At 39.7% G+C, this 238,299-nt stretch overlaps 5 protein-coding genes and 1 pseudogene across 11 annotated transcripts in view; 2 read left to right on the top strand and 4 right to left on the bottom strand.

The window, feature by feature from the left end:
- Positions 1-8,956: 8,956 nt before the first annotated feature.
- On the bottom strand, positions 8,957-149,068 carry LOC127661950 (centrosomal protein of 89 kDa-like). 6 transcript variants are annotated; one of them, XM_052153305.1, is made up of 20 exons: positions 148,825-149,068; positions 148,469-148,575; positions 137,796-137,951; positions 137,333-137,522; positions 136,986-137,061; positions 136,746-136,780; positions 135,978-136,032; positions 133,575-133,694; positions 132,570-132,827; positions 127,834-127,976; positions 115,788-115,838; positions 115,395-115,478; positions 107,971-108,074; positions 105,824-105,939; positions 100,564-100,744; positions 97,451-97,618; positions 96,094-96,235; positions 95,437-95,526; positions 51,935-52,104; positions 8,957-9,858 (listed from the first exon to the last, which is right to left on the bottom strand). In XM_052153305.1, exons 1-20 carry the CDS (start codon positions 148,873-148,875, stop codon positions 9,549-9,551), a joined length of 2,607 nt encoding a protein of 868 aa, XP_052009265.1. In that variant the 5' UTR covers positions 148,876-149,068; the 3' UTR covers positions 8,957-9,548. The 6 variants fall into 6 exon arrangements, with proteins under 6 accessions (XP_052009265.1, XP_052010741.1, XP_052010003.1 ...); XM_052154781.1 differs by having other exon boundaries at positions 132,570-132,758; XM_052154043.1 differs by having other exon boundaries at positions 133,575-133,691.
- Positions 52,112-80,818, top strand: LOC127621776 (E3 ubiquitin-protein ligase RNF182-like). The gene is made up of 2 exons (XM_052095892.1): positions 52,112-52,249; positions 80,031-80,818. Exon 2 carries the CDS (start codon positions 80,045-80,047, stop codon positions 80,816-80,818), a length of 774 nt encoding a protein of 257 aa, XP_051951852.1. The 5' UTR covers positions 52,112-52,249; positions 80,031-80,044.
- On the bottom strand, positions 109,826-110,871 carry LOC127617298 (microtubule-associated protein RP/EB family member 1-like; annotated as a pseudogene).
- A 1,544-nt stretch (positions 149,069-150,612) lies between the features above and the next one.
- Positions 150,613-190,234, bottom strand: LOC127618845 (rhophilin-2-like). Of its 2 annotated transcripts, none has more exons than XM_052091869.1 (15): positions 190,032-190,234; positions 183,103-183,218; positions 175,619-175,747; positions 167,136-167,211; positions 166,600-166,677; positions 165,382-165,506; positions 164,335-164,501; positions 162,950-163,137; positions 162,224-162,380; positions 161,219-161,338; positions 160,866-161,060; positions 159,621-159,697; positions 157,054-157,200; positions 155,667-155,825; positions 150,613-152,473 (listed from the first exon to the last, which is right to left on the bottom strand). In XM_052091869.1, the coding sequence occupies exons 1-15, from the start codon at positions 190,098-190,100 to the stop codon at positions 152,216-152,218; spliced, it is 2,061 nt and encodes a 686-aa protein (XP_051947829.1). In that variant the 5' UTR covers positions 190,101-190,234; the 3' UTR covers positions 150,613-152,215. The 2 variants fall into 2 exon arrangements, with proteins under 2 accessions (XP_051947829.1, XP_051948546.1); XM_052092586.1 differs by having other exon boundaries at positions 159,651-159,697.
- A 10,068-nt stretch (positions 190,235-200,302) lies between these two features.
- Positions 200,303-222,558, top strand: LOC127620184 (asc-type amino acid transporter 1-like). Its single transcript, XM_052093640.1, has 11 exons — positions 200,303-200,479; positions 205,352-205,556; positions 205,839-205,990; positions 214,167-214,292; positions 217,326-217,479; positions 217,723-217,846; positions 218,078-218,181; positions 218,280-218,376; positions 218,482-218,631; positions 219,407-219,584; positions 220,081-222,558. Exons 1-11 carry the CDS (start codon positions 200,332-200,334, stop codon positions 220,185-220,187), a joined length of 1,545 nt encoding a protein of 514 aa, XP_051949600.1. The 5' UTR covers positions 200,303-200,331; the 3' UTR covers positions 220,188-222,558.
- Positions 222,559-222,682: 124 nt separating this feature from the next.
- LOC127645340 (low-density lipoprotein receptor-related protein 3-like) overlaps positions 222,683-238,299 on the bottom strand; it is a 16,944-nt gene continuing 1,327 nt past the window's right edge. Inside the window, exons 2-6 of the mRNA XM_052128927.1 lie at positions 237,871-238,265; positions 236,022-236,243; positions 229,314-229,786; positions 227,240-227,372; positions 222,683-225,786 (exon numbers count right to left, since the gene is read on the bottom strand). Coding sequence (XP_051984887.1) covers positions 224,905-225,786; positions 227,240-227,372; positions 229,314-229,786; positions 236,022-236,243; positions 237,871-238,265 — 2,105 coding nt within the window. The 3' untranslated portion in view covers positions 222,683-224,904. The remainder of the gene's footprint in view (positions 225,787-227,239; positions 227,373-229,313; positions 229,787-236,021; positions 236,244-237,870; positions 238,266-238,299) is intronic.

Raw genomic sequence — 238,299 nt, 5'->3', positions numbered from 1 at the left:
TCCTCCGGGCGGACGAAGCTGGCAGCACTGGCTCCTTGACCAAGGCAGGCGTGAAGGGACGAATCATGGGCGAATGGAGAGTTACCACTGTGGGAGGAGCTACGGGGTCCTCCTCGACGACGCCCACAGTGAACGACGAATCGCAGGCCAGCAGAGTCTCCTCCACGGAGCGTCCAGCCGCGCGTTGCCGGTGGCAACCGCTCCTTGAGCGCACTGTTCAGGTTCGCCCGGAAGAACACCACCAGGGAGTAGTCAGGGAAGTCGGAGGCACTCGCAATCGCGAGAAAATCACGGATGTGCTCTTCAACCGGACGGTCTCCCTGCATCAGGCTGAGCAGCTGACAGTTGGCTCGTAGAACCGCTAGATCCATGGTGGGTCGTTCGTTCTGTTATGAACGTAGAGAAGAAGGCAGAGGCAGACGAGGGTTTTGGATCTACGTGCGGTTTTATTTAATAAGAATGAAAATAAACAGACAGGAACAAATAAGACAACCACGATGGGCAAACTGAAACTAAAACATGGAGACAACAAAGGAACACGGACTGGATGAACACGAGAAACATCGAGACAGACCGAACATGGGCAAAACGTCAGCACAGTGGGAACATGAACATTCAACAACATTCAGTGAACGACAAGGAGTGGAAAGCAAACAGGGTTTATACAGGTGAAACTCGAAAAATTAGAATATCGTGCAAAAGTTGATTAATTTCAGTAATTCAACTTAAAAGGTGAAACTAATATATTATATAGACTCATTACAAGCAAAGTAAGATATTTCAAGCCTTTATTTGATATAATTTTTATGATTATGGCTTACAGCTTATGAAAACCCCAAATTCAGAATCTCAGAAAATTAGAATATTACATGAAATCAATAAAAAAAAGGATTTTAAATACAGAAATGTCGGCCCTCTGAAAAGTATAATCATGCATATGTACTCAGTACTTGGTTTGGGCCCCTTTTGCATTAATTACTGCCTCAATGCGGCCTGTGGCACTGCTGAGGTGTTATGGAAGACCAAGATGCTTCAATAGCGGCCTTCAGCTCTTCTGCATTGTTTGGTCTCATGTCTCTCATCTTTCTCTTGGCAATGCCCCATAGATTCTCTATGGGGTTCAGGTCAGGCGAGTTTGCTGGCCAATCAAGCACAGTAATACCATGGTCATTGAACCAGGTTTTGGTACTTTTGGCAGTGTGGGCAGGTGCCAAGTCCTGCTGGAAAATGAAGTCAGCATCTCCATAAAGCTTGTCTGCTGAAGGAAGCATGAAGTGCTCTAAAATGTCCCGTAGACGGCTGCGTTGACTCTGGACTTAATAAAGCACAGTGGACCAACACCAGCCGATGACATGGCTCCCCAAACCAACACAGACTGTGGAAACTTCACACTGGACTTCAAGCATCTTGGATTGTGTGCCTCTCCATTCTTCCTCCAGACTCTGGGACCTTGGTTTCCAAATGAGATGCAAAATTTGCTCTCATCAGAAAAGAGGACTTTGGACCACTGAGCAACAGACCAGTTCTTTTTTTCTTTAGCCCAGGTAAGACGCTTCTGACGTTGTTTGTTGTTCAGGAGCGGCTTGCAAGAGGAATACCACATTTGAAGCCCATGTCCAGGACCCGTCTGTGTGTGGTGGCTCTTGATGCAGTAACGCCAGCCTCAGTCCACTCCTTGTGAAGCTCCCCCACACATTTGAATGGCCCTTTCCTGACAATCCTCTCCAGGCTACGGTCATCCCTGCTGCTTGTGCACCTTTTTCTTCCACACTTTTCCCTTCCACTTAACTTTCTATTAATGTGCTTTGATACAGCACTTTGAGAACATCCAACTTCTTTTGCAATTACCTTTTGAGGCTTTCCCTCCTTGTGGAGGGTGTCAATGATGGTTTTCTGCACAACTGTCAGGTCAGCAGTCTTCCCCATGATTGTGAATTCAACTGAACCAGACTGAGAGACCATTTAAAGGCTCAGGAACCCTTTGCAGGTGTTTTGGATTAATTAGCTGATTAGAGTGTGACACTTTGAGCCTACAATACTGAACCTTTTCACAATATTCTAATTTTCTGAGATTCTGAATTTGGGGTTTTCATAAGCTGTAAGCCATAATCATAAAAATTATATCAAATAAAGGCTTGAAATATCTTACTTTGCTTGTAATGAGTCTATATAATATAATAGTTTCACCTTTTAAGTTGAATTACTGAAATTAATGAACTTTTGCACAATATTCTAATTTTTCGAGTTTCACCTGTATACACAAGGACAGGATGATTGCAAACGATAAACAGGTGCGAACAATGACAGTGACATGTGAAACGCGGGGCAGCCAACAGGGAATCGTAACAGGTACTAAAGTTCAACAAAGCTCCTCTATCATGGGCTTTTTAGCAGGAGTGTTTGGGTATATCACCCACTGTGCTGTTTATGCCACAATGTGTGATTTCTGCTAGTTCTATGATATATTCATGAATAGATTTGGAACAGCTTTTATTTCACTTCGCAGATTCACCAGGTCTGCATTTTTCCAAAACTGATTATTTTTTTTCTCTGTAAATTTAGATGGCAATTCTATGTTTTTCTAAAGGTATTTTCGTTAACAAATGAGATCATTTGACATTTGTTTACTTATGGGTAAAACCATTGTTAATGTATGTAAAAAAATGCAGATGGCAGCATTATTTTTCTTCCATTAGCTCCACTGAGGAAACAGGTGTGCCAATATTAGGCTCGTTCGAGAGGAGCAAGTTCTGTGCAGAACCGATCACCGACAGGTGCGACCAATTTTAACAGCACACCTGTTTTTCGAATATATTGATTTAATCAGATCATATATTTTGCCACCTATACCACAATGCAGAAGTCTACAATATAGCCCTTCAGGCCAATCGAAAGCTTTCTTGAAATCAATAAAACAAGCAAATATTTAACAATTTTTTGTTTGGTGTACATGTTTGTTAATTAAAGTGTGTAGGGTATTTACATTTATGCATTTGGCAGACGCTTTTATCCAAAGCGACTTACAGTGCACTTATTACAGGGACAATCCTTCCGGAGCAACCTGATAAGTGCCTTGCTCAAGGACACAATGGTGGTTTTATATATATATATATATATATATATATATTGGGGGTAACCCCCCAATAATCAGAACAACATGTAAATGCTTCATGCTACTGCATAACTCTGCAGGTGCTACTGCATAACTCTGCTGTTGTGGGTGAAGAGGAGTGCAAGGGGCAGGTGCTGCTGCATATCTCTGCTGCTGATGCTGTGAGGGGGGCTGGTGGGTAGGGGGTGAGGTGGGGAAGGTTGCCTCCTCTGAGTGCAACCTGATCCTGGGCCAGTGATATGGAGGAGGAGGAGGTCTGGGATGGCCTCTAAGGCTCTTAGTTAAGGAGGGTGTGGAAGGACTGCGTCCCAGGGCCATATCTTTGAGGGTTTTTGCAAATGTTTTTACATCATAAAAGGTCCCAGGTGCCAATGGTTGGGTGGAAAGCCAGGTGGACATTTGGTAGGGTGGCACATCCTCTTCTGATCTCCATATTAATGTCATAGATGACATGGTGAGGGGTGTCTGTCCTAGGCAGCAGGGTGGAGACCACAATGCGCGTGTCAGGGAACTCCCTACTGGCATGCTCCACCATCTTTTTCTCCACTTCTGCAGTGTCCTTACGGAACCTGTGCAGGTAATTAGTTCCTGTGTGAATCACCAGGCATTCAGGATTCTTGCGTCTCCTTTTTCAGTAGCCAGGAATTTCCCATTTGTGTCAGCCAGCAGGACCACTTGTGGGTCTTGTTCTTCAGGCTGGGTGGAGGGAAGCTGTGATGGGCAGAGCTGACTGTTGGCAGCTGGCTGTGTGAATATATCAGGAGGTGCCAGGGTGTTGTTTGGCTGGGTGCAGAGCAGAGAGGTGTTGGACTTGCCTGGTGATGCTCCTTTCTCTATTTTTAGCATCCTCCTTCACTTTGGCTAACTGAGCTTGGAGCACACTGTTCTCCTGTTTGAGTGCCTCTAGGCTACCTCTGAGGTCAGATGCCAAAGCCTGGTTTTCTCTCTTGAACTGCTTTAGCTCCTCTTTCAGCTGCTGGACAGTACTCATGGGGGAGTCAGACATCCTGGCCTGGGTCTGCTCTTTGAATTCAGAAAAGTCCATCTCTAGGAGGGCCATACTCTCCTTTAGCTGGTTGTAAGGCTGGCAGGTGTGGGAGGGGCAGAGATAGACAAGGTATTGGGGTTCTCTGCTGGACTCTCCTCATCTTCACTGTCAAAGGGGACATTTACCATCTTGGTGTTCACTTTAGCTTTCAACAGGGAGACTATCTCCTCAAAAGACTCCAGGTTTGCTTCACTCCCTGGACCATGACTTTTCCTTTGGTGTAGTATGTAGTTATCTTTTCCACGTGGAATGAGAATGGTTGGGGCCCCCCATAAAAAGAAGGAAGGTTATTTATTTTCTTGAGCATAAGAAATGTGATAGTGTTTCTTCAAGAAACATCTCTTTCCCCGCAGGAAGCTGAAAAATTGACATTTTTTCTTTAGTGCTGGCTCAAGTAAGAACAGGGGTGTCATAACACTGATAAGAAAACATCCACAATTCAAATGTCTCAAACAGATTAAAGATAAATTAGAGAGAACCATTATTGTTTTAGCAGAAATTCAGGGGCAAAGGTTGGTTTTGGCTAATATTTACATGCCTAACATTGATGAGGGCTTTTTTTATTGATCTTTAAAGGATGTTACAAGCCGCTGGCACCCCTTATGATATAATATTGGGAGGAGACTTTAATCTTTTGATGGATTCAGTCCATGATCATAGTGAAGCCAAAGTGTGTAAGTCCCCAAGAGCAACATTGACGCTTCACAGAATGTGTAAAAAGCTTGGTCTTACAGAAATTTGGTGACTTTTGAACCCATCTGGTAGGGACTATCCATTCTTTTCATGAGTCCATAAGATTTATTCTAGAATAATTTTTCTTTTATATCCAAGTCCCTCATTTCATCTGTAGTGGATTGCTCAATTGGAAACATCTTAGTCTCAGATCATGCCCTGGTGAGATTAGAATTGTTGCCACATATGGAGAAAAATAAATCATATAGTTGGCGCTTTAATGTATCCCTTTTGCAAAATCCTGATTTCCAACAAATGTTAAAGACTGAAATCAATGTTTATATGGAGACCAAATGGTCTTCAGTATCGGCAGTCACTTATTTCCAGGGGTTTCAGTGCAGCGTAAAAATGTGACGTGGTAGTGTAGGCGTTCTCCTAATTCAAAATTTGCATAGTTCATATGCACTTATATTGCAAACGGTAACAAAAATTATTTATCGTTACTCGTTCTTTACATTAAAATGCTACCGCATCTTTTACAAAATCATCTGCCTCTGTATCATAGTAAAACAACAAAAACATTTACCGATTTCCCTATTTTGTCTTAGATTCTCCATGGCTGTTCCATCAGTTTGCTGTCGCTGTTATGAAAAGCCCGCGATGAAAATATGAAAAGCCCGCGGAAAGAAGGCACTATAATGCGCATGTACGCTGACCTGAAATTTGTTTTATGTCATGGCCACGCCCCTTGTGCGTCGCTGTACTGAAACCCCTGTACTTTAGTGAATGCCCTTCAGTATCTTCTGTGGGCGTGACTTGGGAGGCAGTTAAAGGGTAACTAAACACCTGCTCAGAGTCTGACTCCACCCACCAGAAATATTTGAAAATGCAGGAAAAGTGGGCAGACCCCGGCGGGGATAGAGGGAACGAACCGAGTGCGGGGCTGAGCGGGGGGCACTTGAGACTCGTAGTGACGGATTAATTGACAGCTGCTGTCAGACTCTATGTTATTATTATTCCTCACACGGTCGCAAGACGACATGTACATGAATCTGGCGTGGTGAGCTGGAACCTGCTTACGTCAGCTGTCACCGCTTAAGTCACGAAGTCCCGCAACAGCCAATAGGAAAATTCAACTGCAGTAGCCACCGTTCAACCTGAAGAGGGCAGCACTCAGACGTTTTTACACCATATATTGTAGAATTAAAACACTTTATACACAAATGTCAAAAAAATTACTTGAATCAATGACCAGTAAGTACTAATAAAGCCCCATGCTTACAGATCATTAACTAAAAAAAGTTGGTTTAGGGTTTAGTTACCCTTTAAGGTGGTTCTTAGGGGTTGGATCATACAATATGCCTCATTCATCAAAAAATCCAAAGCACGAGAACTTATGGAGTTGGATGGGAATATTAAAGGTGCAGAGGCAAAGCTAAAGCGCCGAAAACTGTCCAATGGCCTCAGAGAATTGACCCAATTGAAATACAGATATAATACTATTATCTTTTTAAGATTTTGGAAATGTATGGGTTCGGGAGTACATTTATTGGTTGGATTAAGTTGTGGAAAGACAGTCATATTTTGAGTGGGGGGACAAAGCAGGAATGCTTTTGGCTAGATATATAAAGCAGAGAGTCTTTTTCTACCATTCCCTCAGTGAAATCTGCTGGTGGGGAAATTTTTACCTCAGCCATTGGCATTAATAATGCCTTTAAAGAATTATATCTTGATCTTTATAGTTACACGTCTTCATCTACTGATGAAGATATTCGAAATTTTGTGGAACCATTAGAACTCCCTAAATTGACAACTGAGCATAAAAATTATCTTGATTCTGCGTTAACCTTGGAGGAGATTAAAGAGGCAATTAAGTCCTTACCTACAGGCGAGGCTCAGGGCCAGATGGTTTTGCAGCTGATTTGAGATCTTATGCTACAACATTGGCTCCACTTTTGTTAGAATTTTATATGGAATCATTAAAGAATGGAAAGCTTCCATCAACCATGACATGTCTGATTCTTAAAAAGGACAAAGATCCAAGCAAGTGTAAAAGTTACTGCCCAATTTCCCTGATCCAGCTAGATGTAAAAATTTTGACCAACCGATTAAGTTATGACATCTCAAATTTTGCCCAACCGATTAAGTTATGACATCTCTTATACATAAAGTTCAGGTGGAGTTTATTCAGAGCCACAGCTCTTCTGATAACATCAGGCGTCTCATCAATATTATGTGTTCAGTGGCAGATGATCAGTCTCCGGTCGCTGCCATCTCATTTGATGCCGAAAAGGCATTTGATATGGTAGAATGGGATTATCTTTTTAAGATTTTGGAAATGTATGGGTTCGGGAGTACATTTATTGTTTGGATTAAGTTACTTTATTGACACCTGTAGCAGCGGTACAAACAAATTGATTAATTTCAGATTATTTTACTTTGGATAGGGACACTTAGCCAGGTTCCCCTCTTTCCCCATTATTGTTCTGTCTTGCCCTGGAACCATTAGCAACCGTGATAAGAAAGGAGGAGGAGTTTCCAGGGGTGATGGCAGGTGGCATGGCACATAAGCTTCTGCTTTTCACAGATTATATTTTATTATTTGTCTCTGACCCTACTAGACCTATGCCTTGCCTCCACAGAATTACTAATTCCTTTTCCAAGTTCTCAGGAGCACAGTCAGTCGGTCTAAATCCGAAGCTTTGTCTCTGATAGAATACTGTCCAGTAATGGCTTTCCAGCCAGACGCCTTCCAGTGGCCCAACAGAGCATTAAGTATTTGGGGATTTTATTCCCAGAAAATTTGTCTGAATTAGTTAGTTAATTTTGACCCTTTAATAAAAAGGTTTTCGAGCGTTGTGGGCAGGTGGGCTTCATAACATTTATCTACGGGAAAGTTAATGTTATTAAAATTAACTGTATTCCAAAATGTAACTACCTGCTACAATCTCTCCCTGTAGATGTCCCCCTCTCTTATTTCAAGAAATTGGAAGTCCTTCATTTGGAATGTTAAGCTTCCCAGATTGTATTTCATTAAGTTACATAGGCCGATTGACAAAGGTGGGCTAGGCCTACCCAAGATTTTGTTTTATTACTATGCATTCAGTCTCAGACATTTGGCTCATTGGTCACTTCCACCTGAGAGAGCCCCTCATTTCACCCCGTTATTTCACATTTACACTTGGTATGGATAAAAATGTCCAGAATGTTTAAATCGGACATTTATTTAAATGTTGCCTTGGGCATATGACAGAACGCAAGATAGAGTATTGGTAAGTCCCCTTTCTGCTGGCCAGAGTGGATTGTGAGGGGGGTTACTACACTCGGTGACCTATATGAGAGTGGAGTGTTAAGATCGTTTGAAAATTTGGTTCAACATTTTGGGATCCCCAGATCTCAGTTTCATAGGTATTTAGAACTGTGCCACCTGTTTGTACTGTTTTTTTTTGTACAAAAAAATACCCCAAAGCGGCAGATACTCTGGGAGAGGTGATTACTGCTTTTGGAAAGGTCATGAGGCATCAGTAGTCATCAAAACTATGGAATAACATAAATATGTTATATTTTAGCATCTTCAAAGTAGTCATCATTTGCCTAGAATTTGCAGACATGTAGTCTTGACATTTTCTTAACCAACTTCTTGAGGTATCACCTATCACATGCTTTTTATTGAAGGTGTTCCCATCTTCAATAGTTCCCAGTTTTTCTTTATTATTTGGTCCAAGTCATCAATTTAAAAAATGTATTTTTAATAAAATATTTCTTTTATGATTAAATTAATATTGTGGCACAATTATATTTTTGTCTACAAAACTAATTTCAAACATTTAAGCATACGCCTTCAGATCAAAAGATTTTTAAGATCACAAGAAACATTTCAGTCAAGTTTTTCAAAACTTTTGACTGGTAGTGTATATATGTTTTTCTTTTCTTTATTATTGTAAGATTTAATAAAAAAATTATTACAAAAACAAAAATATATAATGCAATATCTAGGGAAAATAAATGCAATATGTGAGATTTATTAACAATCTTTGTGGGCCGATCATTTTTGACCAGGAAGACAAAAGGTGAACACAAATGATCACAGCACAAGGGTTAAAAGATTAATTTTAATAGCATCACAAAATATGTATCACTGATCAGACTAAAATCAATAAATCATTCTATACAATTCTTTTTTTAGTTTTGTAATTTGGAAACAATTCTTATCACTCCTAAATTCAGTTGTTTATTTCGACATATTTAATACCAGAATTTGTATAATTCTGCAATGACACTGTGGCACCTACTATCTCCTTATTAAAGAACAGTACATTGTGAGGGAGAATCTCAATACAGAGTGCATTTTTTGTGCTCGATCGATCTTCATCCCAGAGAGCGAAAGAGATTGATAATCTATCATTCATCATGTGGCTTGTGCAATAGAATTTCCTGTGCTGTTGTGTGCATCCACTGTGCTGTCACACCCTTTCTGAAATAAGAAGTTTAGCAATTGAAAACAAAAGTTGTACCATTCTCCTCTTCAACAGAATAATAATTATTAGTAACCTCTAATTTAGACTGAGAAGACTGTTGGACTGTGGGAAATAAAAGGATAAAAGCACATTTGTCATAGTTAAGAGAAAATATGGCTATGTATATTTATAGCATTCAGGTTAATTATGAAAATCAATTCATGGCCATTACACACTTATTAAGGGGGATATGGAAACATTAGGATAATAAGTCCCAACCACTTTTTTCACTCTCATCAGATGAAGGATTTTGGTGCTGGTCAGAGTCAGACTCAAACATGGGACTGTGGATTAAAGGATGGCTTTGCCTAGATGTGAAGGGAGGAGGCATCACACTGGACAAGTGATCCTCAACACAGATCCTGGCAGAAGAATGGCCAGAAGTGCTGCGTAGGACTGGAGCCATGGTGGCTGGATTCAACGAGCTGTTCCCCAACCCCACCTCTCTCAACCGCTGACTCTCCTTAGTAGCAGCCTCCCAAACCACCTCCAATTCACCTTCCACCTCTCTGAGAAAGACAAAGAGAGGGAGAGAGAAAGAGAAAGGCTTGTTCCAGTGCAGTAAAGTCAGGCTTTACTAACAAATTTGAGTTCTTTAAAAGGATGAAACACACTCTACACAAGTATATGAGCACAATACTTGTAAGCACGTGCTTGTACACATGTATTTGCATGAATTATGGGTGTTTCTCAATGCTAATAATGCAGAGATAGGACTTGCGTACTAACAAAGGCCAGTCTTGCCAAGTAACCTTGTAAGAACGAACTTAAAAGGACAAGATAATGTAAAACGCATCTATTGCAAGCTTTGAGATTTGTTGCGCAATAGACCTTATTCAGAGTTGCAATATCTTTGATTTCTAGTATGAATAAAAACAAGACTGTGAGGGACAGGCTTACCATCTCTTCAATGGCATGCACAGTACAAAGCTGTATAAAGCTCCTAGATCTCATCAGATTTTACACAACTCTTGTTGTCTGGAGTTTTTTGTCTGAATGTTCTTAGAATTTTTTTTCACGTCTAAGCCTACCTTAACCCTCAAAGCCTTGTTGTCATTCCCGTCAAAAATCAAAGATGGTGCTTTTGTGAATAAGATCTACTGACAATCAAAGCACATTTGTAGATAGTGAGAGAACTACTGGCATTATCACACACCAATGACAGCATTATTATCATCACACCAGTGTCATTTTGCAGGACTGGTCAAACATTGAAAGAATAATGTCTGTTAACACTCGTTTTCTCCATGTGTTTAGTACTTTATAAAATGATGGCCAACAAAACAACAAATGTTGTCGGAGTATAATTACTAAAGAGCCACCAGACTTTCGCAACTTACAGTGGTAAACACTTGAGGAAAAACACAACAATTGTATGACAAATGTATGACTTCTGGGACTTCAAATGGGTTCTTTCCAACAAGTCACCATCCGATGCATCATCGAAATTTGGCCTGATCAAGAACACATCCGGTTAAGTTTATGCATTTTCTGTACTTGCATTCTTGAGTATTGGAACTGAACTTCAGCAGTAGATGATGATTTCCACAAGAATGTAAGAGTACAAAAGAATGTACATTGAGATACAACCAATGCTTCTGGTGTTGGAGCAGAGTGATGTTTCTATCTTAATCCAGAAAAAGACACAGGAGACAGAGGATGAAAGACTCCAAAGAGTAACTTTTATTAAAATAGTATCAGCACTCGAGCATGCATATACAAAGAAGATCTGCAAAACAACAGCTGTATTTTATACCCTCTAAACAACCTCACTTATCTCAGGCAAACACACACAGAGAATGTCATAATAAGGTCAACACATGTAATGACAGCGAAGTAAAAAGAAAACATTTCTCAATATATTGATTATAGATCCTACATTTCCCCCCTAAGATACCCACATCCCTGGAGTATCTACAAATATGCTTCTGTGTCGAAGCATGGCCGGACAGTTACGTCAAAACAGCATAAATCTATTTTAGTATAATAAAATTAATTTGGGCCAATATGAAACATAACAGGTCTAATAACCCCTGCAGCAACAATCACGTGGTCCTCTGGTAAATTTCGCAATTCTAGTCTATATCGTCAAGGCTCACTCAAAGACCATGGGTGAAAAAATACAAGAGCTCTATCTAACTCGTGTTTCCCCTCAGCTTTGTGTAATCTTTCTTTAAGGAACTGTTGCGAGTTGATTCTGAGTGGTCAGCCAAGAGATCCAGTCTTTGCTCATTTGGCACCAGCGGACAGGTCACCCCTCCTGGGTCTGGCAGTCAGGCCTGTGTCCAAACAGCCTGCACATCCAATTCTGGAGCTTGTGTTGAGTCGTCCTTTCCCTTGGTGGACTCACCGTAACTACTTTTGACATTTTACCTGTGAACATAAGCACAAAAACACTGTGCTTATTTTTGTTAGCACCATCTGTGATCGGTAGAGCAATCTAACCATGCACAGTGGCCCCTCACCCTCTAAATAGGTGAGTTCTTGCTGACAGCTCTCTCATGCCTCTAGTCTCCATCCACACCTTGGGCTGGCTGGTAATGAGAGCCATGTACCCAGTGTCTAATTCCCTGAACCTTTACCACAGTATAAGTGATTAGCAGAACAGTATATGGTCCTTCCCACTTTAGCCCCATCACATCTATTTTAAGTATTTTCTTTCTCCCATTTTTTCTCCAATTAGGAATGATCAATTCCCAATGTGCTCCTAGTCCTCATGGTGGCGGAGGACAAATCTCAGTTGCCTCCGCATCTGGGACCATCAATACGTGCATCTTATCACGTGGCTTGTTGAACGAGTTACTGTGGAGACATAGCACGTGACGAGGCTTCACGCTGTTCCCCGCGGCATCCACACGCAACTCACCACGCGCCCCACTGAAAGTGAGAACCACATTATAGCAACCACATGGAGGTTACCCCATGTGACTCTACCCTCCCTAGCAATCGGGCCATTTAGGTTGCTTAGGAGAACAAGCTGGAGTCACTCAGCCCACCCTGCATTCAAACTCATGACTCCAGGGGTGGTAGTCAGCATCTTCACTCACTGAGCTTCCCATTTACTCTCTCTACCATACTACTCGACTGAGGGTAACAGGGCAATGAAAATCCCAGTCAAACTTTAGCATTCAAGCTACTTCTTAACACACCGTTCCTGTAAAATGCGTACCCTGGTCTGAGTCATTTTCTTTCAGTAAACCCCATCATGGTATGTAGTCTTTTACCAATATTTTTGCAGTCTGAGTGGCAGTATTTCTATTTACTGGAAAGGCCACAACCCACCGAAAGAATGTGTCTACAATCACTAACACTTCTCGCATACCCTGGCATGGTGGCAAACAGATGTAGTCTACTTGTAGGCGTTTAAAAAAGGCCTGGTGGTCTGGGTAGACTTTTCATGGTCACAGGTGTCGTGGCATCAGAGTGTTTTTGACAAATCATACATCTATTACAAATATCTTTTGCCTTAGCTTTTCCACCAGGCGCCGACCAGGTTTGCCTGAATTTATGTATCATCTGATCCGCCCACTGTGACCTAAATTGTGCAAAAATATAGTACTGGGATCAGGGACTTATCAACACATTTATTTAGCTCCCGGTATTCCACTGTGAAGCGCCTGGAACCATCCAGGTTTCAGACTGGCCAGATAGGGGAATTACAGGGAGAGGTGGTTTCTTTTAGATGATATTGTTTAGTAAGGTCCACCTGGATAATCTGATCTTCTGCCTGTTTGCCAATTGGATATTGCAGCGTGTGGGGCTGCTGTGCGCCTGTGAATGTAACAGGTGGCATGTTCAGGTGACCACAGTAATTGTTTGATTTTGCCCAAATAGGGTGATCTTTCACCCTGGTCAATTACTCGCCAGGACTACCTGTCAAGCACAGCCTCAATGGCCGTTGCCACCACATACGATCACGTGCCAGCACTAGTTTTCCCTGCAACTCACAAAACACATCTATACCCAGCAGCGGTTGTAATACATCCCCTACCCACACATCGTATGTATGGTCTCCGTACTACTAGGCGGGTCTCCTAGAGACAGTTTAAGTTGTATTAGAGCGACATTTACGGTGGGGAGCTGGCCTAATATGGGCCAGCATTTTCTGCTCTTCTACAAGCAGTTTAGGCTTCCTCAAATGCTCTTCACTGATGAGTCGTGGTTTTGTCTCACCAGAGGTGATGGATGGACTCGCGTTTACCGTCGAAAGAATGAGCATTACACTGAGGCCTGTATTCTGGAGCAGGATTGATTTGGAGGCGGAGGGTCTGACATGGTCTGGGGTGGTGTGTCACAGCATCATCGGACTGAGCTTGTTGTCATTGCAGGCAATCTAAATGCTGTGCATTACAGGGAAGACATCCTCCTCCCTCATATGGTACCCTTCCTGCAGACTCATCCTGAGATGACACTCGAGCATGACAATGCCACCAGCCATACTGCTCGTTCTGTGCATGATTTCCTGCAAGACAGGAATGTCAGTGTTCTGCCATGGCCAGCAAAGGGTCCAGAACATAGTACCATTGAGCATGTCTGGGACCTGTTTTATTGGAGGGTGAGGGCTAGAGCCATTCTCTCCAGAAATGCACGTGCCTTGGTGGAAGAGTGGGGTAACATCTCACTGCAAGAACTGGCAAATCTGGAGCAGTCCATGAGGAGGAGATGCACTGTAGTACATAATACAGCTGGTGGCCATATCAGTTCTCTCGAGTCCTGAATATGCCTCTGATCTATGAAAAATGGCCAATGGGAATTAGGCAGACAGTATTTGCATACCCCGCCCCGGACATACGGGTATAAAAGTGGGCAAATACGTCAAGTTAATTCAGAAATCTTCTTCGGAGCCGATGGTCGTGTTGCAGTCAGCTGCGAGTTACACACCTGTTCCTGTTTCTCTCTGATGCTTGCCTGTTGGATTCGACGCCGCATTACAGTGGCCTTCTCCTTCTCTGCACGGCAGTGCAGTTTGCCCCTGGGCGCTTCAACAGCGCAAAAACTAAAAAGAGTTATAAAAGAGTGATTTTCTCTAAAAGAGTTATTTCCTCTAAAAGAGCAAATACGCAGCTGGCATTGAACGTCCTTTTCAAGACGCATCTTTATAAAGATTCCCTTCCGCCCCTGCGTAGTTCCTGGATGCGGTAGAGTGCACTCCACTTCAGACGGCCACAGGTGTTGTCTCGTGTGTCTGGGTTGCGATCACACCGAGGCAGCGTTTGTGGATGGTTCATGTTCTCACTGCGAGAGCATGACCATGGAAACATTGCGGTCGTGGCTTGCTTCCAACCGAAAGCACGCCACTCCAGCTGCCCCACGCATTGCTACTTCTTCCCACGGGATTGAGGACAGTGCGGCGGGCGATGGAGGGATGGCAGCGGGTGCAGCTTCGCCGGGTATGCCCCCTCGGACCACCCGCCCCCCAGCAAGCTCTTTAACTCCCGTCCGTGCTCGAGGCAACAGCGGCTCGCCTTACGGCCAGTCTGCCTATCCTCTAGAGCTTGAGGCGGATGAGCTCGCCGCTGCATCAGAGAGCGTGGCATGCCCAGGCTGAGGCCGATGCGCAGATGTCCGATATGCTTGCCCCGGCCACCGCCAGCCTGGGGCTGGGATGGAACCCTCCGTCCTCCCCACAGCCATCGCGGTTGGATGACTGGTTTCTGGGGGCACTCGTGGGCACTGGCCAGGAGTACCTCCCTGGCAGACATATGTAGAGCAGCGGGTTGGGCAACATCTAATACCTTTGCGAGATTTTACAATCTCAGGGTTGAGTCAGTATCGTCCCGTGTCTTCTCAGGTCCGAGTCGGTAGAACTCGGTAACACGCTGACGAACTGACAGGGTGGATCGCTTGCACCTAGTGCCCTTTCCCTCGGTCGAGGTAAAATTGTGCGCTTTCTCTCTCAGGAGATTCCATATATTCGGATACTTGGACGATTCCTCCCAAACCTATGGGTCCGCAATTCAGCGGAGGAATGCGCTGACCCAATCCACTACGGGTAGTTAATCTACCCGTATTGGTATAGGTGCTCCACAGGTCCGGACTCCTGCATGGACTCCTCCTGCGTTTATTTTCCGTGGTACGGTCCCCTTGCGAGTGGACCCGCGTCTCCCTTAGGCAGTGCCAGCTGCCATCCGTTCGCTGTGCTGTAGTAACTCCCCCCTCCTTGAGGCTGGATCTACCACCATGTCATTTTTTCCACATGCGACCTGAAGGGCCCATGTGATGCATCTCGCCACTTACCTCCCCGTTGCTGGGCAGGTGTGGTCTCCGCAAGGTCTTTTCCCCCTGAAAGAATAGGAAACTGGGTAAGACCCCCTTCCTACGATGCGTGTAAGGGCCCCAGCATTTTGCTCTATGCGAGAAACATAGAAAGAAAAGAGGCCCGGCTAGGCTCGGCCCATTCCCAGATGGGCAAGCGTCGCCTTGTTCCCCGGCTTAGGGTAACCAAAAGGGTGACGTCTTTTATGGGGCATTGGGGAAGGGTATGTGCAGCCTGACACAACTGGTCGCCTTTGCACGGAAATATACCTGCCCGCTCGTGTCAGCAGTACACGTACACGGCTCAGCGCATGGCATGATTTGAATTGGACCCTTAGTATCGCTTCTTCGACACAACGTCAAAGTGAGCGACAGACGGGGAATGTCTAGGTTACAGATGTAACCTCCGTTCCCTGATGGAGGGAACGAGACGTTGTGTCCTCCCGGCCACGTCGCCGAGTCACCATTCTGGCTCCTCAGAAAATTCCTGAATGAACTCGAAATATTTGCCCGCTTTTATACCCATATGTCCGGGCGGGGTATGAAAATACTGTCTGCCTAATTCCCATTGGCCTTTTTTCATAGATCAGAGGCATATTCGGCACTCAAGAGAGACCCCTAGTGTCAAAGAAGCGACACAACGTCTTGTTCCCTCCATCAGGAAACGGAGGTTACATCGGTAACCTAGACGATACTGACTGTTACTTTTGACCCTCACCCCCTCTTTTGTTCAGGGACACATTATTCCATTTCTGTTAGTCAAATGTCTGTGAAACTTGGTCAGTGTTACATCCCTACCCGTCTACCATTGGGAGGGGGTAAAAATGAGAATGGAAAAATGTATTTAAAAAAAACTAACAGGCAGCTAAAGAGTGTCCTCTCCTGTCCCAGCTCTGTACCAAAGATCACTACAATCTTAAATCAATCAAAGAATCATATTTAGTACTTTCTAACCTTTACAAATTAAATTTAAATCAACAACAAAACTCTTCCCTTACTTCCTCTCTAAACTAAAAACAGGAGAAAACATGATCAATAACAAAAATGGCATCCTCCTCCCTACGGCTTCCAAAACCAAAAATAAACAATGAACTTAGGATTCTCTAGGAGTATCAATATCTTAAAATATGAAACAAAGACCACCAACGTTACTTCAATAAGCAACAGGTTGTACAATAACAAATGGTTACAACTACAACAAGTTGAGGAAACACTTAGCATGACACAACAACAACAACAACAACAACAACAACAACAATTGTTAATTGTCTGGGGCAGGAGAAAACCGTCTCAGCAGCCTAGACACAAAAGGCCTCCTTCAAGCGAGTTCACTCTCCAGCTTTATCTTCAAGCTCTCCATCCAGCAACCAATCAGAACCAGGCAGCAATCAAAAGGTAACCATTGTTGGCTGGTGTCCATTAACCTTTGCAATGAGGAGAGATTGAGAAGCAAAGAGAAAGAGAGAGCAAAACACCACAAAACACTGCCACAATACAGAAAACACCTACACAGGAAGCAATACAATCATCACTGCCCATGTATCACATAAATAATTACACCTGGGACATAACAGTCAGTTTATGTCTTAGTTGTTTATTCTTTTTATGTTCATACAAATATTTACATTTTAAGTTTGCTGAAAATAAAAGCAGTTGAAAGTGAGAGGATGTTTCTTTTTTGCGGAGTTTATCTTGTTGTTGTCAGCTTTTTAGTTTTAGCTATTGAACAACTACAGATTGTTCAAACCCATCAAGTCCACTTCAGCAGTCTGAGAGTTCAACACTCAGCATGTATCAAAACGCATACACAAGCATTCAAAATAGACATTGAAACTTCAAGCTCATACACGAATTTCTAATCATCAACCTTTCAGTCATTTGTACCCTGCAGTCAATGGCCATGTATTTGTACAAATGGCTTTTGAGGGCTCAGCTATGCAATAATAACAACAGGTATAAACTGCAAATGTGCTGAGGCACAAACATGAAGACAAAAAGACAGAAAAAGGTGGATGACGGAGTGCCTTGATGTTCTATCTGGAGGTATAGAAGCTGTTGTAATGATAGATCAATTAGATGGACCATCTGTTGACGCACAGCCCCGCCTCCACACACACACAGTTTGTGACTAGCTTTATATTTATTTTTCTCTAGTCATCTTGGTAAGTGCCCTTTTGTTTGTGGAATGCTGGTCTGTGTTATTATCATGGATTACCATAAGCTCCCATCTTATCCAATGTCTGACTGCATCAATACATTGCAAACGCATCTCTGACCGACTCATGCAGTGTCAAACCAACTAACTCAAGCTCATCTCGTCTTCCACAACCTCAGACACCACTTACCTCAGAAACACAGAACGAAAAATTATGTTTATGTGTGTAATTAAATTTAAACCAAATACAAGGCTCAGGCTTCACCCAAAAATCCCTTGCAATTTTCAAAAAACCGTAGACACAATTCTGAGAACACTTAACTCTTGTCTTATTATAATTAAAAGTAACACTTTACAATAAGGTTCCATTTGTTAAAGTTAAGTACTGAAACTACACTGTTAACGTGAATAACAATGAACAATACTTTTAAGGCATGTTGGTTGATGTTAATTTAAACATTTACTAATCCATTTTTTAAAAAGTTGAAAATGTTAACATTAGTTAATGCAATATGAACCAACTCGAACTAAGAATGATCAATTGTGTTTTAATCAATTGACATTAACAAAGATTAATAAATGTTGTCAGTTCATGCATTACTTGATAGTAAAAAAATGGAACCTTATTGTTAAGTGTTACCTGCTATAATCCATCTATAATGTTCTGCATTTACACATACATACTCACTGAAATTTGTATGGTAGCTCTACAGTGCTTGTATTGCTTTCTCCCTTGGATTCATTGGGTGTGTCTCAATCAGCCCCCTAGTCCAGTAGACAGGGAACTGATCAGGAAGTCGCCATTTTTCCAACTGAAAAATCTGTCAAGTGCACTGAAAATGGCCAGAATGCACCGTAAAAAAACAGGGAGAATAGTTGCTCACTGTGATTCCTTACCGGAAATGCCGCCAGGTCTTCTTAAGTCTCTCAAGTCGATAGAGGATGAGCAAAAGTGTAAATTTTCTCTTTAAAATCATTATTTCATAATGCTCATTGTAGTGGTAAAAACAAGTTTCCTATTTTTAATCCTTGTTTCTTGTCCACTGTGGGAGATGCTGATGCTATGATTCTGACACGTGCAAATTACCATAAATAGACCCAGAGAGGCGTGTTGATGATCCAACAAATAACAGAAGTTTATTAAATCAAAAATAAAGATGCATTGTAACATAAAACAAAACAAACAACTTTTAGACCGCTTGCAGGTTTGTTGCACCATGCCACCCTAGCTCCATGTGCAAGGTCAAAAGACTGTGTGCTCTTGCAACAGTGCCCCCTTCCTGTCAGGGGTGGCCTATCCTTTATACAACTTTTCCCCTCTCACCTATAGAGGGCACACACTCAGATAAATAAACACAATTAACAATACCCAACAAACTGATATTTAATTAACAAATTTATAAAAATTATATAAGGTGGTAAGTTTGGCTCCTACACTCATAAAAGGGAAACAATCTTTTAAACATTAGAGTCCTTACAAAAAGATAAAAAATACATTCCTTTGAATATTACATCTTCATTTATTTATGTTTTAATATCTACCACGAAAATGCACGATCAGTGCAGCAATGTTACTGATTAGTACCAGCTGCCTTTAAATTACCTATCGGTCTTGAATTTCAAAGATGCAGTAAGTAATCCAAGTGTAATCCAAAAGTACTCAGATTACCTTGCCTAAACGTGTATTCTAACAGATTACACGATTGATAATAATTTATGTTATGTAACTGTAATCAATACCAGATTACATTTCAGATGTAATCTATCCATCACTGTCTGCTAGTTAAAAGTGTCTGCTAAATGAATAAAAGTAAACTTTTATTAAAAGTTAAGAAAAAAATTAAGAGTTATATAAACATCTGATCTTTCTCTACCCTGACTGACTGCGAGATTGACTGTGGTCATGAAGCTGTTGTACAGTAAGTATCTGTGTCAGTAACACACTATGTTGTCATGACCCATCCCTGGGGCTGCTCTTTTCAAAATATGTCCTGACAGGAAGTCGTGAAATTATGCTTCTGTATATTTTTCATCTCAGTTGGAATTTGCTTTCAGGCATTCTTACATTTACATTTATGCATTTGGCAGACGCTTTTATCCAAAGCGACTTACAGTGCAGTTATTACAGGGACAATCCCCCTGGAGCAAACTGGAGTTAAGTGCCTTGCTCAAGGGCCCAACAGTGGCATCTTGGTGGTGCTGGGGCTTGAACCCCCGACCTTCTGGTCAGTAACCCTGAGCCTCAACCACTGAGCCACCACTGCCCCACCACTGGCATTCTTGAATGTCTAATGAGATTCTCACCTTATGACTTTTTTTCCTCCCTTGTAGAGGTCCTTTCCCTCTCTCTCTCTTTCTCTCTATACATCACATTTTGTGCAGTCTCAGCAAAAGCCAATCAAGGCCTTATCAATGCACACTGATACCCTGCCCTGTCACCTTAGAGATTTATAACAGAGAGAGAGAGAGAGAGAGAGAGAGAGACAGAGAGAGAGAGAGAGAGAGAGAGAGAGAGAGAGAGAGAGAGAGAGAGAGAGAGAGAGAGAGAGATCGCTGTCAGTGAGTGGGCCAGCTGATCAATAGTGATGCTGAGAGCAGAAGGAGAGAGGATTGGAACGAGGGACAGACAGAAATAAACCCACAAACTGACAGATGAGTAGAAGAGACATGCCTGAAGGAGAAACATCAGATCTCAATGTGTCATGTTATGTGTGAATAGGTGGGTAATGCAAAAGTTACAGTTGATTTTTGTTTGACTAAAACAATAATTTGTCTTTTTAAATTGTCAGTACCAACTCCCCTCACTCAAAAATGGTGGCCAGAGTATCGTTGCACTCAAACAGTATTAGCATGTGCACTAAACATTCGTTGTCCATCTTCTTTCCCACCTAGTGGTGGCTGGCTTAAATACAAAATTGTTCCACCTTTGCCAAATATTATTATTAAACATTCCATTATTTTAACGAAAAATTAACCTCCCCATTCTTAAATACAATATCTTTGAATAAATACATTAGAACAAGAGATAAATGAGAGTTAAAACAATATATACAATAAATAAGATGGATAAAAACATTTGCACAATGAAACCCCAATAAATATTGAAAAATGGTGTGTAAAATAATAAATGTCCTTTGAACACACTGACTCAAAGGCTCTCCATCACAGTAATGTATACTTTGACAGAGAGATGAAGGCTGTAGCTCATTTATAACTGCACATTCAAACGTACTGACTGTTTAGTTTTTTCTGCTATAATACCATCCTTCTTGATCACATGAACACGGAAATAAGCAATCTTTCACATGACACTTCCTACAGGCCCTTCTCTTACACTAATGAATTGGTAGTGTTTGCTTTGCTCTCATTCACATGACCCAGTTGCAAAAAGAGAAAGGAAAATGGAGAGGAGATGTGGGAAAGAAGTGACATGTCTGAGTGGTGCACGTCAAAACATGAAAGAGAGACGAATATTGACCGGGCTGGTTTTAGCATCAAAGTCTCCAAAAAGAGATTTAAAACAGAATGAGAAAGAGTGCTGTGAAAGTACTTTGAGAACACTAACTGGGAGTTTGGTTACATGGGAGCAATAGTAATTTGGCTAATGAGCTTGTGGTACATTCTGCTGTGTCACTGTAGGCAACAGCCACATTGAATGACATCACATTGTCATCTCTGTAATGTCAGTATGATCACCTTGCAGGTCAACCAAGCTGTGATGAAGCTTTACTGATGAATGTCTGTGTTTAAACATGTTGGCCTCAAAGTTTCTTTTGGTGGTATCTTAAGGTTTTGTAGCCTAGTGGTTAAAGATTGTAGGATTAAACCCTGTAAGGGTTCATGAATTATCATTGTGCTCTTGAGAAAGGCACTTAAGCCCAGGTTGCCCCTTTAATAAATGCACTGAAAGTCACTTTGGATAAAAGCATCTGCTAAATGACTGATTAGTATTAATAATTATTTTGAGTATCTGGAACATCACTGCAACTGAATCACAGAACACTGAGCTTATGTTGTTTGTTTCAGACACAAAGTAAATATTTGTGAAATACTACAGTACAACATTGGTCCATTAAAATCACATGGCTATGTTAGAGGAATATTCTCGGTCCAGTACAAGTTATGCTCAATCAGCAGAATTTTGTTTTGTTTTTAATACAAAAAGTAAAAATCATGGTTGCAATAAATCACAATGAAAGTCAATAAATGCTAAATTACACACTGTTTAAAAAATATAGCCACGAGACGTGAACATTATACGTTAACATGTTTTTAGTGTGATAAAATCACTTACTATCCTTATCTGTGTTAAATATATATAAAATTACAACTTCATTTTCATGATGACGTAATGTCAGAAAACAGTTATCCTGGTATTGGCTATAATGTTACACATATAATAAGGTTAGTAAGCTTACTTTTTTTTCTCTCACAATAAAATCATGCTAACATGTATAATGCTTATGTCTTATAGTTATACTTTTAAAACCGTGTGAAGTTTAGCGTATATGAATTGGTCCCATTTACTTCCAGTTTAAGTGCACATTAAAATCCCCACACACATGTTCTTGTTTCTCCAATTACTTGTAAGAAACGTTCATCGTTACAAGTTTTTAAATGGCATTTTTGTAATTAGTAACAGAGGCTTGGGCACGTCTTTTGAACTAGCAACGACAGATCCTTTTGATTGTACTGAAAACTTTATCATTGTACTGCTCAGCAAACACTGAAATTATGTTGGTATCCCCTGGGTTCTTCAGACAACAATATAAAGAAGACAACAGAACAAACTATAAAACAATAAAACGTCTCGGCTTACACATGTTCGATGAATGTGTGTGGAGAGGACCAGCCTGCCGCATCACAAACTTGTTAAGGCATGAGCCTGCCATAAAAACTGATGAATGTGCGTGGAGAGGACCAGCCTGCCACGTCACAAACTTGTTCAGGCATGAGCTTGAGATGTCGACTCAAGGACTTAAGAGCCCGGAGTAGCATGAACATCCAAACTATAAAATCTGATGAATGTGTGCAGAGAGGACCAGCCTGCCACATCACAAACCTGCTGCAGAAGGACCCCTCTAGCCAAGGCTTTAGAGGAGGTGACCCCTCTGGTGGAGTGAGCCCTGACACCTACTGGCGAAGCTTGACCGTGCGCCTCATAGACCTGGGCAATAGCATCCCTCACCCAATGTGACATGGTCTGCCTGTTGCTGCCCCCCCCCCGTTGCAGCCCCCATAGCAGACAAATAATTGCCCTGACTTACGCCACTGGCTAGTGCGGTGGACATAAGTCTGAAGGGCACGGACTGGGCAGAGTCCGTGAAGTCTTTCCTGCTCCGGCGTTAAAAACGGCGGGGAGCAGAAGGCTTCCAGAGTGACAGGATGTATTGTCGAAAAAGTCACCTTAGGAAGGTAGTCAGGATGAGGATGCAGAAAAGCTTTGGCCATACCTGGGGCAAATTCTAAACAGGCCGGCAAAACAGACAGAGCCTGTAGATCCCCAATCCTCTTAAGAGAGGTAATCGCCATAAGAAAGACCATCTTGAGAGTCAGAAGTCCATCTAGAGGTTCAAAGGGGGTCTCAACCAGACCCTCCAGGACTATTGCTAAATCCCATGAAGGAGTTCTGGTCCTAACAGGAGGCCTCAGTCGGATGGCTCCACGAATGAAGCGAGCGAGTAGACGATGCCTCCCCAAAGGCACCCCGTCCATCAAGGCGTGGCGAGCCGAAATGGCGGCCACATAAACCCTGAGAGTAGCGGGGCATATGCCTGCTGACAGTTTTTCCTGCAGAAATTCCAGAACTGAAACAATTTGGCAGTTAACTGGATCTGCACCATGTGAACTGCACCACTTTTCGAAGACACCCCATTTATTGGTGTAGATTCTTCTCGTACAGGGAGCCCTAGCACTAAGAATGGCCTCGATAACCTCAGGTGACAGCCCTGTGTCCCTCAGTTGGTACCCTTCAGGGGCCAAACATGAAGTTTCCACAATTCGGGCCGGGGATGAAATATCGTCCCCTGCGCCTGAGACAGAAGGTCCCTCCTGTCCGGAATCGCCCAAGGCGAGCCGTCGAGGAGAGATATTAGCTCAGAGAACCATACCCTGTTCGGCCAGCGCAGCGTAAGTAAGAGGCAAGACCCTTGCTGGCGAACTCTGGCCAAGACTCCCGGGAGCAGAGAACCCGGGGAAAAACGCATACAGACGCATTCAGGGCCATGTATGCGCCATCATGTCCAGACCCAGGGGGGGGCTGGGTGACTCAGGGAGAAGTAGAGGAGACACTGCGCTGTTCATAGAGGCGAAGAGGTCCTCTTCTACCCTGTAAAATCTCACCCAGATTTGTTCCACTACCTAGGGGTGGAGTTTCCACTCACCCGTTGGTATTTTCTGTCTGGACAGTAAATCTGCTCCCACATACGAACATCCAGGGATATAAACTGCCCTGAGTGGCAGGGGCTTGCCCTGGGCCCCAAGGAGAATCCGACGTGCCAGAAATTTAGGTGAAGTGAACGTGGACCTCCTTGATGGTTTATGTAAGAGACTACCGCTGTATTGCCCACCCACACTAAGACATGGTAGCCTCTGGAGGAAGTATTTCAGGGCCAGAATTACCGCTGTAAACTCGAGACAGTTACTGTGACAACCGAGCTGACAACCCTCCCATCCCCTTGAGCTGGACGACCACTTAAGACCGCTACCCAGCCCGTCAGGGAGGCGTCTGTTGTTAGCAGCCTGCGACGACGAGACGCACCTAGAGTGGGACTCAAGGTAAGAAACCAGGGTCTGAACCACATAGCAAGGGAATGAAGCATGTGGCGTGGAACCCTTATTAGCCCTAGGGGACTGGCCTTTGGATGAAATCCCCTGGCTTCTAGCCACAGCTGAAACGGTCTCATATGGAGCAGGCCCAAAGGGATCACCATGGACGCAGACGCAATGAGACCTAGTATTTGTTGATACTGGTGAACAGTGCAACCTGATAAACCAGTGCAAATGTAATTCAGAATGCAGATGCCCTGGAGTCGCGAAGGAGCCAGTGCTGCATCCATGCATTTCGTGAATGTGCAGGGTGATAGGGCTAGGCCGAATGGAAGAACCCGATACTGGAAGGCTTCGTCCCCGAAAGCGAACCTCAGGAACTTCCTGTGTTGTGGCAGAATTCCAATATGGAAATATGCGTCCATGAGATCGATCGTGATGTTGGATCTGAGACACGACCGTCTTGAGTGTTAGCATTTTGAACTTGAACACCCTAACCGAGTGGTTCAAGCCTCAAAGATCTAAAATCGGACGCAACCCCCCATTGGGGACCAGGAAGTATCTGCTGTAATAGCCTAACTCTTTCTCTGGAAGGGGAACACGTTCATGGCCCCTTTGATCAAGAGATTTTGCAGCTCTTTCCACAGTAGACATGTCTGCTCCGGTTTCACGGTAGTGGGAACCACGCCGTTGAAATGCGGAGGGCGGCGAGCGAATTGAATTCTGTAGCCTCTTTCTACTGTGTTCAGAACCCACATAGAAATACCAGGCAGAAGTTTCCAGGTTCTCTGCGATGGGTATCAATTTCAACACTTCCCGTTGAGGGGATTTCGAGTGTTCCGCGTCCTGGATAAAGGCAGGAAGCAACGGTACACCCAAGTCTTTGTTGGAAGCCTCTGTCACCCCGAAACACCAAAGGCGGCGGGAGTGAAGAGGTTTCGTGAGGGTATCGGGAGGGCCCAAGTGGATGGTGCACGTGCCCTGTCCCGAGAGGAACCACCCCCACAAGGCTGGGTACAAGACCGTCAGGGTTTCTGCCTAGCAGAGTCGGGGCAGGACTGGGTGGCCGACGGCCCCGGCTTTTCGCCTCCTGGAATCTGGAGATAACCGTATTCATGGCGTCTCCGAAGAGACTGGAAGGCGAAACCGGGGCATCAAGTGGGAAAACTATGTCCTTATCCTTGATGCCCAAAAGGTTAAGCCATAAATGCCTCTCCATGCTGACTAAAGTGGACATAGACCGACCAATGGCACGGGCTGTCTGCTTGGTCGCACGGAGAGATAAATCTGTGGCCCGACGAAGTTCAGAAAAGGCTTCTTCGTCGAGCATTGCACCCGCACTCAGGTCTTTCAGTAGGTCAGCCTGGTACTCCTGTAACACGGCCAGGCTGGTGCTTTCTTTCGCAGCACCAGCCTGACCTGCCGCTTGATAAGCCCTCCCCACTAGCATGGAGGTAGTCCTGCATGGCTTAGTGGGGAGAGTGGGTTTCTTGAGTGATGATGCCGAACCTGGTGAGAGATAGCCCGCAAGCGTTTCTTTAACCGGCGGCATCACTGAATACCCCTGTGTCTAAGCACCCAGGATAGTCGAGTCTAAAGACGTCGAGGGTACGTGAACACGGAAGAACACGTTCCTCCATGAGTGAGAAAGCTTGTCATGGAGGTCATCAAAGAAAGGAAGGGACTAATATAGCGTTCCCTTTTTTTTATTATTATAATTTTTTTGGCCACCAGACAGAAATCTGTCTTGTAGTTTGGAGCGTTGGGAGGGGGGTCTCTTGTTCGCGTGGCCAGTCTAGCGGCTGTCTAGCCACAGCCCGAGTAACCACCTAGAGTAATTTCTCAGCCACTTTATTATTTTGCGTGAAATGTACAGAGGTTCAGCGCACCCCCCTCGTGAAACGAAGAGGCGCGATTCAGCTTACGAGAAGGATCAGCTGGATCTGGGGAGAGAGCGAACGATAGGGACGGACCCGTTTCTCGCTCCTCAGCCATATATATGCGAGAGCCACACGATGAAAGAGTGGGAGCTGACTCCCGGAAGTAAGCGAGGCGAGCGCGAAGCATTTCGGCCGAAAGTAGGTCAAAATGCGCGCACTTGCCATGCCCCAACGCGAGAGCAGCATGCTCTTCCCCCAAACAAACAAAACAAAATTAATGCGTGTCCATGACAGTCATAGAACGTTGACAGGGAAACACGCACCGTTTGCTTTGCTTCTCCGACATTTTTTCACCTTTTTCTTTTCTATTTCATATATATATATATATATATATATATATATATATATATATATATATATATATAGAAAGAGGGAAAGGAGAAAAGGTTCACTGCGCACTGCCTAACAAATTCTAAATCCTAGCAGAGGAATGAACGTTTCTGACAGGCTTGTGAGACACACAGCACAGTTTGCTCTGAAGAAAACGGATCTGACGACACGCTGGTGACACGTCTATTTATAGCCTGGCCACAGGTGCATCTAATGATCTCACCAGCCGAGGCTATAAATTCCGGTCAATGTTCATTGACGTTCATTGACACACACATTCACAGCTGGTCACAATGCAGGATTGTTCCCAAAAGGGCTTAGCAAAGCGCAGCATCATAGTGAAGCTTTTTGTAAAGGGAACAGACAATTAAAATGCATAATACAATTGCATGTATGTATGTGTGTGTTTGAGGGGGATTAAGCAGTGTTCAACTGTTCAGCTCTGAGAAATAAGCGGTTTTTCATCCTTGTGGCTTGTGAGTGAATTATCCTGTAATGCCTGCCAGAGGGAAGCAGTTTAAAGAGGTGGCGTGCTGTGTGGGTGGGGTCACTGATGATTTTTAAGGCTCTGCTCCGACTACTATCTGGACAGATAAATGTCCTTGACTGCCGGCAGCTGTTTGCCAATGATATTTTGAGCCATCCTGATACTCTGGTCTTCTCTTGTGCTGCTGGCATACCATGCAGTACATCAGTACACTCTCCACAGTACATCGATAGAATTTCACGAGAAGGTCTTGGGGCAGTCTCGCTCTCCTCATTCTTCTCAAGTAGTCGAGGTGTTGTTGTGCTTTTTCAATAACAGTGGAGGTGGTTTTTGTGGAGGTGGTTGTTGCATGGGCAGTTAGACAATCATGGGTGAAGCGTGCATACAGCAGAGGGCACAACACAAACTCCTGTGGAACACCAGTATTCAGAACGATAGGGGAGGATGTGTGCTTTCCTAACCTGACATTCTGGGGGCGGTTGGTTAGGAAGTCCAACGTCCAGCTACATACAGCTGTGCTTAGGCCTAGGCTGTGAAGTTTAGACACCAGTGCATTGGGGTGACCGTGTTGAAGGCCGAACTGAAGTCAACGAAGAGCATTCTGACATACGTGTTCGGCCCATTCAGGTGCTCCAAGGCATTATGGAGAGCGAGGTTGATTGCATCCCGAGTCAGCTTCTCGAAGCACTTGGAGATCAGAAGTGTGAGTACAATCGGACGGTAGTCAATCAGACAATTCACATTTTGCTTATTAAGGATAAGCACTATAGGCATTGGTCAAAGAGAGGTTGAAATCATGGTGAAGACTCCGTCAGCTGGTCGGCACATGCACGAAATATGTGCCCCGGAACACCATCAGGACCAGTCGCTTTGTTCACATTTACACTGCGTAGAACCCTTCTGACCTCATTAGTGTCCAGTGTTGGCGGTTGATGTTAGCTAGGTGGCAGTGTAGGCCTAATTGCTTCCCTACTATTGTTCTATCAAAGCAGGCAAATAAAATATTTAATTTCTCTGCCATGGAGTGACTGCTGTTTATAGGCAGGTTATCATTCCTTTTGTAATCTGTGACAGCTTTTATGCCTTGACACATATGTCGGAGGTTGCTGTTATTAAAGCTGTCCTCAATCCCGAGTTTGTGTTTGAGATCAGTTCCACACTCACAAGAGCTTTTTTTTGTAACAGTCCCTTTTATCCTACTTATTTTTTCACTTGTTTGTTAAACTGTTGTTTAAAAGCAATATCACACTCACAATTGTGCTGTATGGTCCATTTATCAGCACGGCTGTGATAGATGCTGAAAGCCATGCTGATAGATGGACCATACAACACTCTTGATTTTTTGAATAGAAAGGAACATACAACACTCTTGATTGCTTCAATAAATCTGTTAGAATACATTTGCTTGTCCCCATTAAAGGTTATACAGCTCTCTACAATCTGTGTCTACAGTCATGAATAGACGCTGAAATAACTGCCATTTAAAGATTTGGTGTGATAAAATTCAGTGTTCAAAGAAAAGTGTTTTCCACTAGTAAATATTCTAGGGCTGTAAATCTTTTTTTTTTTTTTGTTACTAATTAATCAAAATGTTTCTGTGATTAATCACTATTGCAACAAACATTAAAACAAATCTAAATATATATTTACTTTATACTTTGTATAAAAGAACTTGCAAGAAATTGGTTAGTCATAATTTATTTAAATATGTACATGTTAAAATTTTTATTAAATTTTTTGCAGATAGAGTTGATGCGACACATTTTTACAGGTATTAATCTTTGATGCAATCAAATGTTTACATGCCATAAAAGCAGTGGACATGTTGTTATTACAATTTGGGCAAAATCTTCTGGCATTTCCCAGTGGACTATTTTTTAATTGGAAAGAGAAACTTAAGTGTACATTGCCAATTCATTACTAAACACTAAACATGCAGATATAAAACATATTGAAAGCTGAAGAAACAACTCGGGTGTACGTACTCTTTTCTATCACATGAAGTTTCAGGATGTAAAAAATTAATTTAGCTAATAGTTTTTTTTACCTCATAAAAAAAAAATACTAAAGGCAAAATTAATGCATTACATTTCCCAGCCCATAAAATATTCAGATTTTACTCACCAGAGTAAAATCGGACTGAGATATGTAGTAGTGAAGAACAATTTAATCACCGCAAACCTTTAGATGTATAAGATGCTGCCGATTAAGAAGCTGGATTCAGCGTCATCTTTTACTGCGTGTTGTGTCTCATGATTGCGTACTCTTAAGGAAATTTACCTTATTTGGCTGCAGTGGGTCCTGAGGTGTTGTGATCGCACTGTCACCTTCGCTTTAGTTCAGCCATGAAATGTCACTGACATTGTATTTAACAATGTCAACTCTGACTTTGATTGACAACTTTCTCTGTTTTAAAGCATGGCTTCAGACCAGTAATTGGCCTGTTGGACATCTGTTACAAGGTAAAATTGTTGCAAAACTCGAGAGCTTGTAGATTTGAATTAGAACATTTGTACAATAAATATTTGTACACATAAACCAATACACAATATGCAAGTACAAGTTTCCTTTTGCTTCATTCCGTGTATTTTGTATCCAAAGATGAGAACCACACACACTTTAATTACATGTCTCTTTTAATATCCTTTCTATTATTTACAGTCTTTTGGTGATAAAAAAAAAGTAAGAAAATAAATTAAAAAAAAAGCGTTTATTCTTATCATACATTCCATGGATGAAGGAAATACCACCTTGCAACTTCTCTCTCGTTAATCCTTCTCTCTCGTTAATGTGCGCTGTACTCATTCAACTGTGAACATTTGCTCAGGGAGCTGCCATTCTCTTAAAGGGTTATGTTACCTAAAAATGAAAATTTTAAAACCTTTTTAAATCATCCCAGATATGAATGATTTTTCTTCTTCAGCAGAACCGAAGTGAAGATTTTTATAAGCAGATTTCAGCTCAGTTTGTCCAAACAATGCATGTCAATGGGTACCATCAGGCTTTTGGCTGTTTGATGGTCCAAAAGTCATATTTTGGCAGGATAATTTTATCCAAAAGACTCCAGTCGATCAATTAATGTCTTCTGAAGCAAATCAATAGATTTGTGTAAAAATAAATCAATAATTAAAAGTGCATGTCTTAAGCGCAATGGTGCATTTTATGCTGTAAATAGCCAGCAGCCTGATGGCATCCTGCAGTTAAAGCGGAAATGTTATTATTACCAAAACTACAGTGACCGCAATGGGGTAATTAGCAGTCATAGTCGAAATACTGGAAGGAAGCGGAGATTGCGAGAGGATTGCGAGGGGATCTCAAGATGGCGCCGAGTATGGCTGCTGCGTTGCGAGCTCCGATACAACACTGCGGTTTATTGTTTGTTTTGTTTACAGTTCTTTGTTTTTTTGTCTTGGATGTTGTCTGCCTTATTGTTTACGACAGACAAACGACATTGGTTCTACAATTACACATCGAAAACCGGACTTCAAATTCCTAAATGCCGACCCACTGTTTACAAACACGCCGGCGGAGCCCTTTGTCTGGGCTGCTCGGCCGCGGAAACACAGAAGGAAAAGAGGAAAACGAGCCGGCGTTCTCATCAGAGTAAGACGTCGTGCAAATCGACCCCCGCTACCCAGTATACTACTGGCAAATGTTCAGTCTCTGGACAACAAGCTCTGCGAGCTGAGAGCGCAGATCTCTTTCCAACGAGAGACGAGAGATTGCTGTGTTATCTGCCTTACAGAAACCTGGCTGGCTGCGGAGATTCCAGACTCGGCCATCGAAATCACTGGCTTTTCCATGCACCGAGCGGACAGAGCGAAAGACCTCTCAGGTAAAAGCAGAGGTGGTGGTGTATGTTTTATGATCAACAAATCATGGTGTGATCAGAGGAATACACATTTCATAAAGTCTTTCTGCTCTCCTGATCTGGAATATCTCATGCTTATGTGTCGACCATTCTGGCTACGGAATTCACAGCGGTCATCATCACAGCTGCGTACATCCCCCCACAAGCCGACACAGACCGGGCACTCAGGGAACTGTATGGGAGTATAAGTGAGCAGGAAACCGCGCACCCTGAGGCTGCCTTCATTGTTACCGGGGACTTTAACAAAGCCAACTTCAAAACAATCGCTCCAAAATACCACCAACACATAAAGTTCAACACGCGAGGTGACCGGGTTTTAGACCATTGTTACTCTCCATTCCGGGATGGCTACAAATCCCTCCCCCGCCCCCCATTTGGCAAATCGGACCACAATTCCGTTCTGCTTCTGCCCGCGTACAGGCAGAAACTGAAACGGGATGCACCCACCCTCAGAACGATCCAGTGCTGGTCGGACCAATCAGACTCTGCGCTACAAGACTGTTTTGATCACGCGGACTGGGAGATGTTCCGGTCCGCCCTGAAGACGACATCGATGTTTACGCTGACAGCGTAACGTGTTTCATCAGGAAGTGCGTAGAGGATGTTGTTCCGACCAAAACAATACAGATATACCCCAACCAGAAACCATGGGTTAACGGCGATGTTCGTACGGCACTCAATGCGTGGACCTCCGCTTTTAATTCTCCTAACAGGGAGGAGCATAAACAAGCCAGTTATGCCCTCCGTAACACCATCAGTGCAGCCAAACGCCAGTACAGGCACAAGCTTGAAGGTCAGTTCAACACCACTGACTCTAGAAGTATGTGGCAGGGAATTAACACCATCACGGTGTTATGAACGAGCAGCGAAGGCAGACGAGGAGATGCGGATCCAGTTGCAGTTCAACTTTATTTCATAAACAAACAGGTAAAACACAAAGGAAAACCCTCAATGGGGAAAAAAAAACATAAAACTAGAAAACACGGGCAGGGAACACACACCAGGCTAACAACATTCAACAAACGACAAGGAGTGAACAAAAAGCAGGGCTTAAATACACAGGGAGTGATAATACAAATGATAAACATGTGTGAACAATGACACAAAATGGCAGTGAAGATGGCAGGAGGATTCTGGGAAGTGTAGTTCTTAAACAAAGACAAGTGAACACGAAGGCTAACACAGAGACTAAGGAGCTACACAAGGGACAAAAGTGAAAACTAAGGAAAGCAAAGGTGACAAAAATGGCAGACAAAGGGCAACAGTGAAACAAGACAAGGAATTCCTAACATAGCCCCCCCCTCAGGGATCGGATTCCAGACAATCACAGTGACATAAAACAAAACAAAAAATGTCCATGACTGGGGGGGAGCTTGAGGTGGGCAGACAGACCAAGGGGGCAACAACGGGCAGACAGGCAGTCCAGGGGGCAACGAAGGGTAGACAGGAAGTCCAAGGGGGCACAAAGGGCAGGCAGGAAGTCCAAGGGGGCAAAAAGGGCAGGCAGGAAGTCCAAGGGGGCACAAAGGGCAGGCAGGAAGTCCAAGGGGGCACAGATGGCAGGCAGGAAGTTCAAGGGGGCACAAAGGGCAAGGACAGGTTCAGGTGGTCTGGGAGCTGGCCACCGGGCAAGGACAGGTTTGGGGAACCTGGGAGGAGGCCACTGGACAGGGACTGGGTCAGGAGGCCTGGGAGGAGGCCACAGGACAGGGACTGGGTCAGGGGGCCTGGGAAGAGGCCACAGGACGGGAACAGGGTCAGGAGGCCTGGGAGGAGGCCACAGGACAGGGACTGGGTCAGGAGGCCTGGGAGGAGGCCACAGGACAGGGACTGGGTCAGGAGGCCTGGGAGGAGGCCACAGGACAGGGACTGGGTCAGGAGGTCTGGGAGGAGGCCACAGGACAGGGACTGGGTCAGGGGGCCTTGGAAGAGGCCACAGGACGGGAACAGGGTCAGGAGGCCTGGGAGGAGGCCACAGGACAGGCACTGGGTCAGGAGGCCTGGCAGGAGGCCACAGGATAGGGACCGGGACAGGAGGCCTGGGGGAAGGCCACAGGACGGGAACAGGGTCAGGAGGCCTGGGAGGAGGCCACAAAGGCGGTGACCTGGAAGGCTCTGGCGGCGGAGCCGTAGAAGGCTCTGGAGGTGAAGCCGTAGGAGGCTCGGGAGGCGGAGCCGCAGGAGGCTCGGGAGGCAGAGCCGTAGGAGGCTCGGGAGGCGGAGCCGTAGGAGGCTCGGGAGGCTCTGAGGGCGGAGCCGTAGGAGGCTCAGGAGGCGGAGCCGAGGGAGGCTCAGCTGAGGGAGGCTCTGGAGGCGGAGCTGAGGGAGGCTCTGGAGGCTCAGAGGCCTCAGGGGGCGGAGCCGTGGGAGGCTCAGGAGGCAGAGCCGAGGGAGGAGGAACCATGGAAAGCTTGGGAGGCTCAGGGGGCAGAGCCGCAGGAGGCTCGGGAGGCGGAGCCGTAGGAGGCTCGGGAGGCTCAGCTGAGGGAGGCTCTGGAGGCGGAGCTGAGGGAGGCTCTGGAGGCGGAGCTGAGGGAGGCTCTGGAGGCTCAGAGGCCTCAGGGAGCGGAGCCGTGGGAGGCTCAGGAGGCAGAGCCGAGGGAGGAGGAACCATGGAAAGCTCGGGAGGCTCAGGGGGCAGAGCCGTGGGAGGCACAGGAGGCAGAGCAGAGGGAGGCTCGAGAGGCAGAGCCCTAGGAATCTCGGGAGGAGGAGCCCTGGCAGACTCGAGAGACTTGAGAGATGGAGCCCTGGGAGGAGGAGCCATGGGTGGCTCGGGAGACTTGAGAGGCGGAGCCCTGGAAGGCTCGAGAGGCTTGAGAGGCGGAGCCCTGGGAGGCTCAAGAGACTTGAGGGGTGGAGCCCTGGGAGGCTCAAGAGACTTGAGGGTTGGAGCCCTGGGAGGCTCGAGAGGCTTGAGAGGCGGAGCACTGGGAGGTTCGAGAGGAGCCCTGGGAGGCTCGGGAGACTTGAGAGGCGGAGCCCTGGAAGGCTCAAGAGGAGCCCTGGAAGACTCGAGAGGCGGAGCCCTGGGAGGCTCGAGAGGCTTGAGAGGTGGAGCCCTGGGAGGCTCGAGAGGCGGAGCTCTGGAAAGCTCGGGAGGCGGAGCTCTGGAAAGCTCGGGAGGCGGAGCTCTGGAAAGCTCGGGAGGCTCGGAAGGCGGAGCTCTGGAAAGCTCGGGAGGCGGAGCTCTGGAAATCTCGGGAGGCGGAGCTCTGGAAAGCTCGGAAGGCGGAGCTCTGGAAAGCTCGGGAGGCGGAGCTCTGGAAAGCTCAGGAAGCTCAGAAGGCGGAGCTCTGGAAAGTTCAGGAAGCTCGGAAGGCGGAGCTCTGGAAAGCTCGGGAGGCGGAGCTCTGGAAAGCTCGGGAGGCGGAGCTCTGGAAAGCTTGGGATGCGGAGCTCTGGAAAGCTCGGGAGGCTCGGAAGGCAGAGCTCTGGAAAGCTCGGGAGGCTCGGAAGGCGGAGCTCTGGAAAGCTCGGGAGCCGGCGCTCTGGAAAGCTCGGGAGGCGGAGCTCTGGAAAGCTCGAGAGGCGGAGCTCTGGAAAGCTCGGGAAGCTCGGAAGGCGGAGCTCTGGGAAGCTCGGAAGGCGGAGCTCTGGGAAGCTCGGGAGGCTCGAGGGGCGCAGGCTCTAGGACGGGCATGACCATTGGCGCTGGCTTTTGGTCAGTCCTGGCTATTGGCATTGACCCGGGAACGGTCGAGGCTACAGGCGCTGGCTCAGGGACGGTCGAGGCGACAGGCGCTGGCTCACTGACCTCTGAGGCGACAGGCACTGGCTCACTGACCTCTGAGGCGACAGGCACTGGCTCGCTGACTGTGGTATGCGCTGGCTTGGGTTCGCTGACCGTGGCTGGCGAAGGCTCTGGCTCGCAGACCGGGGCAAGCGAGGGCTCTGGCTCGCAGACCGGGGTAAGCGAGGGCTCTGGCTCGCTGACCGTAGCTGACGAGGGCTCTGGCTCGCTGACCGTAGCTGACGAGGGCTCTGGCTCGCTGACCGTAGCTGATGAGGGCTCTGGCTCGCAGACCGGAGCGAGCGAGGGCTCTGGCTCGCTGACCGTAGCTGACGAGGGCTCTGGCTCGCAGACCGGGGCAGGCGAGGGCTCTGGCTCGCTGACCGTAGCTGACGAGGGCTCTGGCTCGCAGACCGGGGCAGGCGAGGGCTCTGGCTCGCTGGCCGTGGCAGGCGTGGGCTCTGGCTCGCTGGCCGTGGCAGGCGTGGGCTCTGGCTCGCCGGCCGTGGCAGGCGTGGGCTCTGGCTCGCTGGCCGTGGCAAGCGGAGACTGGGGAGCAGAAGCCTTTCCTCTTCTCCTCCTCCGCCGGGCAGACGAAGTGGACCGTGCAGGCTCACTGACCAAGGCAGGCGTGAAGGTACGAACCACGGGCGAGTGGAGGGTTATTACTGTGGGAGGAGTAGCAGAGTTCTCCTCGATGGCGCCCACAGTTAACGGCGAACCGCAAGCCAGCAGAGTCTCCTCCACGAACGCGTGGAGCGTCCAGCCGCGCGTTGCCTGTGGCAACCGCTCCTTAAGTGCGGGGTGCAGATTGCGCCTGAAGAAGACCACCAGAGAGGAGTCCGGGAAATCCGAGATACCCGCCAGCTTAAGGAAGTCGCGGATGTGGTCCTCTATAGGGCGGTCCACTTTCTTCAAGCAGAGCAGGTGGAAGTTTGCTCATTGAACCGCTGGATCCATAGTGTGGTCGTTCGTTCTGTTATGAACGAGCAGCGAAGGCAGACGAGGAGATGCGAATCCAGTTGCAGTTCAACTTTATTTCATAAACAAACAGGCAAAACACAAAGGAAAACCCTCAATGGGGAAATAAACATAAAACTAGAAAACACGGGCAGGGAACACACACCAGGCTAACAACATTCAACGAACGACAAGGAGTGAACAAAAAGCAGGGCTTAAATACACAGGGAGTGATAATACAAATGATAAACAGGTGTGAACAATGACACAAAATGGCAGTGAAGATGGCAGGAGGATTCTGGGAAGTGTAGTTCTTAAAGACAAGTGAACACGAAGGCTAACACAGAGACTAAGGAGCTACACAAGGGACAAAAGTGAAAACTAAGGAAAGCAAAGGTGACAAAAATGGCAGACAAAGGGCAACAGTGAAACAAGACAAGGAATTCCTAACACACGGACTACAAACGGAATAAAGACTCCGCCATGAACATCGCTGCATCTCTCCCGGACGAACTTAATACATTTTATGCTCGTTTTGAGGACAATAACACCGCCCTCGTGGAGAGATTATTTGTGGCTGACGCTACAGAGGTTGGTTCACTCTCCGTCTCTGTTGTGGATGTAACCCGATCCTTCCGACGGGTGAACATCCATAAAGCCGCGGGTCCAGACGGCATTCGGGCCGTGTCATCAGAGCATGCGCAAATCAACTGGCTGGTATTTTTACGGACATTTTCAATCTGTCCCTCTCCCTGTCTGTAGTCCCCACATGCTTCAAAATAGCAACCATTGTGCCTGTACCGAAGCAAGCCACAATCACTTGCTTAAATGACAGGTGCCCTGTTGCTCTGACCCCCATCATCAGCAAATGCTTTGAGAGGTTAATCAGAGATTACATCTGCTCTGTTCTGCCCACCTCTTTGGACCCATTGCAGTTTGCCTACCGCAACAACCGCTCCACTGATGATGCCATTGCATCTACACTACACACTGCTCTCTCCCATCTGGAAAAAAGGAACACATATGTGAGCATGCTGTTTGTAGACTACAGCTCAGCATTTAACACCATAGTGCCCTCCAAGCATGATGAGAAACTCCGGGCTCTGGGCTTAAACAGCTCGCTGTGCAGCTGGATCCTGGATTTCCTGTCAGGCAGACGTCAGGTGGTTAGAATGGGCAGCAACACCTCCTCATCACTGACCCTCAACACTGGAGCCCCGCAGGGCTGTGTTCTTAGCCCTCTCCTGTATTCCCTATACACGCATGACTGTGTGGCAACACATAGCTCCAATACCATCATTAAGTTTGCTGACGATACGTCGGTGGTAGGTCTGATCACTGACAATGATGAAAGAGCCTACAGAGAGGAGGTGCACACTCTGACACGCTGGTGTCAGGAGCACAACCTCTCCCTCAACGTCAGTAAAACCAAGGAGCTAGTAGTGGACTTCAGGAGGAAAGACAGAGTACACAGCCCCATCACCTTTAATTGAGCACCGGTAGAGAGAGTCAGCAGTTTCAAGTTCCTCGGTGTCCACATTACTGAGGAACTCAGTGGTCCATCCACACTGAGGCCGTTGTGAAGAAGGTTCACCAGCGCCTCTTCTTCCTGAGACGGCATTACAGCTTTAGCATGGTGTGGTATAACACCCACATTGACAAATAGCAGAAACAAACATTAAAGCCAGTAAAAGATATTGTTTAAAGATAATGTGCTGTTTACGTGAATTATTGTGGTTATTTTTATTTTTTTGGACAATTCATTTACTGGGACTGAGAAGGGCTGTGGCACAGGCCAACAATCTTGTTGGGTAACCTCTCTAAAAGAGAAGGACTTGCATTACTTTGTTTCCCTGCTGGATTTATTGAGGGCAGGAGATACTTTGGTAATATTTTTGTGTTTGATTTGTGTGACATACATGTTTTTGGACTTCCTTTGTTTTTTCCTCGAATTAATGCAAACCTGTATCTAAAGTGAATTCTTTTTCAACACAGTGTGTGTAAATTGTTTATGCCCCAATTTTCTTAAATTATTTGTGACTGCGGTGAGCGTATCTGGGTAAACTTGGTGTTCTACATACATAAATATCGGATTAAATTGTAGATTAATTAATTAGTCTACTCAATGACAAATTTTTAATCCGCCACAGTTACAACCCCTTTATATGCATTGTATGGACAAACTGAGCTAAAATCTGCTTTTAAACATTTTATCTTTGGTTTTGCTGAGGTATGAAAGTCATACACATCTGGGATGGATTAAAGGTAAGTCAATCGTGAGATAATTTTCATTTTTGGTTGAACTAACCCTTTAAAGAGACAGTACCAATTTAGCGCTTGTTATACATATCAATGTAAACTAAATGTAAAGCGCATATAGTGCATACATTATTTTAACTTCAGAACTTCACTATAAATATTAAAGCATTAAATAAAATTGTCTCTTGCATCTATGCAAGTGTTTGGTAATTTATTTTTATTTTTAATAGTTTTGATATAGTAGCACTTAAATTATTATTTTAATAATATAATCATTAAATAATTGTTATATGATTAATTCTATTTTTATTATTAGGTAAAAACTTGTAAATATTTTGTTAAACATTTTATTGAAACTTCAAACAGTGACAACAGCTTTTATCATTATTAAAAATGCAATTTCATGGCATCATATAAATTGACAGAATGTGAAATACAAAAATGAAAATAAAATGTACAATCTCATGTACTATATTGTGTGAAGTCATATATTTGAATACTACTGTATATACAGTATATGTGAAGATCTTTCTTAGAATGCAAAAAAAATAAATAATTTACTAGCCACTGGCGATTCTTTCTGTAACCGGTTTGTAGAGGGTTGTTTTATAGCCTCATCTGTTCACTTTGCTTCTGTACATTACAAAGCTTGCATTAAATCAGGCGGCAAGTCCTCATGGACTTGAACCAGATTTGCCAGTTCTTTCTGTTAGATGTTACCCCACTCTTCCACCAAGGCACTAGCCCTCACCCTCCGATCCAACAGGTCCCAGACGTGCTCAATGGTATTGAGATCCGGGCTCTTTGCTGGCCATGACAGAACACTGACATTCCTGTCTTGCAGGAAATCATGCACAGAATGAGCAGTATGGCTGATGGCATTGTCATGCTGGAGGGTCATGTCAGGATGAGCCTGCAGGAAGAGTACCATATGAGGGAGGAGGATGTCTTCCCTGTAACGCACAGCTTTAAGATTGACAGCAATGACAACAAACTCAGTCCGATGATGCTGTGCCACACCGCCCCAGACCATGACGGACAATCCGAATCGATCCCGCTTCAGAGTACAGGCCTTGGTGTAATGCTTATTCATTTGTCCAAGGAGTCCAACCATCACCCCTGGTGAGACAAAACCGTGACTCGTCAGTGAAAAGCACTTTTTGCCAGTCCTGTCTGGTTCAGCGAAGGTGGGTTTGTGCCCATAGGCGATGTTTTTGCCGGTGATGTCTGGTAAGGACCTACCTTACGACAAGCCTACAAGCCCTCTGTCCAGCCTCTCTTAGCCTATTTAGGACAGTCTGAGTACTGCTGGAGGGAATGTGCATTCCTGGTGTAACTCGGGCAGTTGTTGTTGCCTTCCTGTACCTGTCCCGCAGGAGTGATATTCGGATGTACCGATCCTGTGCAGGTGTTGTTACACGTGGTCTACCACTGCGAGGACGATCAACTGTCCTTCCTGTCTCCCTGTAGCGCTGTCTTGGGCGTCTCACAGTATGGACAATTTATTGCCCTGGCCACATCTGCAGTCCTCATGCCTCCATACAGCATGCCTAAGATATGTTCACACAGATGATCAGGGACTCTGGGCATCTTTCTTTTGATGTTTTTCAGAGTCAGCAGAAAGGTCTCTTTAGTGTCCAAGGTTTTTATAACTGTGGCCATAATTGCCTACAGTCTGTAAGCTGTTAGAATCTTAACGACTGCTCCACGGGTGCATGTTCAGTAATTGTTTAAGGTTCATTAAACAAGTATGGAAAACATTGTTTAACCCCTTTACAATAAAGATCTGTAAAGATATTTGGATTTTTAAAAAGAATCTTTAAAATACAGTGTTCTGAAAAAGGGACATTTATTTTTTTGCTGAGTTTAGTTACAATTACATACATTGTGATCTTCTTTTCACTTTTCACATAACAATTTTTTCCCCGCCGTCCAGTTCCTTGCACCATCATGGGCACAGACATGCTGTCTGCTTCTATCAATCAGCATCAGTTCGGTATTGTACTCCCGCATTAAATTCCATAACCGTTCGTCCCTCTTGTTCAAAATAAACTGTCCTAGCAGGTAACACTCTCACTCACGGTGCTGTATTGTACTTCCCTGCCTTGTGCTGCTGTTTATCTGTTTGAAAAGACTCACTCACTAGAGGCCAAAAGTGCACAAGGGATGCATATTATATAAAGTTATAAGAAATCACAAAACATAATCTAACCAAATGCTACAATTTACTTAATATAATACCTCAATATGTTAAACAACCATAATGTTAATTGAGATTTTATTATTTTAGCTGTAATAAAATAATACATATACTGTACAGATCAACCTCTTTTAGTGTTTGAATCAATCATATCTCTCACTAAACAGGGTTGCCTTCTTTTATTCAGTTGGCATGTAGGAGTTGATAACAGTTTGCTTAATCTCATTCCATATCTGGATAATTGCTGCAATATCATTTAGGATAAATGTCCTCCTCTATGATATTGCATTTTATTAGTTTTGTACTGTATGTTAATGTAATAGTCCACATTTTTGGACATACGTGAATGAACTGAAATAGTAATGTGTTTCAGTCACAATGAACATTATGTAGTTTAGAAACGATTTAGAGACATTTAGAATGTTACAAATGGCTATTTCTATTTAAAAATGTTGTATTCTTAAAATTTTCTGTTTGACCAAGAATCTTCTTGCAGCAATGCAGGTCTTTGGCATTTAGAAGCTGCTAGTTTAGGACCTGTGAGGAGTATGTTTCTCAAACTAGAGACTGTGATTCACTTGTCTTTTTGTTGTGCGTCTGGCCATCCAATTCCCTCTCTATCCTGGTTACAGATTTTTTTTTTTTTTAAACAGTAATGCATGGAACAGCATTCATCTCTCTAAAACAATAGACTTTAGGAGAAAATAGAATTTTAGAAGAAATATGTTTCTTTTTGCCTATTTTTAAAAAAAAAAAAAAATATTAACCAAAATTTGAATTGCAATTGTAAAGCAACTTGTAAAAACTCAATACCTCAGCAAATGGGGGGAAACCCACTGTACTGTGGCAACCATTTTCAATTGTTCTAAAAAAAAAAAAAAAAAAAAAAGAAAACTTTCTTGAGTTCCAAATAGGCACTTTAGAATGCTTTAGTAAGAAATAAGTGACACAGTATATGTTTGCCTCATGGGAATTTGTTTTAATAAATACGACATAAAACAATTATATCGACCCATAATATTATTTGCAATTGATGACTTTTGTATTTTTTTATCAATTTAATGCATCCTTGGTGAAAGGAAGCATCAGTTTCTCTCAAGAACTAAAATTTCTTTGTGTTCTAAAATGGAAGCGTATATTCAGTTGAAGTCAGAAGTTTACACACACCTTTAGCCAAATACATTTAAACTCACTTTTTCACAATTCCTGACATTTACAATTCCCTGTCTTAGATTATTTAGGATCACTATTTTAAGAATGTGAAATGTCAGAATAATAGTAGAGAGAATTATTTATTTCAGCTTTTATTTCTTTCATAACATTCCCAGTGGGTTAGAAGTTTACATACTCTTCTTTAGTATATAGTATAGTAGCATTGCCTTTAAATTGTTTGTACTTGGGTCAAAACATTTTGGCTAGCCTTCCACAAGCTTCTCACAATAAGTTGCTGGAATTTTGGCCCATTCCTCCAGACAGAACTGGTGTAACGGAGTCAGGTTTGTAGGCCTTCTTACTTGCACATGCTTTTTCAGTTCTGCTCACAAATTTTCATATTTAGATTGAGGTCAGGTCTTTGTGATGGCCACTCAAATACCTTGACTTTGTTGTCCTTAAGCCATTTTGCCTCAACTTTGTAGGTATGCTTGGGGTCACTGTACATTTGGAAAACCCATTTGCGATCGAGCTTTAACTTCCTGGCTGATATCTTGAGATGTTGCTTCAATGTATCCACACCATTTTCCTTCCTCATGATGCCATCCATTTTGTGAATTGAATCCTGCAGCAAAGCACCCCCACAACATGATGAGGTCACCTCCATGCTTCACGGTTGGGATGGTGTTTTTCGGCTTGCAAGACTTACCATTTTTCTCCAAACATAATGATGGTCATTATGGCCAAACAGTTTAATTTGTGTTTAATCAGACCAGAGGACATTTCTTTGGTTTTTTTGGTTTTGGAGCAGTGGCTTCTTCCTTGCTGAGCAGCCTTTCAGGTTATGTCGCTATAGGACCCATTTTACTGTTGATATAGATATTTGTCTACCTGTTTCCTCCAGCATCTTCACAAGGCCTTTTGTTGTTGTTGTTCTGGGATTGATTTGCACTTTTCGCTCCAAACTACAATCATCTCTAGGTGACAGAATGCGTCTCCTTCCTGAGCGGTATAATAGCTGCATGGTCCCATGGTGTTTATACATACTATTGTTTGTACAGATGAACGTGGTACCTTCAGGTGTTTGGAAATTGCACCCAAGGATGAACCAAACTAGAGGTCCAAAACTTTTTTGGCTGATTTCTTTTGATTTTCCATGATGTCAAGCAAAGCAGCACTGAATCTGAACGTAGGCCTTAAAATACATCCACAGGTGCACCTCCAATTCAGTAGACCTCCTATCAGAAGCTAATTGGCTAAATGTCTAAAGGCTTGACAACATTTTCTGGAATTTTCCAAGCTGCTTAAAGGCACTGTTAACTTAGTGTAGGTAAACTTTTGACCCACTGGAGTTGTGATATAGCCAATTAAAAGTGGAACAATCTGTCTGTAAACAACTGTTGGACAAATTACTAAATTATGTTCTAATCGACCCTAATCTAACTATAGTTTGCTAATATTAAATCTGTGGCACTTTAATGACTTTTAAAAGTGTATATAAACTTCTGACTTCAACTGTACTATATAATATAATTTTCATAATGTAACTTGTGACATAATTAGTTTTTCAGCAAACTACTTATTTACTCTTTCTTGAGTCATAATATTTCTCAGTACTTCTACTTGTACTTAAGCAAAATATTTCTTAAGTAGCAGTACTTTTACATAAGTAAAAAATACCTCATCATCAAATTGTCATCATACCATTTAAGTAAATTATCTTCTCCTACAGGTGCATGAAAAATAAATCAGCACCTTTTCTAACCTGAGGCAATGCAGTGCAACACATAGCATGTAATGAAACTGGGACACATTTCTCAGCACAGAATGGCTTGTAAATTAATGTTTCAACATGTCATGGCCCATCTGTACCCAGAGAAACCGGAGTGTCATTAAACATGTTACGGTGAGATTATGAGGGTTACAGGTCCTTAATTCAACAAATGGGTTCTTTATGGTTGCTAGTCATTAAAGTACATATGTGTGTGTTAGAGTTTCTTTAAAAAAGAAAAATACACAGATGCAATTACGCTTGGCAAATAATTCCAAGAAGAGAGATCAATGTGTGTGTGTGTGTGTACATTTATGCATTTAACAAACATATCAAAATACTGCTAAAAGATATTCGATAAGGTATATGTATTCTTTCTTTCTGTTCTTTCAGATCCACACAAATGTATCCTCTTTTATCCAATGTAAGTCAAAGTGTCCTCTCCTGCAAAAGCGTCTGCACAATGGAAGAATGACAAGCCTCTTTTTGCAGGCAGTAATTTGTAAATCTGACATTTTTTCCATTGTTACCAATTCAGTCTTGTCAGTAGACTCGACAGAGAGATACAAAACAGAACAAAGTACAGTACAGTTGAGAGCTTTAGTCATGTGAGAGTCTGTCCCCTAGGCTTGTTAATTGCAAAACAAGTGTGACAGATGTTCAGAAAGAGAAAAGGGACAGGTTTAGGAAGAAAGACAGACATAATATTCACTGTAGGAAGAAGTATAGACTTTAACAATGAGAGGGAACAAAACATTAAAAAAAGGACAGCAAAAGAAACATGTTTGAAAAATTAGAGGGGGTGACTACACACTGTGTCCAATACCTGGATTCAGTTTACCACTATACACCTGACCTGCAGCACAGCACTGCTGCCACACAGAGCTACTATTCAACACCGCTGGGATGGCTAGGACTCAGCAAATTAATTATACAATAAATGACACAGATGATATATCATGTGCCCATAATTATACAAGGCAGAAGGCTATTTAATTTGACAAAGCACACATGTATAATTTACAAATGTTCATTCATCTCCTTTATTTTTCTCTTCTTTTGTCTTCTCTTTCATCTTTCTCTCTCATTCTAACTCACACAGCCACGTGACATTTGAGAATATAACCAGGCTTTTTATCTCTCTTTCTCACAATCAAAACTCAGAGCACACAAACTAACGCTCTTCGGATCTCAAGTCAAGTCAAGTCAAGTGGTTTTTATAGTACAAACACAGGACCACATGAGACTACACAACTAAATAAAATACCTATACCTGTATATACCTATATAAAGTGCACGTGCAAACATGTGCAAAAAGTACGGGACAGTACAAGAAATTTCTAACAATGAACAGGACAATAGGCACAGTGAGAGACAGTGCAGCGCCGACCAGTACACAGTAGTGAAAAAGATGACAGTTTCTAAAAACATAAACATAACATACTATGAGATAGTGCTCTATGCACATAGCAGTTATTGAGGTAGCAGACAGTTATAAAGTGACAGTAATTAAAGTGCAACTAAGGACACGTACGTACGTGTGTGTGTGTGTGTGTGTGTGTGTGTGTGTGTGTGTGTGTGTGTCAAACCAGTCTCTGAGTATTGAGGAGTCTGATGGCTTGGGGGAAGAAGCTGTTACAGTCTGGCTGTGAGGGCACGAATGCTTCGGTACCTCTTGCCAGACGGCAGGAGGGTAAAGAGTTTGTGTGAGGGATGTGTGGGGTCGTCCACAATGCTGGTTGCTTTGTGGATACAGTGTTTTTTGTAAATGTCTTTGATGGAGGGAAGAGAGACACCGATGATCTTCTCAGCTGTTCTCACTATCCTCTGCAGGGCTTTGCGGTCCGAGACGGTGCAGGTCCCAAACCAGGCAGTGATGCAGCTGCTCAGGATGCTCTCAATAGTCCCTCTATAGAATATAGTGAGGATGGGGGGTGGGAGATGTGCTTTCCTCAGCCTTCAAAGAAAGTAGAGACGCTGCTGGGCTTTCTTGGTGATAGAGCTGGTGTTGAGGGACCAGGTGAGGTTCTCCGCCAGGTGAACACCAAAGAAATTGGTGCTCTTGACGATCTCCACAGAAGACCGGCGATGTTCAGTGGAGAGTGTTCACCATGTGCTCTCCAAAATTCAACAACCTTCTCTTTTGTTTTGTCCACATTCAGGGACAGGTTGTTGGCTCTACACCAGTCCGTTAGCCGCTGCACCTCCTCTCTGTATGATGACTCGTCATTCTTGCTGATGAGACCCACCACGGTCGTGTCATCTGCGAACTTGACGATGTGGTTCAAGCTGTGCATTGCTGCGATACGCAAATGAACGACGTTGGAACGACGGAGCTGCTCAGAGAGATGTCGAAGATGTCGGTAAGAACATCTGCTAGCTGGTCTGCACATCCTCTGAGCACTCTGCCAGGAATGTTGTCTGGTCCAGCAGCCTTCCGTGGGTTGACTCTACGTAGAGTTTTCCTCACATCCGCCGTGGTAAGACAGAGCACCTGGAGGAGGGGTGGTCTTCCTCGCCACCACGTCTTTCTGCACTTCAAACAGAGCGTGGGAGGCATCTTTGTCATAGGCAACTGATGTTGTCCTGTAGTTGGTGATGGCCTGAATGCCCTGCCACATGCGCCGCGTGTCACCGCTGACCTGGAAGTGACTGTGGATTCTCCGGGTGTGTGCACGCTTTGCCTCTCTGATTGCCCGGGATAGTTTGGCCCTAGCTGTTCTTAGGGCTGCCTTATTGCCTGCTCTGAAGGCAGAGTTCCTCATCAGAGTGCGCACCTCCGAAGTCATCCACGGCTTCTGGTTGGAGCGTGTGGTGATGGTCTTGGAGAAAGTGACATCATCAATGCACTTGCTGATGTAGCTGGTCACTGATGCTGTGTATTCCTCCAAGTTGGTAGAATCGCCATATGTTGCAGCCTCCCTGAACATGTGCCAGTCATATGGGCTGAAATATGTGCCACCAGAAACTGAATTTGAACCATTATGTTTGAATTTGAATGGCTAAACTTGAATAATTGCATTGAAAAACTGAATTTGAATCACATAATTTGAAATTGTATTGTTTAATTAAAATTGAATTTATTCAAAAACTGAATCTGAATTGTATCATCTGAAATTGAATTTATTCGTTTGGAACTGAAGTCCAATAAAATTTGATCCTCACTGAAAATTAAACTCTCTATATATCTTCACATTCACTTCTCACAATTCAGATTCAGTTCTCAAATTCAGTTTCAAGTTACTGAGACAGACATCCGGGTAGTTGGAGGATGAAGGAAGAGCAATCGAGCGCAGATCGATAGATAGCGTTCATTATCGCACAGGACTCCTCTTGGGCCAATCAGCACCAATGTTTTGGAGCACAGTACGTTACCCGCCATGAAACTATGGAATTACGATTGTGTCAATAATAATGAATGTAACTTTATAAAACTGAACGTAACTTTTTCAGAAACTATCAAAAATATTCCATTACAAAAGAAGAAAAACACAATTAAAATGAAAAAAAATGAACTCAGTCGCATCGAATTTAACAGGCTCTTCAAATATGCTTCATTTTTTGTTAATGTTTTTCAAAGATTCGTTTTCGCAAATCGTGGATTCTGAATACATTGCCACCGATTTCGCTTACGCTTCGCAGTTTTTCGTTTGCTGTTTTGAGACAAACCTCTCGTGGGGGTGGGCTTAACAGTGATCTACTCTGATTGGATAGTGAGCTTTTGATGGACAGGTGCTCTCTGACCCGGATGTACAGACGTCACACAGTGGCGCGCATATTGGAAAGCTCTCGTGGTGATTTGTAGTTATGCAATACGTCGTGCTTTGTTGTATTACTTACTAACAATATGTAAATAATATTTGACCTATAATTATATAATTTAATATTATATGAGACCTTCGATCGTCTAATAATCGTCTTCGATCAGTCTGTAAAGATGAGCTCACAGGAGAGACACGGAGCGGCATCATCTTCCTCCTCCTCTTGTCCTTCAAGGCAGCTTGAAGTAAGTTCGTGTTACTGAAGTAACCAATAACATCGATAAAAGTTTTATTCATGTAACGTTACAGTGTGCAACAGTTCTGGCTTTATTTTGCAAATTTATTGTTGTATTGTAAATGCATGCTAAATAAAATGTTGCTGTTTTGTCATTGTCATGACTGCAAAACTGAAACCTGGCCATATCTTGGTCCACTGTTTGACTCTGCCCCGACTGCTGAACGGACTGGTGCTGACCCTGCCTTGTGCTGGTATTCCCGAGCGACTGGTTAAGAATTTCAAGGTTGTTATGTACAGCTGCAGATGCAGCATCTGCACCAAGATTTCTGCCTTGCTGTAGAATAAAGACCAGTTTGATATCTGCACTGTCTACATTGACACGTCCTTGAATATAATAACTGTGCAAAAGAGCAAACAATCAAACTACATAACATCATGACATGACATCAGTGCATTGCAAACTTGTGAATGACAATAAAAAAATTATTAAAAAATATATAAAAATATGATATTTTATGTGTTTATCAAACATTGTGAATAAATATAATAAAATATATGCAATATTCCACCACTGTGTTGAAATTTAGAGTGTTTTCTGTAAAATTAGACAATTTCTATCCATTTACTCCAATGTATGTGGGCAGGACGCTCTTTTAAATTCAGATATGCCTAATTCTCTAAAAAATTCAAAATATCCTGCAGAGCTGAAGTGGTTAAACAATAAATTTGCAAAATAAAGCCAGAACTGTTGCACACTGAATAAAACTTTTATCGATGTTATTGGTTACTTCAGTAACACAAACTTACTTCAAGCTGCCTTGAAGGACAAGAGTAGGAGGAGTGGAGCATTTGTTTAATAAGCAAGGTCTTTTATTCAGATATTCAGAATTTCTTTCTGAATACCAAATACCAGTAACCCCAAAAGAATTTGCTACAGTAATGGGTGCTATTCCCTCTGGTTTATGTATGCTTTTTAAAAACCGTAATTACTTCACCCCAGTATCCACTGCATCCTTTCCTAAACCTTGTGATACTTCTGTTGGTCAAATCTGTTTTTCAGAGTCGAAAGCTAAAAACTATAAGATCTTTATTTCTTAAGGATTTGATTTCTGTTCCACCTGTTATTTCCTTTTGGAATAATTTGTTTGGAAAAACATCTGGTCTTTACAGCAGAAATTCATTCTCACAAATAAAGTGAAAGAAACTTCCTTTAAGTTGATACACAGGTTCTATCCCGTTAAGAATTTTATACAAAGATTTAAATCTGACATTGAGCTAACATGCTCTTTTTGTGTGAATTCTGATGAAACAGTGGTTCATTTATTTTGGTCTTGTCATTACACTCAGAAGCTCTGGAATGATATTGATGTTTTTATCAAGTGTAAGATTTCGCCAGGCTTCTCAATACATATGAGAAACATTATATTTGGGTATTTTGATTCAGACCCCACAAACGAAAATGTCTGTTTTGTTATTAATTTAATTATTTTCCTAAGCAAATTCTATATTCACAAATGCAAATTTTTAAACTGTAAACCTATCTTCTCTGTGTTCTTAAAAGAAATAGAAAACTATCTAAATTTGATTTCAGTATCTACTAATAAGAAAGCCATAAGGACTGTTAGAATCATTTCGAATCATTAGAATTCATGTGAACATTTTTGTGTGATGTAATGGCCCTACCTCTTCTTTTATTGTTATATACATTATTATTATTATTCTCTTTTTTTTTTTTTTTATTATTATTTTTATCTTCTTTATTGTTTTGGTTGATATTATGTGATGTACGTATGCTTTCTCTTTTGTATGTTCCTGTTCTTTGCATTAAAAAAAAATAAAAAATATATATTTTTTTTAAATAAATAAAAAACAAGAGGAGGAGGAAGATGATGCCGCTCCGTGTCTCTCCTGAGAGCTCATCTTTACAGACTGATCGAAGACGATTTTTAGACGATCGAAGGTCTCATATAATATTAAATTATATAATTATAGGTCAAATATTATTTACATATTGTTAGTAAGTAATACAACAAAGCACGACTACAAATCACCGCGAGAGCTTTCCAATATGCGCGCCACTGAGTGACGTCTGTACATCCGGGTCAGAGAGCACCTATCCATCAAAAGCTCACTATCCAATCAGAGTAGATCACTGTTAAGCCCACCCCCACGAGAGGTTTGTCTCAAAACAGCAAACGAAAAACTGCAAAGCGTAAGCGAAATCGGTGGCAATGTATTCAGAATCCACGATTTGCGAAAACGAATCTTTGAAAAACATTAACAAAAAATGAAGCATATTTGAAGAGCCTGTTAAATTCGTGCGACTGAGTTCATTTTTTTCATTTTAATTGTGTTTTTCTTCTTTTGTAATGGAATATTTTTGATAGTTTCTGAAAAAGTTACGTTCAGTTTTATAAAGTTACATTCATTATTATTGACACAATCGTAATTCCATAGTTTCATGGCGGGTAACGTACTGTGCTCCAAAACATTGGTGCTGATTGGCCCAAGAGGAGTCCTGTGCGCCAATGAACGCTATCTATCGATCTGCGCTCGATTGCTCTTCCTTCATCCTCCAACTACCCGGATGTCTGTCTCAGTAACTTGAAATTGAATTTGAGAACTGAATCTGAATTGTGAGAAGTGAATGTGAAGATATATAGAGAGTTTAATTTTCAGTGAGGATCAAATTTTATTGGACTTCAGTTCCAAACGAATAAATTCAATTTCAAATGACACAATTCAGATTCAGTTTTTGAATAAATTCAATTTTAATTAAACAATACAATTTCAAATTATGTGATTCAAATTCAGTTTTTCAATGCAATTATTCAAGTTTAGCCATTCAAATTCAAATATAAATGGTTCAAATTCAGTTTCTGGTGGCACATATTTCAGCCCATATAGGCATAGCAAAATTATTACAACTTTGAGAGTACTGCATTTTGAGTTGCAAGAAAAGCCATAGTGACATTTTTAGATGAAATAATTTGGTAAATCACAAGTAAGTTTTAAGGCCAAAGAATACAACATCTGTTCCTGAACAACAATCCCTCCATTCATTGAGTTTGGGGTCAAAGATGATATTTCAGAGACATTCAAAAAAACAGAAGATGGGTGAACAGCTGCATAATATAAACGTAAATAATGAAAATCAATGAAGGAACTGTTATTTCCCTTTACAATTCTTCACAAACAATCTCACAAACTGACATTTATAAACACACAAACATCCCTTCTGAAGGAGAAGAATTTTAGTGATGTATCAAAGCTGGCATTTTAAAACCTCACTTATATACTCAGGCTTGGAAAGGGAACTTTAAAATTAGGTTTGATGTGGCATTGTGAGAGAGAGTGCTATGAGAATTAGAGCAGAGTTGAGTTGGACATGGCTCAAATTCTAAACAAGATTAGTGTGTGTCAAAGTTTGTGAGGATGAAGTGAGCAGTCCAGAGAGCAGAGCAGATCTGAGCTTTAGAGTGTGTGCGAGTTTGTGTGTGACTGTGTGTTTCTTTCTGTCCTCATCTCGCCAAATTATCCTGACTTGACTGTCTTAAATGTCTCTGTCCAGTCTGTTACAGCCTGGAACATATTGAGATGTGTGAGCGCTTATTAGTTGCGCATATGTATTTACAGCACCAGTCAAAAGTTTAGACACAATATACTTACTCATTTGAGCATTTAAGCATAAGCCTTTAGATCTAAAGGTATTTAAATGTATGTCAGAATCAGCCATGTAACAACACTGGGAAGCTGCTTTGTCATTTGTAACACAAGATCGATTTGCTGTCGTCTGCCTTGTAGAAATGCTAACATTTTACAATAAAAAAGTGAGAATGAAATGTTTTTTAAAGACATGGGACAAAAACGTGAAACACATCTTTCAGAGCCATTCATAGAGAAGCAGAGGAATAAAAGAACCTGCTCTCAATTAATTTGAATGACTAATATGTGTTGTTTGGAAGTTCTGTATGTGCTTTTCAGAAGGCAGCAGAAGAAATATCTGCTTAAACAGGTTTAATTAAAACAATTATCTAAAAATAGATCTTAAAAACCAATGTAATTTAATGGGGCATTTAGACTGAATACATTCTTGCACTAAATAAACCTAGATGCAGCACAACGAATGGAACATAACACAGGTGCCTCGAGTTCCTTTAAGGGAAATGTGGAGCATTTGTCAATGTCACCTGTATAGCACATATTTACAAACAAAAACTACAAAACAGTACAGGTGTATGCAAAAATGCATTCAATCTGAACTGCACACAAGATGTCACTTTCGGGGTAATTTAGTTCAAATTCAAATGGCTGGGCACAAATTAATTTCCAACCAATTCCAAGCAGAACATTTGTTTTAGAAATCCAATACCAAGTATATACAGTACACTGGGACCAAAAGAGAAAGACACAAATGTGAGAAAAGTGAACATAATTATGAAAGCGCACCAATAGGAGTGTACATGGAACATTAAGACAGATGAGCCTACAGCTGTGCCAGCTTTTCAAGCCCCTCCTCTCACCCTGTCTGTTATTGGTCTGTGCTTCTGTGACAGCTGCTTCACTACTGCTGTCACCTCTTCTGCTGCATCCCTCTATTCACAGAGAGAGCGAGAGAAAAGAGCATCTGTGTGTGTGAAAGAGAGAGAGAGAGAGAGAGAGAGAGAGAGAGAGAGAGAGAGAGAGAGAGAGAGGAGAGAATCACCTCTTCTGCTGCAGAGCTCCGTGCAGTTGCTCCTGTCTGTCTTTGAGTTGGCTCTGCAGGTGCCGGATCTCTCGCTGATAACTCGCTGCTTTCCCCGAAAAGTCCTCCTCCTGCTCCCGCAGGCGCAGACCCAGCGCATACACACTTGCTGATGCCTGCTGCTTGTACACCTGGAGCAAGGGTGAGAGAGATATGAAAACAGTTGCACCAGAGAGCACTGTGGAACAGTGGAGTATCACTTAAACAAACAATCAAAGGACAACTAAATAACTTAAACAACCCTGGAGGAGCCAGAGCCAGAGACTGCACAGCACGGTAAGGACTAGAATAAGAGCTAATGAGTAACAAGAAGATACAAAATGTATGTTAATGTGATCTGTCTGGGTTAGATAAAACCTTGAAAATGCATGAAAAGTGTTCTTCAGTCTGCTCTACCAGCAATCATACAGGTAATGAGAAATCATGAGAGATTGCCTTGTAGTACAAAAATAGCACACATACACCCTATCAAGAAACCAACAGGTAAGAGAAAAATACTGCTGAAATACACAAAGTGAAGCAGAGATCTGAATATACCCTTCAGTGTGTGATTTGTCGTGTTGTTATATTGCAGTGATATGCAGACACAGGGCAGATGCATTAGGGAGAGGAGCAGATGTTGGGCTGTCTGCTGCTCAAGAGATGTGACAGCTATTTGGATAAACAAACACGCACACATTTGTGCAGCCCCTGTAGTTTCCATGCAGGCAGAGGCAGCCTGTTGATGTAACTCATCTTGGTATAGCAGAGGGCAATGAGACAATTGCAGTTGCATGAGTAATAGGGGTGGGAATCACAAGGTAGCTGGTGATATAATCTTGATATTATTGTGATTCTTTATTTTTGGGGTATTGCAATTCAAAACTACAATATATTGCAATATTGCAATGTTCATCATTCATCTTCAATGGACTCCAAATCACCAAATGTATTGTTAAATTAATATACATTCCAATGTACAAAACAAGGCCAAGTACAAAAAGTTTATTTCCTAATATCTATGTACAATGCAAAGCCATAAGCATATAAGACCATAATGGCTCCCTATTTCTGTGGTTTCTAAAAATAAATGATAGTATTTATGAACTCAATAGTAGCCTAAATACTTTAAAAACATTAGTTATTACAACACAGTTTCAATACACAAAAATATAAATATATAAATTAGCCTAATTTATATGATACTAACATTAAATGTTTGTCAAAATATCTCAGTTAATGTTGCTACAGTAAAATTTTAATAAATCTTAGTAAGGACAGGTGATACTGTGTAAAGTGTTGAATTTTTCTAAATTCTAGAATTTATTTTTCCCCCCGACACCACAATATTAATGTGGAGAAATGTAAATAATAATATTGATATTTGACATGCTGATATTGATACAATATCACAAGGAAAAATATCATGATACTTTAACATATCAATATTTTTTCCCACCTCTAATGAGTAAACGTGAGTAGTCAGATATGCTCAGTCCATAAACTTAAATACAAGGAGGATATTGCACTCTGAGACATGAGAAAAGAAGGAGAAAAGAAATGTAAAGCAAAGCAAAGCAGATGTAAAAAGAAAAATGCATTTAAAAAGCAGGACATACTGTATGCAAAAATGTAAAGAAAGAAAGCATAAGAATAGAGGGAGTTGTTTTCCTTGGTAAATGATGTTAGGAACAAATGTAATTTCTTTCTGAGATCAAAACCCACGGGGAGTAATGCATGAATGAACATCTAACAATAACCGTGAAGAAAATTTCTATGTGCACGTAAACACATACCTCTGCATTTAAAGTGTTAATTAGCAAGGATCATTTCTCAAACAGATCAATATTTTAATATACATTTTTAGAAGAGAGAATGAGCATGCACAGAAAGAGAGAGGGATGTGTGTGGGGTAGAAAGTGAGTGGTTTGACTGTACTCTGTGGGGTTTTAGAGAACATAGGTACAACCTTTCCCTCACACATCCATCAATAACAGCCCTCACAAATAAGTCTCAGTCAACAGCACTTTCCGTGCATGTGTGTGTGTATGAGCATTCAATTACTGCAATAATGTCTCTCTCCGGATCTCTCACCCTCTCTCTTTTTCTCTTATTGCAAAACCACAATGAGATGTCAGACTGATCTCACAGTGAAATCAGAAACAGTAGGTTGACTTTTCTTTAGCAAAAATTGGTCTGTGCGTACTGAAATGTGAAACACTGCCCCCAGTGGCCAAAACAGAAAGTGTTGTTGGGCGTGTGGGCATGTGTGAGCTTTATTTTCCAGGTGAAATGTCCATGGAGGGCACCAAAAGCGAGTCTTGAAGCAAATTATTTTCAGCTGTACTGGCAGTGAAGAGGAATGCATATGCTATTTTATAAACAGCACCCCCAACCCATCCCCTAAACCTAACCATCAGTGGAATACAAATGTTGTGTTAGTGGGAAAAATGCAACCTCCAAATTGTGCTCATCTGTGATTATGCGAATGCGATAACTTCCTTGTTTCAATGCAGGATCCAAACCCGGGTCCTCCCACTCACTGATGTGACGCTTCTGGTCGCACAACAGGGGAGGGTTAACACGCAGGAGCTGATGCAAAAATGTCTGATAGGAGATTCTGTTTGTTGACTTCCTATTTGATCATGCTAGAGATGTGTAAGTGAAGTATTATTGATGTCTTAATCATGTCAAAGAACATCTAAGTGGCCACCAAACGGACCACAAAACTAATTTTAGGAGATCCAGGACTTTGTAAACATGCTAGTTTGCTTACTGCCAATAATGCCAGTCGATCGGTGACCTTTGCTCTGTAAAATAAATAAATCAACTTACCTAAAAAATTTGCTTTAAGTTTTTATCAAGTCGAACTTGTTATTTAATCTGAATAAATCAACCTGGCAATGTAGGTAACACCAACAAAAGCTATTTTTATGGGTTAGATAAAGCAGAAAAAGATCCTTTGAGATAACAATTGCATGTTACAAATTTTTTTTGTGTGTGGTGGATGTGACAGGAGGGCAGGGCCGGGTTGTGATTATACACACCCGGTCCCTTATAAGGCTAATTAAGCCTCCCCTTGTCCCCTCCCTCATCCAGGTAGACGGGGATGACCTGCCGGCAGACGGGGCTTAGGGCACGCCCTCCCCCTGGGAAAGAGTGCGGGGTTGTACGTCATGCTCCCCTGCCTGAGAGAACGAGGGAGGAATGTGACAGGTCGGAGGGCCGGGTTGTGATTATACACACCCGGTCCCTTATCAGGCTAATTAAGCCTCAGAGAGGGATAAAGGCCGATTGCGGACGGTGTTGCGGGAGAGAGAGATTTTTTATGGACATGTCCGTCATGTGTGTGCGTTTGTCTTTTAAGTTTATCATTAAAATATTGTTTATATCGCCAGGCCGGTTCTCGCCTCCTCCTTTCCATTGAACTGCTTTACAGTGGACAGCATTGTATTTTGAGCTTGTGATAGCACTTGTGGCTATATTGCTCTTGAGCCATGCCAAAGTCTGCTGTCCATGTTGGAGCTGTTCTATACAAAACTTTTCCTTCCAAGTGTTCCAGAGGCATCCTAATGATGTGTCAAAGCTAGTGTTGGTAAAAATGAATCCTTGTTGCCTTATTCTTGCAGACAGTGGTTAGAGAGAGGCAGCAGGTAAATCCAGCAATGCACTTTAAAGGGATTGTTCACCCAAAAATAAAAATGTTCTCATGATTTACTCATCTTCATGCCATCCCAGATGTGTATGACTCTTTCTTCTGCAGAACACAAATTAAGATTTTTATAATAATATCTCAGCTCCGTAGGTCCATACAATGTAAGTAAATTGTGGCCAGAACTCTGAAGGTCCAAATATTACATAAAGGAATCTAAAAGAAATCCATATGACTCCAGTGGTAAAATCTATATCTCCTGATGTGATCCAGTTGGTTTTGGGTGAGAACAGTCCAAAATATAACTCCATTTTCATTGTACATCTTGATCAATGACGATCATGATTTCAAACTCGATTACACTTCATAGTGCATTACGCATACGCATAGCGCTAAATGCCGCTATGGAAAGTGTAATCAAGCTTGAAATCACGATCCCCAAGGAGATTGCAGTCAAGATTTATCTTTATTTACATTCATCTGGGATGGCATGATGGTGAGTAAATGATAAGATCATTTTCATTTTTGGGTGAAATTACCCTTTAAGGAACCTATACAGAAAACCTTGGGAAGCTTGACAATAATAAAAAAAAATTTGTCATTAGGAGTACTTTCTTTTTGGATGTCCAAGCATTTGGGCTTGCCAACTGCACCTGGAGCTTGATTGATTTGGTTTTGGATTTCTATATATATTGTTCCTTAAAGGGTAATTTCTCCCAAAAATTAAAATGATCTTACCATATCACCCGGTCCCGTATTAGGCTAATTAAGCCTCTGTGAGGGATAAAGGTTGACTGCAGAGGATCGTGCGGGAGAGAGAGATCGTTTACGGACATGTCGTCATGTGTGTGTGTTTGTTTAAGTTTTATATTAAAAATATTATTTGCCACAGTTGGCTAGGCCTACCCAAGATTTTATTTTATTATTATTATGCATTCGGTCAGACATTTGGCTCATTGGTCACTTCCACCTGAAAGAGCCCCTCCCTGGTTTCATATTGAACAGGATGTACTTGCCCCTATTTTTCCATTGCAAAGCCTTTCTATCAAACTAACCGGAGAAGTTAAGCCAACCTGTTATTTCGCATTAGCATGTGGTTTGGACAAAAGTGTCTGGAGTGTTTAATTCAGATATTTATTTAAAATGTTGCCTAGAGCATATGGCTGAACCCTAAATTACATATTAATAAGTCCCCTTTCTGTTGCTCAGAGTGGATCGGGAGGGGGGTTCCCACACTCGGTGACCTGTATGAGAGTGGAGTGCTAAGAACTTTAGAAAATTTGGTTCAACATTTTAAGATTCCTAGATCCCAGTTCTTTAAGTATTTACAGCTGCACCACCTGTTCTGTACTAATTTTGGGAATAGTATACACCCCACTAAAGCAGCAGCTACTCTGGAAGTGGTGATTACTGCTTTTGGAAAAGGTCATGAGGCATCAGTGTATTACTCCCTGTTAATTCAGAGTCTGGGGGATGGAGCTTCTTCTTCTCTCAAGAGAATATGGGAGAAAGATTTAAACCTGGTATTGGTTTAAATCAGAAGATAGGGAAACAATACATGTCATTTGGGGATGTGTAAAGATCCAAGAATTTTGGTTGGGGGTTCAGAACTTTCATTTAGCCCCAGACTCTGTATCCTGGGTGATGGGACAACACTTAATATTTTGGACAGATGTTTAAAAAGCTGGGTCCAAGAAGGAGTCATGATTGGTTGGAAAATCATCTTCAGGCGATGGAAGTCGGCTGGGGCACCCTCATTTGGGGAGTGGTGCACAGAGATGGACGAGGTGGCAGCATTTGAGGAGATGCTTTTTAGAAGGCTGGGGAAATGGGATTTGTTTGTCAGGAAGTGAGTGTGTGGTGTCTAGCTGTTGGTGACCACAGTAGTGGGTATTTGTGTTGGGTGGGAATGTTTGGAGGGAGAGGGTTTAAAGTCCCCATGAATTAAAAATTGACCATACTTACTTTGTTTGCCTAAATTGATCGTTTTGTGGTGAACAATTCATCCATGCAAGTCAATCCACACAAAAAAAAATTTTGGCTTCGTAATCTTTAATCAAAATCTGAAAATTCCCTGCCCCTCTGCATTGGAGGACCTTGCCTGATGACGTAGGTTTGACGGTTTAGGTGTCTCCTTAACATCCGTAACCACGCCCCTCCAACTGACAGTAGACAGGCTGCCTGTGTGTTTGCGAGCATTGACAGCGTGTGAAAGGAGAGATGGCGAGGAGGTGCATTTTTGGTTGTGACACTCAAAAAACACTTTTTACCATTCGAACCCTCCGCATGTAACGGCTCAAACATGTAAGGTCTGATTCCTCCCGTGACGAAATGATCCTCCGTGTGTTCCTGTTCTTCTTCATCTTCCTCCTCCTCCTGCTTCAGGAAGGGGACTGCTGGCGGTGTTTCAGGCGGCGAGTAATCCTCAACAACCGATTGTAAACTTGCGTTAAGATCTGCCAAGTGTTGCCAACTATTTTCAATGGAAAGTAGCTAAAGCCTGCTCGAAAAGTAGCTAAATGTCGCCAGATGACGTCATGCGTCATTAGCATATTAATGACGTCATCGCGTCGTATTTGCATTCTGCCTAATTTGTCGGTACTGTAGCCTACTTCAGTTTATAATAACGGTTATCTCCCCTAAACCGTGCTCATACTGTTTTCATATAAGTATATAGCCGAATGTCCAGTAAAACGGTTCTCAATTACAAATTTTCTGTTAGACAACGGAATGGAACGGAACTTAGCTAACGTTACATGTTTATGAGTTTGAAGAAGGTTTATTGTTGTGTTTGGATAAGTAAAATGTATAGTCTGTAAATATACGATCTGAAGTTGGAGAGTTCAGAAACCGAACCGGAATGAACTAAAACTCTGATTAGTAGTGAATATAAGCGCATGCCAAGAAAAAACGGTCAAATTAAATGTTTTGAATTAAAACAAAGGAGAAGGCAGCTGCTATGTGATCACTGATTGGTTCCTGCTAACACAGCGTGCACATGCGCAGCTCATTCACGTCTATGTCCGCTGGTGTGCAGTCAACGGAATGTGCTGCTCCTCTCAGCCGCTCACTGAACAGAGCAGACGCAGCGGGGAAGTAAGACCTCACGCTTGCAGTACTGGCGATATTTGGAATTTGGAAAGTTGCTAAGGTTTGTCCAAAAAGTCGCTAGATTTGTCGCTAGTCGCTTTTTTGAAAAAATGTCGCTAAAGGGGTCTGAAAAGTCGCTAAAAATAGCGACAAAGTCGCTAAGTTGGCAACAATGGATCTGCCTCCATTTCTGAATGAAACACCTACTTTTTTAGATCCAATCAGGTGCTAGTTGGAAAAAAAGCCACGCCCACTATTTTTCCTCATTTAGTATTCCGTTTCTCTCGGAAATACGTCACAACACTGGAGAAAAGTCGTTTGCAACTTCCGGTTCACGGGGACTTTAATGTGAATAATTGATTGTGACAGGGCAGAGGGCGGGGCCGGGTCATGATTATGCACACCCGGTCCCTTATCAGGCTAATTAAGCCTCTGAGAGGGATAAAGAGACTAAATAAATAATAATAAAACAGTGATTCCAAGGTCAAAGCCTGTGTGAGAAGGACATCAATATCTTTTATGTCAGAGCAAGCACATTTAATCTTTTTAAAATGCTGAGAGAAGGCATTCATTGCATGAAAATCTCAATGATGTGAAACATTTCTTTTGGAGTCTGTTTCAATAAGGTGATTGTGGAGAATTGTAAAACAAGCATGAAGATGGATGAAATGAGAGAAGAACAGAAAAATAACTGAAAAGATAGAGGTAAATCTGATTCTCAAGATGATTTGGAACACATTCTTAAGACTAAACTAGTTAATTTGGGTTTTTTAGAACCCTTAAAGTGCTGTAGACAACTACATAAATAGGGAACAAACATGTGTGCGTATGTAACCCAGATAGCAAGGTGACATTGATGCAATGTTGATTTTTTTGTCCAAACCATCATTTTAGTTGAGATTTAAATGTCAATGTTTAAAGTATGTTGGATAAGCATTGAAATTTCAATGAAAGCCAACAGCACATATGGGTGGTGACAGTGACATTGAACTAACATTGATTTGTGGTTGATGACCATGAGATCATGTGTGCTTCTCAGAGCTCTAATTGATGCTTCCTCAATAGTGAGAAAACACAGGTGGATCCTACAGAGAAGTCGTACCAAGATACAAAGGTGATGTTGATACAATGATGATTTTCCAGTTTGTGATTGTTAAATGTATATTAGATCAACATTGAAATTGTAAGCTAACAACACACATGGACAGTGACATTGAACTAACATTGATTTGTAGTTCATGACCACAAGATCATGTGTGCTTCTCAAAACTCTAATTGAAGGTTTCTGGTAAATGAGAAAACACAGGTGCATTCTTTACTGAAGTTTTATTATTTGAACCACCCTGATGCACTCACACAAATTATCTGGCATGATTCAAACAATGGTGTTAATCTTATTTTTCTGTCCCTTTGTTTTACTGGTTGAAAATTAAGGATGTCAAATAATTCTGGATCATTAACATCATTCTGGTCTTAACATCATGAGACATTCCATTTGCATAATGTATTGCATGACCATTGCCAATATACACTAAACAGTAAATACCACAATGACTTATTGCTGATGTCATAAATTGGTACTATGGTTGATGGTGTTGACGGGGTTGAAATATTTTTGTATCATTCACACAAAAGACACCATTAATGAACGGCCCAAGCTGTATAAAACAAAGGTACTGCCATGTGCACCAAATCTCATTAGTGGCAATGAGTTGCAGCTGTTGAGAGTAGGCTGGGCTTCAATTAGAGCAGAGACGACAGAATTTTCTACATGGCCTTTTTTTGGGTGGGTGCCTTAGATTCTATTACTGACAGTTGTTAAATATATATTTTTTTTTAAAGTATGTAAATACATCGATGAAACATTTCCACATAGGTCACTTAAAAAGTGCATCTTGTTTTATCAAGATTTATTAAGAATGCTTTCATTGAAAAAAGTTCAAACAACATTATGGCAGATTCTTTCAGAGTACAGCAGTAATGCATTCTGTGCAAAATCATTAGTGATTGACGTCACTCAGAATTAAAAATTGAGAGTGCGAGGATATTCCATTTGACAAATGTCAACTAGTGTTGCAACTATTCTGTCTAACTCTACTGTAAATATAGGATCATCCAATATTCTGCTAAATTACAGACTTATCCAGCTGTAGCTGATTGGGGATTTCTATTACCCATGCCTATAAATAGGTGGAGACTTTGGGTGGGCAGAGCTTCCATGGTTTCGTGACCATATTGTTAAAATGCCTCATGCTTTAATAATCCATTTTTTTTTTTTTAAATTAGAAATGTTCTTCATATATTTATATTCTTAAAATAAAAAATGATACACCTTTAAAGAAGCAAAAAGCACCCCATGATGCAGTGGTTTTAAAAATACATTGGCTGTGTCTTGTTTGGAAGGCTGCATGTTAGAAGGCTGCAGTATACCGAGTGTCCTCATTTAAATGAGATTGCCTTCGTAGGACAAACCGGAATCTTAACATGGTTGCTATGATAGCACGCCACTCTTTAACAAGTGTGAGTGCTTTGAGTGAGAAGGGAACAAAGTCCCTCTGGAAGGGAATGTATGAGGTACATTTTAGGAGAGTTATAATGTAAGACTATTAATATAATTATACATATTATATACTCTGCACCAATCTACTGAGGTTCTTCAACTTGGAAATTAACATGCATCCTTCCAAACGAGACACAGCCATTGAGTGTTGTTGACCGTGTGATCACCTGAGACCTGGAAAGGACCAACCAAGTGCCTCATATCTTTGGAGTGATATCAGGTAAGGAAAGGACTGTATTTGTATAACAATGTTTCAATGATGGATTGTGGCAAACTGATTATTAATGAATAGTTTTATAACAGTATGTTTATGCCCAGCATTGTGTGAATTACCAAAAAATACCAAAATGATGTGGTGACTAGATGCTATTGCTAGAAGTAGCTAACTTTAAGTGACATTAAGTTTTCGTGTTGACGTACAGTGGATATAAATAGTCTACACACCCCTGTTAAAATGCCAGGTTCTTGTGATGTAAAAGAATGAGACAAAGATAAATCATGTCAGAACTTTTTCCACCTTTAATGTGACCTATAATGTGAACACTTCAATTGAAAAACAAACTGAAATCTTTGAGGGGAGAAAAATAAAAAACTCACAATAACCTGGTTGCATAAGTGTGCACACCCTTAAACTAATACTTTGTTGAAGCACCTTTTAATTTTATTACAGCACTCAGTCTTTTTGGGTAGGAGTCTATTAGCATGGTACATCTTGACGTGGCAATATTTGCCCACTCTTCTTTGCAAAAGCGCTCCAAATCTGTCAGATTGCGAGGACATCTCCTATGCACAGCCCTCTTCAGATCACCCCACAGATGTTCAATTGGATTTAGGTCTGGGATCTGGCTGGGCCATTCCAAAACGTTAATCTTCTTCTGGTGAAGCCATGCTTTTGTGGATTTGGATGTGTGCTTTGGGTCATTGCAATGCTGAAAGGTGAACTTCCTCTTCTTCCTCAGCTTTCTAACGGACGCCTGAAGGTTTTGTGCCAAAATTGCCTGGTATCTGAACACAGCCACATCCCCAGTTATAAGAGGGTGCGCACACTTATGCAACCAGGTTATTGTAAGGTTTTTAATTTAAATTTTTCCCCCATGAAGATTTCAGTTTGTTTTTCAATTTAATTGTTCACATTATAGGTCACATTAAAAGTGGAAAACTTTCACAAAAAAGTTGGCCTTTTTAACAGGGGTGTGCAGACTTTTTATATCCACTGTGTAATATATATATATATATATATATACACACACACACACACACCTAAAGGATTATTAGGAACACCTGTTCAATTTCTCATTAATGCAATTATCTAATCAACCAATCACATGGCAGTTGCTTCAATGCATTTAGGGGTGTGGTCCTGGTCAAGACAATCTCCTGAACTCCAAAATGAATGTCAGAATGGGAAAGAAAGGTGATTTAAGCAATTTTGAGCGTGGCATGGTTGTTGGTGCCAGACGGGCCAGTCTGAGTATTTCACAATCTGCTCAGTTACTGGGATTTTCACACACAACCATTTCTAGGGTTTACAAAGAATGGTGTGAAAAGGGAAAAACATCCAGTATGCTGCAGTCCTGTGGGTGAAAATGCCTTGTTGATGCTAGAGGTCAGAGGAGAATGGGCCGACTGATTCAAGCTGATAGAAGAGCAACTTTGCCTGAAATAACCACTCGTTACAACCGAGGTATGCAGCAAAGCATTTGTGAAGCCACAACACACACAACCTTGAGGCGGATGGGCTACAACAGCAGAAGACCCCACCGGGTACCACTCATCTCCACTACAAATAGGAAAAAGAGGCTACAATTTGCAAGAGCTCACCAAAATTGGACAGTTGAAGACTGGAAAAATGTTGCCTGGTCTGATGAGTCTCGATTTCTGTTGAGACATTCAGATGGTAGAGTCAGAATTTGGCGTAAACAAGTCAAGTCAATTCAATTTTATTTGTACAGAATGAGAATATTGATCCATCATGCCTTGTTACCACTGTGCAGGCTGGTGGTGGTGGTGGTGGTGTAATGGTGTGGGGGATGTTTTCTTGGCACACTTTAGGCCCCTTAGTGCCAATTGGGCATCGTTTAAATGCCACGGCCTACCTGAGCATTGTTTCTGATCATGTCCATCCCTTTATGGCCACCATGTACCCATCCTCTGATGGCTACTTCCAGCAGGATAATGCACCATGTCACAAAGCTCGAATCATTTCAAATTGGTTTCTTGAACATGACAATGAGTTCACTGTACTAAAATGGCCCCCACAGTCACCAGATCTCAACCCAATAGAGCATCTTTGGGATGTGGTGGAACGGAGCTTCGTGCCCTGGATGTGCATCCCACAAATCTCCATCAACTGCAAGATGCTATCCTATCAATATGGGCCAGCATTTCTAAAGAATGCTTTCAGCACCTTGTTGAATCAATGCCACGTAGAATTAAGGCAGTTCTGAAGGCGAAAGGGGGTCAAACACAGTATTAGTATGGTGTTCCTAATAATCCTTTAGGTGAGTGTATATATATAATATTTATAATTGTCTGCTGCCACACTGCACATTTTGGGTGTTTTTCTTTTCTGACACCAGGTCAAGGAGACTCTACAAATGAGATGAGTGTAATCAGGTGTGTTCAACAAGGGAGACATCCAAAATGTGCAGGACTTGGGGTCCCTAGGACCGGACTAGCCTACAATAGTCAAAAGTGAAACTACTAGATTTTACAAACTAAAATATATTCAATTCTGGTGATATTAAACTTACAGTTTTTTTTTCTTCTTTTTGTTCTATTCTGTTTTAGATGCAGCAAATGGGTGGGAGCAGCTCTTCTGTTGCCTCCAGCAACAACCTTTTTATTTATCTGTAATTAATTTTGTGATTAAGATAAATAAACTGTACAAACTGTGTTAAAGTTGTTTTTATTTATATAATTGTTTTTTTTTCGCCAAACGTCTTTGATACTTCACTTTTGCCTCCTGTGTTAGTGTTGAAACGACATTGATCACATTATAAAATTGATTTTACGCTGAAATTTTAATATTGTTTCAACATTAACTGAAGGTGTAAAGGTGACGTAGAATCAACATCAGATTGCTTCATGTTGATTCATTGAAGTAAATACTGATTTTTGGTTTAAATTTTCATGTAGTTTCAACAAAAGTAATGTAGAATCAACATTGCAGTGTAACGTTGATTCAATGAGATTTCAACAAGGAAAAACAATTTATGTTGTTTCAACAAACTGAGTGTGCAAAAGTGATCTTGAACTAACATCACCTTGTTAACTCAATGCCAACCTTAAATAAGATTGATGAATCAATGTTGATTTAGAATAGTTTCAGTGGTCACTTGCTATCTGGGAGGCGTTCTGTGCTACTCGATCACTGGACTCTCTCAGGTTTGCTTTATTTCAGCTCCACTTTGAACTGCAAATGACCCTCAATTTAAAGAGATTACGGCACAGCATATGAAGGTATTTTAAGCACTCTTTCCCTCTATCTATTCCCCATGTCCCACACAGCTTTCACCTACAGGGTTCTTTCCTCAAATCCTGGTTAGAAAAGCATCTTTAAAGACAGAGGCCTCGCTTAGGGACTTGCGAGCTACGTCTGCTACAAACAACACACACAGCAGATACTTCCCTTAGGGACTTGTTACTTACATACAGACTGAATATATATGTGATCTCTGACATCTTCATTCTGCCTTGTTTTCGTAAGGAAGCTGAGGGTTTTCAGACATACACAGTACATGGGAATGTATGAGATCATGTATGAGGCATTTAAACGCACTAAACGAAACTGTTTATTCCAGGGTTTTTGCAGACAGCAGCATTCAGAAATGTCATGTAAACAAGAAAGCTGATTTCCTTACAACAAAAGGAAAGTGGTTTAACACACCTAGGATTCTCTTGAAGAACGCTAATTAATGTAGCCATGTAAAGCATAAGCACCGTTCTAATGGGTGTTTGGAAAGTGTACATGCCTGGAAAATACCGGGATAACCAACCTCAGGATAAGAATTCAGCAGAAAGAGTTTCTGTAAGTACAGTTAAAAAAATAACACATACATTATACACACAAATGTAAAACAGCGACTGCCCTTTACGTTTGCAAATCTGCACTCTTACATTGGTGAAATCCCAGATTTTATGTAAGAGGGTGTGGAGGCGGGGGTGTGATCCGAGCGCCGATCTGTGGAGAGTGAGGTCCAGGAAAGCTGAGTGGTTAAAGATTTACACCTGTGCCAACACCTGTTTTATATTCCCAGTGAGCTGTGAGTCAGAGATAAAAGGGGAGGAGATGGTGGCAGACGGGAGTGAGAACAGACCTTCAGAGCTGTGAGTGTTTAAAGAGGTGTTCTGCTAAATGCTAAAAAGCGAGTAGAAAAGAACAATAAAGAAATATCGTCTCCTACTTCCTCATTCCCTGGAACCAAGGGATTTGTTACAGCAGTACCAAAAACCCAGGAAGGGATCCTCGCCGCTGGCCAAGATCATCAGAACCCTCACCGGCATCCACCAGATGCAACCTCAGGCCCTCCTGGAGCTGTGGTCACAGCAGGAACAAAGGTTCCAGGCCATGATGCAAGCCCAGGCAGGGGACCGACAGGTGAGGTACTCCAGCAGCGACCCTGACCCCGCCTGCTGTGCCTTAGATCACGCTTGCGAAGATGGGACCACAGGACGACCCCGAAGCCTTCATAGAGCTTTTCGACCATTCTGCGGAGGGGTTGGGGAGGTCCCAAGCACAGTGGGTGGTCCATCAGCTGCCATTGTTGTTGGAGGAGGGTCAGGTTGCGGCACAACAGCTACCTGTCACGAGTCTGCTGGAATACTCGGATCTGAAAAGAGCCATCATGCAATGGGTCGGCCGTAAGCCCGAACAGCAAAGTCAGTGCTTCCAGGCACTGATATTCAATGAGTTCGGCTGCCTGTTCTCATTCACCCAACAGCTCTGTGATGCCAGTCGGAGGTGACTGCTGTCTGAGGACCACAGCACTGGTGAAATCGTCGACTTAGTGGTGCCGGACCGTCTGCCGAAGGGAACGGCGGTGTGGGTCCAGTGCCACCATAGAGCTGCCAGAGGACCACTTGATGGTGTATCCGGGGGGATGTCGAATCTTTCTCTCTCTCCCTCACTCTCTTCCCCTTACCCATCACATACTGTTCCTATCCCTACTCCCCAGTAAAAGGGGGGTCCTATTCCCCAGACCCAGGGGGGTTTCTATTGCTTCTAACCCCTTAGTTTCTGTTCCCCCTTTGTGCCAGGTTGGTAAATCCAGGGCTGCAGGTGTGGAGGGAAGGTCTGGGCTGGTGTTGCGGGGAACTGGAACACTTCCAGGATCGTTCCCACCACTATTGTTTACCGGAACACAAGAAAAAAGTGGTTCGGGAAGAAATCACGTCCATGCTAGGTATGGGGGTAATCAAGGAGTCCAATAGTGATTGGGTCAGCACCGTGGTTTTGGCACCAAAGGCAGAACGGGTCGGTCTGGTTTTGTGTGGACTATAGAAAAATTAACAGTGTGTCTAACTTTGACGTGTACCCCATACCTCGAATTGACAAACTGCTTGATCAGTTAGGTGCGGCTCGTTTTTATTCCACACTGGATTTAACAAAGGGATATTGGCAGATCCCCTTGACTAAAAGTAAAAGCAGCTTTTTCCACTCCATTTAGGTTACACCAATTCATTACCCTTCCGTTCAGTTTATTTGGGGACCCGGCTACATTTCAACGGCTCATGGACAAAATTATCCGCCCACACGCTTCTTCCGGCACAAATATGCCGTTGCCTACCTGAACATTATTATTATTTATAGTTATGATTGGCAGTGGCATATCCAGCATCTGTGGGCAGTCCTGAGATCACCGAGATGGGCAGGACTCACAGTGAATCTGAGGAAGTGTGAAATTGGATGGGTGGAAGTACAGTATCTGAGTTTCCACTTTGGTCATGGACAAGTGCATCCTCAAATTGATAAGATAGCAGCTATTGTGGCTTGTCCGAGTCCCAAAACCAGAAAGGATGTGAGCACTGCACTTGAAACAGGAAGGAATGTGGTACGAGACCAGAAGAAAATGTGAGTTCTTTGTCTCTCAGAGACAAAATTGTCATCAAATGTGTCATGGAAGCACAACCAAATGATGTGGTTGCATATGTGTTAAAATTCCTGTCTTAAACCTTAAGTCACATCTATTTGGGGAAACATTTAAGCTCTCGTTTAGCACCACACAGTGGACATTCCACCTTGTAACTGCCCAGTACATGTAATGAACCTGCAATTTGAAATTTGTAATCAACCTATAATGCAATTTACAAAAAATTTTCACCACAGAACAAAAAGTTCACCACAGTCATTATTTTCATGAGATTAGGCTGTAAGAAAACACGATAATCAACTGTACCACTCTCTGACCATTGATCATTAGAATGGTATAAAAAAAATACAAAAAAACTTCAGAATAACAGCATTTTTTTTTTTGTTTAGCAGAAGACCTGATTTTGATTGATTTGTCATTTTCTGTGTGCTGAATCCTTATCCCTTAAGTGCAAGTAATAAACATACATACTGTAGATATTACTGCATCTTTATTAGATTTACTGTGTAACCTAATGACATACATGGTCACATTCAGTAAACAAGAATGCAGTATAACATTATTAGTGAAAAAATGGTCATATTGAATGTCACAGTTATGAGATGAGCTCAGTCTGTGTGTTTATGACAATATACATTTGACAATAAGGCACAAAAATCAGTGAGAATAAGGATGTATAGGGTTTCAGAGAAGAACGGTTCCTCCCTGCTTTAGTTTAGCCCACTTAATGCCAGGCTTCAGAACTTAAGTATCTTAAGCTACTGAAAATATAACTTTGTGAAAGCCAACCGAAACATGAAGAAAATGGAACAACTATTTTAACTATTTTAGCCCCTGTTTTTGCACAAATCAAGCAAGCTACATGTCTGAAAACGGCCTAAGTGAGCTTGTATGTGTGTCATACCTCAGACTGAAAAGTGCAAGATCTCTGTAAAACGGTCTGCAAATGTGAATCCTCTACCAAAATTAGAGTTGACTGGAGTCTGCAAGTGTGACGCCAGCACTATCTGCTGCTTCTTTTGCCTAAGTCATGTGGCTTGAATGTAGAGTATCAGCATTTGTGTGAGTCTGGCTGTGGAAAACAGGTGGGATGTTAAACCACAGCCCTGAGTACTGAAATATTAACATTGCTGCATGTGCCTGACTCAGTCATCTTCCCTTTGTAACTCAGTACTCATAAGGTATTCATAATCATCATCAATAAATGATTTAATGCAGCTTTAAATAGCCCTTCCTTATCGTTAAAACTAATAAGCACTCACATTAATTATTTTGCAGCTCTCTCTCCCATATAGCTTGCCTATTCAATGTGGTCCAAGTAATTTAATTGACTGTAGATTCTCAAGTCTCTAGATGGTGAGATGAATGAGACAGCCAAATTTAAGAAGCCAAAGTGATTGCACTAGAGAGCAACTTACCAAACTTTGTGTGCTTGTTTGTGACATAAAGGACTCCTACTGATATCTTTGCAATAAGGAGCTTTGATTCACTTAGCTGAACACACATACACACACATAGTGCATCTCCTGGAGACTGGAAGTATGATTACTGCAAAAGATAAGTGTTTAACTCTTCCTTGGTGTTGCACATCTTTCTGATTCATTTTAAACCAGTGGATCAAAATCAGGGCTAAGCAATGTGCAATGTTTGTGAGCCAGAGGTGCTCAGTACCTCAGTTTACCTCAGTAGAACCTGAAAACAGCCAACAGTGAGCACTCAAAACAACAGCACCACTAACTCATACAAACAACTTTCTTTTAGCTAGTGTGCTCCTGTGTGATGTCACTCAAACATCGTTTGAACGGCTCAAGTTAGCAGGCCCTGTGTGCACTGACAAAACATCAGTGGCTTGTGTTTGCCTCACAAGACAAGCTTTAAAGTGATAGTTCACCCAAAAATCAAATTCTCTCATCATTTACTCACCCTCATACCATCTTAGATGCGTATGACTTTCTTTCTTCTGCAAAACACAAACAAAGATTATAAGAATATTTCATCTCTGTTGGTCCTCACAATGTAAGTGAATGGCAACCAGAACTTTGAAGACCCAAAAGGCAGTATAAAAGCAATCCATAATACTCCAGTGGTTAAATCCATATCTTCTAAAGCGATATAAGTGTGGGTGAGAAAAAGATCAATATTTAAGTCCTTTTTTAACTGTAAATCTACACTTTTAATTTCACATTCACCCACCTATTGGTTGGGGCTGGTCAAGGGTGGAGATTGCAAGTAAAAAAGGACTTCCATATTGATCTACAGCCGTACACAACTGGGATGGCATGAGTGTGAGTAAATGAGAGAATAAACATTTTGGGTGAACTATCCCTTTATTATCTAGCACAACTCAGCAGTAACAATAGGCCATTTCATTTACAGCAATTGTGAACATTCCAGTCTGGTGTGAATTTTTTTTTTGTTCACTAAATACTGTATATTTCACTGCCAGTGTAAGAAAATAGTCAAACTGAAACTAGAATCAAATCGGTTTTGCCCATACAGTACATTCATGTTTGGAGAAAACATGAAATCACCAACCATAAGGAGCAGCTCTGTAATACTGGTTAATGCTCAAGTCATTGACGTGGGAAAAATGTCTTGCATCATATGTTGGAAAATAAACTTGCAGTATGTTGACTGACAGCTTTATATTATGTGTTCCACACATTTCCTCTGTACAGTTGTAAGCCTTCTGAAATATGCAAATCTATTACTCTAAAACAGGGGTCCCCAAACTACGGCCCGCGGGCCGAATACGGCCCTCCCCCACATTTGGACCGGCCCTCTGAACAGTGCCATGCAGAGAAATATTTTTACAATTTAATTTTAAATATGTTTTAATCATATCATATTTGTATTTGATAATACATATTGGCTTTCAAAATAAAATTTCCCTTAGTTATAATTATTAAAGTAGCCAAATTATTTGTTAGATTCACCCGGATTAACGCTCCATCGTGATCGAGCGGGTGCACGCGATCCAGCAAGAAAATTTAAAGTGACAACAAAATGGCCAAACGGTTGGGAAAGAAAAAAATTGATTCAGAATGCAGGGTATTTAACCAAAAGTGGACAAGTGATTATTTTTTTGTTCAATGCAAAGAAATGGCTGTTTGCCTCATCTGTCAAGAAACAGTCTCCGTGTTCAAAGAATACAATCTGCGCCGACACTATGAAACCCGCCACAGAGACAAGTATGCGAGTTTACAAGGCCAAATGAGAGCAGACAAAGTGTCGAAGCTAAAAAGTGGACTATCTGCTCAGCAAAATACGTTTGTACGGCAAACCCAGTTGAACCAATCATCCATTCGAGCTAGCTTTCAGGTAGCTAAACTGATTGCAACCTGCGGTAGGCCATTCAGTGATGGTGAGTTCGTAAAGAAATGTATGAATGCTGTTGCGGAGGAGGTGTGCCCCAATAAGAAAGACGTCTTAAATGCGGTGAGTCTGTCCACAAGTACAATCACCAGACGAATTGAAGAAATGGGATATAATGTATATGCCCAGCTGAAGGAAAAATTGAAAGAATTAGATTTTTTTGCATTAGCGCTGGATGAAAGTAATGACGTGCAGGACACGGCACAGCTGCTCATTTTTCTTCGCGGAGTTAGCTCAAACTTTGAAGTGTCCGAGGATCTGGCAGCCCTAAAAAGTCTCACAGGTACTACGACAGGGGAGCATATTTTTGGTAAAGTGTGCCAAACGATAGAAGAGTTGGATCTAGACTGGTCTAAGCTGGCCAGCATCACGACTGACGGAGCTCCTAGTATGGTTGGCGCGTCAAGGGGACTGATAGGACGCATGAATAGAGAAATGGAGGAAAGAGGTCTCATGCCCCCTTTACAAGTACACTGCCTAATTCACCAGCAAGCACTGTGCTGCAAAGTTCTGAAGTGGGAATCGATTATGAAAGTGGTGGTGTCATGTATAAACTTCATCAGAGCAAACGGACTTAAACATTAGGAGGCATACTGTAAATCCATTTAAAATCGTAATAAAATCTCCACAATAAATCACTCCGGCCCATGCCATTTTCTGTTAGACTACGGCCCTCCATTATAGAAAGGAAAAATGATGTGGCCCTCATAGAAAAAAGTTTGGGGACCCCTGCTCTAAAAGGTGTCTGCTTCTGCTTTGCTCAGTTTGCATGGTCTGCATTTATGCAGGGCGGAGCTGCATGAAATATAAGCCTGAGTGTTTCTTTCAGATGTTTGAAACATAATTATTAAAGAAACTGAGTGTAAGTGTGTGTTGAGTGGGTGGATTCTTACATTTGATTGAGCTTTAGACTGGAATGCTACATATTTTCTAATTAAAGATTACTTTGCTCTAGAACCATACACAGCAATTATAACACATCCTTCAGAACAGCTATTAACAGATTTTTTTTTCTGGAACATTGCTGAGCCAAGTAAACACCAACATATTACGGTCTTAAATCAAATAAAATGGCCAATGTAACATTTATAATATACAGTTCATGACATTTATTAGGCCCCAATTTCAATTAATTTTGTCCATTTGAGCTACAAATTAGCGTTTTATTAAAATAAGATGACCTATCAGCCCAAAGACAGAGAACACAGAGCACGACAATCCTCTGAAAAAAAGCATGTTAGAGTTGCCCCAGAACCCTAAACCCTGTCTCTTCATTGTGCTTCTATTGACAGCAACTGTTGGCAATATTTTTCTGTCCAGCAAATCAAAACAAATTGCTCTTAGAAATACAATTATACACAGGCATTGTTGTCATCTATAATGGAGAGAGATCTGTATGCTGGAGCAGCATGTTCTTTGCCCAAAGGGCCGTTATTTAATTTCTCTAACAATTGTATCTCTGCCTTCAGCATAACAATGGCCTGGTGACATTAGGGAAACGAAAAACAGTTGGCTCCACAAGACAATAAAGCAAAATCGCCAAGTCAATTCAATGTTTCACAAACAGAGATTAACCAAGCAGCCTAATTAGGCCTTTGGAGATTTGAACACTTGGAGAGACACCCTTGTAGCACAATAGGATGCTCTATATGAAAACTTAATCGCATGTTGTCAGTATATTACAGCTACACTACCAATGCACTAATGCATGATTGCATAATGCTCAGCAGGAACCTCTTCCTGTCTAAAATCACAAGCTTCTCTAGTTTAATCATGCTGGCTTGACAAAGTACAACCTTTCTAAAACTAACACTTCCTAGCGTTCAAGCTACATCCACCAAACTTGGAACAGACAGACCTACAGGCTGTTCTGACTTGGTATGCTATTGTATATCTTCTCTAACTGATCAGACTTAAAGGGATAGTACACCCAAAAATAAAAATCCTCTCTATTTATTCACCCTCATGATATCCCAGGTATGTATGAATTACTTTCTTTGCCAGAACACATTTGAAGAAAAATAGAAAAATACCTTAGCTCAGTAGGTCCTTAAAATTCAAGTGAATGGAGCTTTCTTATTTGAAGCTCCAAAAAAAAAAAAAAAAAAAAATCACAGACAGCCAGCATAAACGTCATCCATATGAAATCAGTTGTTAAATGAATGTCTTCTAAGGTGACATAATCGGGTTTAGTGCGAAAAAGATACATTAAGTTCTTTTTTTAAATCTAAATCATGCATCCGGTCAGCAGTGGTACGCACATGTGTGATGTAATCGCATTGGCATTTGAAACATGTAAGAACTAATGCATGTGCGTCACAGCCGGAAGAGATGCACAGTTTACAAGTGAGGAGGAATGCTGTAATGTAGCTTGGTTGTTTTTGGTTTAGATCTGCATTTATCTGCTTATCCTGGATGTCTCAACCGAGCGGAAAACGTGAGATAACCTCTGTATTATGGTAACGCAAATATGTCGAGAAACCACTTGGATTCTACCCTCTTGTTACGTGTTGGATTATAGTTAAAAAGTACTTAAATATTTATCTTTTTTCACACCTAAAGTGATCTTATCGCTTTAGAAGTCATTCATTTAACCACTGGAGTCGTAGCGATGACATTTATGCTGACTTTTTGGAGCTTCAAAAGAGAAATCTCCATTCACTTGCATTTTGGGGACCACTGAGCTCTTTTTCTGTGTTATAATAAAGAAAGTCATGCACACCTGTGATATCACGAGGGTGAGCAAATAATAATATACATTTCAATTTTGGGGCGAATTATCTATTTAAGTTTTCGCACAGCAGAGAAAAAAAAAAAAAAAACCTGACAAATCCACTAAGTCTTACATTGACTAAATATTTAAGCAGGCTAACAGAATGTTTGTGAATTCAAACTAAAACTGACAAAAAATTCAAAATGTAAAAACCCACAAAGGGCTGTCAGTTTAAAACTATGTCATCAAAAATGAGCAGAATGTCACATTGCATCAAAAGCAATTCAACCCATTATAATCAATGAGGCTGTCTACACTGGAAGCGTCCGTTGCAGCGTGACTCGTGCCGACAGTAAACGGGTGTCCTGTTCCATTTTGTGCCACACCCGCAGGTGCTATTGACTCTACAGTATTGAATTTTACCTGGACGAAAATGAGAATTTGAGGGATAGACTTAAAGTATGTACAATGGTATGCACTGTATTAAAGGTCCATGATCACATCATTTGTGTTTTGACATTTTTTTCTGATTAACAATTTTTTATTGATTCACATATTTTACACAAATAAGCAAAACATATATACACAGAATCGACAATAAACCCCCACTATCACCCCACCCTGGCCCCCAACAACATCCCAGTGGTCGTACATGATTATAGACACAAAAATAAATAAATAAATAAATACAAAATAATAATAATCACATCCAGCAACGTCAGATATCCACCCCATTTCTCCACAAACAAGTTACATTTCCCCAGTCTTCTAAATGACCCTTCTTCAAAGGCCATCACCCAGCACCACTCCGAGCACCACTCCTGAAATGAGGGTGCTCCAGCCAACCTCCATCTCCCTGACACTGGTTAGAACCCAACTCTTTATGTGTCTATTCTCAATATCGATGACCACCCCATTGCCCAAAATACAGAGTCTGGGGCAAAATGAAACCCAAGTTACCAATACATCACACACAAAACTCTGAACCTTTATCTAAAACTCCTGTATCTTGGGTTAAGACATGGGCTGTGTCTCCATCCTCTGATTGGCATCACCAGCAGGTGGGTGTGTCTTTAAGACCAAGCCTATACAATCTAGAGGGGGTCTAATAAAATCTTGAATTGCATAAGGCACACTCTTGTGTCTCTTGTGACTTGATGTTTTATAGAATCCTAGCCCACTCTGCCTCCTCTAATACAAAGTTTAAATCTTTCTCCCATAATCTCTTGAGAAAAGTTGAAGCTCTGTCCCCCAGATTCTGAATTAGCAGGGAGTAATACACATGCCTCATGACCTTTTCCAAAAGCAGTAATCACCACTCCCAGAGTATCTGCCACTTTAGTGAGTGTATGCTACTCCCAAAAATAGTAGCAAAAATATGCTACTCCAAAAAATAGCAGGTGGTGCAGCTGTAAATATCTAAAGAACTGAGATCTGGGAATCCCAAAATGTTGAACCAAATTTTCAACGGATCTCAACACTCCGCTCTCATATAGGTCATTGAGTGTAGTAACCCCCCTCAAAATCCACTCTGACCAGCAGAAAGGGTTCAGCCATAAGCTCGAGGCAACATTTAAATAAATGTCAGAATTAAAAACTCTGGACACTTTTGTCTAAACGTAGTGCAAATGCGAAATAACAGGGTGCAATTTAACTTCTCCAGTTGGTTTGATAGAAAGGCTTTGCAATGGCGAAATAGGAGCAAGAACTTCCTGTACAACACAAAACCAGGGAGGGGCTCTCTCAAATGGAAGCAACCAATGAGCCAAATGTCTGAGACTGAATGCATAATAAAACAAAATCTTGGGTAGGCCTAGCCCAGCTTTGTCAATCGGCCTATGCAGCTTACTGAAATGTAATCTGGGACATTTCCCATTCCAAATTAAGGAGTTTGAAGAGAGGGGGACATCTATAGGGAGAGACAGTAGCAGGTAGTTGAATTTTGGAATACAATTAATTTTAATAACATAAACCTTATCAATCATAGATAAACGTAATAAAGCCAAATGCCCACATTGCTCGAAAACCTATTTATTAAAGGGTCAAAATTAACTAACTAATCACACAAATTTGCTGGGAATAAAATACACATACAGTGGGTATGGAAAATATTCAGACCCCCTTAAATTTTTCACTCTTTGTTATATTGCAGCCATTTGCTAAAATCATTTAAGTTCATTTTTTTTCTCATTATTGTACACACAGCACCCCATATTGACAGAAAAACACAGAATTGTTGACATTTTTGCACATTTATTAAAAAAGAAAAACTGAAATATCACATGGTCCTAAGTATTCAGACCCTTTGTTCAGTATTTAGTAGAAGCACCCTTTTGATCTAATACAGCCATGAGTCTTTTTGGGAAAGATGCAACAAGTTTTTCACATCTGGATTTGAGTATCCTCTGCCATTCCTCCTTGCAGATCCTCTCCAGTTCTGTCAGGTTGGATGGTAAACGTTGGTGGACAGCCATTTTCAGGTCTCTCCAGAGATGCTCAATTGGGTTTAAGTCAGGGCTCTGGCTGGGCCATTCAAGAACAGTCACGGAGTTGTTGTGAAGCCACTCCTTCGTTATTTTAGCGGTGTGCTTAGGGTCATTGTCTTGTTGGAAGGTGAACCTTCGGCCCAGTCTGAGGTCCAGAGCACTCTGGAGAAGGTTTTCAGTCCAGGATATCCCTGTACTTGGCCGCATTCATCTTTCCCTCGATTGCAACCAGTCGTCCTGTCCCTGCAGCTGAAAAACACCCCCATAGCATGATGCTGCCACCACCATGCTTCACTGTTGAGACTGTATTGGACAGGTGATGAGCAGTGCCTGGTTTTCTCCACACATACCGCTTAGAATTAAGGCCAAAAAGTTCTATCTTGGACTCATCAGACCAGAGAATCTTATTTATCACCATCTTGGAGTCCTTCAGGTGTTTTTTAGCAAACTCCATGCAGGCTTTCATGTGTCTTGTACTGAGGAGAGGCTTCCGTCGGGCCACTCTGCCATAAAGCCCCGACTGGTGGATGGCTGCAGTGATGGTTGACTTACTACAACTTTCTTCCATCTCCCGACTGCATCTCTGGAGCTCAGCCACAGTGATCATTGGGTTCTTCTTTACTTCTCTCACCAAGGCTCTTCTCCCCCAATAGCTCAGTTTGGCCGGACGGCCAGCTCTAGGAAGGGTTCTGGTCATCCCAAACATCTTCCATTTAAGGATTATGGAGGCCACTGTGCTCTTATGAACCTTAAGAGCAGCAGAATTTTTTTTTGTAACCTTGGCCAGATCTGTGCCTTGCCACAATTCTGTCTCTGAGCTCTTCAGGCAGTTCCTTTGACCTCATGATTCTCATTTGCTCTGACATGCACTGTGAGCTGTAAGGTCTTATATAGACAGGTGTGTGGCTTTCCTAATCAAGTCCAATCAGTATAATCAAACACAGCTGGACTCAACTGAAGGTGTAGAACCATCTCAAGGATGATCAGAAGAAACGGACAGCACCTGAGTTAAATATATGAGTGTCACAGAAAAGGGTCTGAATACTTAGGACCATGTGATTTTTTAGTTTTTCTTTTTTAATAACTGTGCAAAATTGTCAACAATTCTGTGTTTTTCTGTCAATATGGGGTGCTGTGTGTACAATAATGAGGAAAAAAAATGAACTTAAATGATTTTAGCAAATGACTGCAATATAACAAAGAGTGAAAAATTTAAGGGGGTCTGAATACTTTCCGTACCCACTGTATACTTAATGCCCTGTTTGGGCCACTAAAAGGCGCCCGGCTGAAAAGCCGTTATTGGGCAGTATGCTGTCAGAGCCAAAGCGTCCGATTTAGAGCAATTAACTCTCTATCCTGAACATTTAGAAAATAAATTACTAATTCTGTGGAGGCAAGGCATAGATCTAGAAGGGTTGGAGACTAATAATAAAATATCTTCTGCATTAAGCAAAATCTTATGGGCACACCTTCCACCATCACCCCTGGAAATCATCCTCCTTGATTATCGTGGCTGCTAATGATTCCAGGGCAAGACATAACAATAATGGGGAAAGAGGGGAACCCTGCCGGGTGCCCCTATCCAGAGTAAAATAATCTGAAATTAATCAATTTGTTTGTAATGCCGCTACCGGGTGTCTATAAAGTAACTTAATCCATCCAATAAACGTACTCCCAAACCCGAACATTTCAAAAATCTTAAAACGATAATCCATTCTACTATATCAAAAGCTTTTTTGCTGTCAAGTGAGATGGCAGAGACCGGAGTCTTATCATTCGACACTGATCACTTGATATTGATGAAATGCCTAATGTTACCAGAAAAGATGAGGCCCTAATAAACCCCACCTGATCTTTATGTATAAGAGATGTCATAACTTTACTTAATCGATTAGCCAAAATTTTGGACAATATTTTAACATCTAGCTGGATCAGGGAAATTGGATGGTAACTCTTACACACACTTGGATCTTTGTCCTTTTTAAGAATTAGACTGATACGGGCTTGCATCATAGTTGGCGGAAGCTTTCCATTCTTTAATGATTCTGTATAAACTTCTAGCAAAAGTGGAGCCAATTATGTAGTCTAAGATTTAAAAATCTCAGCGGAAAAGCCATCTGGCCCCGGAGCTTAATTATCTTGCCAAGCTCCTCCAATGTTATCTCAGAATCAAGAGAATTTCTTTGCTCAGGTGTCAGTTTAGGGAGTTCTAATGGCTCCACAATGTTTCTAATATCTTCATCAGTAGACGAAGATGTGGAACTATAGAGTTCAAGATAGAATCCTTTAAAAGCATTATTAATATTAATAGATTTTTAATATTAAAGATTTTGGTCTTTCTCTCTCTCCAATTCAAATTAGCTTTATTGGCATGACAAATTGTACATTGTATTGCCAAAGCATTTATATGAGCATGAAAAAAATAAAGTACAACAAATTCTGTATTGAACAAGTGTGGAAAAACAGGGAAAAAATGAATAAATAAAATAAACAGTGTAAAAAGAGTGTGTGTGTGAGTGTGTGTGTAAATGGGCGCATCACTTTTTGGTCAACTCTTCCCTCTTTTTGTGGCAGGAATTGATGCATTTTGCTGCAAGTGAAATGCAGTCTCTTTGTTCACCAAGTAAATATTGAGCTTGTGCATCATTCTTCAACTTTTTGAAGTTGGGACAAATAATTTCAAATTTGGGAAAGAAGTGTTTTTGAATTTCATTATAATTTGGGCAGGTGGTTAAGAAGTGCAGCTCTGTTTCTATTTGACCTTGGTTACAGTACGGGCATAACCTGCCTTCTCTAGGCATCCAGCTCTGTCTGTATCTGCCCTTCTCTATCACCAGGCTGTGGTCGCTCAGTCTGTACCTCATCATGTTTTTCCTCAGTTTGTGGTCTCTGACTGTACTCAGGTACTCTGCTGTCGTGTAACCTCTGTTTAGGGCCAAATAACATTGTAGTTTGTTTTGTCTTTGTGTTGTTTCATTCCAATAAGTTCGGTAGTTTTCTTTTTGTGCGTTAATCATTTGGTTGGGCCAGATTGTGTGGATGAGGGTGTCAAATGTCCTGAGGCTGATTATTGTTAGTCGTGTTAGTCTGTTTGTGGAGCCTCAGGACCAGCTGAATGGTGGGACTCTTCTCAGTGTTAACTTCATGGATTTTAAGGGCTTTAAAATGATAAGAGTTGGGGTCACTCAGTTTTAGATGTTTCCAAAATGTAATGGCTCTTTTCTCAATGTGGATTAATAGAGGGTATTGACCAAATTCTGCCCTGCATGCATTATTAGGTGTGTTTTTCTGTACCCTAAGAATGCTTTTACAAAACTCTGTATGCAGGGCTTCAATCAGATTTTTGTCCCATTCATCAAATTGGTGATTTAGGAGAGGACCCCCAAACTTCGCTGCCATATAGTGCAACAGGTTCTATGACTGATTGGAATATTTTGAGCCAGATTCTAATTGGTATTTCAAATTGGATAGATTTTAAATTGCATAGAAGGCCCTTCTTGCTTTCGCTTTCAGTTCATTCACAGCCAAGTTGAGGTTTCCATTTGCACTGAATTTCAACCCAAGGTAAGTGTAGTTTGTGGCATGATCAATTTTGTCCATACCAAGGGTGAAACTGTATTTCTTTCCCTAACATCTGGGTCTTTTCTGGAATGTTAGAACTTTAGTTTTAGTTGGGTTAATCATCAGGGCCCAGGTCTGACAGAACTGATGCAGGATGTCCAGGTTCTGCTGTAGACCCTCTTCTGTTGGAGACAGCAGGACCAGATCATCTGCATGCAGGAGGAACTTTATAGTGGAGTCATGTAGTGTACTTCCACGTTCCACACCTGGATATGTGAAAATTATCCGTTTAAACAACAGCACAAACCACTGAACAGACTGCACTTCTATCACTCACAGCATGGTTTTCTTTCCCATCAAAAATAAAATATGGCAATTTCTGACTAAGATCCATTAAGAACTACCAAACATTAATACTAAGGGAAATAAACAAACACTGTACCTTAAAATCTCTTTCTTAAAAAAATGACTTGTAGAGTTACTTCGGTTTCATTGAATGTTATTTTTTTGGTGCAAAACCTGCACTAACATCCTCTTCCTGTTTTACAGAGCATGATGCCACGATGAGCTGTGCTCAGGCTGGACCAGAGGAGAACTCCTCTTATGCCAGTGCAAATACTAACACAAGCCTCAACAGCACCACCAGCGATGAGTTGGAGTGCAAAATCTGCTACCAGCGCTACAATGAACACAGCCGCAAGCCCAAGATTTTGGATTGCCTGCACCGTGTGTGCGCCAGATGCCTCAACAAGATCCTGGACATGGGGGACGGCTCCAGCTGCATCAGCTGCCCTTTCTGCCGTCATGAGACACAGGTCAGCGAGTACGAAGTGGCCGGACTGCCCGATGACTCAAACATCATGTCCCGTCTGGCGCTGCGGGACAAGTCCTGGAGCTCTGACCACAGTAAGGAGGTGGTGCTGACACCCAAAAGCCTGTCCTCCAATGACAGCCCCTCCCATGACTCCTCCAACTGCCTGGTCATCACCATCATGGAGGTGCAACGGGACCAGCAGCGCTCACCCAGCCAAAATGCCAGTTCTGATTACTATGGTGACCACAGTTTGGACTCTGTCTCCGTGGCATCCAACAGTGCCGCGGTGGACCAAGACACACTGTCCAAGTTTTGTAATCATGTGCCGCGGGTCTTAGTTTGGCTGTTAGGATTTTTCTACTTTGGTTCGCTGCCGCTGGGCATCTACTTGCTAGTGATCCAGAGAGTGACTCTGGGGATTGTGTGTGTGAGCCTGGTACCGTCCAGCCTCACAGTCTGTCTGGTCTATGGCTTCTGCCAGTGTCTGTGCCAGGGCATGTGCGATTGCTCCAACAGGGGTTGACTGGTATAAAAAAGGCCAGGCCCAGAAGGAAAAAAACACAGGCTACTTCATCTCACCACACTGAGAGAAGATAAAAATAAGCTCTATACATCAGAACAGTCTCTTTGCTGCAATTAAAATGCAATTTGTACCATCTAGCTTTGAAAGGATGTGTACAAGCAGCTTTGATAAGAGGATGGTCAGGCATTAAAGCGGAAGGTCAGTTTGGAGGACACCCTATTAGCTTAACATACCTTAAAGCACTGACATTCTGAAGTAAACAACTGACCTCAGAACAGCTTTCCCATGCAGATCAGATGATGATGATGCATGAGTGGGAGTTTATCAAAGCAGAGCAGAAGGTCTTCAAGCTTTATGTGTATAGCCATGCCGAGCAGGCGGGCCTTTAAGAATAAAGTTTAACCGTGGATAATTCTCATTGCTGTGAAACAAAAAGTGTGTGCCCCGATTCTCTCTGCCACAAATTTAAGGCTCCATGAGCAGCACTGTTACAGTTTAAGACTGGCCCCATCTGACTGGTTAAAGACCGTTAGGTATTACAAAGTATCAACTGGTAAAAGGGGCATCTAAATAAAATAAAGATTGTTGATGCTGTTGTTTTATCAATCTGTTGAACATGGCCAAGCACAGAAGACACACCCATACTGTTTGGAGTGTGTCACAGTATTACACTGAGATTAGAGGTAGACCAATATATGCTTTACCGATTAATCTATGCTAAAAGTATTTTTTTGTAACTATGGATTCTCTGCATAAATCTATAACTACGTTTCCATCCAAGGATATTATGCGAAAAATGTTTTAGTGCATCAAAATAAAGCTGATGGAAACGCAAATTATCGCTAAAATTTCACAAGCGTCGACATAATATTTTTCCCTTTAACTCTAGTGCATAAACCCTATGTTGATACTTCAAATATTGCGAAAAACTGGTTTGGAAACACTTTTTGTCAAGAAAATTGGCATTAATGCAAAAATGCAGTGTCACATGACAGAATTTGCCCCAATCATTAGCCTGTGTTAATCATGACAATGGAATGCATCCTAGAAAGCCAATTTATTGTACGTGATTATGGAATTTAAGGGCATATAGATCTGTTGCTGCAATCATTACACTTCCAGGAGTGCCAACACAAATATCTAATATCATGCACATCACAACTGCACAAAGAACAAATTAATACAAAAGAGAGGTAATTAGCTGCTAATCTGCTAGTGACCAAGGAAGACTTGGAACACGTTAGGGAAAAGTTGGAATACCTTGAGAATCGTAACCGGCAAAACAATGAACCACTGTTTGTGATTAATTTAATTGTAGTAGCCATCCATTTATTTATTAAAATTGCTTTTCCACACCATTCAACATGGAATTAGCTCACAATACAAAAAAAAAATTTTTTTTTATGAAAAATAAATACACAATACAAGGAGAAAAGCTTCAGTCTGCTTTTTGGAACACTAACACATAGCATTAAACAAAAAAGCATTAAAATAAAAAAAAAAAAAATGAATTACCAAACTTAAATTAGCCTTACCCTGTTCTGTAGATGAAAAAAAAAATCATCTGAATGACATTCTCAGAATCTTCTGCACTATTTTCAAGAATATAAACTATCAGTACTATTTGTCCAATGGGTTCACTTTCAGAAAACGAGCTTTTGAACATTTTAAATGTTTCAATATTATAAATATAACCCTCTTTACCTCGGATCACATTTGCCATGCTTCTTCAGGAACTGTAAATTGCATTATGATATTAAATAAATTTTAGATGACAAAAAAGTTCAGTTGGCCATTAAAAGTTGCTGGACAAATATGCGGGACATAATGCAGTTGTGATGGTGATGCTTTAGATTAGATGATTGGTCAAAATAGCCTATTGAATATCAGAACTGTATCATATGTAACAGCAAAAAAAAATTCTTTAATAGCTGTGCACACAGCATATACACATCGATGAGGTCTATAAAATAAAAAATGTTTCCCCCACTACTTGGTGCAGGTTGCCAGCTTGAACAGGGCCATGACGATTCGCTTTCGGGTCAGAACTGGTGGCAACCTGCGACAGGCGCAACATCAGGACAAATATTACCGTCCTATCAGAATGGCAACTGTTCCCTTTGGATTGCAATTCCTCCTCTTCTGGTTGCTTTTATTTGTGAAATTAAAATGACAGGAAGCTAGCAAATTTCAAATGAATTTTCTCAATACTCTCCCCATTTTACCAAAACTTCAGAGTAAAAATTAGGGACATCTGGGAGCCGAATTAGCGATAAACACATTTCTGTATGGAAACGAATTAAGGGCATTTTGCAATAAACCAAAACTTATGCAACAAAGTGTTTTTTTAGGCATGACATCATCACGCATACCATTTTTATAGCTAAAAGTCCATTTGAATGGAAACAGGCAGAAGATGCCAAATTTTGCAAATTTTTATTTATGCATTTTCACTTTGTCGATAATAAAATAGCGCAAAACATGGATGGAAACTAGGCTTATGACAATAGTTTTGGGTTTTTATTCCTCTTTGTTCCTCTGTGGTCGGCGCTAAAGGATTATACAGTTAGAACAGCTTTGTTCTGCAGTATAACAGCAGCCGCTAGATTAAATAAAAATCAATCACATGGGGATTTGCAGTATCTAAATCGTTCCTCACGGACAATATTTATCCACACTTCAATGCAAATTTTGTTATTTTGATTAGATAATAAAGTGTTCTAAATTGAAGCGAGGTCATGCAAAGAACATTGTGACAATAGAGACGTGCTCCGTGAGCACATTATGTATCCAACTCCATATTATGTGAATAATAATAAACCTTATTCCTCATTAAACCTCATCTGATTAACTAATATATACAGTATCTCACAAAAGTGAGTACACCTCTCACATTTCTGTAAATATTTGATTATATCTTTTCATGTGACAACACTGAAGAAATGACACTTTGCTACAATGTAAAGTAGTGAGTGTACAGCTTGTATAACAGTGTAAATTTGCTGTCCCCTCAAAATAACTCAACACACAGCCATTAATGTCTAAACAACAAAAGTGAGTACACCCCTAAGTGAAAATGTCCAAATTGGACCCAATTAGCCATTTTCCCTCCCGGGTGTCATGTGACTCCTTAGTGTTACAAGGTCTCAGACTGGTCACTGGAAGTTCAACATGGCACCTCATGGCAAAGAACTCTATGAGGATCTGAAAAAAGAATTGTTGCTCTACATAAATATGGCATAGGCTATAAGAAGATTGCCAAGACCCTGACACTGAGCTGCAGCATGGTGGCCAAGACCATACAGCGGTTTAACAGGACAGGTTCCACTCAGAACAGAACCAAAGAAGTTGAGTGCACGTGCTCAGCGTCATATCCAGAGGTTGTCTTTGGGAAATAGACGTATGAGTGCTGTCAGCATTGCTGCAGAGGTTGAAGGGGTGGGCGGTCAGCCTGTCAGTGCTCAGACCATACGCTGCACACTGCATCAAATTGGTCTGCATGGCTGTCATTCCAGAAGGAAGCCTCTTCTAAAGATGATGCACAAGAAAGCCCGCAAACAGTTTGCTGAAGACAAGCAGACTAAATACATGGATTACTGGAACCATGTACTGTGGTGTGATGAGATCAAGATAAACTTATTTGGTTCAGATGGTGTCAAGCGTGTGTGGCGGAAACCAGGTGAGGAGTACAAAGACAAGTGTGTCTTGCCTACAGTCAAGCATGGTGGTGGGAGTGTCATGGTCTGGGGCTGCATGAGTGCTGCCAGCACTGGGGAGCTACAGTTCATTGAGGGAACATGTACTGTGACATACTGAAGCAGAGCATGATCCCCTCCCTTCAGAGACTGGGACGCAGGGCAGTATTCCAACATGATAACGACCCCAAACACACCTCCAAGATGACCACTGCCTTGCTAAAGAAGCTAAGGGTGAAGGTGATGGACTGGCCAAGCATGTCTCCAAACCTAAACACTACTGAGCATCTGTGGGGCATCCTGATGTCGTTATGGAGGAGTGGAAGAGGACTCCAGTGGCAACCTGTGAAGCTCTGGTGAACTCCATGCCCAAGAGGGTTAAAGCAGTTCTGGGAAATAATGGTGGCCACACAAAATATTGACACTTTGGGCCCAATTTGGACATTTTCACTTAGGGGTGTACTCCCTTTTGTTGCCAGCGGTTTAGACATTAATGGCTGTATTTTGAGATATTTTGAGGGGACAGCAAATTTACACAGTTATACAAGCTGTACACTCACTACTTTACATTGTAGCAAAGTGTCATTTCTTCAGTGTTGTCACATGAAAATATATAATTAAATATTTAAAAAAATGTGAGGGGTGTACTCACTTTTGTGAGATACTGTGTGTATATATATTATATTATATTATATTATATTATATATATATATATATATATATAAACATTTATCTGGTAAATATATAGGCTACAAAATGCTTAATTTGGTAAATAACCTACTTAACTGCAGAGCATTGTAACTGAGCAAAGTCTCCGTCATTTCAAAATAGAGTACCCAGTGTGTTTTGGGCTTTTTAACGCTTAAGTAAAAGTCTCTTGCTTTCTCCCATATCGCCAAACCAATTCTATAAATCGATTTTAAAAACTATTGGCCTATCTCGTCTCTGCCTTTTCCACTACCTTAGTTATAGGTATCTGCAAAATTCATCAGTCAACCTCTAATTTTGAAAATTGTTACCGAAACTTCACAAGGCAATAGGAGGAATTAGTACTATGGAGTTTTTCTTATACTGTACATTATTTTTCTCTCCTCTCTCTTACTGACATCAGAAAATGAAAATTTGAGATATGATGTAATGACACATAATGAAATGGAAATGGTGTTCCATTCTTCCTGGGTGAGCTGATAAGATGAAAACGCTCCAGGAGTTCAATAATAGAGCACAAATAGTCCATATAACATTGCAGTCTGAGAGCTGCAGTGGCACACAGAGGAAAAAATATGTGCTGTTGGACGCGATGAGTGCTAGATGTTAACTGAACTCAATGACAACTGGCCTGCAGCCAGGAGCATCTGAAGAGGGTGGGATGGGGGCTTTTTCTGCAGGATGACAATCTTACAGACATAACTAAGGAGATGTTCTCCTGGTTTTAAGAAAAATCTAATTTAAAATCTTACAATGTTTGCTTTTTAGCTTTAGAGCTCAGAGCTCAGAACCCAAACCCTAAACTTTATTAAAATCTATGCCTTTAGAGGGTAACATTGACATATACAACCACAGCAGCTCTATAATGCTTCACTCAATCCCACTCTTCTCCCAGCAGTTTCTTTACCGAACCTTCACCTTGGGTTCATAAGAGTGTCATTCATCACGCTGAACTTGAGCAACAGACATACATTTTGAATTTTGCTAATGCTGTAGTTACATATATTTCTATAGCCCTTTCAAAACAAATGTTTAACAAAGTACTGTACAAAAAGAACAATCAAAATAAAAATGTTAAGATTACTTAAGCACTAAACAGTGCCATTAATTTGTATTAAATCAAACCATGAAAACTGAAACAAAATTTTTTCATCTGACTAATAATTTTAAAGGAAACGTCAATGCTAGCTGCGTTAATGTGATAAACCAAGTATAGTTCATGCAAATTCTGTAATATTTTTCAGTGTCTTTAACAACAATTTAATTTAACTTAGTCATGAGAATGACTTTCTGAGCAGTCTCCTTCAAACCCCACCTCTTAAACATAATTCGTAACACAGGAGGATGGCTGAACATGTAGGCATAATCTAAAAACAGCCCTCATCACCACCAAATTCCATTTAGGACTGTATTTATACACCATCAAATATTCTAAATATTTTTTTTTCTGCCATTTCAGGCAAATGTGCTGCAAACATTTTAATGATCCATTAATAATTTGCCCACTATATTATTTGAATCATGTGGGAACTTTCTCTTCCCTTCTTTCCACAGACTTGTTCCCTCTCACAATTATTTCTTTTTCCCAGCTTCTCATCTTCCTGGTAATTTCACTTTTCATCCAATTATCTGTCTCTTGTTCCTCGTGAATTCTTACTCTACCAGCTTCAAAAATGTTTATTTTTTGGAATCTGCTGAAACAGTAGTTTAGTAGATATGACTCTAATCCTACCACTCAGAACACACACACACACACACACACCCCCCCCGGAGGTCTTAGTCACACAGCTCTACAAGCATGGTCAAATCTGAATCTGAAATCTTAATAAGTAGCAATAGAGTGAGGGCTGCCGGTAAAAAATAAAAGTTTTTTTTACCGGTAAAAAAAATTTCCTAAGCGACAAGGTCGGGAATATTGAATCACTCCTACTATAATCAATAAAGCTGTTAACGCTACAATCACGTGACTTACAGACAAGGTAAGAAAGTGTTTTTCTTTTTTTAAATATAAACAGTGCATGTGTGTGTGTGTGTGTGTGTGTGTGTGTGTGTGTGTGTATGTATGTATGTATGTATGTATATATATGTATATATATATATATATATATATATATATATATATATATATATATACTTGTGAGATTTATTCCATCCAAACAGTTTTGATGTTAAATTATCAAATTTTTTTACATTGGAAAATAGTGATCTGTAGCATTCTATTATGTTGACATTAAAACGTTTCTTATGTCTATTTGTTAATGAGGGATTTGTAAAGTATTTTGAATTTTGGAGTAACAAGTTGAAGTTAGACTCTTGGGGTCTACTACGCAACCATGAGTACCTAGAGCACATTGGGAATTGTGCATGCCAAATTGGGGAGAAAAATAAATGTCTGATGTTTAGGTAACGTGAGCAACCAGTTTATTTTAATTACAAATAAACTACTTTATTTATTTTAAGACGTAAAGGGGCAGGTAAATGTGAAAAAGATAACACCACCGTTCTATTCTATGAAACAAAGAATGTTTCAGACACTTTGTTCTTAACAGACAACACAACAGCATATTTACCTTTACTATTTTAAATAAAATAATTAAAATTTGTTTATTTTGCAGCGAGATAATTATTATTATATTAATTCTTATCATAATGCTTTTCATGCATAATTTGATTTCTCAATTTTTTAGTATTTACTAAACTATTATTTTCATGGAAAATAAATACAATTATTAGCAAGAGAAATTATTTATAATGGCATGTATTATTATTCAACAATCAAGGGCCCAAGTTTTCAAACGGGGCAAGCCTCTCCAGGGGGATGCCAGAGAATGTCAGGGGAGGCGAGTCGACTGATGACAAATTCACCAAGTAAAATCAAAAGATAAATAAATACTGACCACTGCTGGGACAAAAGACCTTCTAAGTTGTTCAGTAGTACACGGAGGCATCACTAGTCGCTCACTAAATGAGCTTCTAAGTCCATTAAAAACACTTTGTAATGGATGACCTTAAACATACAATACCATTTTTAATTTGGCCCTTGTTCTCCTTTCTACAGTGACCTCAAGTTAATCTGGGGTAAGGCCAATCACAGAGCCAGCCTTCCTAATCATCTTATTGATCCTATTTTTTATCATTTGCAGTGAAGCACTATTATATATTACAAAAAAAGATTGTATTATGTAGGACTATCTGCGTTCGCTTGGCGCTCCATTTGATCCATATTATTCTATTATATTAAATACATTTTTAGGGTGATGACGCCATAAAATATGACGACAGACATTAGAAGCTTCATTCTAAAACCTCAATAGAAGTTTCGAATGTAAATATGACATGACATTTGGTACGGTCTAGTATGAACGGTTATAGTTATAGAATTCCGGTAGTTCTCGTGTTAAATGCACGTACAAGTCTATTGCTTGATTAGTGTCCTTTGGAAGATCAAAGCATGTCTCAGCCATGACAGTATTACAAATGTCATAGACAGTAATGTCTTTGTATTGAAGGCCAAGTTTAAAATATATCTCTACAAATTCATGCGCATCCATGCTCTCAGTATCTTTGAGTAAATGAATGATGGCAATGACGCAGTCGGAAAAGAGCTATACACACACCGGAAACTGTATCACGTGCGCACGCGATAGTCTCTCGTGCGTACGCGAAAGTCTCTCGTGCGCACGCGAAAGTCTCTCGTGCGCACGCGAAAGTCTTAGATTTTTTTTTTTGCACAGGACACTTCGGGGGCTCCGTAGTTTAGGGGGTACAGTCTTGTAAATTCTGTCAGAGGGGGGCTTACCATTAAAGAATTTGAAAACCCCATATCCTCTTTTTTGAACCTGAGCAAAGCGAACAAATATTTGTAATGCAACCTCTGAATGTGACCTGTAAAGCTGGCACTTGCATGTCAATGGCAAAAAAAGTCAGTAAATGCGATGTACATGAACACAGGTGAGAGGAGAAACAAGCCCAGAGTCTCTATCCATTCTAAATATTACGAGACAAACACAAAATGTCAGCCCCAGGAGAGTTTGTAAAAAAAAAAAAAAAATATATATATATATATATATATATATATATATATATATATATATATATATATATATATATATATATATATATATATATATATATATAGTTTGAAAGTAACATTGTAAAAAAATATTGCCTCATTAAGTAGCTTCAGTGTAGATATCTACTTTTTTGATAGTAACTTGTAGTGTAACTAACTACATTTTCAAAAGTGTAGCTTGACAGTAGTTTAACTATTTTAAATTATGAGTAGCTTGTCAAACTACAGTTTCAAAGTAGCTTCCCCAACACTGATTACTTGTTAGTTAAATTTGATTATTTGTCCATACAGACATTATTCAATCTGCTCCTGTCTGCTGTTGTATGTACAGGCAATTTGAGTGTAACACTGCAAGTAAACATGGTTGTCGATCCCAGACACCGGGTTAACTGTGAGACTGATATTCAAACAAACTTTTAAATAACATTTTGTTAAATAAGATTCTGTGTTTATAATTGAATGAAGGCTTGAGATAATCCCTGAGGTTAACATAATATTGTTCCACCAAATATGGGATATACCTTTAAAATATTTTACTAATAAATGTCTATAAAAAAAAAATAAAAGTATAAAAATATATGCTGTATATGCTGACACGTTTAAGAAGGGACGACTGTCCTTTAAATGTCTGTATAACGTTGTTCTGGATAATAACACTTGAAAAAATGCGATCATGGAAATCCTCCACCCTCTAACGGATGACAGCCACACCTCCCTGGGCGGGTCATACCGACTTCCAGCAGACAGAATGCCCCACCTCGTTCTCGGTGACCCGTGGGGACTCTCCTCCGCCCCTGACAGCGGCCCTACCGCTCCAGGCGGTCAGGGAGTTGATTCCCTCGTGGACAGCGGCCCTCTCGACCCCTCCACGTTTCTAGGGGAACAGCAGGGCACTCCTCCGCCCCTGGCAGCAGCTCCTTCGCTCCAGGCGGTCGGGGACTCCAGTCCCCACTTGCCTCGTGGATGGTGGCTGTTCTCCGCGTCTGGGTGGTCGGGCTACTCAGTCCCCCGGTGGATGGCAGCAGCACTCCCCTGGGTGGACGGCAGTGTCAAGGACTCCACGATGGACATCCCTCCTCCTTCCCGGGTTTCGGCACCAATGTAAAGTGGGTTAAGGGAAAGGAGGCGGCAAGAAAGGGCTTTGCGATATAAATATTATTTTTAATAAAGAACTAAAACCAAAAGACACAAACACACACATAGGACGGACAGCTGCCCGTAAACATTCTCTCTCTGTCGCACCACCATCGGCCTTTATCCCTCTCAGAGGCTTGATTAGCCTGATAAGGTACCAGGTGTGTAAAATCATGACCCGGCCCCGCCCTCAGCCCTGTCACAGTCTGCCTATGCACACTGTTCTCATTCACAAGTCCTTCATTGTTTTTTTGTTTTTAATATACCCAATTGTGGAGGATGGAAGATTTATTTTTTTCTTATCTGGCAAGAGCAGATATTTTTTGTCAGACCGTCAATGTTCTAGTGTGGATGAACTGAAAGCTTTGGTGGCTGAAACCTGGAGGAAACTTTCACCACAGCTTTTACAGAAACTTGTTGATTCTATGCCCAGACATTGTCAAGAAGTTCTGTGAACGAAAGGATTGCAAACTAAAAAAATAAAATGCTAATAATCTTTAATGAAGCAATAATCATGTGTCTTAATTTTAAACCATATATCTGTTGTATATAATTTAAAAACAGTGGCAAAGTCTTCTCTGCTGGTCTAACATGTCAAATAAATAAATAAATATTTATCATCCTGTAATTTCATGTATTTTCAATCAATTTCCACTCTTAATTAATTTACAAACAAATAAAAAAAAATAAAAAAAGATTATCCAGTCAGAATTTAATCCTTGATGCTTACAAGAGAAATGTGACAGCTTTTTCACAAATCGCATGCCCATACCAGAGCTTGTTAGCTAAGGCAGCTTGTGAGTTTGAGCTCCATCCCCTCAGGCCTTCAGAATTTCCACAGAATCCCTCAACAGTGCAAATGAAAGAGCAACTGAAGTCAGATTGTAAGATTCATCAGCCAATCAGATTGATTTATTTGTTCTTGGTGGGTGTGATCTTTAGACATGTCCCTGTCAAGGACTTCTAGCTGGCCTTGAGTGACGCAATCACGCTTTGAATTTGAAAGCGAAGAGCGCAAGATCATCATCACTGCCACTATCGCTGTTGAGAAAGAGATCCTTATGGATTTAAAAACACAAGATATTCTGCATGACCATGTGATTGCTTCATTTATTAAACAGCAAAGGAGGACTGATTTTCACTTCAAGTAAACTGGTAAGTGCTTTTTGGATTGTTATAGCAACATCTGGATTTTTCTACGTGTAAATTAGGCTGCTTGAGCATTCAGTGTCGGATCAAGTTTTGAAAAGTAGTGCAGCGTTCCATTCAACTTGGAAAGTCGGATTTTACAACTTCCTACTAGGAAAAGTGCAATGAAATGCATCTTTAATCAGAATTACAACTTGAAGGCTCCTGCAGAAATTCTCAACTCCGATTTCACCGAGATGCATGTGCATGATGTCACACAAACATGTCGACACTCAGGGAGATATACAAAGTGATAAACATTTACTTTATTAAGTAATATCGATAAATTAGTTTGTTTCCAGATTACATGATATTAAAGCTTGTTTACCAAATGCCTGCAGAAACAGGTGTATAACACATTCTAATCTCTTTTGATAATCGTAAACCTGAAGCACAAATGCTAGCGCTGCAGCATTGTTTATCGGTTGTGTTGCTAAGAGACATCTCTAATGAGAGTCAAAACCCTGCTATGCTAACGGGAGTGTTACAGTTCCGAATATCGGGGAATGAAATAAATATATGGTCTGAGAAATCAAGTAGGAATATCCCAAATCCAACCTGAATGAAACGCAGGATAACAGTGTACCCTGATGAAACAACATTTATTGCAAGCAACATTTAAATCGCAAATATTATTAGAAAGATTTTTCCAGGTATTATAGACCTCTTTGGTAGATTCATATAAAAAAATTATGATTTTTGAAGTTCAATTCACAAAACATGTCGTGCTGCAGTTAAAATTAGGCTTGCTTGAGCATTAAGCGTTGTTTCAAGTTCTGTCTTTCGTGCGTGGACGTGTTTTTAAAAGGACAGTTGGTATTATTAGTTGAAATGCCATGTAATGTATGATTAGGCATAGCATTTTATTCATTGTGAAACTGTGTTTTCTTAATGGCATGAATCGCACTGAAGGCCTAGACTTAAAATGCATGGCCCGCAGCTGTTTAAAATGTAACAAGCTTATTTTCTTTAAATGCTCTGCTTGAAAATTGTGCTCATGTTTTTTTTACAATAAATGCAAATTGGTTTGATGTTTTTTTCTCATATGCAAAGGAAATCATGCATTTTTAAGTCCAGTTTAAGCATCCAAATACTTTTTGGGGCCACTGTATATAAAAATAAAATATAGGAGCAAAACAGTCTGTAGCTTTGCACAAATTCTGCAATTGATCTGAGGAGCCATGAAAACTGAAGGCCCCCAATCCCCTCTTCTCCTGCTGGTACTATAGAGACAGCTTTCATCAGGATGTATTGGAGGAAGCATGTGAATTTTTCTTGCACAGAACAGAGCACATATGCAGAAATACATGCAAACCACAAAGCTGCACCTACAATCTTACCTCTGCTAAAAACTGAAAAGTACTGTTGCTGAAACGGGACCCAGGCTGGCCAGATGTAATCGAAGCACAAAATAACAAATAATAAATGGAAAAAATAAATAACAACAATTAAGCAAATCAATCCTAACACCCCTGTAAAATGACTATCTGTCCAAGCATCTTGTTCTTTTCAAAACATTTCAAATATATAAACAGGATAATGCACAAATTAATTATTGAATATCATTGGGAACATCTCTGGACCACTACAACATTCCAATAGTTTAACAATGTAGCAAAATCATGATTCATAGCTACTGATTAAATAGGGCAGAAAGTTAAAAAGCATAAATCACAGTGTTGATGTAGTAGAGGGACATCTGCTACTGACTACTCAGCCACAAATGAACCACATGATAATATAGGAATGAACACACATGACGTGTGTGTGTGCATATATATGCTACATTGTGGGGACCAAATTTCCACACAAGGGTAGTAAAACCTGAGATCACCCACATTGTGGGGCCCAGCAAGTTTGTGTGTGTGTGTGTGTGTTAAGGCAGTTTGTTTAGATGGGCTGATTGGAGGATGCTGTTCTGACTCTTTGGGCAAGAACCATGCCAAATCACTTGCAAAGTCTAGCACACACCCCAATTTCCTCTCTCCCTGGCTGACAAATATTCATACTAAACGGACAGACACAAGAATAACTCTAAGAACCACTAAGGATACAGTAAGCCTAGATATGGCATTTGACGATATTATAATACCATAACAGCTAGATTATTTGTATTGTTTTGACCTGGCTTTGAGGCCTTGCTCAATTATAACTCTGTCATTTTTTCTTCCTTTGTGTTCTACTCACTTGGTCTCAATATCATGGTGTCCTTTTTTTATGTCATCCGCTTTCTCTCTGTGAGGTAGTGATTAGCAATATTCTGCATGTATTTACTCTGCATGAGTCTAGGACATGTTCTGACTAATTAGTCAACAGGAGACTAATGAAGAGAGAAGAAAGAAAGGTGGAGTAAAAGAGGAATGTGTAAGTGACTGAAAGAGTGACAGAGGACATAAAGGAGATAAGAGAAAGAATGAGGAAAGACAATCATAGAGTAATGGAATAGGTAGGGACCCATGTAAACATAACTATTATTATCATTGTTCACTCTTTTAATTTGTCTCTTTACACACATTAATGGGTAGAACACATGAACAATCATGTGTAAGAGAGAGTCTTTTGTATTTGTCAAATGAGAGTCTGATGCCCTTCCCAAAGAGACAAGTTTACAGCACATTATTTGCACACATTATATAATATTATATTTGTCCTCACCTCAAAAGGAACGTGGAAAAGTGAGGCGGCGGAACGGATAAGGTAAAAGAATAAATGCGGAGAAGGAAAAAGAAAAAACAGGAAAGCACTTTAGGAGATCGTGAAGTAATGTCTGTTTGTTTGGGAAAAGACCAGCAGTCAGTGTTCATGAAAATAATCTAATCCATGCATGGAGGCAATATCACAACTCACTGGATTGCATGGTGACTTTAAAATAATAAAAGGTAAACAAAAACAACTGCAGCACAGCACAGACTGAGAGGAAATCCATTTTCGGTTTGTAAAGAAAAAGACTAAAAAACTATTATGTTCATTTTCTATTTTATAATGCAGAGGTTGCACACATTTGTTCATTATGAACAAAACTAGAATGCTCTAGACAGCGCATTATGGTTCATAATGTAAGTGATTGTGCTTGTAACGCAAACATAATATTGAAATGGTTTAGTATTTGCAGAAATCATTCATCCATTACTCCAGACATCCACATCAAACATTATCTTAAATCAATACACAAATGTAATAAGCCATATGGCTTAACTGCCACAGTATGTCTAGGGTCATCCTTGGCTTTTAACTACAACAAAAATCCCATTGGATTGTCCATAGCAGTAGAAAAATATGAGGAGCAAATGTCACTCTGGGGAAATTTCACAAATACATACAGACACTTTCATTCAGTGCCTTGCCATCCAACCACACAGAACTCCATCCAGACAGACACATGCAGTATCTGAACTGAACCACAGTTAAGTGAAGGGGGAAACATTCACTCTGCAACTGAAATATCTTTTCATTTGAAATGCTATTTGTAGACCTGCTGAGTGTGGGGGTTGTATGTGTCTGGACTGACCACTTTTTAAAAATGTCAGGCAAGCAATGTCATATAATTAAGCGGTGTGTATCAGAGTATGTCAGCACTCTCGCTCTCTGTGTCTTAGTTTCTTTCGGTTTCTCTAATCTTTCATAAGTGTGTTAAGGCCAAGCAATCAATCCTAAAACTAACTCCAGCCCCTCAACAAGCTCTACATACAAACATACTTCACAGTTGGTGTGTTTGTGTGTACCATCTATTTTCTATCTGCCAAGGTTCATTGTAAGGACAAAAAGCGTTTCAAGCCAGGCAAATACAATTTTACTGGCAATTTGTGAATTGAATGTCTTACCTTTACTTTTTCCTGCAGTTTTCCGAGACAAACAGTGCTTTCTATGATGCGTGTGAGAACACCCTGCTTGTCTTTCTCTAGAGATGAAGCCTGAGGAAGGAGAAAGGGAACAGGATGGGTTACAAAGCTAGAGAGAGATAGGAAGAGGAGGGATTTAAAGGACAGTCATGATTGAGGAGAGGTAGTAGGGACAAGAGCAAGGAAGGAAAGAGAGGAGCCAGTTAAAAGTGGGAAAACAGCAAAGCAAATCTTTAAAGGTTTTACTGCTTTCTGTTGGGTACAATCAGATTTATAAACATTTCCCGAGCAGCAGTAAGGCTCTCTGTCTGGAAAAAGGGTAATTTGAAATATTCATAATCCCTGAACTTAAAGCTCTGCCTCAAACACAAAAATAATTAAAACATTTCAAAATAGGAAAAACTCTGCAGATGTGCTGAACCAAAAGGTTGCTGTGGAGAGGATTTGATGAAAGGTTTGAATGTATCCCCTTTTCAAGGTTGAGGAATTCAGGAATTACTGTGTGTCATTTGCTAAAACATGCTTTGTATGTTAACATAAACTACCAATGGTAGATATCAGTAGACATGAGGAGACAATAATGGATATTCCCAGCATGGGTGTGTATAAGTGAATGGCTGTGAGTGCAGGTTGAAGTACCATGTGCATAAGCTGATCTCTTTCATGGGTGGTTTTCTCTGCGAGTGTGACGATGTTAGCAAGGTACTGATGAGCAACAAGTTCTTTCTCTAAAGAGTCTTCAACCTGTTGCTTCAGGAAATGTATACGCCTCTGAGCCTTCCTAATGAGGGAGAGAAACAGAAAAAAAAAAAGAACTGTGTTTTAAACCCTTATATCAGTCAGTATTATGTCGGTATTTCCTTTAAATTGAAAACATACATATTATATAGGGTGCTCTCTTAACCTTTCTTCTCCCGCAAGGTTTCACATGTATTTATTATTTTTGCCTTTATCAGCCACCAATTCAGTGGCTCCAAAAAGCATATAAAGGCAGCATAAAAGTAATCCATATGAATCCAGTGGTTAAAGTCATGTATTCAGAAGTGATATATTAGGTGAGAAACAGATTAAAGTCATTTTTTTATATAAATCTCCACTTTCCCTTACAAATTCTTCTTATGTTTTTTTGTGATTCACATTCTTCATGCATATCATCACCTACTGGTTGGGGCTAGTCAAAGGTGCAGATTTATAGTAAAAAGAAGGACTTAAATGTTGATCCGTTTCTCACCCACACAAAACATATTGCTTCTTAAGATATGAAGATATGGATATACCCACTGGAGTCTTACACATTACTTTTAGCTGCCTTTATGTTCTTTTTGGAGCTTCAAACTCGCATTGTATGGACCTACAGAGCTGAGATATTCTTCATTTGTGTGCAGCGGAAGAAAAAAAATTATACACATTTGTAATGGCATAAGGGTGAGCAAATAATGAGAGATTTTGGGTGAATCTTTTCTTTTAAATCTTTCAGCATGCAGTCCCTTTTGCATCAGAGTTTACTGGTGTTGGTTGTTCATTTGATTTAGAATCTCGTCCTCATCTCTACTCCTCGAACAGTGCTTCTGCTATTACACTTCCTGTCTGTTCTCCTTCTGTTTCTGCAGCCCTCTGGCCAAAATAAACTGCCTCTGCTTCTATTGCCTATTATTCATCCTGATCCTCCTCCTCCCAGCTAAACGTTCTCTCACAGTCAGAAATAGTAGTCCTCAAATACAACAGAGTAGGCTAAAAGACACATTTCACAATATTTTATAGAGTGATTCTCTTCACCAAGACTGACAATGGCCAATATAGCCCAGCCTTTATAAGACTGCTAGTTTAAAAACAGAGCTTTGATTTTAAATCAACATTAGTTGGTCTTAAGCCCTTCATCCTACACTTCCTAGAATAAGCAGCCTGAGCTTAACTGTGCACACATGGTAATGAAACACTGAAACAAATATGTGTGTGTGTGCGCATTTAACATGAGTTTGTATGTTCAAGCATGTACCTGTTAGCTTGACGCGAAAGCTGGAGCTCGGTCTCAATGTGTTTGATGTCTGTGTTGAGGTTGGTTTTAACCAGCAGCAGTGTCTTTTTCTCTGCTTCCATTGCACTCACTCTAGACAACAGCTCTTCAACCTCAGAATTCTTAACTTTCTCAAGTTCCTGCAGCTGCCTGTAACATACGCACACTCAACTAAGTGAAAAGCATATAGGAAAGATTCAAGGTAAAGGCATGCATTTATCTTTAAAAATGGAGTAAATGATTTTCTTATATAACAGGGCATCATAAGGATCTTTATTTGTAACCACCTGCATTTTTTATTCTCTCTAATCATGCCTTTTCTGGCTTTATTATCGAGAGGACAGTGGAGAGATGAAAGGAAATGATAGGGGAGAAGAGTGGGAATGGGATTGGGAAAGGTCTTCATGAGCCGGGACTCGTACTTGGGTAACCCGTGATGTATCAGCATTATATATAGCCCTCTAGGCTATGGCTCAGACAACCACCTGCATTTTGTGTGTGTCTAAGGCACCATGCATGTACTGTTTATGTGCAAGTGAATAGGTTTGTGGCAACATTTATTCATTTATCCATTGCATTACTTTATATTCACACAGACAGTGTGTAGGGTATAAATTAGTTTAGGATCTCTTTCTTTCTCAGTTTGAGAGAGTGAGAAGTGCTTTCTCTCTCCCTTTGTCTTTCTCTAGGTAAGTTCCAAAATCAATGGCATACCCCAGAAAAATGTCAATGATTTTTTATATCCTGTTGTAACTGGGGATAAAAATATCTCATAGGAAGCACAATAACCCCCCTCACTCAATAATCAGCACTCTTCTCACTGCAAGGCCTCTCATACTTCAGCAGTTCATCAATAGCAATGAAACTCTGTCCTACCTAATTTTCTGTATTCCCTCTATACTGTCTTTCTCTTTTATTGAAAGTGTCTACCTTCTAGTGAAAATGTGAAACACAGCAGTTATTCTGGGGCAATGTTTTCTCTGGATGTTTTTAAATGTAAACTTAGTGCTCTTAAGTATTTTTAATGATTAAAATGTGGAAAATGTAACAGCAAACTTTGATACGCCTAAAAAAATGGCAACTTGGGGAGTGGTTGGAAAATAGGAAAATACATGAAGGATGTAAAATGATAAATTATCAAATTCAAGCGTTGCCTTTTATATGTCAGTTTTAGAATGCCACTATATAAGAGTGTGACGAGGAGGAGGGCATGGCCGGGCAGTGATTGAGCAAGGCCGGCACTGAATCAGCTGGTTCGCGAGAGAAACACATGCGGCCGTGTTGCATGTGTGTCCGTTTATGTTTGTTTAAGTTAATTTATGCATTAACTCCTTGCCCAACCTTTACCTGTTACAGTGAGATAATCATTATACTGTGCTTACATTTCAGATTTATATATTATGCCATGCTCTTGTGTTTCTTTTCCATATGATTAAGTCATTGTTTATACACTCTGTGAGTGACAAAGTGCTTTATGTTGCCAGAAAGGAGAAAGGCCTGGAAAACTTTGTAGTCATTATTACAGTGAAAATGTTTAAATATGTCATACAGGTTCAAATTATCCATGAATCTATGGAATTATGAGTCGAAACAAGAAAACACAGCATGAAAGAATGTGCTGCTGTCAAATTTTGTGTCTAAAATGCAGTGCCAAATGAATTCAGGAAGCATTTTACAGAAGGCTGACATTAACATGTACATACTAATATATATATATATATATATATATATATATATATATATATATACATATACACACATACACACACACACACACACACACACACACACACACACACACACACACACTCACCTAAAAGGATTATTAGGAACACCATACTTATACTGTGTTTGACCCCTTTCAGCCTTCAGAACTGCCTTAATTCTACGTGGCATTGATTCAACAAGGTGCTGAAAGCATTCTTTAGAAATGCTGGCCCATATTGATAGGATAGCATCTTGCAGTTGATGGAGATTTGTGGGATGCACATCCAGGGCACGAAGCTCCCGTTCCACCACATCCCAAAGATGCTCTATTGGGTTGAGATCTGGTGACTGTGGGGGCCATTTTAGTACAGTGAACTCATTGTCATGTTCAAGAAACCAATTTGAAATGATTCGAGCTTTGTGACATGGTGCATTATCCTGCTGGAAGTAGCTATCAGAGGATGGGTACTTGGTGGCCATAAAGGGATGGACATGGTCAGAAACAATGCTCAGGTAGGCCGTGGCATTTAAACGATGCCCAATTGGTACTAAGGGGCCTAAAGTGTGCCAAGAAAACATCCCCCACACCATTACACCACCACCACCAGCCTGCACAGTGGTAACAAGGCACGATCCATGTTCTCATTCTGTTTACGCCAAATTCTGACTCTACCATCTGAATGTCTCAACAGAAATCGAGACTCATCAGACCAGGCAACATTTTTCCAGTCTTCAACTGTCCAATTTTGGTGAGCTCTTGCAAATTGTAGCCTCTTTTTCCTATTTGTAGTGGAGATGAGTGGTACCCAGTGGGGTCTTCTGCTGTTGTAGCCCATCCGCCTCAAGGTTGTGCGTGTTGTGGCTTCACAAATGCTTTGCTGCATACCTCGCTTGTAACGAGTGGTTATTTCAGGCAAAGTTGCTCTTCTATCAGCTTGAATCAGTCGGCCCATTCTCCTCTGACCTCTAGCATCAACAAGGCATTTTCGCCCACAGGACTGCCGCATACTGGATGTTTTTCCCTTTTCGCACCATTCTTTGTAAACCCTAGAAATGGTTGTACGTGAAAATCCCAGTAACTGAGCAGATTGTGAAATACTCAGACCGGCCCGTCTGGCACCAACAACCATGCCATGCTCAAAATTGCTTAAATCACCTTTCTTTCCCATTCTGACATTCATTTTGGAGTTCAGGAGATTGTCTTGACCAGGACCACACCCCTAAATGCATTGAAGCAACTGCCATGTGATTGGTTGATTATATAATTGCATTAATGAGAAATTGAACAGGTGTTCCTAATAATCCTTTAGGTGAGTGTATATATATCAACATGTCACTATATAACATGTACATAAAGGAACAGCACTCCCTTTTTAAAGACCTTGTACCTTTTGAATTTGTCTGTCACATTGTTGTGTTCAGCCAAGCTTAGAGAGTTTTGTAAAGCCAAGCGAACTCTCTGAAACTCGTTCTTTAGGGCATGGTGCTCTTTATGCTCCACTTCTAGCTCCTTTTCAAGAGCCTGCTTGTCCGACTCCAGCAACATCACCTGTTTCGTGACCTTACACACTACACACACACAGAGAGACATCTGAATGTATGCAAATAAATAATAAGCAGGATACCACCCCCATTATACAGTGTCTAATGTTATATACTGTATAACGGTTGACAAATGTGTTAATCAAAGGGATAGTTCACCCAAAAAAAAATTATTCTCATTATTACAACCCTCATGATATCCCAGGTTTGTATGACTTTCTTCATCACCAGAACACATTTGAAGAAAAAAAGAAAATATCTTAGCCCTGTAGGTCCTTAAAATTCAAGTGAATGGAGATTTCTCTTTTGAAGCTCCAAAATTCACAGACAGTCAGCAAAAACGTCATCCATATGACTAAATGAATGTCTTCTAAATCACGATAATTTTTGGTGCGAAAAAGATAAATATTTAAGTACTTTTTTTTTTTTTTTACTCTAAATCATGCTTCCGGTCAGGAGCGGTACGCACGTGTGACGTAATCACATTGGCATTTGAAACACGTTAGAACTGATGCATGCGTGTCACAGCCGGAAGAGATGCACTGTTTACAAGTGAGGAGGAATGCTGTACAGTAGCTTGGTTGGTTTTGGTTTAGAGCTGTTATTATCGGTTTCTTTACTCACAATGGTGCATTTGTCTGCATATCTTGGATGTCTCCACCAAGTGGAGAATGTAAGATTAATTCTGTATCATGGTAACACGATTACATCACATGAGAGACTGCTTGGACACCACCGTCTCGTGAATCTTACCCTCACATTGGATTATAGTTAAAAAGTACTTAAATAGTACTTAAATATTGATCTTTTTTGCACCAAAAGTGACTGTATCACTCTAGAAGGCATACATTTAACCGCTGGAGTCATATTGATTAAGTTTATGCTGACTTTCAAAAGAGAAATCTCCATTAATTTGCAGTTTAACCCTCTGGGGTCGATGGACGCGCCGGCGCATCCTGCAGGATTTTTCCGTCATTACAGTGGAAACAACATAAAATTCTGTCATTTTGGGGCATACAGATAAGTGTAAGACATCATTAGAGACTATAAAGGGTCTACTTTTATTTGTGTACACTCACAATAACAACAAAATCTTGTGCTTTTGTAAAATAAAGAAAATAAAAAGGGTGAGCTTACAGCAGTCTCTGTGTTCACAAGCATATTTCTGAAACACGTCACAAAAATGAACTGAACCTCCATGAATACTTCTCACACAAACATGAAACACATGTCTAAAGAAAGCTTAAAATGTCTACTTTTAAATAAAACAATTAAAATGTAAAACAAATATTCTCCTGCAATGTAATCTGTATGAAACAAAGAAAGGTACAGTTTCTCCTGGCTCAGCTAATTATCCCTAATGTGATCACACCCACGGGCAGAGGGCGCTATTCATACGGTAATGTGCTGAGACGATCAATGCAAACGATAAACACCCTCGACTGTGCCTTAAAAGCATCTAGTTCATTCACTTTTCTGTGCATTTGGAAGATGGGATGATACACAGGCGAGGAAGCTCCTGGATAGTGAAGAAGATTTTACATTTTCCTCAGAAGAAGAGCGGGACTCCGATGAACGTTTGTATTTTGAAGAATGACTTGATCCAGCCGAGGATATAATTTCAGATGAGCAAGTCATTTAGTTTAACTTACATTAGTTGACAAGCTTTTATAAACATGTACATATTTTACTAGTGGGACTGTTTCCAGACTTGCCAGCCAGGATTCAGAGTATTGAAATTTGAAATAAGACTCCTAATAATTAGGTTTTAGTGACATTTAAATGCTGTTTCAGCTAAAGCAGATATGTAAATTCTATGATATAAATATGATATTTAATATGATATAAAAATAACATGAATGTTTAGATTATATTTTAACTAGTGTTTATGCTGCCTCATTATCATCAACAAAGCTTGTGCTTGCAAATATGTGTTCAGGTGTAAATGAGTAAAATGCACTTTAAATATGCCCATATTAGAAAATCAGCATCTTATAATGATTTTACAATATATTCAAATAGAAAACTGTTCTTTTAAATTGTAAAAATAGTTGACAATATCCCTGTTTTTACTGTATTTTGGACCAAATAAATGCAGCAGAAGAGAGCAGAAGAGACTTCTTTTAAACTGTAGTGTAGGTCTAAAATAAGTAAAGTCTTTATATAAAGAAAATGTATAGTCTGATTACTTCTTTTAACTTAAAACTTGATTTTGATCATTAACTCTTTCCCCGCCAGCGTTTTTTAAAAAAAGTTGCCAGCCACCGCCAGGGTTTTTGATGATTTTCGCTAAACTTTAATGGCCCGCAGAATATTTTCTTCCATGAATATATGAAGATGCTATATATCACAATAAAGATCTGAGCCTCTGCTTTTAGGCAAAAAAATGATTTTATTTTATCGTCATTTGTTCTTTTTTTATTGCGACTTGAACAGAGGTCGGTTTTGTCAAAAAACAACATTTCAGACAAAAAGCTGAGAAAAAGGCATGTTTATGTCTGATATTTTGAGCTTACATATTATTGTAGCCCAGTTTGTGCTGAATACAGTGTTATCAGATTTAAGCCATTAATATGTTTTTAAGTAACTGAAAAAAAGCACAAATGTCAAGGCATGTCAAAACCTCTCCAGGGCCCAAAACACCCTCAGACCCCAGAAGGTTAAGGACCTCCTGAGCTAAGATATTTTCTATTTTTCTTCAAATGTGTTCTGGTGAAGAAAGAAAGTCATACACACCTGGGATATCATGAGGGTGAGTAAATAATGAGAGCATTTTCATTTTGGGGTGAACTATTCCTTTAATAAATGCTGAGGTAATTTACTCAAGTGTGATCGCTTCACTCTCCATGCTTTGTGGCAGAGCAGATGCAGAGAGAAAAGCTTGATTGCGTCAAGAACAGTAACAAAAGAAAGAGGGCTTTTGTGTCTTCTCTCGTGTCTGCTTGAACGTCTTTTTATAAAGCATTAACATGTCAACAAGGTATGCAGTTTTAAGAGGTCTTGCAATGCATGGTTATAATGTTGCATAATTCCATATATTTTTTTAGATCCAAGTAAAAGAAAATCACAAGCAATTGATTACATGACAGACAGTGCACTTCCGTTAAAAGCAGATTCTGTTTGGTGCACTTCATCCACATGCATTTGTCAGAGGCTCTGATTGGTAGTGACATTTCATGAAGTTTTGCTACAGTTGCTACAAACTCTGGACAGTTTTTAAAAAAAATTATGTTGAGATTTTGCTAATATCACATCGAGTTATACAAGGACACTTGCATGCGTTTTTAGTGGTATTATGCATTTTAAGGATCTTTGACAGCCTCAAAAGCAAACATGGTTTCCAAATTATGCTTCTCATATTATTTTTAACTCTATACTCTTTCTGTATGTTAACAACGGTCTCATTAATTTACAAAAATCTAAAACAAACTTGATACTTAAATTAAATATAAATAAGAATTCTTTAAGTTTGCTGAGCAATGAAAGATCAACCTCTGAGCATGAAAATGTTCCTCTTTACACAAATAATATTACAGTATAGCCACTGGATCCGAAATTACACCAGACATCTTTGAGCAGTTTTGTGTTTTGATCAGTTGAGACTAAGGTTGCACAGCAGATCGATGCTACACTAGTATCGTGATACTAAAGATTTGACATACTGGTGGTGCCACAGTATTTTTTTAAACTGTAGTACCATCAATACAGTAGTACCCTAAGTTATGCTGTAAGTGCGGTAGTAAATATTATTTTCCCTAAAAACCTTCATTTGAATCAGACCTATGTCTGCAATAACATTCAAATTATAGTCTTTCGTGTGGTGTCCCCTTCACGCAGTGCCCTTTAAGAGCGCAAAATGCTGTTTACAATTTGCCCCTTATATGTTATTGTTTTTTTTTCAATGAGTGGTTTTCCCATGCTTCAAACACACACGTCTTAATCCCAGCGTGTTCATTTGGCGGTCGTGTCTACTAATGGATAATATGGATTTTAGTAAAACTTTGGAGAGTGAGATGCTTTTTACACAACACAATTCAGGAAGCTAGATTTGAAATTATTTTTAGTTTTGCTTCATGAGACAAGGAAAACCCATCTGCCGTGAATGTCGACAGAGATTTCAAGCCAAAGGGAGAAACACGAGCAGCCTTATTAAACACCTTCGGACACAACCCACTGCCTCTGCTGTATACACACAGGTTAGTGTCACTTAATTTAACCTAAATGCTTTATCTTAACATTCACAGATTTACCATTTCTCTGAAAAAAATCAAACGTTGCACTCGTTTCATTTTTTTCCAAGTACAAATGCATGGTGGCAGTAACTTCGCAAAGTTCGCATTGACAATTAGATCATGTACCCCCGCGCGATCAAACCGGTGTGTAATGGGCATTCGCGCTGCTGTTTACCAGGATAGAGGGGCTTAAGCTGTTGTAATAATGAAACAGCTGAAATAATGAAAACAGTCTGTTCAACGTTACAATATCTTTATTTTTATGTTAGCAATAATCAAATAAATCCCAGAAATAATGGAATGTTTAATGTTTAAATCCGTTGTTGTTTGAACTGGCTGTTTTGATTAGGCAAAAAAAATTTACATCAAACTAATATTGTATTAGATAACAAGTCAGTCCATTTGAGTATTCTCCCAATTCATCCATCAGTTATTTTAACCAATTCCAGAGCAACAAGTGGAATGGCTAATTTCTAAGAACCACCTTTGCTATGACAAACTGTTAAGAAGTAACACACTATCGTGATACTACTTGATATCGTGATACTTTAGCTGTTATTGTAAGATATGATTATGGTATCATGACAACCCTAGTTGAAACTACATTTGCTGCCATTCTAGATCACTCAGAGCCAGACTAAACATTTGTATGACTCTTTAGCTGGTGAATCACTAGCTGATTTGTCAGCCGATATCCGTTCGTAAGCATAATTTTCAACCCCGATCAAAATTGAGCTGTTTTCGAGTTGGCTAGTGAGACGTCAGCCTTAGGAAGCAAGAAGGCAAACTAGGCCAAAATCAAAAGCATTATAAAGCAAGTTTCTCCATGTCCTAGCAGCAAAGTATGAACACTGAGGAAGTGTATGTGTAATACCCTCCTGCGTGTGTCTGCTGTGGGCCTCCTTAGCTTTAGCATGCTGCAGTTCCAATTGCTCTATGAACACTCGATTCTCCTCCAACACCAAGCGAGCTTGCTCCTGCAATTGCCTCCTACACACACACACACACACACAGACACACACAGACACACACAGACACACACACATTTCAGTGTCTGAATGATACTGCCATTGAACTGAAACTGGCAGCATGGGAAGAGAAGAGATGTCCATCACTGATGAAGAAGACGAGCTGACTGAACAGCTAGCAATTAATATAAACAAAAAAATTGATTCCAGTTTGGTTGTTCATTACATCTACTGGCAGCCAAAAGTTTGGAATAATGTACAGATTTTGCTGTTTCGGAAGGACATTTTTTACTTTAATTCACCAAAGTGGCATTCAACTGATCACAATGTATAGTGAGGACATTACTGATGTAAAAAACAGCACCATCACTGTTTGAAAAAAAGTCATTTTTTAATCAAATCTAGACAGGTCCCATTTCCAGCAGCCATCACTCCAACACCTTATCCTGGAGTAATCATGCTAAATTGCTAATTTGGTACTAGAAAATCACTTGCCATTATAACAAACACAGCTGAAAGCTATTTGGTTCATTAAATGAAGCTTAACATTGTCTTGATTTTGAGTTGCCACAGAATGCATTAGACTGGCATGTCTTAAGGTCATTTATTCAAAAATGGCAAAAAGAAAAAGCTTTCTCTAGAAACTCATCAGTCAATCATTGTTTTGAGGATTGAATGCTATACAATGTTTGAAATTTCCCAAAAAATTACAGTCTTCAAAGACAAAGGACAACTGGCTCTAACAAGGACAGAAAGAGATGTGGAAGCCTCAGGTGTACAACTAAACAAGAAGATGAGTACATCAGAGTTTCTAGTTTTAGAAATAGATGCCTCACATGTCCTCAATTGACAGCTTCGTTGAATTCAACCTGCTCAACACCAGTTTCATGTACAACAGTAAAGAGAAGACTCGGGGGTTCAGGCCTTATGGGAAGAATTGCAAAGAAAAATACACTTTTGAAACAGAAAAACAAAAATAAAAGGTTAGAGTGGGCAAAGAAATACAGACATTAGACCACAGATAATTGGAAAAGAGTGTTACGGATTTGGAACCCATTGAGCTTGTGTGGGATCAGCTAGAATGTAACGTACGTGAGAAGTACCCAACAGGACAGCCACATCTATGGCAAGTGCTACAGGAAGTGTGGGGTGAAATGTCACCTGAGTATCTGGACAAACTGACAGCTAGAATACAAAGGATCTGCAAAGCTGTTATTGCTGCACATGGTGGATTTTTGATGAGAACTCTTAGAAAATTTCAAATTATAAAAGTAATTTTTCACGTTATTAATGTCCTGACTATACATTGCGAAAAGCTGAATGCCACTTCGGTGAATAAAAGTGCCAATTTCTTTCCATAAGAGCAAAATCTGAACATTATTCCAAACTTTTGGCCTACAATAACATTTGTATCAGAAATTCAGACACTAGGAGAAACTATTGCTGAGGGTTAGGTATATTCACAGGAAGAGAAATATGATTAAATGAGCAAAATGCAGAAAAACACTTTGCGCACAAACATAAAAACACAATTTGTTTTACATGAACTGAAATAATGAAATTGTGTGTCTGACATGCAAGCACAGTTCCCATGGAAACGTAGACTTAAAACAACTTTTAAAAACAACTTTGAGGAGATGTTAGAAAACCAAAGGAGAGGATGATGAAAATATATATATTTTAACATTAATTAAATAAAATAAAAAAAATCTAGTAAATTACATGTATCATTACTCTACCTCATGTGGAAATGACCTCACTTTGATTATCATAACTTCAGCCAGTTGTGTTTCATACAGGACCATGAGTGAGAAAGTGCTGTGATGGAGCTTGGCTGAAAGGGCAAGGCATGCCTCAACGACAAAATGCCCTGTTTTGTCATCTCCCTCAAGACTATCGAAATCCACCTGCACATTTGTTTCCTTTTTTTAATTTTTTGTTGTGAAATACATTCCTCTCAGGGGGATGTCAACTAAATCCAATTGCGATTTAATTCCCAGCCACAAAAAAAATAAACAAATGCATATGCAAACACATTTTCACAAACACTCACCACTCTTTGTTACTGACAGCGCTGCTCTTGTTGACTTGAGCATGAAGTTTCTCATTTTCCTGAATGACCTCCTCTGCACGTACTCTCAGACTCTGCATCTCTTCCTGTCAGGGGCAGAAACAAAGGTAATCATCATTCAGTCACACAACAAACTCCAAACTTCTAAAGTACCTCAAAGTTAACCCCAAAAGACATAATTTTACTCACCCTCTAATAGTTACAAATCTGGGCCCGTATTCACAAATATTTTTATCTTACCACTAGGAGTTCTCCAAAGAGATCCTAGCTAAGAGTTTTTGCATAGTATGGAGGACTTCAAAGCAGTCATGGGTTTAGGAGCTACTTTTAAAATGCTTCATGAATTACAATTAGATGAACATTTTACAAGTCCTAAAAATAGGAGTAACATAGCCCTAATTTTTAAGAGTTGATCCTAAATTTCTGTGTTCTGAGCTACTTTTAGCCATAGGATTTTTTTTTAATATGGGCCCTGTATTACTTTTTTTATCCCATGGAACACAAAAGGAGATGTTAGGCAGAATGTTGGCCTCAGACACTGTTCAATTTCATTGTAACCTTTTTCCATACAATGAAAGTGAATGTGACTGACTCTAATATCTTGCCAATCTAATTTTTATTCTGAAGAGGAATGAAAGTCATACAGGTTTGGGACAATTTAAGGGTAAGTATATGGTGAGAGAATTATCATTTTAGGGTGAACTGTCACTTTAAGGATGATTATTGGTATTCAAGAGTGCAGGATAACCTTGCTCTTGTAGATCTGAGAGTGTATTCATCTCATCTAGAGATCATCTGAAACTTCAGATGTCACCTCAGTTATTTTTTCTTTCTTTAAATTATTATTTTTTAAAACCTTTAATTTGAATAACAAACATTTGCCATAAGAAAAAAATGCATTAAATATAAGGCAGCAAAAACAGGTAGAAAACTCTGCATTGCCCACGTAGTGATGGGCAGTGTTTTTATTATCAACTCTTGTCAAATACTGGCCTAGAGTCTACCAATGTAGTGGCTAGTAAGTTGATAATTCTTTAAAGCAAGAGAAATAAAAAATAAAAAAAAGGAATAAATAAAAGGTAAAGAAAATATGCTCATACAAATGTGAGTGCTACAATACAGTAATGTCTTGTTGACTGCAAACCACAGAGCATGGCTGAGTGTTAAAATATACATTTACATTACAGCAAAAACAGATTCGTGCTGGACTGTAAACAACACATCAATACATTGATAAAACAAGCAAAAGACAAACCAGACAAATGTCAGACTGGGTCCACTCCCTCCAGACAGTCTGTATATAAGGCACAATCACTAAGGATCGACTGGAGCAGTGATGACTGCTACGCACCTCGTAAACTAGGAAGAGGGTGCTCAGGCTGCAGGGTTTGCATGATGCACAGTATACATCTTTGCAATAAACTAACAATTTTGCTATATCATTCCTCATATTTTGTCAGTGTAAGGTATGGTTCTGAATAAAACATCACAAATATGTATGGCCATGGCAGTGTTGGGGGAGATGCCACCAATAAAATCACTAAAGACAAGGTGGCCAAGACATAATTTTGGAGACATAAAATAAGATAAATACATTTGCAGGTGTCTGAAGTTGCTAAAAGAGTAAAGCAATATAAGCGATTGTATTTTACAGAAAGAAAACAGGAGTATCGTGTCAGTCATCACATAACAAGGTATGTCTAAGGGCATTAAAAAGTTCTTCCAATATGTGCATTTATGCACACTTCAGCAGACACAATGGTTTCGATATGGAGTTTGTTCGGGAAAGTCCAAATGCTTAACATGACGTGGGAGACTTGTGAGGTTGGGTTGTGGTGGGAAGGGGTTGACTGTGTGGAGAGGGGAGGAATGGAGAGGGTGAAAGAAGGGTAAAACTGCAACAAGTCACAAGTATTAGAACTCCTCCTGGTCTTCTGACTCAGTGCCTGGTATGACAAACCACTAAACAGCGGTGAAGAAAATATCCACAATCCTCTGCAGGGTGGGATCTCCCTCACCCTCCTTCTCTTGACAGATCAGCTCAATGTCCCTCAGTTTGCCCAAATAAAAGTCCTGCTCTTTCTCCATGTCCTGGATCGTAGACTTTAAGATATTTAACTCCTGAATAAGCTCTGCTTATTCCCCATCACTACCCAAACCAGGTCTTCATGCAGAGCTAAATGCCATCTTGGGTGTTACCTTGGCAACAGCTGCTCTCTGGGGTGCTGCATTTATGATCTTCTTGGGCTTGCTGAGGGCAGACATGGATGGGGTGGGTGCAGACATTGTGTCCTGGCCCTGTCGTGCCTCCACTGGATAATAATCTATACTGTCGTAGTTGGGGTCAAAGAATTTCTTAAACTACTAAACAAATTCAAAGTTGTCTTGAAATTTACCCTTCACTAATTTGTCAACCGGGATTATTTTAATCAACTCCCATTCTCTTGAAAGCAGCTTGCATCATCTTAAAATTGTGAATTTATTCATGCTCTAATTTTGCAACAAATGTATCATTCTTCAAAGGTATGCAGCCAGGGAAGAGCATGTACATTGAGGCAGTGGTGGCTCAGCGGTTGAGGCTCAGGGTTACTGACCAGAAGGTCAGGGGTTCAAGCCCCAGCACCACTAAGATGCCACTGTTGGGCCCTTGAGCAAGGCCCTTAACCCTATCTGCTCCAGGGGTGCTGTATCATGGCTGACCCTGCACTCTGACCCCAGCTTAGCTGGGATATGTGAAAACTAATACATTTCACTGTATATATGCAAAAAACGGTGTATAATGTGTGACCAAAATAAAGGATTCTTCTACATGAATTGGCAGTATGTTGCACCACAACATAAAAGCTCAATCTTAGTGAAGTTCATCTTTTTCTCTCCGTTCATGTGTCAATTTGTTCTCTCAAGTCACCTCAGTTCTCATCAAACAGCTGATAGCGTGATGACATGTGAGGTTCAGATGTGTGAACGATGAGCTCTGTGCACTTTTCTAGTTTTAACACTATTAATGACATAAACCGGTGAGATTCTCTGTTCCATAACTTTTCTAGGAGGACAATATGTCAAAGAATTCAAAATCCTCTGGAGACATTAAAAGACACTTACGTGCTCAAGCTGACACCTCTGAGAAGGCCCAGATCCCAGGAGCCTGATTTGATGAGAGAAATGAGGGAAATTCGGCGAGAGATGTTGATCATATCGGCAATGCTGACGAAGGTCATTGCTGACTTTGAGGATCTTGCTGTAATATGTCGATCGATCACTGCCATGGAGACAAAATTCTCTGAGATGGTTAAAAGAGTGGGGGGTGTTTAGAAACGGATAGATTATCTGGAGTCATCGGAGAGGGAATTATCTGCTAATCTGCTAGTGACCAAGGTGGATTTGGAGAGTGTCTGGAAGAAGTTGGAGGACATGGAGAACCATAGCCGGCAGAATAACATCCGAACTGTCGGAATTCCTCAGGCAGAAGAGGGTCAGAAAATTGTGAAATTCCTGGACAGGCTCGTTCCGAATCTGCTTGACATAACAGGCCATAAAATGGAAATCGAGCTAGCTCACAGAGTTCCAACTCAGCGATCCGCTGAGGGAGACAGGCCCCAATAAATTCTGGCCAAATTTCAGAGATCAACCAATAAAGATCTTGTTACGCAAGACGAGGAATAAAGGAAAGCTTTATGGAAGAACCACAGCATTGTTTTGTTCCCAGACTTTGCAAATTTGACAAGAGAAATGTGATCGATTCAAGGAATGAAAAAACTCTTTCGTCAATGGAAGGTCGCTTTTGTACTAATATTCCTGGTCAAATTGAGAATAAATGCCGTAGGATGGCCGTAAAACATTCTCATGCCCACAGCAAGCGATGTCCTTCATAAAAGTCAATGGAGTAAGTTATTTTGTGGTATTCACGTTGCAGCCAAGTGGATTGACTCACTGAACATTCACTTGACTGTCTGAGAAAACTGAGCGCCTCTTTTTGTTTCTTTTTGTGCTGGTTCCACCTAGTGGCTGGAATTTGTTTTGTGGAGTAACACTGCTTCGGGACAGTTTGTGGATGAATCTGCACGCTCTATGTGCTTATGCCTCCTATTGGCTGAAGTTTGTTTTGTGGAGTATTTCTTACAAGACATTGGAGTGTGAGGAAACAAAGCACCTTTTTTCTTTTACATTTACATTACATTTACATTTATGCATTTGGCAGACGCTTTTATCCAAAGCCACTTACAGTGCACTTATTACAGGGACAATCCCACTGGAGCAATCTGGAGTTAAGTGCCTTGCTCAAGGACACAATGGTGGTGGCTGTGGGGCTTGAATAATACTATTTTGTCACAGAAGGTGAAGTTTAGGCTATTCAGGGCAAGACAGTCATGCCTTGAGTGGGGGGACAAAAGCTAGATATATAAAACAGAGTCTTTTTCTACAATTCCCTCAGTGAAACCTGCTGGTGGTGAAATATTTACCTCACCCATTGATATTAATAATGCTTTTAAAGAATTCTTTCTTGATCTCTATAGTTCCACATCTTCGTCTACTGTTGAGAATATTAGAAACTTTGTAGAACCATTACCCTAGAACTTCTTAAACTGACAGCTGAGCAAATAAATTCTCTTGATTCTGAAATAAACTTCGAGAAGCTTGTTGAGGTAATTAAGGGCTTGCCTACAGGCAAGGCTCTGGGGCCAGATGTTTTTCCGCTGAATATTTTAGATCTTATGCTAAAGAATTGGCTCCAAATTTATACATTAAAGACTGGAAAGCTTACGCCAACCATGATGCAAGCCCTCTTAAAAAGGACAAAACGAGTGTAAGTGTTAACATCCAATTTCCCTGAACCAGCTAGATGTTAAAATATTGACAAACATTTTGGCTAACCGACTAAGTTATGGGGTTGTGGGGTGGTAGGGGTGGTGGCGGGAGGTGTGGCGTATAAACTTCTGCTCTAAGCAGATGATATTTTATTACTATTGTTACTACTAGATCTATACCTTGCCTCCACAGAATTATTCATTTCTTTTCTAAGTTCTCGGGATACAGAGTTAATTGGTCTAAATCCGAAGTTTTGGCTCTAACAGCTTTTCAGCCAGGTGCCTTCCTGTGGCTCAAACAGGTCATTGAGTATTTGGGTATTTTATTCCCAGAAAATGTGTGTGATTTAGTTCAAATTAATTTTGACCCTTTAATAAAAAGGTGGGCAAATGGGCTTCATTGCATTTATCTATGATTGAGAAGGTTATTAAAATGAAGTGTATTCCGAAATTCAACTACCTGCTACAGTCTCTCCCTACAGATGTCCTCCTCTCTTATTTCAAGCAATTTGATAGCACAGTAAAGTCCTTCATTTGGAATGGTAAACATCCCAGATTACATTTTAGCAATTTGCATAGGCCGATTGACAAAGGTAGGCTAGGCCTACTCAATATTTTGTTTTATTATTATGCAGTTGGTCTAAGACATTTGGCTCATTGGTCGCTTCCATTTGAGAGAACCCCTCCTTGGTTTTGAATTGAATAGGAATTGCTTGCCCCTATTTTGCCATTGCAAAGCCTTTATATCAAACTAATCGGAGAAGTTACACCCCATTATCTTGCATTTGCACTCGGTATGGACAAAAGTGTCCAGAGTGTTTAACTTGGACATTTATTTAAATGTTGCCTCGAGCATATGGCTTAACCCAAAATTAGGTATTAATAAGTCCACTTTCTGCTGTCCACTCTTGTGTCCTATATGAGAGTGGAGTGTTGAGATCCTTTGAAAATTTGGTTCAACATTTTGGGATTCCCAGATCTCAGTTCTTTAGGTATTTACAGTGCGCCGTCTACTCTGTAATATTTTTAGGAGTAGCGTACACCCCCTTAAAAGCAGCAGATACTCTGGGAGTGGTTATTACTGCTTTTGGAAAAGGTCATAAGGCATCAGTGTATTACTCCCTGCTAATTCAGCAACTTCTATCAAGAGATTATGCAGAAAGATTTAAACTTGGTATTGGAGGAGGGAGTGTGGGCTAGAATTCTTAAAAACGTCAAGTCTGCATCTAGAGATGCAAGAGTGCACCTTATGCAATTCAAGATTTTACATAGATTCTATTGCACCCCCTCTAGATTGTATAGGCTTTGTCTTAAAGACACACCCACCCAATGGCGATGCCAAACAGAAGATGGAGACACAAACCCATGTTTTTTGGTGGTTTTTCATTTTGCCACATACACTGTATTTTAGGTGATGGGCCGGTCATCAATATAGGGGATAAACACATACAAATAGTGTCCTAACCAGTGTTATGATTGGCAGACAGATTGTTTTAAGGGTATGGAAGTCGGCTGGAGCGCCCTCATTTCAAGAGTGGTGCAAAGAGATGGGGAGGGTGGCGGCTATTGAGGAAGTATTATATAGAAGGCTGGGGAACTTGGATTCGTTTGATGGGATATGGGGCACCTATTTGGCGTTCTTGGAGGGCTCTCGGGAGAGGCAGTGGAGAGAAGTATAGTTTTAAATGTTTGTGATTATTATTATTATTATATATATATTTTTTTTTTATGTGTGTGTGTGTGTGTATACTCATGTGTGAACACAGGGATGTTTGTTGGAGGTCAGGGGTTAAATGTTGATTCTGTGAATATCTGTTTTGATTTTCTTTGTTATTTGTATGAATCAATAAACACGGTTTAAAAAAATAAAAACTGTTAAAAAAAAAAAACAGCTGCTTAGCAAGCTCTCAAAATAACAGCTTGATGCAATAATGAAGCTGTCTTAGGTGATGTTCAATATATCTTGAATATGGGACATTTTGACAGTGTGAGCTGTATTGTGGTTATTGTGTGAGAGTTGACTTTGAAATGATTGGGGTAGGACTTCAAAACACTTAAATATTACTGATGAAAATTATGGATTATTCATCCCTTGATTGCAGAGAGACTGAAGCAAAAGTGTTGTCATTCTCTTTGAAACATAAAAAGTAAATTTGAATGGAAATAGTTTTAAAAATCATGGCAGGTTAGCGTGGTGGGTGTGATTGCTCCACTTTAAAGTGTGTGAGAGAGACAGAGAATAAGTGAAAATGATAAACTAGGACAGATGGATGTATGAACAGACAGATGAACAGACATGGCTAATCTCATTGGTTCTTTCATCTGTCCATGTTAATATATGACACACCAGCAGTTGATACTCAATACATATTTATAATAGATGAGTATTACTTTGTAAAGCCTAGGAATTAATCACATCAAAAACACAAAGACCGATTTATTTTTTCTGATATACTGTAATTTAAAACTTCACAATACATACTTCTGATATTGTCATTTAATACAAACATTCAAATGCTCACAAGAACTATAATTCTTGTGCACAGAAACAAAACCATAGTGTAAACTGACTTTAACTTTCCCATTCTAACACAAACTTACCTCACATGACTTAAGGAGGTCGTCTCTGGCATTCAGCTGATCCTCATAGGCCAGCAGAAGCGGAGATAAATATTTCATATCCAGCTAAGGCAATAAAGAGTACAGCCATAGCCTTAAAGACAATGAAATCAAAACATGCCTTTCTATTTTTTTTCTGTCCTTCATTACAAGATCAAACTGACCAGGGCTGTGGAATCATTTGATAAAAGATGGCTTTACTGTGAGTGCTTTCATTTTTTTATTAAAGCATTACATGCACTACCTTCATAACAAACATGGGACTGCATCAGTTAAGGATGAGCGATCGTTCAGAAACTTTATCAAAAACTCTGCGGAAATGTAGGAACAACATGAAAAATGAAAACTAACAGCAGCTTAAAAGTTCCTACTCACCAACCAAGGAAGTGCAGGTCCTTTCATTGGCAGCCCTTTGAGTTGAGCATTCTACAAAATGTAGTACAAGAAAAGCATGTGTGACAATGCATTATCTGAGTTTCTTTATTCACATGGATATTGGGAAATGACAAAAGGTGAGTTGAGCAAAAGGACGAGATGGACTAAAAGTATAAAAAGAGAAGAAAAGTATATACCATAAATTAATTGGCATTTTGCTGATCTCATTGACTACATACATTTTTACCTGTATTTGGTCAATGAGATTAGCAGTAATATTGGATTTAAATCTGTGACATAAGAGGATAGAGTTTGAGAGCATTGTGAAAGTGTGTTTAAGAGATATGTGTGCTTAAAAGCAATAGGAGATGAGTTACAGAGGTCTGTTACAGAGACCAAAGCATGAGGGCAATTCAGAACTCAAAAGTGATATGAGTCAATGGCCCTCTCAGGACTGAACTATAGACACAAATAAACACACAAACAGCTTAGAGCTAGTGCAACTCAGAGGATGGTTTAGGACAAGCGGCCATTGTGAGTTGGAAGAGACATACATCATACGTATTTTGTATGATGGAGATGGTCTGCAACCTTCTCTCTCCTTTCTACATGCATTTACATGTTTTTATATCATGATGTTTTCCCACACAATATTTTAATGGACTTAATTTGGATCATTCGACTAGCCTTGGCCATGACATAGCACATTGTTTATTAAGCTATTTTCCTCATGGTCCACAAAACAATAGCAAAACCTGGCATGCATACAGTACACATTTGTTTTTCAGTCACATACAGAAGTCAATTTTCCATTGACTTCTATTCTGAGCTAAGGATAAACTATTATCCATCTTTTAATCCTGAAACCCTAAACCTAACTCTCACACAGACTTTTTTGCATTTTCACATTTATATTAGGAAATTATTTAGTATGTTTATTAAGCCCTTTTCCTCAAGAGGATGTTGTCTGGTACCCACAATAAAGGTTTTACTTTACATGTGGGGATATTTTGCTCCCACAACGTAGGAAAACCTGAACCCACACATGTTTTGTTTGTTTTTCTGTCACAGTGGAGATTTTTCATTGACTTCTTTTGATTTCATGCTCAGCTAATGTTAAGCCATGTTCTCTTAACCCTACCTCTACAACTCTCAGAAACATTTGTGATTTTTTGATTTAGAACATGTGTAAAAAGCTGTTTTGCTGGGGTCTGGGTAGCTCAGCAAGTACTGATGCTGACTACCACCCCTAGAGTTGTGAGTCCAGGGTGTGCTGAGTGACTCCAGCCAGGTCTCCCAAGCAACCAAATTGGCTCGGTTGCTAGGGAGGCTAGAGTAACATGTGGTAACCTCTTCATGGTCGCGATTAGTGGTTCTCGCTCTCAATGGGGTATGTAGTAAGTTCTGCGTGGATTGTGGAGAATAGCATGAGCCTCCACAAGCGCAGTCTCTGCGGTGTCATGCACAACGAGCCACGTGATAAGATATGCGGACTGACGGTCTCAGAAGTGGATGCAACCTAGACTTGTGGATGCAACCCGGATTGAGCGGAGTAACCGAAATCATAAAGAGACTGCCTTTAACAATCAAAATGCTTTGTGGTAGGATTTTCCCTAAATCTATAATTGTTTAATAATGGATGAGTTGAGTTAATGGTGGGCTAATCTCTCAGTGCTTATACACTTTGTCACATGAGCAACCATGTAAATGCAACAAGCCTGTTTTAGCAGAGTTAAATTCCTTTATTGCAAGGAAATTATCAAATTCATTGTGTAGAAATCAGTTTTTCATATACCTGCCAATTCTAATCCCATTTTTTTTTGTGAAGAAAATTGTGCTGTGTCCCTTTGTGGGATGCACTTTTTAACTTTAATTAGAGTACAAGAAACACTGCTGAGTTCCAAGAGTTAATGACTCATTTACATTGCAGCAGCAACTGCCCTAATCACTTCAGCAGACCTCCCATGCATGCTCCCTCCTGCAGCCTACAACCTTAACAGAGCGTTCAGAGACACTTTCAATGTTATACTGATCCACTTAAGGCTGGAGAGCGAAGCAATCGACAGTACTGTAAAAAACCATAGGCTAGTGGTTAGTGTATGACACAAAGCATTGTTTCAGAAGCACAGCATTGTATTCCTTAGTTTAAGCTCATGTGAAAACATAAAAAATAATCAATTACATATTACTTTTAAATTACTTTTTAAAACTCCTACTAACGCTTACATTTACTAACATTTCCTCTTTGTCCTCGTTATGGGGCACAAGCCCTTCAGCTCTCACAGAAATGCAAATATATGTATGAGCATAATTCATGTTTTAAACACATTTTATAATATTAAATATTATTTTAGTAATATATCTAACCCAAGTGGCATATTTGCAACTGAACTGAAAGTCAGTAACTTTTTTTTCAGTAACTGATAACAAGAATTTAAAATGTGATCAGTTACAATACTTTTTGATGAAAATGCATTAGATTACAGTAACTACTTTGTAATCGCAATACACCCAATATCTGTGATAATAAACCAGATTTCCTTATTTATTTAAACCCTGATAAGATCGAGTAAAGACGAGGAGGGGAGAGAAAGGAAGAAAGATCGAGATCTAGGCTACTAACCTGAAACTAAAGTGACAAGACTTTATATTTAGCCTGCCGATTGTCTCTGGTTTCTGCCCAACCACACACCTGTACTCAAAATAAAGTAATTCTTCTAGCAACCAGTGTTCAGAAGTCAAATACAGTCAAATGTTTCATCACACCAAATGAACAGAACTATTAACATAAGCCTCCTAATATATGAAAAAGGGAATAGGAATATATATATAAAAAAAGAGAGAAAAGAGACCAGAAAAAAAAAAAAAAAAAAAGTATAATCTGTAATGTATTACGGTGTGGGTCGATTAGCCCTAAACTCATCTTTAAATAAGGAGCATGCCAGGCATCTGAATATGGTACAGATGAACAAAATGTAGATTGAACTATTATCTCCAAGTGTCTGAGCAACCACGAGAATCATTGTCTATCCAGAGAGTCAGGCTGCCTCATAGTTCAGACAGCCCTCATCAATGAAAAAATGGATGGCACAGAGGTCACAGTGCTTTCAGACTGTCAAACTCTTCTGAGGCTCGTTAAAGAAGCTCAGTTATGCAATTCCTCTGTGTGATTTCCCGCTTGATATTCACTGGATAAAAGCTCTTAAAATTTATGACAACTCAGCTTTTTAGTTACAGCAGTGCCTGGGGCTCTTTGCTACGTTACAACTCCTACAAGCAAATCCCAGCATATTTAAACAACATTTAACAAAAACTCAGAAGGTATCATTCCAAAGAGATATGTTGAAAGAAGGTCTATAAAATTTGTAGCGGTGTATATTTTCTAGGCTAGTTGACACTAATGCATTCATAAAAGCAAGGCCAAGCTACACACCAAGGAAAAGCCGAGACATTGTCTGATTCTGCACGTACGCAGATCAGATCTCAACCTCTCGCTGGTTAATGCTCCTTTGAAATTATAATACCAGGCAAACTATCATCTCTGCATTAAACAGGCAGTAGGAGATGAAAGGAAGGGCTGCATATCATTACTGTGGCGTCAGCTAATCATACCCCGCAAGACTGAAAGGCAATGATGTTAGATAAACTACTGAAATTCTGAGTGCTGACTCATTTTTTCTTCAATTATGAGGAAAAATGAACCACATTTTTCACCATCCCTCCAGAGCCAGATACGCTTGTAATTAGTGCGAGTTATCACACAGGACCAATCTCTTGCATTAACGCAAAGGGTCAGGCAAGCAAAAATGGGGATAACGTCTGATACATTAACTTTAATTTTAGAGAGGCACTTCTTTTAATTTTTGTTAAAGACTGCTATGCACTCATCTGCCCATAGTAAGGGCATTCGATAATTCTTCATGTAAAGTGCAGTAAAACCTTTTGCCTTAAGTGTATAAGTATCTTTCCTCTTGATATGGAGTCTAAGAGATAGTTCACCCAAAAATGAACATTTTCATACAGATTTAGAAATACATGATGGTGAGTAAATTACGACAATATTTTCATTTTGGGTGATCTTATCCTTTAACACTGGGATCTTGCAATCTGCTAGAAGACACATAGTCTTCATCCATTAATGTGAGGATATGGATTAAATATGTATGCTCAGATGAACAAGTAAAGTCTGTCTGTAAAGTAAGAAGGGATGCACTCTGTAACTTTTCAAAAGTATTATAATTCCACATAGATTTCCTCATATTTACTATTATGCCCATGCCAAGTTTCAAGACTTTCATGACCAGGTTTACAAATAAATGCAAAACCCTGGGCTGTAAAATTATTTTGCTTGAATAATCACTTCTAATGCTGGTGCCACACTTGCAGACTCCAGTCAACTCGATTTTGGCCAAAGGTGTCACACTTGCAGACCGTTTTACAGGTACTTTGTCACACTTCCAGACATGAAATGGTGGAATGACGTCACACATAAACGACTCACCGCAACTATCTCTTTCTGATCCCGGTCACGTGGAGCTTGCTGAAAAACAACAGGAGTTTGTGCCGAAAAAGAGGCTAAAATTGTTACATTGTTGAATTTTCTTTATCGGTTCAGTCGGCTTTCACAATGTTATATTTTAAAATGTACCAAAATAGGAACATTTACACTGGGTTTATTTTTATCCATCATTAATTGCTTTTGCATTATTTCTGCATTGAAAAGTACCTGTTTTCACGGTCGGTGGAGATGGAGTAAATTTTTCTTGTGAAAGTACATGATTGTTTATTTACCAAATCAAGGCATGTCATAAAACACAAGATCCTGCCTCAGTGACAGAACAATTTTTTCAAACAAGGCAGATGTGTTTTTTCAGTCTTTGAAGTCATAACTCAGCAAGGAGTCCCAACAATCAAGTGATTAACACCTCCCACTGAGAGACGATAATGAGCGCATTGACTCTATGCTTGGCCGGTGATTATACTAATGAAGGTAACACCTGAAAATCAACAGAAAAATCAACTAATGAGACACTGACTTGTGAAATGAAGTAATGAGTAATAACTTCAGGCTTAGTGTCTAGGAAACTGCACAGTGAAAAGAATAAGCTGGTGCTCCACAAGCAGACTTGAACAACTCTATTTTGGCCAAGGTTGTCATAAATGCCAAATGTTTTATGGAGATCATCACTTGGAGTTATGACAAAATTGACGATACAAAATGGCAGAGTGGTGACAGATGAACTCACCACAACTCTCTCTCTGATTCCCTGTCACATGGAGCTCGCTGAAATAACAACAGGAGTACTACGCGAGCACAAACAATTGCAATAGAGTGATTTAGGGCATTTTCAGACCTGTAGGTGGCTTGATTTGTTCCAAAACAGTGGCTAAAATAGTTACAATGTCGCATTAACTTCATGGTTTGGTTCACTTTCGCAAAGTTATTTTTTATTACAGATCAAAACTGTAACATTTTCTTTGTGGTTATTTTTATCTGTCATTAGTTGCTTTTACATTATTTTTGCATTGAAAAGTATGATAATCTGACATGGTGCGAACTGCAAGGCAACCGTCTGTGTCACACTACATCTCCCTCCTCCTGGCCGGTGATTATGTTAATGAAGCTCACACCGGGGGAGTCATGTGGGACCGAATAGAAAGACGGATGCCTAAAGATAAGCTCCGTCAAGTAAAATGGTGACGATACGATACCAGTCTGAGAAAAACCCGATCAAGGACACCAATGCGGGGTTACAAATGTATGAGGACCGAATCATTTCCCAACTTGACGAGGCAGAAAATAGAATTGAACAGCCAGAAGATGAGAATCACCAATTACGCACAAGTGAAAAGCTAACGAAAGAAAGTAAAGCAATGTATGAGGCTATTGTGGGTGCAGCTAATAGAGACAGATGTAAAAAATTTAAACTAATTGGGCTAAAATAAGAGATAGAAGGTAATAATTCCACAGAGAGTGAGACGAAGTTGATTCTCGAAGGTTTGTGGATCGAGTTGTTTGCCATTCAGCTAAATCCAGCACCGTGTGCCAACTTCTTGATCAAAGGATGGACATCCCCCCAGACCGATTAGTATATGCTTTCTCGATTAATTGAGAAATTGTACTGAATGCAGCAAGAGATAAAGACAAAACAAAAGTGGACCAGAGGTGGCAGGGAAGAAGACTTTCCCACTTCCCCGACATGAGAAGGGTAACAGCAGAGAAAAGTAGAAAGTTCACTGAATTTCGGAAAAGGCTGCATGACTTGGATGTAAGATTCACATTTGCATATCCAGCTGAACTACGATTTTCTTGGAAAGGGAAGAGTTTGGACTTTCTCAGGGAAGCATCTAAGGATGCAAAGGATTATATCATTCCAGTCATGAAGCCCGGTTTTCTGTCATGTCTTTAGGACAAATGTTTCTGTTTGATGTGATATATGGACCCAGAGGAATGAAGGTTGATTTACTGTACATTTTGGTTGATCATACGTCTATCAAACGACAGGGGTTGTCATAAGGGAGGCCTCTATGTCACTGTAAGTAGTAGAAATTAAGTGTCTAATCTAATTCGAGGAGAGTTTGCAAAAGATTTTATGTTTTACAATTCGAAGTAACTGAAAGGTTATTTTCCTTTCGAGATATAAGGATGTTTAATATTCCACATAAGTGTTCCATGATAAATCACATTTCACACAAATTAACCCTAAAGATAGAATGGCTATACATTCATTGATAAAAGATTTGGGTTTGACAGATATATGGAGGGTGGTCAATCCCACCGAAAGAGTATATGCTTTTTTCTCACATAAACATAGAACACACTCAAGATAGATAATTTTTTGATATCCAAGGGTCTAACAGATGTGGTTGTGGACCGTAACTGGTCCAATAGCATTGTTGGATCATGCTTCTGTCCAGTCAGGACTATTAAAAGATACAAATTATTTCCAGTCTAACAGATGGCATTTGAATGCTTCGCTCCACCAAAATTCGACTTTTAGCAAAATGCTTGAGGACGATATTAAATTCTTTTTTCAAACAAATATTGGGTCGGTGGACAGATCGAGTATGGTATGCGAAGCCTCTAAGGCTTATGTCAGGGAGAAGGTCATAGCATGGTCAAACAAAAAGAAAAAAGAAGATAGGGAGAGGCTTAGACTATTGGAATCTCAAATTAAGGAATCAGAGTGGACCCTGTCAGAGAGTCATACCGAAGGTGTGTTTAAACTAATATGTGAAATGAAATTTCAGCTGAATGAAATTCATAATAAAAAAAGGCAGAATTTGTGTTCCCTATCAAAAAAGCTACACTTTGATGCTGCGCTGATTTAGCGCTTTGGGAACGTCTTTAGGAGTGACCAGCTGTGAATATGTGTGCAACACATCAATGAAATTGACTAGAATTTAGGGTAACCCTCCAGAGGCTGCCATGTCTTGGTGCGGGTGGACAACACAGCGGTAGCCTCTTACATAAATCATCAAGGAGGTCTAAGTTCATGCCTGCTGAACAGACTGGCACGGCAGATTCTCCTTTGGGCCCAGGGCGAGCTCCTGTTAATCAGAGCAGCTTATATCCCTGGATGCCTGAATGTGGGAGCAGATTTTCTGTCCAGACAGAAAATGCCGATGGGGGAGTGGATCCTCCACCCCGAGGTAGTGGAACAAATCTAGTTGAGATTTTACAGAGCAGAAGTGGACCTCTTCGCCTCCCAACAGACAGCACAATGTCCCCTCTACTTCTCTCTGAGTCACCCAGCCCCCCTGGGTCTGGAGGCGATGGCACATACAAGGCCCAGAATGCGCCTGTATGCGTTTCCTCCGGTTTCTCTGCTCCCGGGAGTCTTGGCCAGAATTTTCCAGCAAGGGTCCTGCCTCTTACCGATAGCGCCACGTTGGCCGAACAGGGTATGGTTCTCAGAGATAATGTCTCTCCTCAACGGCTCGCCTTGGGCGAGCCCGGACAGGAGGGACCTTCTGTCTCAGGCACAGGAGACAATATTTAATCCCTGGCCCGAGCTGTGGAACCTTCATGTTTGGCCCATGAAGGGTACCAACTGAGGGACACTGGGATTTCACCTGATGTTATCAAGAATTTCTGCCAATAAATGGAGTGTCTTTGAAAGATGGTGCAGTGCACATAATGCAGATCCAGTTTACTGCCAGATTGCTTCAGTTCTGGACTTTCTGCAGGAAAAATTATCAGCAGGCACATGCCCCGCCACTTTTAGGGTTTATGTGGCCGCTCTATCGGCCTTGATTGACGGGATGCCATTGGGGAAACATCCCCTGCTCGCTCGCATCGTTCGTGGAACCATGCGTTTGAGACCTCCTGCTAGGACCAGGATCCCTTCATGGGACTTAGCAATAGCCCTTGAGGGTCTGGTTGAGACACCCCTTGAACATCAAATTGATAGATTTTTTTTTTTTTAAGGCAATTACTTCTCTAAAAAGAATTGGGGATCTGCAGGCTCTGTCTGTCTTGCCATCCTACTTAGATTTTGCCCCAGGAATGGCTAAAGCAATATTGCACCCTCATCTTGACTACCTGCCTACGGTTCCTTTCTCAACCGTACATCTGGTCACTCTCGAAGCCTTCTGCTCCCCGCCGTTTACAATGCTGGAGCAGGAAAGACTTCACAGACTGTGTCCAGTCCGTGCCCTTCAGACTTATGTCCACCGCACTAGCCAGTGGCATAAGTCAGGCAACTATTCGTTTGTCATGGGGGCCGTAACAAAGTGGCGGCCGCCACCAAGCAAACTATGTCACATTGGGTGAGGGATGCTATTGCCCTGGCCTATGAGGCGTGTGGTCAAGCTTCGCCAGTAGGTATCAGGGCTCACTCTACCAGAGGGGTCACCTCCTCTAAAGCTCTGGCCAGAGGTGTCCCTCTGCAACATGTTTGTAATGTGGCGTGGCGTGCTGGTACTCTACACATACATTCATAAGATTCTATAGTTTGGATGTTCATGCCACTCTGGGCTCGTATGTCCATGAGTCTACATCACAAGCTCATGTCTGAGAACTCTCGTGCTCTTGTGAGCACAACTACACAACCGTAAGGGGTCCGGACATCCACAGTGCGGCGTCGTAGGTATTCTCATTCCCAAAACGCTAAATCAGTCTAGTATCAAAGTGTAGCTTTTTGATTGGGAACGTCTCGGGTTACTTAACTGTAACCCCTATTCACTGATAAAAGTAGAACGAGATGCTGTGCTTCATTGCCTCATAGAGGATGCCCCAGGACTGCTCTTCAGACAAAATACCTGATGATGCACCTGTGACGCATCTATTTATAGCCCTGCTACAGGAGCATCCTATGATGTCACCAGCAGAGGCTATAAATTCTAGTCAATTTCATTGATGTCTTGCACACATATTCACAGCTGGTCACTCCTAAAGACTTTCCCAAAGCGCTCAATCATCGCAGCATCTCTTTCCACTTTTATCAGGGAACAGGGGTTACAGTTAAGTAACCAGAGACGTTGTTCAAGCTTCAGACGATTTTTTTTAGTTTTTAGCTACAGTTAAAACAGAAGGAGGCTAAACTGTTTATTCCGGCAATAAAAAGGATTTAGGGGAACTAGCAACTAACACTAAAGAAATTAATAAGGTATTCCAAAACTTTTATCATAATCTATATAGATCAGAAGTTAAGCCAACAGTAGACAAACTGGATTCTTTCTTTACAAAACTAAATTTACCTGAAATTTTAGAAGAACAAGGGGAAGAATTGGATAGCCCCATAATGGAAGAAGAGGTCAGATCTGCTATAATAGCAATGAAAATGGGGAGAGCACCAGGCTTAGATGGTCTGTCTGCAAATTTATAGATGTTCTAGCTCCAATATTAACGTAGGTTAAGGAAATATTGTTAATGGGACAAATGCTTGATACGTTTAATGAAGCATTGATTTAACTTTTTTAACAGAAAGACAAGGATCCTTTCGATCCTGATAGTTTTAGGCCAGTAAAATGAATTAATGTGGACTGAAAGGTTCTTACTAAGATTCTTAGTAAGAAGATTTTTCCCTCTCTGATTCATTATGATCAGGTAGAGTTTGTAAAGAATAGATCGTCGTCCGATAACATACAATGTTTTTTACATCATATGTAATGTGGATTAATCATAAAGAAGATTTGCCTGTTGCTGCCTTCTCCCTGGACACAGAGAAGGCATTTGATGGGGTCGAGTGGGGATATTTAAGATATACCTTGAAGAAATTTTGATTTGGGGATTTATTAGATGGGTGGTTATAATATATGCAAACCCTAGGGCAGCAGTAGTTACAAACTGGTTAATATCACCTTTTTTAAGACGTCTAGAGGAACGCAATAGGGGGGGCACTCTCAGTCCACTTTACTATCTTCTTGGAACCTTTGGCCATAGCCATAAGAATGAATACAGAGATAAAATTAATTACTATAGGCGGGGTGAAAAACAAGTTGTTTCTATATGCGGATGACATTTTAATACAGGCAACAAAGCCTACTATGTCAGTTCCTCTATATAATGACTACGATCAAGGCTTTTCTGAATTAACAGGTTGCAAAATACATTTGCAAAAATCAGAAGTGATGCCAGTATCAAAGGGCTGCATATCATGGATATGAATTTGGAACCCTTATTTCAGAAAGTAAATCTAAATTTGGAAAAATGGAAAGTTCTAAATGTCTCACAATGGGGTAAGATAAACAGTATTAAGATGATGATTGCCCCCCCAATTTTATTATTATTATCTATGATGAATCCGGTGACAATTTAAAAAAATATTTTCAAGCAATATAACCTCATTGATAAAGACTTCTTGTGGGACGGAAGAAAACCTACAGACAGTGAGGGAGAGGGGAGGCTGGGATCTCCCTAATTTGGAAATATATAATATGGCTTTTGGGATGTCTAAAATAGCTAAACTCTGGTCAGAGGAGTAATCTGAAATAGGCTGGATTAATATAGAGCATTCACTAGTGGCCCCAATTATTCCCTTGTAGAATTTATAGCAACAGTTGCCTGATGAAAGGAGAAATACGATTTTACAACATTCAAATTGGGTTTGGGGAAGGGTGCATAAATTATTTGGTATTTCCCAATATAAGCAGGAGTACTCTTCAGTGTGGAATAATCTCTACATTAATATTGGGAAAAAATCTGTATTTTTGGACAGTCGGAGTGGGATACAGACTTTGGGGAATTTGTACAATGGTAATATATTTAAATCCTTCCAGGACCTAAAAATGTGTGTGATCTGTAAGAAAAAGAAGATTTTTGGAAATACTTACAGCTGAGGAGCAGCACTGGTGTGGTAGTAAACGATAATGGAGAGTGTAAACCCTCAATTGAGGAATATTGTTCTGGTTCAACAGCAAAGCAATCAGCATCAGTCTTCTATAAAAAATGCCTACTTAATTTGAATATTGGATGTGAAAACTTTCTAATCATATGGCAAAGGAATCTAGGGAAGGATCTTGGAATTGGGTTGTGGAATTAAATTATTTCGAAAGTATGGTGGACATATGGTGGAGATGTCAGAAGTAAAGTTATACATTATAAGATTGTACACAGGTTTTATTTTATGCCTAACAGACTTTGTAAAATTATATATTACAGAACGATATGTGCTGGAAATGTAATTCAGTAACAGGTACCTTCATGCCTGCTACCTGGGACTGCTCAAATGTGCATGCTTTCTGGAGAGAAATGTTATATACTCTGGGAAAGTAAGGTGGACATATACTCCCAGAATCTCCATGACTATGTCTGCTGGGGAAAAATCAGTGTTACCGATTATCTCAATAGCCAATTTTTTATAGTTCAAAGAAAAATACATACTGTTAAGGTGTTATCTGTGCTGGCATAATTTTTTATTTTTTCAGCTTGTTGTGGTGAAGATGGTTTTATTGTATGTACTCATTCTGGGTGGTTTCTCTTATTATTTTGTATTGTTATGTTGACTTGTTAAAAATCAATACAAATTTAAATTACAAATGAAGCTCACACCTGAAAATCACTGGAAAAATCGGATAGTGTGGCTTTACTGAGCTGTTTTACCTCATCTTTGGAGAGTGGTCGGAATCTGGTCTGGTATCTGCTGAGCTCCACATTGAGACGGTGGACTGTCATCTTCAGCCCATCATTTTCATCTACCAGCTCTTGAGCCTGTTGCCTTAGACTCTGCAACTCAGAGCTCTCACCTACACACACACATACAACTACACATTGTTAGATTATAGCTGACAGATGCAAAGCCACATACAACAGACCAGCAACAGAGCTCATTACAAGACCTTCCACCCAGAAACATACACATATAGATTAAGTAGCCACTTTATAAGGTACACCTGTATACTTGTTTGTTAATCGAAATATCAAGAAATCTTGTAGCACCAACTCGATGCAAATAAAATCAAGACATGGTTAAGAGTTTTAGGTGTTGTTAATCAAAACATCAAAATGGGTAAGATATTAGATCTATATGACTTTGACTCTGGAATGGGTGAGCATTTACATGCAAGATGATGAAAATATCCAAAATCAGCTTCTTAAAAATTATAATGCAAGAAAAACTTTTCATGAGATTTGAAATAGTCTAGGTTACGTATGTAACCTCCATTCCCTGATGGAGGGAACGAGACGTTGTGTCAATGAAGCGACACTAGGGGTCTCTCGAGCGACAAATATGCCTCTGATCTATGAAAAAAGGCCAATGGCAATTAGGCAGACAGTATTTGCATACCCCGCACTGGACATACGGGTATAAAAGCGGGCAAATATGTCGAGTTCATTCAGGAATTTTCTGAGGAGCCGGAATGATCCGGCCACTACAGAGGCTCGGCTCAACGACGTGGCCGGGAGGACACAACGTCTCGTTCCCTCCATCAAGGAACTGAGGTTACATACGTAACCTAGACATTCCCCGTCTGTCGCTCTCTCGACGTTGTGTCGAAGAAGCGACACTAGGGGTCCAATTCAAATCACGCCATGTGCTGAGCGGTGTACATGTACTGCTGACACAAGAGCGGGCAGGTATATTTACGTGCAAAGGCAACCAGTTGTGTCAGGCTGCACGTACCCTTCCCCAATGCCCCATAAAAGACGTCGGAGCCCTTTTGGTTACCCTAAGCAGGGGAACAAGGCGATGCTTGCCCATCTGGGAACGGACCGAGCCTAGCCGGGCCTCTTTTCTCTCTATGTTTCTTGCATAGAGCAAAGCGGCTGGGGCCCTTAAACGCATCGTGGGAAGGGGGTCTTAAAGACCCTGCGGAGAGGGCGCTGAGTCCAACTGATTCTAGCGGCTCGAAGGGGGGTCTCTGAAGGCCCATGAGGACCACTGAGAGATCCCAGCAGGGGAACAGGCTTGACCAGGAAGGATTTAACCTCTGGGCGCCTCTTAGGAACCTGATGATCAAGTCGTGCTTACCCAAAGACTTGCTGTCTACTGTGTCGTGGTGGGCCGCGATGGCAGCAACATACACCTTCAAGGTGGAGGGCGACAGCCTCCCCTCCAACCTCTCCTGCAGGAATAGGAGCACTGACCTAACTGCGCACCTCTTTGAGTCTTCAGACCGGGAAGAACACCAATTCGCGAAACAAGCGCCACTTCAGGGCGTAAAGTTGCCTAGTAGAGGTGGCTCTGGCTTGGCTGATCGTGTCTATGACGGCAGGTGGAAGACCAGCTAGATCTTCCGCGTCCCATCCAGGGGCCAGACGTGGAGGTTCCAGAGGTCTGGATGCGGGTGCCAGAGTGTGCCCCTGCGAGGGGCTTTTGCGAGGAGTACGAGGTCCGAGAACCAGGCCCGGGTGGGCCAGTAAGGAGCCACTAGGGTGACTTGCTCCTCGTCCTCCCTGACCTTGCACAGCACCTGTGCAAGAAGGCTCACTGGGGAAATACATACTTGCGCAGCCCCGAGGGCAAGCTGTGTGCCAGCACATCTGCCCCGAGGGGAGCCTCTGTTCGGGCATACCAGAGCGGGCAATAGGAGGTCTCTTTGGAGCCAAACAGGTGTACCTGGGCCTTGCCGAACCATTCCCAAATCAGCTGAACCGTCTGGGGGTGAAGCCTCCACTCTCCACCGGGCCAACGTTGTCGTGACAGCGCGTCCGCCATCGCATTGAGGTTGCCGGGGATGTGAGTGGCACGCAACGACCTGAGTTGCGGCATGTGGCAGGAGCATATGCCGCCTTGGCGATTTATGTATGCTACCGCGGTGGTGCTGTCTGACCTGACTAGGACATGTTTGTCACGAACTAACGGGAGAAACTTCTGCAGGGCAAAGAATACAGTCAGCAACTCTAGGCAGTTGATGTGCCAGCGCAGCGGGGCCCCATACCAATGGCCCGCAGCTGCGTGCCCGTTGCACACGGTTCCCCAACCCGATCTGGAGGCGTTGGTCGTGACCAGGATGCGTCGCGACACCTGCTGCAGCGGCACTCCTGTCCGTAAAAAGCAGAGGTCTGTCCAGGGTTTGAACGTTTGGCGGTAGGCGTGGGTGACTGTTACCCGGTGTGTGCTATGGAGCCATGCTTGTCTCGGGACTCTAGTCTGAAGCGGTCTCATATGAATACACCCCAGTGGTGCGACCGCCGCGGAGGATGCCATATGCCCCAGGAGCCTCTGGAAAAGTTTTAGCGGGACCGTTGCCCCTGGCCTGAAGGTGGCGAGGCAGTCCAGCACTGACTGCGCACACTCGTTGGTGAGACGTGCTAACATCGAGATGGAGTCTAACTCCATGATGAGAAAAAAGATACTCTGAACAGGGGTGATTTTGCTCTTTTCTCAGTTGACCTGAAGCCTCAAGCGGCTGAAGTGCCTGAGTAAAGAGTAGCGATTTCCGCACGCAGGGATTTGGCATGTTCGCCATGTACTGTGGAGAAGCGGACGCACATGAAGGGGGGGCGGGGGCCTGGCAAACTGAACTGCGTAACCGAGTCGGATGGTCCGGGCCAGCCAGCGTGACAGGTTGGGAAGTGAGAGTCACGCATCCAAGCTCCGTGCTAGGGGCACCAAGGGACGATTATTTTTGACGTACCCGGCAGGGCGGAGCAGCGGGGCGGAGCGGGTAGTATGGCGTCGGGAGGTGCGGATGCGTCCCGAGGCTCTAGTGCTGAGAAAAGACTCAAAGCACTTATCTTGCTCTGCACTGCCGCAGGGGGCGGGTTCATGATTGAGGAGGAGGTCCTGTAGCGGCGTCCTCTGGACTCGTCCGAACCGGCCAGGGAACAGTCGTGGGGCTGAGGGTGAAGCAAAGGGGAGCAAAGTGCAATTTTTCCATTTTCCTGAGAAATAGGCTGTTGCGCCAAAATGTTTGAAAACCACGTCTTAACTCAGTGCAAAGTTTAAACTCAGCTCCTACATTTGCAGTTTAGAGATTCCACCAGCAAGTGGTCATAAAGTCCATACTCTGAAAATATAGTGGAACATCAAATTATGTCCCTGACGATCAGCGTTGTAGCCATCTTTTATAGAACAAACCTTTATGAGATTTGTGTTAAACTATCTATAGATCATGGTTTATTTTTTATTTATTATTATTACTATTATTATGTTTACATTTACAATTGTATTGATGGTCTAATATTTAGGCCTTACGGTATTTTTCCACCTATTGTTGTAGTGATTTTTAAGTCACTGCAAAACAGTCCGGTGAAAGAAGTTGGAGAGAGTAAAATGTTTGGAACTGGTAGGCTATTAGTTTTTGACCACTTCGTTATTTTGCTTATATTTTCATTTCTTTTGAAGTGTAATATAAATTTAGAAATATTTTTGGTTTATTTTTATCGTGTTTCAATAAATAAATTTTTCAAAATCGTCTGGTAGAAGTAAAGTGTGTGTCGATACAATCACTGTTAAAATGATTTGTGTGTCAGTAGATGAAAATTTTTAATTAAACTTACATTCTCTGTAATTTAACAGAGCCTACATTGAAAATATGAAGAGAATCACATTTTCCATGCGTATAAAAGAAGCGTGTCACTGTCATAGAATTATCATAGAATCAAGAAGAACGCAGTTAATGCACAAAAGAATCTAATTTATTCTTCTAATTCATTGCATACAATACATTTACACTACCAACTTCTTATGAATGTGCTGTCTTGACTTATATTGCTGGTGCTTGAGGGAATGGACTATATAATAGGATGCAGATGGTAGAATAATAACTGGAGAAAACCTCAGAATTAAACTGCACTTAATCCAGCCCATTTGCACGTTGTGCGGGCGATTTTGCCAGACATAATTGTGGCTAGACTTAGCGATTGCGTGCACGAAAATACAAAAATGTCATGGCCATGCCCACTAACTTTGCTCTTATGACTTATGGCATAGCGCTGCGCTTCACGCTCTTAAGGCATTTACAAGACCTTAATGTCTGGTTATTAATCATAATTGGTATTAGATCATCCAAGTAAACACATGATTTTAGTGCTTGTGTTGTGAGTAACTCCAGATATGATAGTCTCTTGCGATTTACATGCACAAAAGTCTCTCAGTTTATAGAGAATGGTGCAAAAATATGCCTGAATGTGCTACTGAGAAATTGCAAATAATCAAGACAACATTTCCAGCACCTTGAGACCTCAGACTGTTCTGGGATCAAGGGTCTAACCCAGTATTTGATTGGTATACTTAGTAAAATGGCCACTGAGTATATGTTCAGAGGCATGAAATTTAAACAGCAAAAGAACACCTATATACTTCTGTATTGGCAGAGCAAATTTTGTGCCAAAGTAGGTTGCTTGGTGTTGGATAGGCTCTGTTGGATGTGTAGCAGTGAGTGAGGAGGCACCTGTGGCATTTCCTCTCTCTGTGTGAGAGTGAGAAAGCTCCTGCTGGAGATGCTCTATGTGCTGACTCTGTTGTAAACATCTCTTCTCCAGCATCTCCTTCTCCCTAGCCAGAACCTGAGTCTGCTCCCTCAGATCCTTCACCAGCTCTTGCTGCACCTCCAGTGCACAGCACAACATTTCACTGGCCTCTGCACCACACAGCCACACACAGCACACAGGGCACGGCAAAACACAGAAAGGAAAACACACCACAGAAACTCATGGATGAAAAGAATTGCGCAAAAATGATAACAGACAAAAAGTGAGGTAAAAATAGGATGGAAAACAAGACACAGTAACACACAATGCAGCACAGCACAACAGAACAGCAACACATCACCAACACAACAAAATTCAAAGACAAGACAGCAGGAAGCATTGCAGCATAGGCAACCATCAGAGAAATGAAAAAGCGAGAAAGCAGATAATAGAACACAATTGATGGCAGAGCAAGGAAGGAGTAGATAGGATCATGTGAACTGTGAATAATTGACAAGATAAGTTCCTAAGCCACATTTCCCATTGCAGATCAAAAAATTTGGTATTTGTCTACTGTGAAAGTTAGACTATTTTAATTGAACTTGATGTGCAAATGGTCCGGATGCGTTTATAACCATCTGTTTAGTCCTAATACACATTACACATGAGTCTGGTGCTTTATAGTCTGTGGCGATTACTCAATACATTTATTCTAAAAATCTTGCAGATCTTAAAACCACAGCTCAATAACATTAGCACTGATTAAAATACACACACAGTGTGATCATACTGTACATCTTCATGAAAAGAAGCAGGTGAGACAGCTAATTTGAGCCCAAAATTCAAACAATGAGATTATTAAAAAATTATGTATAAAGAAATAAAAGGGTATATAACTATTTCTGGGGAAGATAAAAGAAACAGCATTTAGCAAGAAAGGACAGATGTCTAAAAGCATAGTTCAAGCACTCGCCCATCCCTTTTACCTGAACTGATGTCTCTCTCTTTCCCTCTCACTGGACACTCTTTCCGCCGTGAGGTCTTCCTCTTTGGAGTCTGCAATGCTGACTTATGAGACGGAGCACTCATGTCATCATTAAGATCTGCTGAAGAACAATGTGATATAATCATGTATAAATAAGGATGAGAATGAGGTAATGAGTGAGAAATAAATTGATTGAGAGTGTAACCGTATGAGTGAAAATTAAAAATAAAATAAAAAATAAAAAAACTGCTTAGGCTCTTCCCTGAATTTAGAGCACTTGTACTATTTAGCAGCATAAACATACAGAACCCTTACAGTACTTCAGGTTACTTCAACATCTCTTTAATATTAAACTTTCTCACCCACTTGTCTGCCACACAGATGGCTGGCAACCAAACAACCTGATATTGTGCTCACCCTCACCCCCCTTCACTTGTCTGATCACTCATCTGCCTCACTCACTTCACTTAAACCAAGTTCACACTACATGACTCACCTTTTGTGTCGTTTTGGTGCACCCACTACATACACAACTGATAGCTGATTGGTTGTATCAATTACACAACCATTCGTAACCAACTATAGCTATGATTACAAAGTTAATTTATTAACTAACACACATAGCAACGGGAGAGTTCATTCATGATAAAATCTCAACAAACAACATGAGACCGTCATTAGTAGGTTGATTTTCCCTAATAGACTCATCATGTGAAACATTGCTTTATTTGTTTGGACATTCTGACCAGCCTGAAGACCTCAAGGTCATCCTTGACAATACATGTCTCAGCCTCCAAGCAAAGTTCTCCCTCACTGGAAGTCACAGTTGCAGTTAAAGGTGACACAGGCATTGTCTGCTGGTGCATAAAAGGTTTGGCACTGGTCCACTGATCACTTTGCAGCAACTGGCCAGACCTGCTGTTTCATGCTCCATTTCAGAGAGAAAATCCATCCTTCCTAAAATCCTCTTCTACAAGGCTACACAAATGCTGGTCTGCTTGCATATGCCACTTGTTTCTTCTTTGCTTATGTGTTTATTGTTATATATATAAAAACACTAGGATTGATCTAAAACATGAAATTTGCTAGAAATGTCACTTGTGTATTATTGTCACATGGTGTATGGAAAAATAGTCAATCACAACACGTATACCATATTTATGTCAATGTGTATTGTATTTATTACCATGTATTGTGATAATTATGTAAAACAAAATTACTATTAACTAACTCATAACCTATCAACAAGTAATGAGCCATTCATGCATGATAAAGATTTATCAAAACATTATCAGCCCGGGCAGCTACTCAGCCTTTTGGAGGGCTCTCGGGGAGAGGCAGTGGAGAGAAGTGTAGTTTTAAATGTATATGATTGTTTTTATTCATATATATATATATATATATATAAATTGGTGTAATAATAAAAACTGTTAATCAGAAAACTTTAATCAGGCAAACATTATCTGCATTCAGCAAATAAGCTTTTCATACATACACCTACAGACTACTGCCCTCAAGTCTAATCATTACAAGTGACTATCTCTTATCACAGATAACATAATATTTTAGTGACACTACCCTTTTCTTTTAACTTTCTGGTGTTGTGTTAAATTTTATTGTACCTATTGTTGAGTCGTTTCTCTCCCAAAAACAACTGGTTCCATTAACAGGCTTACAACAACAACAATTAAAACAATTCTGCTGAACAACAAATTTTGGCATGCCTTTTTGCAGCAAATGCACAATGATTCACAGCTAATGATCCTGTTGCCAGCACAAATTTATAGTTTATCTCCTAAAATATCTGCTCTTAAATAAACAATTGCAATTCTGATTTCCCCTTTCACAACTTCTTTAGAACTAACACCAAAAACGTCACTGTCATAACTATGAGGACAATATTAAGAGACAAATTTACTGTAATGGAGGAGGAGGAGATGCAGGGAATATATCAAGTGAAATGCTGAGGTAATACCAAGGTTTTTTTCCTCCTAGTCATAATAGTTATAGTCTCATCTCTCTCACATATCTCATTCCTGACAACAACAAGCCCATGAGAGGAGCTGAATAAGGAAACTAGCATTTGTAAAATTGGCAGAGGCTTTACTCGGTGACTTTTTTCCCAAGGAAACTTCAATGAGCCTCTGACAAACGTAACACATCATTTGTCTCCAGTCTGTTGGAAGCAGAGCCTGAATAAATTTGCCATCAATTAGACTTTCACTAGGCCCTTGATTTGCTCTAAATCAAAATGAAAACAGGATTATGCTTTACATTCAAAGTCTTAACGATTCTCAAAAAGGGACACATTTTACATGGACTGACAGAAAAAGACCGTTGACATTAAGGATGATTAAGGGTTTGAGTTTTGTGATGGATAATATATGGCAGAGAGGGAAAGTACCTGGAGACGCCATGCTCTCATGCGAGATTGATCTTGGTTGTCGTAGCGATGATGGCTGTCATGGAGACAGAGGGAAGTTAAGTGATTAAAAGGTTCTACTGCAGATTATCAAAGTGTGCAGACTGATACAGTAATTACTAAGTATATTTAATAATGAAAAGTGCTTTGCACTTGCTCATTAGTGGACAGTTCACATCCACCAATAAGCAATTTCCCTCATGAGATGAGATTAGAGATTCACTTTAAAAGCCTTTATGCACCTGTAGGAATGGCAGAATTTGGATCCAACAACATGGAGTTACAAGTCAGGAAAGGGGTTGTTCTCTGTGCTTGCCTGTACATGTGTCTGCATATGAACCAAGCACATGGCCTACTTGACGTGTGTATACATAGATGTGTAAGAGCTACATACTAAATCATGATTGGCTGTGATAGTTTCATGTCAAAAATGTTGGCTGGGATTATAAATAAACTCTCTCATGTTCACCTTCCCACCCAGTCTGATCCTTTGTCAAATACCTTTCCATTCTCCCTAATCCGGTCTGATTTTTCTTCACACTCTTTCACTGATAATGACCTCTCCCTTGGTCTTTTTTAAGGTAAACTGAACACAACCCTGTATGCCAGTGTAATTTTCTCCCTCTGTCTATGGAGAATTAGTAGATCCTTGGGGTAGAAGATCCTTTAGTCCAGAGTCAGTTCACTCCAGGGTTCAAAATAATTGACATTTCTACAGCAGTAGCTTCTCATTATGCAGGTTTCTCTTACCGTTTGAGCAGCTCCTTCTTCAATCACAATTTCCTCTGAAATACAAAATGTTATTAACTATATTCATCAAGCTACAAAAATCAGTGCTCTTCAAGTCAATATTATGAGAGGCAGGAGCAAAAGCATAATTTATAAAAAAAATCTAACAAATCGAAAATACAGTAAAACATTTGTTCCAATTCTGGAATTGTTCTGTTGTTTTCAATATTTTCCCTGGTGAAAGCTTTTAGAGGTTCAAACCTTCAGTCTGCAGGGGAGACACAATATCAAATGCAGAGTCTTCGGTATCTTCATCAGCATCGGAACTGGTCAAACCCTGACATAGAGAATCATTCAGCCATTGAACACTTTATATGTTTCAACGTTCTCAATAATAGAAATGTCAGGTGTAAGAGGTGGTTAAACATAATAAGCTCTCAAAAAAACTATTGAATAATATTGTATCTTTTATTTCTTCATGATCTCAGACTGGGTTTTGAAATTCAATGAATCTAAAGCTCCACCTCATGGTTAATATCAGTAAATGCAATCCCCCCTCTTCTAACATGACAGGACAAAGCACTGGACACAAACATACACCAATGTACCTTCCTGTGTTTTAATGGCACAGCATAAACAACATTTATGTCATCAGCTCTGCTCTGTTGTCTCTCAAGGGACTGATACACATGATTTTCATCTCTCTCTAGACCCTCCACCTCATCATTATCATCATCATCAGTGTGTCCTGGGGAAGGCACAGGAGGTCTTCTTGCCATCGAATCTGTCCATCTGTCCCTAGTTAGAGAGCCAGTGTAATATTAAGCATGTCTTGTGTCCAGATAAGCGAGTTCAGATTTTTCAATAGTGCAAAATGTGGTCTTAAGCAAATTATATATAACACATTCTGAACCAACATTTTCTGTACACTTACTACCAATGCGGCCTGCTGCGTTGCCCTGGTAACCATGATTATTACAACTATTACTGTTGTAATAGTGAGGTTGCTTTCAAACTCTAGCAAAAGAGGGCAGGGGTTATTTAGGTCACCAAAACAGTGCACAATGTTACCTAGTATAAAGCGCTGTGGCAGTGTAGGGCTCAATGCCGGTTTGGCTGTCTGAGCGTGAACAGTCACTCTCAGAGTAAGACCTTTGGCGTGGAGGTGGAATGGCAACAGTTCGGCCCATCAGGGAGGAAGACAATATGGCAGCTGCCAAGGCAGACCTAAAACAAATATCAAATGTCTGTAAGATTCTAGATAGTAGTGTAAAGGTATTGGAAAAACAAGCCTGAAACGGATAGATTTTGGACATGAGGGTGAGCTTCCTCTAATTATTACATGATGGCTCAAAGGAATACTTGATTCTGATGGGTCAATGGCACCATCTAGCTGTCTGATATTTCTGAGTAATAACTACACATCCACAAATCAGACTGCTCATCCGGGAAATTACATTTACATTTAGTCATTTAGCAGATGCTTTTGTCCAAAGCAACTTACAAATGAAGAACATAGCAAGCAATTTGTCGTACAAAGTTTAACAATATCTGCAGTGTTGTACTGCCAAGTTCCAAGGTGGCTGGAGTAGTATAGGCACTGGTGGCAGAAGAAAGAGACAGAGAAGGAATTTTTTTTTTTATCACAAGGGTATTACGAGCCATCTTTACTACTTCCATTTTTATCTATTCAGCAATTTCTTTCTTGGGATATAATAAAATTATTTCAATACAAATCAACGCTTTGTGTCTGTAGGGTCCACCTATTGGTCCAATGGCGGGATCCAATAGCGTGGCTGAAGGTACCTGCGTGTCACTGTCTTTTTATACGCTGCAAATAATACTTTGATTATTTTATTTGAGTTCCATGTTTTATTAATCTTATCATTTATTCTTTTCTTTATTTCATCTGACTCCATGAACACTATAAAAAACCTCTTTGGAGGTATCTATGCTCTGAATTTAAGTTTTGTATATTATTATTGTTAGCAATACTCTCTTCTGGACAGCATTTGTTATTTCAATGTTATTTGGGTCCTGTGCCGGCCAGACGCAGGTCCTTTAACTACAGACTCATCAGTTTCAGATATTAGAAATGTTTTAGACCAAGTCCTTATAGGTTCTCTGTATTATCCGTTTAGGTCTTATTTGGCTAGTTCAGTATAGATTCTCAACTCACCGTTTAGACCCAAGTTCTGTTTTACAGATTCTCTGTCCTACTCTTAGTATTCCCGTTTAACTCTACTAGGCTAAGTTCTATTATAGATTCTCAGTTCGCGGTTTAGCCTTTTAGACCTTTTAGACTTTAGTAGTGGTGGTGGTGGTGTAGTGGGCTAAAGCATATAACTGTTAATAAGAAGGTCGCTGGTTCGATCCCCATGGCCACCACCATTGTGTCCTTGAGCAAGGCACTTAATTCCAAGTTGCTCTGGGGGGATTGTCCCTGTAATAATTGCACTGTAAGTCGCTTTGGATAAAAGCATCTGCCAAAAGCATAAATGTAGTACATACTTAACTAATGGGTTACTTCTGAAGAAGCTTTGTTAAGCCAACTTTGACCATAGATTTGTAGTTCATAAGAAATATACTAGAAAACAGTCCTTCAGAATGAATCATAATAACAATTTAGTTTACCAGGTATTCAAACAATCCAATAAAAATAATAAATCAAACTCAAAGCTATCAGTGAACCAAGTATAATAATATAATTAAAGTTGCATTCCATTCAAACATTTACCAAACATAAGAAATTAAAATTGCATACCTGGTATATTAAAAAACTACACACAATGTTTTCTATGTGGGTCTTCTGGCTACAGAGACCCCAAGCTCCTCTGCCATCCTTCTTTATGTACCAAACAATTCTATTGTTATTTCAGATGTGTATGTTTGATGTTATTTCGGATTTGGTTTACAATTTAGGGAGTTGTGAGTAGACATATGAAACTTGTGATTGAGTAGGTTGTTTGAGGTTTACAAGAATGCACCTAATTGGCATACAGCATCTGGTCCTCTGGGAGTGATCATGCCCCTGATAGAATACAGTATTTTACTAAGTTCTTAAATCTTACTTGTGATTTGATTTTCCTGAAAGGGAATGAGACTGTTTTACCAGTTGCACTGAGACCTCTTGAATGATACCAAACATGTATGATCAGACAAACTTTTACATTGCAGAAGAGGATAAGTCATAACTCATTTTTGGTGATTCCAAATTACCTGAGGTGAGTGGGGGGTACATGTGAGTGAGATTTGTGTTTTATGGTCCTTGCTCAGTAGAGTTTGCTCAGGTGGAGATGCACTACTGTGTGAGAGTTTTAGGGTGTTGGTTCTCGCAGAGTTCTTTGACTTTTACCGTAACTAACACCTTTTGGGTGTAGACATTCTGGTGCCAGCCTTACAGTGTCCATTTATTTATTCGATTTGAACTCAGGACTCCAGGGGTGGTAGTCAGCATCTTTACATACATTTTAATAAGAAGTAAACAATGCAACAAGATATAACAAATGCACTAATTATGTTTGTAAAAGAAGAAAAATCCAATACTAGTATTTACCACGCTCAAAGTAAAATGGACAATAATAATGAATATGACATGATTAAATATTTCCAAACTTTAAAAAGGACATTTTCGTAAACAGACAAAAATTTGTTTTATTACCAAAACAAAAAACAAAACGGTGTAAAGATTAGCACTGGTGATCAGCCAATAATGATGATTATATTGGCCAAAATGGCCAAATATTGGCAAACAAATTAGCCTGGTCAAAGTATCAGTCACATAAAAAATGATGAGTGATAAAAAAAAAAAAAAGCTATGGGGGATGCTGCGAAATATACAACAGTTAAGCCCCTTTCACACAGATATCCTCGGATGAATCCCGGAAAAGTCATTTTCTGTCCTGGGAACGCGAGATTTTGATAATTCACACTGCCCAAGCTTTCCCGGAATCTGTACTTGGATTCACACACACATACCAGTAAAAAATCCCAAGACAAACATTTCTTCACAATGTGACATCTAATGTAAAGAAAACCTTACCACCAAAAATTCTCAAAATTCTCACTGAATGACACTCATGGTGAGCCAGGAGGGGAACAATCAGAATGGATATATAAACTATAGTCATATAGTATGAATTATCCCTTCACAAAACCAGTCGGGGCATTTTATTTCAAATGAAAGTTCTTGTGATTTTTGGGAAATACAATGGTCTGAAAGCAGGCGGTTGTGTAAAATGACTGGGAGCCCATACTTAAGAGGGACATAAGAATATTTTTGGCCTATGAAATAGCAAGCCCTCCAGACAGAGAGGACTTCCGATGAGAGAGACGTTACATCTAAGTTGTAAAACCTTGTGAATGTGTTTTGAGAAGACCATCCTGCTTTGCCTTGAAAACAGCACCAATTCTCCTAAGTACACTGGACACAGATTTTCTTGGTTGTTGGCAGATAGGATGTTCCAAGCTTCTTGGAGAATTCGCCAAAGTTTTTCTATTTAGGCGGTCTCAATTGCTTCTGTTTTTATGTAATCTCAGACAGACATGATGTTGAGTGGGGGCCATGACATCTGTTGCTGGGCTCCCTGTTCTTCTATTCTAATATTATCTATTTGCAGAATTAATGTTTGAGAGTCTAACATTTATATTTCCTATTTAAACACTAAAACTGAAAATATTAATAACCATCTTAAGACAATGCAACTGTGAAACATCTTATGTGCTTTTGCACAGTACTGTATGTCCATACCCCAGAAGAGGCCATGCCTCTAGTTGAGTGTGCTTTACTCATTACTAATTTACTAATTAACAGAACCGTTTCCATGTTCACTCAGACTTTTCTGATGACAGAATGAAGGACGCACACCGGTGGAAATACATGCTTTAACACCAATTGGGCAATTTGCACACAGCGACTCACAAGTACAAGCGATCGCATCAACAATCCAGTGAGAAAGTCTTTGCTTGGAAATGGACATTCCTTTTGTGCATTCTCTATTGCACACAAAGAGCTGGTCAGTCTGAACTGGCATGTGTGCTCAACGTATGTGTTTAGCACTCGCACAGTGCATAACAAATGCAAGATCTGTTCCTCATCTGAATTTAATGGAGGAGAGAAAAAGGTCTGAAGGCAAACTACCCAAGCATTGAAAGAAGTGGATAAATCCTTAGGCACATAGCCTTTTCTGGATTAGACCTGGACCAAACTCCAGACATGAATTGTCATCTGACAGTGCTTGCATATCACTGACCCATTCTAATGAGGTCAGAGCCAGCAGTAATGTGGTCTTCAGAGAAAGCACACACAATTCAACAGAATCCAGAGACTCAAAGGGGGGCCCCATGAGCACTTTTAGGACCAAAGTTAGGTCCCATGTTGGGACTGTAGCTGGGAGATGGGGATTTAGTTGCCTCGCTCCCCTAAGGAACTTTATAATTAAATCATGTTTGCCAATAGAGGTGCCGGCTTCAGGTGCACGATACGCAGAGATAATCGCTACATAGACTTTGAGCGTTGACGGAGTAAGTCCTGTGTCCAATCACTCTTGAAGAAATTTATGAATTTCAGGTACGGTGCAGTTCACTAGGTCTTTGCCACGTGAAATGCACCAATTAGCGAAAACATTCCATTTAAGTGCATATAGGCATCTCATGGACTGTGCTCTAGACTGTAAAATGGAGTTCATCACAGACAGTGCTCTGTTCAGAGGCCACACATATGGGCTCCACAGCTCTTGCTGGGGATGCCAAATCGTGCCTTGCGTTTTAGAGAGAAGGTCTCTCCATGGCAGAAGTTCACATGGAGCCCGTCCAGTATTTCTACCATCACTGGATATCAGGACTGATTGGGCCAATTTGGTGCAATTAACAGAACCGTTTCATGTTCACTTTTCTGATGACAGAATGAAGGACGCACACCGGTGGAAATACATACTTGTGTTTCGCCGGCCATTTGGTGTGGGCCGGCCATTTGGTGTGGGCAGCGCATCCTGGTGAATTATGCATGCCACTACAGTTGTGTTGTCCAAACAAATCAGAATGTGGTGATTCACGATGTCAGAATTAAAAGCTCTCAAAGCTAAAAAGCCAGTATATCTAGGCGGTTGATGTGCCATGCCCACTTCGCACCTGTCCAGGTGCCAAAAGTCAGGTGACCATCCCAACCCAACCTGTGTTGGATACATCTGTGGTCACCACTTTTGCGCATGCATCCGCGATGTGGAACGGGTCACTTGAGCCAGTACTGGAGAGGTTTCATGTATAACAGACCCAATGGTATGACGGCAGCTGCAGCAACCATACAACCCAGCATTCTCTGAAATGACTTCAGTGTAATGTTTTTCCCAGTTTGAATTGAGACAGACACCGAAGAATGGTCTGTACACACTTGTTCATGAGGTGCAAACGCATGCCCATGGAGTCGAGACGAACTCCTAAAAAGGAGATGTGGTGCAATTGGTACATGAAGTACGCGTCCTTCTAATCTATTGACGCAAACCAGTCCTGAGGATGGATGTGCGATAAGATCGGTTTCTGATTTAACATTTTGAATGGTCGCTTTACGAGAAAATAATGGCTGTAAATCCTGCTGTGTGTGTCCCAGTCTGGGACAGTCTCTATCAAGTTTTTTGCACGGAGACTGTAAATCTCTGTGTTCAGCACTGGTGCATCCTGTGGTCAGACCACAGATTGTAAAACGCCAGTGAAGCAAGTTGGCCAGCATGCAAATCTGAATCGTATAACTGTGCTCGATCGTTTTTAACACCCAGTCTACGCAGCGGGAAATCTATCCACTGGCTCGTATATTTCGACGGTGACGAATGTAGAGGGCTTCTAAGATGAGATGAATCACTGTCTTAAAGGAAAAAAATTCTGAGGAATGGTGTTTGCATGCTCGATTTTATACCGGACAGCTTCGCGCCTAAAGGGGTGAGGCTTAAACCCCACAGCCAATCTTAGAATTTATGTTATTGTAAAAGAGTTTCAAATAGTTTGTGTTGAAGGAAATTCCCCATAGTGTCAGCTTAGTGAGGCAATGTCAAGTGAACTGAAACGTAAGGGAACTAACGTTTAATTGTGAGTGTTGGTGGCGTAGTAGGCTAAAGTACATAACTGTTAATCAGAAGGTCACTGGTTCGATCCCCAAGGCCACCACCATTGTGTCCTTGAGCAAGGCACTTAACTCCATGTTGCTCCGGGGGGATTGTCCCTGTAATAATTGCACTGCAAGTCGCTTTGGATAAAAGCGTCTGCCAAATGCATAAATGTAAATGTCATTATCTGTGCTGATGGTACCGGTGTGAAATTTGCATGATAGCCAATTTTATCAATTTTATTCAGTTAAGACTACTTTTATAAATAGCTAATAAGATATGTTTTATGTTGTTCAATGTAAATAGTACTTGGTCAATAAAAGACAATAAAGATTGAAAGTGAAACCAGTAAACATACTGTATATAGGCCTATATAGAATGTGTCATGGTGCATATTATTAATATAAAATTATAGAAAAATTAACATAGAAAAATGAATCATTTTCATACTGCGCTGCAACATAAGATATGTAGGCCTATTTCATTCAGTAATTGCTTTTGTAATTTAGTTTAAATTGGGATTTTAGTAGATTTGGGATCTCATAAAAAATACTTTTCTATATACTTATGTTCTTGTCCTTTTAGGTAAAAAAATAATTATTTTAACAAACAGTTGGCCTGTCATAAGGTTGCAAGTGCTGCAGCGAGTTAAAGCTGAACAGACTACTGTATATGTTTGTGGATCTTATTTAGGAGGGTTTATAATGTATTACCATATATAGGCTACTTAATGCATTTACAATTAAAAATTCATCTTTGCAAATTCTCACAGAGATTACACTTCGGGTTTAGAGTTTTCTCCATGGGAAGGCTCTTTTTTTCCCAACACATTTTGTGTTACCATCATCAACATTTTAAATACACAAAGAATTCATACATCGCAGTCTGATTTGCGTACTTCAACCACACAATACCGCTCCGACATTGTCATTCAAAGCACTGCACACCCAAAGGAATTTATTTGATCATGGCAGGTTTGTGATGCTGTAATTGATGCCGACTGTTTCTTTGTTGAACGGATATTTACAATGGAAAAATGTATTCTTTACTTGGATTTTGGGAGAAAATAATTGACTGACTTTAAAAACTGCCGTTATATTCACACAATGAGAAAATGGCAATGTATGACAGCCGTTTCAATTTGTATTTATTTACTTTAACCACTGTACACAATAAACTGTTAAATCTATATTCTGAAACAGTCTTTCTCCTTCTCGAGATAAATACGTTATCACTATGACACACATCATTCGTGGTATCGGCTCTGCCTTTTGTTCACAAAGACACATTCCATGATTGATCCCAGCAATGTTACTAGGGTCTGATCCCGGGACCAAATTTTCTGGGCTTCCGGTGTTGTATCGAATTGTGTTCCCTGTCCGAATCGGTTTCCCCCTAGCACCGATAGGTTATGGGGTTATTGTTAGGGTAGTGTAGGTTAGGCAGAGGTGGGTAGAGTAGCCAAAAGCTGTACTCAAGTAAAAGTACAATTACTTCAAAAACATAATTACTCAAGTAGAAGTACTAACATAAATAATTACTTGAGTGAGAGTAAGAAAGTATCCCATTAAAAGAGTAACTCGTTACTTTCACAAATGACATAATAGACGTTTACTCCCCTATATTCCATTACAAAATACACATTGAACATCTATTACAGAATTATGATTATTATTAATGGAAATTCTGTCATCATTCACCATCATGTTGTTCCAAACCTGTATGACTTTCTTCCATGCAACACAATAAGGAGATTTTAGACAGAATGTTTGCCTGAGTCACTATTTACTTTCAGTGAATGTTTATATATATATATTTATTTTTTGAAAGTGAATGGTGACTGAGACTGTCACACTCTAACATTCTGTCAAACATATTTTGTGTTCCACATAATACAAAGCCTCACACTGGTTTGGAACAACATGAGGGTAGAGAAAAGATGACAGAATATTAAATTATGGCTGAGCTATCACTTGAAACAGATAGTTTACCCAAAAATGAAAATTCTCTCATCATTTACTCACCCTCATGCCATCCCAGATGTGTATTACTTCCTTTCTTCTACAGAACACAAATTCAGATTTAAAAAAAAATATTTTTGCTCTGTACGCCAACATTTTGATACTTCAAAAAGCACATAAAGGCAGTATAAAAGTAATCCATAAGACTCCAGTGGTTAAATCCATGTCTTCAGAAGTGATATGAAAGGTGTGGGTGAGAAACAGATCAATATTTGTAATTTTTTGATGGAGGGTGATTTGCAGAGAAGCATGTGACTGAACAAAAACACAAGAAGAAAGAGAAAGTGATCTGTTTCTCATCCCCACCTATCACATCACTTCTGAATATACTGATTTAACCACTGGAGTCTTATGGATTATTTTGATGCTGACTTATGTTTGTTTGTTTAACTTTAAATGTTGCCACCCATTCAGTTGCATTGTATGGACCTACAGAGCTGAAAAATTCTTCTAAAAATCTTCATTTAAGTTCAGCAGAAGAAAGAAAGTCATACACATCAGGGGTTGCATGAGGGTGAGTAAATAATGAGAATTTTTGGGTGAAATATCCCTTTAAGGGCTCTTGTCAGATCTGGATGAATTTGTCAATAAAAAGAGAGGTTTGGAAACATTTCTAGTAATTATTACAGTGAAAACATCTAAGGACATTTTATATAATGCTGAAATATAAACCAAAGCAAGATAATGCTTTATTAATGCCTTCTTTCACTATTTCATAGCTTTTAAAGTCCTGTGTGGATTCTTATTTCAGTGTAGTCACAGTTTACAGTGTTGTAAGTATTTAGATCATTAGTTCTGTACAGCAGTACCGCCGTTTTCTAAATGCAGAGTACACAACCTACGTAGGGCACCAACCCTGATCATGTAACACTTGCTGTGTCTGAAACCGCCCCTATCCACTATATAGTGCACTATTTCGAGTTTTCGCTATTTTGTAGGAGTGTCTGAATTCTGAGTGAGCCACTCGTTCCCTACTTTTGTTTACTCATTCTTACCCACAATGCACTCTAATTTCATGCATACATTTCAAGTACACTCGATGATGATTAATTTCCCACAATCCACCACGGGGAAGACGTACGAGCTAGGAGTTTACTGCTTCCTTCACTCCTGCAATGTTTTATTTCTTGCTGAATGTAGTAAATTACTTTTTGACAAATCATTACTGGATTAAAATAACAAATAACATATAGAGAGACAAAACATACAGATACATTTTCAAATGTTCTCTTTATTTGATCAAATGTGTTTACTCTTTATATTAACACACATTATATATTAAAAATGACAAAAAGAATGAAGATAAATTGTATTAATATATTATTTAATAAGAATAACAAATAAGGCCCAAGTATTTAAAAATGTCATAAGTGACGTTTCTGCGACAGCCCCAGATCTCCGACAATCTCGTCCGAATTCACTCATTTCATTCACTTATTGCTGAGATATAGTGCACTAACTGCCATTTACTATATAGGAAATAGTGAATGAGTGAATGATTGTGGACACAGCCACTCTCGTCGACCCGCGCACCTTGCTGTGCATGCGCAGAAATGCTGTCTGTTCGTGCTCCAGTTGTCGATCAGATGAATGGCAGTAATTTACACTTAACTTGGATGTTTATACAGATTTATACAGTTAATCCGCCTGAAGTAGCTCCGATAGATACCAGTACCCCCTGCGAGGGCGTGGAGTAAATGCATAAATTACTGCTTATGACATGCGTGACAAAGCACACGGATATATTGCTGCACTGGTTTACAAATGTACACTTAAAAGCTGATGTCATAAGAGCCCAGTTACAGAATCACCCTAAAAATGACCATCTCATTTCACAGAAAAGCCCACATTAGAATTAGAGCCAAAATTGACCTCAGCGTGATGCCTGAAGTTGGAGCTGTGAGTTTAATCTTGAAATATCAGCTTGTCTTGGGTGTTAAATGAAGGCATTGCATGATGAAACTATTCTTTTTTTCACTGTGTGGAGCGAAGAAAGTGTTTACCTTTGAAAAGTTTGATGCTGCTGCAGCGATTGAGTGACAGTTTGTGATACCGGCTCAGCATGTGCAACTGTTAACTTCCGCTCTCGTTCAATAATAATATTCAATAATCTCTCAATAAATTGCACATTAATTTACATTACACCCAGTAATGTAATGACAGTAACACCACACATTGTAAAGAAGTAAAAGTAAAAAAAAATTATTAGAAATTTACTTGAGTTAGAGTAAAAAGTACCCACTTTTAAACATACTCAAAGAACAAATTTTATCAAAATGTTACTCAAGTAAATGTAATGAGTTACTACCCTCCTCTGAGGTTAGGGTTTGGGTAGATAGAGTAGTGTAGGTTAGGGTTTGGGTAGGTAGAGTAGTGTAGGTTAGGGTTTGGGTAGGGAAGGGTTAGGCTTAGGCTTAGGTTTGTGCATGGGGGAACGCATTCTGGCAGTGGTGAATGATAACTTAAGATACTGTTCCCCACATACAGATCTGCTGGGGAGAAACATATCCCGACGGGGAAACGGAGTTAGACACACACACAGAATGCTCGCCGACATTGACCCCGGCAATATCCTGGGATCAGAGCCCAGTGTGAATGAGGTTTTAGAGACTGATAAATGTGAGTATACCTGGGTCTCTCTGAAGAGGGGTCGGGGCTGCATGGGGGAGGAGTGCGGGGAACAGCAGGTCTGGGGGCAATGGTGGCAGCAGGGATCAAGCCATGAGCTATATTCATCTAAACAACCATAACAACACATTGGATTACAGCAACTACATCACAATATTCAAATGAATACATATTGAGCTATTTAATTGACTTAATGTCATACATGTCTTTTCTGTCGCTTAGTGACACGGTATGGGATTTACTAAGCAGCTACATTAGCTCACCACAATATTTAACTAATGTTAAGTTAGCAAGTAGGGTTAAAGAGCGATTGAGTTTGGTTACTACACCTCACACACAAACGAATAAAAGACTTACAAATTCTTTCTTCTCTCTTCTCCTCAGACTGAAGTTGAATCTGGATGACATGATGCTATCAAACTTGCCCGTTTCGGTGGGAGATTTGACATGAAGGCTTATGAGAACGGGTCAAACCAGCGCATTTCATTACAATGGGTGTATCGTATCTATGTTTTTAACCACTACAGTCATTTTAAACGTTATTGTTATTAACACAAAGAACGTGTGCTAGACATCTCCATAGCTTCAACTCAACTTCACGTACAAGACGCTTTCCATGAAAAACCGTGAAATATAACGACTCGTTCTATTGGTTCTCTTGTGCTAGCTCAGCCAATCAGCGTTGCCCTTTAATCCTCTTAGCAACGGCGTTGTGGCATCGAGTGCAACACTATCAGTGTCCAACAGAGGGACGTCTCTCTTACTGCACGTGAAATCCATGTAGCCTACAATATTTGAATTAAAAAGAGTTTGACTTTCCAGTTCCAAGAATTGTTTTTTTTTTTTTTATTGGCTTGGGCGGGTCAGTAGTTCAATTACTTGCCCTGTCAACATTTTCACTGGCCCCATCACAAAAAGGCCTGACCTGAAACTTTCTCACACTGGCTCCCTTTTTTTTTAGCCTTACTATTAATTGTCATTGTTTTATTAAATGGATTTTAATGAATGTTTTAAAGAAACCCCTTTCCCATGTTTCTGGCTTAAATTTATATATATATATATATATATATATATATATATATATATATATATATATAGCCAGAAACATTTTTCATCAGTTGGTTTATGGAACAGTAATAATAATCAATGTATAAATACATTGATTATTATTACGGTTCCATAAATTAACTGAACGTGCACTGAAAATTGTAATGAGGTCAGTATGAGATCTAGTTTGTTTAACACAGTTATTAATCCCACTGGGTGAAATCTTTCTATACATAGTAACTAATCTCCAGTGACACAGTGTTCATACAAATACACAGACTTGAAAAAGGCTGTGTAGTAAAATAAACTTTTGTTTTACTTGTAGATATTTAAGTTATATTTGCTAAATCCTAATTTTATTTGCAAGTGGGTTAAATGTATAATGGTAGCGTTTTTACAAGACTGCTGATGAGACGACAATGGGTGAGCCATACTGTAAGAAATCATTCTGGTGGAAAGTGTTCCGGTTAAAAGCAGACTCATGTGGGCCATGTCAGTTATTCCAGTAAAACTATTTTTGAATAGACCTCAGTGTTGAGTAAGTCCTAAGTGGATGTATTTTTTTATAATTAGTTCTCCAACTCTGGAAGATCCAGAAACATCTCGGTTCTCCTGACATCTTTCTCTTACAGGCACACAAGCACACTTAACTGCTCTGACATCACAGCTAGCATTGGGAAGCAATCTCTTTAATAACCCAACCAAGCCACACCATACAATTCCCCAGTCTGTGAGTAATTTAAAATCCATTTTTCCACCACACCATTTTCACTGCCCTGATTCACATACTCACAAAGCATTATGTTCAAACTTCTTTCACATTGTCATTATGGGGTATTGTTTGTAGAATTTGTATGTAAATAATTAATTTAATCCATTTTGGAATAAGTCTGTAACATACTGTAACAAAATGTGGAAAAAGTGAAGCGCTGTGAATACTTTCTGGATGCACTGTATGTATAACCAGTAACAAGAGTTTTACATCATGACACTTGACATCCTGAAGGAAGACATAGAAAGACACAGATATGACTACTTCATTCCATAACCCCACAAATTAATAATCACAGTAATATTTTACACAAAAATAGCCACAGCTTTGACCCCTTATTTTATTGAGTTCTAGATTTACATATTCAACATAAACGTAGGCAGCAACATACAATTTCTCATAAGCCAGACATTTCCTCAGACTTATCCCACTGCTAATCCACAAATAAACTAGAAACACAAGAACACAGGAAAATGTTGTGAAACAAAACTGGAATCCGTTTCACTGTTTTTTTCACCATCATTGTTAGTAATCGTAATCAAGTTCGAATTTAGGGCACTGATATACAGAATTCAGCTCAACTCTAATGGAAAGGACTGTGTGCATTAAGTTTAAAAGAATTGTTAATAAGTAACTTATAATAAGTAACTTATTAATGTGGCACTTGCGAAAACATAAATGGAAAGGATACATTCATAAAGTATAATACAGTATTTACAATCAAGAAGTGTATAAGATTGTTTCAGTGTTGACTCTGGTAAGGCATACTAAAGGCCTCTGAGGTTTGGAGAGGCAGTTCAATGCAAATGTTAAATAATATAAATAAGATAAATGAAGAAAAAAAGCCCACCATATTATATATACCTTTTGAACTACACCATATAAAGTTTAGAAATGTACACAGTCACAGAAAAGATACCACACCCATGATTATATACATCAGGCTCATTTTACTATACAAAAACGAATACATCCTTAAAAAGAATACGTTTATATATATATTTTTTTCCTCTTTATTTTTGAATTTAAATTATTTGATTATCAAATGTGTATAAAAATCTACTTTGTAGAAAGTGAAACATTCCAACACTTAAGAAGTGCTAGGAAAAACACAAAACAAAGGTTAAATAAAAATGCCATTTGAATTCAATGCTATGACATTTTCTATACTTCTTGCTTGAACTTGGCAATACATTTAAGGTAAGCATAGCAAGAGTCCCATCATAGTATTTCCCTTCAGTGTAAGTAAATATATGAAAATAATATTACTTATTCAGACATTCCAAGACCAAAAGCTATTCACTGTTCTCGCTTACATTCTGTTCCTCTACAGTGATTGACACAGGATTAGAATTCCATTCAATGATGCAAGATCACCATAGAAACTTTCTGTGGTGGTCTATCTTAAGCCACAGACTGTCTGTGGAAAGGAAATAATGTCCTCCAGCAGAGTGAAGTAGAGGCAGGTACAATTGCAGAAAAAATGAGTTTCTACACCCTAAGGCAACTGTCAATCAACCAGCCCTCATTTAATTTGAGGAGGGCACAGATTTGTATCAACAGCCTAAAAATCCTTCATCACACCTCATCATTCTTTAAACCATTCAACACAAGAATAATAAAACAAACAAAAGAAAAATGTTAATATTTTGAGCAGCATACACATTGTGTTTTGTCTACCGATTCAATAAAAACACAATATTTCAACATTCATATACAGATGAGATGTTATGTAGATAACCACACTGATGAAGAAATAAAAATAGCTTACACTGTGTTTATAGGTCTGCGCAAAATTTACATTGGGTTTCAGGAGTTAATTTCAGCCACTCTCAATTAATCTCCCTCTTTTTTAGTTTTTTGTAATATAGTGTGCTTTTGTGCTATCAGTGTATGTACAAATCTAGTTACGTACATGTGTATGTGTGTTTAGTAGAGGGAACTATCATTATAGGGGGTAGGTAAGGTAGGGCATGGTCTGTTCGAGGGCAGGGCTCCGCTGTAATCTGCGTTGGGTAAACTCAATGTGCTGCTACTCTTCAGCTTGTTCTTGAGACCCCAACTGAGGAATGACTGTTTCTTTGCTACCTTGCGAGACTTTGGGTTCTGCTCATCATCATTGTGAGCCAGGCAGATCATGGAGTAGGTCTTGGGAAGACCACCACAGTACGTAGCGCTCTTGGTGGGCTGAAGGATGAAGAGAGAGAGGTTACAACACTAATCTGAACTGAATAGAAGATACAAACCAGGAACACTCAAGTTAAATACTCCCCTTTGAACTTTCCAAAATATTCAAGTTCCCACACTAACTTAAGTTTTCCCTGACAAAAGGGTGACAGATACACAGGGACATAATATCATTGTGTGGCTACTATTATGTGTACTATTAAGCATTTCTGTTATATGATCATGACACACTGACGTAGTTACATTACATATATTGTTTTTAATTGATTCAAGGACAATTTGTTTAGGATAAGTTTTATTATCAGCTTATAATGTTTTACAGTTCTAATGATATATTTGCCTGAAAGTACACGCTCTACTTTCAATGACTAACTCTTCTATTAGTTAGTTTAATCCATCCTGTTGCCTGAAAAAACTAGTCCATGTTTCACCACAACACCTACAAACATTCACAAAAGAACATCTAAACCCCTTAATCCTATCAAGTATGAAAATACAATTTCACTTGCAGACACGGGTCTCAAAATCAAATCAAATCAACCTCACCAAAAACAGCTTACGAATCCTGACTAACAGCTCTGAGAAATGTTAAATATTGGCTGAAGTGTGTTCAGTCCTAAAAAAGTTGAACGATATCTACAATATGTACTTTATATTCATGTTTTTGTTAGCCATATAATGAACTAACTTTGTGAATATTGCAATGATTTTAATGCCCTTTTTATTTTCCCATTCTGTTCCAAAGTGATAGTTCACCCAAAAATAAAAATTCTCTCATCATTTACTCACCCTCACGCCATCCCAGATATGTATGACTTTCTTTCTTCAGTAGAACACAAACAAAGATTTTGAGAAGTACAAGTATTTCAGCTCCTTAGGGCCATACAATGCAAGTGAATAGGCACCAAAAAGTTGATGCTCCAAAAAGCACATAAAGGCCACATAAAAATAATCCATTCAACTCCAGTGGATAAATCAATATCTTCAGAAGTGATATGATAGGTGTGGGTGAGAATCAGATCAATATTCAAGTCCTTTTTTGCCTTTTTTACTCCCTGGCCAGTAGGGGGGGTGATATGCATGAAGAATATGAATCACATTCTTCTTCTTGTGTTTTTGGTGATTCACATTCTTCACACATATCACCCCCTACTGGCAAGGGAGAATAATTTATAGCAAATAAGGACTAAAATATTGATTTTTTTTCTCAGCCACACCTATTATATCACTTCAGAAGACTTTGATGTAACCCCTGGATTTGTATGGATTACTTTTATGCTGATTTATGTCATTTTTGAAGCTTCAAAATTTTGGCACCCATTCACTTGCATTGTATGGACCTACAGTTGAAATCAGAAGTTTACATACACCTTAGCCAAATACATTTAAACTCAGTTTTTCACATTTCCTGAGAATTTAATTGCAGAAAAATGTCCATGTCTTAGGTCAGTTAGGATCACTACTCTGTTTAAGAATGTTACATTTCAGAATAATAGTAGAGAGAATGATTTATTTCAGCTTTTATTTCTTTCATCACATTCTCAGTGGGTCAGAAGTTTACATATACTTTGTTAGTATTTGGTAGCATTGACATCAAATCGTTTAATTTGTGTCAAACGTTTGGGTAGCCTTCCACAAGCTTCTCACAATGAGTTTCTGGAATTTTGGCCCATTCCTCCAGACTGAACTGGTGTAACTGAGTCAGGTTTGTAGGCCTCCTTGCAAGCACACATTTATTCAGACATACCCAAAAATTCTGTCGGATTGAGGTCAGGTCTTTGTGACAGCCACTCCAATACCTTGACTTTGTTGTCCTTAAGCCATTTTGCCACAAGTCTGGAGGTATGCTTGAGGTCATTGTCCATTTGCAAGACCCATTTGTGACCGATCTTTAACTTCTTGGCTGATGCCTTGAGATGTTGTTTCATTATATCCACATAATTTTCCTTCATGACGCCATCCATTTTGTGAAGTGCACCAGTCCCTCCTGCAGCAAAGCACCCCCACAACATGATACTGCCACCCCCATGCTTCACGGGTGGGCTGGTGTTCTTCGCCTTGCAAGCCTCACCCTTTTTCCTCCAAATATAACGATGGTCATTATGGCCAAACAGTTCAATATTTGCTTTATTAGACCAGAGGACATTTCTCAGAAAAGTAAAATCTTTGTCCTCATGTGCACTTGCAAACTGTAGTCTGGCTTTTTTATTGCGGTTTTGAAGCAGTGGCTTCTTCCTTGCTGAGAAACCTTTCAGGTTATGTTGATACAGGACTCGTTTTACTGTAGATATAGATACTTGTCTACCGGTTTCCTCCAGCATCTTCACAAGGTCCTTTGCTGTTGTTCTGGGATTAATTTGCACTTTTCGCACCAAACTACGTTGATATCAAGAGACAGAATGTGAATTCTGATTGGTATGATGGCTACATGGTACGATGGTATTTATACATGTACAGATGAATGTGGTACCTTCAGGCATTTGTAAATGACTCCCCAAGGATGAACAAAGACTTGTGAAAGTCCACAATATTTATTTTTCTGATGTCTTGGCTGATTTCGTTTTATTTTCCCATGATGTCAAGCAAAGAGGCACTGAAGTTGAACGTAGGCCTTAAAATACATCCACAGGAACACCTCCAATTGACTCCAATTAGCCTATCAGAAGCTAATTGGCTAAAGGCTTGACATAATTTTCTGGAATTTTCCAAGCTGCTTAAAAGGCACATTTAACTTAGTGTTTGTAAACTTCTGACCCACTAGAATATTAATATACGCAATTAAAAGTGAAACAATAGTTGGAGAAATGTATATATATATAAAGAGAGAGAGCTAAAATATTCTTCTAAAAATCTTCATTTGAGTTCAGAAGATGAAAAAAGTCATACCCATCTGGGATGGCATAAAGGTGAGAAAATGATGAGAATTTTCATTTCTGGATGAACAACATCTTTAAGACTGGTGACAGTAAACCAGTTTAGGGCCGCTCAAGTCATGACACGTGGGTATGGGAGTCTTAAGATATTTCAACTGTGTCTCAGATTTAAACCTTGAAAGTTTGATTCATTTTCAAAAGTTCTTTTCCATGAATTTTCATTGTCAAAAGGCTCAAAAATATTAAATAAATATATTTTAGAAATATTGCCCTGATCTACTAATCAGCCAATTCGAGAATAGTAGGCAAACAGAAGTTACCATTGGCTGGCTGCTGCTGTCCATCATGCTGACAACTCTAATGTTGATGCCTTCCTCATCCACATCCTTCAAAAGCTTCATCACATCACTCACTCCCATCCATTTACAATCTGTATCGCCAACAGCAACAAGGTAATCTCCCTCTTTCAGTCCCTCAGCCTGGTGATGAAGAGACAGAGAAAAGAAAAGAAACAGGGGAAAGAAAGAGAAAAGGTCACAGAAGTAAATCAAGTCCAACAAGAGTAGCGCTTTGTCTGACACTTCAAATATTCATGGTATGAGTTTATCGGCACAACCACACTGCTGTTACCATAGAGAGCAATTCTGAGAGGGCTTTTTCATGTGTTCCAACAAAAGGAGGAAAGTTATTTGTGGGAGAGAACACAGCTGCTTGAGACAGCTTGAGACTGATATGGTCAAAAACAGGTGCAGTGTGGACGTGGATGTTTGTGCATTTCATTTTCATTCAACTGCTGTGGTCAAAGATTAAATAGTCTCTGCTCAGCTTGAAGGGCATGTTTAAAAAAGAGGATCAAGTGAAACAAGATATTATCTCTTTTTATAAATGTAATGACAGTTATTGATTTCTGTCTGTTCATTCTCATTTAGGCTACTCTGTATTAATTGTTAATTTTCAAAGAAACAGTGGAAGAGGGATAAGTTTACAACTCCGGCTGTGACGAGGTGGAGGGTGTGGCCGGGCCGTAAGGATGCATGCCGGCGCTGAATTGTCCTAATTAGCATGGGAGGGGGATATATATATACACGAGCCGGAGGTGCCAGCTCGAAAGAGAGAGACACACGTGGCCACTGTGTGTGTGTGTGTGTGTCTATGTTTTTATGTTTGTTTAAGCTGATTTATGTCATTCAAATTATGTTGACTGTTCTGCCGGTTCCCAGCTCCTCCTTGCCCATCCTGAACCCCATTACACAGGCTTGATCATAACCCTCATGTTCTGCTGAGATTGTGTAAATGTTGTATGACTAAATAGAAGTCATTTTGAAATTAAATCTCTTATTTTTCTTTTCAATACTTTCTGAAGGTTTCACTGGCCTCATTAAAACCTACTACACCGATTTAACTGAACCTTTAACCCTTTGTTTTACGACAAAGCAGACATGCACGTTTCAGCAATGTAACTGGTACCGATTTGATCAAAGATACTGTTTGGGATCCACTAAGCAAAAACACCCAAACAATAAGACCCCAAACAAAAGTAATGTACACATTTTTAATGGATGATGTTCTTAAGATATTTTTTTTTAAATTAGAAATAAAAACACGAAGTATCAACCTAATATTACAATGTCAAGTATGTTTTGAAGCAATATAATGGCCCAGGATTCTCGGAGACCACAAACAGAACATGATGGTCTGAATACTCACCGCGGCGGGACAAAGTGGATCGAGTGACTGTATCTGAACAGGTGCATCTCCCTTCAGAGTGAATCCGAGATCTCTGTCCTGCAATTTCAGCCTGATGGAGCGTGGGGCAGTCCATCTCTGCTTTGCTGAGAAAACAGACAAAGGCCCCTGCACAACACAATCACAACAGCAACTCAAAACATAGAAATGTGTAGCTTACCAATTTCAAAGATGGTTTTAACTGAGAACACAGGGTCAATATCAGACTGTGTGCCACCCTGGGTGTCCTTAGCTATAAAACTGGTCCTGCTCACAATCCAAACATTTGGCTTAATTGCACACTGACATCATGCAGTAAATGGTTATATGGTGAGGAAGGTTTATTTAATATCATCATGTTCTGGGTTGCCATCTGGTTATACTAAAGGGATAGTTCACTCAAAAAATTAAATTTGGTCATATTTAGATACATGGTGACTGAGGCTAACATTCTGCCTAACATTTTATTTTGTGTTTCATGGACGAAAGAAAAAGATATGGGTTTGGAATGGCATGAAGGTGAGTAAATGTTTACAGAATTTTCATTCTGGGTGAACCTTTTCAATTTGAAGAGATTATACTGTTGCATAAGCAGCATAAGGTTGTTCCTTGCGTCAGCAAGGTCATCACATTTAATGAAGAACCTGCAAGGCTTAACACTCCATGTAGTATGGAAATGTCATTTCAAGTGCAGGGTCATTTAGGTTGTCCATGGCAACCACTGCAGGATCACAGCAGTAGTTCCTTAAATTCTCTGAAGGTCACTCAGACATCTGAAAGTGGTCAAACTCAAACATATGCCTCCATAAAACTAACCACATCATAAATTCTGCCTACTTCACCTGAATTACCCTGCTCCCCACAGCCGGAGGCAATGGAATACACGTCACTGTGGTTGTAGAATGTTTGCCCAGTTCTGTACATCAGCTTTAGATTTCTAAAATTCTGGTAGAACTGAGTCAAAGAGCAAAAATCTATTGCAGATGAACACCTTTAGAGGTTACAGAAATGTAACTACTTCCAAATGTGGTTTTAAATCAAATACTTATCTGTTATCTGGACATGGACCATGTCTAAACACTTGTAACTGATTCCCCTCAAATAGGTAAAGGTTTAACCAGGATAATTACCATAATCAGTGATGTGGACATAAATGTGGTTAAAGTTACATGACAGACAGCTGGGCTCTGTTATAAAATCTCAGGTAAGATTCATAAATGCATGCATGGAAATTCTTTTTTGTGAATTGTGGAGGGAGTCATCATTCAAGAATTAATTGTATTCTTGTGATGTTTATCGATATTTCCAAGAACAAATTGCAGGTAAAATTTATGTCTGATGCCGTTTATACAGTAGTTCTGACAATGCTAAATAGTGCTGTCAGCCTACTGCGTCTTCACGGGTAATTAATGTAAACACAAGTGAATGTTTTCAGTGAATGCAAACAAGTGGGACAAAAAGTCTCTACTATTAAGAGTCTCTACACTGTGACGTATATGCGACAACTCAAACTTCATTCCTGGTAAAAAAAAAAAAAGAAAGAAAAAAAGCAACATTTCACAAAAACCTAAAAATGTAAAACATTTACATTTTCTGAAGAAAAAAAAAAACTCGCCATCACAATGCTAGGATGTTGCGGGTGGTTGCCAGGGTGTTGCTATGTGGTTGGTAAGGTGTATCAAAGCGGTTTTAATACACTGTCAGAGGCGGACTGGCACTTTTCCCAGTTGGCCGGCCGCAAAACGGGGCCGCGAAACAGGGCCGCGACATGGCAAAAGGGGTGGCGATATGCTGAAGGGGGCCGTGAAACAGAAATGGGACAAATATTCTGTTCCCAGTCCTCCCCTGTACACGGTTATGTGGTTTCTATTGTGTTCTGGTTAATTTCCCTTCTGGTCTAAGTCAAAAGAGCCCGCTCAAGTCTCCATGTTAGATAGATAGATAGATAGATAGATAGATATGCTCAGACACCTCCTTTGATGTTCAGAGTGCTGTGAAAAGAGCTCTTAAACCTTTGAAAAGTAATAGCACAAACTGTTCAGCTCAACAAGCAACAGTTCAGCTCAACAGTGTTGTACTTGAGGGGTTAAGGGTTTGTTCAAATAAGGAGTATAAAGATTATAAGAAAGAAAATTTAGCAAGCACCACTTAAGAAGGCTTAATTCAAATATACACCTGCAATGTCATACTACAAAATCTTGATTCAACTAGGTTATTCATATTAGTACTGTAAAAGCAGCATCATAATCTACACACTGACCGAGCAAACTACAAAAGTTCTACATGCCAGCTTTGTGTCCATACCCAACTGGCTGCAGGATTTTGGTTTTTCTTTTACAACAAAAAGAAAAGAAACATTGGATTGTTGGGGTTGTAGTCTGTTTGGCCAGTCAATCAGCATTGGTCTGTTCAACAGCACAGATGCTCACAGTACACTCAAGTTTAACATGATGTCTAAGAAGATTGCAACCCTGCAAGAGCATTATTGTGCTGTGAAAAGAGCTCATAAAGTAAATTGTGTTTCTGAGTAATATTAGTAGCCCACATACCAGCCGCTGGAATAAGTCGGTGACTTTCACCTTGGTGGCAGCAGGAATCTCCATCTCCGCTTTCTTTTCTGTTTTAGCTAACAGAGCAGGGGGAAAAATGTGTTACTCCATGTGTACAATGTCAATAGAACTTACATAACCACAGCTGATCTCTGCTGTTAGAAGCAGGTCCTGTTCAGAGAAGCTTACCCTTCAAGCATGATTTCATTCAGACTACATATACTTTTAAATGGCGATGCTCTAGTGAAAACAAACTCACTGTTGCATATGCAGTGGCCCCAAAGAGTATTTGGAAACATTTGGACATTAAAGTCAAACTTAATATATGAATTTCATTTTATTAGATTACAAAAATATCTGCAAACAAACAATACTAGAGCATTTCTCAGAATTAACTTCACTTCACTGAACCACATTTTCCAATTACTTTCGCCCAGGTTATTTTTAGTGAATGTATGAATTCAGTTCCACCCAGCTCACAAGGTGTAGGCATAGGTGGAAATCACGGGGGTCGGATCTGAGGGTTGTCCCCCCCTAAAATATCATAAAAATATGTGTATTGTAAATAATATAATGATATATTCTTAAAATAATTGTTTAAGAAATAAAATACAAATGCAAACGGGGCAACAACAAAAAACCCCTTGGTGTCCCCTTCAAAAATTGCTCTTGAGAATTGTTATGTTTATTGTCCCCCCCAACATTTTGATGAAATTTTCACCCCTGGGTGTAGGTGTATTACTATGGATATGTTACACAAAGTTTGACAACCATAAAGTGTCCAAATACTTTGTCCTACTATCGAGTGAAGTAATTGTTGTTTTATAATCAGAAACCTAACAAACTTCTTTTTATGAAATGTTTTGCTTGAAAAATGTATTACTCTAAGATAAATACCACTTAATTTGATATACTCTATAACATAGACATTCATTCATTTTCATGTGTCTCAATAATTTTTGGGGCCACTGTAGATTACTTTGTCTTGATTTAAAAAAAAGCACATCCTATATAGCTGAATTATCAATGTTTACATAATGATCCATTATAATGAGCTCTGTCCTCTAATCGCTGGTTCAGGATGATTAGATTGTGGACTTTAATACTTAAGAGCATATGACTATTTGTAACTAAGTGACAAAGTGAAACTTATCATACGTCATTAACATTATGCAGCATCATGACATTCATCAGCCAGAATGTATGCTGTACATTTTATTCATTCTCTCTCCCTCCCTGACTTACAGATGATATCTGGTGCAACCATGTAGTCTATGAACTCGTCTTCCTTGACATTTTGTTCAAACTTGGCAAGAGAACGTTTGTGGCTGGCTTGCAGAATGTCCTTTAGGATGTCCAGTTTTTGCAGGTGTTGACAGACAGCATGCGTGCGGATCGCCTCTTCATGTCCCATGATGACACGCTGCAGGTGAGCTTTGCCTGAGCACACAGACAGGAAAATGTCAGTTTAGTGTGTTTAAGTGAAATAACCCCAATAGTTATATGAGATATAAAGGGTCTATTAAGTACAATAGGTCTTGATTTAAATAAATGATGCCATGTTTGAGAGGTCTGTATGTACAGTAGTTGCCCCTCACCTATCCTCTGTCTCTCCTCCTTATTCTTCAGGATGTCAAGTGGGGAATGTCCCTCAGGCATAGTGTCATATATCTGCGACAGAGCCTTCTCCTGCTTGTCCTCATCATCACTGGGGGTTACTGCACACACATTTTTATCTATATTTACACACTACTTGTATTATCATATTTGCATGCAAACACGAATTCATGTATCTAAATTACTGCACATTTCAGCTCATTCCACAAATGGCATCTAAATGTTATGGCATTTACACATACTTTTGTGTATTAACTTGGTCTGTTGAGTCAACAGAAGCACATTAATGGCCTAAACTGTGACTGTGATGGAGATGTAAAAACACAAAAGGAGCTAAAAAGAGTCAAATGGAGAAAGATGGTGTGGGGAATGGGGGCTGTTTGAATAACAACGAGAATGTTCCATAATCCCATTTGTTCTGGCATGGTCTCACAGCACTGTCAAAAGTAGACCGAGATACTGAAACTTCTCTGCCATTCAACTGTCTGTCTCAATCTCTCTCCCTCTTTACAACCTAAAAATATCCTCAGCATAAAAGTCAATTAAAGTGCTGATATCTGAATACTTTTTTTAGTCAACAAAGGAAAAGGAAACAGTTAATATGAATGAGGCACAACGGTAACCTTTAAAACGGTCTGTCAGCCATTGAAGATGGCCAAGAGACATCTACCGTTTCATGGGCTTATACAGTGCTGAGATCTTCTGATTTCTTCTATTTTTGTGTATTTTTCATACATAAAACAAAGGCAAATACTTTTTCACACAGGACCAGTTGGTATTGGTTAACTTTTTTGCTTCAATAAATAACATTATCATTAAAAACTGTATTTTGTGTTTACTCAGATTGCCTTTGCTTTATGTTAGATTTTGTTATAATTTTTGAAAATATTTTGAATGAGATGTACACAAAATCAGAAGAAATCAGGATGGGGGCAAATACTTTTTCACAACACTGCATAAGCACTGTGACTGGCTGCTTGACTTACACTGATGGTCCAACAGAGCAGTGGAGACAAAGTAGTGGGCAAGAGAGTTGTAGTGATTGATCTTCAGCTGGGACATGGTGGTCCAGAAAAAGGGCACGTTGTTCTTAACAGGGGTCTGGATCATGGACTGGAGAACTTGATTGTAGTTCTCTCCCACCTGAGAATTGAAAGGACTAAATGTCACAACTACTTAAACAATGGACAGTGGTGTAACTGTAGGCTGAGTTTTGAAACCGACCGACATACTGATGACAATGTATTTTTATATTAAAACTGGCACTTGTACTGACACCTAATGTTGAATTACAACGAAAGACATGACCACTTGATGTGACAATGTTTTCACTGTCCTCTCATAAAAAGATACATAATAGCAAATAAGCAAATAATGAATAGCAAATAAGAATCTCAATTAAACTGCTATTTTGTTAAAAGCATCTTTTGTTATTTCATAGAGGTCTATTCTCTTTAAACATTGCACTTCTGGCATTTCAAAATTGTTTCCAAAATTTTCTTGAGTGAAATGTCTACAAAACCTGAATTTTTGGGCACACCTACTGAATGTGATTGAATGTTTTCTGGTCTTTTTGGCTAAGGTCTTAAAAGCAAAATGCAGCTGTTGTTGCATTTTGTTTACACTTACACCAAGTACACCAAATAATTGAACTATTTTAATGAACTGAAGTATTTAGTCAGAATAGGTTTAATATGTTTTGAGCTCAGTACCTTGGAAGCCTCTTGGGCCATTTTGAGCAGGCTGAAGAACTCATTTCGAATTCCTGGCAGAGCAATTAGCTCAAACAGACACTCCTGCCCCTGTGCAAGCATCAGCCGAATCAGCATGCTCAGCATAGCAGGACTCATATCATAACTGGGAGTGTGTGTGAACGTCTCCTTTAGGTGGTGTAGCACACCTGCAGCAAAACATACACAAAGTAAAGAAATTCAGGATTAGAGTGAATATGAATAGAGTATAGGCACTCTTTCCTTTGCCTTCCACTATAGAATGTGACCCGTTTGTGGACTGAATAGAAAAAAGAAACATAAGAAACATAATTTGGCTTATGTAAAATAGCTTTTGCATTTTCTCCATTTTATTTAGAGCCCTGACATAAGAGATATAAAAAAAAAATTAATTGAGTCAATTAATTATCTATCTTTGTTCTCTGATTTGTTTTTATGATTATGACAGTCAACAGACCCAGTTTGGGCCTTCTTTCCAGTGGACATACACAAAACATTGTCTGTGATGAAAGACAATGGGGTTGGCTGTTTTGATAGCACTGTGAGCTTAAGAAAAGCCTGTGAAATCTCTCTTTTTGTTGCTGTTATTTTAAGAAGGTTCAAAATCGACACAAGCCACTGAGTTCCCGTGAGCCTGTGACAGATCTGCTTTTAAAAGGCAAGAGTTACGCCACAGTTACATTCTTTGTTCCAATGCTTATATTACTCCCTCTTACTCTACCTAGTTTAAACACAACCAGAACCCTGCCATGAAACTCCTGTCTCATGAAAACAGAGGAAAACCATTCCAGCAACTGGGCTGTGACCATTCTTCATTGAAAACCTTCATCACAGCCAGTTTATGACACTTTCCTTACATCAGACTCACTGAAGTTAAAGGGCCAGTTTTCCCCAAAACAAAAATGTTGTCCTAATTTACCCTTTCTTGTAATTACAAACCCATAATGACTGACTTTCTTCTGTGGACCACCAGAGTACAAATTTTAAAGAATATTAAGGCTACTATTTCATATACAATGAAAGTGAACAGGGACTGAGGCACTACTTTTGTTTTCTACAGGAGGAGAAATGTCATAAGTGCATGAAACGACATATTATAAATATGTAAAAAGTAAATAATAACAGAATCGTTGGGCAAACTATCACAAAGTCTTCGATCTTCAATTCATTTCGCTATATGCAAATAAAACAGAGTTCACTTCTGTGATTTGCAAATGCCGGGCAGCACATTTAAAAGATGTGATTTAGTATTTGATTCCAAGTGACTTTGCCCAGTGCGTTTGTGTGTCTGTGTGTGGCTATGTATTTTTCCACCTTTGGCGCTTGTTGTAGGTAAGATACGTCCATGCACGTCAGAAATCCCTCACCTGCAGATTTCTGGAATGCAGAAATGGCGTCTTGGAGTCCTGCTTGTGTCTGTCTGTTGGCACGGGTGCCGATCTGTGAGTAGAGAGCCGCCATGTTGAAGAGCACACTGGCTTTCTCCAGAGAGATGTTCTGCTGACACACAGGCACACCGGTAAAGGAGTCATACCTGCAGAGAGACACATACATAAAGTATTTAACTCACTAATTTAGAAAAACACAGCAGAGGCTTATTATTAGTTTGGTTACAATGCAATGCCATTTCATTCTTGTGTGAATTGTACAGCTTTATGAATAATTCAGTTAATCATATCTGGCTTATATTAGGATGACTCTTTGTTCTTTATTTATCCTGGCGTCTCTTTGTCTCTAGGGTATATATGACGACAAAAGGTGATCTATAAACATCGATACAACAAAGGGAGCCTGAAAGCCATGTCAGGCCAGTTGCGCATTTCCTCTTAACGAGTCACAATGTTTACAGCCGATACAGCTGTATAATAGTCTTTGACTAAAATGTTTCTGCTGGTATAGTCAAGTCAACCTACATTTATAGAGATATTTTTTTAAAGAAGATTTAAAAATGGCTAATGATGAAGCTGACCTCACATGGAAAGGGAGACTGTTCCAGAGATTAGGACCCATCACAAAAAAGGCACAGTCACCCTTAGATCTATAGCGACAAAGAGGAACCCTTAATAAAAGTTGATCAGAAGACCCAAGCGGACTGGTGGGGGAGTAAGTGTGTAGAAGGTCACTGATATATCGGGGTGCGAGACCAGATAGTGCCTTGTAGACATAAATCAGAATTTTAAAATCAACCCTGAATTTCACTGGAAGCCAGAGTAGAGATGCTAAAACAAGGGAAATGTGATACCTCTTTTTTGACCCTGTTAAAAGCCTAGCTGCCACATTTTGAACTAGCTGTAGGCGGGATAACACAGTTTAAGGCAGACCAATGTACAATGAGTTGCAATAGTCTAACCTTGATGTAATAAGTCAGTGGATCACAATTTCCAAGTCTTTATGGGAAAGAAAATCTGACCTACCATGTGAAGAAAATGCCAATCTGACGCGTAGGGGAGAAGAATCGACTCTCCAAGAAGGCAAGTTGACTTAAGTAGCTAGCAAGCAGTTCTACACCAGAAGCATTCCGACTTGGGGTCCGACAGGCCTGAAACACACAAACACACCCACCACACTTACTTCAGGATATTCAACAAGACAGTTCTTATTGGTCAAGCCTTATGTATTTGTACTTACCTATTTTTTTTTTGTCTCAAAAAGGAAAATTCTATCATAAGGATCCAAACTCATATGACTTATGTTGTAAACAAAAGGGGCTGTTTTAATGAATATCTCAGACTCTCTTTTCAATAAAGTAGCAGTGGATAGAATCTCACTTTAAAACTCAAAAAAGGAAGTAGTCCATGCAACTTGTGCACCATTCCAAGTCTTCGAAATGCAGGGTGATACCTCAAGAAGCTGGTAGAGAAAATGTCAAGAGCACAACATGTCTGCAAATTCTAGGCAAAGGGTGACTACTTTGAAGATGCTAAAATATAACAGTTTTGATGTATTATTTATTTTGTTTAGTCACAACATAATTCCCATAGTTCAATTTATTTTATTCCATAGTTTTGATGATAATAAAGAATGAGGGTTTCAAAAACATTTGAACGGTAGTGTATGTATATTGTATGTACTCTGTATATGTTTGATTTTGTTTTTCTGAAAAGGCACTCCAGGTTTGAGGGGGATGGGGAGTGCTGGGTGGTGGTTGTTAAGTGTTCATTTATTGTGAGTCTTAGTAAAGAACTTGGCACTTTCATAGAGCGGGGGAAAATGGAAAATATCAAGGTAAATATGTGTACACATATACTGATGTGCTCTCTTTAATACAAATTATGACAAAAAGAATATGATGCACAAGTCTACTACTCTACTACTTTTATGATACTTTTGGGTACTTTTATTTTACATTGAGGCCCTACCACTGCCATTGTATTGATTATGTAGAACTTGATATTCACGAAGACATCTCCTTTTGTGTTCCACAAAATAAATAAAGATATACAGGTTTGGAATGACATGAGGGCAAGTAAATTGTGACAGAACTTTCCTTTTTGGATGAACTGTTCCTTTGGTTTTGACTGATTACACTGGTGTGTTTTTTATTATTATTGACTATGAAGCTTCTCACAAGCCAGTAATAAAAACATGATGGGGGCATATATACAAACACAGAGAGAGAAGTGATACTTTACCTGTCTCAAGTCCATCAGATCATCTATCTGATCCTGAAAGTTTGAGCCGTCTTCACTGTAGTGTTCCAGAATAAAGTCCTGTTGAAAATAGCAATGTCATATTTAATTCATTCATTACGTCAAAACAAACACAACAGCCTAACACAGTCACATACTTGCAGGTCTGTTCTCCTTGTTAAACTTGTCTGTAGTGAGAAGTAACATCAGAAGTAACAATGACATGCCATGTAGGTGAATCTATGACAGCATCTTATTACAGTCTGGCTAAATAACAAGTTGGAAGCAAACCAAAACCAACTAATTGATCCCATACCCTTGCACACCTCAACAAACATTTCAGCACTCACCACTTCACGAGATAAAATGACATGTGGCAAATATCACTGTACACTTTCAAAACCACAATTAAAGTTTTTAGTCTTTGGCTTCCTTGTTATTTTCACAAAGAAACTATGAAGAACTCAAAAAAGTCACTGACCGAATGCCAGATAATTGAGGTCATATGAGGTAAACATTGGGTTAAGGAAGAAACAGACCTTGAGAGGAACAGAGAAATCCACGTCCTTTGTCTCCTTCAGACCCAGAGGTATGAGTGGGATGCTGGATGACTCTCTGTAAAAATGGAAGAAAGACATTATGATTGATGAAATTCGAAAAATCTCTGGAAGTCTACTGTTACAATGACAAAGATGAGGATACAGAAGTCTTTCAGCAAGACAGAATTAGTTACAAATAAAACTAATTAAAGGATGAATCAGGGAGGTCAGACCTCATACTCCCTGTGTGAATCAGATATGAAACACACAGTAACATAAAAACATAAACTAACATAAAATAAAATGCCCCTTGAAGTAGGGTTGCAGCGGTATACCATGGAATGAAAACAGTAATCATACCATGTACATTTTCTTATCTACGGTATTGAGAAAAAAAAAAATAAAAACAGACAGAGAATCTCAGTTGTGCGTGCGAATCTAGTTACCTCCTCGACAACCTGTCAGACTCGTCTGCTAGCGCCAAAAACACAAAATGCAGTGGAGAAACTGTCAGAGAGATATCACCAATCTCCATACCCCGCCAAAAATAACTTGAACAGGGGTTTGTCCTCGAGGACGGATATCCAGGGGCTAACATGAGTGTGTCTGTTAAAGGTACAGACAGGAGTCTAGCTGCGCTACTTTGTTCCTAATTATTTCTCTCCCATTTACATTGTTCAAAAGGAAGTACAGTTTGATGTATTTATTTCTAAAGAGACATTACTTTTTATAACGGTCCTGCTCCTTTTTTTTTTCTCCTAATTTCTTTTGTTCAAACTGGAGATGTACAGCTTTCTTATTTATTGTATTTATTTTACTTCCATTTAAAAAAAAAAAGTTAAGCTTCAATTTTAATAAAGCATTTGTACAACCAAAAAAACGAAACGTCTGTTTTCATTCCTTTTAGGGTCATTGTAACTGATAATAATAATAATAATTATTGTGTAATACCATATACCGTGAAACCATTATATTTCTGAGATGGTTATCATACCATGAAAATCTCATACCGTTGCAACTCTAAGATGAAGTACGTAATTTCTGTGGCACAAGTGCCACAAAATGGACAAGCAAAACAATCTGTCGTTGATCAAACAAACAGATAGTCCCCACCCCCCAACTTACGCCATTGGTCAAGTCTATGTTGTTGTCTCTCGAGACAGGTCGCTTTAAACCAACTTTTGTTGACTGAACTTTGAAATTTTCATAGCACCACAGAGACAGTGTTAACAGTTTTCAATAAAATTTACCTAGAAATGGCTCTCTGCATATTAAGGGAGCAGAGATAGGAAAAAGTATTTTAACACAAGTTGCACGCAGCTCCAAGACTGAAGCAACCTATATCAGAGTAAAGGATGATATACCATCATAGGCTGATTAGCCTTAATGCATTTGTAGAAATCTGCAGTCAGAAAGGTGTAAGTTTATTACATTTTGTACTCTTTATCAAACTCTTGATATATTACACATACTCAAAATATGCATATTTCTCTAGGCCATTAGCCCAAAGCTGACCAAATATTTCAGCAGTCTGATCTGACTTGGTCTAGAAGAGAGATTACGGTGTAGCTCGGAGGTGGTTTCATGAAAAATTGCTTTTACAATACATAAAGTAGGCATTCTTTAAAAGTTGCTGGTATGTTGGACAAGCAGTAATCTGGACCAGCCACATAGATGGGAGGAAGCATCACATGAAAGAATGCTGCTCTGTCCTGATAGCAACACACATACACACACACTGCTGGTAGCCAGGTGCAATGGAGAATGCAGCATTGTTTGAAACTACTGAAAGACCTTGTTCTGCACATGAACTGCAGGTGATAACACTGCTCCAATGGGAATATTATTTTTCTCACACTCAATTATAAATAGGCGATAGGTTTTGTTTGTTTTATTTAGAGGATAAATACTGCAGGTTTGTGGGAAGTTAGTCTGTGGAAACACACAGCCCAGAGACAGAGAGAAAACCACAAAGCCTAGGTAACCAGAACCTATAAGACTGGTATGCACCAGTCAGTAAACTTACACGCACAGTTACAGAATAATCAAGCTACTGTGGGTCTTTGCATAGGCATGCTACAGTCTTCATCTCTCAGTCCCTGCACGTCACACGTCACCTCTGTCTTTCGGAGCATGTGCGCAACTCTCAGGATATTTGGCTGAGACCAACTGCACTTTCATAACACAGACAGATACACCACTTTCAAAGTGTACGTATTCGTACTGTGGTTTTAAAATAAAGACTGAATACAACTAAATATTACACACACACACACACACACACACACACACACACGTGAGAGTAGGAGAATTGTGATGAAGAGGACGGCTTGGCCGGGCTGTGAGGGTGCACAGATCAGAGGGAGTGCGAGATAAAGAGGAGCCAGAGATGCGAGAGAGAGAGAGAGAGAGAGAGACGCATGCAAATCGCATTGTGTGTGTCTGTTTGTCTTATGGTTTAAGTTTGTTTTATGATGAGTTTTGCATTAAAACTATATGTTGACTGTTCAGCTTGTTCCTGCCTCTTCTTTGCCCATCCTTTACCGGTTACAGTAGTGCCGAGACCCGGGAGGAAGGAGGGATGCACTGTTGCAGTGTCCACGGCACTGCCATCCGCCAGTGTAGCAGCTGCGGCCATCTGCCTGAAGACGTAGGGGTTGCTGCCGGCCAGCGAGAGCTGGAGGAAGAGCGTCAGCAGAAAAGGGGAGGAGCTGTTCTGTCCACAAGGGGTCGGAGGGCTCTCTGCCGTCTGCCAGGTGATGAGCAAGCTGTCATCCGGCAGGGGGCAGAGGAACGGTTGAGGACCGGGCAACAGCGTGTCCGGGAATCGGAGAGCAAGTTTTTCCCTCTCTCTCCTGCTCACCCTCCCCATGTCTCTTCCCCAGGTTCCCAGGAGGTGGGGTGGACCACCGGCTGACAGAACGGCCAGAAGGGCAGCATCTCCCCTCCAGAGATGGTAAGTCAATCAGTCCATTGTCGGCCAAAATCCTGAATCTGGCAGGGGGAGTGTGACGAGGAGGAAGCATCAGCTGATCAGCGGGAGAGTGAGATAAAGGGGAGCCGGAGAAGCCAGATAGAGAGAGAGAGAGAGAAAGACATGCACGCGACCACGTTGTGAGTGTCTGTTTGTCTTATGGTTTGTTCATTTTATGTTGAGTTTTGCATTAAAACGTTGTTGACTTTTCAGCCGGTTCCCACCTCCTCCTTGCCCATCCTTTACCTGTTACAAGAATCTTGTTAGCAGTAGAAATAATCTAGCCTATGTCTTTGTTAATCTTGACATTAACAACATTTTAAATGTAAATAAAAAAATAGTGATTAACTCTTATGTTTACAGCAAGTTGCAATTAGTGATGTAGGTCAGGAGTTCAGAATCAGGGGCAGATGTCTGTAGGAGGTTTTTCCTGGTTTATAATGGACCCTCCAGGCACTATAAATAAACACTTTCATTAGTGCTTAGCTCAGAGAAACAATCCTGAGACAGTAAATCCAAACATGTTATAAAGCTAATGCTGATGCTGAGGAGGAACTAGGCCAGCAGAGCTCTGTTAAGCAGGGCTTGAGAGCTGAGCTTTTTTACAGGAAAGAAAGTGAAGCATGCCATTGAAACCAAGGAAGCACACCTACATATTCAAGGTTAGTAAACGGCGCTCTCATGAGAATGGCACAACAGCATGCATTGGGACAGAAACACACAACTATTGGGCCCTTTATTTTGATAGTAGGCTGGGTTTGAATCTCAAAAAGTATTTTCTCTCCATGTGCTGTGTTTCCTTCTTTGTTTTAAGGTATGACTAAGGCAGGATGATATGATGGTGTATACAGTGACAGCAGAGCTGGGTCAATGGGTAAATTCTGCTATATCATATAAGCAGATGTTTTCATTTGATATGTATAATCTTATCTTCATGTCCAAGTTTCAAATAAAAGTAGATAATCGAATGACTATCAAACATTTTTTTTACGAATTTAAGTCACTGGAATCTCAAAAGTAGGCATTACTACATGGTTGTGTAATATATAAAACATTTCGAGTTGAATTTCAAAAAGCAAAAATGACAATACAATGACACTATTAGTATGACACGAAATTACTCATACTGTGATATAGGATTTTGGTCATCTTAGCCACTCCTTGACATGACTAAGCCATGATTTTCTTTTTTGATGACAGGAAAATCAAGTGAGAAAGTACCATTTTAATGTCAGTGAGAGACCGTTATATAAAATCACATAGCAATAATTAGCAACAAAAACACCCAAACTCTAGTAGGGTTTGTCCATTATTTCCTTCTTTCTTAACTTTTCAATGAGAAGGAAACCATTTGAAAATGAAATAAAAGAAAAACACCCTTCATCCTCTTCTGACACATCAAATGGGACAGAATGTATGAAAAGATGAGCCTAGGAATTCTACAGAATCATCTGAAAGGGGTGTATATTTCAACTTGTCAATCAAACCACCTTAGCAGCTTGTCATGAACCTGTCCGACCAGTCATGTGGAGTGAAGCCACATTCTGTTATGTCTTTACTTTGGTTCTGTCTTTGATTTAAGAAGAAAAACTCAAGGAGCTGTCTCTGATCAGCCAATGAATCGCAAGTTCTAACTGGCAACCAAATCAGTCTGGCTTTCATGCATGTCATTTTTAAGGCCTTATTGAGTTCAATTTAAACCTCTGCCAAGTATACAGTTGATTATTTCTCAAGTATAAGAGGCACAGAGGTCAGGTCAGTCTTTTAAAAAAGAAGAAAATTCAATGACAAGTGAAGGGAGCATTGAATAACATAAGTAGAGTGTGATATTTCAAAGTACAGTTGGAATGTACACTAAAAAAAATATATAAATACTAAGATAGTTTTTTCTCAAATAACTGCATATTTCTGACATTTTTAGCTTCACTTAAAATGCATTAATGTATGCACCACAAAAATTTAAGTAATATCATGATCTCAAACAATTAATCCATAATTATGATGTGTCAACTGTCAGTTAAAATTAAGCAAACTTGACTTAAATTTTTACATATTTTTCCACAAACCACATGATACGCAAGAACGATCAAGCAGCGTAATTTTGAGAAGCTTTGTGATGACGGTGGAATCTTTTTCAAGTAAGCTGTCTTTAAATAAAATATATAAAATATTGGAATTTGTCTTTTGAACAAGAGTGTTTCATAAGCATGAAGTTTGGATGTCTAAGTATTACATAAGTGCAGGGAGTTTGCATTGTGTTATTGAGTTATTTAGTTATTGAAACCAGTTCCACGCTATAACCGTTACCCCTTTTGGGCTTGCGTTATATATCAGAGAAGGTATGGCAAGACTTTAGATTAGGTATAGATTAAAAAAAAATAATTTGTTTGCTTGGTTTACACAGCTATATTTTAGAAGAATCAGACACAAACTTTACGCTTACAATGTATTCACCAACCCCAAATCACAAATGTTTACATCATACAAAAAAAAAAACAATAAACAAGGTAGAAAACAGAAAAACATCAGTTACATCAATCATCAAACCAGAAATGTTTAAACATTCAGAGAATCTGGTCTGGAAAAGTGAATGATTCAACTTAGCTGATGTTGAGATCAACATTGCTTGGTAATGGAGGAAATGTCCTTGCAAAAGTCAGTGCTTGTAATTTGACAATCCTGATGTTGCAGTTAGAAAAAGTGTCCTCTTGACTGCCACAAGTACAATCCAAACACTCTAGTGCTCACGTTCAACATCCAAGCATCATAATCCAAACACCAAACCACAAAGCAGAAAGTTAACTGAAGCAAGTTCTTTCATCCATATAAGAAAGCACCGGAATAAAAAGGTCCATCTAAATAGACAACACGTAACAATTAGCATGAATAGCCCAATGCTCAACACATTCAATTCCATGGTTATACATTAGATACATGAGCACTCTGGTTTTGGTAATATTTGAAAAAAAAAAAAACAAAAAAAAAAAAAACATACTACTTACTGATTGACCAAAAAGGAAACATTCCTCAATCATAGGACCTTACAAAGTCAAACGGAATAGCCCAAGAAAGCCATTGCTTCCACTATCCACATGCTTGCCTACTTCTTCAGGTATAGTACCTGGCTAAATACCCATCTATAAAGATGACTAGCGCCACCCAATGGTGTGGAAAAATATAACCGCTAAGGTAACAGAGTTAAAACTGTTACAACGCAAATAGTACAGAACATTTATCAGAGTTACGACTTTGTCAGTTCGAACCAGTCTGGCCATTCTCTGTTGATACCAGCCCGTCTGGCACCAACAATCATGCCACGGTCCAAATCACTGAGATCAAATTTTCCAAATACTGATGGTTGATGTGAACATTAACTGAACCACCTGACATGTTTCTGCATGATTGTATGCACTGCAATGCTGCCACACGATTGGCTGATTAGGAAAAAAATAAATAAAAAAAAAAATAAAAAAAATAAAAAAAAATCGTTGGTGCCAGACGGGCTGGTTTGAGTATTTCTGTAACTGCTGATCTCCTGGGATTTTCACACACAACAGTTTAGAATTTACTCCGAATGGTGCCAAAAGCAAAAACACTCAGTGAGTGGCAGTCCTGTGGACGGAAACGCCTTGTTGATGAGAGAGGTCAACAAAGAATGGCCAGACTGGTTTGAACTGACAAAGTCTGCAGTAACTCTGATAACCACACTACACAATTGTGGTGAGAAATGTATAATCTCAGAATGCTATTCTGAGATGTGGGTTGGCGCAGTTTGAGGCACGAGGGGGACCTACACTATATTAGGCAGGTGGTTTTAATGTTTAAAAAGAATGAAAAACACGGCGGGTCTCCTCTCTGGGCAACTATTACAAATGATGTGTTTTAAATTTCTGGAATTATTTAGATAAAAATCCTGCTTAAAAGTACTCAAACACACCTTACTTCCATAGGCTGTCATTGGAAAATAGCAAACGTATGTCACAGCACAGCAACAGTTGCCAAGACAGGATTGGTCAGACGCGCTTTTAAGGCAGGGCTTAGCGAAGGGTCAATTGACCAATTGTGTTTTGTTTTCGAGGAGAGCCTTTTTGAGTTAATGACTGCATACATTTGACATCATGTTCATGTGTTCCTGCAAGACTGTGGTGTTCAAAATATTAAAAGCACAAAAAAGTATAAAAACAAAACGAAAGCGTGAAAAATGCAGTGCATCATTTTTGCCAATTACTTGCATTTAATCTAAGTGCAAACATACGGTTTAGAGCAGAATTATCAATTATTTTAAAGTAGCTGCATAAGCGCTTTAGAGATGTGGGAGCTTCCCATCTGTGACACTTTATTGTGATATCAGGCTCACTGAACAAGTTAAGTGAACATGCATGTGCATTATAAAATCAGACGTTTATTTAATTTTTTAAGCCGCACATATCTGGCAAAGTTTAAAAATCGACAGGTAGAACCTTCACCCTAGAACTCCTTGGTTTCACCTGACTTGCGCATGGGGAGTCAAAAAAGCCTTTAAGTCTTTTCATTGTCATGTATATGCCGTTATAAATGGATGCTATGTCCCTGAATGAAGTAGGCTACTTATAAAATTAAAACAAGTATGACTTTTTTTTTTACAACTCAGTCCATCAGAGTGATGGATAAAGATTTTTTTCTAATGCAACCTCTGCTGCCAAGGTATGTATGATTTCACTGGATATATGGGCATGCTCATATTGCCGCAAAACACTAAAGAAAGCACTGCATACTTCTGCAGAATTCAATTGTCTAATGTGTCTGTTTAAAAGACGAGCATTGCTGGTCACCAGCATATTTAGGGTTTTAGATGCTGGTCCCCGGTGTGCTGTTTTCCCCACCAGGCTTCTTTCAAAGCTTAAAAAATACATCGAAGTGACTGTTGTTGCTCCCAAATCAATGTAATAAGCTCAGCAAAAGAAAACATTGTAATGTTTCAGGCAACATGCTCTTCATCAGACTCTTAAAGCTTTTCTTTATAAATGTAACCAGCAAAATTTCCTTGGTCACCCATGCAGATCTTTGCTGGTGAACAGCATGGCTACCAAACTAGCACTACCATAAAAAATAAAATAAAATACATTCAAGCTGGTTTAATACATTCAAAATCTGTGGAAACTTCTGTGGAATGCTTTAAAACATAACCCTTTTTAAATCCATCAGATGAATTTGCCAGATTCCAAAATCAGCAAAATGTCAGTAGATTCCATCTGGGCCAGTCTATGAGCAGGACCCCAATAATATTCTGCCCAAATACTGCATCAACATATCAGGGCAGTAAAATCTGACTACAGCAAAATCATTCTTTACACACTAATGTACTGTAACTCATCAGGGAGGCTACATGTGTCCAGATTAATTGGACATGTGCGTGGGTAGTCACTGTGCATTCTGTCTGTAGAACAGTCTGTTATGAATCTTAATTGAACGAGCGTGTTCTCACCACACATTCTCGGAGTTCCTTCTAATCGGTTCAGTGTGTACTTACTCTACATTCTGATAAACCTCCACAGAGCTGTTGAGTCCTTCCAGCTGTTCCATGAGAAGCTGCAGATCAGAGTTGAAATAACTCAACTCCAGCACCACCTGCTCCCGAACCTTATTATTGGTAGTAGCCCTAGAGAGTGAAAGAGCAAAAGGGAGGATAAGCAAAGGATCATCAAGCCATATCCAACTCAGGTCACAACAGGGGACAGCAGCACAATAACAATATCACAATGTGTCTGGTTTGAGATGTCCTGCTGGTTTAATATCTACTGTACACAGTAGGGAGAGGCTGATAATTTTTTTGTGTGTGTTCTCTGTCACTTTATAGCATAGTGAGCAGTTCAGCCACACTCAATTGTCAAAGAAAGACTTTAGAATTCTGTGCGGCATGAAACAGCCCTGATCAAACACACTTATATACTGTAGGACATAGATCTACGATTGATCACAACTAATAACACAACATATTATGTTACTTCTATTCCAAACTCCTGACAATGCACAACATAAGTAAGGGAAAGCAGGTTAGGTGAACAGGGCCTTTTAACCTCTTATTGACTCAGGCAACATTATACATAAACTGCACTAAACCAGCATGATCACACAAGAGGTCAGCATGCTGTTTCCAATAGCCTAGGATCGCCCACATTATGCAGACTCACTGACAAGTGCCATATCATATCAGACATTTTTACTTCAGCTCCAGCATGTTTACCTTCCCCTGTGTTGCGATCTTCCGGCATGTTGCATCAGCAGCGAGGGAGACTTTGGTTCGGATACAACAGCGAAACCAGAAAGTAATCTTGTTCCCATAATCAGTGACGAGCGTGATTTAGGGGTTGCATTTTTCCCTCGAACATAACATTTTTACACCACTGTTAGGTCTAGGTTTGGGATTTGGATTGGGGGCAGTTTATAAAACATGCATTCCTCTTCACCGTCAACTCACTTGAACTTGCTTTTGGCGCCCCTCCATGGACACCTGGAAAATGGAGCTAAAACGTGCCCATACGCCCAACAGCACTTACAGCTTTGGCCACTGGGGGCAGTGTTTCACATTTCAGCAAGCATAGATCAATTTTTGCTAAAGGAAACTCTTAAAATCAACCCGTTTACGATTTCACTGAGATATCAGTGTAGCTAAACTGTTAATCATTGTGGGATTTTTTTATTCATACACCTTATGGGCCTCACAAACACACTCATCTAGCTGGGGAAAAGACTATCAAAAAGACCCAATTACAAAAAGATTACTTCCAAAAAAAATGAGGATCTCTTGTGGACTAAAATTATTTCTTATCCCTGAATCCCCCAGACCTGTGACAATGCGGATCATGATATTTCATAGCTTTAGAGTGAATTCTCAATCTATTATAATGTAGATGAGTGGTGCAGTTTAACACCGCAACAAAAGTGGTCTAATAAATGTTAAAGACCTCATGAAGTGTATGCAGTATATTTCTGTTCACAAACTCAAGTCACGTTGGCAGGGCGAGATGAAAAAATCAGTTCTCAATTAAACCGGTTGAGCCAGTGAGCTCACTCAAACAAACAAACAAACAGGAATGTGGACAAGAATATAGATGTTCAGATCAGAGAAAGAGAGAGCGAGAGAAAAGGGGAGAGAGAGCAGTAGAGAAAAATTATGGTATGCCTGTTTGGGGGGGGGGGGGTAAGTAGAACCTTTTATGCCATGAAGCACAAAGCTCTGAGACCCATGAATGAGGGAACATTCCAGATAAACTATAGAGGAGCTATCAATGGAAGGTAAAGATATTGAGCAAGCAGGCAGGCAGACACACACCGTCCAAATTTCATGAGCTCAGGTAACACACACACACACACACACACACACACACACACACACACACACACACACACTAGCTTATGCTGTCGCCTCTCAAACAACCTAATTTGATCGGTTGACATGTTTGTATTTATGCGTGTGAGTGTATGAGCCTGTGTGAATGTGTTAAACGGGCTAAGAGAAGACCTCAGGGCCTTTTCTACTTAACCAAGAAAGCTACCTTCTGTGCCAGCCACATCTATAGACTATATAGAAAATCCTTTCTGATTAAAAGCACCAATCTACTTTATGCCTTGTGGCTGCCCTTCTTAATACTCCTCAATCTAAAACTTGTGTTAGACCGAATTTCAGTCAGCCAGGGCATACCACACCATCCGGCATAACTGCAGCCAATAAATGCCAGTTGATAAGAACTCAACAAAAATGAACTAAAGCTACAACATATTGCCAAACTATAAAAAGGAAAGGGGAGGGGACTCTCTCATGGCGTCTTATTCAAAGAAAGGGTTAGTCCAAACTTTATTGATCTGTTAAGATTTAAAGCCACTCTGACGTCAGAGCCAATCAAAAGTTCTAAGGACCAACCCAGCGGGTGTGTCTTTCATAGCGAAGGCGACAATAGACACCCTTGACGTCTCCTTGGCAACCGATTCGCCCAATGTTACAGTGTGTGCTTATTGCAATGGGAAAAACATGGGAGCTTTTGAGAGTGATACAAGCACACAGTAACGTAAGAGCTGTGCAGTAATCACAGGACAATTCAGAAATATTGGTGAACCTTTCCTCTCTGAACACCTGCACCAGTATGAATGTGGGTGTTTGTTCATAAGACACCACCGTTTCCCCATCGGCTCATGTTTCATTTATATAAATACTTCCTTGAACACACCTGATACAAATCAGTGTCTGGTAGCACTGGCCAATAACAAGGCAAATTCTTTATTCAAGTACACTTAGAGCTTCCTCTTCCATTTGAACAGAATATCTGACAATTCTCAACCTTTCACACAATTTGCATAGAGTTAAAAGCATCTCATAGCACATCTCTAGCTATCATTATATTACAAACTGATACAGCAAAACACATGGCAGCAGAAGATTAATGTTGGACATAAGACATGCCATTGTTAAAGCAATGGTTCACCTAAAACTAAAACTTTTGTCATAATTTACTCACCCTCATGTTGTTGCAAACCTGGATGACTTCCTTCCTTGGAACACAAAGGAAATATAGGCAGAATGTTAGGGACTGCAATGCTTCCCCTAGGATTTTTTTTCAACAGTGGTGTTCTCGTTCACGAGCCTGTAATGCCAGATCCGTATTTGCGTGAGTCGATGGAGGAATAGCTTAAAACGACCTTAGAATCATTATAGAATTTTATTCATGTTTGTCTTGTCATGTGTTTATTTATTGAGGGCTTTAGACATTTGAAGTGCTCTGGGGGGGTGGGGAAGGGGGGGCTAAAACATTAAATATTTACAAAAATCTCACCTAAATCTCCCAGGGGCTACTTTCTCAATTCTTACCTCTAGTTTTATTCAGATAGAATGGAATTTTTCAAGTATATAGCTTAATTATGGCCCTTTTCTTTAAATCACTTGTTTCCCAGCAAGACGTGATTCAATCATGTGCTAACGTACATTTATGTAGTTGTTTTTGTTTTAACTGGTAGTTAAAGGGCAGTTCACCCAAAAATCTCATTTCTGACATCAGCCTGTATGATGTCACTGCATCTCTTTTTTCCCCTCATACAATGAAAGTGAATGGTGATTGAAAGTAACATTCTCCCTAACATCTCCTTTTGTGTTCCATGGAAGAAAGTCAAAGGTTTGCAAGCAAAATCCACTTTAAGGATGCAAGTTAATACTCACCAGTTACATAACAAAAGGCCATTTTTGTTGACAAAATGAATTGAAAGTGTTAACAGGTGAAATCCTGAGAGAGAACCAGGTTTATATAATATAAATATTAAAAAGAGATGTATTTTAGATTTATTATTAATATTGTAATTTTTATATTACTATATTATTATATTTTTACATCATTCAAATTGACTGAGAAAATACCTGTTAAGGTCAGATGGAGCTCCAGAGAGATGGAGATGAGAGGTTTAACATGTGTTTTCTTCTTCTGCAATAGGTTCTCTTCACCCAGAGTAGTTGGTAACATTTTACACAAAGCATTTTTGCCATTTCTGCCTTTCTTGTAAAAGGTTCTGTATGAGTGAACGACATTAAAACGTGGCGATATGAAAGGTGGCAAACATAGATCGCTCCGCATTCACGCGCTTGCCATGTTGGCAGCTTTGCTTTGTTGATTATAAACAGGAGCGATAGTTTTATCGCGAAGCTCGCTTACAGACGTTGTACAACGCCATTCGCATGTCAAATCTTTAGTCAGTAAATATGCAACAAACTTAATTGCGACTTCCTCACTGTGTGTGCTCACATTAAACTCAACATGCATTCAATGAGCTGCTGCATGAGAGATGGAGACAAAGAGGGATGCAGAGCTGATTTATTTGCACAGATTCTGGAATTATAGTTTGATACAAAAGGCAAGATTTCATTTGTTCACCTGAATGGATTGGTTTACCAATTCTCAATTCAATGTTAAAGTGAATAAATTTTTTTTTTTAAAATGGGAATTTCCTGAACTTGGAACATCCAGGAATGATTAAATGTGTGTGCAATACCAAAGCCGAATTTCAGGACCTGACCTGTGTGCACAAACTCTCGTGTTGGACTGCGGGGGTGATATCCAGCTCCTTCGTGACATCACTGGGAGTACAGTGCATGTATGTGTGTGTATATGTGGTGGGACAGGGCTCCAGACAAAAAAATGACTAAGGAGCCATTGGCTCCTAAACTGAAACATTAAGGAGATAAATTGTTTTTGGTCACCAAATTACAGAACTGCTCGATTTAGATTGCTGTTCAGAAACAAGATACAAAGGGGGCCTGGGTAGCTCAGCAAGTAAAGACGATGACTCACAAGTCACAAGTTTGAATCCAGAGCGTGCTGAGTGACTCCAGTCAGGCTTTCTAAGCAACCAATTGACCCGGTTGCTAGGGAGGGTAGAGTCACATTGGGTAACCTTCTTGTGGTTGCTATAATGTAGTTCTTGCTCTTGGTGGGGTGTGTGGTGAGTTGTGTGTGAATGTAGCAGAGAATAGCATGAGCCTCCACACGCGGCAAGTCTCTGTGGTAACGCGCACAACAAGCCACGTGATAAGATGCGCGACTGACTGTCTCAGATGCGGAGGCAACTTATTTTCATCCTCCGCCACCTTACAGTGCACAGGGCATGCCAAATTGAAAAAAAAAAAAAACGAAAAAAAAAAACAAGATAGAAAGCCAAAGCAAAAAAGGAAGACAGCTGATAAACCAATTAATCAGAGGTTTAATAAACAGTATATATAGTTGAGAATCGAAAAAACAAAAAAACAAAACACCATGTTGTCCATTTAAAAAAAAAAACAAATACTGAAAATGAGACTTTCAGTGTGGGTCTAGCCACTTGCGCAGAGCGTGCCCTGTCCTCTGCCTGGCTGGTCTGTGAGGCCGTTACTATGGTAACGGAGTTCACAAGGTGATTGTCTTGCTAAGGCAGGGTGCGTGCAGAACGTTAAATTTCAGCGAACGTGAAACTCTCAAAATGAAAACATGGCAGAACAACGCAATCTGACGGAGTTGTATCCGCCAAAGTAGCCAATTAAATCAGTTATTTATCTAAAATAAAAAAAAAAAGACAGGAGTTGTTGAAGACGGGGATCCAGAAAGCAAAACGTGCAGAAAAAGTGCCAGCAAAAGCAGTGAAAACATCTAATATGTTCAAGCACCTGAGGGAGCACCATTAGAGATTCATGCCCAGATGAAGGTAATAATTTTACAAACACAACAAATATTATATGTAGTGTACTACTTAGCTTTTGGCAAAGTCAAACACAGAATTGAAACTGTAAATCCGAAGAGTTGTATATTTTATTCATTTTTAATTTATATTTAATTTTATTTTTATTTAAAGGGTATACATAGGTTTTTGTTGAAAAGGTACAGTATGCTTTTGTGTCAGAGGGTAGATAGAGGAAAAAAAAAAAAAAGTATTTTACCTACTTGTTTTCAACTTATATATGTTAACTGCATGTCCTAACGAATGCTGCAATAAAACTTGTGATATGTTTGTGGAGGGTCTCGATTGTCTTAAGTGTCAAAAACTTGAATATATATATATATTTAAATATATTAAATATATTTAATATAGTTAAAATATATTTATAATTTTTTATTTATTATTGTTTTACAGTATTGCCTTAATCTTTCACCACTGTGATTAGATGGCCCAGACACAGAGACTAAAAGAGTGCAAATTGAATGAAATCCCACATGCAGTTTATTGTGCTACTTCAATCCCAATCTATAATTACCTTAAAAGAAGAAAAAAACTGGTATGAATCATGTGACTTAATTATAAAGAAGCTCGAAATACACATGGGACTCTTGTTTTGGAATGTCTAAACTTTACTGACAGCTGATTCACTGAGAAAATGAATCTGATTCAAACTGCTAACCTGAGCTCATGAGTTCAAACGCTCAGCTCTTTTTGGGCGATTCATGAAAAGACTCGCTCACGATGGGCTTTTTGTTGCAAGTGGTGCACTTCAGAAACTGAATGGGTGAAAATTGTCACGAGACACTGGTTGTGCGCATTCTAAAAATGTATTCAATAACTCACAAGACGATATCTGACTAAACCGCATATGAATGCACACAACCAGACTGTCGCCAATGGCAACTAGATTTTAAATTATTGTCACAATCAATTATTTTTGGTCGCATTTGCGACCATTTTAGTCGCAGACTGGAGCCTTGTGGGGTCCCTTTCGTTTCATACCAGTCCCATTCAACTGTGCACAGTTTGAAAAGTTTGCAGCTGACAAGGGCTAGCAAGTGTTCTGTTGTGTAAAAAATATTATTGAACCATGTGAAATCTCTGCAGCGGCACTCATAATTTAGCAGCGGTGGTGCGCTGCTGCTAAATGCTTTTCTAACATGGTAAATGCATCCCATGATAATACATTGAACATACATTTCTAAGAACAAAACAAATATCTGCTTTAAGTAAAGTTAGTTAAGATCTGATATGGTTTTAATGTCCTTTCTTTTTTTCAAAAGTGCATAAAACATTATTTTTTTTTTTTTAAATCATATGTAGCATTCTCAGCCTCTTTAGTCATCAGATTTAACAAAGGCACAATTTTACCAGTCTATCCTCAGCTCCAAATCTACACTGAATGCAAAAGGTATGCCTGCCTGCCTCCCCACACACACACACACACACACACACACACACACACACACAGAAAGAAGGGCTTCTGACTGAAACATCACCACATAAAGAGCTAAATATTCCTCCAAATAACAAGGCAGTGATTACCCATTAATGCCAGTGATCTACGGTCCAATGATACAGACTTTAAAACAGTTGATGTTATGTAACAGAAGCAATGCCTTTTAAAGAGTTTGTTTTATGAATGCATTTAAAAACTGTTGGTTTATTTTGGGTGAGATTTATTGCATCTGTTTGTATATCCATCCAAGCGCGCCTAGGCCAACATGTAAGCCATGTGAGCCATGTGTGATTGAGTGTGTCCCTACATAAGAGTGCTTGACTTACTTGAGGAGGTTCTCTGCTCCAGCTCTCATCCTCATCTGCTTGATGATTTGATGGTTGAGAAGTGCCCTTTTATTCTGCAGCTTACTGCGACCCGTCTGAGCAAATGGATTACATCCCTGACAGAGAAACAGAGAGAGAAAGAGATTTTGTTGAGGCATAGGTTCTTTATTAAGGCCTTAGATGTGTTTAATGTGTTTTAAAATGGATGCTGTGATCACATTGTGTCCATGTACACCATTGATAAACACACAAGAACATGCTAAATGACACAAAGCTTCTTATGTCACCAAAAAAGGCATCCAACGAGAAATCAATTACTCACCCAGACACACCTAAATAGAAAGTATCTGTCATAAATCTGATATCTGACAGGGGCGTGGCGATGCAGGCTACCGAGTAACGGTGTTTGGACGAAGGTGCCGGCTTAATTTATTAAATTTTAACAGCCCATATTTCACTAGATGCAAGTTATTGTTTCATGTCACTGGAACACTTTTGGGGATCGTCTTTAGTGAGAATGCCAGCAAAAAGCACAAAAAAAAAAAAAAAAGAGAAAAAAGATGGCACGGCTCCTCATGATGAAGAAAGGAGGGCTGATCAAGCTGGCTTAGCATTGCAAGTTAACACTGAGTTAAGTCCTGAAACTAGTAACATTGTGGAATCTATGATGGATAAAATCCCTAGAATGACTGTCTCTAAATTAGAGCTGATCTTAGAGAAAATACACAATGTTTCAAAAGAAGTGCAACGTATTAATAACCGCATGGAGGAAGCAGAGCGACAAATCTTAGATCTTGAAAACACGGCTACCAGGTCAGATAGTCGAGATTTGCAGCTGGAAAAGATGATCGCTTCCGTAACAGAGTGATTGGACGATTAGGAAAACAGGGGATGTCATCATAATTTGAGGATCATCGGTCTTCCAGAGAAGACAGAGGGACTAGCTGTCGTTAACTTTATGGAAAGATTGATGCCTGAAATTCTCCGCCTGGAGATGAAAAACGGATGAGTGAAGCTAGAACGAGTACACAGGATTGGTGCCCCCAGGGCCAGAGGTATACCTGTCCTATGATTGTGTGACTTCACAATTTCACGGATCGACAGCAGGTGATGGATGCAGTGAGGCAGCTAAAGGATGTGCGTTTTGAGGGGAAGAGAATAAATTTTTTTCAGGACTTCTCTGCGGAGACAAGAGACATGTGGGTTTGACGAGGCTAGGAAAAAGCTCCAGAACATGAGATTTCATTACGCCTTTATCTACCCTGCTACTTTGAGGATAACAGCTGATAACTCAATCAAGGTATTTAACAGCCCAGATAAAGCAATGGCATTTATTTACACTCTCTGCATGGCCTGATTATTGGTACAGGCGATGCATGTCTGCTTGATTGCTGGATCCATTGGATTTGTCTTTTTCCTGGAGGCTGTCTGTCTGAATATTTATATTGCCTCCTGAATGACGCTGTAATGATGGGTTGTTTGGATTCATTTGAACATTGGAGCTGGAACAACGTACCTGCATACGCAGTCACGTTTATGGTCTTTTGTCACCTCTGATGGTTAACCCCCCTTTTTCTTTTTCTCTTTATTTTTGTTTTGATCCAATTATGCAGGTGTTGTTTTTTTGTTATGTGTGCTTGTGTTGGGATGTTTACAGTTTTGTATATAGTTATGTTCAGATGGAGACCACAGGAGTTTATACTAAGGTGTTGAGTATGAGGTATGAGTATTTCAAATGTCAGCGAGAACGGTTTCTACAGCAATGGATCAATCAACTTTAAAAATTTGTGGAATATACGGGCCATGCGTACTCCACTCAAGAGGAAAAAAATTATTTCCTTAATGAAAAAGAAAAAGGATACGTTTTGATAAAAGGTTTACTTTTTGGGGACTATATTTCATTCATATGTATATGCCTCCAAACCATCCTCCCTACCAGCACTTGTGCAACTGGCTGAGCTTGCTTGTATGCAATCTGTAGTGGGAGGGGATTTAAACTGCCTAATGGACACGCTTTTTGATAAATTCCCAGCAGGCAGTTCTTCCCCATCCAGGCAAGCTAGTTTGGTTGAGGAAACTTGTGCTGACCTGGTATATATATTGATGTTTGGCGAGTGCTGAATGCTGGTAGTAAGGGCTTCACATATTTTTCAGGGGTCCATAAGAGTAGTTCAATGATTGAGCTTTATTATCTTCGGTTTTTCATGTGAGATTGGTAATATCGCCATCTCCGACCATGCACCGTTGTTTATGGAACATTTGCATGGTGAAAAATCACCTCAATCTGCTCGATGGAGATTTCATCCTCACTTATTGAAAGACCCTAATTTTATTTCATATTTTGATTTGGAATTTACTTTTAATTTTATACAGCTAATCATACATCAGAGATTTCTACCGCAATGCTTTGGGAGGCTTGTAAAGTTTTTGCTCTGGGACTTATTATTGCATATGAAAGCAAGAACAAATGTGATCGCTTAGAAAAGCTGCAAGCAATGAAATCACAGTTGGCAGAGGCTGAGTATATACGAAACCCATCTAATACCAAGCTAAATAAAACTTTGGCTGCAAGAGCCTCACTTAATTCCTTTCTTACACAGAAGGCGAGTGAGAGTATTTGGTTTGCAAATAAAATTCTATAACTTTAGCAACAAGCCAAGTAAATAGTTGGCCTCCTTTGTGAAAAAGAGGGCTGACTCCCCATAATATTTAATATAATAAAGAATATGAAAAGTTTTGATAGCAAGAGTATCAATGTTGTATTTAAAGAGTTCTATGCTGACGTATACACTAGCGGAAAAAGTAGTGAAAAGGGCTAAGCTGATTTTTTATTTTTTTTTTATTTACCAAAAATCACTGATGAACAAAGAAAAGAGCTAAATAGGCCTTTATGTAAACAGGAACTTATAGAGGCTTTACAATTCACACATTCAGGGAGCGCGCCGGGACCTTATGGGCTCAGTATAGAGTTCTATAAAGAATTTCAATCTTTGGTGATGGAACCATTGCTCCAGATGTTCAGTGTTTCTTTTAAATCGAACTCTCTTGCCAGATCTCTTACAGATGCCAATATAAGTCTTATACTTAAAAAATGGAAGCCAGAGGATGAGTGCTCTTCATACAAGCCTATCAGCCTTCTGAATATTAATTTTAAATGGCTGTCTAAAGTTTAAATTTGAGAAGGTACTGCCAACCCAAGCATCATAAAAGTTGACCAAACTGGGTTCATTCACAGACACTATTTTTATATATTTATTTTTATTGTATGTGTATTCTATATTGTGTGTATTGTATATTATTATTGTGTGGTTTAATTATGTGTACATTTGATAAATAAATTGTAAATGTGTAAATATTTTGTTTATTGTAAATTGGTATACGTCCCGTCACAGTCATGACTGCTATGCTGCTCGGAACTGCACACAAGTCTATCACCCACTGTTGCACTTGTGTATATGGTCATGTGACAATAAAGTGATTTGATTTGATTCTAAGGGGGGCCTGGGTAGCTAAGCAAGTAAAGATGCTGACTACCACACCTGGAGTCTCAAGTTCAAATCCAGGGCATGCTGAGTGACTCCACTCAGCCTTCCCAAACAACCAATTGGCCTGGTTGCAAGGGTGAGTAGTCACGTTGGGTTAACCACCTCGTGGTCACTATAATGTGGTTCTCACTCTAAGTGGGGCACGTGGTGATTTGTGCGTGGATGCTTCCGCGGTAACACGCTCAACAAGCAACATGATAAAATGAACAGATTGACGGCCTCAGACGCAGAGGCAACTGAGATTCATCCTTCGCCACCCAGATTGAGGCAAGTCACTACACCACCATGAGAACATAAGAGCATTGGGAATAACAAATTCGGGAGAAAATGGGAGGAAAAAAAACAAACCGATGATATTCTATTGATAATGGAAGATTACTTTTAATATTATTCAATTATTGCAATATCAAAATCTCAACAGTTTGGTCATTTCTCTGGACACTGAATAAACATTCAACTGGGTTGCATGGGATTTTTTTAATATATACTGAGTGGATTTGGGGTGGGGGACCTTGTTACACAATGGGTTAAGATAATGTATGTTAATTCTTTGGCAGCAGTCATTACAAATTGTAGATGTTCTGAGAGTTTTAATCTAGGAAGGGTATGGTAATTGAACCTGAAGATGTAATTTGCATATATTCGGTATCTCAGTTAATGGTAAACAACATAAAATCGCTTTGTATGGAGATGATTTTCTTTTTTTATTACTCAACCAGAAGAGTCTATTCAGGTGATTATGGAGGTTAGTGAAGAGTGAAGTGAGTTTTCGGGATACAAAATTAATTTTTCTAAATCGGAGGCTATGTCCTTGGGGAAGCAAAGGTAGTTTTGAGATTAAATTGAAATTGAAGACAGAAAATTATAACTACTGAAAATGCATAATTTGTATCTGTGAGACTTTATGCAGTTCTTTTAATCAAGTCATTATCTGTGTAAATTTATTTGTTGATTATAGTATCGATTCCAAGCTACCAGGGCTGGTATTGTACGAAGCCTACATTTTGGTATTGGATCAACCCTATTCCAGAATGGCTAAAATCACTTACAGCACCTTTAAGTTACACTGTATCAGGATTTATATATTTATAATATGAGCATTCTATGAAGAGTCATTGATTAACATGAAACAGTGTGTTCCGATCTAAATAAGATTCCACAAACTTCTGCAACAGAAAGATTTCAGAAGCTTCCCATTCTAAACTTGTGCAATAGGAGATGTCAAAGGAACCCAGAGTAACCTCTGAACATTCTAGAACACTGACCAGGGTAATGTTTAGCCAAGCAAAAGAAAATAGCTGCTGTCAAAACTGAATTCTACAGTCACAATTACACAGCAATTACCCCTGTACTGACACTGCAGACAGAGCAGTAACAAGGTCCTAATCAAACCAGGACACAAATGAGAAAGAAAATAGGGGCTTCGACCAAGTTGTGGAACCGTTCAGAAACATCCTGCCATTTTTTAGAAAGGAGGTTCAATCCAGGCTATGGTTTAATCATTATGCATCTGTTATATATAGCAGAAATCAGCTGAAATGTAAGCTGACAATAACATGCCAAAGGATGTCCTCTAAATGTCTCTGTGACTAACCTCATTGTGAGTTGGGGTAACAAAGTTGAGTTTTCAGTACACACTTAAAAAGTGCATTTTAGAGTTATGCAATTGTTCTATTGTGTATGTCATTGTGATGAATGTTATTGTTGCAGATGCAGATTAATACACAATATTTCTCTCACTCATTCACTGTTGGTTGCTGTTTGATCACTTTACTGCTGTCTGGGTTATGCTTCTGCGAGATGTTCAGAAGCCATGTAAAACTAATCTTACAGATCTGAACAGCTTCTCCTGCCTGTAATGGGACATGAGATGGGAGCATCTGTGTTTCATTAATGTTTGTGGTTTGGCTTTTTACCCTCACTGGGCAGATGCAACGTTACTAGCGGAAAACTGGAAAAACATGCTGAATCTGCAATTCGGTTTCTCCGAGCAGGCTAAGCTCATGCAGAACCAAATCCACATCACCACGCTGAACCAGCCCCCACTTTGTAACAGGACTGAAACCTTCGAGCTGTAGACGGTGACCACATTCATTTTCAAAGTATTAATGTAACAAATTAAAATTAAACTAAAATGTACTAAAAAAAAAAAAAAATCATCAGCAGAAATCCTTTCAAACTCCTTTCCTTTAAAGGTTTGCCATGTGTGCCTACATAATCTCAGAGTTACCCAGAAAAAGCTCCCTGGAAGAGAAACTACAAATACTGCCAACAACAGACTGTGCTGGTCTGGTTGGACTCTACAGCCAATCACTTCAATACAAACAGAAAGCCCCAAACAATAAAACCCAAAAGATACTCCTTACACTAAAAGAAGTGAGCTGAACAAGGACTATGGGCCTCTTCAGCACACTTGCAAAAGAAAAAAAAAAAATCAGATTCCTGACAAATACCAGAAACCTGGTTTAGGTTCCCTTTTCCAATAACAACATACATTACATACTTATTAGTGACATGTTGATGGGCTTTCTGACCAAGAAATATGTAAATACACTAAGATACACATTTAATATGTATGAAGCGAGACATTCAATAGACCTGCCTGTAGTGCGTAACTTAACAATTATTTTTTTTATTGCCATTTTCACTAGGATCACAAAATCTGAATTTAAAAGTAAGTTCTGTCAATGACAGCCATAAGATGAGGGTACAAATCCGTTGTCATTTTACCATGGTTACCATATATCCAATACTATTAATGTTACCACTGTACCATAACAAATTGACATGTGATATCCTCAAAAGTGTGGAAAAAGCTTTCATAAGCACATTTTTCTTCTAATGACAGTGGTGGCTTATATCACCTTACAGTTTTACAGTAATGACTGTAGTAACTACTTTGGCGAAAACTATGATTACCATCGTAATGGTTTGTAAGAGATGTTAACATAAATATTCAATATTAAGCAAGTCTAAGTTATGTTGTATAATACAAAGCACTGAACTGTGCCATCTTGAATGGGAAAGCATCTGATGTAAAGAGTGAATTCGCTTGGCATTTCTTATGGGCAGTGAACATAGCTCGCCAGCCAGCGTCCACACTCCATGCCCTGCAGATGTGTCCTAATCTCGAACAGACCCACTTATAAACATATTAGAAAGGAGTACAGCTGAGTGCTCCTTAAATTGTTGTCCACGCAGACTTCTGAAGTTTTAGAACTTGTTAAAGAACATACAAATAAGCGACATATGTTTTTAAAGACTAACTTCAAAACGGCACACTGCGCGTGGCGATCATCTACGCCGCCAGTAATTTTAAGTCTTGATTAACGTTAACGGCAGATACTGAAACTTCGAGGGAAAATACTGAAAAGTATCTCTTACCTTTTTGAAGTAGCCATTCTCCACCGGTCGGTCGGTCGGGCAACCGTCGGGAATAAGATTTTCCGTCATTTCTGAATTCTCAACTGTCAGCAGATTGCCTCGATGAAATTCAGAAAATAGAAGTCGTGAGATCTCCTTGTAGCTCAACAATTATGCGTGTGTCCCAAGCAGTCAGATGTTTGATAATGTTCACAGATGTTGAAACTCTCACAATTACCTTCGTGACTGCGAATCCTCCCCCGAGTCCCCGCCCCGGAAGCGTGATGTCACCTCACGTCAGCTTGTACTCAGTCAGTAATTACCTGAGATGCCACGCCCCTGATATGACCTGCTTTATAAAAAACTAAGCCTCAACGTTATATGTTTAGTTCTGACTATGTAACTAGGCTTGTAGTATTCTTATTAACATGCTCTAACATGCTTAACTTCTCATGGTGACTGTGTCAAAGCTTCGAGTTTCCATTTTGCTAGCTATCTATCTATCTATCTATCTATCTATCTATCTATCTATCTATCTATCTATCTATCTATCTATCTATCTGTCTGTCTGTCTGTCTGTCTGTCTGTCTGTCTGTCTGTCTGTACATTGGTCATTGACCTTACACATCAAAAGGTTATTCAGAAAATACTTTTAAAAAAATTATACAAAGGATGCTCAAAATGTATGATGAAAATATAGTCAATTTCTGAATTATTATTAATTTTGAAACAGCCTATTGTTTGTGGTGCTTAAGGTCAAGAATCTCTATGAGGTGTAACTTTTTTTTTGAGTGAATATAAAGGCATCATCAGAGTTAAGCCTTTTCTGCGCCTGCTCAAAATTCTGTGTAAAGGCACAGAAGCCAGACTATGCTGTCTGCTTTGACCCACCCTATAGCCCCTACTAATATCAAAGGCAGTTCTGATGCTGCTTTTTTTCAGTGTGAATGAAATGCAGCTTCAGAGCAGCTTTAAACTTTGTTGTTGTCACGATAGAACATACATTTCATTTAATATATGTATATAGTTGAAGTCAGAAGTTTACATACATCTTAGCCAAATACATTTAAACTCAGTTTATCGCAATTCCTGACATTTAATCGTAGAAAATCTACGAAATCTACGAATCTGTCTTTGGTCAGTTAGGATCACTACTTTATTTTAAGAATGTGAAATGTCAGAATAATAGTTGAGAGAATTATTTATTTCAGCTTTTATTACTTTCATCACATTCCCAGTGGGTCAGTAGTTTATATACACTTTGTTAGTATTTGGTAGCGTGACCTTTAAAATGTTTAAGTTGGGTTAAACATTTTGGGTAGCCTTATCCAAGCTTCTCACAATAAGTTGCTGGAATTTTGGCCCATTCCTCCAGACAGAACTGGTGTGACTGAGACAGGTTTTTACATACAAACAAATATTATTCTGTAACATATGAAAAATGTTTGACCACCAAAATAAACTCAACAACATGCAGGTGGCCAAAAATTAAATTAATTAAGCTTAATCCAAAAAAGGCAGGTTTTGTTTAGGTCAAATTGAGTAACCCTAAGAAAACCTCTTTATATTCATGACTAAAAATAATATAATTTTATATATATATATATATATATATATATATATATATATATATATATATATATATATATATATATATATATATATATATATATATATATATAAATTATTAAGTTGTATACATTAATGTGTATTCGATGTGCAAGGAAAGTACTTTTTAAAATTAAATCTTTATTTTTTGTAGAAAATGGAACAAATGTTTTGCGAAAATGTATGCAATTAACATTAATAAAACAATTATATTTCTAAAAACTTGGCACAGATGTTTAGATGTTTTAATTCTAATACCAACAATTTAACATCCTCAAGGACAACTCAATCAGCTGTCACTTAGCAACCACAGATCAAACATGCCCTTAAATATAAACAGAAAATAGCACTGATAAATCAAATAAGCCTGTAGACTTTGACTTTGAATAGCTGAGCTAAGTTGAGTAGAAATGAATTAATCAGAACAGCATTTATAATGAAACGCTTATATTTAACTGGCATTAGGTCAAAATGCTAGCGACAGTAGCTGGTAGCTAGAATTAAGGCGCCCTCTAGTGTACTAGATTCTACATGTTGAAAATCACTTCAACGTTTGGGCACAAACTCATTCCTGCCAGTCGATCAGATGTTTGTAAATGTTTCAGTGTGGCAGACACATATGCACAAATGGAAAAAAAGCACACACACACACACACACACACACACACACACACACACACATACGCATGCACACACGTATTGTAAAAATACATGCAATGGGGACATTTTTGTGACATGCTTAAAGAGTTTTGAGGAAATGAGGTCTGGAGTCCGTTTCTCTTCAGTCTGAGATTATTAATTTTCTAGGCTTTGTTCAGCTGTTATAAATCAGTCTGTGCTTTTCTGTCTGATCCCACAGACACTTATTAATATCTCAAAGACTGGGGGAATATTTTTTTACTTACCTTGTCAGCCTGGAGAAGGAAGAAAATCCTTCATAACATGTACCGAAACACAAGCACACACACACACACACACACACACACACACACACACACACACACACACACACACACACACACCTACACACCTACACACACATTGGTGCAGCTATCCTAATGAGGATTCTCCATAGACATAATGATCTTTATACAGTACGAACTATAGATTCTACCCCTAAACCTAACCCTCACTTTCTGCATTTTTACAACAACAAAAAAATTAAACATCGTTTAGTATGTTTTTTAAGTTATCTGAATTACAGGGACACTAGAAATGTCCTCATAAACCACATTTATAGCATAATACCTTGTAAAAAAGCAGTTCACAAAAAAATTCTTCGTAAAATGACCTCACACCATAGACTTTCAATATGACCAACAACTCCCTACCGTCTCCTCCACTTCTCAGGAACTGAAATGTTATATCTACCTGGATATGCATTTGCTTTAAATCTTTATTTGCTGTTGGTTGTTTCAGTCAGGTGATGTATTTTACTTCAGAGTCAGTGAGTGTGTGATGCGTGTGTCTATGTATGTCAGAATGTGTTTCGCTTATCACATGGCACTTTTCACAAGGTCTTACTGACTGCTAAAAATCAGATGTTCTGTGTTCTTGTCATAAGTGCAAATAGTGGAGAATCCACACCACTAGATGGAGCCACAAGTGTAAAATAGACTCAAAAAGAATCATTGAGAAATCAGCACTCAATAATCCAAGAATTCAAGTTAAAATAAGAGAAACAAGGCTTTATAGTCAAATGAAATCTTAAGTTATGTTAAATACAAAGCCATGAAGAAGCAAATATGACAATTTTTTTTAACACAAAAATAAGCCATCACAAAGAGTGAGAGTGATTATCTGTCAACGTATTGTAAAGGAGGAGTTCCTTTTCTGAGCCTGAATGACTTTTTCAACAACAGGTTTCCGCTCATTTCTCTCCTCTATTCGGCTGGGCACAAAGCTGTTTGTGATGCAGTGCTTCTCGCTGCTTTGAATGGAATGAGAGTGAGAAATGGCATGTTAATCTGACCTCAGATCAGTGGAAACAGAAATACGCTCATGACTGGTGCAGAGTTTAGTTGCTATGCAGCCACAGGCCTCACCCCAAACACTTTAGTTGCTTTCTGGACAAATTATATTATGTGATCTATAATGGCAGACCATTCAGGGCGGTGACGGTGAGGTGATCGCAGTGAAATTTCATGGATTCGTTTTTAGTGTTTTATAAAGAGAATGTTGTGTTTGTGTGTGTTTTTGTAAGAAAAGTAGTGGTGGTTTATAAGGGTGTTGGCAGAGAAGGTTGATTGTATAATTAATGTGTGTTTGCATTTATGCTATGCATATGGCTGTGAACATGTATGGGTTAGAGTGTTTGTGCATGGAAGTCCACAACAGATACATTGAACATTACACAATGTGATTGATGGCAGAATCCATTGGTCCACCAGTCTCCCAAACATAGATGCATTTTGTACTGGCAATGTAGATTATTAGAGTTCACTAAGTGTATTACCAGTCCAGCCCTGAGTGTGGATGAAAATACCAAGAGGGGGAAAATGCATTCCACTCTGGAGATACAACAAGTTTAGATGCTTGAATTTTTTTTCCATGAAGGTGGAATAAAGATTTCCACAAAGTGTGTCTAAATTGTTGTTGCTCTGCTGGCCATATTTGAGGTCTCACTATATATATATATATTTTTATAAATCTATCCTATAGAGTCTTAAAATGTACAGGGTTGGGGAGTAACGGAATATGTAACGGGATTACGTATTTAAAATACAAAATATATGTATTCCACTACAGTTACAATGTAAGTAATTAATAATTAGAATACAGTTACATTCAAAAAGTATTTTGATTACTGAAGAGATTACTTTGCATTTTATTATCATTTGTTTCATTTAATATTTGGTCCTTTCAGATTAAAAACATTTATAATATAAATGATGTGATCCATAGTGTATTTGAACAGCAGTGAAACACTTTCTTCTGATGTGTTACATTCATACGAGCAGACAGAAAAGTAAGTTTGAACTAAGTTTGGAGCAGAAGAAATATAAATAATCCTTGTGTAAATTGTTATCTTTACGCTAAGCTTAAATGCCATTTCTAATTTTACATGCACATGTTACCAGACACGATCATATAAAATTCACGTTGGATCATAATTCATTTTTTCTAGTAAGTCCTTTGATATCAGGGCAAAAATCATATACTGATTATAATTTTTGTATTGTTTTCCTGTAAAAATATCTAAAAATCCTTATATATTTTGTTTTAGAAACAACACTGCATAACATATTTGGTTTTTCAGAGAATGTATTTTTAACATGTGTATTTTGTCTTACTGTACTGGCAGTTTTTAATAGTCAAAACAAGTGAAAAAAACTACCAGTGCTGAAGAAGTAATCCAACGTATTTAGAATACGTTACTGAATAGAAATCTAACGGAATATGTTACGAATTACATTTTACAGCTTGTATTCTGTAATATGTAGTGGAATACATTTCAAAAGTAACCCTCCCACCCGGAAAATGTAATGTACAGTATGTTGTAGTACTGTTAAAACTTTGGCAGTTTCACTATAATAATTTATATATTCTAAATATATAATAATAAAGAAGGCATAAAAAATTTAATTAATACAAAATATATAAAAATGTAAAAATGATGTGGCAACTTGGAATCAAGAGAGATGATGATGATTATTATTATTATAAGATATTACAATTATTAGTAGTATTCTAAAATCTTATATAAATACCTTTAATTAATACTGCTAGAAGTCCAATGATCACTATAACCTGCAGACTGGGGTGGAGCTTCTGTTCTCAAAAACCTAATGAGTTGGTAATTCAGAGTGAGAGTGTGTGTCTTTACATGCTGTGATATATTTGTTTACAGGCGAACTCTGCTCCATCTCACACACAGTGTCCTGTGTTTTCCTTTTCCTGTTGTTCAAAACAAAAATTTGGTTTGCTTTGTGCACTTCTGCAGCAGTATTTAAGACAACAGAGAAGTTTTGTTTTAGTACAAATAATAATAATAACCACTGTATTGCCAAATTATTCTTTGAGTTAGTGGAATCTGCAAAGCTTGAAGTTATCAGATTTTGGAGTGTAAAATACAAAAAAGTCTGGTATTTTTACAACAAAAGTAATGTAGGCTCATTTCCACAACAAATGTAACCATTTGGCAACAATATACTAAAACAATTGTGGCTTAAATGTACATTATTTGTCAAAAACTATACTGAAACGAAACAGAAAGTGACACACTGACCATGTGGATGTTCTTAGACTTAAGCGCAACAGAGAGAAAGGGAAAGGAACAAATAAACATTTTGAATGGCATTCAGGAAACTAGATAAAGTTTGTCAAGACAAACTTTGATGTTGGTTTGACAAAGCCTTGTCTGAAAGTTTAAATAGAGTTTTAAAGGTTGATGGTTATATCTCTAACCATTTCTTCATCCAGTTTTATGTTACTCTCCTTCTTCTTTACCTCTTACTCCACCAATGGACTCCTTCCGCCGCAACCTTTGCTCTCTCTCACCCTCTTGCTTCTCTTCCATAGTCTCTGCATCAATTCAACTTACCATTTCTCTTCACTTGATTTAAATGAAGCTACAAATGCTCTTTGCTCAAAATTAACTTCTTGCCTTGATAGTGTCTGGCTTCATTACCTCCAAGCTAGCACATGCCACATCCAGCCCCTAACTGTTAGGGGCTGGACACTTCGTGATCAGCATCCCGAGCTGAGGACTGCAGAGAGAAAGTTGCACAAGACAAAAGACCCTGCCAACCTGTGTAAGTATCAGTAACTTCTCTCCTATTATTCCGCTAGAGTTGATTATTAACAGAACAAGATCAGTAACATTCAGATTCCTGAAAACTATTTTCAACTTTCTCATCTCTTCTCTATCCTCCTCCACTACATCCTACTACTTCTCTGACTAACGATGACTTTGCCCTGTTTTTTTGCTGACAAGGTATAGTGGTGAGCATCAGCAACCAGTTCTCTACACATAACACCCACAGCTACTCTCTCCCAACATCCCATCCTCAGTTTTCCTCTTTCTCTCCTCTCTCCGAGACTGAGGTCTCAAATAGCTTCTTTCTAACCGCCCTACCACCTGTCCACTTGACACTATCCCCTCCCATTTTATGCAAGCTGCCTCTCCATTGATCTTACCCACACTCACACACATTATCAATGCATCTCTCACAACTGGAAACTTTCCCAATACATTTAAGCAGCCTTGAGTAACCCCACTGCTTAAAAAACCAACACATAACCTCAGAGTAGTCGACAACTATGGACCAGTCTCTCTCCTACCCTTCCTGTCTAAAAATCTTGAGAGGGTTGTTTTCAACCAGTTGTCATCTTTTCTCTCACAGAACAATCTACTCAACAGAAATCAATCTGGCTTCAAAAAAGGATACTCAACAGAGACTGCCCTCTTGTCAGTCGCTGAAACCCTGCGACTGGCAAGAGCTAACTACAAATCATCCATCCTCATCCTCCTTGACCTATCTGCTGCCTTCGACACAGTGAATCACAAGATCTTCCTGTCCACCCTCTCTGACCTGGGCATCACAGGAACTGCGCTTGGATGGCTTGAGTCGTATCTCACTGGCAGATTATTCAAGGTCTCCTGGAGAGGAGAGGTGTCCAAGACACACCAGCTTGTATGTTTCCACTGGCGATGTGAGCAAATGTGATCGAGTGCTTTGAATTCCTTCCAATGGAAGCCGAGCATCAAGCTCGCAAGGTGGATTGTAAATTAGCAGCATGGGGCAAATGGTTCCCTAGCGTTGGGAGTGGTTTGTGCGGAGTTCTTCCACATCAGTGGAAATGCAGCCTCAGACTGTATGAATTTGCTATTGCCCCACTACGCAGGTCACAACGTACCGGATCCGGACCCCAGATTGAATTCATCTTGACTGCAAGACATCATGATGACGGTTACGCCCTCTCATCGTCTATAGTGAGCAGCGCGACAAAACAACAGTGCCTGTTACATCATATCTGATCTTTCTGCATAGTATTCTTGAATATTTTTCTCTGGCACTGAAACTCACTTCACTGATGCCCCGCTTCCTCTTTTCCCCACATGTACTTAAACATGTGGTGCGTGTTTCCAGAGCGCCTTTATACCATAAAGTTTTTTCTTTCTAAATTTAGTTTTATTAATCAGCATGGTCCAAGCCTTTAATAATAAACAAATACATTTCTGTTCTAATTTTGTGAAATTATTCAGATTTCATCGTCTCTGACAAGGATGAAAGAGAAAACAATTACTAGTTTGTAGCCAAGTCTTTCTCACTTTATTGAAAATAGAAAAATGGTCCATTCAGACTCTTACATTTTCAAAAGTTTCTCTCTGTAGATACCCCTGAACCCCCATACAGCTCAATCACAAGGGCTTCTATGCACTCAATTGATAAACTCTATAAAATATTCCCTCAGACACCACTGCATTGGCTGTGTCTGGGCCCCCAATTAAGTTTTGTAAAGACTATTTAGACTTTTTAGGATTTTGTTTTCTCTTCTTTTTTGGAAATTCAAAAAAAATGTGCAATGTGTAAATGTACCTGAATATCGTGATAAATATCGATATCGAATATTGTGATAAAATTTTTTGCCATATTGCCAAGCCCTACTCTTTGACATTTTGGCCAGGATGAAGGAATGATGCCTTCAGCTCAACTTTGTCAAGACAGAACTCCTTGTGATCCCAGCCAACCCATCTGTTGACCACAACCTCACTATTCATCTTGGTTCGACTGCAGCGTGTCGGGTCTTCAGTCAGCCAAAAAGGGCTCATGTCACCCCACTGGCTACCTGTAGCCTCTCGCGTCAAATTCAAGGCTTTGAGGACAGCCAATGGAACCACACCCTCTTACTTCAATTCACTTCTTCAGGTCTATGCTCCAACTTGCTTTCTGTGGTCTATGAACAAGTGATGCTTGGTTGTCCCATCACAAAGAGGTTCAAAGTCTCTTTCATGACTCTTTTCTGTGTTAGCATCTTTTTTTTCTCTCACCCCTTTTCTCCCCAATTTGGAATGCCCAATTCCCAATGTGCTCTAAGTCCTTGTGGTGGCATAGTGACTTGCCCGCATACACGCACAACACCTCACGTGCCCCACTGAGAGTGAGAACCACATTATAGTGACCATGAGGAGGTTAACCCAACTTGACTCTATCCAACCTAGCAACCGGGCCAATTGGTTGCTTATGAAGCCTGACTGGAGTCACTCAGCACAGCCTGGATTCGAACTTGCAACTCCAGGTGTGGTAGTCAGCATCTTTACTTGCTGAGCTACACAGGCCCCCCTCTGTGACTTCAGCCACTGTGAGAACTTGGCAGTCCTATACTGCAGATGTTGTTAAACTTTGTATCACAAATCGCTTGCTATGTTTCTCATTTGTAAGTCGCTTTGGATAAAAGCATCTGCTAAATGACTAAATGTAAATGTACCAATCTATTCTCAGCTTTGTTTAAAACATTACCCCATATTTAAACCTCAGAGACCCAGGTAGCAGAATTGCAAAGTTTGTTCACAGCATTAAACAATATCATTTAAAAAAAAAGTATATATAAAAATGGTAAACACTGACACTCTGAAAAAGATGCATATTGAACATTACAGCTTACTAAAGTCACACAAAAGTCACCTCAAATGTGCTTAAAATTCAGGATTTTCTATAATCAGTGTGTTCCTAAAAACAAATTAAAGGAAGAAAAGAGTAAATATATCACAAATCTCTATGCTTGGTTCTCTGAGGGTTACAGTAACCCTCAGATTTACTTTTAAGTAAAATTTTTTTGCTGCTCGTCATTAGAATCAGAGGTAGCCAGGCTTTCCTAATGCTTTGACTCCTGTTTCTTTCATTATCCCTGCAAAAATGTTAAATAGTTAAACCTACCATAAACCAAATTAACCAGAGCCAAACAAATTAAACCAGTACTTATCTTTTTGATCACTTTGATTGTGTTCGTTTCATGCACTAAACACTTACATCATGTGTTCAAACTGTTGTTTATTTTTTTACTTTGTGATTGGTATATACACATGGATGCATACGCTACCATTCAAAAATGTAGGGTCACTTACTCATTCTTTATTTTTTTATTTATTTATTTTTCACATTTTAGAATAGTAGTAAAGTCATCACAACTATGGAATAATAGAAATAGCAATATGGGAATTATGTTGTGACTAAAAAAAATTCAAAATAAATCAAAACTGTGTTATATTTTAGCATCTTCAAAGTGGTCACCCTTTGCCTAGATTTTGCAGAAATGTACTCTTGACATTTTCTCAAACAACTTCTTGTGGTATCACCCAGGGATCCTTTTTAAACAGTATTGAACGAGTTCCCATCTATGTTGTGCACGTATTGGGTGCTTTTCTTAATTATTCGGTCGAAGTCATCCATTTAAAAAAAAAAAAAATTTAGTTTTGTAATTATTAAATAAATTAATGTGTTGGCACAATTATATTTTTGTCTGCAAAACTAATTTCAAACATTTAAGCATACGACTTCAGATCAAAGGGTTTTCAACATTATAGGTGGAAGTGGTCCAGGTAAATCAATGCGTACACTCGCTACTTTGACCTTTCCAAAATGTGACCGAGCTATTGGTCAGTAAAAAGAGGCAGATGGGAGTTCTGCGCATGCGTGAGCGCTGCGCCCTGCATCAGCAGGCTATATGAGATCAGGCGCGGATACAGATGCAGTCTTAAACAGCCGCACAAATGGATGGAACCGAGACGAACCAGAGAAACTGTGCGAAAACGGAGCAACAGAAGATGTTAGACGCGGGAGGAAATCAAAGTGGATCAAAAGACAGAGTAACTCTTAAAAAAGAAATTGGTCTCTTGAGTGCCTGCGCTATCATTATAGGTGAGAAACGTCTCCTCGTATTTACTGTCATATGCCGACAGCCGTGGCAACACATGTGCTCTGGAACAATTTAATAAACTACATGTTTCTCTGTATGTGCGTATATCGCTTTCTTTTTCTCGCTGTTTCCTTTTTCTTAATTTGTTTTAAGCTGTTTCCCTCGCTCTTTCCTATTCAGCATGGCAGCTGCCCACATCTGCCTTGTGAAATGTGTTTTATACTCCAAAATACAGCACTAAAAGTTACCAGGTCTCAGCGTGACTTTCATAACTAACGTCCTAATTCAAACTGTCACGCAATAAGGCAACAGTCAAGTGATGACAAACACTAGTACGCTGTATGGCTGTCTGTGCATTGTAGAGAAGACAAGCGTTTCATGCCATCCGCTCTCTCACTGTATTCTCCATCAGACGCTGTTCATCAGAGCGCAGATTGCATCATTTTGAGGAAGAGAGTCGGGCTGAAACTCAACGGCGCGCTTACGTGGCTGCAACTCACTACCGTGTCCTTCACATACACGGCACCATGCTCATATTAGAGCCGATTACAATAGAGAATCAATATATAATACAGAAAAATTACGGAATTGCACTGCTGTAAGTGAGCAATTTCATATAGCTCCTTTTGAAAGTTCTTTAGTTGTGCTACTGTATCTCCATATGATGATTAATACACGTTTCTATCTTCATTACAGTCAATAAAAGATTGAATAAATAAACTTTAGACAGGAACATACATGTTTATAAGAAGTGTTGGGGAGTAATGGAATACATGTAACAGGATTATGTATTTAAAATACAAAATATAAGTAACTGTATTCCACTAAAGTTACAATTTATATAATTGCTATTTAGAATACAGTTACATTCAAAAAGTATTTTAATTACTGAACAGATTACTTTACATTTTATTATCATTTGTTTCATTTAATATTTTGTCCTTTCAGATGGAAAACCTTTATAGGGCCTACATATAAATGATGCGATCCAAAGATTTGAACAGCAGTGAAACACTTTCTTATGATGTGTTACATTCATACGAGCAGACAGAGAAATATATTTGAAGTAAGCAGATGAAATAGATATAAACCTTAAAATAAGTAAATTGTCAGCTTTACATTAAGATAAAATGCTATTTCTAGCCATTTTACATGCACATGTTACCAGACACGATCATATTTTTTTAACAAGAAAATTCACGTTGGATCATAATATATTTTTAGACTTTTACCTGCTGCGTTCTATGTTTTGCCACAGTTTCCTGGTAAAATAACACTAGGTGCTACAACAACTGTGTGTTTTATTCACTTTCACACAAATCACAACTACAATGGCTGATTATGACTTTATAAACACTTATTTTTCTTAGCAATATTTCCTGTCATGATGGTGCAGCTCCCATCTAATTGAATGGGGAAAGAACGAAATCTCAAAAATGGTTGGTCAAGATTACGATCAAAGAACATTTTTAAATCAGCCATAAAATTTGACAATTCTGGAATCATACAGTGTGCTTCTTTAAGTCATATTATGCTAAAAACGCAATTTTTACGGCTTAAATAGCTAAAGTGCATGCACGTTCTCGAGTTGATTGACAGGTGATGGCTGTATATAAAAGGCGATTGGCTCTTTTAACTGTAAGGCGTGACTTCCTTTCTACATCCGTTGACCAATGGGTGCTCAGACCTTCTAGATCGGGCATTCCAATTTCTCCCATTAAATTTCTCCTGTCTCAGCTAAATATTCTCTGGTATTACTCACACACTGCTATGTTATGATATAATTTTTTTTGTTCTATAACGCAAGGTTAATGGTTAAGGGTTGGGATGTCTGTTTTGTTGAACTCTCATTTGCTTTTAAAACACTATTTGGTTAAGTTTAGGTTAAAGTTTTTGGTTAGGGAGGTACGTTTTATTCATTAAAACCTCCATCAAATATTCATCTTAAAAACCTTCTCTGATTGCAACACCATTTAACTCAATTTTGGTGCCCCCCACTGGGCATTTCATTGAGAAACTGAAGCAAAAAATGTAATTAAGTATTTTACAAAAATATAGCCACGGTCACGTTCATGAGGTCAGGCTGGAATTCTCACAGTTTACCTGCACATTCTCACAGCCTCTTTTCACAATATGACAGGTGTAAAGAATCTTTAAGAATATAACCACATTTCCACCATCGGTCCGAATAGTTCTCATCACAAAACCGTACCGTGCTGTGCCGTTTCAGGCAGTCATCATGGTTACGCTTTCTTTTTCCACAGTGGTGCTGTGAAATCAGTAGAATGTATGTAACAGATCTGCGTGAGAGTTAAATATTGAAGCGAGTGCGGCACTATGGAGGATGATTGGATATTCCATTTTTTAGGACGGCCTTTTTCCCCTGGTTGTACTCTGTTGTCTCATGTGGTCCTGTGTTGGTTCTTTGTTGTTTTTATGTAGCACCATGGTCCTGGAGGAACGTTGTCTCGTTTCACTGTGTACTGTACTAACTGTATATGGTTGAGACGACAATAAAAACCACTTGACTTGACTTGCTAACAAACAACAAAGACACATATATACATATATATATATATGTATATATATACTATGACATTAGATTATTGTTGTCACTCACGACTCTTTGAAAGAAATCCCACATGTCTGTCGCCATCAGTTTTTTGGCTGGTTGTTGTGCATGAGACATTATTGATCATACAGTGTTACAGTGAAAAAGATTAACAATAAAGAGGTCAGAGATTTAAAAAACTTTAAATCTCTTACAGTAGATATTTACAAGTTTTATATTTCTTTCGTTGTTTGGACTCTGATCTACTTTAAGTCCTTTCCCCTCTTTCAGTCTTTGCAGTACTTTCTCCCATATTTTACCTACTCATATTATTTTCATTAACTGTTCTTCATTCTGCAAGTTTCTGATGTGGACGTGACTCACCAAATGCTTAAATGCTTAAAAGCTCAGTTGGCGCACGTGCAGATAGCAGAGTGCAATTTGGCTTCACAGACTCTGTGCACAATCTTGTCCCACATGAAAAGTGTATCTAGATTTCATAAAGTGAAATAAATGTACTAAGGTTACATCTCCTGACGTAAATGCATACAGACGTGGCTGACATGAAAGTATTAAAATAAAGGTGCATCTTAAAAATAATTCTATATCGATATTTATGCGTTGTATCGATAACATTGGATTGTTGGTTATTGGGTCAATGCATCGATCCAGATCGATGGATCGTTACACCCTTAGTGATTATCGCTTTGCTTTAGTTCCACCAACTGTCGAAGCAACCATCTGGCAGAGGACTATGCTTGGTCGTTTTATTCAAATGGATAAATTTTTCCACTTGCACTATGATTAAACTAAATAAATGTCTTAAAGTGTAATTATAATTTACACTATAATTTAGTCATTTCTTTCAGTGAGGGGGACATGATACCCACAGTTGCTACTGGTTAGCCGAAGTGGACTGTAGGTGATGACCTTCTACAGAGCACTGTGTTAACATCCAGACTGATCTCATAAGGTTAAGATTATTTCGTTTTTTGCAGTATTTTGTTCCTCAATTGAAGGTCATATTATGAAAACCTTTGCTTAGATTGAGACTACACCTTTGTAGTTTCTTGTTGTAAATGAAAAAGCCAGTAATGTGTTGTGTCTGCTGTGTCTGTTAAATTTGGCTGTCTAATAACACACAACAGGGGAAATTACATAGTGAAAAAGTGATTTATGTTGAGAGAACATTTGTAACATTACGTAAATTGTCCTACATAGACAAACAGTAAGAAGCGTGACTCTGTGACTGCAGTAAACTGACAGATTATTTGGATAGAAGTGAAGTAGAAATTACTTTATTAAACAGTTGCAGATTGGCTTAGATTTACAGTATAGGCCAACAACTTGCAGAGATATGGATATGGCCAGTTTCTAAGATGAGTTACTCCAAAATTCATTGCTGTAGTTTGAATGAGATCAAGTGGTCTGACTTTGCAGAAAGTGGTTCAGGTCTAGTGGTAGAAGTTATGATTCTTTGTTGTGCGGTGGCTACTGGGATAGTGCTAAGGCTTCACATGAACAACAACAGACAAAATGAGAATCCAAAGGTTACATAATGCTTTAGTCCATAACTGTCAATGAGGCTCCTATAATTGAAACTCTATTGTTTAAGTTTCTTGAGGCATAACCATTCAGGCACTGAACATGCTCAGGGCGATTTAGAACAACACAACTCAATTCCAGTGAGGCAGAATATGTGCCTTTTACTAAATACTGAACTCTAATTTTGAATTTGCAATCAATGTTGACTGTAACATTGTTGATCTTTTTTATAATTTCCATTTGCCTGGAATGTGCAGCAGTATCGTGACAGCTGGGAAGACTGTTCTTGTTGGACAATTTGGGTTGGCTCTTTGTTCATGTGGGAAAAAGGGAGACTCCACCAGAATAAGATTTTAAACACATCAGCATTTTAGACTGCCGTGCATTTCAAGCAGTGATTATGATGATGAGGTTATGAATGACAGAAACAGAGAGATGTGCTGGGAGGGAATGATAAATTCTGACTTCCCTCTCTGTAAGTAAGACTAACTGTTACAAATCTCCATGCACTGAGCACAAGTAAAGTCTTTAAAAACTTCTAAACAGTGCAATTAGCAACCAGCTCCTCAATATCTTTACTTAATTAAAATACTTAAAAACTAAGAAAGTGTGTTCTGAGTTGAAGACCTCACACTTGCATAATATAATATAATAAAATATTATATTTTTATGGCTTATAAAACAGGTGTTTCAACACAAGAGTACAGTATATTTTAAGTTGTATGAACAATATGTGGAGAATAAGCAACCTGTTGCTTTGTTTCTTTTGTTTTCTTAGGCAACATCATTGGATCAGGGATCTTCATCTCTCCGAAGGGGGTTCTAGAGCATGCAGGCAGTGTGGGGTTCTCTCTCATCGTGTGGGTTCTTGGAGGAGGGATCTGTGCTCTGGGTTCTCTTTGCTATGCTGAGCTGGGCGTCACCATCCCCAAATCAGGTGGAGATTACTCTTACGTGACAGAAATCTTCGGAGGACTGGTTGGGTAGGTCTGGTTTTAGTCTCCAGTGTGTTCCACTCAATGGACATCTCACAATTACACACTCAGAGTATGTGTGAAGCACTTGTGCCAGGGGAATTTCTCCTCTTCAGGCATATTCAAATGTGTCTACTTGCTTGCTCGATTACAACACTAACACTGTTTTAAATTCTATATTTGCCTAATTATTTATTTGCATGATATGGTTTGTGTTGCTCAATGGTGACTATTATAACATGCGTGTTAGTGTAAAAAAACACATGAAAGTGTGCTTATGTGTGCTCGCAGGTTCTTGTTGCTGTGGAGTGCAGTGTTGATTATGTATCCAACCACTCTGGCTGTGATTGCACTCACCTTCTCAAATTATGTCCTGCAGCCTGCCTTCCCAAACTGCCTGCCTCCATACATCGCCACCCGGATCCTCTCAACCGCCTGTGTCTGTGAGTACAACACACACCAGCTAATCCAGGAACGAGGCTGAGTTCGACATTCACAGTTTGGCTCTGATTTACATGCACTTAAGATAACGGTTTACTCCAGGGTTTTTGCAGAAAGTGGCGGTCTTGTAAACGAGAAAGCTGTTTTCATTTGTGCCAGATAAATATATATACTGTATATATATATATATATATATATATATATATATATATATATATACAGGGCAACAACTGTGAACATATTCAATAGATTTTTGTAGCCAAAATTTCAAGGTATTTATGCAGAAATTGATTTACAAATATAAACCTACCCTGAGAAATATTCACTGGAGGAAAAAGTGTGGTAACTAGACCTGGTCTCCCCTATATATGTAAATACATTGTTTAAATTTCCATAGACACTGTTATGATGAACTGTTACTTTGAACCTCATTCTGTCTCTCGGTCTCTCTTTCTCCCTCTCCGTCCTGTGTAAATATACAACTTCACTGATTTAATCCTGATCTGAGTCCTTAACCCCAGAGGATACGAGGCAATATATATTTGGAGTAGGTGGGCTTGAACCAGTGTCTTGACCAGTGCAATGCATATGTATGCACATGTGTATATGTGTTTGTTTAAGAAGAGCCCTGTAACTCAGCTGATAAAGGCCTGTTAGATCTCAACTGGGGCTCACAGGACGGAGTATTGGGGGTGTGTCATTGTGAGGGCAGTGGGCCTAAAGACAGTGCTGGCTGAGTTACAGCATCTATCCCAGTGGAATCCAGAATCCATCTTGAAGAACAGTCAGCTAAAGCCTTGAGACAGACATACTGCAAAGAGCAAGGGGTGAACAGGGCCAGTGGCTCAATTTAGGAAAAGACACCACATGTATATTCCCTATCAAAGGATGCTAGACATTCATCCCAAACCACTGACCTCTCTTCAAATGAGCTGGATACACTCACAGAGTGACATCTCTGAAAGTTGAATGTATTTGTTTTGGGTCTGGATAGTAGGATGTGTTTGGTATCGATGTTGTGATATGAGGGCACCTATCCCTCACACTGCATGGCATCAGACTCTGTAATGGTGTCAGGCTTTGAGCCGCCAGAACATGTGGGCATGCCATCTTTATTGTGTATTGTTTGGGGATTTTGTGGTTACTCTAGTTACCCCAACGCTCTATTACGAACACGGGCGTTGAGGCGGACTTTGTTAATGTGGCTGAAACACCATTTAACTTGACAAATGAGGAATAAATAATGATTATTTAATAACTGGATTGGAGTGTGTGAGTCTTGCTAAAGGTTTGAAAGAAAACCGACAGGTCATAGTTCTAATGCGTTTCTTCCTGCCATCTGTCATTAACCATAAGACCAACCATTTACCAGTGATGGCTCAATTATAAATTTGTGCACTTAAAGGAACATTCCAGGTTCAAAACAAGTTAAAGTCAAATGGCAGCATTTTTGGCATAATTTTTCACAAGACTCATCTCGTGTTTATTTAAAAAAAAAAAAAAGCAATGATAGTGGTTATAGGAAGAATTATTTATTTAACTCCTCCTGTCTGTGGCTCTGTTGATACAGCAGTGGATATTTTTATTGGCAAATTAGTACGTTTTAGAAACCTTTGCATTAATCTCTGTTTGTCTGTAAGTGCATGTTCTTTTTCCTGTGTGAGAATTAATCTGTATTGCACCATATGTGTTACATTTGCTCTCCCCTTCTGAATGTTCTGAATGAATGTCACAAGTCCATCCCACTGCAGTCAGATTACACAGGCACAAATACACACACTGTTCCAGCTGTTCTGGACACACAAATAAACACACAGACCTTTGGCAAGTGTCTTCTAACCTGTAATAATACAACACAGAATAATTAAACTCAACTTCATCTCTCATTTGACTTGCTTGAACATAAAAATAGCATTTCTAGGAGTTCTGAAAGTGTCCTCTATACTGTGTAAATGGCCTTATTCCTTGCACTATGAATGTACAGTATACTGTAAATGAATGATGATGCACTGTTTTTTTTTTATTGTGTCTTTAATGTGACTCAATCTATCCTTTTAAAAAGCTTAGTGCCTTTTTAGTATCCTTTTTGATATGTTTATGAGTGTGTGGGAAGCTTCTCCTCGCTTGTGTAATTATAAAGGCCTCACACTTAGGAGACTGAAAGAGAGAGCTGGTCATGTGATTATCTTCTTGCTCAGGTTTATGCCTGCTTATGAAAGGGCTGACATCATGTGCCCCTGACAGTATTTAAAAAACATTTATTTAAGCAATAATTTATGAGAGAGCATGCTATATTGTGAATACAGTAATATAGAGTGCCTGCAACCTCTTCAGCTATGACGATATTCACAGTATGGCACAATGAGTGCCTTATTGCTTTTATAAAAGACTAAAAATACCCTTGGCTAGAAAAAATCTCTACAAAAGATCGTTTCTTCCTATGGCAGTGATTATCTTAAATCGTACAGTGTTTTAATTGAAACAATAGAGCGACTGCTAATATTTTTAAATTCTTCTTTTTTATAGTGTTTAACTATATTATTATTTATTTATTTATTTATTTATTTGTATTTGTGTTGTTGATATGTGATGTGTCTTATGTTACAGTGTCAAAGAAAAATTTCCGCTCTGTGAAAACAGACTGGACAATAAAGTAAAGTAAAATGGTTACCACATAATACAAATATTATAATAATATATAATAATAATAATACAATAAACAAATGTTTACTAAAATTGTATATTTGTTCATCAAATGCTTTCCTTCCGCTAGAAGATATAATCCCTAACTGTAAACAGTAAAAGAATGTTGCTGTGCAACAAAAATAACGGTCAGCTAGGTGCTGCACAATTATTCAAATAATAGCTCAGTAAAGAGCTCATAGCCATACTTTATCGTGAGTAATGCACATCTTGTAGGTCCATTAATAAGGTTTGGGAGGATCAAGTTCATTTAATCCGACCAATCACACAGCCAGAGTAAGAGTATATAAACAGCTGCTTACCTCTATGTAGCACTGAGAGTTTCCGGCATCCCACCATCTCCCCATCTCCTACTATCTATTCCATCAATACTACTCCAGTCCAAGGGAGTATTCGGCTTGGTCAAGTCTTGAGCCTCAAGCCCTTCTCCCCGGACAGCGAGCCACACGCGTTTACACTATCCTTAATACAGGATTACATTAACTTCGAACTACTGAAACGCATCCAGGAACAGAGCTATCCATTTTATAAATGTAAATAAATCATAACATTGATATTTACAAAGAGAAACAGATATAGTAAAGTTTGGACAAATATACTCATGCTTTATTATATTATTTTCCACATCTTAGAATACTAGTAAAGTCACAATTAAATAAAATAATTTTTACATTCAAAATGCCTATTATTTTATATTCTTCAAAGTTAGCCATCAGTTTCCTTCATTAGAGCTATTGTGATTCTCTTTAAAAACTTCATTAGGTGCCACCTGGATGCTTTTAAAGATGTATTAAAGAAGTTCTCGTGCTGAGCACTTGCTGGGTGCTTCCCCTTCATACTTAGTCACAATCTATATGTGCCTACAAAACTTAATTTCAATTATTTAAGCATAAGCCTTCATATCAAATGGTCTTTAAGAGCATTAGAAACATACATTAAAGGTGTTTGCACACTGTACGATTTATAATAGTCCTTTACGATTGTTGCTTGTCAGACTGTACGATGTGAATGCATTGATATTGCCATGGCACACTGTGCAACATTATGTCAGATTGCACGATATACATCGTAGCCGACTGTGGTCCCAATCGTCCCGATCAGTGAACGCGACACAAGTTACGGGAGTGTCACGGAATAGAAGCGAAACGGCAAAATTTGCCCACCACAGAGGAGCATATGTTTTCTCTCTCCGAAAGTCAGGACATCAGCACTTCCATTGCTCAAATACCACTACATCACGAGCATAGGCTAACATTTACAAGAAAGATGGATTTTGTCAAATATGCCTATAATAAGACAGCTTTGTCACAAATACAGAAAATTACAGATGTTTAGAATAAGAGTGGAGGAGGTAGCCTACAGTAATAATGAGCTACCACAAGCTAATATTCATTGTGGAAATAAAGTGAACAAACTTCTCTGTTCACATTGGAGAAATCAAAAAGGTGGGTTATAGTGTCCTTATCCACCTTCTGATCATAAAGGCTGATAATATATCACACAAATTCCCTGTGGATGATACACAAATGTGACATAGATTTCTATAATTGTGTCCAACTGTATTTGCTGATTTGGATTAAAATGTCCCATAAATACATACCAGTATAAATTGTTCAATCTTTCTATTTTATTTTATTTATTTATTTATAAATAAAATTGGAGTTGTGTGAATCTTAACTAAAGAAGTTTACAGACAAATGTTGCTATGGTTCACACGTGGAGCAGGTTTCTTTCCAAGTGAATTGGGGTGCAAGAGAGGAGCAGAAAATCTCATCCCATGGTAATAGCAGTCACACTATATGGCTACGATGCTAAATTTCAGACACTGCCCAAATTTTCATCGGAAAGGCTATTATCTGTGAACATGTCACAATGAACATTGTAAGATTGCCGATTTTGCCATGCGATGAGAGAAATCCTTTAGGATTACCTAAATTTGTCTCAGACGGCAGAATCGTGGCTAAAATCGTACAGTGTGCACTCGCCTTAATTTAGTTGTAACCAAAATTTTGTCTGGGAAATCAAGGGAGAAACCCTTTTCCTCTTGTGTTTGGCTTAATGATTCACTTTGAATGGCTCCCACTTATACAACAGACCAGAAAATAGAACTTCAGTTTACACATTTTATAAATAATACAGTCTACAACCCTGGCTAAGCATTAAGCAAAAATATGGTTTGAGCACTTTTTTAGGCATTTGGCCACAGAGAGTTGTAGCATCCTGAACATTTTCTGCATTTAGTGGATCCTTTGTTGGCTGTATGGGACAATTAGCTGCAGAGGGATGCCCCTCTCAGTGTTTGGAGTGATTGGTTGTATTTTGGAAGATTTAAAGGCTGTTTGCACTTCATTAGAATTCTCCTCTCATTAGCCTTGTGTTCATTTAACTTCATTTGGCCACTCTTGGTCACTTTTGCTCAGTGAAACAAAACAGAAGTTGGAGTTAGATCTGTTTGGGCCAAACAATAAGGAAGCAAAGCTAATGGCAAACACTGTAGCGTTCTCACTTCTTTAATCATCTGGCACTAAGAAGAATTGATGTTTGGACATGCAGCAAATTAATCATTGTTCTGCAAATATCATTTATAGACAGCCATGGGCCATGCATTTTAAGTCTAGGCCTTCAGTGCAATTCATGCCATTAAGAAAACATAGTTTCACAATCAATAAGATGCTATGCCTAATCATACATTACATGGCAGTCAACTAATAATACCAACTGTCATTTTAAAAACACGTCCACGCACGAAAGACAGAACTTGAAACAACGCTTAATGCTCAAGCAAGCCTAATTTTAACTGCAGCATGACTGTTTTGTGAATTGATCTTAAATTTTGATATGAATCTATCAAGGATATAATACCTGGAAAAATCTTTCTAATAATATTTGCAATTTAAATGTTGCTTGCAATAAATGTTGTTTCATCAGGGTACACTATTATCCTGCGTTCCATTCAAGTTGGATGTGGGATATTCCTACTTGATTTCTCCGACCATAAATGCATTCCATTCCCCGATATTCGGAAGATGACGTTTAAGCAAACAAAATGCTATCATTAGCATAGCAGGGTTTTGACTCTCATTAGAGATGTCTCCTAGCAACACAACTGATAAACAATGCTGCAGCGCTAGCATTTGTGCTTCAGGTTTACGATTATCAAAAGAGATTAGAATGTGTTATACACCTGTTTCTGGAGGCATTTGGTAAACAAGCTTTAATATCATGTAATCTGGAAACAAACTAATTTATCGATATTACTTAATAAAGTGAATGTTTATCACTTTGTATATCTCCCTGAGTGTCGACATGTTTGTGTGACATCATGCACATGCATCTCGGTGAAATCGGAGTTGAGAATTTCTGCAGGAGCCTTCAAGTTGTAATTCTGATTAAAGATGCATTTCATTGCACTTTTCCTAGTAGGAAGTTGTAAAATCCGACTTTCCAAGTTGAATGGAACGCTGCACTACTTTTCAAAACTTGATCCGACACTGAATGCTCAAGCAGCCTAATTTACACGTAGAAAACTCCAGATGTTGCTATAACAATCCAAAAAGCACTTACCAGTTTACTTGAAGTGAAAATCAGTCCTCCTTTGCTGTTTAATAAATGAAGCAATCACATGGTCATGCAGAATATCTTGTGTTTTTAAATCCATAAGGATCTCTTTCTCAACAGCGATAGTGGCAGTGATGATGATCTCGCGCACTTCGCTTTCAAATTCAAAGCGTGATTGCGTCACTCAAGGCCAGCTAGAAGTCCTTGACAGGGACATATCCTAAAGATCACACCCACCAAGAACAAATACATCAATCTGATTGGCTGCTCTTTCATTTGCATTGTTGAGGGATTCTGTGGAAATTCTGAAGGCCTGAGGGGATGGAGCTCAAACTCACGCCTCTTCTGCTAGTTAGCTTGGGTTCGGCATGCGATTTGTGAAACAGCTGTCACACCTCACATGTAAGGATCAAGGAATAAATTCTGACTGGATAAACTTTTTTGTTTATCTCGTTTTCATTTTGTTTATAGATTAATTAAGAGTGGAAAGTGATTAAAAAAGGCAAAAAGGTGATTGAGAATGAAAGGATTAAAAATATTTATTTATTTGGCATGTTAGACCAGCAGAGAAGGTTTTGCTGGCACTGAGAATTCTCCACTGTTTATAGAAATGCACTTAACGCAGGCTTAGGACCAGTGCTGATTGCCTGAATGTGTATACTCATTGTTTGGTTTTATCTGTTTCATGGCTCTACTGAGTTGTACTTTAATCTTTGTAGCTGGAATCATCTTTATCTGAGCCACTAGACTTCGATTTCAACTATTTGACTCAGTTGAGAAGCCATTTATGAACTGAGAGCTATGTGAAAATGGTAAATAGTTGAAGATCCATCAGTACTGAATACTGAAAGTGAAATATCTGGTGTGGATTGAACCCAGGATGAGATAAGTAAATGGAGCTGAGCAGGTTAGCTGTTCTGTTGGTTTGCAGGCTTTGAGCTGCTCTTGCCGACTAAATACTCTTGCCAAAAATTCAGCTGGCGTCTGGGCCCATTTTGTTGTGGGGCATCGGAAACTGTTTGTCTGCAGGGTCTGACAGATGCCCCGCAAGTGTTTGCGTGTGTGGGTGGGTAATTCCGGCCATTGATGGATGAGTGGGGGTAACCAGTCTCCTCTTTGCCAAGTGTCTCCCTCGGCATGCCTGGGTATACTGTGCCGTCAAGCCCTGGAGACGGATCTCTGTGTACCGGATCTAAACCGGCGCTCTAACACAATGTGGCTGAACACAGAAGCCACTAACCTCAAATGTAGATGTACAGATGGTTTACAAGGCCCGCCTGTGTGTGTGTGTGTGTGTGTGTGTGTGTGTGTGTGTGTGTGTGTGTGTGTGTGTACAGAGTAACATGCATTTGTCAGTCTTGTATTAAGCGCCCCTTGAAAAAAACTACTTAAGAACACATAGTTGTTGTTATTGTAAACCATAAAGATGGATGCCTTATAAACCTATAAGAATGGGTTTCTTTAGAATAGTTAACTGGTAAACTCTACATGTTCTCTGTACTAATTCACACTGACTTCAGTAAGAGAAAACCCCAAGTACTGGATGCTCAGTAATGAATGGGTCAATGTATTGCTCTGCAGAAGTAAAATATATTCCATCTGATGTTTATTTCTTCTCTCTGGACTATTAAACAAGAACCATATAACCAAACCACTCTGCTCTCATGACTGTGTCATGACCTGATTTGTCCACATGAAACTTGTGACCTAGCAATTTCTCGTAAACCATCTCTTTAATAAGAATTCAGAAGGAGAGTAAGAATAACAGATGATAGAGAGAGACTGTAGTTCTCACTATATGATGCCTTCTAATTGAAAATGATTTCTAATACAAAACACTAAAAGGAGTGAATTCCTTTTTAAACTTTGACAATATGTTAATCAATATGGTTTAACCATGTCTGTGTGTATCCACAGTGTTCCTGACGTGGGTGAATTGCTCCAGTGTGCGCTGGGGGACACGCATTCAGGATCTGTTCACTGTGGGGAAGCTGTTGGCCCTGGTCCTTATCATAGTTGTGGGAATGGTGCAGATTGCCAAAGGTGTGTGTGTCAGTTCTTGGCAGATGCTTTTGATGTACTTGAAGTCAGCTTAGTACATTTATACATGCACATCCGCTCTCAGTTTAGTTGTGCTCTCAAACATTAAAAGCAATGGATTATTAAGTACTAAAAAATATCAAATCCTTTAAATGTAGCATGACATTAATTATAAAAATAAGGTTATCAAGGGGGCCTGGGTAGCTCAGTAGTAAAGACGCTGTTTGAGTTTGAATCCCAGGGTGTGCTGAGTGACTCCAGCCATGTCTCCTAAGCAACCAAATTTGCCCGGTTTCTGGGGAGGGTAGAGTCACGTGGGGTAACCTCCTCAAGGTCACTATAATGTTCGTTCTCAGTGGGGAGTGTGGTGAGTTGAGTGTGGATGGCATGAAGTGGCAACACGCTCAACAAGCCATGTGATAAGATGCGTGGGTTGAAGGTCTCAGACGCGGAGGCAGCTGGGATTCGTCCTACGCCACCCGGATTTGGGCGAGTCACTACACGACCACAAAGACTTAAAAAGTGCACTGGGAATTGGGCATTTCAAATTGGGTGAAAAAGTATGCTATATATAAACCAAATAAAATAAGGTTATCATAATTATCAGGGTTCCCACGGTCGTAGAGCATCTGGAAATATATGATGTTAATGAAATTATGTAATTATGAAATTAATTGAATCTTAAAATGTAATGGAAAAGTTATGGACATTTTTTAATTGATTTGAACCTTTATTGTCCACTCGTGTGGAAATTATCCTTTGGTTTCCATACAAGACAGGACACAGAATGAAACTAAACAAACATACAAACATTCATATAGTCTGCCTACTGCCTTATGCTACCACATTAAGAATTGGATAAACATGATTTAATCAATGAAAAACAATAAACTTATAAATAATACATAAAAAAATAGTAAATAAGAACAATAATATCATCAATAACCAAATAATTTATTCAATAAAATAACATAAGATTAAATAAAAGACCTCTAAAAAATATTCTTAGTAGCTATGTGTACTCTATAGTGTCTTCCAGATGGTCATTCACTATCAGTGTTGCTTTCCATCTAGTTTGTGTTGTGTATATGTCACCCACGTGCCATATTCTTGTTAGTTTGTTCTTGTTGCTGGCCCTTAGATTTCCATACCAACATGTAATGTTATAACTCAGAATACTCTTCACAAGACTTGTATAGACCATGTCAAGAACATCTTAGGATACATTAAAGCTATTCAACTTCCTTAGAAGGTACAGTCGTTGCATTGCCTTCATATAATGGAAATGTGTTTTTCTAGTTATGCTCAGCAATATAATATTTAATCAGCAAGATATATATATAAATAGTGCAAAATCTATAAATTATTTTTAAAAATCCTTATCCAGTAGTCCAGAAGCCATGGAAATTCTTTGGCCAATAGGTATGGGGACTCTGATATATACTGTATTGATTTTTCCCCTCACTTGATAGGCCAAGCTGTAACACAGATAACCAGCATATCACATGTTCTTGAACAAACAGTGCCCAGCCGCTATCATAATTTAAAACAGGAATGGTCTTTCCCAAGGATTTTCTAAAGTGTGTGGCAACAAAGGCAGATAGTGAAGTTAAGTGTAAGGAGAGATAACTGGAAAGAAATACAGAGAAGGCAAGGGAGAGAAAGGGAAAGAATGTGATAAGCTCACATCTGTGACTACGTCCTCTCGTTATATGCTATGAATCATCAAGCACAGCACATTGAACACATTGCACATACCGCTAACCCAAAACAGTCCAGTTACCTAACGAATAAAAAATTGCCCTTAGTGGGGACAGGCTACTGAAATATTCCAATAAATGCAAGGCTAGTTGATTCTGTTTGCTCTCTTTGTTTTGTAAAAACGCTATACATTCATATAAAAAAAAAATATATATATATATAAAACCATCTCTTATCCAGTACACTAACATCACACTATATCCAGTTAATCTATCTCCAGTAGTGACATGTAGTGAAATTCTTGTATTATCGGCTTTTGAGCATATGCTTTCTTATTCAAAGTAATTTACACTACAGTCCTTTTGAAGCAAACTGGAGTTAAGTTTCTTGCTAAAGGATACAGTGTTGTTCATTCATGAATCACCTCTTCTGAGGCTTTAACTTGTGACCATTAAATAACAGATTTATTTTTCATGAATTCAATTAGTTCAACACATAGTGGTTGGAATGAACTTCAGTTAGCAGAGTCAGAAAATCTTACAAATAAAACAATGTATAGCTGTAAAGCAGCTGCATACTCATTTACTTTAGGCGGTTTATGGCAAACTTAAGCATAGATAGCGGCATGTACAGTTATTGTGTAACTGGAGTTTAGGAATGCCTATGACTTGTTATGGACATTCCTAATTATTATTTTTATTTATTTCTTATGGAATCATGCGTGTCTGGAGGCATTCTCTGAACTGACAAGAGAAAGAATTGAGTAAATGAGAGAGCTAAGAAGTGCATGAGAGCATTTCCACAATTCAGTGACAGAAAAGAGAAAGGCTTTTTGGAGGCACTGGCTGTCCAGTGGAATAATGAAATCAAATTGATGACATTTGAGTATGAAATTTGACATTTGAGTATGAAAATTCTGTCACCATTTACTCGCCCTCATGTTGTTCCAAACCAGTATAACTTTCTTTCATCTGTGGAACACAAAATATGTTAAGCTTAATGATAGCCTCAGTCACAATTCATTTTAATTGTACAAAAAAAGACACAAAGTGAATGGTGACAGAGGACAACATTCTGCCTAACATCTACTTTGTTCCACGGCAGAAAGAAAGTCATACAGGTTTAGAACAACGTGAGGGAGAGATAACATTACAATTTTTGGGTGAACCATTCCTTTAAATGTGAAGAACAGATTGTTAATTAATCCCAAATGCACTGACATATACTGTGCTTTATGCAGTAAACAACAAAAAGATCACAGAATTTGATCATCTTTAAACTAATTAATCTATAATTCTACACTCTCAACTCTAAACCCTCTCTCTCTGTCTCTAGGACACTATGATGCATTGGAGCCACAGGCAGCTTTTCACTTTATAAAGGATCCATCAGTGGGGCAGATTGCTCTGGCCTTCCTACAGGCCTCTTTCGCCTACAGCGGATGGAACTTCCTCAACTATGTCACTGAAGAGGTGGTTGAGCCACGCAAGTGAGTCTATTTTTAAATATTCTGTATCACAATAACTCAAAGTCTATATGCATAAACAAAGACTCTACACATAATATAGTGTACATATAACAAAGTCTACACATAATACTGTACAGTAATTTTATGATCACTTGCAACAGAATAAAAAAAAAGTAATGAAAACATTAGTATACAAAAGTATTTTACAAAATAAACACAGCGTTTTACAGCATGGATAATATGGTGTCTGATATGTCTGTGTAGGAACCTTCCACTTGCAATCTATGTCTCCATCCCCCTGGTAACGCTCGTTTATACTCTCACCAACATTGCATACTTCTCCTCCATGACCCCTCATGAGCTGCTGGAGTCTAACGCTGTTGCTGTGGTTAGTGATCTTTAAACTCTGTTGCAAAGCAGCTTCATAGCTATCACCCACAAAACCTTAGTATTGTGTCAGGATTGTTTGTATGAGCAAGCACCACTCTTTCCCAGAAAATGTAAAAATCTAGTCGTATTTCTTCTGGTTAAACAGTAATCCATAAATTATATGCTTTGTTAATTCATGATCTGTTTGTACATTTTCATTTAGCCCTTTTTTTTATGTGTTGAATTGCAGACATTTGGGGAGAAGCTATTAGGGATGTTCTCCTGGGTGATGCCCATCTCTGTAGCCCTTTCCACCTTTGGAGGGATTAACGGATACCTGTTCACCTCCTCCAGGTAAAGAAACATCTGACATCTGAGTACTATTACTCAGGCCCTATAAAGTCACCTCATAAAGACAGGATATTTAACACTTACTTGTCTATCGTCCCCAGGTTATGTTTCTCAGGAGCCAGAGAGGGTCACCTGCCCTACCTGCTGGCTATGATCCACCTTAAGAGCTGCACACCAATCCCTGCCCTGCTTGTTTGTGTAAGAGAGAAAAGTGTTAGCATAAACAGCTTAGACATAGAACATACACAGCTTTATTGCATAATTATCACCGCATTAAGTGTCTTTCTCTCTCACTCTCCATAGTGTACTGCAACCATAGTGATCCTGTGTATCGGGGACACACATAACCTGATAAACTACGTGTCATTTATAAACTACCTCTCATATGGAGTCACTATAGCTGGGTTGCTGTACTACAGATGGAAAAAACCCAAAATGTTCAGACCAATCAAGGTACCTACAGTAGCTGTTACTGCCTCATATAGGGGAATGAAGTCATCAGAATTGGTGTAAAGTAGTGGTTCTCAACTGTTGGTCACATGTCTGTTCTGACTAGGGACTTAAGGGAAATAAGAATCCTAAATGCAAATATTAAAATGCAACTAACCATATAACCATGCATAGTTAGGAAAGCAAAATAAATAGACTTTTAAAAGAGAGGAAAATCTCTCCCTTTCTTATGTTGTTGATCTGTCAACACTAGTCAGATTAGACAGATGCCAACATGGATAGGTTGCTTGACATCACCAAAACAATTAACATAACTATGCAATGTAAAACAGATTCACTTATAGGATAAACATGGTTTGTGCCAACTACATTGTGTTTTTTCTTGTGAATTATTCAAAAGATATTTGAAAAACAAAATTGCAAATTTTCCTATTCAAACTAGGTCCTATTATAAATGTTCCATCACTGTGGCTATGTAGTTCATGATAATTATACTAATACTCTATAATAATGATAATACAATTTACAAACTACATTCTATCTCAAAGACTTTTTACTTTTAGATGATAAACAATTTTGATACAGAGTTGTGTCGGCACTTGTTGTGAAATCATGTTAATTTAAAATCTGAGTGCTGAAGCAAAATCAGCTGAGAGCCACTGGATTAACATACATTACTTGTCGGTACAGAATGGAATGCAAAAACATGTTTAGGTTTTATTCATTGTTGCCCTTCTTTCTATTTTCCTCTCTCTCTTAATCTCTTCATTTTATACAGGTAAATTTGTTAGTCCCTTGCAGCTACCTGGTGTTCTGGGCAGTGTTACTGGGCTTCAGTCTGTACTCAGAGCCAGTGGTGTGTGGTATGGGGCTGGTGATCATGCTCACTGGAGTCCCCATCTACTTCATTGGAGTGCATTGGAAGAACAAGCCACGCTGGATTTACAGTGCTTTGGGTGAGTGAGAAAAGTGAAAGCAGTTTTGTTGTCTCTCTAGAATAGGAATAGTTCATCAAACAATGGACATTTTGTCATCATTTACTCACCCTCATGTTGTTCCAAATACATTTGACTTTGTTTCCTCTGTGGAACATAAAAGGAAAAATGCTGTATATTAAAAATGAATGGTCACAGTAGATTTTAAGCCTCATAAAGGATGCAAATGCACCATAAAAGTGTCACAAAAATAGTCCATACGACTTGTGCACTACAAAAAGTTGTTATTCAGTCCCCACTAATTGTAATTGTGTAATTGCACAATTACAATTAAAGGAACCAGCACACTCTTCAGAATTTTTTCTTTTGTGTTCCACTTGAAAGAAATTAAAATGGATTTGGAAGGACATGAGAATGTTTGTAAATGAAAACAGAATTGTCATTTATCCAATTGTCAACTGTTCCTTTAAAAGTCTCCTGTTTTTGTCTTATATCTATAAATGTGCATGTTTTTCAGAGAGAGTGACCTATCTGGGGCAGAAGTTGTGTTACGTGGTGTTTCCTCAGGATGACCTCTCAGAAATACAGCTCCTTTCAGAGAAAACAGTCAAATCTGAGCTGTGAGCCTCACCAGAAACTGCACTCCTGTTTGGAATAGTTTTCTGTATGTTTTTGAATGTTTTCCATGTTTGATGCTGTACATGAGGAGATGCTCAGTTGAAGGTCCTTAGCCATTACAGTAGAAGAAACAAGTTCTTCGTTTTATAGCAAAATTATCTCATTTTTTTAGTTGACCTCCCTTTGCATATATTTGTTCTGGAATTCCCATTGTAACTGAATGCTCCTTCTCTTGTCACAGGTGACTTCCTATGTCCTCTTAATGTTGATAACTGTTTGTGTATTCCAGGATCTCTTTCTATATTTTCTACTCTTTAGACTTTTTAGTAGTTCATTGAATTTCCCTAATGTGAGGGAATAATTACTCCTAATAATTACTTACTCCTCGAGCAAAAAAAAAAAAGAAAGAAAAAAAGTGATAATATATAGCTGCACTCAACACTCTATGCAAAAATATTCTATGCATTTTAATGTAGAAGCTTTTTTTAGCCTATATTTACCTCGAATAGACATAAAGAAATTGCACAATTCACTTTTGCCATGCTTTCTGAAAAAAGCATGAATTCCTTGCCACTGTTAAACAGAGGCTCTGCCCCAGCACTCTTAAGCACTGCCAGATACTCTTGCTTATAATAGAAACCATAGGATGGCTCATGGTTTATTCTTCTTTTCAATGGATAACATTATCCACATAAAAGGTACTTGAAATTTCAAAAGGCTGTTTTAGACAGACACTTTCAATAGTTTTACGCTAGGATATGTAGTCCTCCACCCACTAATTCCTTTAGGTAACCAAGACATTTGTATCTTTGACTGGGACATCTTTATTTTGGATGGGAATGAGGAAAATTTCTGGCATTTTACTGAGCTAAGCAAGAGCAATAAAATATATGTCTCTTCATTTTTATACTGACAACCAAACAGGTTCTCTGTCCAAACAAGTTTGTGATAAGTATCCAAATTTGTCACGATTTTTCTGTTTGTGAGAGAACCGTATAGAAAAGGGTCCGACACGGTTGAGATTAGAATCTTTTGTGCTTACAGTAAATGTCACTTGAGTGCCCTCTTCTGGTCAGATCTGTTTAAACGTGCTTATACGCTATATACATTAAGCACCACAGTGCTTTTTCCTGTCCATGGGTCCAGCTCAGTGTCTCTCAGTGATATATTAGTGTCTAACATGTCCGTAGTAGTAAGTGTCAAATGCACAGTACAGTGAAATCTTAATGTAAATATACATCAGGGATTCATTGTGAGATCACATTCCTGAAGTTAGGGAAGTGTAAGGGCATATGTATTATTATGTATATGACAATTATTATGTATAATAAGAAAATATAAAAAATATGGAACATTATGTGTTCATAATGTATGCACTATAGACATGTATGCTGACATACTTGTGTTTTATAAAACAAAACAAAAAACACAAAACTTTAAAGGTGTTTATTAATAGCAAAATTAGCACATTAAATTTAATTCTGAAAAGAGTGTCTATAATTGTGTTACTTACTGTGTGTGAGTAAAAATGGCCTTGTCTATATATAATTATTTTATCCAGCAATCCATGTTAATGAATAAATATACTTCATCCAGACGACAAGTTGTGTAATGAAGAAATGTGTGTTTAATGCTGTTACAAGTACACACAATGGATTATGCAACTCCATCAAAAACATATCAACATGTAGCAACCTTTCTTGACCATTACCATAAATATACAACCAGGTTGGAAAGGGGTATAAAAGAAAGGTAAAGATGATCATATTTACCAAATATGATAAAGGCAACCATAGACTGCATTAAACAATAAAAAGAGAAGTCTGTTAGGGCTTCAAGCAGCTGGCTGAATGTCCATACATCTCACTTTATTATGGCGGTATTCGTTCATGTTGTCATTTTATTTTAATTTCTCAAAACATAAAAGGACATTGATTTTAAAATATCGAATGCAGTTTGAGTCTATCTAGGCCACCAATACCAGATCTAGTATTGTAAAAGTATAAAATGCTCAAGTAAAAGCATCAGATAAAATATTATAAGTTTTAAAACTACAATCCTTCAAGAAAAATCTCATCACTTGCTGGATTTCTTAAAAGTGAGACATTCAACCAGTTTGTGACATTCCACTGAAACACATGACTTTTTCATCAATTAAATGCAAGTTTGATAAGAAACCATTATGACTTGAGCATAGAGGTTTGACCCAAATAGGATCAGATGCAAATAGGTTGCAAAATACAAATGGCATCAAGTTCTTTATTCATGCAGAAAGACTCAGAAACAGCATAAGGGAGGGGCATTGCTGAAAGATTAGATTGAATTGAACAAAACTGACACCCAACCCTGCTGAAAAAAAAAAAAATGCATAGCTGGTCACCAGCATATGTTGTGTTCCAACAAAACCAGCACCAAACCAGCAATAACCTGTATAAACAGTTTTTTTGTTATTGTTGTTTTTTTTTTGCAGGTTTTTTATATCAACCTGTCATTTTGTTTGTTTGATCTGCAAAGCACTTAGGGTCAACTTCTATTATTTTTAAATGTGCTCTATAAATAAAGGTTGACTTGACATAAACCAGTTGAGACCAGCATGGGAATTGCATGCTGGTTAACCTGGTCTTTCCAGCAGGGAAGATATTAAAATAAAAATAAAATATCTCATAAACAGACTATTTGAACGGATGCTGTAAGTAACTCATACTTTGCTGTAAGTTTATCTTTAGGTATTTCAATTGAGCCTACTGTCAAAAACATGAAAGGAAAGAAAGTGCATGATTTCTCTATAAATAGCAAATTGAATAAAATTGTATTAAACACCTCCTGCAATTCAATAAACTCTGTACATCACTGAAATGGCACATTCTTGAACATATGCGATCAGAAAGAGATCCTGCATTCTGAGAATGGTGGATGGAGACACTCGGCCAGCAGGCAGATTGACATGAAAGCTTTTAAGTTGTACTGGTACTGATTTCCAAGACAGGACCAGAAAAGAATGTCCTAAAGCAACAAGTATGAATTATGTGGCACATTACATTGTATATTACAAAACACATTAGACACACATATTCATGGAAATGTGAGCAAAATAATCTTAATGGCAAACAAGCCCAGAAACATTCATTTAAATGAAATTATAAAAGTAACAGCTGATATGAAAACCAAAGACATCAACTCTTACATTTTGATAATGACACAGTAACAACTCAAACACACATGAGATATTTAGTCATTTCCACACTATATTGTAACTTAAGAAAATCGTGATGTCTTCACAGCTATACTATGGTTGTTAACAAGCAAGTCCAAGTTAACTGGTTCTCTCTCATAAACCCTTATACATTCCCTGAGTTCTACTTCCCTTAAGAAAAGACTGTCTTTCGCATGGCGAAAAAGCTTAAAATTGATTCATGTCTATGGTGGACCTGTCATGATATAATATTCTGGAACCAAACTGCCAAAAATCATGAATAAGTAAACAGCTCCAGCAGTAATTTTTCACAGGGTAAAAAACTTATATTTTTTAAGAGGCCTTAAAGTCCAATAATGTCGATGATGTACAGAGTAACCAAGTTAACCAACCAACATTCAAACATTCACAGTCCGAGTGTGTAACATACTGTTATTCTGAGAAAACTGGTTGATTATGAAAAGTGTTCTGATACAAATTAAAAGAATAACACTCAATAGGCGACATGGCGAATCTCTTATAAGGCGTTGAGGAGGTGAGAGGAGAGCTCTGTTAATCTATATCCATAAGAAAATGAGGCAGAGACACGTGTTCTCTGTTATAATAATATTCCACATGGAAAAGTATTTATGCTCAGTCCTTGTACAACATACATGATCATTATAGCCGCACTCATTAAAGGGATAGTTCACCCAAAAAATGTAATTCTCTCATCATTTACTCACCCTAATGCCATCCCAGATGTGTATGACTTTCTTTCATCTGCTGAACTCAAACGAAGGGTTTTATAAGAATCTTTCAGCTCTGTAGGTCCATACAATGCAAGTGAATGGTAATCAAGTTTTTGAATCCATCAATCTCCAGTAGTTAAAACAATATCTTCAGAAGCAATATGAAAGGTCTGGGTGAGAAACAGGTAGATCACTTTCACATTCTTCTTCTTGTACTTTTGGATATTCACATTCTTCATGCATGTTGCCACCTAATGGGCAGTGAGAAGAATTTCAAGCAAAAAGAGTTAAATATTTATCTGTTTCTTACCCACATCTATCATATCCCTTCAGAAAATATGGTTTAAAACACTGTAGTCTTATTGACTACCTTTATGTGCTTTTTGGAGCGTCAAGATTTTGGCACCCATTCAATTGCATTGTAAGGAGCTACAGAGAAGGAATATTCTTCTAAAAATCATATTTGTGTTCTGCAAAAGAAAGAAAGTCATACACATCTGGAATGACATGAGGGTGAGTAAATGATGCGAGAATTTTCATTTTTGGGTGAACTATTCCTTTAAGGTATTTGATCATAATTTATTACTGAATTCAAGAGCTGAACTATGAGATTATCTTTTCAAATATGACAGCAAACATGTACCTCAGCAGAGGAACACTACTGAGACAGACCATAAGAATCAAATACAGTATTCTGCAACTAAAAGTTTTGAAACTCTGGATGGAAGACTGTTCATTGAACCTGGTAAGGCCCGGTGTGATGGCACAAAATCAAAACAGGGAGGGAAATAAAGGCTTCTCAGTGCACAAACAGAGTCTCATCATCCTCTTCCTCGCTACTTGTGAGTCTGCAAAGCCTGACACATTCACCGGGTGTATCTTCTGTTCCCGATGACTTCCTGGTGTCCCCTATGGCGGTGTGTCTGGGACTCGAGTCTGTGTGTGTACCTGTCTGCAGATGTCTGGGTGTAGAAAGGCTTCTCTGCTCCTCAGAATGACCACTGGAGTATGTTGGTGACTCTGGAGAAGAAAGAGGTGAGATACCCACAGAGGTGTAGCGTAAGAGGGAGACTCCTCTGAGCTCCGATGCCAGGTCCTGCACCAGCCTTCTGGAGGCTCTGGACCTGATTGAGCTGTGTTTAGGGACATCCGGAATTTCAGGTGGACTATCTATTTCTTTATGTTTAGGAGAAGGGCCTTGAGAGCTGCATTTGGATCTCATTCTCGTCCCAGACAGTTCTGAACTTCCGTCATCATCATCATCTTCAACATCTTCATCCTCCAGGGTGTCAGAGGTGGAGCAGGACGAGGCAGGGGAAGGGGAAGAGAGCGGAGAGGGAGGAGACTCTCTGTCAGTTAAGTAGAGGGCCTCAGTGTGAGCCTGCATGGCTAAGCCCAGCGCTGCTGTGGAACAAGGGGAAGTAGTCTGCCCCACACCCTCCAGCGCATCTTCCGCACCACCATCCGTTGTGTTGTAGATGTGAAGGCCCAGAACAGTGTGTGTGTTTGTGTGTGTATGGCCAGGAGGTGTGAGGAGAGGGATCTGACCACGTAACCGAGAACCACGATGGAACAGACGGCTCCAGAGGCATCCAAGTCGCCGACGTGATGATGAACGACGAGTCGAGTGACGGCGAATCTGTCTCCGCATAGCTGAACGGAGATTCTGCAGAACAGATGCCTGAGAGAGGAGCAAACGAGGCTGTGAGGGATAGACTTACAGTCTCTTCAGTGGGTTGTACTGTTGTTTACATTGGTGTTGATCATTCAGCTGACAAAACATTGAAGAGCATCTTTCCTTTATTCTTATATAAGTCTTATGGATATATAAGTCTTATCTACATCAAAATATATTCATTTTTATTTATGTTTTAATTAAAATGTCAATTTATTATTCTTATTTCTTGTTCTTAAAGCTGAAGTATGTAATTTCTGCACCAATAATGCTACCAAGCGGTATTGCAAAAATACACTTTATTTTCAAAACAGCTTTCTGAATACACCCCTGTTGGCCTTTATTCAAACAAAGTGATAGTCCCACCCTCAACTCACGGCATTGGTTGAGCATCACTGGTCTAAGCGGGTCACTCTAAACAAACACAGGAATTTTCAAAGCGCCAGAGAGAAAGAATGCTTACAGTTTTCGAGAAAATTAACCTATGAATGGATTACTTAGGAGAAAGTATTTTAACATAGAGAAAGATACATATATCAGCTTTAATTGGTTTTAAAATTGATTTTTATATATCTTGTATTTTCTTTTTCATTTCTATGTACATCATTTTGAATTACTATTGTGTATGAAATGTGCTATATAAATTATCTTGCCTTGCCTTCCACAAGAAAGAAAATCAAATGAGTGTGAGACGGCAAATGGGTGAGTAAATGATGAGAGGTTTATCATTTATTGGTGAACTATTCCTTTACTGTGTAAATGTAGATTAAATGTACCAGAAACACTCAAAATAGTGGGACATTTATTTTAAAGTCTAGATTACAGTTTGTAAATTGCACTGTATACGTGTATAGCTGCATTGATAATAAATTTGACTTGAATTTCCTTGATATTTTTGGGGGGATATTCTCCCCTTTTTCTCCCTAATTTGGAATGCCCAATTCCCAATGTGCTCTAAGTCCTCGTGGTGGCATAGTGACTCGCCTCAATCCAGGTGGTGGAGGATGAATCTCAGTTGCATCTGAGACTGTCAATCCATGCATCTTATCATGTTGAGAGCAGAGACATAGCGTGTGTGGAGGCTTAATGCCATCCACCACGGCATCCACGCACAACTCACCTTGCATCCCACCAAGTGCGAACCACATTATAGAGACCACGAGGAGGTTACCCCATGTGACTCAACCCTCCCTAGCAACCGGCCCAATTTGGTTGTTAGGAGACCCGGCTGGATTCACTCAGCACACCCTGGGATTCTAACTTGCGACTCCAGGGGTGGTAGTCAGCGTCTTGACTCGCTGAGCTACCCAGGCCCCCCGTTTCCCTTGATATTCTTAATATTAGCATGGTGATAGCCTTTGCCTTTTTATTACATAACTGAAATACCTTACATGCATCCTAACTCACTGCTCACTTCAAGATGAGATAATATTTTAAATAATATTTGCATTTTGCGAACCTGTGTGGGTGTGTATGCTGGGAAGTCATCGACTGGAGGTATGAGTCCTTGCGCTATCAGTTGACCGTAAGAGGGTGGAGCCTCTCTCTGAACAAACTCTGCCTCTAGTCGAGTCATCTGGGTTTCAAAGGCTCTAGTGACGGAGGTAAAAGAGATAAATCAGAAAAATACAAAATCTGTATTAATACAGATCAAGCTGTTTTCCAAAAATAATTTAATGCTTATAAATGCTTTTGAAAAAAGAAAGGATAAAAAAAGAGGCTTCTTTAAAGGTGCTTTCACAATAGAGGTTTTGGTTTAGACTTGAGGTGATCATAGTTAGAGTTTGAATTGTTCAGTTGGTGTGAAACACTGCTTGAAATGAGTCCACCTGAAATACGTGGTTGCGAGTATTGCCTTTTATATTTTAATGTATTTCTCATTGCTGCTCGTCTCCACTGAAATCACTGAAATGGCAAGAAAGTCACATTTTTCGCATTTCTTACATTGCTTTCATAGAAGACAGATGCAAGTGCTGTGTCGTAACAAGGTCTATATGAGAAAAGCTCTGCACGACCCCCCAGAGCAGCATCCAGGCCGTTACTGCAGGATCCAAATATGTTTAAAGTGGCACAAGTGTGTGTAAATCAGCCAGCGGTGTATGGTCCTCTCCTCATGATCACTTTCTTTCTCTCTTTGGCATCAATTTAGGCTTCTAGCTTACAATACTACATCAAGATTAAAGCAGATAGTCACCACTGACTGTGTGTGTGTGTGTGTGTGTGTGTGTGTGTGTGTGTGTGTGTGTGTGTGTGTGTATTTATCACTTTGTGGGGACCAAATGTCCCCATAAGGATAGTAAAACCCGAAATTTTTGACCTTGTGGGGACATTTTGTCGGTCCCCATGAGGAAAACAGCTTATAAATCATACTAAATTATGTTTTTTGAAAATGTAAAAATGCAGAAAGTTTTCTGTGAGGGTTAGGTTTAGGGGTAGGGTTAGGTTTAGGGGATAGAATATAAAGTTTGTACAGTATAAAAACCATTATGTCTATGGAACGTCCCCATAAAACATGGAAACACAACATGTGTGTGTGTGTGTGTGTGTGTTGTGTGTGTCTTGTAAAGAATGTGTGTTTCTGACTAGGAGGCAAAATTATTCAGCACAAAATAAGAACAAAATCAGCAAAGGAAAAAACAGGAGGACAAAGACTGACAGAGCAAGGGAGGAAGAAATAAAGAGCAATACAAACAAAATAAATTTAGTCTTAAATTGTGAATTATATATTGTGAGGACAAGATAATTTGACAGAAAATAAAGAAGGATCCATCTTTACATTTTTATTCTAACCAATTTTACTGTTCGTAGAGTTCCCACATTGAATTTCCATAGCTTTTTCATGACCTTTCCAGTCCATTTCTGATGACTGAATGAGGATTTTTGGAAATCCTTAAATTCAGACTGATGATTTCTTTAACAATCTTTCAGTCAATTTGTGAACTGATTCACTGAAATAATTGAATCAAAAGAACAATTCGCTCAAACATCACTATGGCTTGCGAGTAACTTTTACTCTACACAAGAGAAATATATTTTTTCCAATATCTAAAATGATTTTTAAGAACAGAACGGAACATAACTAGAAAAATTTATATTCACTATACAAATTTCCAATACTTTAAGATTTAATTAAAGGGATATTTCACCCAAAAATTACACTTCTGTCATCATTACTCACCCTCATGCTATTCCATAGGCATTTGACTTTTTTCCATACGATGAAGGTCAATAGTGACTGAGGCTGTCATTCTATGTTACATTCTACATTTTTTTTTTTTTTTATCTCAATGATGAAAGAAACTAATACTGGTTTTGAACAACATGAGGGTAAGTAAATGATGACAGAATTCTTGCTTTGGGGGCAACTTTCCCTTTAATTCCCATGACTGTTCCGGTCCTGGAAAACACAATTTTAACATTCCCTGATATTTCAGGTTTCCATGACCATGGGACCCCTGTGTATGAGTTTAAATGCAGGGAGAATGTAAATTCTAAACAAAGATAGAAAGAAAGAAAGACCACACCTCCCTAACCTGTACTCTCTTGTCCTGAGCGAGTAGAGTTTAAAGGCACATCCCAGTGCAATGACCAGCAGCAGGCCACAGACCAAGCTTCCAATCAGAGCTGCTGTGATCACTTTCCTGGGTACAGAGGCCAGACAGTCTCTTTCATCACTGCCATCGAGACAGTCCTCCTGCCCATCGCACCGCCACGTCTCAAAGATGCACAGGTTGGTTCCACAGTGGAAGTTTCCTGGCTGACAGTCGAAGCAGTTCTTCTCATCGGAGCCTTCTGGGCACTTCTTCTGGTTGTTACACCTTTCAGAGGCCGGGTAACACACCCCACTGCCACCCTCGCAGGGATACTCACCCGGTTGGCACAGAGGGCAGTCCTCCTCATCACGTCCCCCAGGACAGTGCCAGTAGCCATCACAATGCTGGAGGTCAGAGTAACAACCCTCATCTGTGCCACAGGGATGCTCACCTGGAAAGCAATATCCCTTAACCTGCAGATAGAGAAATGTATCAGTCAGAGCTCTAAACATAAACAATAAAAGCTCTACTGGATAACAAAATGTCCTGATGATATGTATAGAAAAATACACTAATACATATTGAATTGTGTGGACCTGTTTGGAATAGATTGGTGTAATTAACAGGTAGAGATTGCCATCTCGTGGCTCAGTATTGCAAATGCAGTAATTATATTACGGTTTATTATAGAAACGAGTTTTGATGTTTCCTGAGCGAACCGGCTTCGGTAGTTTGGAAGTCTGTATTAGGATGTTGAAGAGTAAAGACGTTTGAGAACTTCTTCCTTGGTCTGATTATTGTCCCGAACACAAAACACTACAAATGGAGACGAGGATATTAAACGAATGCCATTGCGGCACTGCATTGTAAAAGGCACCGTACACTGGTCGTGGAAAAAGTAAAATACGTTTTTTCCGAAGGAACCAGGCACGTGTGGATTAACAGTTAGCAGTTAGCCTCGGGAAAAAAAAAAAATCTAAAATGGCTGTGCCAGTCGGTCGCATGGATGAATACAATGACGCGAAGGAGGATTTTGAGTCATATCTGGAACGTCTGGAACAGTGGATGTTGGCAAACGAAATCAAGGATGAAAACAAGGTGTGTGTGTTTCTCTCTGTGATTGGGGCGGATGCTTATAAATTGTTGAAAAATCTGGTGTCGCCGACCGTACCAAGTACTATGGAGTATTCTGATCTGGTGAGAGCACTGAGTACACATTACAAGCCAGCACCGATTGTAATCGCGGAACGTTTTCGGTTCCAAAAGTGTAACCAGAGAGAGGGGGAAACTGTCTCTGATTATGTGGTAGCTTTGAAGCAGTTATCAGCTACTTGTGTGTTTGGACAGTATTTGGATGATGCGCTGAGAGATCGTTTCGTGAGTGGATTACGCTCGGATGCAGTGCAGCGCAGATTGCTGTCTGAAAAGGATCTGACTTTCCCAAAAGCTTGTGAGATTGCAGTAGCAATGGAGCTGGCGTCAAAAGAAATCGATGGAGTTTTCTGGACACAGCCAGGCTCATCAGGTAAATGCCTTGTCAAGTGCAGGTTTTTCTGAAAAGGGGAGAAAAGGACAGTTTAGACGACATAATGATAATAAAGCTCAAAGCAAAGGCCAAAAAGGAGAAAAAAGTAATTTTGGGACATCACAGACATGCTACCGATGTGGTGGAAGACACTCAGCACGTGACTGCAGATTCAAGAATGAAAAGTGTCATTCCTGCTCCAAAATTGGACACATAGCACGTGCATGTAGAAAAGGAAAAGCCATTTCTCAAACTCAGTATGTGGAAGCTGAAGGAAATACATCCAGAGGGGATGAAGAGGCTGAACTTTTTGGAGTGTATGCATTATATTCCATCTCAAGCTGTGAAAAGGGGTACACCGTGGATGTCACACTGGGTGATAAGAGCACAACAATGCTGCTGGATACAGGGTCAGCTGTGTCAGTGATCTCAGAGGATTACTACCAGACAAATCTGAACCATTTCCTGTTAAAACCAGCCCCAAAGTTAAAGCTGAAATCATATTCAGGCCAATGTATCGCTGTTCTAGGATACATCAAGATACCAGTGCAGTATGAAACACAGAAAGTTACCTTACCTCTTGTTGTTGTGAAGGGAAGTAGAACAGCTCTGATTGGTAGGAACTGGCTTAAGGAACTACACCTGGACTGGAAACAGATTTTCACAGTGCACAGGGTGTTCACACAGGCAGAGTGGACCCCAGGAGTCAACGAGGTGTTACAGCGCCACAAGGCAGTTTTCTCTGAGAAACAAGGCTGCATAGAGGGTTTTAAAGCCAAAATCCGCATAAAACCAGGCATTACACCAATCCTTTGCAAAGCTCGCCCTGTTCCTTACGCATTAAAGGAAGCAGTAGAGAAGGAGTTGGACAGGTTGGAGAAAATGGAGGTGATTTCAAAGACTGAAATGAGTGAGTGGGCCTCTCCGATTGTAACTGTGCCAAAAGCAGACAAAACAATTAGGATTTGTGGCGATTACAAGGTCAGTATTAATCGGTGTATAGAAGAGCAGACATATCCACTGCCTAACACCGAAGATCTGTTTGCTACTTTAGCAGGAGGAACATCATTCAGTAAGCTTGACCTGTCTCATGCTTACCAGCAGCTGATGTTAGATGAGGAATCAGAGAAGTATCTGACGATCAACACTCATAAGGGCCTATACAAATTTCATCGCCTCAGCTATGGTGTTTCCAGTGCACCTGCGATTTTTCAGTCTGTAATGGACAAGATTTTACAAGGGCTAGACCATGTGACATGTTTTCTGGATGATATTCTCATCACTGCTTCATCTGAGGAAAATCATTTGAGAAAACTGGATGAAGTGCTCACACGTTTGGAAAATCATGGTGTTCATGTGAAATTGTCAAAATGTCAGTTTTTTCAGAGCAGTGTGGAGTATCTGGGACATCGCATTGACCAGGATGGCTTGCACCCCACGGATGAAAAGGTGGCAGCCATAAACAAAGCGCCTGAGCCAACTAATGTCATGGAACTGAAGTCTTTCTTAGGGCTTCTTAACTACTACAGCCATTTCCTGCAAAATTCCTCCACCTTACTCCACCCTCTACACAACTTGTTGAGAAAAGAGGCAAAGTGGGTTTGGACTTCGGAGTGTGCTAAGGCATTTGAAGATGCAAAGCAGCTATTACAGAAAAGTAGGGTGTTGGTGCATTACAACACACGGTTGCCACTCCGGATTGCCTGTGATGCGTCACCCTATGGAGTAGGGGCGGTAATTTCCCATGTCATGGACAATGGAGCGGAACGGCCGGTAGCTTTTGCATCAAGGACGTTAACGGAGGCTGAAAGAAAATATGCCCAAATCGAGAAAGAGGCACTGGCTATCATCTTTGGAGTTAAGAAATTCCATAAATACCTCTATGGGAGGAAGTTCACACTGATTACAGATCACAAACCGCTGTTAACTATCCTTGGACCAAAGTCAGCAGTTCCAACGTTGGCAGCATTAAGGATGCAACGCTGGGCTCTCATCCTCATGGCATACAGCTATGATATTGAGTACAGGAGATCAGCTGATCATGCAAACGCTGATGCTCTGTCTCGCCTACCCACTGCCTCATTCGACAACACAGGAGAAGAGGGAGGTATTTTTTACTTCTCACACATGGAGGAACTACCAGTGGGTGCGAAAGACATTGAGAGAGCTACTTTAAAAGATCCTACACTGAACAAAGTGTGGAGCTACACAATGAATGGATGGCCCAGTCATGTTCAGGAGGAAGCACTGCGGCCTTTTTTTCATACGCAGGCAGGAGTTGTCAGCGGAACAAGGTTGCATTCTTTGGGGCCAGCGAGTCATCATACCCCATGGTTATCGACAGCGTTTACTGGAAGACCTTCATCATGTGCACCCAGGTATCTGCCGCATGAAAGCTCTCGCTCGCAGTTACATGTGGTGGCCTGGCTGTGATGGGGAAATTGAAGAGCTGGTGAAAGGTTGTTCTATCTGCCAAGCTGTTCAGAAAATGCCAGCAGTCGCACCGCTGCACCACTGGAGGTGGCCGGAAAGAGTGTGGCAGAGAATTCACATTGATTTTGCAGACAAGGATAAACAGTATTTTTTGGTGGTTATTGATAGCCATTCAAAGTGGTTAGAAGTTTTCCCCATGTCTTCCACCACATCTCAAAACACCATTGTAGTGCTGCGAAGCCTGTTCTCTGCGTATGGACTGCCAGAAGAGTTGGTCTCAGATAATGGTCCACAGCTGGTGTCGAGGGAGTTTACACAGTTTCTGGAGGTAATCGGTATCAAACACACTGCTGTACCTGCATACCATCCTGCATCAAATGGAGCTGCAGAGAGGTCAGTGCAGATTTTGAAACGTGCGTTGACAAAGGATGTGTTGGAGGCGGAGAAAAAGTTTTTTTTACCACTTAGTCATAGACTTGCAAATTTTTTGCTCATGTACCGCAGTACACCCCACACAGTGACTGGTCTGACTCCGGCTGAGTTATTTCTGAAGCGCCAGATTCGGACACGTTTCAGTTTGCTTAAACCCAAGCTTGCCAGTCGGGTTGAAGAGAAACAAGCTACACAGAAACGTCATCATGACAGTGGTGGTTCATGTCTTCGGTTTTTTCAGGATGGGGAAGCTGTCCATGTCCGAAATTTCAGTGGAGGAGTGGAGAAATGGATTCAGGCAAAAGTGCTGCAAAGACTGGGAGCTGTCACATACATGGTACAGGAGGGTCAGAGGCAACGCACAGTGCATGTCGACCACATGTTGCCATGGCGAGGAAAAGGTGAACAAATTAAAAAAGTTTTGCCCTCACCAGTGGTTGAGAATGAACCACCAGTCATCAGGGACTGTGTTTTTCCAGCTGTTGTCCCCAGTGCACCAGTCAAGCTAATACCGCCTACAGTTATCATTAGACCAGCTGAACAGGTTGTCGATGTGTCATCATCGCACACAGAAAGCAAAAGCTCACCTGAGAAACGGAGGTATCCAGAGAGGGTCTGGTTACCACCTAAAAAACTGGATTTATAACTGGCAGTATGTTGTATGGAAATGTTTTTTTATTCCAGTAAATGTTTAGCTGCCAAGTGACATTTTTGTTGTGCTAATAGAACGTTCATTTGCAAAATTTATAAAATGTTCAGGGCAGTAGATTTATTTTGGTTGAGTAAAATGAAAGGTTAGTTGTTGTTAATTATTGCTAAATAAAAAGGGGCTATGTTAAGGGAAAAGCTAAAAGGGAAGGAGTGTAATAGATTGGCGTAATTAACAGGTAGAGATTGCCATCTCGTGGCTCAGTATTGCAAATGCAGTAATTATATTACGTTTCCTGAGCAAACCGGCTTCGGTAGTTTGGAAGTCTGTATTAGGATGTTGAAGAGTAAAAACGTTTGAGAACTTCTTCCTTGGTCTGATTATTGTCCCGAACACAAAACACTACACTGTTGCTCTTCATACACAGTCTTTAGAAACTGTTAATCTACCAATTAGAAAATAATGCTAATCTTGTTCTTAACAAAAATAAGCTTTTAACAATGTTGCTTTTAAATAATTATAAGCTTCACATTTCTGCTTTTAAACCCACCAAAAATTGGCCCCATTCACTTCCATTGTAAGTGCCTTACTGTAACTTGTCTTTTTGTTAAGAAGAGGAGGGATGAGTCGAAATACATTTTTGTGGTAATCAACATTATGCAACAAATGCTGTCAATTGAGCTTAACTTGTTTTGAACCCAGAACATTCCTTTAATAATGCAAAGCCTTCAAACACAATAAATCCAATTCAGTTCTTAATCCGTATCAGTATTGTATTGTTTTTTTAGAAAAATATAAAAACTTACTAACACCGCTGTACTCATAGTTTGATTACCTGAAAATGCACATGCTAATCAAATGTATTAAATCAGTAAAAAAAAAATAATAAATAAACACTGTAAAACTTGCTTTGAACTTCACAAAATTCTTACATTTCATTCGAAATTCCTCAAAATGGGATGTGAAAATGTCTACTTTAGATGTCAATGTGAGTGTGGTAGCTGGGGCTTGGTCAGGCGGCCGTCCGGAGAGGGAAGGCGGTAAGGACGCCTGTACCTGAGCTACTGTAAATTATGTCTAACACCTGTCTCTAATTCCAGTGAGCATGGAGAGACTGGCATATACACCGTCACGCCACTGCCAGAGAGGGAGAGAGACCCAGACTACAGTGTAGCGTCTGTGTTTGTGAAGCTAAGTTTTTTTCTGAAATGTTTGTGAAGCTAAGTTTTGAACTGATGGCAGAAAATAAAGAGCCTTACCTGTTTCACTGTTCCCGTCTCCTGATTACCTTTACAGTGAGTACTTACTATAAGATAATTTTACAAAACCACATCCACACTAAAATATTTTCAGCTGAAAACTCTCCTAATGTCATCGTTTTTCAAAGTGTTTGTTATAAATAGTATTTGGTAAAGGTGTTCCAGTGTGGATGAGAGATGGAAACTTAGCAAAGGCAATGCGTTTTCAAAACATATTAGAGTGGGTGTGGCCAAAGTGTGCTTTGTTTGTTCCATTTGTGTGAGTGTTTCTGTTGTTATAAATATTAACTTTAATAAATTAATTGTTTTACTATTTTCAAACAGCCATTTTTTTTCCAGTGCAGACAGCAAAAACCGTAAGGCAGACCAGAAACAACAGTGACCAGAATCATCAAGTGAGGGAATGAGACCTGGTAGGTGGCATTGAAGCCGTGTCCAGGGCTGTGTGGTTTAGCATGGTAGAATACGCTCATCTGTCCCTGGGAAGACTCCAGCATGGCTCGTCTGTGGTTGTTATGGTGAGAGAGACTCTGCAGAAGACGTTCTGCATGCTCTCCTTGACCATCGTAAACTCGAACAGAGTCTCCCACACCCAGCTGTAGGTCAACCTGCAACACCAACGGCTTTGGATCCTGAAGCAGCAAAACAAGTCAAGAAGAAATCTGTAAGTGATTTTATGAGGAGGGCTACAAATTTTTATTTCCTACCTAAAATCCCAATTAAAAAAAATTGAAAATTCTCTCATTATTTACTCACCCTCATGATATCCCAGGTTTCTTATACTTTCTTTCTTTAGCAGAACACATTTGAAAAAAATAAAATAAAAAATATATACAATTAAAATCACTTTTGGTGTGAAAAATATCAATATTAAAGTACTTTTAACTATAATCCAATGCTTCCAGTAAGTTTCACAAGATCGCTGAGTTCACGTGGTCTCTCCTGTTATGTATTCACGCTGCCATGATACAGAAGTAAACTCACGTTCTCCTCTCGGTTGAGACATCCAGGATAAGCACATAAATCACCATTGTGAGTAAAGAAACAGATAAATACAGATCTAAACCAAAATCAGTAAAGCTTCCCTACAGTGTTCCTCCTACTCAGCTATAAACAGTTATTTTCTTCCATGTGTGTCGCATGTGCCAGCGCAATTACGTCACACGCATACCGCTGCTGACCGGAAGTTATGATTTAGAGTTAAAAAAAGTACTTAAATATTTATCTTTTTTTGCACAAAAGTGATCAGATCACTTTAGAAGACATTCATTTATCAATGACTTTTATGCTGACTGTCTGTGATTTTTGGAGCTTCAAAAGATAAATCTCCATTCATTTGCATTTTAAGGACCTACTGAGCTAAAATATTTGACTATTTTTCTTCAAATCTGTTCTGGTGAAGAAACAAAGTCATACAAGTCAGTAAATAATGAGATAATTTTCATTTTGGGTGAAATATCCCTTTAATATTAGATAAGTAAATAAATGTATTCGGCTGATTAGGTGTTCTGAACATGATGCCATGAGGCGATCCACTCAAATGAAAACAGCTTTATGAGGCTACTGATATGAATGGAGACTTTGCAGTCTCTCTTTATGTGCCAGTACATAATTTTAAACATATTTTTTATAAGTACTATTCATTTCTTTGTCTAAAATGTTTTAATGAAAATAAATTAGCTGAGAGTACTTTTAAAGGTGCTATATATAATATTATATATATTATATAAATCATAAAATGAACATAATATGTCATTAGAGAATAAGGAAACATGCTTCTCTGATAACAATGCTACAGCAAGTATATTCTACTTTGAAGTTTCCATTCTGGGCCAGAATTTCTGTTTATGTTTTGCCTGTGTGATCCCACCCACTGTCCACTCACCAATAGTATTTTTACACCGCCGGGTTGCCAGATTTGAACAAGTTTGCAGGCAAACAACACTGCATGCTGCAGTCATGGATGCCAGCAAACAAACTGGATCAGAGATAACAGATTCCAACCAACCTAAAAAGCCTCACCATCCATCTAAAAACCACCATGACCAGAGGCGTAGTAAAACAAGGATAAATATTGGATGGAGACAACTAAAATACCAGAAATCCTTTAAAATGGATGCTGAGTTGGCTAATTTGCGTGTCATCATTCTGGCAGCCCACATGAGCTTCGAGTCAAATGCTTGTTGTCTTACATATAGCACCTTTAATCACAGCTTCAGTAATCTTTGGAAAACGTTTCAGCCAAGTTTCACATCGTACTTGTGTGTCTAGGAACCATGTGCAGTGAAGATCTGTGCCCCCGCTCCTGTTTGGACGGAAAAAGTCAGGTGATGCAAATGTTCCATAGAAGTTGACAAAGTGTTTTCCGCAGGAAGTGTCTGGGCAGTGAGCCTCATCTGATCCGTCGGGGCAGTCCCGGGCTCCATCACATTGCAGAAACACCGGCAGGCAGCGGGTGGACTGGATATCCGAGCACTGCAAGGTTCCTGGTGGACACAGACTTGCTTGGGCAGTTGTGGGTGGGGGGGCACAGCTTCTTTCGTCAGTTTTGTCTCCACACTCATCCAATCCATTACAGCGCCAAGAACGTGGAACACACTTACCGTTTCCACATAAATACTCATCATTCTCACAGCTGCTCTGACCCAACCGGCCTAACATGAGAAATAAACAAACAGAGAAAGACAG

This window comes from Xyrauchen texanus, chromosome 1, assembly GCF_025860055.1.
Source record: "Xyrauchen texanus isolate HMW12.3.18 chromosome 1, RBS_HiC_50CHRs, whole genome shotgun sequence".
Taxonomy (NCBI): domain Eukaryota; kingdom Metazoa; phylum Chordata; class Actinopteri; order Cypriniformes; family Catostomidae; genus Xyrauchen; species Xyrauchen texanus.
This window is presented reverse-complemented; position numbering and strand designations above follow the sequence as displayed.

Excerpts from the sequence above, each read along its gene's own strand:
- LOC127621776 (XM_052095892.1), top strand. The coding sequence starts at position 80,045 with ATGAGCTGTGCTCAGGCTGGACCAGAGGAGAACTCCTCTTATGCCAGT.
- LOC127661950 (XM_052153305.1), bottom strand. The coding sequence starts at position 148,875 with ATGTCATCCAGATTCAACTTCAGTCTGAGGAGAAGAGAGAAGAAAGAA. Across the intron at positions 148,576-148,824 it reads GAAGAGAGAAGAAAGAATTT|ATGAATATAGCTCATGGCTT; the intron begins GTAAGTCTTTTA and ends ATGGTTGTTTAG. Across the intron at positions 96,236-97,450 it reads CTTTCGCGTCAAGCTAACAG|GAAGGCTCAGAGGCGTATAC; the intron begins GTACATGCTTGA and ends CTCCCTCATTAG.
- LOC127618845 (XM_052091869.1), bottom strand. The coding sequence starts at position 190,100 with ATGACGGAAAATCTTATTCCCGACGGTTGCCCGACCGACCGACCGGTG. Across the intron at positions 161,061-161,218 it reads GGAGGAGAGACAGAGGATAG|GCAAAGCTCACCTGCAGCGT; the intron begins GTGAGGGGCAAC and ends CTGTGTGCTCAG. Across the intron at positions 159,698-160,865 it reads GGTTGCACCAGATATCATCT|CTAAAACAGAAAAGAAAGCG; the intron begins GTAAGTCAGGGA and ends CTGCTCTGTTAG.
- LOC127620184 (XM_052093640.1), top strand. The coding sequence starts at position 200,332 with ATGGATGGAACCGAGACGAACCAGAGAAACTGTGCGAAAACGGAGCAA. Across the intron at positions 200,480-205,351 it reads TGCCTGCGCTATCATTATAG|GCAACATCATTGGATCAGGG; the intron begins GTGAGAAACGTC and ends TTGTTTTCTTAG. Across the intron at positions 219,585-220,080 it reads CTGGATTTACAGTGCTTTGG|AGAGAGTGACCTATCTGGGG; the intron begins GTGAGTGAGAAA and ends CATGTTTTTCAG.